Source organism: Raphanus sativus, chromosome 6 (genome assembly GCF_000801105.2).
Source record: "Raphanus sativus cultivar WK10039 chromosome 6, ASM80110v3, whole genome shotgun sequence".
NCBI classification, from domain to species: Eukaryota; Viridiplantae; Streptophyta; class Magnoliopsida; order Brassicales; family Brassicaceae; genus Raphanus; species Raphanus sativus.
The window spans coordinates 45,301,190-45,579,455 of NC_079516.1; the positions used below are offsets into that span (position 1 = coordinate 45,301,190).

Below are 278,266 nucleotides of genomic sequence, written 5' to 3' on the forward strand. Positions count from 1 at the left end.
TTCCATTTCTTCCAAAAAGGCATGATGACACGGTCGTAGAAAGCCAAAGTTATGAGAATAGCCGCGACGAAAAACACGGTGAGAGAACCTGCTGGGATCTGGAAGTTTCCAACGTTGCGTCTCATGGTCGATGCTTGCTCAACTGAGAATGTAATCATTTGGGCATATGTTGTCCAGAAAATTATAGTGGTTGCCCAAATAGGCAAAAGCCTAACCATCATTTTCACTTCCTCAACTCTGGTCACCGAGCTTAGCTTCCAAGGGTTCGGAATTGCGATGCCATCTAGGGTTTGTTCTAAATCTCCTTCAGTAACTACGGCCGCCTTGTCCAACATGCTGCAATCAAAGAAATTTTTATAAAGAAGAGTTTAGTTTAATATACAATTGCTAAGGTTCGTAGTCTCCTCGGACCAAGGACTAGAGAGCATGTTAATTAGCCATCCTCCTAAGAGCTAAACTCAGAACCTGAGCACTCTCTATGGAAGGTCTCTACTAGACCATTACTGAAGCTACGAAATTTAAATTACTTATTTTTGTTAATTTGTTATAACTGAAATAGACTAACGTACCGAAACTGATCAGTATGTTCAATTCTCAAGCCCTCCGGAGTATCTTCATAAAGATAGACAATGCTTTGAGGCAGTTCCGTTTTTCTCTTCCTAATAGAAGCTGCAATAATTTGAAAAATTTGCACAACGGGACTTCCTTGGCTCTTCTTATAACGGTAACTCTTAGTTCCAAACAAGAAAACCGCAATAGCTATGCCCATAGATACAGTGCAGATTCCATAAGCCCAAGATCTTCCCACTTCATCTTGTATGTAAACCAAAACAGTCACAGCCATTAATGTCCCCACGCTAATGATGAAGAAGAATCTGCACGGGCCAAGTCCGATTTTTGTTTTTTAGTGAATAAATAAAAATGTTACTTTGCCAATGAAATTTATATTTAAAAAAAAGACTTAACCCTAACCTGTTGAAGAAGTAAGCCATCTGAGCTTTTTCTTTAGGATCCTTGTCATCAAATTGGTCAGACCCAAAGCCGGAGATGCTAGACTTAAGGCCACCAGTTCCAAGGGCTATAAGGTAAAGTGCAATGTAGAGAAACGTCATTTGGAAAGCGGTGGCAGGCGTACAGGCTTCGCCGTGGTGGCATGTTGGCGGACGCAGTTCTGGCAGCTTTGTTGCCACCGCTAGTGCACCGGTTCCCTGTATAGTGTATACAAGATATTAAAACCGTTTCAAACTATTACTTATGAGGTTGTTTCCAGGTTTAATATCAAACACTAAGCCACGTTTTTGCGGATAATATAAATTATTTAATGATATTTTTAAATTAGTTTATTTAATTAGTTTATTTATTTTCGACCAAAAAATTGACAAAAATAATTTATTAATTTTTGGTAAAAGTTATGGATTTGCATATGTTCTGTAAAAGTTATGGATTTGTATATATTCTGAAAAAGAAAATTTGATTTTGAATTAAAGTTTTGTTTTGCTAATTGTTCAACTTAGTAAGAAATGGTATCTCCAATAGTGCATCAAAAGAGAGAAAACATAAAAATGAATAAGATAAATCTCTCTCTAACGGTACATCATTTAGAAGGATAAACGAAAATGTGAATAGTTTACACCATATTTGAAGGAAACTATTCACAAACTGATTTTGATATTGTAATTTCTTTATTTGCAAACTAATCCCTACAATTTTGACAAAACTTTATTTTATGCATACACAAAAAATTACACAAAATATATCTCTGAAACTTTTTATTTAAAATGTATAAAATAATTAGACTTTAAAACATAATTAGAAATACATATTTAGCTAAACAATTAAATATAAAGTTTATAATTATATAATGATATATATATATATACAACAAACAATAACATTAAATACATAACTAATACCAAAATTTTGAAAACACACAAAATTGTTTAGATAAAGTAATATAGTACTGTCTAAATAAAACTCTAATATTATTTGTGATTATGTATTTTTATTGATGTACAAATGTTATATTTTAATATATTTTATTTTAATATATTTTGTTTAAAATTTAAAATAATTTAGTTTAATTTTAAATCTTATCAAATACATGGTGGTATTAGAAATAAACAAGAAGTTTTTGGCAAAAAATAATAGAAATAAACAAGAAGTGTTGAAATGAATATTTTAAAAATTGAGAAAATAAGGAAAACCAGTCAAAACACTCTATTAAACTTAAACTTAATTTAAATTTACTTTATTTTAAGATTAAAAAAACATTCGAGATGATATAAAACTCCTATTTATTTTAAGATAATAGGAAATTTAAACTATTATTCGTTTAAATTATCTAGTTATTGACCATAATAATTTTGAAAAAGAAAAATATTTACTATATATATATTAACCAAAGCTGTTTGTTTCAGAGTCTTATACCAAAGCTTGAATTGTTGAGAAAATAGCGATGGTTTTGAAACGGCCGAGGAAAGAGTCAGCTAGAAAGCCGCCGAGTAAGCAGAGGAGGAAGGAAGTGCCCATAAAATCAGTGACAATGTTGGCAGAGCTTGAACTTGAGAGATGCATTGTATCCATCAGGTATGTTACCAAATTCACGGCTATTCCCATTGTTGATAGCCTCTCCACAACTTCTATCCCTGCAATATTTTGAGAGGATATTCTATCAGCTCTTTTATGTTCCAAGATTACTAGTCGGTCCATTTTTATAAGAACAAACTTTTAATAATGTTAAGTGTTTCCGGTTTTCACGACCCTGATCCATGTAGTTAATGACTCAGTGATTAATATATCGAAAAATGCGGGTAAGGCGCCAGTAATTTTAAGGACCCTAATTTTAATTCATATTTTTTTGATTTTTTAAAAAATCATATTTTGAATGTCGATAATATTTGAAACTCGTATCTCTAAAAACATCTCTAATTCCATTCTATGTTTGCTCTAAAATGGAATATATAGTAAAAATAATTCAACTCAACTTTATATTTTACTCCATAAATAAAATATTTTATTTGTTTATTACTTCATTGTAGAGTGTAAAATGAAATTGGGTTGAAACAAGTTTAATTTATATTCTTTTTTATTTTATTTTGAAAGGAAAAAAAAAAAAAAATTTACATTGTAAGCGCTCAAAGGCATTGTAAACAAGTTTGACTGTCGAAAGGTAATTATTACAAAGAGTGTAATGACACTACAATCCATAGAATTTTCGGACTCCAGCTATGAATTTACTTATTCTTGTAACGTATATCAAAAAGAGATTGTTGCATTATTAAATTCATGAATGAGTCGTGGCTGTAAAAAATCAATTATATTTGTCTTTACAAAACATTAAGAACCAATGGAAATGTGTTCTCAGAAAGCAACGAAACCAAATTTGGATTATCCGGACAATTATAACTAAGACAACTGGTAATATTTTAACAAATAAAGACAACTAGTAATATCTGTAAGAGAATATTAATGAACAGAACAAGAGGGTGTAGAGGTCGGCGTTTTTATAAATCCTAAGTAAACACGTGAATCCTGATATCTAATTTTCGTTTTCTCTCTATAATTTTAATATATATTTTGAGTATTATTCAAATTTCAGAAAAATTATTATTGAAGTATATGATTGGATGAGTAAAGATGGGGAGCCATGTGGCGTGTCTCTTTTCTCTTTATCTTTTCTACACTCAGCGTGATTCAGAACAACGACGTATCATATTTTATTTCTATCATATCATGTTGAGCGAGTGTGACTGATTTGAGATTGAAACTCTTTTGTTCTTGACCATATATTTACGTACTGTCGATATAATAACTTATACGCATGAACTACCACCCTCGTGACGAAATTTAATCAACTACGTATATACATCTACCACCCTCTACCAATATGTGTGCGACATATATTTTTACTTCATTTTACCATATATTAAAATAATAACGCTTTTGCATGATTATTTTACCCCAAACAACAGTTGTGCATGTAGGATGTAGAAGAAGAGTCGAGTTAAAAATGTGTAGTAGCTAATCAATGAAGAGTTAGTTTCTAGCTAATACATAGATGAGTAAAACTTCACGCAGATTTTCGTGATCATAATGGCATATGAATATATCTACATGTAATCTGGACAAATAGTATATCTGCAAATGCATCTATCTATTTATTTGGACAAATAGTACATCTACAAATGCATATATGTTTCTTCAGATGTATAGAGATGATACCAGAAATTACTAAAATCGGTCCAGAACTTAATAATAATTAATGAAGAAAATATAGTAGAAGAAAACGAACCAAGAATGAGAGCTGCCGTGATCCAGCCACCAGTTTTGGATTTATCGGCAGGTAGGCCGTTGTAGTCTACGGCATCAGCCACCGTCCAACTGCCTTTGCTCTCCTGAAAACCACCACATCATTCCCCAGTTCAAAATCTTAAACAAACCATTAATTTACAAGCGAGAAGAAAAAGATTATCCAAACCATTTTTCTTCTAGTAATGCCTAGATGAGAATAGTCTTAATTTTCTGCTAAGTTTCTGCTCTTTGTAAGCCACAGAAGCAAAGAATGATGCAGAGGAGACTGCCCTTTTATAGGCACAAAATAATTGAAAGAGAGAGGCAGAGAGCTCGCACCGACCTTCCACTATATGTGATTTGAGACATCACGAAAATGCGAAGCCTTAGAGATAGGTTCATCACGCCTTTCCAACTTTATTATCATTTTATTTACTTATATTTTGGAATTTAAGTTTGGCCGATCTCTTACCATTTTTATATTTTTCATTTTCGTCATTTTCTCTTTCTATGATGATAACATATTTCTTTGACCCAAGACGACACTACACATACACGGAACTACGGATCAGAAAAACAACACTTGCATTTAATCCCATAAAATATTTAGCAATCTCAAAGATTCTCCACGAGGTTAATTACTATTTTTCAACACTTTTACTGATCCACTAAATATTTGATTTTTTTCTTTGGAATATCAAATTTACTTTTTTTTTATAACAGGGATGTTTTTTTTGACAAAAATTTAATAACAAGGATGTTCCGCAGCCCGTAGACCCATAAACACTTCCGTAGCTTTCCGCAATTCATAGGTCCGTAGTCACTTCCATAGCTTTCCGCAATCCTTAGGCCCGTAGTCATCCCTGGTCCAGAACCAGCCATCACTAATACCCATTACCCAAGGACCCAACACCAACGCCGTGCTTAAATTTAAACTTGGGGAGGGTGTAAAGCATTCCGTGACCACATGAGGTATTCGAACCCGGATCCTTATCGGCGTTAGAACTGCATCAAGACCACTAGCCCACCACTCCGTAGTTATATCAAATTTACTTCTCCCTTAATAAATCAGAAGTTTAAGCTGAGAATTGATTGAAAAATTTAGAAACAAAACTCATAGACAGCAAAAAAAATGAATGAAAATTTCAGAAAAAAACCCACAGAAAATAGTTTTAGATCTTGTAATTAATATCTTTTCATTTTTTGCCGCAATATCATACAATCAGTCTCGATAAATTATTTAAATATCACATAAATTTAAAATTTAAAACCATTGTACTTTACAGCGTTAGATCCTCTTATTTATGGGAAATTTCACCATATAACTTTCAAACAAATTATAATTTTCTATATATCTAAATACCTTAATACATCAATACACCATACATCTTTTATATAATAATACTAATCTGCTCTTTTACACAACCGGTAAAATCTGTAAGCAAAAAAAACTAAATTAATATTACTTACTTAACACATGTATATCGTGGCTTTTGGAAAATCACATAGCTTGTAAAAAGTAAGTGATTTTTCTCTATTATTGATCCACTGTGTAACCACCAAAACCATTTATGGAGTAGCTTTGTCTAGAAGATGTCCATCTGCAATGGCTCCTTTGGCTACTGACCGGAAGCTTCGAGCATATGAAGTCTATGGAGTCTCCAACAACGTAAACGGCACTGCCGCGAAGTTCGTCAATTCTTCCTTCAATCGCTCTAATCTCTTTGGTTTACTAAGCGGTTACATGCACTATTTCTACGGATGTCGTCAGTTACACTTATCTTCGTCACTGTGAATGACCAAGAATTAATCAGAGAATATAATTTTTTTTGTTAAATTGTGTTTTATTCTATTATATACGTATGAAATAGAAATGTAAAACAATATGTATTATGTTTGCTATATTCATGTTATGTAATACAAAATAATCTGTTACTATACTTTCTTACCATGTATCATTCTATTTGACGATTAATAAAGAGTTTTCTTGTTCACCTATATGTACTATCCTATGTATTTTATTTTATTCTATTTGGGTTTATGGTCTATACTTGGGTTTAGAGTTTAGTGATTAGGATTTAGGGTTTAGAGTTTAGTGATTAGGATTTAAGGTTTAGTAAATGAAATGTGAGGTTGAGGTTTGGGTTTAGTGACTCTATCATGTATTGTTCCATTTGATGATTAATAAAAAATGTTATATTTTGTTCACCATGTATTATATTATGTATTTTATTTTATTCTATTTGTGTTTAGGGTCTATATTTGGGTTTAACGTTTAATAATTAGAATTTTAAGATTTAGTATTTGGAAGATAGGGTTGAGGTTTGAGTTTATTAATTTTAAATATGTATATATCTATATGTAAATATTTTGCTTTCGTTTCCATATGTTAAAAAGCAAAAATTCAATTCATTTATTAAGCCAACGAACCTATCACCAAACTTGGCTAAGCTCAATTTCCTCTTTTATGCTGATTAATGTATCTAACTAAAATTTAATTATTTAATCATTTATAGATTTTAACTTTGATCAATATTGTTTTGAGCTTGATATAAAACCAAATTATTGGTTTCTGCAACTTATTCTAGTTTTATGGTTCAACCCAAATCTATTTTTGGGTTCATTTCAGATTCTTTAGATAAATGATTTTCAGTTAAACTGCCTAATCAAGTCTAGTTCCATTCCAGAGAACCAGAACAAATTACTATAAGCAACATGTTGTAGTGGTGTGGTTCGATTTTAGTCGTCTATATATAATATCGATCATTAAATGAGTAAAAGTCCATTCCTAATATTTCATATGTTTTAAATTAATTTTATTCTTAATATAAATGTGCTAAAATTAAAAGTTTATTATATTTTATACTAAATATTTATGTATATTGAAAAATAGAAAATACACATTATATTTATAGTTTCCAATTAGGGGTTTCAAATAAATTTCTAAATTTTTCGAAAACTAGTTCTCTTAAAAACATAAAGTGACATATCTTATCTAAATAAATTAATATATTATCGAATGGCTCATACCAATTTAGTTTAATAATTTTGGGATTTTGTGAGCCACTGCAGTAAGTGAGTGCGTTTAATGTCCCACTAAATATGGTGAAGCGAAAGGCAGCTGGCCCTCTTCTCCGTTCCTCGCTTCGTTTTATTTATTGTTATTTATTTTTTCTTGTTTTTGTTTTCTAAACAGTTGGCTGAGACTTGTGGCCACTTTTAAGCCAATGGCTAAAATTTTATAGAATATACTCTTTCATTCGCGTTGACACTTTTATTATCCCTAATGGTTCGGATATACATCATTACCCAAATCATAATATTATTAACAATAATTTCATTATATATGTATGTAGTCGATGTCCTCTAACACTTGGCATTTGTTTATTGTCCGTTCAATATATATAACTTTTTCCCTATTTTTGTGAGAATCCTCCGTGACACTTTTGCTATCCTAATACTAGTTTAAATAATACATTGCTTAGTTCCGAAATCAAACTATTCGAACAACATTTTTCTGTATTAATAGAGTCAAGCTTCATCAAACACTTGGCACTCTTTGATTATTTGGATATATATGTAGACTTTTCAGTAACACTTGATTTTCACATGACGAAACAATATATTTAGGATACTGAATTATCTTAAAACATTTACATTATATATCACTTTTTATGTTTTATATTACACCATAAAACACTTATTGTTCCTAACACACTTATGCACAACAATGGTAATGCCGAGGAAAAAATATTCATGCAGATAGTAACTTCGGCTGGTTTGTCGAAAATCAACAAGAGTTATCAGCGACTAAACAACAATGAAACATAATTGATTTTTTTTGGTGTTGTTGATGGGGTTCGGCCAGAGTTCAAAGTTATTATAGATGCACCACCAATTGCGTTTACAGTCACAAGCTCAGGCACACCATTTTTTTTTCTGGAATCCCAAATCATTGTCCTAATCAGCTAATTAAACCTAACCATTTTGGTTAGATTTACAAACTTCCTAACCAGCTAATTAAACCTAACCATTTTGGTTAAGTTATACAAACTTCCTATTGTCAAGGCCTAGAGAAATCTTTACCCACCTCCTCCTTCGCAAAGGAGATGATGTTTCCACCAAATTCCATCTTTGTAAGATGTGACACTTTCTCGGTTTTCATAACCGGAAAATATTACCAATTTTCTAACCGTTTGCTATCTTATGTGAAGGTTTACTTGGAACCGGTAGATACAACAATTTTCAGTCAAATGAGAGATGAGGTTTTGGATAGTGTTGCGATGTCACATTGTTTTGTGATTAATGTTCGTTTGAAGATTTTTAAATGTGTTTTGACTCTTGCTTAGTTTGGATCGTAAGTGGCAATTTTAACATCTTAGATAACTTCTTATCAAACTTTTTCAAGTTTGTATCTCTATCTTTGTATGTCCTTGAATTTTATGTTGGAGTTTTAGGTTATTGACTTGCACGTCCTGGTTTGTATGATGATACTTTTAGTATTGTAATCGCTTAGAATTATTAATAAAACTATTGGTACACAAAAATATACTAACTAAATTTATCATACTGTACTATGAGGTAGGTGAGTCGAAGACATTCTTTATTTCTTTTATCATTGTGACGTAACTTTGACTACTTTGAGGAATGTAACTCTAAAACAATCCATGTCAGATTATAAGGATTTAAGATAGTAATCATATATATATATATATGATATTTTTTTTTGAAACAATAGTAACCATATTCTATGTTTATATTAACAAACCCGTTAGATAATTGGTGAAAAGTTGACAAAAAAAAGATAAATCGGTGAAAAAAATCAAAGGTTATAAACCAAAATGATAAAAGTCTATATTAGATGGACGATTTTGATTTGGTTTAAATGATCGGACACCAAACCAAACATGTTAAAAAGCATTTCTATATACATAACCACTTTTGTTTGATTGCATGTGGTTATATTGTGTAAATAACACATGTCACTAATGTTAATTCTAAATGTATACTTTTCTTTTAATGAAAAGATAGATATTTTTACATTATGATAGTGCCCATTGACACAGGGTTGAGATTACTTTTCTGTGCAACTACTTATATCATACAAAGCTCGGTGAATATCAAAATTTACAAACGAAACAAAAAGTTCTCAGAAATATGCTCGACGGTAGAACTGAATTAGAGTTGAAAGTGACTTAATTATAATAAAACTAATCTAAGTTATCTTATCTTAAAGCATTCTTGATAAAAATTATTATGTTCAGTTCACTAGATCTAATGTACTTTTGGCTTAAAAAGATTGAAAATGTTCTATACATTTTACCGGCATGTTTAGTCTAAATTTTCGTAATAGTATTATAGTATATTCATTAAATACTAGTGACATTTTTAATAATAAATCTAAATAAGTCGTATGTTTGGTATAGTCATTTTAATTAGATGAACTAATAGAGTAGATTAATATGATTGAGTAATTGACATCTTAACACACACTGACGCATCGTACTCAATAAAAACTATATCCTTTAGCTCTATGATTGTTATAAAATTCACATGCATGTAATCATCGACCGGATTTGTGATGCAAATATTCGCAAACATGTACACCTACAAATTACAACGAAGAAGAAACGTGGGCCTCCTTAGCACAAATTATTGGATTGACTTTTATATAGTGAAACTGAAAATTAGTTCGACCCAAGTAAAAGTTTACGTACTAACGGTATGTATTCTATAAAACTAAAATACAAATTAATATTTTAAGTGTTTTTTTTTTACAAATTTCATAATAATGGATGCTTTTGATGAAAAATGGATACTTTTTTTCGAAAAATGGATACTTTAATTAGCGTTAACTGTTTATGAGAAGTTTTTGATAAGATGATTTAGTGGAAGAACATACTACTTTCATGATCTTGGTTAAAGGGTTGTGTAGCCTGCTAAAAATATTTTTGATCTTTTTTTTTATCATCAAACACACAGACTCATATAGACTCTGCACACCAAACTGGTAGCTCTGCATCCATGTGAACGACGAAAGACGATTGTTGTCTGGCACTGCGTGCTAAACGATCCGCCCTTGAATTCTCCGTCCGTGGTACATGAATGAGCTGTGAGCTTTGGAAACTACTTTGTAGACTCTTAATATCCTCCAGATAACTTGCAAACGCTGGCCACTCCTCTGGTTCCGAAACCATCTTCACCAACTGAGAACAATCTGTTGCAAATGTAACCTGAAACTGTCGCAAATTTTTCATACACTCCATTGCCCAAATCAAGGCTTCTACCTCCGAGTGAAGGGGTGATAAACTGGCTCGAACATTTCGTGCCCCCATTAGTCCCTCAAAACCTTCCAAAGTGCTATACCAACCTTGTCCCGAGAAAGAATCCTTATCCTTCCACGAACCATCTATAAAACACCATCTCCCTGGAATTGTGATAGGTTGATTTACTTGTGGCGGTAGGGTTCTTCTTACATCTAATTCTTGTGCCGCAGCCCACATGGTAGATTCCGTTTCAGCCAATTTTAATGTATCTAGTGCATCCACATCCAGGTTACTAAACACCTTGTTGTTCCGTGCCTTCCAAATATACCATAGTATCCATGCAAAGTGATGATCATTCATCTTTGGTAAAACTCTCCAGAATAAATGATCCATATTAGTAAACAGTGCTTCTGAAGGAAAGACATCTGGATTTGTTGGTATCTTTGATAGTGCCCATACCTGCCGAGCTGGGGGACACTCAAAAAAGACATGGTTTAGAGTTTCCTCAGCATGTCCACATCTATCACACCCAATATCCCCTGGCAAACCTCGTGTTTTAAGATTCTTTTTGACCGCAATACACCCTGATACAATCTGCCATAAAAAAATGCTTCATTTTTGGTGGGCACTTCACCTGCCAACAGTGAGCTTTCAAAACATCTACCGTCGGGCCATAGATAATTGGTGGTTTTCCTTTATCTGGGTAGACTCTTTCCACGTCGTAACCTGATTTAACCGTATATCTTCCATTATTAGTGAAATGCCAACCATCCTTATCTTCCATATTAATTCTACTAAGTGGTATACTTTCAATAATCTTCGCATCTTCCATTATATTTTTGATCTTTTTAATTAGGTTCATTGTTGGTTTAAATGTTTTGTTATTAGGTTTGAGTTATAACCCAATAAATCGATTTAATTTGGGTTTTATTGACATTTTGCGGTACAATAAACCAAATTTTGTTGTGGTTTAGGGTAAATTGATTTCAAACTATTATTTTGTGGATATATACGATTCAAACTTTAAAATATTTATTGGTGGAAATATAGAATACAAGTTTAAGTGTTTAAAAATTTTGTGTGGATACACTGCTATATAATAGTTCAAACTTCAAAGGGAGAAATAGATTATCAGTTTATCACCCCATAAAATTCTGATGGTTTTTTAAAGTTTTGAGTATTCCGGATTTGAATGCCCTCCTCTAACCACGTCCACCTGGCTGTTTTTTAATTCGCTGAGATACGAGTGATTACCCTTTGGACTTTTATTTTGTGTCATCACCCTTTGGACTTTTAATAAAATAAAAAGTCCAGAAAAAGAAATAATGATTATAAATTAGTAGTGTAAATTAGAACAGCCGTTTGAGGAAAAAAATACGATTAATATGATTGTAGTTGACATCTTAACATACAACGAGGCGTACTCAGTAAAAAAATATATCCTGTAGCTCTATGATTGTTATAAAATTCACATCCACGTAATCATCAACCGGATAATGTGATGCAAATATTCGAAAACGTGCCCCCTACAAATCACAACGAATGAGTAGAAAATTGTCTTGGATTGGCTTTTATATAGTGAAAGTCAAAATCAGTGTGATCCAAGTAAAACTAATGATACAGACTTTTATATACGAATACAGACTTTTATAAAACCAGTAGTGGATGATGATACCAGCTTTCAAATCCGCATATTTTTGTTATTGCAATAATATTTATGATTTTAACAACATAAATTCATATGATTTATAAGGTTTATGTAATTTTAATACATTATTATTGTCAATATGTGTAACCATGTGTTTTAATAAAAAAAAATATGTGTAACCATGTGGTGATGTCTTGTTCATATGGGACAATCATTTTCCATTACAATTATGAAGAATTCAAGTAAATTGGAGTAATCTCTAGAATTTACAAATATATAGAATATCATCAAGTTAAATCCATAACTTAGAGCAATGCTCATTGAGTGTTTTAAACCAAAGTTCACACAATTCTCAAAAAAAAATATATTAAAATAATTTCATTTTGCTGAATCTGTGTGTGGCGAGTTCTTCCCAGTAAATTCGGTTCATTAATATTTCGTGGGTTCCACGATACGTGACGGTCCGCGATTGGTTCGGTTAATATATATATATTTAAAAAGGTCAAACAGAGAAAAAATAATAATAAAAAATACTTTTTTGAACCCCACATGCAAGTTCACTGATGGGCAAGTTCTTAATTACGCGGGAATAGTACTCTAAGTTCTAAATAAGAAAGAATTTGCAGATTCCTAAAATTTACGTACTGCGATCTAAATTGTCACATTTTACTCTCTTGAACTTCTCTAAATTGTCACCTTAGATACCACTAAACTAGGTCTGGGCATTAAGATCAGATCTTGTCAGATTTGAGTCTTTCGAGTCTTAGATATTAAGATCTAATATGATAATTAGAATTTATCGGTTCGGATTTTCTCGGGTCCGAATCAGTTTAGATCTTAGAGAGCAGTGGGGGACGCAAGTAAGGAGACCTATGGGGTCATGTACCCCGTCTATTTTTTCTTATATTTTTCCTCCACTAGTTTTACAGTTATTTATGTAATTAATGTTCTCTATTTTTACAACTAGATATAATGGAATATTTTGATGTTCCCCCGTCTAACTATTGTGCTAGATCCTGTTAGAGAGTTGGACCCAATAAGACAATTATCTTTTTTTGTTCGATCCGGTTCCGGATCAGATTCGGTTCGGATCTTGTCTAGTCAATCCCAATAATACCAAAACATACAAAATATGCGAAAATATTTAAATATCCAAAATATCTAAATTTTTACCTAAAATCTACATAAAAGATACCCAAACTTTTATCTGATTATCCGAATTATATTTTTGAAAAAAAAAATCTGAAACCCAAAAATATACCCGAAAATCCAAATCTGAAACTTAAAAAATACCCATAATACCAAAAATACACTGAAACATCTATATATACCTAATATACAACAAGTTTCGGGTATTTCGGGTACTCCATCGGGTCTTGGGTTCTGGTCGGGTCGGGTCCAAAATCCGCGGATCCTCCACAATAAGACCCAATAGGATAAAAAGATTGGTTCTGTCCCTATCCGAACCAGAATTTTTTGGGTTGATTTCGGATTGGGTCCTCAGGTTCGGAAAAAATGTCCACGCCTACACTAAACTAAAAGTCTCTTGGATAAATCCATAGTATTTTCTAGTATTTTTAAAACCGGACCGACCATGTGGTTAGACCGGGTTCAACCATGAACCGGGTATATAACTGAGTTGGATCTAATAATTGGTTCGACCATGAACGATCACGTAGCCAAATTGGATTTCAAAGTTATTAAACTATTAAAACTATCAAAAATCTATAAATCATCCATATGAACATAAAACTAATTTATATTTATAATGTTTTATGCTGAAAAGTTATTTTTGTTTTAATTATGTATCATATTTACTAACATTACTTTTAAATTTATATATTAAAAATATATTAACCAGATTGTTGAACCAAGTTTGATTCGGTCGAACCATATTGAATCGATTGATCCAAAAAAAATTTGGTTCAGCTTCCGGTTCGACTTTAAAAACACTTGTATTTTCATGTTTTCTTGTTTCCTTTAGATTAGGTTTTTTTGGTTTTACCAAAAAACTATCTTTTAACAGAAAGTTCATTTTTTTCTATCAAACAATACATCTAATTCAACGAACTGTTTTAAGTATATTTATCAAATGACATAATTTGAAAAAACTAAGAAATTAACAAAGGAGAATTTGAAACAACATCTCATCTATTTAGTGGAGGTTATAAGTTAGGGATTAGCATTTTATGTTTTCTTTTATTATAATCTTATATAAAAATTATCTACATCAAAACCTAAATATTACATGAAAATAATGTACAGAAAAAATTACGATAAATATGAAAGTATTTTTGGATTACTTAGGAGTAGATCCTATGTCCAAATAGATCCAGACTAATCTTTTGGAACACATAGCCAATGGATAGGTTCGTACACCGGACTTGCAAATGGACAGAAAGCAAGTGTTCATATCCGTGTGGAGTGTCTAAAAACAGTTATATGTTAATTCTTTCAATAAAAGTTTGTATTCGCAATTTGAGTAAAGGAAAAAAAATCCATTTTTATCATTGCACCATGATGTCGAGACAATTTGGAAATATTTTTATTTAACAATATAAAGTTGGAATATTTTATTACGTCTCAGTGACCTTTTTTGTCTTCCTGCTATTTAGCTAAGCCTTGTCATTTATCTTATATATTGACCTCTTTAATATATATCAAGCTGCTCTATCAGACGAAATAATGTCACAGCACGCAGGTAAATATATGATCCAGAACAGTGTTAACAGGTCATGGAGAGAAAGCAAGTGGCGTACCGATCACATGAAAAATAAAAGAAAGCTGGAAGGCACTTCCACTGGATTATGAAAGAAAAATGAATTTGTAAGATGGAGAAGAAGCGAATATAATAGTGAACTTAGTTGGATGTGCATATTATGCATATCCGTTACAAAAAAAAAAAGTGCATATTATGCATACAGATATGGGTTCACGTGTGATTTTGTCTCCAATTTTGCTTTTAATAGCACTAGTAATTTATATTAAAATATATGCAAAGTTTATCCATGACACAGAAACAATCCCTTGAGACAGAGTGACAATAAAAGCTTATCTATGCGACATTAATATCTTTACAAACTACAGATAAGCAAGAAATCTTGCGAGTTAAAATAACTTCAACAAACAGAAGCGGAGGAGCACATGCTATACATACTATTCTTTGATATCCTTCCTTGTGAGTTTCAGCTAGATTTTTCAGTGTTGAAATTTAGGATCTACAAGATCATAACATAAAAATTTAATAAAGTAAAATCCAAGGTATAATACTACTATCCTTATTTTAGAAATTTAAGCCTAAATTTATTAAAAATCTTATTCCAACTTATAGATTAGAAATTTATTATTTTTTTAGGATCCTAAGATCTATTAAAAATCTCGTAGAATATAAAATAAAAATTCAATAAATATCTCCTCTATATCATTTTAAGTGATTTTTAAAGATTTTTCACAAGGATTAAAATACAATTTTATGTAATTTTATCTTGTTTACATAAAATAACATAAAATAAAACTAAATCAACCAATAAAAATATGCAGAATTGTGTAATTGTTCACAAATTTTGAATGACATTAAATATTATCTAAAATTGTGAGAACATCAACAAAATAAAATATTTAAAAACCATTTATATCCTATTCACATCTATTCACACGTTAATCTATCATTTATTACAAAATTTACATAGAAAATCATAAATCTACTATTATACCAATCTTAAAAAGAATGCTATCTTTATTCTCAATTTTATGATATCAAAATATATCGGTGCTGTTTCCAAGGCTTATCTAATATTTTGACTATTTTACTTATAATTAAAATTGTTTTTTTTTCATGATTATACGAAAACTTATTCTCACAAAGATGTCTTTTTTTATCACATCTCACAAAGATGTCTAAGATATTAATTTCAAGAAAAAACATTTACTACTCTTGTTTTTAACAATAAATAACTGAAATAATAAAAATGCTGAAAACGCTTTAACAATTTTACCATTTTAATCTATCCTTCAGTATGTAAAATTCTTGTTTTCCTGTTTTTTCTTTTATCAGTTAAAAATCTAAAATACCAAACAAAAAGATTCTTCTCGAAAACTAGCATAAGTGCATAATATATTTAAAATTTAAAACATTAGAAATTATTATGAGAAAACTTTAAATCTTTCATATTAACTCAAATCAAGCATGACATATTTGCGCTCATGCTTCAAACTCAATCTTCATAAATGATGCATGGATTGGAACTCCATGTTTATGGAAGACCATAAACTCGAACCACATGCTGTATAAATTTATAATGGAACTGTGACGCAGAGAAATGACTCCTCGTTTAACAGAATTAGTGTTTGGACTTGGTACTTGTCATATGTGGTCAAGTATGGAAACACCAAATTTCTGATGATTAGGAAATTATCGATATATTTGCTCGAAAGGGGTTAAGGGCTGGATGCTTTTGTTTACTAAGAAACTTTTTCGAACTCTTATCAGTTATTTCAAAAGATTTATACCAATGCTTTCTTTTTTTGGTCAAAGATTTAAACCAATGCTAAATATTTGAGATACATCCGGCCCTTTTTCATATATAAAAACTAATGAAAACATATATTAAACCCGCGTGTGAAATAGAAGACGCAGATGTCCTTTTTTTTTTTTTGGAACATAGACGCAGATGTCCTATTTGTAGGATTTACATGGAAAATCCTAAATATACCAACTCTAATTTTCTAAACAGAGAATATACTTGTACTATTTTGACTAAAATGAATATCCTAATTTGGAAAAGACCTGTTAATGGTTTGTGTGATAATTTGAGTACAAGCCCAGCATAATACATGAAATAGAGAATGCATAAATGATAATTTTGTAATTTCGCCCATGGTTTGTTCGGGTGACTAAACTGTTTCGAAATATGTTGATAGGAAGCAAAACCAACAAATACCTCCGATTGGGCAATATAATCAATAGAACTTGTCAAACATTAATCAAAACAAAAGCTTTATTTAATCAAATATTAGTTACATAGATAAAACGGAGAACTGAATCTTAGCTTGAAAAGGAGATGGGATGTTGGAAGAATAATCGAGAGTGTCTGTGCATGATTGTTACATATCTTTCTTTTTCCACTATTTTTCATGCTAATAATTAAATAAATGTTTGCATCTAATTGTACAGGTTTGACTTCTCTTTTTCAGATGTTCTCCACTTCATATCAACCCTAAAATCTCTTAGATGATATGGGTAATGGGTGTTGTAATTGTGGACGTCTTTGTCGTAATATGGATGTACCCTACCATCTTAAAAAACAGCGATTTATTTTATTTATCTTGGTTGTATTATATTCCACAAGGATTTGTATTTCTTTTTGTGAAACTATTTACATTATAAAAAGGTCAGTGAACATCAATGTTTACAATCGAAACAAAAGAAAGTACTGTTTTCAAAAAAAATAAAATAAAAGAAAGTACTAAATCCTAGCTGGCTTGATTTGACACTGAAATAAGAACGATCATACTCTGATTCTATAGATGTATTAAGCTGAAGAACACAATATGCAACAAACAATCAGAAGCAGGATAAATACGACAGTCACGTGAAAACATGGACTAGGTGAGTCTGGTAGAGAGAACATGGCCACACAACCACAACACTGAAGAATATTGAAACTTGACTAGGGCATTAAGATAAGATAAAAGGTTATAGTTCCAGAATTATATATCCTGATGGAGTCACGAAGGTTTGACAGAGCTAAAGGAGAGAGCGAGCGTCGAGTTTTCCAGTTGTGAGAACTGGTTGCGGCGTTTGAGATATCTATGTAGGATTTTTTTTTTTTTTTTTTTTTTTGAAACTCGAGATATCTATGTAGGATAAAGGAGAGATTCTGGATCTAAAGGCAACAAAAAGTTAAATTTAGTGGGCTGTGGTTCTTTAAGTAGATTTGTGGTGGGCTTACCAGAACCCAAACTAAGGCCAGACCCAACCCAAACTGATCACGTGCAATCCGGAGGTGAGTTGGATTGATGGAGTTCGACAAAGGAACGTGGATGACAAAATACAAGAAATGATTTGACAAACAAATGTATTTTTTTTGATGAAATTTCAAATGGATTAATCTACTAAAAATGACCATTTACACGAGGGATATAGAGCCTAAGTATGAAAGAACAAAAAATTTCTACTATCTACCATAAGTCTCGAGCAGCAACCAACTCATGACAAACAAATGTATTTTCCTGGTTAGACTGGATACAATGGACTGCTGAAAAAAAATATTAAACAGTTGAATGCATTGCTATGGTAAGTTGAATAATATGGAAGAGGAAGTGGATTAAACTTGGTTGTGAAGATTCAACTAGTTGAATCAAAAAAGTGAAGACACAATAAGACACATGACATTAATAGATTGGATGAAAAATATTTTTAAAAGATATAAATATGGTGTCTTCTTATTGGTTGAAGTGATTTTTAGTATTCTTTTTAACCTAAGTTATTTGAGATCGATTATTTGACACTAAAATATTTTACTTATTTATCATTTTAATACCAAAAGTACTTATTTTTAAAACTCTACAAACAGAAATTTATTTCATTTGAATTGGACAATTAATAATTCATCCTTTTTTGAAATAAATATAATAAAAAATTAACATTCAGAATGATAGTTTCTATAATTTGTATTTATTACTTGAAAATATAAAACGAAAAAACAGAATCTAATTTTAAATTTATCATTATTAGTTATTTTGATTTAGTTTTTATATATTGTTGTTAATATGCAAATATAAGGAAATAAAAGTGAAAAAGTTGTGGGATAGTGTGTTGAATTTTATTAAACTAAAATATTGTAAACATAAAAATTGTATGGATGTTCAATAAATAGGTAAAAATGATATATAATGTTAAAAACTGAAAATTAGGGTGTTGAATGTTTTTTACCTAATGTACATAGTCTTACATGAACCACTCAAAAACTTGATTCGACAGAGACAATGTGGAACTTTGTTAAATAAAAAAAAAAACTATAATTTAGTAAAATTTAAAACTTACCATACAACATGTAAATATACTTTTAGAAAATTTTAAATCTTAGAATTTCTATAACAAAATTTATCAACACTTCATTTTTTTTTTAATTTATCAAAAACAACATATATCAAACTATACATGATCTTACAAAATATATCTATCATCCTAGGATAAAAGAAAAAAAATCTAACTTAACAAGATGTTCTTACTTTAGTCCTATTGTAACCAAAAAATTGTAATCAGAAAATTGATACAATCCACTATACTAAAATATGAATAACCAACATCTTAATATGAACAATCAAATCAACCAATTATTATGATTTAGTGTGTAGTAGTGTTCAAAATCTAAAGTGTGTATGAATTTTTAAAATATTACAAGTTATGTTTATTAATGTAACTGATTTTTCCTATTTTCTAAAACAAAAAATACCAAGTTATAAAAAACTTTACAAAAGAGGATGAACTGAACTACACAAATTTAAGAAATAATAATTCATTTTTAACATAATAAAAAATCGTTGTTTGATTTAAAATTATAGATGCAATTTAACATATCAAAATAAATAATTGAAATAAATACAAAATAATATATGTGAAATAGCAAATCTAATTAAAATGGGAACATAATAATACATAATAAATTTTATTATACATATATATTACAAAATAACTCAAAACTTATAAACAAACGAAAAAATATTTATCAATTGTTATAACTTAAAACTTATATTGTTCTATCTCATTTGACCATTCCTGACTTCAAGCATTCACTTGCCTTAACTCAGTTCTTAAACTTTTGGCGTTATCCTACCTTTGATTTCATTCGACCATTGCCATTATCCAGCCTTGATACTGAATCCAGTTCCATAGATTGCAACCACCCTTGAATTCGATCCTAGTTAGTTGATTTCTTCAAACTCCAAGGATTCCTTGGTGCCCTTAAGCCTCATCAAGGAATTCATCTGTGTAAGCCTAGACTGAACTGGATATCTGCAGTACCTGAACAGGCACCCATTTTGGCACGGTCTGAAACTTCCTCCTTTCCAGAACAGTCTCCTCCATGATGGGTACTTTCCTTGGCCAACCACGCTTCCTCTATGGCGGCTCCTCCACAGGAGTCAGCTTCACCCTCCAGATAACGGGTGGTGTGTGCACCTTTCTCGAGAGATCACATCCCCTCTTGAGCGGCACTGCTTCTGCCTCAAACGATGGTCAAAACAATTGGGCTCGGGCATGATCCAGTTGCTTCTGGAAATGGGTAATCGTTATGCGTTTCAAAGGTCCTCCTAGATATGTGAAAGGTATCACATTTCTGCCATGATTGTAGATGGGCTTTCTGGCCAACACAAGAGTTACTTTCAAGAGGACAGTCAGTCTCCAAGATTGTTCCCAGTCAACAACGACATCCTGCACGTAAGGTAAGTGGATCCGATCAAAACCATAAAACATGTCTACACATCGTATAGTTGGTTGTATTCAAAGATTTTACAAAGTTTCCAAAGGCTATAGACTTTCCCAAACATTTCACTAACTGAAATTAGGTTTTTGACATTAAAGGCCAGTTAAACATAAAATTACTAAATCATACTATTAATTAGGATGAACATCACAATTTAATTTGGTGGACAAAGAAAACGATTTCGAAAGTTTTGATTAGGATAAGCACACGATTTAGTACGAACCAAGATTGAAATATTGGTTATTGAGAATGATTTAGCTAAGTTGATCATACATTAGCAATTTCGTCAAGTTCAAAGAGTCTTGTTCTATTTGGAATTGAGTTATATTTAAGTCATTTGTTCTATTTGGAATTGAGTCATATTTAAGTCATTAGTATACACATCATATTTTAGAATCAATTAAATTAATAATATTTTCGTTTAGTCGCGATTTCAATCAATATCACTCCATAAATAAAAAAATTTGAACTTTGAGATGAGAAAAGAAAAGATTCTATCTCTAAACTTGTACGGCATGCGAAGGTTGTGACTTATTGAAAATAGAAAAGACGCCTTACAAAAAAAAAATTGAGGGGAAAACAGAATCAACAAATTGAGATCTGAAAAGAGAATCTTAAGAGAAGAGAAAATTTTGAAAAAAAATGGGAGCTGCGAAGAACAATAATAACTGGGCAATATTGGAAGATGAAGGTAGTGGCAACGACGCCTCCTCCTCCTCCCGGATCCCGTATTCTCCCTTAATCGTAGACACATCTTTGCCTCTCCCCCTCATGATTCCTCGCATCATGTTCGTCTCTTTGATTCGACTTTTGTTTCGCTTCCAAGTTGTTTAAAAATTGATATATTATTGTTATTGTTGGAATCTGTGGTGATGTTTGGCAGAGAGTTATGTAAAGATCTGTTCAACAATTGGAGAGACCTTGACGATTCACTCTTCTCCGTCGAGAGAGTGTCTGGAGGCATCACCAACCTATGTGAGACTTCTTCTTCTCGTTATACCGTTTTTTATCCAACATCCCGAAATGCTCTCTAACTAACTTTATCTTGTTTTGGCAGTGCTGAAGGTATCTGTGAAAGAAGAAGAAGACAAAGAAGTCTCAATAACGGTGAGGCTGTATGGGCCTAACACTGACTATGTTATTAATCGTCAGAGAGAGCTACAGGTAATTTATCTTGAAATGCGTTTATTATTATGCTCCCAAGCGTATGACTGTTTTTTTTTTTGTTTTTGATTCAGTAGGCTATCAAATATCTCTCTGCTGCCGGGTTTGGTGCCAAGTTGCTTGGTGGATTTGGAAATGGGATGGTGCAATCATTTATCAATGCAAGAACCTTAGCGCCTTCAGGTTCGTTCATTTTGTTAATTCTTAGAGAGAGTGTGTCTCTCCAAAAGTGTATATAGGTTGTTTCATATGCTTACAGTAATGTTAGTGTCCAAGTGGTGCTCACTGCTCAGTAGTATTCAACTTTTATATGTGGCCAGATATGAGGCAGCCAAAGATTGCTGCTGAAATTGCCAAAGAGCTTGGGAAGTTTCATAAAGTGAACATACCTGGTCCCAAAGAACCTCAGCTCTGGGTTGATATCTTGAAGTTCTTTGAAAAAGGTTTTTTTTTTTTTTTTTTGGCTAGTGCTTTTAGAGTGTTGGCTATATCTTATACAAATCCCATGTCTGTCTTGTACCTTTCTTTACTTGCAGCCTCTACTCTTGCGTTCGAGGAACCTGATAAGCAGAAGCTCTTCGAGACTATTTCGTTTGAAGAACTGTATAAAGAAATTGTTGAGCTAAGGGTATTACTTTTCTCTCAGTGAAGCTTTTCTTACTGTTCTTGATGTGTTCTTGTAAAAGTCTCTCACCTGCTTTGGTCTGACGACTGGAACAGGAATTCACAGGCTTACTTAACGCACCTGTGGTGTTTGCTCATAATGATTTGCTCTCTGGAAACCTGATGCTAAATGAGGAAGAAGGTGAGAAAATTCCTTCTTCTCTGCATTTAAATGATTGATCTTAATGGTGAATAATAGGTGGTGGTGGTATACAATATAACGAAACTTCAAAAGATAGATAGCAATGATTTTTTTTTTTTGGTTTGACTAAGTTATCATCTTCTGTATCTTAAGTTGTGTTTATCTTTAGTCTCTAACTTTAATCTCTACATCTATGGTCAGAGAAACTGTACTTGATTGATTTCGAGTATGGATCGTACAACTACAGAGGCTTCGACATTGGAAATCACTTCAATGAATACGCAGGATACGACTGTGATTACAGCTTGTATGTCCAACTTCATTTCGACTTGTTCTATTGTTTATAATAATTTCCTCTAAAAAGATTGGAACATGACTTCCTCGTCGTGGTTGCTGTGTAGGTACCCAACTAAAGAAGAACAATATCATTTTATCAAGCATTACTTACAGCCAGATAAACCAGACGAGGTAAGAACATATCAGGTAGTTTGAACAATTTCTTAAAGCCTAAACTGGGACCTAGTAGTGTCCGTACGTATGCCACGGTTGTTTTTGTAGATGCAAACACAGATGTAAAGTTTTTCTATTTAAATAACCATGGCTTAGATATGTTTGTACCTTCTCTTTGTTGCATATTTTGCCAAAGCTAAACTAACCGTATACTGCTTTGTGTAACAGGTCAGCAATGGTGAAGTGGAGTCAGTCTTCATAGAGACAGACGCGTATAAATTAGCGTCTCATTTGTACTGGGCGGTATGGGCAATCATACAGGTGCATTTATAAAACCATATACTAGTATATTATTGCTTAACGTTTGGTACCAAAACCATATTATTTTAACATGTACAAATTTGGGTTGAACAGGCAAGGATGTCTCCAATTGAGTTTGATTATTTGGGTTACTTCTTTTTGCGGTACAATGAATACAAGAAGCAGAAGCCTCTTACCTTTTCACTTGTTACATCTTACCTGTCTGCGTCTGTGTAGCTTGCTTGACCAAAATGGAAATTTGATTTTTTTTTTTGTCGTTATCAATTCTTGTAAAAGTTGTTACGTGTTGCTTTGTATGAATGAACTTGTTTTAAGGAAATAGTCGCTTTTTAAATCTCGAAAAGCTGAATAAAGTAATCTAGTGACTGGGAAATTCCTTCCCTACAAGATGTACAATCTCAATTAAGCAAGTTTACTTGGTTTTATAAAAAGATCAAGGCCGTGCTCATGGCTGTGGAGAACAATTTTCTCCTATTCACCCTGCTTTTAAAAATAACGAAAGATATTGACATAGTTTGAACAATGAAATTTGATTTTGTAATAATTTCCTTTTTAACAACAAAAAGTTGCAACAAAGTTATGTTCTAATTTTAATATGCAGCTCTCATCTTTCTTGCATATACTTTTTTTTTTCCGAATCTGATCTTGTCCCTAAACTATTCTTTTACAAAGAATCATGTTTCCTTCATGATTTATTAATTAGCAGCCTTAAACATGGATAAGTAGTCAATGAGCTGACAAATCTGACCTCAAGTCCTCGGGTAGTAGTGGAACAATCAACATGAGATACTCTACAATTTTATTTAATAGAAACATGTGAAACATATCATAGGATGAAGAAAACTCCTTAGACAAGTCCAGATGATAAGTCATTGTGCCAGTCCGTCCAATGATCATGTACTGCTCAATGTACTTTGATTGCATCTTATCCATCTTTACAGCCATGTTTATATCTTGTACATTAACTTTTTTGTTTGTTACACCATCTCTCCCAACTTGGAATTTAACTTCTCTCTCCTTTTACCCATATACACTTGTATCGGTTTTTAAGTTTCTTCCATTCTATTTTCTCTTTATCACTTCGAGCTAAAGATTTCATTATTCCCCAGTTTGATCCAGAATAATGGGCTTGACATGGACAATTTGATGCTTGATTTGAAATTGTCCATGTAAGCAACTATACCAATCAAAAATAGTTCTTCCAGTTTGTATCCAAAATCCAAAACACAAGGCTGCAACATATCGTCTAACTTCTCCGCTCATACGATCAATACTTCCTTAAATGATAAGTCTTACTCAAATGCACCATAGTGCCCAATCTTTTCCAAAATTTCATCAAGAAATTAAAAGAGGATCATTCATCTCGATTTGACATGGTCTAACATTAATCCAATAAAGTCTCACCATCTTTCTCAGATCCAGCTAAACTCACTTATCTGCCACATCTCTCTTTTGAATTGCATGGAATTGTACATAATTAGTCAAGCAGTTTACTTATAATCCATAGTGAAACATGAAGATTCTTAACCCTTGATAGCCCGTTCACAAAATTCATCGTGATCATATCTCAATTTCACTCGGGCATTGGTAACTTAACATCAACCCACTTGGTACTTGATTTAACTTCACCGGTTGACATATCAGACTCCTAATCACTCATTCCACAACATTTATTTTCATCCACGATCAACAGCATTATCGCTTAAGGTCATAGTACATCCATGTTGCCCCTAACTGTAAGTGAACTTAGAATGATGTGCTTCCTTCAATACCATATTTTTCAACTCCTTTTTATTTGGAACACACACTTGTCCACTGAAATAATCATATCATTATTGGCTTTCCAGTACTCTACAACATCATCTTTAATCATCTTAACTAACAAATTATTGTTTCTTTGGGCCATTGTGATCCAAAACAGCAAGTTCGCTTGATCAGCCGCTTCCTCACCTCTATCAACTGTCTCACATGCCAACAAATTCACTTGCAACATTCTAAGCATTGTAATCAATGCTTCTGCTTCCTTCTCTACCAAAGACATTTTTCTTCCTATGACTAAACACATTCACCACTAAATTAAATTAGCCTTTCATGGATGGTAGGCTATCTCTAAATCTTAGTTTGTGAAAGCTGAGTGAAAGTATACCTAAAACTCTTATGTTCATGAAAACCTGACTTTTTTCCATATAGATACACCAACCAAACTTTTAAGAGAATACTATCACTGCCAACTCTAAGTCATATGGTTGAAATAATTTTTGTTATACTTCTTCAACCTTCAAGTGCATAGGTGATTACACATTCCTTTGAGATCAAGAGAAACATAAGTTTGGTCTTAGATGTGTTAGTGCATAAGCACTCCTAGGTGGATAGTACTAACACCGGCGTCAATCTAACCATGGACGAATCGATAAATCTGGTAGCTTCGTCTCTTTTCTTGATCCATGTCCTTTTCAACATACTGACAAAACATAGAATTAGCAATTCGATTGTATTGATCACAGAAACCTCCATACAAGCTTTGTTTATACAAATCATCACGTTCGAGTTAGTTTTGTTGTTGGCTCAACAAAATTAGATAATCATTTAACATGATCCAATAATTAATTTTTTGTTTTTGTATAAATCGAATAAGTTTTGTTGTTGATCCAACAAACTTTTTTTGAATTGTTGACTTTGTTACTTAAATAAGATATCTGTCATTCATAATAAAAACTATTGCAAAATTTCATATTGTGTAAATCGTAGGTTTTAACCTAGTTATCATTATTTCAAAAGTGAATATTCAACATAAATAACATAGCATAGAGTCATAAGGAATATTCATATCAATCGTATATTTATATGAACAGTTCTACTATACCTTACACTACATTGTGTATAATAAAAAGACCCCAAAAAATCTAAGGAGAAAAGTCACGACCAATGTACACTTGTTGAGGAGATTGATGTAATACTTAGTCCATCCGGAATATATGCAATTTGTGACACATCTTATGTGTATTAATTTTGATTCTCTCTTATCGAATCCCCTCGGTGTCAACACGCTAGAATCTTCCCTTTTCTCTATAAACTTTATTTACTCTCTTTTTTTGTTTATTAAACATGAATGAAACTCAAACTGTTACAAGACCATAACTACATTTGTTCTAGCTTAGATTTCATCAAAAGAAATTTCCGAACTTACAATTTTTTTTTGCCAACCGAACTAAGTTTACTTAGAAGGATGATTTACGCTTTCATTGTAGTATTATCAAAGGATGGTCCCATACAATGATGTATCGGCTGAAGGCATATAACGTCTTTCTGTCTTATTTCATCAACCTCGTTTTATTAATCAAACATTGATATCCACCCCGTTTGTATAATATGTATAACAAAATAGACTATTAACTTCCTTACAAAAATAGATATATAAACTCACAAGAATCAAATCCTTTGAACGCAGGTCATACTCACTGGTTAAGGATTCCACTTGGTTTGTCATCTCAAAATGTCAATTTATTATACAAAATGTAAGGTTGCGTCTCTTCCAAGAAACATATATAAAAAGAACAAAGAACAACTGAGTGAACAAGCACACACAGCTTCATCTCGCCGCAACCCAATTTGCTTTAGTTAACATTCCCTCCTTAAAGTAACGTTGCTCGGATACGTTACTGTGACAGTGATCTAATACTGTGTCTTTTGAAAAACAGATGCAAAGCGTTCTTTTTAATTGATTTGACTATCGAGGACACAAACTATAGCTATCGGATTACAACCAAATACTTAGTACGTTTAACCAATGTAATATTTCGATGGATGACCATGTGATCATTGGCTAATGAATGAGTTCTCACGACAATTGTGTATTTTGTAATGCTTGGGAGGAAGACAAATGTTTTCAGACAAGCAGAGGTATGTTTCTCAGCCTAAAACTACGTAACAGAATCTTAATAAAGAAGTTGGATATATATATTTATATATGTTATTTTGATGATTTTCTATACACTTCTGAATATACGGAACGCGAAAAGAAAAAGTTTATTGTAAACTTTTGGTATCAATAAGATTTGGGATAATTTGCAAAATACCCTATTTAGGATTTGAAATTTGAAAAATACACTGTTTTTTTTTTTTTTAAACTACACTTTCTTTAAGGTGAATTTATCCTTTTGCCCCCAATTTGATATATCAATAATTAATATATAAATTCGAAATTAATAAGAATTATAATTATTTATGTTTAAAATAAATATGTGTTTTAAGATAAATCTTGAAGCTAAACCAAGAGTTCCGTAAGGATGAACAAAGAGATGTTGATGACTAAAACTATTGGTTTTACCAAAGAGGAAAAATAGAAATAACGTACGTACATAGGAGAGGATTATATATATTTATATAGATGGATAAGCTGCTTGTTTAGTTCATCAAGTTTTTGATCAAATGCATCTTGAAGTGCAAGAAAGCTGTAACCAGAGCTGAATCTAATGAAAACGAAGAAAGCAGACATGTTTTTTTTCTTATTCTTGGTTTCACATTCTTAGTTTTACAAAGATAGAGGCGTTAGCATTTGAAAAAAAAATAACTGTGTTGTTCTTTCTTCCAAAAATGAAACGAGACTTTTAAAAAAAAATTGTCTGCTCAAAACATTGTGCAGTTCAATTGGCTTCTCAATGCAAACAAACGACATCAGTGGAAACCCATTGAAGAGTATAGCCGCCTTAAAATTCAAGAAAAACAAAGTTTGTGTTCCTTCTGAGATAAGGAAGGTTATGACCAGAGTGAAAATAGTTCACAGGTGATAGTGTGGCTCGCGTCTAGCGAAGCAGAAGAGTTTCCAGCACCAAGGACCAGAACCAGATTGAATATAAATTCTTTCAGTCCGTTGAATGTTACTCCGCGACTCATATCATACTCACAGAGCCGTAAAATATTAGATTCTAACTCATTGCCCAACCTATTTATACTGAAATCTTCATGACCCATCTTAACTATATCGTCAAACTTCAGACTTCAAACCTTCCTTAAAGGTAAATAACATGATTTTCCTGAAAAAAAAAACAGAACTATTGTCAGAACTAAAGAGAAGCAGAATCAATAGAGAAAGGAAAATCATGTTTCTGTGTTGCGTACCTTTAGCAAAAATAAAAAAACAGAGAAAGAAAAAAAAAATTCAGAAAGGGAGAAGATGGGAGAAGGAGACGAGAAGACGACCCGTTGCTTTCTTTTATTTTTTCAAAACACTAAAAAAATTTAAAATATATTAAAAAAATATGGGAAAGATATTATTTAGTATATTAAAAGATATTATGCAGATTCTAACATTAAAGAAACATAATAAGAATTAAGAAATATTAAGATTGGACAATTTGGTAAATTTATATATAAATAAGTGTATTTTTCCAAAAGCTTAAACAATGATATATTTTTCAAATTATAATCTTATTGAAGTGCATTTTTCCAAATTTCCCCCATAAGATTTCCTAGTTTTCAATAATAACTAACTTTTTATTAAGATTTTATTCAACTAATCTTGTGTCTTCGTAAACATCACCCACCGATTATTGCTTTTATAAACAAAAATACACCATTATTACATATTAGGAAAATTAGTTATAAAAAGTAGAAAATTTTCTTAACATAGTACTATTTTTTATCATAAATATAGCACATAAATGTTAAAATGACCAAAATTAGTTTTACTAAACAGATAAAAAAATTATATCCTTGTAATTAACTAATATTTATTTATGAATTTTGGAGGGGGTGAGATTTTAGAAAACTTTTAAAAATATTTTAATAATTAAAATTTAAAATAATAATTTAAAAATAGTTTCAAATTATAATTTTGGATTCCAAAATAATATTTTAAAATATTATTTAAAAAGATCGAAGAAAAAGTTTGAATTCAAAGTTTTTTCAAAAAATATGTTTTTTATATTTTATATAATATAATATTTTATTTATATATTTATAAAGTAAAGATATAACGATCTTTTATTTGTTTTAGTGAAAATTTGAAGTCATTTTATGTGTTCTTTTAGTAAAAGAATTCGTTTTAAAGTGTTCTAAGATACTGTAAAATAATAGAAAATAAATTTATTAATTATTTAGTTTACAGACAACATCGTAGGGCAGTTGTTGTGTCATTGTTCAACATGTTGTCGTTCAGATCTTTAGTCTTTTTTTTCTATCTTAGAAGGCCATGTGAATGATGAAGTAGCCGACACCAAGAATTTAAAATCGGACAATTTAGGATAACGAAGAGAATTCATGCTCGAAATGGTAAGAGCTATTTGAACTTAATTTGAACCGGTTCATGTAGGGAAGAATGAACTTAGACATGCGTAAGTGAACATTGACTGGTATTAATCGCTTTTGAATTATTGAAGAAATAGAATAAAAGTGAGAGAAGAATAAATCGGCATTATAATAAAGAATAAATTCCAACTGAATCTAGTATATATAGTTCTGTAACACTTTAATACTGGTCGCGTTATGGCTGTCCCATATGGCCCTTTGCAAGAGAAGAGAGTACACCCGGGGGAGTCTCATCTATCTTTTTTGGATAACAAACTAAATATATATTTTTTGTATTTCTTTTCTTGAATGTTCCTTTATCCTTTTTTTTTTGAACGGTTACTTCATTAATTTAAAATAAAAACTTAAACAAGGGGAATGTCTGAAGCAAGCAGAGCACTCTTAGCAAGTGTATCGGCAGCTTGGTTGTTCTGACGAGAAATGAAAATAAAAGATATTACAGAGAACTCAAGAGACAAATCAAGAATATCGTGGATGATTCCGACCAGCTCTTTAGGAGATTTTCTGTTGTTGATAGCTCCGACTAAAGTCTGAGCGTCTGAGTACACTGTTAAACTGGAGATCTTTCTTTGTCGGGCTTGAAACAGAGCTTCTCGAACTGCTAAGCCTTCCGCCATGAGCGCTGAAATTACAGACGATTCCGCTTTGCTGTCCGATGAGATGATCCTGCCCGAAGTATCTGAGAAAATCCAGCCAAGTCCCGCCTTATTAGTCGATTCCTTCCAAGCTGCATCAGTGTGGACAGTAAAGGAACTCCTCTGTCTGGCCGATGGTAAGCTGGATATACGACTGCTAAGTTCTTCTTCATGGGTCTTGTGTTGCTCTTTGATTTGGGCCTCCTGCCATTCTTTCGCTAGTTGAACTGCCTTTAGTAGGGCTTCCCCCACTTTAAGTGTCCTTTTTTCAAAGATTAACTGGTTTCTTGTTGTCCAAATTGTCCAGCAAATCCAGGGAAACAGAGGCCCTGCAGTTATTCCTGCTGGTGGCAGATTCTTGAGGTTTTTTGAGATAGCTAGCGCTGTTTCAAAATCTGCAGCTGCTGTGATGAGTTCTGGTTGATCGATCGGTGCACTGTCCCATAGTTTCTTCGCGAACTGGCAATGTAGAAAGAGATGACTTGATGTCTCTCGCTCCCCGCAGAAGACGCAAGCCGTGTTCGACGTGATTCCTCTCTTTTCCAAATTTTCTCCGAGTGGTATTGCTCCCTTGACAATTTTCCAGATGAAAATTCGTATCTTCGGTGAGAAGCGACCCTTCCAGATATCCTTGTTCCAGTTGCAGGTGCGTTGGCGAGGTTGATATTGTTGTGGTGCTTCCTTCATTGCAAGTCCCGTGTAGTATCCAGTTTTTGTGCTGTAATCTCCATTCTTCGTTGGCATCCAGATCAAGGCGTCTTGCTTTCCCCTTTTACTCAATTTAATCTTGAGAATTTCTTCGGCGTAATCAGGGAGCGTTTGGGCTATTAGTTGTTTGTTCCATTCTCCTGTTTCCTGATTAATGAGTTCTGCAACCTTCCAGTCTTTTGTTTCAAAGGTGGCTGGCCCCATAGGTCTGGTCGGTGTCTCAGTTGACAGCCAAGGATCATACCAGAGCGATGTGTCCTTTCCATTCCCTATGGATTTGCCCAACTTTTCCAGCAATAGGTCGCGACCACAGAGAATACTCCTCCAGCCATGAGATATTGATGAGGTTGGCTCTACCTGGAAGTATTTCTTATCCTTGCAATATTTTCCCAGCATGACTTTAGCAAGAAGGCAGTCCGGTTTGGTGGCTATTCTCCAGCTCTGCTTTGCTAGTAGTGCCACATTGAAGGCTTCAAAATCTCTTAGGCCCAATCCTCCATCCTCTTTTGACTTCACTAATTCTGAGAAGGCAACCCAACACATTTTACGTTTTTCAGGATTTGCATCCCAAAAAAACCGTGTAATGGCTGATTGAATCCGTTTGATAAGACTGAGAGGAAGCTTGAAGCTGGTCATAGCGTAGGAAGGTTTGGCAGATAGAACTGATTTGAGTAAGACCAGCTTGCCCGCACTTGAGAGTTGCTTCGTGCTCCATTTTGCAGCTTGTTGTCTGATTCGATCTACTATAGAAGTAAATAAATCTCTCTTTCGTCTCCCGAAATGCTCTGGTAGTCCCAAATACTTTCCCAATCCTCCTTCTTTTAGAATCCCCAAGCTAGAATGAACTCTTTTCTTCACTTCCGGAGGCGTCTTTTTGGAGAAGGTAATAGACGATTTCGAGGGGTTTATCATCTGGCCTGAAACTGACTCGTATTTAGCTAAGATGGTCCGCAATGCATCTACACTTTGCTCTGATGTCTTAGCGAAGAACATCGTATCATCAGCAAAGAGTAGATGATTAACTCGAGGACTGCCGCGAGCCACCCGGACACCCGCTAGAGAGCCTCTCAGTTGAGCCGATGCACAAAGACCCGATAACACCTGGCTGCACATGATGAAAATGTAAGGTGATAAGGGATCGCCTTGGCGGATCCCTCGTCTAGGTTGGATAAGTCCCTGAGCCTCCCCGTTGAACAAAACAGAGTATGTTACTGTCGAAATGCAGCTCATGATTCGATGGCAGAAGGTATCGCAGAATCCAAACCTCCGCAGCACTGCTGCAATGAACCCCCATTCCAAGCGATCATAGGCTTTACTCATGTCCGTTTTCACGGCCATTGAGCAATGCTTGACTGCTCCCGAGCGCTTTAGAAAGTGTAGGGTTTCGTGCGTGATCATCACGTTATCTGAAATGGCTCTCCCCGGAACAAAGGCTGACTGATTCTCCGCAATGATGGAATCCAGGACTGGTTGTAGTCGTTTGGTGATGATCTTCGAGATGATTTTGTAGTACACATTGGTTAGTGCAATCGGCCTGTAGTCTGCTACCACTCGCGGTGACAAGATCTTCGGTATTAACCGAATGTGTGTGTGGTTGATGTTGTCTGGCAGGTCTCCATTTCGAAAGAACTCCTTGATCTCTTGAGATATAGCAGGTCCTACTGTGCTCCAATTTGTCCTGAAAAAGCCTGCAGAGAAGCCGTCGGGTCCTGGAGCTTTATCCGGATGGATGGAAAAGATGGCAGCTTTTATCTCCTCATCTGTCGGTAGTGCAGAGAAACCACTGTTTAAGTCTTCTGAGATGGAGGGCGTTAAAGCCTCTTCCACGATTGCTGTGGTCGCTACACTCTTGGACTCGAATAGACTGTCAAAGTACTCTGTAATTACTGCCATTATTTCCTGCTCTTCAAATACTGCTACGCCTTGGTTATTTTCTATAACCGAGAATTTGTTGATGGCTCTGCGTTGTCGAGTTGTAGCGTGGAAGAAGCCCGAGTTCCTATCTCCTAACGCAAGCCATAGAGTCCGACTCCGTTGTCTCCAGTACTCCTCCTCCTCTTTGTAGGCTTTCCTCAGTCTAGCGTTTATTGCCGTGATCAGCTCTTCATTTGGGTTGGAGCTTGTCATGGCTTTCTCCAGTTTTTCTTTCTCTTGCTTAATTTGGAGTTGGCTGTTGATATGATGATCCCGGTTCCACTTTGAGATAGCAGAGCGGCACGCAGCTATTTTATTTTCCACTGAGTCTCCATTTTCCAGCCAAGCTTTGGCTATTAGTTCTCTGACTTCTTCATTTTTGCAGAGCTTTCGGTCATAACGGAAGAGCCCTTTCTTTTTCCTTGTATCTGGCTCCAAGAACGTTATCACTGGTCTGTGATCCGATCCTCCAAAATCAAGGTAAGAGCACCTTCCTGACGGGAACATTTCAGCCCATAGACTGTTAGATAAAGCTCTATCAAGTCTGCAATGAACAGTGTGTGTATGTCGTGTGCCCCGCCATGAGAGGAAGTTGCCTGAGTGACGAAGGTCGTAGAGATCACCTTGGGACATAAAAGTTCTGAAGTCAATGAACGTGCCTTCTGCTCTAACTGGACCCCCATCTTTTTCAGAATTGTCGATTATATCGTTGAAATCGCCAGTCAAGTACCACGGTCCTGTTCTGTTCAGAGCAATGTCGGAGATGGCTTGGAGGACCTCACGTCGCTTTGCTTGCTCTGGCGCTCCATAGGTGAAAGTTGAGTAAAACTTCTTTTTCTTGTATTCAATCTCAGTATCAATAAAATTATCGCACATGTAGAGAACTTGAAGTTTTATAGATGTGTTCCAATACAGAGTGAGACCTCCTCCACCCGGACTGTGGGGAGGAACATGAAGTTGTGATACAAAGTTTAAATCGGCTAACTTATCAGTCACCACTTCAGGGGGATTTTTGGTCTCCATAAGAAATAGGATGTCGGGATCGAATTCTTTCTTCAATTCCCGTAGTCGTTGGACTGTCATGGGATTCCCCAACCCACAGCAGTTCCAACTCAGGATTTTTAAGGAAGAGAGCGGTGCGGATTTTGAAAATCCGCCTGCTTCGGCTTTGGAGTCGTAGCTTTGCCTGTTCCTTTCTGATTTGCCTTAGGCGGCTGTGGCGCTTTTGATGTCTCGCCTTTTTCCCGCATTGTCACCTCTGTAATTGCTGGTCCCTTCGGGAGTTGTGTTTTGTTTCGTTGAGTAGTGCGAGTGCCCACTTGATTGTCTCCCGTATGATTGGTTGAGTATGATCTCCTGACCTGAGGGGAGTTTTGAATAATCACTTTCATCTTTTTACTGCTAGTTGCTTTCATCATCTTCATTCTCGATGCAGCTGTAGTCTTTCCTGGTGGTCGTCCCCTCTTCTTTGCCTGAGGTGTCTGAGTCGTCTCAATCTGACTAGGAGCAGCTTCTTCTCCTTCTCTTGCTTCCTGAAGTGTAGCCTCTTCCACGTTCTCTAGGGCAGCATAGAAAGCGTGGTTGCTAGCGTTTTGGTTACCTTTGATGGCCTCCGCTAACATCGAAGCAGCTGTTTTTGCCATTAGGTCCTCAGCTTCAGTGTCCAAAACTCTCTTTCTTCTAGCCTCTCGTTCAATGGGGTCAGGAACGTTGACATATTGGAGTGTAACATCCTGCAGTTCCGCCATTATATTTTCATGGAGATGCTGAACTTCAATTTCATTAGTCGTCCTCTGTTGGAGAGGCGTGGTGAAGGGGGTACTAATGTGTTCCTCTTCACTTCGCTGGTTCTTTTCTTTTCCTGCTGTGTGAGAACCAGTAGAATGGTTGCCAAAGGAGAGAGAGCGGCGTCTTGAATCATCTCGTAGCCTCAGTGGTTTTTGAACGTATTCCTTCGTTATGTGGTGTTTTGGGGGAGATCTTCTTTCTCGGCGATAAGAGTGGGAATCACTGGGAGCTTGCTCCTTATCGGCCTTCTTTTCTTTAGTTGCCCCCTCAGTTGGCCGTAGTTGAAGTTGTCCGTTTTTGAGATTGTCGTTTCTCATTGAGGGCCTCAAGCCAAACGGTCTTCCATGTCTATCCAGTCGTTCGCTGTAGTTCCTTTGCTTTCTCTGTTCGTAGTAAGGTTCCTTAGCGGTGTGGTGTTTGCGCTGAGCTGGGGGAGCAGTAGGACGGTGCTCTGTTTGCGCTTGCAGTTGGAGATGGCTATGTTGTCTAGTCATGTTGGTTGTGGTGGGTGCATGATGGTAGGACTCTTGGTCGCTTTGGTTTTGACACTGCTGCTCTTCATGTAGGAGGCTGTTGCATAATTGGCAATGGTTTGCCAGCTTTTCATACTCGAGAGTTACAATAGTCTCCTCACCAGATGAGAAGTCCACTATGGCTTCTTTGATTAGCGGTTTCAGACCATCAATTGTAACTCGGATTTTTGCAGCCATTGGAGTGAGTTCAATATCATCCAGACGTCCCAATCCCCTTCCTATTTCATCTAGCATCTCTGTTTCCAGTAGTGTAGAGGCAGTCCCTTGAGACTTATCCAGAAAGGGATCTGGGATGGGTATCTCGCATCGATGATAGGTTCCCATTTTTGTATGATGACCATCCATCTAGCATAGTGGTATGGTCTGTGCGCCAGCACGTAGGTGAGGTCTTCCTTGCTTTCGAATCTCACTTGGAAACATCCTTGTCCTAAGTCAGAGCAGGATACAGCTCCTTTAGCGCTCCATCTTCGGGAGAGGAAAGGGATGAGGTTCCAGATCTTCTGTTCCCTTGGGTTTGTCAGTCTTCCTATCAGAGTGAGTTCATTGTCGCGAATAGCCTGCGATGTGTCGATTTCTGGAGCTCTTATACGCAGTGGAGGCGCCTTCGTCTTCTGGTTGTAGATCCCTTTACCTTTCTCAGCATATGTGAAGCGCCTTTCCATTGTAGTCGTCAATCGGCGGTTGTTGCAGGGGAAGTGGGTATCCTTAGTAGCAGATATTGCAGCGGTTCCTTTAGTTCTTGACGGAGAGAGGTGCTTTTGTCGAGATCGATTCCTGAGGGCCGTAGTTTAGTGCTTTTCCTTCTGTTAGCAGCTCAGAGTTGGTGTCGGCGATTGTGTGGGAGTTGTATCTCAGGTTCCTGGCATGAGTCGGCGGCGGTTGGTGGATGCTCCGGCGGGAGGACAGGACCCTCCGACTAAACGTCGGGGGTGGAACCCGGGAAAAGTGTCTCTAGTGGTTTGAGATTTGAAAAAATTAACCCAAAGAGGAAAACGAACCGGGTTGGTGCGATTAGTCAGAACCGGTCAGTGATCAGAGGGAAAGCTCAAAAAGGAAAAAACCGGTTAAGAGGAAAACTGTGTGTGCAAAATTGGTTGAGATAGTAAAACTGCCTTGAAGATCGTGCCTGAGAGCGTTTTCTCGATACTTTTTTGACTATGTATCCTTCGTCTTCAACTCTAAGTTTCCTTTATCCTTGTTAACAATATATTGTACATCATTTATGGTAAAAAAACAATAAGGCTTGTGAATAATAAAATATTGGCCATGTAATTAAAACAAGGTGCAAACATAATATTTTAGTATTAAAAAGAGTTATAATTTTTTTGACAATAGAAATAAAAAAAAAGTAATTGGACTAGCCGATTCGGCAAGCCAAAAGAGTTATAATTGATTACCAAAATAAAAACAAAAGAGTTATAATATTGCCTTCTACTTTTTTTAGTTAAAATAATAGTTTGCCCAGAAAAAGAGCGCGACATTGTATACTAACGAAGTTCTACAGGAGTTCAATGCTCTTCGTATTATTTGTTCACAGAGTTTCCTTTCATTTTCTGTTTGTTCGATGAAATCTCCTTTCCGTAAATAAAAAATACAAATTACAACGTGATCTGATTGTCTTTTTTTTTACCAACGTGATAGATGATTGTCAGGTGATAACAAATAACCTGAAATTACAGGATATCTTTTTTTGGCGGCAAATTACAGGATATCTAATAAATTTAATCGTAGTATTTCATCGTAGTAAGGATTCATGAACCATGTGATGTGGAATAAGAATCAATTCAAAGAAAATACATGTAATCGTTTAATCTAAGCTAAGCAAGATCAATTTCGGTTTTTCCAACTAACTAATGGAAATTCAATTTAAAAGAACTCAATAAACTAATAAAAACATTAAGATAGAAAAAAGTTAAAGATTAATAAGATTCGAAACGTTACTGATACATGATTTTTTTGTAAACCTAAAATTTTGATATTCTATTGTATTGGTTCATTGATTCTTAAGATCTTAGTCAAATGGATTGCTATTAGTTAGAGAATTTTTAAAATCAATTTAAAACTCTTGTTACATAATTAATTATATGATAAATTATTTAATTTTAATTCAACCCAGTGTTAGGAGAAGATTTAATTCTATATATTTTAATTCATAAAATTTAACTTTCAAAATATCAAGTATATTTATGAGATTTATTTTGCTCAATAAATGTATGGGATCTATAAAAATTTATGTGATTAAATAATCTAAGAAACAAATAAATGTGGTTAAGAAAGATTTATTACATATTCAAACCAATTTATTTATCCAATAATAATTCATCATATTTTATGTATTTACCTCTTACAATGTATACTTATACTTCTATCGAAAATAAATATATTAATTTAAATAACCGTTATATTTGGCGGGTTAAGTTTCTTTCTGCTTGTGGTTTGCTTATTTCATTGGAATAGAGTTATGTCTCAAATCTATCACTTAGAACGTATGAATACCTAAGTTTTGGCCGCTGACCCCAAGAAAAACGGAAGATCCAAACAGCTAACTGCTGAACAAAATAAATAAATGTATTATTCTATTCCTGTTTTTAATTATATAATGTTTTGGTTAAATGCATAAAAGTTAAGAAATTTAAATTTTTTTAAAACATACTTTTAAAAATATAATTTTAAAATCATTAACCAATTATAAAATAACTATAAAATTTTATTGGTTGAAATTTTTTCAATAAAGTTGAAATTAACTTTAAAACCTCAAAACATCTTATATTTTAACACATAATACTAAATAGAAGAAGATTTGGGATCTCAAGCAGAAGATAACACTTGCAATTGTATTCTTGACATAAGTGTAATATGAGTGAAAATACAAAAGACTAGGGAATAATACAATTGTTTTATTTAAAAAAATCCTTGTAAGTTCATTAAAAAATTATAGTAAAATATTTTTGTTGTAGAGATATTTTTTTGTTGTATTGTGTGTTAGACGTACTATTTGTAGTTATAGTCTAATCCCTAATAATATTCAGTAGGTCGATCTCATTCTTATAAAAACTGATCTTTTGTTATTAAAATTTTGCTAGTGTGATGCGTAATTGATCTTTGAGAAATGAATGAGTTTGCCAATTTTCTCTTCGTTTGGTGTTTTTGTAAACGTCAACTTAAATGTTTTTCTGTAATTCACAACATAATAAAACGTAACGGATAATATTATATAAGATGTCGAAATCCATATGGAGCTAGGTAGGAAGGGACACGAATGAAGGGCAGAATTGGAACAAATGGTTATTGGGGGGCAACAGAAAAGAATAATACCCCTTCATCATCTTCTCTTTTACCCACAATAATGCAATTGAGAATCACTTTAAGCCCTCAATGGTGCTTCCGTTATTTCCCTCCTAATTTATCTATCAACGTTCTTTTCCTTCACGTGAAACAGAGTTTCTCACTTTTTTTTTTTAATTTAAATTGGCATCGGATGTCTTCTCGACCGTAATGTTTGAATGTAGAAACGTAACTTTTTTCCTGAAGCCATGGACATGATAATGGTGTCACAAACCCAATATGACTAGATCGTCCAGAAACTTTAGTTGATACATTTGAAAATTAAAATACATACAAAACAAAATTATGATATTTCCTTAAACTTTTAATTAATATATATGAGTATACGGGATCTTTCGCCGAAGCCCAAAATAATAGCCGGAGCCCGTGAAACTTGATAATTCTTGCTATTAAAGGAATACTGGCCAACTATAATCGAAACCGCAGTTGGACAACTCGAATCGGAGTCATCCAAACACTACCATGTATTTTGTTGACCACCTCGGCACACCACAAAGGCGGCTAATTCATCCGTGTTAATTCCTTAGTTTAACTTCTTTTACAATGTCCTCATGTTGCAGAGAAAGTTGATGGGAATCAGCATCTACCTAAATGTACATTCTCATGATAATGCTTATATAAAGCCATGTTCCTCAAACAACCAATTCCACCACTTCCTTTAGCTTACTAGTCTCTTGTCTTCTCAGGTTCGGCCTCTTCTCTTTAAATCCAGTCTCCTTCATATTTTTTCTTTTGTCAACAGTCCCCTTCATATAATATTTTACTTTTTGAGTATATTGGCTAAATACTATAAGTAAACTTTTCAGGTGTTTAGAGACTTATATATAGAAAGATGAGCTGGACTGGAGGAGACTGGCTATGTGGGGCGTGTCAGCACGCAAACTTCAAAAAAAGAGAAGCATGCCAGAAATGTGGATACCCCAAGTTTGGAGGGGTAGATGTGTCAACGTACTTGTACAACAGGACTGAGGTTTTGGCTGGTGATTGGTATTGTGGTGCATTGAATTGTGGGAGCCACAACTACGCAAGCCGCACAAGCTGCTATCGATGTGGAATGATCAAAGTCGAGTATACAGATCAGTACTACGGAGCTCAAATGGTTGCTTACGGGAATGATGCCGGAGCTTGTCCTCCCGGCTGGAAAACTGGCGATTGGGTTTGTCCAAGGGTCGGTTGTGGGGTCCATAACTACGCTAGCAGGGCTGAATGCTTCAAATGCAAGACAACAAGAGATTACGGTACGTCAAATTTCTACTTCTCAATCAGGATAAACGGTCTACTATTCTAAACAAAACTGAAATACTTAAATTCCAAAATAATTAACTTTAACTTTATATATATATATATATATATATATATATATATATATATATATATATATATATATATGCATTTGATACAAGCTACTTGAATCCCATTCTGCTTGATAAAGCAACTGGGTGGCTAAGTGTCCCAAAAGAATTAAAAAAGACACTTAAACCACAATTAGATTTAATCCAGCTCCAAAAGAACTATTACTAAAGCTAAGCAGTACAGATTGTAAGAAACAACAATTTCATCCTAGATGGCGAAGTACCAACCAAACGCTGAGACCCTGCAAGAAAGGCAATAGTGACCAAAAGAGAGTTAGCCAGAGAACAACACTATAACTTTATATTTTTTATCTTTTTGGTAAAACACTATAACTTTATATCTGCTTAAATGAATTGACTTAATCGCCTTTACTAGAAAAAAGCTAAACCGAAATCTAACGCCGTATTTTTAATTTTGGTCTGAAAAAATGCTTATTCATCACTCTTTATTCTTTGGAATGTTATTATATACAATTCTACCATTGGATTGACATTTTTTTTTTGAAACTGCGGATTGACATATTTTTGTCTCTTATTTTCTTCTCTAGGTGGCGTCTAAATGGAAAAGAGGATCACCATTTTAATTGTAACTGTAATTGTCACGTATTTTCAACAAGTGTTACCAGTTTCTAACATGCAAGAAGCCTTCTTACGTTGAATGATAATTCTTCAATTTTGTGCAAAATCACAAGATAGTAACAATTTTATTCGGATTAAGTTATTCTTAGCACAATATAAGACTATATACGTGAGTTAAGGCTACCTTAATAATTGCAAATATATAATTTATATATATATAAATCAAGACAATTGATTATTGAAGAGCTTTCCCCCTCCAACCTAGTTTTTATATACCATATCAAAAATGGATATAATAGAATACAAAACAAATAAAATGTATTAGCAGATACAAAAAAAATAAAACACTTTTCTTTTGCTCTACCGTTTGTTTAATTAGATGAATGTAACTTTCGTTAAGTACCCACGCCATAATTTAACTAATAGAATCATTTCTCCTGCCTAAGAGCAGGACAATGGCCTTCTTCTCCTGCCCATGATGATTTTCGCGGTTGGATTGATCTCTTCCCTGAAAAGTAATATAATGGAAATAAACTTCTCTTTTTGACAACAAAATGTCATTCTATTACTCATGCTAGATATAATATAAAAGGTAAACCGGAATAAAACTACTAACATAACAATGTTCTCTTTATGAAAATATCTTGCATTGCTAATTTAAAATTAACAACTGCATTTTGGCCTCAGAAAATGTAAGATATTTCGAAGGAATGAAATCTTTTTTAACGCCTCTATCTCTTTCAATTCTGTTGAAAAATTTAGTCATGCCTTAGGCTTCCTGATCATGACGATTAATCTTAAATATTTGCAGTCCAATCCAAATTTCTTGCAGAAAAAGTATCGTAACATATTTTTTATTGTCCAATCAAGCGTTTTTATTTTTGAACGCAAAGAGGACTCTCTTCTCTTTTAGTTTCTTGTACCCATAAACTGGGTTTGTACCTATCTACATCCACTAAATTAAAAAATAGAGATCCAAACATATATTTTACAAGCATACAGTCGTGAATCGATTATCTGGTGTTTGTACCAATATAGACTATGTTAGATTATTCATGAACCAAGTTTCTTCTTCCGCATATATGACAAACTTAGCTAGATCTCTGTCAATTCAGTTAAATTTGTCATTTCTAGCTTTGTATAGATAAAAAAATTATCCAAAGAAAATTATTTTTATCAAGATCAGGATTTTCAATAGTATTGTTTTTCTGTCGGAAAGACTAATATAAATAAGAGGGAAACGGCAACAGTTTTGAAAATGAATCGCAAGTTTTTTTTTTTGTCAATCATACTACTTGCATTACTTCAACCGAAAAAGATCAGACATTGTTTAGGAATCTAGAAAGGCTTGACTTAGCAAGAGAATCAGCTAGCCTGAGAGTTTTTAGTACGAGAAATAGAGGGAAAACGGCAACAGTTGTGAAAATGAATCGCAAGTTTTAAAGGTGAAAATGTCTAGTTAAAATTTGAGGCGTTATTGCAATTTTAAAAATAAATAAAAACTCACCTTTATATGTTAGAATGGCTATTTTGTAAACACTGTTGGTGGATAAATCTTTACTTCGGGAATCATCATCAAATTCAATTTTCTTTTTCTATTGTCTTCAGCAAGTTGCGCATATTTTTGTCTATGTAATAATTTGTTCTCTGGAAATTCTGTCTACTGGTTTTGTTTTTCTTTGGTTATTCCATACTTGTATCTAGAATTTTTGTTTTTAAAATAAATAAATTCTAATTTCGTCGAAAAAAGAATAGCTACTCTGTTTAAAGTATTATTAACATTCATTTTATATGATAGTTTTGAAAAGTGTTTATACACATATTCATATCCGATGAAAAATATAATATTTATTTTAAATATCTAAGATTTTCAGTATCCACCATATAACATTTAGATAGTGTTATTTTCCATTTAAATGTTAGAGAAACATATGTTAAAGTAATTTAATTATATATATAAAATTTGCAGTTCAAACTTGTGTTTCCTAAAATAGAGTGAATTGGTTTAAAACCCAAAAACAATGATGAAATTAAAAAAATATCTACGATGAAACAAATTTGGTGTCTATAGAAAAAAAGTATAATGGTGTGAGATTTAGGGTATTGGCTTAATTAGGGCAAAAAATTAATATACATGATGCAATTTCACCCTAAAATAACATGTCAATCATACATATCTTATAAACTTTTGGGTATATTATACTTATCCTCGTCTATACGTACACACACATAGCTATATATATAACTGAAAGAGACCAAATTTTCCCCTTGGAATCACAAAATGAAGGGTACGAGACATTGAAATGAGGAGTTTGGAAATAGATTAGTTTGAGTAAATGATGTGAACGGAGTAGGGAACCGAAAGGAGACATATCTCCGGGTATGCCGTGGGAGCATTAGGACAGGAATAAGGAAAGACGAGATCGATATGTAAGGGTGAAAATGGGCAGAGTCCCCACCAAAACCCATCTGCAATCCCTAAATTCAGACATTTTTTGTTCCCTTATGCTTTTTATTTAAAGTTCACTGGCCCATATCACTTCTCTTTCTCCTCTCCCAATCCAATATCTTGGGAAAATATTAAAACAAAAACATTGACGCTACGTCTCGGGCTCTTCATTTGTCTGATTGTGCATAGCTAACTTATTTCCTTTTTGTTTTCTTCGCTAACCAAATCATCCACTCTCGTCTAACATGTCGGAAAGTGTCTACTTGGATTAGTGTTTTCAAAATTCTACACGTCAGATGAATGGTGTAGTAAAAGTAATGATTCACTGTTCTACCGAGTTCCTTAGAAAAATCACTAGCTAGGCGAGATTATTAGATCGGAGAAATCCAATGAATTTACAGTGGCAGATAGGAAAGTAAACAGTAAAAACGATTAAAAAGGAGAGAATTCGGGAAAAAGTACTTTTAGAAATGAAGAACTGCGAATGAAATTCTCTATTTATAAATAGATGGTGAGATTACAAAGAGGCACCATGATTGGGTCTACAAATCCTAAAACGGTGGCATAGTTCGGGCATTTTCAGGGAATGATTCCACTTCTCAGGGTAATGATTTTATTTTCTTCTGTAAACTATTTTGTAGAGAAGAATCACAAAAAGAACCATATGGATTAACAACTCAAAGTAACTATGTTCTCTAGCGTTGATATCATGCAATATCATATAGTTGAAACAAAGGAAGATAAGTGATTGCTTGTTGCTTCAATACACATCTTAAAGAAAGAAAAGACAAAACCTTTCTACGAATGGTGTCTAAAAGATCAGCCCCAGCTTTAGAATCACATGCATCAGCTGCTCCTGATTGACTGTTAAAATCCCAAAACAAAAAAAAAGTAGTAAAAGTCAGCATTTTTAAAGAACAAACAATACGATCTGTGTGGGCAAAAGGAATAGACTTTATAATACCTACCTAGAAGAATGTAATAATCTAAACGGACGTATAACGTTACTGGAGAGAACGCCAACGCGACGAGGCTTAGGACAAACAAGAGAGGATCAGACAGGAGGAACATCAAATCCTATTGGCATAGTTCGGGCATTTTCAGGTAAATATTAGTGAAAATATTTACATATAATTTTTGAAAATTAAGATCTTTTAAATCTGATTTTTATAACTGATTTTTCGAAATTTTAATATATATATATATATATTTTTTTTTTACACTAAAAAATATCAAAAGATATTATGATTAAATTAGTTCAAAGATTCTATATATTATTAGTCTTATTAAAATACATTTAATAAAAAAAATTAAGGATGGTCCAACTTAAAAATCACACATGAAATGAAGTTGTGATTTCTATTTTCATATAATTAAAATAGATAGTAGATGAGTTGGCAATCATAAATTTTCTATCTATTTTTTTTCTATATATTTATCAACACTGTCTATTTTCTATATAATTCTCAAGGGACAGATTGTCCCCAACATTAAATTTCTTCTGTTACCGTAGTTCTTTAATGTCTTTAAGAAACATTACAACGAGGGGGTATAGGGTATGTCCCTATTTTCATGACAAAAAAATAAGCAAATGTGCATATTATTGTGAATCATATTTACGTGGAAAATTATTGCATTTTAGTGTTTTTTTTGTCAGCAATAACAATAAAATCATGTAGACTCTGGTATATACAGAGTGATCGGTTAAGTTGTAGAAAATAATTTTAATTTTAATTTTTGTCTACAATCCTAAATATCATCAATCATATTTTATATTAGTTTTTAAACTATAAAAAAAAACTACAGCAGAAAAAAAAATTTAAAAAATTTTGTTTTCTAAAGTTCCATTTTTTAAGCTATGATAAATTTTAAAATTACATCATTTAAAAATAAATCAAAATATTCTATAGACTAAAATCTAAAATAAATTTCTTACCGTTACAGTTTAACCAATCACATATACAGTGCTGTATTCGGTCTTACAGAGAACTGACGATTTTTTTATTCTCTATTTATTGTACAGTTCTATAAGGTAAACCGACGTACAATTTCATCAACGCTCAAACTACGTTTTAACCGGGAAAAATAACAGACCAATAAACTCAGGACACAGTTTTTCAGAAAAGAAAAATATATAACACACGTGTCTCTTATCAAATAGGTTTAAAATCCACGTTGCACTAAAAGGAAGAAATATTGCATGAACCGTCTCTATGGTTTGCAAAAATTATCTCGATGGCTTTTCACCTGTGTCCCCGGTGACATTTCCGTCTTCAACAGTTTGTGCCTCCCAGATTTTAACCACCATCAACACAATTACGCTACATTGCCATTAGTATGCGTTTCACGTTTCACCACATGTCATCTATTACTTCTAAAAACATTTCCTTTTATTTTGCCGAAAATCTCTACGATCTTGACCGTCTCCATGAACTTTAAAGCCCCTAGAACTTCAACAAAATCAGGATGAACCATTTGCTAGAACTCTTTCAAACTAAAAAACCCTAGCTTACTTTTTTCATTCCAAAAGAATTAAAATTTAAAAATCTTTCAACCATAACTAAGAGGCAGAATTATGATCTAGATTGAAGAGATCGAACATAAAGATCGATTTGTGAAGAAAGAAAACGTTAAAGCTGGGATCTGAGATTGAAAAGCAGAAAAGAAGATACTCTTTTCTAAGTAAAACAAAACTAAATGCTCGTAACGAAAAAACAAAATCGACTAAATTGAAACTAGATTTGCTAAAACGGAAGAATCAGTGTGGTTATATTCAAAGACTGAAGATAAAAAAAAAATATATATATATATATATGTACTCTCTCCGTTCCTAAAAGATGAGTGTTCTACAAAAATTTGTTTTTAAAAAATGGTTGTTTTATGTTTTCTACGAAAAATTACAAACTTAAAAAATAATAATTGATTTTATTGGATTTTTATTGAACAAAAATTGTTAAAAATTAATAATTAAAAAAAAATAAGTTTATTATAATGATTTAATGTGTTTTTTAATATATGTAAAACACTAAAAAAACTATCTTTTAAAAACAGAAGAAGTACTAGACACGACTCTTTCTGAAAAATAAGAGATGCCAAAAAAATAAAGAATTAATGCTGCATGCCGATTAGTTGGTCTTTTAGGGCATGTCCATCAATTAGAAACTCATATAGTATTTTAAACAAAACAAATAATACTATTAAAATGTAATATGTTAATTTAGTTAATTTGTAATTTAAAAATTACATAAAACCAATCAAAATTACCATATGTAAAGTGAATATCTAAGAGTTTCTTAAAAGACATATGTTGACTCTCTCTCTCTCTCTCAATTATTTTATTTAATTTTAAATAAAATTTAATTAGCAGAACTCCATTAAGATACTAATAATGGGTAGCTCCTAGACCTATGATAATTATAAAATCGATTCATTTAAAAAATATATATGTTTTATGTATAATTTTATTTATTTTAGTACTTGGTGTTTCCTTTCACAATGTTGATATTTTAGATTTATTAAAAATTAAATTTTGAATTTTCAAAATTTTAAATGTAAATTATATTTAAAAATAAAATGTTGTTCATATTTTAGATTTTATTAGTTTATACCAATACTTAAATATAACTATTTATTAAGTTAAACATAAAATTAAGTTAAAATAAAAAAATGATTTTGTTTTAAATTATACTTAAGAATATATATGTATATATTTAAATTATAATCTTAAATAAATTTTCATTTATTTGTTTTGGTTAAGATATATTAAATTAAATGGTAAAAATATATATAAATTGTATATTTATCAAAAAAATAAAACCAAACAGAAATCATATAATTTGTAGATATCAAAAAGAAAATTTAACATTTTTAAAAAAATATTGTATAAAATTTTGAAAATGTTGTTTAATAATAGAAAATACAAGACTATAAAATAGACATAAATAATATTTTAAAATTTGTAGAATATTTTACATTTCTATTATTATATTTTATATCAAATTTGAATATATTTATTTTAATGACGATGCATAAGATATTACCATATTCTATTTTTTACCAAATATACAAATCAATAAATTTAATAACATCATATTTATTTATAAGTCATATCATCATTTTTAATATATCATGTCAGTGTTTTTAGTAAAGGTGATTATAGAACATGTATCAAATTAATTTGTAAATAATATTTAGGAGATTATTGTAGATTTTTGAAATGTTCTAAGACATCAGACAACTTTTATTGCAATTGTGTTTTCCAAAAAGAAATGCATGTAACTACTAAGTAACTCCATTCTTTTACCAAAATGCTTTTCTTACATACTCCCTTTTTTATAACAAGTGTCATTATAATATTTTTATTACACAAAAAAATTCACTTAACAGTTTTAATGTAAACTATATTTATTTTTCAGGTGAAAATTAATTGCAAATTATATTAATTTTATAAATAATTTTATTTATCTTAAATATTATTGGTAAAAGAATATGTAATTAATAATAATTTATATATATTTTTATCATTTTTAATTTATGTGAAAATGTCAAAGTGATATTTATTTAGAAAATAAAGGAATATTAAAAAAAAAAGCTAATGTCATTGCAGTTTTCAAAACAAGCAAGGCACGGCTTTGTAACTTGTAAGTACATAGGTTGACGAAGAATATATATATATATATATATATATATATATATATATATACACATATACGTACATGTATTGACCACCTTATGAATTTTTTTTTTTTTTTTTTGCCATCTTTGATATTAAAAAACATAAAGATATGTTACAAGACGGGCCCATAAACGACCCACATTAAACTTAACCGAAAGCCCAACAACTTAACAAACGAGCTCAAGCCCAAAAAGAAAAACCCGAGACCCAAACGAGCTCACCGCTCACCGCACACCACATCTCCCACGTGTTGAAACCTACACACCGAAGAGACGCGTGTCGGCCGCTGAAGCATCGTCATCTCGAACGGCTAGAGCTCGCCGCCGGGCCGGAATCCGCTACACCACAGGAATTGCGAGTCACCAAACTCCATCCCATACAGAGGTCGACGCTGAACCAATCGAAGACATAAACACCGGAAACACCGGTCCGAAATCATTACCGCCGAAACCACCTCTAACGACTGTATTAGAGGTATAGGGTTCGGCGTTTCACCAAAGGCCCGATCTTCAGAGAGCTTCCACCGGAGACTCCGAGATCTCATCTGAATTCGGCCACCACTCACCATAACACAACACCATACCCTCAGCTCGAATAAACTCCGTGAGAATCAGAAGCCGGCGACCAATACCGAAGACGAAACGGTACAGCCCCAGAGTCAAGAGCCGGCGAACGACGGTGCGAACGCCACCGCTTCCCGGAAGAGCTACGACGGACCACCACCGGAGGAAAAGGTGCATGGCCGTAGACTAACTAAGAGAAAGAAAAAAAAATGAGATAAACAACAAAGCTTTGGCCGGACCGGCGGCGGCTAGAATAGCCGGATCCGCCGGCCGGAGACGAAAATCAGGTGATGAGCTCGCTAGAGAGAAAGCAGAGGAGAATCTAGAGAGAACTTTCCTTTTTCTAAAGGGTGTCTAGGTCACAAGCTTTAAGAGAATACCAACCTTATGAAATTACTTAATGATCAGAGATATAAATAAAATTAAGTTAGAAACATTCCACTATATAGAAGCCAAAACTCACATGGGTAGTTGAAATTTTTAAGAATGTATTCTATTTTATTTTTCATTCTTTCAATTCCTCTTTTTATGGAATAATAATTTTACTTTTTATCATTTTTAATGTGTCCTGCAATTATGCCTTTAAATCTTTGTTTACAAAAGTCCACATATAATTGCAATCTCTCGTCACGTCATAGCTCACTTCCAATCAATAATCCATATTAAGATTTCTTTTTCTTTTTTTGCCACTGTAAGATTTAACCGAGATATATATTAGATGTAGAAAATTCTTACTAACATATATATTATTTCGGTTGAGTTTACATAGATTAACAGATTTACGTTCTTCTAAAAAGTATTTTTAAAATATAAATTTTAAATAATTCAACCAATTATAAAAATGACAGTAAAATCTTATTGGTTGAACAGTTTCTAATAAAATTAAAATTAAAATTAACCTTAAAACCTCAAAACATCTTATATTTTGAAACAACATAAACTTTCTAAAACATCTTAAATTTAAAATGGAGGGAGTATAATTTAAGAAACCAGGCTAAACAAATTAGAGAAGTTATAGTGATCTTTTCGATGTCTATGAAGTCCTGCTGTTTTTGTCTAAACCGATCAAGCCAAACCGAACCAAAATTTTGGTTTTTGGTTCGGTTATGGTCTTGAGTTCAGCTTAATTCGGTAGGTTTTGATAATGGTTCGTTTTCTGTTAGGTTGGTTTCAGTTCAATTCAATTTTTATTCGTTTCGGTTTTGAACATTTTTTCTTTTAAATAAAAATATAAAGACCAAAAATAACTGAAATAACAAAACCAGTTTAATCAATTAAAAATATAAAGACAAAAAATAACTGAAATAACCAAACCAGGTTAATCAATTAACCGAAATGAACCGGAATAACTAAATTTACCCAAAAAATTCTATTTGAAAGAAAATTATACCAAATTCTAATTGAAAAACCAAAAAGTCGGTTATTTTAGAAATAAAAATGAAAATTGAAATAAATGATAACAAATCGAAATGTAATTCAGATAATTACGAAATAATTTTTCAAAATTTTGGTTAACCGAAACCAAAAAATTTTGTTCGCTTCGGTTTTAGAAAACCAAAGTCGCAGGACTATGTCTAAGGATATTTTGAGGATAAATGGATACGTAAATTATAAAGTTTTTAATAGCTGCTTGGCAAACAAGATCCCTTAATTTGAAAAGCCTTCTGCATAGGGATTCTTCACTGAAACACTTTTTCTTTGTTGAAGACAAAAATGCGATTTGCAATTTGCTTCTCTGATTGTCTGCCTTTTCTCCAGCGCTATTAGAAAGCCCCAATTTTTCTTTCTTTTCAGCTTGTCTGTCACCCCTGAGCTTCTTGCATGGCCTCTCCCCTCTGTTTGGGTTTACTATGGTATATATCTGAGTCATCTCTGTTGTTGTGATGGTCGGCAGTGTGTAGATCTGATGCTTTCCGTGCTACGCGGTCTAGATCTTTGAGAACCGGGTCTGGATCTGTGTCTTCAAGCCTTCCTCTATGTCTGTCTGTAGATCTACTGTGGGTGAAAATTTCTCTAGCTGAGCGGTGTAGCGGTGGAGTATTTCTGACTTGAGGGCACGACTTGGAGGCATGGATTTCCTTTGTTCTGGAACCTTTGGTTTCATCCCCATCCTCATTTCCCTCTTTTGAGGGTGGCAGGTGGAGCGTTAAGGTGGTGCTGTTATGGAGGCGGTGGAGGCGATTTGGTCGTGGGGTACGCTATCGAGTAATCCACACACCACAAACGGCGAAACCGACCCATATGTTTCTAAAGTCTACGCTTTCTAGTTTAATTTCTCGTTTTCATTGGATTTTCTCCATGTTGTAATTTGTTAGAGGTTAGTGCAGTATAGAGCGTCTTTTCTGTTTTTTTTTCTCTTGACTTTTGCTCCGTTTTTCTCTTTCCTAGTAGAAGCATTAAGTTTAGTTTGGTGTGCGATCTATGGATCTTCTTTATGGTAATGGTCTTAGCTGACGTAGCAGATATCTCGGTGATGCAGCTCTGGCGGTGTTCCCGGTGGTCAATAGTATCTTTTTGTATCTAGAATTTACCGAATTGAGTCAGTTTTTTTTGGACTTATTAGGTTTTTATATCTTTTTATTACTTCTATTATGTGTATGTTAAAAGAAAAATCCATAACCTTTTTAAAAATTTGGAAGTTTAATTAGAAAATCCTAATTCTTTTTTTGAAATATAATTTTACTATTAAAATTTATAATTTAGGAAAACTCTATTTTATAAAATGACTATTTATATAGAAATTTATGTTACATAAAAAGTCGATTTAAGGAAAGCAAATCTTTGGAATTTTTTTCTGAAAAATGGTTCTTGTATCATAGTTTAGATCGTTTCAGTTTTGTATTCTTCTTCCAAATCGTAATATCAACCAAAGGAAAAAAATGGAATGGCCTAAGAAGTTCATAATTCATACGGACCTTGCAAACATGGAATGGCCTAAGAAATTAATTATTCATACGGACCTTACAAACATGGAATATCCATGGCTTAAGAAGTTCATTATTCATACGGACTACAATTCTCTCAAACATCTCAAGGGCCAAAAGAAAGCTGAACAAAAAGCATGCTATGTGGTTTTAATTCATATGGGCATTTCCATATATCATCCGCTTCAAACAAGGTAAGGTCAGGAAAATCTTATGGCAAATGCACTCTCCATGAGGTATGTCCTGCTCACTACATTGGGTGTTAAGGGTTTGATTGACATGGCATTAGCATGATGCTATGCTCATTATTATCAAATCAACATTTATCATTTAGAAAAGCATTTATAAGATGTTAATGTTTTCCAAATGCTCTTTACGCAATGCTCTTATATGGAATTTTTAGTAGAGTATTTGCATATAGAATAAATAAAAACTTAAAAATAATTATATATAATTAATCTATTTTTATTATTTAAAAATATATTTATTAAAAAGAATGATATTTTACATTTAAAATATAATATAATTTATATAATTACATAAATCATTCATTATTTTTAATAAAAAATAAAATAATACATATTTATATATTATATAATAAACATATCTATATTAATTTTTATGATACTATTATATGTGAATTATTTGCTGCTCTACCAATACATAAATAATGATAGTTTATATAGATTATATATAATTATTATTTTTATTTAATAACAGAAAAAAATATTTTTATATCCAATTTTTTATATTTATTTATATTTATTTTAATAATAATATAGTATTTCACATTTAAAATTTAATTTATTTATATAATTAAATAAGATTCATTATTTTTAATAACAAATATATTATTAATATATATTATAATTTATTAATTTAATAATTTAATAATAAATTTAATTTAATTTATATACTAACTTTTATAATAATTTTAAAATTATATACTGTTAATCCTATACCAATCACTTTATTAAAATTTTTAATGAAAATATACCGTTTCTACAGCATATTAATTCTACCGCTTACTAATTTTACAGCATAATGTTACTGTTTCTTTATCAGAGGCCTAAGTTATAACGGTTTGAATAGATCAAAACATAATATGAGCATGGTCCTTACTTTAAAGAAAGTTACCAAGCTTGTGGGAAACTTGCTAGTGGAAAATTCTATAGGATTGACGGTAATCTCTCCTTTGAGAATCACTCGTGTGTTCTTTATTGCTCTTTGGAGAGAACTGTTTGCTACGGAAGCTCGCTTAAGAGAAGTTATGGGCCCATTTTGGTGTAACCAAGACCTTGGATGCTTTGATGGAACATTTACGTTAGCTGCTATGTAAAGGGATGTGGAAATATTTTGTGGCCGATGCACCATATTTTCAAAACAACCAAGGTCATAGCACAACCCCTAGGTAAGTACATTCTTTTGCTTGTACCTAGTGAACCATGGACTGATATCTCACTGGATTTAGCGCTATGTTTGCCTAAAACTAGGAAATGGAATGATTCGATACTTGTGGTTGTAGATAGGTTTTCAAAGATGGAATTCAAAGAAGCTTGGAGTGGAACTTGAAGATCTGGAGCTCACTTCGAAAAATGAAGGCCACTTTACTCGACCAAGTGGTAAATATAAAGACTTCAGTTGAGCCATAATTGAAAAGGAATGCTTGTAAACTAAATTGGTTCATTAACTCCCATTTCATGACCAATCCGGATGCGACCAAATATCTAGGTGGCCAAAGATGTCCACCTGTTTAAGATGAGGCCTTGGTAATTCCTCATGGGTCAATGATCAGATCTAAATCTAAGAAGTAACCATATATCTTGGTGGCCTTTGTGCAAGATACGTCCCACTGTCCAAGTCAAAGCTGCACAGGAAAATTTGAGGAGGCACTTCCCTAATCCTTTATTTTGTTCGCAAGTTTCTGAAGTGTTGACTGTTTTATATACATACATTACCTTCTAGAAAAGGCCTATTCCAATTCTACATGAACAAATTTTGATTATTTTCTAGTAAAGCAAGTGTAAAATCTTATATGCTTTTGAGAGCAACCTTTGATTGTTAGTTTGTCATATCTAACAATCGACTTGGCTTGGTTTGTTGTGTAATATATGGACGTAGCCATTATAGAGTACATCAAATGATTATACAGCAACTTTTCTGTGACCTTGCGTTCCACCATCTCGTTCTTGTTGGTGCTAGTAGTCCATCGACCAAAGATATATCAACCACCATCGGCAAAGTACATTCATTAGACCAGATTCTATCAAAGTGTCATCTTGTTGGTGCTGATTGCCCTATCTTATTCTGGCTGGCGAATCACTGGATTTATAAACGTGAGTTTCTTGCGAGTTTCAACTTGTTCATAAGGTTTTTGTGAACTTGTGAATATATATGTTAATGGTCGCTGCATGTTTAATCATTATATATACTACTAGATTCCGATCCGCCCTTTAACCATTATAAAAAAGGCGGATATATTTTTTATTTTTATTTTTTTCAAATTTTTTAGTTTTTATATTTATTTGTTTGTAATCATATTTATATTTAATATTAATTTAATTTGATAGAATAGTTTTTAAGTAAATAAAATATATAGTTAGACATAATATTTATCAATAGATCATGTTCCTATTTTAATAGAATAGATATAAACATTTATATCATTATCTTTTATGATTATCTGTTGGGGGTGAATTATGTTAGTTTATTTCATTTTGTTATCTAACCTTATACTTGGTTGGCAACTTTTTGTGAACGTCCATTTTACTAGAATAATAAAATGTAATATTTGTTTACTACATTTTCATATTCGCAAATTTATCAATATTTAGTTTAACAAGAGTATACGATATAATTTCTATAAATTAATATTCAAAACATGATAAACTAATATATTTCAAATTAGATATGTCAAAATAATATATAATTTAATAAAATAGTTTAAACCTCTTAAATATATGATCCTAGTACAATTATAAAATTATAATTACTATATATTAGATATATAATAAGTTTATATCATAAATAAAATGATTATTGTTTATTTTTCTTCACAACATAAACTATCTCTAATTTTTAGTACTTTGATATTATTTTGTCGAATTATGAATTAAATGTGGCTATATTTTCTATATTTATTTTTGATAAACTAGAAATATAGAATAGTCTAATAAAAAGAGATGAAAACCAAAGGTACAGAGTTTATTCAATATAAGACTATGAGATAGTTTTATTTATTTAAAGATAAATAAATACTTTACAAATATATATTTTAAAATAATAAATTAATAAATTCCATGTCCTCAGATTATAGATTTTTTACTCTATATACATTAAAATTTCTTAAAAATTTTGAATCTGGAAACAATTAGCAAAACTAGAAATTTCTGAGTAGTTTTTTAAAATTTACTAATTAAAGGTCAGAGTACGTAAATAATTTTTTAGTGTTTTGGGAAACCAGTCAAACATTTAACTAACATTTGACAGAAGAAAACTAGTGGTGGTAACACGAAGTCTATAATCTATCTTATTAAAATAGAAACATTCTGTTGGACCTAACATTTATTTTGTAAGTTTTTAAATTAAATACATCTTTATACTTTATAGTTAAACATACATTAAATCACTAATGTTCCTTTCTTTATACTACTATCCTTGTTTCCAAACAATATACTTATTTCTTTATACTACTATCAATGTTTCCAAACAATATACTTATTTTTTTATACTACTATCAATGTTTCCAAACAATATATTTTTATACTACTATCAATGTTTCCAAATAATACAATAATTAATCTTAGTTATTTTATATCTATCATTTTCTCTTTAATTTTTGTAGAAACGTCATAATTTCATAAATTTCAAAATAGTGAACTTTAAAATTTCGATTATAAGATTACAAATTATGAAACTATTACAATTTAAATCCAATTAGATTACATATCGGTCATCCATAAGTTCAATCGGTTAGTCTCCGATTTTAGTGATTTTTTAATATGAATATTTTAAAAACATAAATTGAATTGTCAGATCTCCGGATTAACCGGTATAATCACAATCGGGATGAATTTAAAAATACTGATTTAAATGCAAAAATATTTTAAATACACACTCTTTAAAAATTATCAAAATATTTATTAAATTATTAGTGAAATTTTTCATCGTAAAATATCCCGCGCTTCAAAAGCGCGGGTCAAAATCTAGTTAATTTTAAACGTGCGTTACATTTTAGACTTTCAGTTTTGTATGTCCTATGCTAATTATTTTTGTGAGAGAAACCTAGACTATTTACTAATAAAAGCGTTACTTCCAATTTTTGTTTTCATATGTTATATGATTATTTTAAGAGAATCGTTTTGCAAATATCTATATTTGATATACGTTACGTTGTAAAAAAATAAACTCAAGATATACATCATGGTCGTAGACATTAAATATCAGCAGTTGCACCAACATCGGAGTAAAAGACAAAAACTATAAATCATTACAATATTACCAGAAAATGATGTGGAATTCGACCGGAAATAAATTAAATAAAGAAATCGCTAGAGACAATTTTTATCAAATGAAAATTAAAAAGACTTGTATCACAATCATATGAAAGAAGAAACAGATTTGCATTATTTTTTTTAAATTATATACAAAAAACCTCCATTCGTTGACCCTTCCCTGTCCTCCAATGGCGGCCCCTACGCCGTTGGCCTTGCTTCTTTCTCTTTCTCTATCTCTCTCACAAAAGCTCAAATAGCCCAGCAAGCAAAGTAGTCCAAAAAGAAACAAGATAAGAAGAAGCCAAACTCGCAAAGAAACAAAAAGCAGAAAAAAAAAGAAAAGAAAAAAAATATAGTGAAACCAAAGATTTAGAGGAGAGCAAAAAAATCGCCTTTTTAACACCTCATTCCCTCTTTCTCCGGCACTCTGTATAACGAAAAACGAGACCAAAGACGCAAACTTTAAGCTCTTCTTTTTGTGTGTGTGTCTGTGTTTTCTCTTCTATATTCTTCTTCTTCTTTATTTCTTTCTCTTTTTATTTTTATCTTTATTTCCGACAAAATGGAGGACGAAAGTAGCAGCAACTGGTTGATTTCAAAGGTTCTCCTTTTGTCTGTAATGCTTAGTCTTGTAATTGTGAAAGGCATGTCTCTGCTTTGGTGGAGACCCAGAAAGATCGAAGAACATTTCTCAAAACAGGGAATTCGAGGCCCTCCCTATCATTTCTTCATCGGTAATGTTAAAGAACTTGTTGGCATGATGCTTAAAGCTTCTTCTCATCCTATGCCTTTCTCTCACAATATCCTCCCAAGAGTTCTCTCTTTCTACCATCACTGGAGGAAAATCTATGGTTTGTTCCTCTTCTTTTTCAGATTCAGATAGTTCCTTTTTTACTCTGCTTCTAAATTGTAAAATTCACTTTTTTCACTACAAGACTCACTTCGTCTCTTTTTTTTATTTGGTGAATTTGTTTCTTGGGTTTTCATCCGCATTTTTGGGATTTTTGGTTCTTTCATCTGTTAGTTGAAATGATATGCAGTGAGTTTTCAAGTCGAGCAATACAAAAGGTTTTGTTTTATTAACCAAGTAAATAAATAAATAAAATTTTATTTCGATGTATTATGTTTTGTCATGATCAAATAATGATGTCAGTACTTTGATGTGAAAAAAAAAGAGGCTCTGTTCTTCCCCACTATTTCCTCACAGGCTTAGTCATCATTTTCCCCTCTGTTAACTCTTGTCTTCTTTCTTTAGTTTTCAGATAAAAAAAAATGTTTCGGTTTCTGTGCAATGAATTAAATTTGCAGGAGTTTAGTAAATTTTTGAGAGAGCACTTGGCATTTAACACAATACACTGTTTTTGTAAAGTTTCCCACTTCAAGATCTGTTCATGTTTACAGCTTCTTTTGTCTATGTTTGGTCTAATTTATTTAAGTGGGGTGTTAAATATTTTTTTTTTATAGGTGCTACGTTTTTGGTATGGTTCGGGCCAACTTCCCGGTTAACGGTGGCGGATCCGGATCTGATCCGAGAAATATTTTCAAAATCTGAGTTCTACGAGAAGAACGAAGCTCACCCTTTGGTTAAACAGCTTGAAGGTGATGGACTTCTTAGCCTCAAAGGAGAAAAATGGGCTCATCATCGCAAAATCATCAGCCCCACATTTCATATGGAGAATCTCAAAGTAACTGAATTTTAACAAGCACCATTTTAATTTCTTTTTTTTTCTGTTTCTTTTCTTTTTTTTCTCATATTTTTTTCCGGCAGTTGCTTATACCGGTGGTGTTGAAAAGTGTGACGGAGATGGTGGAGAAATGGTCGGAGAAGCTATCAGAAACTGGCGAAGTTGAGGTCGACGTGTATGAGTGGTATCAAAACTTGACCGAAGATGTTATAAGCAGAACAGCTTTTGGAAGTAGCTATGAAGATGGCCGAGCGATTTTTAGACTACAAGCTCAACAAATGATTCTATGCGCTGAAGCTTTCCAGAAAGTCTTTATTCCTGGTTACAGGTAAAAGTAATTTTGGATATTCAAAAAGTGACTAATTTAAACCAAGAAGACTAATAAATATACCAATTTTATTATATTTTTTCAGTTTCTTTCCGACGAAAGGAAATTTGAAATCTTGGAAGTTAGACAAGGAGATAAGGAAGTCTTTGTTGAGGCTAATAGAGTTGCGGATAAAGAGCGAAGAAAGTAAGGAGCTGGAGGAGACGGCAGCAGCATCGGCTAAGGATTTGTTGGCTTTAATGATTCAGGCGAAAAATGTGACGGTGCAGGACATTGTGGAGGAGTGTAAAAGCTTCTTTTTCGCCGGGAAACAGACAACATCCAATCTGCTGACGTGGACGACCATCTTGCTAGCCATGCACCCGGAGTGGCAGGCCAAAGCACGTGATGAGGTCCTCAGGGTCTGCGGCTCACGTGATGTCCCCACTAAAGACCATGTCGTTAAGCTCAAAACGGTGCGTTTTCTCTCCTTTTATTTCTCTTTTGGTTTGTATTATTTCAGTTTCTAATATATTATTCTCAATTTTTTTTTAAAATCCCCTTTAAATTTCACAAAGTAGTAAACCAATCACCACCTATTGAAAGAGAACTGGTAATGATAAATTTCCGCTACTGTTAATCATAGACTTTCTGTCGCCTTTGTTGCATTAAGTTCCCCACATGTCAAGAAAAAGGAATAGTTTTTATTCTTATATCTCCAAACCTTTATTTTATTTTTCCAAATTATTGTTATAACTATAAATCTCGTTTATGATAAATTGATATACAATCTTAATTCTTTACTAAAAAATACTTCAAATTTCGTTCTGCCAAAAGTGTAAATATTAACTCAAATAACAAAAAGAAGAATGTATATGCAAATAATAATGTTCATGACAAAACAACTGAAGTTTTGTTTATTAAAGATTGAATATCAAAACATTAAACTATAACTTTCATAAAAACATTCTTTTTGTTTTATGTATGTGTGTTTGAAATGATAAAGTAGTTTTCTCTTTGACCGAAGATAACCACACTCGTTTAATCTCGATCAAAACCAAAATGTTAAATATATAAAGAATATACAATGTGGATGTGTGTTTTTTTCTTAATCTCTTTTACATATTTGCAGTTGGGCATGATTCTGAACGAGTCCCTAAGGCTGTATCCACCAATTGTAGCGACAATCAGACGCGCAAAATCGGATGTTGAGCTAGGAGGGTACAAAATCCCATGTGGCACGGAGCTGCTGATCCCAATCATAGCTGTCCATCACGATCAGGCAATTTGGGGTAACGACGTAAACGAATTCAATCCAGATCGATTCGCAAACGGAGTGCCTCGTGCTGCGAAACACCCTGTTGGGTTCATACCATTTGGTCTTGGAGCACGTACTTGCATTGGTCAGAATCTTGCCATTCTCCAAGCCAAGTTGACCCTTGCTATAATGATCCAACGCTTCACTTTTCACTTGGCTCCTACTTACCAACACGCACCTACCGTCCTCATGTTGCTCTATCCTCAGCACGGTGCACCGATCACTTTTCGGAAGTTGAACAATTGCGAGGATCGCTAAGGAGAATCAACAAACAGTCCGAAGAAGCTCGTTCTGGAGTTTCAAGCTTGGGATAAAAGATGTTCTCAAGCTTTCAAAACTGACATTCTCCTTTGTCGTTATTTTAACCTTCATAAATATATAGTTTTAACTTCAGAAACCATTTCTTTTCAATTTTTTTAATTGTTTTATCAACCTTCTTCTGGTTTTAAATTGTGCTTTTGATTTTTGCTTTCTAGGACTAAGAGCCCTAACAAATATGTTAAATAAAAAATTGCCTCCGTTACTACTCTCTCCGTTTCAAATTATATGTCGTTGTACTCTCTCCGTTTCAAATTATATGTCGTTGTAGAGGAAATTTTTTGTTTCAAAATAAGTGTCGTTTTCGGTTTTCAATGCAAAATTTATTGACAATATTCTATTTTCTATTTTTCTATTGGTTGATACATGGTTAGGTGTATTGGTAATAGTGTTTTTATTTTGGAAATATGTAAAATTAAATGTTTTCTTAATCTGTGTGCATAAGGTTAAAACTACATATAATATGAAACAGATGGAGTATTATATATGTATGGTACGGTACCCCACATCATCTTTGTGTCTCTATTAATAAATTAACTCGAATTCAGTTTTCTCCGGAATTATGGGGCTTATTGATTAATTAAGACGTTTTAGAGTATTCCATTATTTCAAATTAGGTGTTTTTTCTTGACTTAAAGGCTTAATAATTATACAAAAATTTAAATAGATATATAACCAATTTAAAAATCATTAAAATATATTATTTTATGCTTTTGAATATTTCATAATAAATTAAATATTAATTTTTATGTATGATAATTTTGGAAAAAAATCATATATACATAAAAAATATATACATGGATTTATATTTATTTTAAGATATTATGATGTAAAATATTTTTGGATAACATAATATTGAACATTTTCAGATAATGATGTCTATCAAGTTAGTGAATTTGTTTTAATTTATGGGTAATTATATATCAAAAAAATTAGTCTAATTATTTACTAAGGGCAATAAAAAATTCAAATGTTTTAGTGCAAAAATTATTTCAAAAATAATATTATTTTTTAAATTCCTTTGCAATTTTTTTTTTGCTGACAAATAAAATCACAATGAATTTGACTGTCCTAAGAAATTTATTTTAAAAATAGATGATTGATTCTGTATAATGTGAGATATATATATATATATATATATATATATATATTATTTTAATATTTTAATATTCATAAAGTAAGTATAGGATAATTTTAACTATGATATTATCATTAGATTTTTTATTTATTTTTAAAATAAATGATAAGTTATCAGTTAAATCATTAAAATTATTTATTGATTAATAATTGAGTATAAAATATAAATAAACCTAAAATTATGAAAAGGAGTGCAAAATCATCAAATTCATTTTTCAAATCATAATGATTGATTTTGATTGTGCTAAAAGTTTATTTTAAAAGATAGAAAATTCATTATATATATATATATATATATATATTAAAATAGAGTTAGGCTAATATTGTTAAACCAAATATAATATGAAAGATATATATACTACCTCCGTTCCTGAAAATAGAATTTTTTACATTTTATTTTTGTTCCATAAAGATAGATTTTCTATATTTTAAGGTATTTTTTGATACTTTTAAGATACATTAATTGAAAACATTTGAATAGACTAAATATTATTGGTTCATAATTATTGGAAAGTGTATAATAAATATAAATAAAAAGTTTAATTGAAAACATTGATTGTTTTCTTAATATGCGCAAATTGTCTAGAAAATCTTATTTTCAGGAACGGAGGTAGTAATATTTTAATATTACTAAAGTAAATATAGGATAAATATAAATATGATATTGTCATTATAATTTTTTAACTATTCTTAAGACAATGATAAATTATCAGTTAAATCACTAAAATTATCTAACTTGAAATTATGGAGAGTATGACAAATAAAACAATTTACTTCTCATAGTATAAATATGTATATAATATTTAAATGTTACTAATATAAATATAATGTAAAATTAATTATGATATCATCGTTATTTTTTTTAATTATTCTCAAGATAGTGATAATAATGAATTATCAGTTAAATCACTAAAATTATTTATTAAAATTAATATTTGAACATAAAATATGATTTTTCCTAAAATTATGGAGAATATGAAAAATGAGCAAAATATTGAAACTACTAAATGAAATTATTGAAAATATTGACAAGTAAACGAAAAAAACTCAAAACTATGGAGAAGTTGACACATAAGCCAATTGAACATAAAATATGACATATCCTAAAATTATGGATAGCATGATAAATCAGCAAAATATTAAAACTATTAATTAAAATTATTTAAAATATTGACAAATAAGGAAAAAAACTTAAAAACTATGGAGAAATTGACAAATAAACCAAATCACTTCATAAATTGAAATTATTAAAAGTATTGACAAATAAACAAACAAAAACCTAAAACTATGGAGAAATTGAAACTTAAACCAAATCATTTCATAAATAATACTCCCTCCGTTTCATAATACTTGATGTTTTACCTTAGTGCACAAAGATTAAGAAAATTATATTTCTTTAATAAATAATATTTTAAAGATATAATTTAAAATCAATTAACCAATAATAAAAAAGACTGTGAAATCTAATTGGTTGAACAGTTTCCAATAAAGTTAAAGTAACCTTAAAATCTCAAAATTTCATCTAATTTGAAACAAAATTATCCTTCTAAAACATCATCTATTATGAAACGGAGGGAGTAGTATAGATCCTCTTACTGTACTTATTATTTACAAACGGCATTTCAGATTTATGATTATTAGATTAATCATTTAAATGAATTCTTTAAAATTCTTGCTTATTGGAAATTATATATTTTTTTCAATATAATCTTCTTCTTTTTTGTCAAACAAACTACTTGCATTAATAGGGCCGGTCAATGTTTAGTCAACAGCAACAAAACGAGCAAAGCATGATCTTGTCAAAGCATCAGCCTGCGAGTTTTCTAAACGAGGAATATAAAAGTACGATAATGGACAGAAGAGAGTGGCAAGGTTCCTAATGTCTTGGAGAGTACCCGTGATTTCATTCATATCCTGCTCTTCACGGAGAGCTTTTTTTAATATAATCTATCGAATAGAATTTGGTAGTAACTGAAAGATAATTTATTGTCATTTCATCTCCAACACCTTCCATTCTTGTAACACTTATAAAGTAGCCTAATTGTGGATTGATTCAATTCCATTATCTTATCTACACTACACCTCAGTTTTTTTTTTGAATTATACCTCTGACTCCACAGAAATAGTCCAGACTAGTGACGTGTTGCCACATGTCGGTCCTCTGTCCATGGCGATGCCGTAATGTTAATTTTTCGGAGTTCGAACCCAGGTAGCGAGATTCACAGTTGTGAATCTTTTACCGAACTAGAAGCCCCGGTTAAAATAAATTTTATAAAGATGAATTTTTCAAATCCAAAAGCTAAGATGACACTGGAGAAATCCTGCTGATGATTGGTAAGATATCGTCATCACTCATGTACTTTCTCATTAATTTATGTAATCTGCGGGTAAAACATGTTCTGATCTCTAATCTGAGAATCATCGAGTCACAGGAACATGTACAACAGTACAAGATCTTAAACGCTGACCAGACCAGAAGCTGACCCGAACTCGCAAGTTTTTTTGTTAAGGAGTGCATATCGAGGTAAGCCAGATACACACAATATGACAATGATAAGATATTTGAAAGAGTTAAATTCAGCTACGTTTCGACAGGAGTTTACTGAATTTCTTATTTGTGAATTGTTTTATAGTCCAAAGGATCCCTTCCCATGTCAACTCTTTTATTAGTGATGCCACAACAATCTCCTCTTTCTTGCAAGAGCGTGACTGGTACCTCTTCTCCGTTTTATTTAGCAGTAACGATGGGGAATTCAACTCTTAGTTGATCATATTACAAGTTTAATTAGGCCATAAGACTCATTTTCCTCTTTTTATATCGCTTCCTATTTATTTTTCTTATTCTGGTACGGTACAGAAACCAACGGGTCTCCACATTATTTTCTGAATAGTGGATGAAAATCCATTCGTATGGAGACGCAATTTCTGTTCTATTCTACAAAATCAGATTCGCTTGGTATTTAGTTCCCTGTTTCTTGGTATGATTTTTGGACAGACTTGGGTCCTATCATTGATATGTTTGGACCATTTGGTGCACGCCAACTCATGCTAAGAGCACCCCATCAAAGGTTCATGGGGGGGGGGTTCACACGTTTCCCAAAAAAAAAAAAATTATTAAAATATTGAACAGTGACGAACTCGGTTGGTTGGAGTTCGTCGGGATGAACCCGGGTCGTCACGAGTTCGCCACGTGGCGGCCCTTTAATGGTCGGATTTTTTTTTTTTTTTTTTTTTAGAAAAAAACGAAAAAAGTAAAAAAAAAAAAAAAAAAAAATAAAAAAAAATAAAGTTGTGAACCCCAAGGGGGGTTCACTGATGAGGATGCTCTAAGGTCTCTGATGCAGTTTGAGACGGTTCATTGAGATTTCCCGCAGCTTGCTCCGATGATATGGATAATGAGGTTGGACCTCAAATGGGTCTTGTGTGTGGCTGTTGTTTCTGAGCGCTCTGATCCAGACCCATTTGAGGTCCAACTTCATTAATGGAAACATTGCAGCTAATTCCCTAAGTTCCCCTCTAAGACAACATGGAACAGGCTGCGACATCACTCCCCTGCGGTTCCATGGGCTAGAGTCAGATTTCAAACATGAAATTCCTAGATGATCCTTTATTACATGTCTGAGTATGCTCCATCGGTTACCAACACGTGATAGACTGCTTCAGTGGGGTTTAAATGTTCCTAGCAATTGTGTTCTGTGCAATACTGGGATTGAAACAACAAATCAACACTTGTTCTTCCACTGTACCTATGCTGCAGAGATTTGGTCACGTTTCTGTGGAAGAATGATTCCTGCTCCACCTTCGGATCTTCTTGTTACAGTGCCTTTATGCCAGTCACTGCAGGATTCAGCTTATAGTGATGCTGTGGTGTTCTTAGAACTCATTTTGCAGGTGATAGTTTATAATCTTTGGAGAGAAAGGAACTCACGCATCTTCCGGGGCAGCCTTCTTCGTGACAGTGGATAGGATGATCCCTGAGTGCTTTCTTTCTTGTTCTCAGAGCTTATCTGGTTTTTTTTTGTTCTCCTTGACTCCTTCTGTTTCCTTGCATTCTCTGTTTCCTTGTCTCTCTTCTCCCCTGTTATCCATCTCATCTTTGTTGTAATGAGTTGCTAAGCAACATCTAGGCCTGGGCGTTCGGGTACCCGTTGGCGTTCGGGTCGGGTTTTTCGGATTTCGGTTCTAAAAAATAATACCCTATAGGTCCCATTCTAGATATTTTCTTACTACGGTCCGGGATCGGATATAACTTCTCGGGTTCGGATCGGTTTTGTAATACAATCTAAAACCCATAAAATAACCATATATCATTTTGGTTCGGGTTTTTTTGGATCGGTTCGGGTTTAACTGAAGTAAAATTCAAAAAACAAAAAAAAAAATTATAAGAAACAAGAATGCATAATTGAAAATTACTCTTGAAAGTGAAACAGAGTTGAGTACAAAGTTTTTAAGACTGAAAATAACAACATCCGACATAATGAAACAACAACACATCTGAAACTGAAAATAGCATCATCCGAGAATGTTTTGAAACTGAAAATAGCATCACCCGACAAGGTTTTGAAACTGAAATAACAAAAAGAAAGCAACAAATAGAACTGACAAACAACAAAGTGAGGGACATTGGAAGTTTGGAACAATCTTGAGCTTAGGAGTACTTGACAATCATGATGACTCCTGCCAAAGAAAATTGTGAAAATTAAGCCAAATGAAACTAAAACAGAAGCAAATCATTGTAAACTAAAGGTTTTTTTTTGTGCGATACCTTAGAAGTGATGAGGCTCTTGATGTCATATAGCATATTCTGATGCAAAGACAGAACAAAACAAATCAATACAAAAAAAATAAAAAGCTAAAATGTTAGAACTTGTAAGATATAAGATGACATACCTCTCTCAATCTTTTCCTGTTCTTCAATGTCTTCAAGGATCTGTGCATTAGTAAGCACTCTTGACTCGCAGTGAATATCTTGCTTAAGCCATTGTTCAGTACACATCAATACCTCAACCATGAAGTGAGTAAGACAGCTTCGAGATGGGCTTATGATCCTTCCACCAGTACTGAAAGCACTCTCAGATGCAACAGAAGAAACCTGCAGTGCAAGAACATCCTTTGCAATCTGTGAGAGAATCGGGAACTTGGTACAGTTTCGCTTCCAAAACGAGAGGACATCATACTCGACACCAGGCAGCAAATCTGGATTCTCAACTCCTTCTTTCAAGTATATATCTAGCTCGTCCCTATTGTCTTTGACTCCAATCTCATTAAGCATCTCCTTGTACCTTCGGTCGATTCTCCTGTAACCTAAACCATCATCATCCACATCCATACTAACCATGCTCAGCTCTCGACTACAAGAATTGGATCGACTGTTGCTATTTTTTGCTTCATCAGGCTTCCCACCAGCTGTCGCATATCTTTTACCATACTCATTAAATAAACTGCGCACAATACTCATCACCGAATCATACATTGCTTTCCCTTCCAAACTGTCCTTCCCATAGAGCTCATCAAAACACAAGCTCGCAAGCACCATCTTCTTTGTTGGATCAAAAACGGTAGCCACAATTAACATCTTGTTGATGTTCTTCATTCCATCCCAGTACTTGTCAAACTTTTGGAACATCTCTGCAGCCTTACTCTTCAGCTGGTGATCTCTGCTCTGACTTAACGCCATTAGGTTGGTGGCTATGTTGACAATCTCCTCATAACACTTGTAAGCATTGACTGTTGTTGATGCAGACACGACCAGTGTGGAGTTGTAGAAGATCACCAAGAACCGACCTAGCCTCTCTATTGCTTTCCAGTCAGTGTATTGAGGAGGTCCAGCTCTCTTAATTCCGTTATCCATCTCCAGAAAATAATCATTGTAGAGTTTATCCTCTTCCTCCATCTTATCAAACGCTACTCTAAACTTCAGGGCTGTACTCAACATCAAGTAAGTGGAGTTCCACCTAGTAGTAACATCTAAAGGCAAGCTTCCCCTAGTTATTCTACCAGATTCTACTTTCTGCTCAAAGGATATCAACCTATTTCCTGAACCTCTAACATACACTACAGCATTACGAACTGCATCCACACTCTCAATCGCATCAGACAATCCGTCCTTCACAATCAGGTTAATGATGTGTGCACAACATCTCATATGCAAGAATTCCCCATCTAAAACTAATGCATCATCAGAAACTGAAGAGAACTGAGTGTGAAATCTCCTCAATGCGGATGAATTAGCAGTTGCATTGTCAACAGTTATGCAGAATATTTTCTCAATTCCCCAATCAGCCAAGACATCTAAAAGGACCTTAGAAATTGTCTGACCTTTGTGATCACTGACATGTTTGAATCCTATGATAAGCTTCCTCAGTCGCCAAAAATCATCAACGTAATGCGCAGTAACCACCATGTAACTTACCTCTGTATAGAATAAAAAAAAATAGTATCAGTACTGATACTAATTTAACTTAATAATTTACGATTTAAGAAACTACTTACTAGTTATTTTTGCCTCCCAAATATCAGTGGTCAGAGATACTCTTTGCTTGTTTGCTACAAACCACTTCTTCATAGCAAGCTTCCTCTGGAAGTACATCTTAACAATTTCCCTTGTTGATGTCCTCCTTGACACAGGTTTGTCTAATTGCATCTGCAGAGATAAGAAAATATTATATAAGCAAAGTGAGGACTATTCCAAAATTGAAATTACTAAATTGTTACATACCTTGTTGCAAAAGTGTTTCCAAGCCACACCTTCTACCCAGCACAATGGTAACTCTCCTATCACCATCATCTCCCTGGTTGCTTCTCTGTAAGTTTCTTCACTGACCTTTGCAGTCATCACCTCTCCTTCTTCAGTTATGATTTGCTGACTTGAGCTCTGGCCGTCTGAAAACGCAAAGTACTGTTTGCATATGCTGATATGCTTCAGCAAGTTTGATGTTCCCGATTTTGATTTGCAACAGAACCTCTTCTTGCAGTAATGACAAATGCATTTGTCACGGTTGTTCTTTGTCCTTGTGAAATGGTTCCAGATTTTGGACCTTGGCGGAAGAATCCTAGGAGCTTTCGTAGCATTGAACATTTCTCCACTGCCACCAGAAGAATCTTTACGTTTGTCTCTACTATCCGGAGTAGGCAATTCTTGGTCTTCTTCGTCTTCAACATCTTTGCTGTTCTCAAATGAAACACGGTTTGGAGTTGATGAAGAATCCATCTGAAACAAGTTAAATGGAACTATTATCAGACAAGTAAAATGAAACAATACTCTGTCAACTAGACAAACGAGAGGTCTACAACTACACAAACTACACAACGGTCTATAATCAAATACACAAACGAGAAGTATACAACTACACAAGCTACACAATGGTCTATAATCAATTATCAACATCACGAAACATTGAAACCTTTCAATCACAAGACAAAATAAGATGAAGAATTAAACAAACCTCAGATTTATTTTGAGAAATGGCAGATGGTGGAGATGGAGAGAATTCCCAATTTCGGGTTGCAAACATAACTCTCTTCGATCTTAGATTTATACTCGATTAGGTTTTTTCTAGATTAAGAAGACGAGGAATCGCCTCGCGTGAATCGCCTCGCGTGAACAGAGATGAACTGGGAAACCTAAATTATTTATGATACGCCGTACGCGTGTTCGACCTTTTGATATTATCGAATATATATTTATATTATTTATTATACAAGTATATTTATACCAGCATATGTATATATATTTCGGTTATTTCGGGTTACATTTCGGATATTGGATTAAACCGAACCGACCCCGATAACCGATATATCGACAAATCAAAACCGATCGGGTATTTCAAAAAATATTTAACCGAACCGATCTCATTTTTTCGGGTCGGGTTCGGGTTCGGGTTCGGGTTTTGGATAATATGCCCAGGCCTAGCAACATCATTGTAAACTCTTGAAAATGGTTGCATTTTATCATTTGTACCAAAAAAAGAAAAAATAGTAAAACAAAATTGTAGTGTGGCTGACGTGTCTAGGCAGAAGAAGAAAGTCGCAGCGCATCACCAGCAACATCATACTAACTTAGGTTCTTCCTCAGATGCGCATGATAACTCATCAGCAACTCCAAAATCACAATTTTCAAAGTGAGTTATATCAGTAATTCAGGATCCCTCTACTTCCCCCTCACGGAAGCGCTTTTATTCCATGTTTATGTTTTGTGCTGACTTTTCCGAGTACTTTTTTTTGTCACACTACTCATCAATAGTACTAAACCTTATTTCTCAGAAATACACTTACATTTTAAAAGTTTATATTTTAAAACCTTTTTATAAATTGACATCCTTGAATTTTATTATGTATTAATATAACTTACGTAAAACACTAGAAGGAAAGAAATGAAAATATCGACCAATATAATCTAAGACAAATAATAATAATAAAATAATAATAATATTGGTTAAATAATAATAATAATAATAATAATATTTTGTTTTGTTTTGTTATTTTTGTCCTCGTGATAGTTTTGATTCGATTCTGCTTTCATAAAAGACTTCACGATCCCACACCTCCACACACATACACTGATAGGCTCTCTCTCTCTCTCTCTCCCTCCCTCTTTTCTCTCTCTTCAAGTTTTCGCTCTCTCCCTCACTCCATCTCTCTCTTGGTCTCTCCAATCCGAAAACAGATGGGTTCATGCCCGAAAACCGTTTCTGGTTTTCAGCAAACCCTAATCACCCACTTCTTGTAAAACAGACAAAAGAAGAAACTCGAAAGCTCCATTTATTATCTCTTTCTTTTTATCTATTCCTCAAAAAAAAAAAAATCCACCAATGGGAGCCATTTCATTGGTTCTAACTTGTCTCGTCTCGATACTGCTGTTGACCGAACGAGTCAACTCAGAGCCCCCGCTCGAGGAGAAACAAGCACTCCTCGCCTTCCTCCAACAGATTCCCCACGAGAACCGTCTCCAGTGGAACTCCTCAGACTCAGCCTGCAACTGGGTCGGAGTAGAATGCAACTCGGACCGGTCCTCCGTCTACTCTCTCCGCTTACCAGGCACCGGTTTAGTCGGTCAGATCCCTCCCGGATCGCTAGGCAAACTGAGCCAACTCCGAGTCCTCAGCCTCCGGTCCAACCGCCTCTCCGGTCAGATCCCTCGAGACTTCGCGAACCTCACTCATCTCCGGAGCCTATACCTCCAGCGCAACGAACTCTCCGGTGAGTTCCCGCCGAGCGTCACGCAGCTAACCGGGTTGGTCCGTCTCGACCTCTCTTCCAACAACTTAACCGGACCGGTTCCTTTCGCGGTCAACAACCTCACTCTCCTGACCGGTCTCTTCCTCGGAAGCAACCGGTTCTCCGGGAACCTCCCCAGCGTCACACTCGGTTTAACCGACTTCAACGTCTCCGACAACAACCTAAACGGCTCCGTTCCTTCTTCTTTATCTAAATTTCCCGCCGCGTCGTTCGCGGGAAACGCGAATCTCTGCGGCGGTCCGTTACGGCCTTGCAAATCCTTCTTCGTATCTCCGTCTCCCTCTCCGGATAATGACGCTCCTCCCTCTCCCTCCGGCAAGAAATCGAAGCTGTCCACGGCGGCGATCATCGCGATCTCCGTCGCGAGCGCGTTAGTGTGTCTCCTCATCGTAGCTCTCCTCTTGTTCTTATGCTTAAGAAAGCGACGACGAGGAGGAGGAGCGAAACAGACGAAACACGCCACTGCGGAGACAGTCCCCGACTCAATCCCCGCGGCGGCGGGAGGAGGAGGAGGAGCTTCGTCGTCTAAGGATGTTACCACGGGGACATCGTCAGGGATGGGAGAGAGGAACAGGCTCGTTTTCACGGAAGGAGGGGTCTACAGTTTCGATCTGGAGGATCTGCTGAGAGCTTCGGCGGAGGTTTTGGGGAAAGGAAGCGTGGGGACGTCTTATAAGGCGGTGTTGGAGGAAGGCACCACGGTGGTCGTGAAGCGTTTGAAGGACGTGGCGGCGACCAAGAAAGAGTTCGAGTCGCAGATGGAGATTGTCGGCAGAGTTAAACACCCGAATGTTGTTCCGTTGAGAGCTTATTATTACTCTAAAGATGAGAAGCTTCTTGTCTTTGATTTCATGCCCAACGGAAGCCTCTCTGCTCTCCTTCACGGTAACAAAAAAAAACTTTCCTTGCTCTGTTCTTTTTTTTTGTTAAATTCATCCGTAATATGCATATATTATTAGTATACATACATTGTGTGTTTATCTACTGATTGGTGCGAATTTCTAACGAATTGTACTCAAATTGTGTTTTATTTCTGTGAAATTCTACTGAACTGTCGCTACATTCTGTGGATTTTTACTGCATGCCTCGTAGCTGGATTGTGTTTTTTTTACTGCATTGTAGTTAGATTGTGTGAATTTCTACTGAATTATAACTACATTGTGGATTTCTTGTTTTGTTTTGGTTTTCATTTTTTTCTCCTTAAATTCATATGATCATATCGTTATGGTCAAGAAATGGATTACATAGTTGCAGCTGCTTGATGCTTAGATTGAAATGAAAGCTGAGTGATGATGATTGGATCCTGTTAAATATTTTTCTAATGGATACTTTCGACATGTTCTGTGTTTTATGCTTTGCTGTCAAGAAAAAAAAAACATTCTTATTTCTCTGAAGTAAAACAGGTTTTATATTTTTTATTTGTGAGTGTGGCATATAGCTGTAGTTGTTCAGCAATTATTATTAAAAGAAAAAAAAGGATGCTGCCGACATTACATGCGTCTGTCTGGTAATTGTCATAATAATTCATAATTTTTTGCTTCTCTCTCACTCTTTAAAGAAGATAGATGACAGAGAATTCAAAAAAGAGAAAGACTCTTTTCTTTCCACATGGGCTCTTTATCATCATAACTTTACTCTTTTCTCTTGAAGTAAACTCTTGTCTAAGTAAAGTAGAGTAGTTTGAGATCACAGCACTTTCAATTCGAAGCTCCAAACCAAGTTAAGATGAGAATTTTAACTTAAAATGGCTAATACTAGGAACTGCATTGATGTTTTGTAGTTAACTTGCAATATATCTGTCTAACAGCCCTGTGTTTGTGGTCAGGGAGCCGTGGATCGGGACGAACTCCGTTAGACTGGGATAACCGTATGAGAATAGCAATAACTGCAGCGAGAGGTTTGGCCCATCTTCATGTTTCAGCCAAATTGGTACATGGAAACATCAAAGCCTCAAACATACTCCTACAACCAAACCAAGACACTTGCGTCTCTGACTATGGACTTAATCAACTGTTCAGTAACTCGAGTCCACCAAACCGTTTGGCGGGTTATCATGCTCCTGAAGTTCTCGAGACACGGAAAGTAACTTTCAAATCGGATGTGTACAGTTTCGGGGTGTTGCTGCTTGAACTGTTGACTGGCAAATCACCAAACCAGGCATCACTTGGCGAAGAAGGCATTGATCTGCCTCGGTGGGTGCTGTCTGTGGTTAGAGAAGAATGGACCGCTGAAGTGTTCGATGTCGAGCTGATGCGGTACCACAACATAGAGGAAGAGATGGTTCAGCTTCTTCAAATCGCAATGGCTTGTGTCGCTACGGTTCCTGATCAACGACCGGTGATGCAGGAAGTGCTGAGAATGATTGAGGATGTGAACAGAAGTGAAACAACCGATGACGGGTTAAGACAATCGTCTGATGACCCGTCCAAAGGTTCAGAGGGTCAGACTCCTCCAGGGGAATCAAGGACGCCACCACGTTCGGTCACGCCTTAGTAGTAACTCAAAGCAGCTTTAGTTTGTGTGTGTTCACTTTCTCCTCAAAAGGAGATAAAAAGAAAAGTGTGTTAGGTCTTTGTTGGGTTACGTTAAAGCAAAAAAAGGCTGGACCAGACCAGTGTGGCATTTGAACCAAGTTCTTAAAAGATGGCATCTCCCATCTATTTTTTTCTTGATTTTTTTTATAAATACATTTCGAGATATTCTAGTAGTTACTTTTTCTCTTTTTTTTTTTTAATTTGAATATTGTTTTCACAGGTTTCAATCAAAATTCAATCTTAACAACTTTGCATTTTACCCGAATATAAGTTACATGACACTACGAATTAAAGCCTTTTCAAAGCTCACTCTATATTTGATTATTTTTAGACCAAATATAGAAACTTTTAGTCTTCGGTGTAGTTAGTTTTATTTGAGTTCAGCATCATTACTTTAATGTAGTCTCCATTATCATTTATATGTAATCATATCATTTAAGAAAATGATAATTTTGAAATTGTACTTTAAATATACAGTATAACTTCTTTAAATTAATAATCTATAAATTAATATAATTTTATAGTTCCAAATTGAATTTTGGATTCAATTAGTATCTCGATAAATTAATAATCTCTATAAATTAATAAAAAATCATAATTTTGGTTTAGTCCCAACATTATTAATTTACACAGAGGTTTCACTGTATATGTATACTATATATGAAAAGTGTGAATTAAAGTTTACATGTGTTGAGTGTTGCTGAAACTTCAATCATAGTTGTGAACAAGAAGTAAAGCACAATGAACAATGAGACCAGCAAGCTATAACTAATCAATTATCGTGTCGTAGAACAAGAAGGAAAGAGATCCCAATTATGATAGAAAAATTATATCCTAGTTGAACACATCTCTTCTCTATAATATTATATATATTAAATTTGAAAAATCAGTTAATTAATTATTTAATTTACATGTCGTGTCTACGTTAGTTTTTAAAATAGTTAATTACAGAATACTTTTAATGAATTAATAATATTATATCTTTATATCTAATTACTATTATTAAAAAATATTTTATTTAGTAACTTGTTAATTAAAAATTTAATTTGTTTTCTTTTCATTTTTACCAAATAACATTTTATATACTAAAACACAAGTCATCTAAACAACAAAATTTTGGCATGTAGATTATTCTTTTCAAAAAAAAAAATCTAGTTATCACTTACATGTTTAAAAATCTGAATCATTTACAAAAATAATTTAATCGAAAAAAACTGTCCGTAGCCAAAAGAACTACACGGGATTTTTTTTATTAAAAAAAAAAAACTACACTGGGACCATGATCACCTAATTTCAAGGCGCAATATTAATTGTTTCATTTTCTATACAATTTTCAAATAAGTAATTTATTTATTTTTGCTAAATAATTTTTATCTATCTTCCCTCTTGTTCTTAATAACTTTATATCTTTTTTACCATTTCTAAAAAACTGAATGTACCAACAAAAACTAATAGAGCTTTATTAAGACTACTTTTTATTCCTTTTTTTTGTCGACAGACTACTTTTTATTCAAATTCTTTTTCTTCCGCTTTTCAAAATAGTAGTTTCTTATTCTTTTTCTATATAATTCATCTTGAAGTTTATATATATTATTCATCTAAGGAGGAATGTACAACTAGCACATATAGATTATTTACATGGAAACTTTAAAATGGAATTTTTTATGTTATTGAGTTGTTTTAGTAAAAATATTAATTTTGTTTCTTAATATTCTGTTTGCTTCTTAATTTAATTTTTGTTTATACATATAATCCAATATTTGGAATCTTTTTTTATGATAAAGAAATTTTAAATGGTTAATAATGAAAGAATAACACAAATTTTATTTCATTATATTAATCATTTTAGCACATGTATCTTATAATTATATAAAAGTAAAAATTATCAAGAATAATCTTTTCAGCTGAGTCTCAACGATGCATTTTTGGATTCTTGAATTATTGGAATATTGTGTTCAAATAGATTGTTTTCAGAGAAAATTCATATATCATTAATTACATATGTTGGTAAAGATTTAAAATTGTAAAAAGGCAAACTTGATTATTCCAGTGATAAGAAATTATTCTCATAAATTAAAGATTAGCTTCTTCATTAGACGAATACGAGATGATTTTCCGCAAGATCATGTGACAATATCATTTAAAATACATTTGCAGTAAATAGATTTTATATACATCTGAATTTATAATAATTTTAATATATTAAATTTGTTGGTAAAAAATCGATAAAGAAATTTCGATTGATTAATAATAAAAGAACTAGATCTTGATCCACCCTTAAAAGGGCGGATATATTTTTTGTTTGAAATTTATTTTTCGATATTTGTTTTTTCTTTCTGATTATATTTGTATTTTATTCGTATATAAATTCATAGCAATTTAAAAATTGATCTGATATATGTACGGTTAAGACTGAATTGCGGATCGAACTCGCCCGCTGACCCGCTAACCCGCGGTTTTCAATTTTGTTTTAGTTAAAAGATATGATCCGCACAACCCGTAAACAAATAATTTGGTACATGAGAATATATTTAAAGCTATATACTCAGTTTTTGTTATTATATACCCGCCCTTTAAAGCTATATATTCAGTTTTCAGAATCTAGGGCGAGTAGATTTTTTAAGCCACCCTTTCAAATCAACTTTATTTATACTGTGTATTAGAAAGTCAAAATCACATAGATTACATGCTAATATAATGATGCACGTAAATGAAAATTAAATCGATGACAAAAAGGTCAAATAAATAAATAAACAAACAATACATAAAATGTAAGTATGTAACTGATACTTTTTTTGCGGCCATAACTGATTCTTTGATGCACCTAAAAGTCAAATACATAACTTCTTGTGGTTAGAAATAAAACATTGTATTTAATCTAAAAAAAATATTGGACACAACATATATCAACTGGTCATACTGCAGAATTAATAGAATACATATATTTTATTAAATAATAGCAATTTAAAAATTGATCTCGGTATATTGCCGGTCGAACCCGCCAATCCGCGGGATTCAATTTTGTTTTGGTTAATAATATGATCAGCACAACCCGTGAACAAATAATTTGTACCAGCACATGCCCCATTTAATTTTGCGGATATCCGCGGATTATAATTTGTTTTCGAAAATAATTATTTAATTTAATTATTATAAAAATATAAAAATATATTTATAATAAAAAATTATAACTTATAAATTTAAATTTCTTTTTAAATTACAATATTTTTAAAAAAGTGTTTACTTTTCTTTTTATTTTTATTTTTTAAATACTTTTTGGATCGGTGGGTACTCGCAATCCAAAATCTACCAATCCGCACCAACCCTGAATAAAATACTCATAACCCGCATCCGAAAATCGATTTTTCAAATAGTTGAACCAAATTTATGATTCAACTAATATCAATGAGATATGATCCAAAATTAATAGTATTGATATATAAAGTAACATTTTATATTAATCAAAGAAAATGTTGAAATTTTCGAAATAAAAATTAAGATTATTGAATAACATTAAGATTATTTGGTCTGTATACTGACAAAATGAGCAAACAATGCGGAATAATATACTAATGTCACAGTAATGATTATTTTTATATGTAACCGTAGGATTTATGTATTAGAAAGAAGTTGATAGCGATAATTATGGATTCCATTTAAAAGGTGGTTATAAAACGTATATTAGAAGTTGATAGCGATAATTATGGATTCCATTTAAAGGGTGGTTAATAAAACGTATATTAGGATGCAGTTAGAAAATATATGTTTAAGTATGTAACATACAAAAATAATTATTGGATACAACTTCGTATCAATTGGAAATGTTGAAGAATTAATAGAATAGATAACACAAAATTTTATTTCATTATATTAATCATCTTAACACATGTATCTTATAACTATAACAAAAAGTAAAAAATTATAAAAAATAACTATTAGTGACAGTTGCAGGAACCTCCACTTTCTCCTCCCCTTATGAGTCATCTTCTGAGTCAGAAGAAGACTCTTCATTGATGTTGGGTGTTTTGTAGCCAATGTAGTGGACACTTCCTATCTCCAATGAGTGGGAGAGTTCAAACTCCCTGTCAAATACCAGATCAAGGCTGATCTGAGGAATATTTTCCCGAGAAAGAGTTCCAATCACGAGCTTCTTCTCATCAACCGTCACGTATAGAATGCCAGTTTCACCCTTCTTCCCGTTATCAATACACACCTACACATGTTTAAGAAACAGAAAAGTAAGAAACTGTAAAAAGAAAACTATTCATGAATCTTTCAAAACTGTTAATAAGGTTATTTGAAAGCAACCTGTGAAATATGGATGAGACAGTCTTCATCAGGTTTCACTTTAAGTGGCTTCCCTGCCTTAACCTCAGCTCCTGTGTACATATCCAATAATACAATCAACATGAACCCGTTTGCACAGATCAAACACTACTTGTTACTACAACAACATCTAAGTAAACAGGTTATAACTATGTCAGTTTGCACAGAACAAACACTACTTGTTATCACCATAACATCTAAACAAAGGTTATAACGAGGACATAAAGTTCAAAAAGACAAAGCTAAGAGACTATGAATTAACGTGAACGACTAACATTACATAAAACATCTTAAACAAAACAAACATGGACACATTGTTCAACTGCAGGTTATAACTAAACATAAACTTCAAAAGGACAGGCTAAGAGCTGACATAGATAAACATGTAAAAGAATTAAGTAATGACACAGGGTTCAACAGGTTACAACCGAACATATTCTTCAAAAGAAAAAAGCTAAAAGACGAATAGAAAGCACAAGTATGAGTTAGTAGACGCCAAGATAAGACTATCTTACCCCAGAATTCCATTGTTGATTAAAGGAGTAGAGAGATTCTCGAGAGACAAACGAGTTTAGGGCTGCTAAATATAATGCTGCAGTGAGAGAGGCAGAAGAAAAGGAGACGTTTGGGGGTTATTTATAAGAGAGGGAGGTTTTACAAGTGCCTTCTTTTTACCTAGGTCTCTACAGCGCCGTTTTACACTTTAGATCATTAATAACATATTTTGTTAAAGATTCAGATTTGAAAAAAAAAAGAAAACTTAACTATTCCAGAGATAAGAGATTATTCACGTAAATTAAAAATTATCTTCTTCATTAGATAATAACACATGAAAAATATGTAAATAAATTAGTCAATACAATATGTTTGAATCAAACAGTTTGATGATGTAGCTGGTAGATAAACAAAAAGTAGAATCGAATCGACAGTAAAACTACCAATATTAGATGTGGTTCGTTGCTAGGGGATGCCAAAAGGAAGTAAACGGTGAATCTCACCTGCAATATCAAATTTAAAATCCATGAATTAATGACGTTACTTTGTTACCAAGAAACAAGGCCCTTGCTATGGAGAAATCAATCTTGAGACAAATCGAATGTTACATCACTCTTCCAACGCCATATGTGTTCCTTGCGCGTTACGTTAAAGCTTCCTTTCAGTGTGATAATTATGGTATGGAGAAACTGGTGTTCTATCTATAGGTGTCAAATGGGCGGTTCGTCCATTGGTCGTCCACGTCCATATTTAAATGGATTTAATATGGACATACCCATTTTTTTTATGGGTTATTAATGGACAAAATATGGATGACCATTTAAAAATGGTCTTTACGGGTTTTGGATTTCATGGACATGGGTTGTCCAATGGACAAAAAAAATTTAGAGTTTCAAAAAAAAATTGAGTTTTTCTACCAAAACCGAGAAATCGGGTTTTCTCGCCAAAACCGGGAAATTGAATTTTTCTGTCAAAATCGTAAAATCGCACGAACTGTAAAATCGGGGTTTTCCGCGAAAATTGAGAAATTGGATTTTCCCGCCAAAACCGACAAATCGAATATTTCCGCCAAAACCGGAAAAAATCGAGTTTTCCTGCCAAAATCGAGAAATTGAGTTTTCCGCTAAAACCGTAAAATCGGGTTTTCCCGCCGAAACCGAGAAATCGAGTTTTCCCGCCAAAACCGAGAAATCGGATTTTTCCGCCAAAACCGGGAAATCTAGTTTTCCCGCCAAAATCGGAAAATCGAGTTTTCCGCTAAAACCGTAAAATCGCCAAAACCGTAAAATCAAGTTTTCTTGCCAAAACTGAGAAATCGGGTTTTTCCGCCAAAACCGGAAAATCGGGTTTTCCCGCCAAAACCGGAAAATCGGATTTTCTCGCCAAAACCGGAAAATCGGATTTTCCCGCCAAAACCGTAAAATCGGGTTATCCCGCCAAAACCATAAAATCAGGGTTTCCCGCCAAAACCGAAAATCGGGTTTTCCCGCCAAAACCGTAAAATCGGGTTTTCCCGCCAAAACCGTAAAATCAGGTTTTCCCGCCAAAACCATAAAATCGGTTTTTCCGGCCAAAACCGCAAAATCGATTTTCCCGTCAAAATTGCAAAATCGAGTTTTCCTACCAAAATCGCAAAATCGGGATTTCCCGCCATAACCGGAAAATCAGGTTTTCCCGCCAAAATCGTAAAATCGAATTTTTCCGTTAAAACCGCAAAATCAAGTTTTCTTGCCAAAACCAAAATTGTTGTATTTATGGATTAATTTTAATTTTATGAACTTGTATATATAATTATAAGTTTATAAATTATAGGCTTATAAATTAAAATCTAAATAGTTTTCTTATATGGTCTATTATGGACTCTATGGCAGCCCATAAAAATATGGGTTTTAGTGAATATGGTTCTTAATGGACATGGTTCTAATGGACATGGTCACTTTTTGTCCACAAACAATAAATAGACAAATGGATACGGGCTAATGGACGTGGACTCGCCCAGTTTACAGCTATAGTTCTATCTTGGCCGAGCTTGGTCTGATGCAATATCCGGTGGCTGTCTTGAACCGTCCATCGATGCTCGCTGCGTCAGCAGTTTATGCTGCGCGTCAAACACTTTGAAAGAAGAGTCCATCTTGGACTCTGACGTTGAAGCATCAGACTGGCTATTCGGAAGATGAGATCATGCAAGCTAATAATAATAATAAATCCACATTTTATTAAAGATACTTGGAATGCTGCTAATAATGGATTCTAGTTGGGATTGCAGGGAGGGCGTGAAAATGCTGATGAAGTTAAGGGACTCTGCTCCAGAAAGGGATGGACTACTCTCTCTCTCTCTTGTTTGATCATGTAGCTGTCATGATCTCTTTGTGATTTTCTTCCTCTTTTTTTTTATTTGTTTGGTTTTAACATGGAACCCTGTGTAACTTCTTCAGTTTCTCCTCTGATTGTATTTGAATTTAACATCGTTAGTAAATAAATAAAACACAATCCGTTATGCTCCTTAATCGTAAGTTACGATTCGTAAGATACGTCAACGGAAACAAACCACCCGTCATATAAAGATAGAGATTCAACATCTTCACTGATTCTTTCTTCATTTTTTTACACACAAAAGTACAAAACAGACAAGAAACTGCAATTCAAACAAATCCCTAAAGCCCCCCTATATTATATAAAACTACAAAACATAAAACCTCTTAGTTAGGACTCGTCTCTGTTCTGTCCTCTGGGCCAGCAAGCGTCACCTGCAAACAACACATACGTTTCAAACTCAGAATCAAAAACAACAACTCAAATTTTTCTTTCTTTTCTTGTTGTTTAAACTCACATTGCAATCACAAGCGAATCTGCGTGCAAGCATGATGGCAGCGTTTCTCTCTCTCTCAGATTCAAAAGCTACCACAAAGGACACTCCTTTCTTTGCCTGCCAATACACTGCCTGAGCTGCCGCGTTCCCACCTCCTCTCACTCCACATAGCTACTCAAACATGACACACACCAACAACCATTAAAGGAGGCAAAAAAAGAAAGAAACGAAACGAGCATCACATTACTACTAGTTACCTGCATTGCACTAGAGTAATACTCTTTTGCAATCACCGTCTTTCCCTTGCAAAGTTTAATCCTCATTTTACCAACGTGAAACAAGTGGATAGATTCTGATGTATGGTCTTCCCCACTCATCTGAGTCACTACTACCTGTTCATCATTACAACAACAAGCTGCTTTTTTAGTACATACATATATGTCACTAGCGTGAAAGTAAAAAACTTCTTACATTGAAATCAACATCGTGTTTTCGTACTAATGCCTCCACATAGCTACCCAGTCCAGCAGCTGCACCCAGTTAAAAAAAAAAAACTTATTTATTCATTTATTTTTGCCATAACCAAACTAATGAATATATAATAATGAAAGAACCTGGATCGATCTTTCCCACGGTGGACAATGAAAGCGTGTGGCCATTGTAAATGATATCAGCATGCAAGGCTCGTCCAACGTCAAAAGGCTCGGGAGCGTAAACTGATTTCGTGGCACCTGATATAAGCTCCTTCTTGCTGTCATCAGAAGACGACGAACGGTACCACTGGATAGTACATTTTGAAAGATCAGGAGCTTCGTTAGAGCAAGGTCTGACCCGCAAACAAGAACCTAGAGCTTCGTTGCCATCTATTTCGTATAGAAGTGATATATTTTCCTCGCTCTTTCTGCTGCACATTGCAAGCTGAATCAAAATAGGCAAAAAGTGGTGTCAGAATACATCATCCTCTCTTTTTCTCAACCGTTACAAAAATGTGTTCAAAGGAATTAACGAACCTTCTTTTTTAGTTGAAGAAAATGTTTTGATTTCTCTGCAAGCTGATTCCTCAGTGCTCGAAGCTCATATTCCATATCCATTACCTAATTAGAAACAAACGCCACATGATTTTGACATTGTCATAAACAGTAACAGACAAATCAAAAGCCACTTTCATCTAACAAAACCTTGCTTGGCTGATGCAGCATTTTAATCCGCCTAGCTTCTTGAACCTCTTTCATTAGATCTTCCATGTCCTGATATATAAAATAAAAAACAGTAAAAAACTTATATACTTGACAAGAAAAAGGGAAGCATATGTCTTGTTGTACTAAATTAGGAAGAGAGTACCTGCTTCCCAGAGGCTCGAGACATCTGTTCATGTTCTCGAAGAGCTTCTTCAACTCTTTGAACAGCTGCTCTTGCACTTTCAATCTCAGCACGCGCAAAAGCTCTTTCCTCGTCCACTATTTTCTTTGCATCCTCTGAGGCCTAAGATAGAGAGAATTTTTCCCAACTAAATCAGCAAGAAAATTAAAAATAACATTTTTTAATTTATTTCTGGTGACCATATAAAAGAGAGGAAGCAGCACCCTTTTACCTGCTTCAAAAAAGACGCCAGCTTCTTGACTTCGGCTTTTTCTATGAACAGCTCTCCTTCACGCTGAGTCAATTGAACAGCTAGAGCTTCCACCTAGCAAGGAGACCACAATTTTCAAACATGCTTCATTTATGAAAAGTACAGAGACTTGACTAATAATAAAAAAAAGACTAACCATGGCAATGGCTTCCTCAACATCATCCTTATTTCTACCGGCAACACGTCCTCTCAGAGACTCCAATGCATCTCGAAGTTTCTTTAAAAGTACATGTTTCTCCAAGGATGTTGCTTCTTTGAGTTTCGCCTGCACCCCACCAAAATTTTAGTTTTTTTTAAAATATTCAATCATATCTCCGGATATATAGGGAATTGAGGAGATATTTAATTAATTAAGAGAGACCTCCTCGGAGAGCTTAGCAGCAGCAGCCAAGCCTTTCTCGAATTTATTGGCGAGGTCACGAACAGACATACGCTTCTGCTGGTCCATGAGCTGCGCTGTCTCACGGGCAACCACCTCTTTCATTGTCAACACTTTAGGGTCATCTTTCACATCAAAGATCTGGTCATTTGCCCCAATCCTATAATTTGGGAATCTACTTGAAGCGAATCTCACATCTGCTGATACTGCTGGAACCACCACAACATCTTTGTGTAATGAATCTCTGAAATCTCGTGTAACCCTTGTCATTGTTCCTGTAATAAAGTTGGATAAAGATATTTTAAAAAAGACAGAAGTCTAAACTACTGTTAACAGATCTGCCCGAGAATATCCCACAAAATTTGAAATCGCAACAAAGAAACTCTCATGCGAGTGTTGGAGACAACAATACATTCCATCACAACAAACACATATTTGAAGCAAATTTAGATTAAAATCAAAAACCCTAAATAACAAATTTAGAAACAAAATCCAACGAATTTCTGAGTAAAACTTTAGGAAAATGAAATCGAAACTCGGAAACATAATATAATCGGAGAACAATGTCGGGCAACGAATCTCAGTCGAGAGAACAAGAACAGCGATTGGCTAAAAAGGCTCCTTACCGGAGTTGGAATTGTTGGATTTTAAACTAATGGTTGTGATGGAATCCGAGTACGAGAAGGTTGGCTTGCCGGAAGATAGAAGAAGATTGGTTTTGAGCTGAAGAAAAAAGTGAGAGGTTTGATAGAGTCGTAAGCATTAGCTTTACTGAAAAGCAAAGACCGTGAAAAATAAATTTGTGGATTTGGTGGAAATAATATGTGTTTTTATTTTTATTTTTATTTTTATTTTTAAATCACTTTGAGAAGAAGAAAAAAGATCTGTTCAGACAGATAATACAGTTGTTTCGAATTTTTGAGTTTTTCAACACGGGTGGTTGATGTGTGTCTCTGTGTAGCTGTCACGGGTTCTGTTTCCGTGTTTAACTGCCACGAAAGCTTCATTATTTATTCTTAACCATTTTAATTTAGAGGAAATTAGTCCAATTATGACACTAGAGATGGGGTTTTGGTGAAATAATTAAATTATTTTTTATTATATAAAAGTAATTTCCCTGGGTTGGAAGAATGCTGATCTCCGTTGACAAAAAAAAAATAGAGTTGACAAAAAAAAAAGAAGAATGCTGATCTCCTGTTTTCGGTTTTTTTACTTCTCATTTTCAGGTCAAGTATGTTATCTGTTTTCAGGTTAAAAATGAAAATGTTTAGATAAAAGTTCATTTTACCATATCTTTTTTTCTGAGAGCTAAATTTTTTTATCGTATCGTCTTATATCTTGATATAGTAAAGAATAACATAAATCTCGCTAAAAGTTGAAACCAAAAAATAGAGTTGAGTTCTGACCTCTCTCTAGAAGTAAAACCGTCGTGTATTCTCGATTCCGGCTGACGGCGTGGGTCCCCACGGCCACCGTCGGTCCGACTCTGTTTTCTGTTTTTCTTTTTCTTTCGCTTTGCTTTTCTTCTTCTCCCGGTATAGTTGGTTCCGTTGAGCCGCTTTGTCCGGTCTTTAGCCTCCAGTATCGCATCTTTTGTGTGATGGATATCTGGCTTAGACTCTGGGGCCGCGCCGGTTCCTATTTGGTGGCGGTTGCCGGCTTTCGTTTCTATGGAAGTGCTCAAGCTAGGTGGAGTGGTCGCGATGTGTTTTGTGGCCGAGTTCGGGTGAGCTTCGATTCCTTAGACGGATGCTCTCCGAAGCTGCGGCAGATTTGTATTGATCCTGAATCCCGAGATTTCCAATACAGTCGTTGGGAATGGCTTTCGGTGGTCCTGGTGGTGTCCCGGTTGAATCCGGAATTTACTTTGTATTGTTGTTCAGCGACAAGCTTCATTTGGGAATGAAATCGGTGGCTCGTGTCTCCGGCGGAGTTTTAGGCAGCGGTTCCGGCGGCGTTTTTCAGTCGGTGGAGACGGTGGCTCTGCATGTGAAAACACGCGTCTCTTTGGTGGGCGGTTTCGACACGTGGAGGCGGTGTCGGTCATGTGTGGATCACGGCTTTCACTTGGGCTTGGAGTTTGTGGGCCAGTGGGCCTGTTTATTTTGCCTTTTGGTTTTGGGCTTTGTTCTTTCGGGCATTTGTTGTATTTATTGCTTTTCTGGCCTTTTGGGCTTTTATCCCCTTAGTATTAAAAGAGAAGCAAAAAATAAGAGTAACCTTCAAAGAGTAATATATTTTCAATTGCCATTATTGACGACGTGTCGGCATGAGGTTCCTTCTCAGCCTCTTTTTGAAAGAAGGCTTAAGTATCTAAGGATATTATGGTTTATGCCATTGGACAAACATGCATATTCGTATAAGTATGATTCATAGTTTCATGTCGGCATGTGTATATAAGGAAATAATTAAGTTTCGTGATTCTACCATTTATGTTTACGTGATTTTTGCATTCATTCTCACCTTCTATATTTGTCCTGATTTTTAATGAGATTTATATTATTCTTTTGTATATGGAAACCCAATTATTAGTCATATTAATGAGATTTATATTGTTCCATTTGTATATATTAATGCATATATCAACGTATATATAATTTCCATATGTAAAATACCTATAAAAATGCAAAGTATTAGAAACATGCCAATGAAAACCAAATTCGTAATTACTGTTAAAATCTTTTATGTATTTTAAATTTATGCTTGGTTTGTTCGTAATGATGATTTTGATTTGACATTTCGAGATTGTCTCAAAGTAATTTTAATTAGTTTGTGTATTATGTATGAGAATAATCATTATTACTCATTCTTTTTAATAAGGGGATTATGGCTAATATGTTTTTTAAATTTAGGCTTTCTATGTATGGAATGATGATTTTGATGTGACAAATTCGAAATTGTATCTCAATTAACAAATTACTTACTTAGAAAATTCTATAAGTTTCCATAATCAGGATTTTAGTTTGTCATATATTTAATTGGTAAAAGTGAATAAATAGCTATCTTGCAAATACAATTTATTTTCTTTGCTAGCTAGGATTGGTAACCTGATATTAAATATATATATATATATATATATATATATATTAGAGGCCATTATCCAATTAAGTACATCATATTTTTTAAACACTGGAAAAAATATTTATTACTATTACACAATTGTGAATTAATTTGATTTAGGACATAATTATTATATAGATCAAATTATTCTAAATATAAAGCAATAATTACAAGAATGATAGTAATGGCCACAAGGCCAAATATATCATGTATGTAGATTATATTCCATGTTCTAAAAATATGTATTTCTAGATTCTACATATTTCCCTATAATATATTCTGAACAGGAAAATAACATTTAGTATTATTATAAAAAATCCAATATATTATATACTGCACGTTTATATTACATTTATTTGACTTTAATACTTCTACAATGTACTCTTTTGATTTTATAAAATAAGTAAAATTAGAAAATAAAAATTTAAAGTGCTTATCTCACTCCGCGCAGGACGCGGATCTCACCCTAGTCCCCTTAGTATTATTTGAGGAGACCACTTATAAAAATAACCTTTTGCCCATGTGTTTATTACATGTGTGTCATTTCCTATGTGGCATCTCCACATTTCATCTCACACCAATTTTTCAAAAGCTCATCCTTGCCTAGAACATTTACATCTCATGCCATTGTAGTGCACATATGTTATAATCAATGTTTTTGATGTGCTATACATGATAGTTAATGTCCAATGCTATATAGTTAATGTCGAACAGATTTTCTCTTATATTAAACTTTTTTATGTGTATAAATTCTTGCTCGCAGGAAATGTTCTACGTATTATAACTTTTATATTATACTCAATGTTTTTTTATGTATATATATATTATACCCAATAACATATATATATATATATATATATATATTATACCCAATGCTTTTGTATGTATAAATTTTATGTTAGTATCAGCATTATAACTTCTATCCAAGAACATATATATATATTAAACTTTTGTATGTTTATAAAAATATTTGATCCAAGAACATATATATATATATATATATATATTTGATCCTAGAACATATATACAAATTTACATTTTTGATCCAAGAACATATATATATATATATATATAATATAATATAATGCTCATATTTTCATAAACATCCATCATTTCGTGAAAAAAACTAATTTTTATACTTTTGTATTGTTATAATACAATTAAGGCATAATGTAGAGAGATTAAATGATACAATAAATGTCGTTATTGAATATGAACGTTTTGGTTATGATTGATTTATGTTAAGTCCGTAATCAGATCGTACATTATTATTGATTTATGTTTCTTGATTGATATGATAAAGCATGATTGATATGATTAGCAATTTTAATTTTAATGTTTCATATTTGAGGTTACCATATTTATAAAAATAATGTAACATCCATCATTTTTATGTATATATATATATATATATATATTTTTTATGTTAGTATCAGCATTATAACTTCCATCCAAGAACATATATATATTAAACTTTTGTATGTTTATAAAATATTCGCTCCAAGAACATATATATATACATTTGATCCTAGAACATATATATTTTACATACATATAGATATATATATTTTTGATCCTAGAATATAGATATTGTTAATATAATGCTCATATTTTCATACTCATCCATCATTTCGTGAAAATTAATTTTTTTACTTTTGTATTTTGTTATAAGACAATGAATGCATAATTTAGAGAGATTAAATGATACAATAAATGTCATTTTTGATTTTCCTGAATATGAAATCTCGCAAAGCATGATTGATATGATTAGCGATATTTCTTTATGTTTCATTTTTGAGGTTACCATATTTATAAAAAACAATTAACATCCATCATTTTGTCATTAACAATTATTTGATGTTACCATAATTAAAAAAATTCTTTGTTAAATCCCCTTACTATTATTTGAGGAGACCACTAATCAAATTAACCTTTTGCTCATGTGTTTATTACATGTGTGCCATTTCCTATGTGGCATCTCCACATTTCACCTCACACCATTTTTTCAAAAGCCCATCCTTACCTAGAATATTTACCTCTCATGCCATTCTAATGGACATATGTTATATTGAAAAGGGAATACATGTTATTAATATCCAGCACAACTTATTGCCTAGAATGCTTTGTGTCGAATTGATGTGCTTATTTTTAATGTCCAATGCTTTACGTTCATGCTAAGCCATAAACTACATCTTATATGCCTCTTTTATATTTTATGTTTATACAGAAGTTATAATGCTCGCAGGAAATGACACTTTTATACGCTTCTTTTATAGTTTATGTTTATACAGACAATAACATTATGTATACTTCTTTTATATTTTGGTGATGTATTCTTTCTCAACTGAAGTTATAATGCTCATACTAACATAAAATATATTTTTTTTGTTGCAACAAAAGAACATATATATATATTTTTGTTTCAAGAACATATATATTTATATATTTATTGTTAATATAATGCTCATACTTATAATAGTGGTAGTTGTCATATTTTCTACATTATTTATATTTTATCCGTTTATCGTAATTTTTATTTTATTATTTTTATATTTTATGTTTATCGTAATTTTTATATTTTTTTATTTTTATGATACAGCCATAATCATATCTAAAAAAAATACCATTATTAAATATGAAATCTCGCAAATCATGAATATAAAATCTCCCAATTTGGTATGCGAGTCAAGGAATAATTATGGTTGTATCCTGATTATGAAATCTCGCAAAGCATGATTGATTTAGGATTTAGTCCCTAATCAGATCGCAATCTTTCCGTATTAACTCAATCACCACCTGATTGTTAGGCTTAATTGATATGATTAGCGATATTTCTTACACTTTTTCATATTTGAGGCATATTCTTAGTTTTAGTTACCATAATTATAAAAACTCTTTGTGACATTTGTTATAAAAGGAAAGCCAAATGTCATAATTCCTGAATCAAATATAAATTGTCAATCACGGGATGAAATAAATTATTGTCAATCAATCACGAAGGTGACGTGATAGGGAAAAGAGGAGATTTCTATATATAGCCTTTCAACGGATATGTTTTCGTTGCTGATTGATACAATATCATCATGAAAAATTTAAAACAAATATGTGATCGTCTATGATTGATTCTTACTCTTAATTAGCGTGACCAGATCTTCAGTAGCATTCCTATTTTACTTTAGCAAACATATCTCCCTGCTATGTGACAAGGCAAGTAATATATTCGCGCCTTAATTTGAATACCGAAATATCGTTTTCGTAATTTATGATATCGTCCAGACCCTAGACCTAGGCGCCTTTCATATATAAACACTAGACATTTTAGTTTACATCTCCTCACCATTGTCTTCTTCTCAAAACATTTTTAGCATTACATTTTAGCATTACATAATGTATACATTTTTCATGTTCTTTTCTATTTTTCTGAAATGTTACATTTATTTTTTGTTGGACAATATTCCAAAACAAGACCATATGCAATAGATATAAACAAAATTTGTATATAGAACTTCTATTATATATGTACGTATTAAATTACATAACTTCTATTTTTTTACAACCAATACATAACTTCTGATATATATATATATATATATATATATATATATATATATATATATATAAATATAATATTTGTGTGTGTGTGTGTGTGTCTGTGTATGTATTTATATAAAAGATTACAGATTAACTTATATAATGAAATAAAATTCGATAATACTTTTTGTAGGTATATATATGTGTGTGTGTATGTGTTTCATTAACTTATATAATGAAAGAAAATAAGATAATATTTATATCAGAGATCACAGATCACCGAAATTTTATTAATTCTTATCAACTAAAAATTATTATCGTGTTTTCTTTGATCATCAATTCTTGGTCCAATAATTATTCGTTTAGGTATAAACATTAACCATTTGCGCCGAAATGATTTGAAAGAAAAATAAAAACTTGAATAAGAATATATAATTGGTACGATTTCTTGACTGATTGTACAACACTAAAATTAAATTCCATGTAATCTCTTAACTTAAGCACCAAGAATTTTTAGTTAAAGAATCAACATAAATGGTGATAGACAAATAGTTATTCCATTTAATTTTTTATTTTGGAATCTGGTTAAGTCTATGGTCAAAATACTTTCTATAATTAAGAAAATCCTATATGTCGATTCCTTAATCATAATACTTTCTATAATTTAAAAATCAGAAACTAAAAGTTAAAAATTATTTGGATCTAATTTTGGACATGGAATAATTGTTTGGCTATAATCTTTTGTCGGTTTAAACCCTATCAATTATGACTATATACCTAGGGAAACTAATATCAACGATATCACAGCCTACAGATTTCGAAACCACTACACTACAATGAAATCGAGTGCAATGAAAATATTAGGATATATTTATATTGTGAGATCTCAGGTGATGAGAAGAGAGATCAAATCCAACATGTATTTCATCCAGTAACGAGTTTGTTTTTGTAAGATTTTGTTGTCTACAATAATGGACAATATTTTTGAATTTGATTCGTAATCAGTCCACTTAATTTTGAAGTCATATATTATTTACTTGAAGTTACTTTTATTCGTCTACAATTATTATGTTTTCCAAGCCAGTTAAAATTTAATAAAACTATAAAAATAAATATATAGATTAAATATCTATAGATTAAAACTTATAAATTTTTTTAGTCCATTCACCCTGCGCAGGACGCAGGTCATCACCTAGTAATATATTATGATGGCAGAAAGATTAACATAAATCTCGCTAATAACTTTACACAAACAAGCTTAAAGCTATAAAATTGGAGGCTGTTCAATATTTAATACTTTTACTACAACCGCCGCGGTAGTTATAACTTATAACTAGAGTTCAGTTCATACTCCAAATATTGTTTTCATAGTATCACAAAAAAAAAATTCTGACATTATTTGTTGCTAGATAAAAAGAATCACAAGACTGTGATATTGACTAGAAGCGAGCACGGTCAATTGTGGCCACCATGACCGACCTCGACCTACGAGCCCAATTTAAAACTCTCCAAACAGAAGTCATTGAGATGAATTCAGCTATAAGCTAAACAGATCCATGAATCATCTTAAAGCTCAAAATTTGAAAAAAACAATATAAGGTACACCAAGCAGTTGGAGCTCAAAATTGAGCATTTGAGGGGAAAGCTCGCTGGCATAAACATAACATGAAGAGCACGGCGCAGGTTCTAACCCATGCAAATCCTAGAAAACGCGGTTCCGCAAAACTCAACAGAGAACATATTTGTACATCCAGAATATTTGCTTCCAGTCCTCCCAACTCAGCTCCTGGTTCTTCAACTTTGTTTAGCTTCCTTCTCCATACTCCGAAGCTCATCTCTGCCTTAAGAAGACCCTACGGAACAATATCATCTTCTAACACAGTGAATCAAGTGGAGGAGCCATTTGTATCCGTCACAACACTAAGAGACTTCCCCCCCCCCCCCCCCCCCAGCATATCCATGGGTTTCGTGAGATACATACATGTTGATCCTGGTTTTACTGAATAATGCAAGAAATGAACTCTCACCATTACAGCCATATATGTGGATAACATGCAGCTATTTCTGTGGCTTCTCCACAGACTCTGGTTTCCATACAGCAAGAGTAGTCATGCCCTATGACATTTATAGACGATTAGCAATAACATAAACAAGAAATTTAATCAGTAAATACCCCACTTCCCCCTTACCGGTATATAGTCTCTGCTCTCAATGTTTTGAATTCTATTTTTTTATGAGATCAGCAAGTTCATGATTGACCTCTCTCAAGTATACTCTTCATTTCCTATCGACATCTCTTTGTCTTCAAAGCACGCTTAACTATAGCAAACAAATGTTCAGGCAGAGTAATATCCTTTCCTGACAATTCGGTAACAAGTTCCGCTGCTTTATCCGTGTGCCCTTTGCGATCATAAGCAGATATTAGAGCATTGTAGGTCACATTATCAGGCTTCAGCCCACATTCTATCATCCGATAAAGGATGTCTGTGGCGATCTCTAGGTTGCCGATCTTGCAATGGTGATTCATCAGAACAGTATACATCTTAACGTCTGGTTCTATACAAGCAGCTGCTAATTCTTTCCAAATCTGTTTAGCTTTTCCTTCGACACAGCCTGCTTCTTTATCATCCAACTTCAGATGACCATGAAACAAAACCGTGTATACTATCAAATCAGGTATTACTCCTCTCTGCTTCATCGCCTCGAAAAGATCATTGGCTTTCTGCAACTCCATTAGCCTACAGTACGTCTGAATCATGATCGTATACGTAACAAGATCAGGGAGGTTTCCTCTCCCAACCATTTTGTCAAATACCAGCTCGGCTTCCCTCACGTTATCTACCTTACTTATCATTTTACCGTACATGCTCCTCGCAGGTTCAACTCCATAAGCCCACATCCTTTTCAGCACCCTTAGAGCTTTCCCCTCACAGTGTTTATCCTCGCAGAGAGCAGTAAACAGTTTAAAGCACACACTCTTTGGCAGAGGAGAGTTTAGCTCGACGAATTTTCTATAGGCATCTTTAGGAAGGCCAGAATCACAATAACCTTTCACCAAACTGGCGTAGTTTTCTGGGCACTTGTCTCTCAGACTTGTAAAGAACTCTCTTGCTTCTTCTATTTTACCCGCGGAACAGAGACCGTTAATGATCACATTGTGTGTGACAGCAGTGGGCTCTACACCCTCCGTTTTCATATCTCTATAAACCTCAAGCGCCTTCTCGCTATGACCATTCCTGGCGAGCCCACCAGCAAGCACGTTGTACGTGACCACATCAGGAGCCGTACCCTTCGCTCTCATCTCATCAAACAAATCAAGAGCATCAACGAACCTGCCTTGAAGACAGTATCCATCGATCAAAGTCGTGTAGTTGATGACGTCAGGAACCATTCCTCTACCAATCATCTCTCCCAGCAGCTCCACAGCTTCTTCCACTCTCTCCAGCTTGCTCAGAGCTTCGAACGCCGCGTTGTAACACACCTCGTCCATGAAAACATCCATCTCCTTGAACTCTTTGAACCTCTCCAACGCTCCCAACCACAACGCGTCGGACTTACGCAACGCTCCCATCTTACAGTAGCACTGTAGAACCGAACTCACGATCACGCAGTTGATCTTGATTCCCTTTTTCAACATGGCATCAACAAAACTCAAAGCTTTATCCAACTCCAAGCTCTTGCAGTATCCGTTAACAATCTCAGAGCAAGCGTAGACATCAGGACCAACCCCAAACTCCTCCATCTTAAAAACAACTTCCTCCGCCGCTTCCACGTCCATCTCCTTACAGAATCCACGAACCAGCATCCCAAACGCGAATCCAAGCGCGTCGCCACTCAGAGACAGTTCATTGACCAAACCCAAAGCCATCCTCGTCTTCCCGTTCAAACAAAGCCCTTCGACGAAAGTCGTGTAAGCAAACACGCTCGAAGTAGTCTCCTCGAGCAGCCTAGCTGCTCCGTCAAGATCGCGTTTTCGACACAAGGCCTTAACCGCGATGGCGTAAGTGTAGTCGTTGGGGGACAGACCGAGCTGGTCGAGCTGGCGGAAAAGAGCTAATACCATATCGGTTCGACCGGACTCGATTAAACGGTTCATTAAGAAGTTGCACGGCTTGATTCCAGGGACGTAACCGAGGCGTCTGCTTTGGTACAATACGTCGACGGCTTCGTCGAACATACCGAGAGTAGAGTAAGTTTTAACCAATGAACCGGAAACTCGGTTTAGGAGGAGGAAGGAGGAGGAGGCATCTTCTTCTTCCCCTTCCGCAATCGCTTCCATCAGTTCCATCACGGAGAAGCCACGCTCCTCCACCTCGTTGTTGTTTTTGATCAGTTCGATTAGCACGGAGTCTAGCTTCCTGTCGAGACGCCAGCGAGAGAGGATTCTGACGAGAGATGCGTACGCGTTGAGGTTAAGCAGGACATGGTTCTGTTGGAGGTGGCGGAGGAAGGAGAGAGCGAGGTTCGGGTCGTCTTTGGTGCTGTTGAGGACTCGGAGGAGGGTGGTTTGGTTTAGGTTGGAGAGATTGAGATCGGAGTTACCGATGAGTTTGATGAGGTTGTGGTGGTGATTGTTCGTATGCTCTTGCTGTTGTTCAGAGAGGTTAGGGGTGTTCGGAGAAGAGACTGTGAAGAAACGCGAAGAGGCTGATGATGATGCTCTTCTCGGAGGAGCCCGTCTCAACTGTGAGAGTAGTAATGGAGAGAAACGCATCAAAATTGGCGATTTGGGTCAGAGTGAGAGACGGACGTTTTTTTTTTTTTTTTTTGTAAAACCCTAAAACCCCAATGAATCTGCCGGCCTTTGAGGGAAGGATATTTTTTTTTTGTCAAACGAGTGAAGGATATATATATATAATTTTTTTAATATTTTTTATCTATTAATAATATTATTGTTTTGTATGTAGAGGGGAAGAACAATGACAGAGAGAGAATTTTTTTTTTTTAACTTCTTTTTGATTAACTGTATCATTTATAATGAAAAGGAGTTTTACAAAGCAGAAGCTTATCTCACAGAGAGTGTCTGTCTACTGATTACTTATTTTTGGTGTGAATGAACACAATGACAAATATTCAGAAAACCAAACATAAACATAAACGCACATCTTTCGATACTAATGAGCGCCATTCATAGCTTGGAGGCATCAGCTGTGATCTGATGGCTGAGAGCAACAGCGGCTTTGGAACCGTTAGGACGGCCAAGATGCTTGCTGATGAAATCTCCAGCAGCTATTAGCTTTCCCAAGTCGACGTTGGTTTGGACCCCCAAACCGTTTAACATGTAAACCACATCTTCTGTTGCTACATTTCCTGACGCTCCTTTTGCATATGGGCAACCCCCTAATCCAGCAACCGATGAGTCTACTATGTTTATTCCCATCTGTTTTTTTTTTTGTTTTTTTCCACCAACAACAACACATGTCAGTCAAACCCATAAATGAAAAGATTTTTATCTTGTTCTGTTTTTCTTAGAGACTTACTTGGAGAGAGACCAATATGTTTGCAAGAGCTTGTCCGTAGGTATCGTGGAAGTGAACAGCCAGTTTTTCCGCTGGCACAGCTGCCATCACGGCTTCAAGCATGGGAACCACAGAACCTGATTTTCATTTATTAAGAAAAGATTTAAAAAAAAAAACAATTCTCTTACATACACAATTCAAAACATAGAAAAAAATTGATTAATGAGGAAGATTTGTAAACAAAATGTGACCAGGAGTGCCGATTCCAATTGTATCACCAAGAGAAATCTCAAAGCAGCCCATGTCATAGAGCTCTTTGACAACATGCGCTACTTTTGAAGGTGGAACCGCTCCTTCCACTGGACACCCCACCGCGCAAGATACATACCTTCAAACATTGGTTGAATAATTTATCATATGAATCCTAAGCTTTGATAGTAAATGTAGTTGGGACAAGAAAAGACGTACGCACGGACAGGAATGGAATGCTCCTTTGCAGCGGTGGAAACAGCACGATATCTCAAGAGAGACTCTTCAATGGAACAGTTAATATTTGACAAAGAGAATGACTCGGAAGCCGATGCAAAGATTGCAACTTCCTTAGCACCTGCAGAGACAGCTGCTTCAAAACCCTGAAAAACAAGCAAAAACACACACACTCTCTCTATGTTGGTGACTGAAAAGTAAGAAACCAAGAATCTTATTTTTTTGTTTGGAGAAACGAACGATACACACTTTAAGATTGGGAGTAAGAACAGGCAATCGAGCCGCCCCATGTAGAGTATTAACTGCATCCATTACATTCTTTGCATCTGCAAGCTACAAAGCCAAATAGTACAAACTTAGTTTTCAATCTTTTTGTTTCTAACATAAAACTCTTACTCTCTACTTGTTTTGCTCGGCTGACTCTCTAGGCACAACAGAGCAAGAACATAAAAAAAAAAAAAAGAAGAAAAGAATTAATTAACCTGGGGAACCCATTTAGGAGAGACAAAGCTAGTAGCTTCGACAACGGGCAAACCAGCAGAAACCAATCTCCGAATGAGTTCGACCTTAACAGAAGTGGGAACAATGTTTTTCTCGTTCTGAAGGCCATCCCTTGGACCAACTTCTACAATCTTCACAAACTTGGGTACTTCTCTAAGGAGCTGGTGCTGCTGGATGTTGGTAAAGAATAAGAGAAAATCATTTTTGGAGATAAGTAGGGTCCTGAAAATTTACCTTGTTAAGTGAATGTGGTAAGGTGTGAAAATGTTTGGATTCCCATAGAGTGCCAGAAACTGATGAGTTCCCAAGTAAAAGTTGTCGTTGAGATACTTTCCGAGAATGCATACAGAAGCTTTTACCATCACTGAAACTCAGAAGAAGAAGAGTATAAAATAAAGTGAAAGATGCCATCAACAAAATACTAATCAAAAACCTGCACTTCACTCACGCACTTGCAATCTGTTACCCTCCTCTGGATCCTGTCTATGGAGCTCAGCTCCTCCAAACTAGACATGGTGGTGGTGGTGACTGGAATAGACGGATGATGATGATGATGCAAGTTGTTTGTTAAACTCTTGCACCATAAAGAATGGGCTCTTCTCATCCCATTCCTCTGCATTTTTCTTTTGTTTTCTGGAGAAAATCGTCAGATTGGTTGCTCAAAATATGTTCCAGAATAATATGAACTACAGTTCTTTTTTTCTTCTTCTATATATATGAAGTATTGGTTCTCAGACAGAGATTACAATGTTCAAATGAGAAAAACATCATACTGAATTCTCTCTAAATGGTCGGGATGGAACAATGAATTTAATAGCAAAAAAGGGAAAGGATAGAGAGAGGCTCTTACCGGAGAAAAAGAGTGATTGATTCCTCCGGAGAATGAAATCAAAGGAAGCGGCAACTTTAATCTCCTCTAATTCTGGTTGGGACTGTCCCTCGACCCCAATAATTTGACTATAATCTCATCTGCCGTACTACAACCTCCTGTTATAAAAATGACTGTAATAGACGGATGATGATGATGACTGGGAATATTACATATAAAATATTATTAAAGTAGATACCGAAAGACGATGGAACTCTTGCATCATTCTTTGGATCAACACGACAACGCAAGAAGTGCCATGGAAGGTGGCATTAGATATTATCGAGAGGTTTGCTTTAAATGTATTTTCATATAAACCAAGCAAATTTGATAATGGTGTGGATTCTTGATGGTTAAATATCAAACTTCCAGGTTTTGGGATCCAGATTATGATTTTAAGTTTTAACCCATAAAAAAAGATAGGAAGAAAAAGAGAAGAGATGGTAGGGTATCCGAATAAAAACCACATTATTTTTTTTTACTTTCTCATCAAAACATTTACAAACGACAAATATCTTCTCAGTAGAAAGAAGCAAGAAAGGAAACTGATGTGACTTTACAAAAAAGGATAATACACAAGTGGTCAAGGGGACGAAGAAGAAGAAGGAGGAGCAGTAAGGGCGTAAGTGAGACTGCTGTTGGATGAGCTCTCGATAAAGCCAGCCACTCCTGCCGCTGACTGCGTGTTCGATGGGAGGAACAGATCGTGCTTTTGGTCTTTATATGCACTCCACACCTGTTGTCATCAATCTCATTAAATATAATTCACAAACAAATCTTGAACAAGACGTTGATAGTCACACTACTTACTTCCGAAGCGTCAAGTATCTCACGCACTTTTGAGCAATGGGCCCCTTCTGTTGCAAAACCATGCAATACCTATACGAAGATAAACCTATATTTCATCAAACACAAATTTTAAAAGACAACTCTACCTTTATCAACAAATTTGATACTAACCTCAACTGCAAGCACCCGCCCGATTGATGCTTCTGATTCATTCCATTTCATTTGAGAGCTGAGCCCATACCTTCCCCCCGCCCTCCAGTCAAGCAGCCCAAGCAGTACCTCAACAAGACCAACCCTACCAATTTCTCACGTTAGTTTTGTGTATTAACCTTGTTTCATAAGCACCAAAGACCAACTTATAAATTAAAAGTATTGACTCACTTTAGACCCTGCGCAACAAGCGCATCTCTTGCCCGATTTCCAGCAACAACAACACGCTTAAGTGTCTCAAGTGCTAAAATACTCCCACCAAGCCATCCTATTGCTTTCATCAGAAGTGGAACCACCTGGTGTTCAATCAACTCGAGAGTCATTACAATGTTACAACGTTTTTGACCACTAATAAGAGAGAGAATATAGTAGGGAACCTGGGCATTCCCAGCACTAGTTGCAGCCATTGCTTCCGCACATGTTGTACTAGCGGCTAGTTGATGTAGAACACGTAAGCAGCTAAGGCGCACACGTTCTTGAGGAGTTTGCCCAGGTAGTGCTGAGGGCTCTTCTGTCTCATGCTCAGATCCGATTCCTTCACTCTTACTTTCTCCTCTAGACATCGTTTCCCTCCTGCCCTCGTACGCCACAGCAGCGACAAGTTTGGGGACATACCCGAGTGTTCCTACGTGATCTGCAAGTCCAGGATGCACACGCAACAAAGAAACCAATGCAGCAGAGAGAAGTAGAGGAAGCTCAGGGTCGACAGGATGTTGTTCATAATGTGTTGCCGCCATCGCTGACAAATACTGTTCCAGCAGTCCTTCCAAGAATCCTTTTGGATTTCTCAAAGGAAATTTGGGATCTTTTAAGAAAAGCCTGACATAGATTCCACTAACCTACAACGATAACTTGCGTTACAAATTATGCTTCCACTCAAAAGAACTATTTCACTTCTGCAATAATTCCTGTAACAGTTTAAACAAATAAAAGAAAACCTGTGGTTCATCTCTCATTCCTTGTTGACCAGGTGACTGCTCGGGTACATCCCATTCAATTACACAACCCTTCTGTTGTTCAACATAAAGATCAGATGCCATGGTCGCAATCTGTGCAGATAAGGATGCAGCCATTGCTGGTGTCCACACAAGTTCTGGAGTCTCTGTGGTCCGCTCAAGAGCATGTACAACAGTCTCTCCCGGTCCATCACGGATGATGGATACAAGACCGTCTGGAAGGAATCTCACTAGCGCGATAGCAACTCTAGGCCCATGCATTGGTTGTGCGACAAGCTTCCCTAACAAAGACGCCGCTGCAGCTCTTTGCTGCATGGGAATTTCTTCTGCACAAGAACATTTTGTGTCATGGATGCCATTGCATGCAATTAGAAAGAGATTGGGGAAGATAAAAGAGTTAAGAATCATTACTTTGCAAAGGCAACAATAGTTCGAGAATGTATACTACACCACCATGTTTAGCAGCAGCCCAAGCAAGTTCCGGTGTGCTTGCCAAAGCATAAAGAACATGGAGAGCACCCTCGCGGAAAGAAGGTGCAGAATGAAGCATTTGCAAGAGGAGAAGAAGACTAGATCCATCAGATACCATTGTCTCTAAGCAAGGAGCATAAGCCGTAAGACGAGATAGAACATTCAGACAGAGTTTTGGAATATCAGTTTCTGATGCAATGGGTACTGAAAAACATTCAAAGAGTGGTAATAATCTCTCCTTAGACGAAAACACTGAAGCCAGATCTGGATACTTTGTAAGCAAGTTCTACACACACAAAAAAAACAAATAAAAGGTCAGAAATGCTGCCTTCTTTCTAGCTACGTATCACATGTTTCGTATGCGTACCTGAAGAGCAGTCAAAGCTAATTGGAGGTGATCAATCAGAGATTTCTCTTCCATTTTCATTCCCTCAGCTGACGTTTGATGATCGGAATGTCCTTCAACCAGTGAGGGTTCTGCGACAGTACTTTCAACTTCCGGAGTTTCATTAGATGAGCTGATGTCCTCAATCAAGTTTTGGTCCTCAGAAACCGAGGGCAACTCAGTATGCACCAACGATGATATAAAGTCGATTAGAGCATTGCAGAATGCTTCTGGCTCACTGATTTCTGAGTCGGGTTGATCATTATAGACCTTCAAGTAAACATTGCCAATATAGACCTCTTTTGCCAGTGCCTCATAAGCAAAAGATTGTGCAGTTCCCAGATCATATGAACCATCAGGGCCCTGGCAGGCACGTTGCTGGTCCACAAAATCTAAAAGCTCTGATCGAGTTGCAGAGTTCCATATTATCTGTGAAGCAAAAATTTGATACAACAAATTACAGTCTACCCAGTCAAAAGCTCAACATCCTTTTAAAACTCAGAAAGTTTTCATATGTGCATATAGAGCGAATCTCAAAAAAAAAAAAAGTTTAGCAATATGGTGACTTCAGACATATATTTATCATGAGAGTCACAAATCTTAAACTCAAGTATAGACCAAATGTGCATGGAAATTTGAAAATGCTTATGAACCATCCATTTCAATATTTTTAAGCTGGCCAGGCTACAAATTCAGAAAACGATAAAGCTTTACCTCTGGTGTCTCCAAATTTGTGTTAAGTTTGGTTAACAAATCTTTGGCAATTTCTTCTTTCAATAAACTAGCAAGCTTTGGAGTCAGTAATGCTCTGAGAACATCAGCCGCAGTGGCATTGTAAGGTGTCGAACCCTCATCTGCACACAGCCCACTAAGCCTTGATAAGGCCTGTGATGCTTGTACGGCATGCTTATTCTTGGCAATTTGAATGCTAACTCCAGCCCCATGAGACTCGACAGAATTTGATTCATCTGCAGTTGAGTCATACTGTAGTAATAACGGGAGAATGTACCTGATCCAACAGACGCACAGCCATTTGTTATACACAAGCAAAAGTACAATTAAGTGTAATAAAGATTAAAAAGTTCGTGTCAAATCTAACTGATCCAGAACATATTGACGACAACAAAGAGAAAAATAAAACAGCTCACCATAAGGCACCGGCCCTTAGCAGACCCTGCTGAAGCTTGGGGAAGACAGAAACATTAGCAATAGACTGAAGAGCAGCATCTACGGCTGCAGGCACAAGTTCTAGTTCCGTACAGTGCACAATGTCTTCAATCAGACAGGATAACTCTAGAATTCTAGCCCTTGCACCCTCAAACTGACTTATTACAGCGAGTGTACGCATTACATTTGTGACAATGATTGCAGCTGGTTCGTGTTGTGAAGTTGTTGGCTGAACCACACACATGCAGCGGGAAAGAAGAGTCGAAAGAAGCTGCACACCACCATCTCTCACTAGTTCTTCACCATTCAATGAAGATGCAGCACAGCTGACATGGTAAATACAGGAAATGAAGTCGGTAAACGATAACTTTGAAGTCATGAAAATGAACAAAGCAAGAACTGCAAAATTTTAGCAAGAGAAATACGTTAATGAAACAAGCTCAGATGCTGCAACAAGGAGAGGGGCTCTATCGTCCGATAGAAAGTTGTTATCCTCCTTGTCCACTGTAACTGCATCAAGTAACATTGGGTAGCCAGCATATTTAAAAGGCTGCAACACATGTCCGTAACGCCGATATAAGATGCACTGCGCTTTCAGTAAAAGCAGCAACCTCCAAGGTTGAGGACCTTGCAATCCTTGCATAGTTGCCTATCAGTAGAAGAATGGAAGAATTTAGTACAATAAAATATAAAAACTAGTGCCAAAAAAATCAAATATAACACTAGAAACTAGATCACAGTATGAAGTTGAGTAAAACACAATGCCAGAGTTTCATAGATTGAAGAAACACTGGTTTTATCTACTAAAGAAAGACGCAAAGTAATTACTATATCTAGCATTCATCAATTGACTTGAACATGAATTATTTACTGGTATCCAATATGTTAGCACTTTTCAACATATAAGCAGATGCTCCAATGCTCTAAAAGATAAGTATAATAGCAGACTATGATGCTAAGCTAGACACATAATTGAAAGAAATCTCAAATACAGACACTGATCAATATTTCGTTGACGTACCTGTAGGCATTCATAAGCTTTTTGAACGGCCAGAAACTTTTCTCTTCCTTCTGGATTCTTATCAGGGTGATACTTCATCGCAAGTTTCCTATACTGGCGCTTCAGTTTATCTTCATCAAGGTTTTGGATCTGTTTAGATAAATTAGATGTCTCATTTAACTCAACTTGACCGCTCCCGTTAAGGTCATCACTTGAAACATCATTCAGGGATATTTCTAGAATTTTGCAAGCTTCTTCTTCAGAAAGATCCATGGGTTTCCTTGTCAACTCTTCGCGCCACATCACGAGTAATGATTGTAGAAACTCAACATGTTCAACAATTGGCCAATTTGGAAATCGAATATCATTGCATAAATTTCTAAGATAATAACGATGACACCACATCTCATCTCTAAGTTCTGGGTATGTGACAGGTGGCATGGGAGCATAATCATACAAAAAGTGGCAGTGCTGTGACAATTTCTGGGGATAGTCACCAAGATGCTGCAAAACCTGAAGAGAGAAACGATAAATCAAAACTCAAAGATAAAAAAGATCAGCTTACAAATAGTGGTCATAAGAAAATGACCTACAGGCCGCAGCAAGAAATATGTAAAATACCTGACATATAAGATGTTCTGCTCTCATTTTATGTGTCCATATAATCTCAGGAGTATCGGAATCAGCGACCATGGCAGCTGCAAACGCAGCCGGTCCACTACGCTCTAACACATATAATAAGGACTCAGGGAGAAGACCACCCAATACGCTTCGCTTAGCAAGGGGCAGCGAGGAGGAAACAGTAGCTTCTTCCCCACCATGAAATGCTTGATGCACATGGGTGACCGAGAAGAGTTGTGCGATTGAATACAGGTTGGATCCAGGGTAAGCAAGGGCAAAGTAAAAGGCACCTGTGTTGTATAGGCGTATCATCGCTTTAGGGTTTCTGGTAACAACATCTTTCAGAAGAGCAGCACTGGCCTCCACAATAGCTGGTTCTCCAGAAAGGATAGCCTTTTCCAAAATTTTGAAACCCATCAGATTAACACCGGATTATAATGATTTCAGTTGATGATTAAGAATAATGCACTCTCAAACTCTCAGTTTTTAAGTGGAGTAAGATTCAAATACGGACTTATACTGCAACTCCTCTCTCAGAAGCTACGAAATAGGGGAAAACAAGAGCAGAGAAAGAAGGCATTACCTGAGCAATGTGAGGAAGACAACGTGTGCTAGACAAGATACGTTTTACTCTTGGTGTTGGAGTAACAATCTCCCCTGCGTCATCCAGATCTGAATGAGCCGAAACCATGCTATGCAATATGGACAACGCAGCATCCCCTACCTGAGTAGTGTTTCACCGATTAGACTGAGTCTTGCATAAACTTGTCAGAACGAGAACAGACAACAACGGAATGGACATGAAAAGCATATTTGTTTGAAAAGTTTAAGATGAAAAATCAATTGTAAAAAGCAAGTCCCACATAAAGGAATCATAGTTTCACCTGTGTAGGTGTGAGGACTGGAACTCGGACAGCTACTGCCCACCTAAGTTCACGGATATCACGCAATTTCTTCCAGTCTGACATTCCAAAAGCCCGACATTTTGTTGTCCAGTCAATCTCCTTTTTAGACCATAAGCTTCTGATGACGTCTTTCTCTACAGGGCCAACTTCTGCACCACCTTTGTCAATGTACATCCATTCCTTAGGTGGTTCCATAAATGCAGTAGCAGCAATTAAATTTGACTGTAATGGAATAGGAGTCCTTTCCGAGTTTTCATGAACCACCGTCAGCAGATCTACAGCTAGGACACAACCACCAACAACAACACAACCTTCGACGTTTAACAAGACCTTCACTAAAGCCTGCATTTACGAGGAAAAGTAAGCAAAAAATCATGAAAAGAGATCGATACTCATAGTGGTCTAATTATCTGAAGCCAATATTGTATATGAAGACCTAAAAATTAATTTTAGAAACTGGGAAAGGCTACTTTTTATAATTTATGATACCTTCAAGAGAAGAATCAGGCGATGCCTCAATGCTCTATCATCTGTCCTATCTATAAGTCCTGTAATATGTGCAGTGCCTTCAAAAGGACCTATTAGGCTGTAATGTTGCTCATAGACAATGGCCATAGCTCTCGCACAAAGTTCCCTAACAGACGCTCCTCCCCCTCCACCAAAACCATCAAGCCGACTCAGGTCACACCAATCACCTGATGGACCCAATTCATCTGGAACAGCGCCACCAACAGTAAGCCCCATATCAGCATCACACTGAAAGCGATGATAGAGTGCCCTGAAAAAAGCGACTGGGTCACGGAGAGGGAAATCGTGTGCTTTGCCTGCGCTGCCGCTTTCAAGTAATAATCGGAGATAATATTGACCAACACAAACTTCTTTAGACAAGCTAGGATAACTAACAGAGAACTCGGAATAGTTCCAAGATATACGTGGGATAGTCTCCTGAGTCGTGGTCTCAACAGCCACATATCCTGGGGAAATATCTTCGGTGCGCTCTTTCTCGACATCTAGGTTGCGAACCTCAGCCTTCAAAGCTTCCCTTAATTCTTGCCTTGTACGCTCATTCCAGATGAGATCTGCACGATTATGGTCAAGGCCAAAGGCTCTCCAAAGCTCACGCCAATTCAGAAGTAGCTTTCCCGAACCTACAGGTGTGCTTTCTACAATAACTTGAGCAGGTGCTGGAAGAACTGAATTCTGGGTGCCATACAAGTTTGGTTCAGAATCAACCAGATTGGATGAACTTGTGTCATGCTGCTCATTCCCATTTGCATTTGTCCCATTTTGTGAAACCCCAACGGTAGTACTGTCAGAACCTGGAAAAGCAGAGGCCTGCGGATTTGAAGTTTCCACGGAAGTTTCTGCAGCAGGCCTTTGAAAGTTATCGGCTACAGTAAAGATACTTTTACCCAACTGTTTTGCTGCATCGCCAGCCTCGACACTGTTACCAGGGGGAAGAGGAAAATCCTGAGCACCCGTTCCTCTTGCTATGCGACCTCTTCTCTGCTGAAGTAATCTTTTATGCCGCCTATTTGTTGATGATCCTTCTTGATTTGTATCGTCGAGAACATCATCAGGACGTGTATGCAAATATGCAACAAGCCCGGGTGGCAGTACTCGAGATAGTAGATCCAAAGCCGGTTGGTAAGAATCTGCCCAGAGTGCCACAAGCTGCCTACTTACATCACGCCGTTCATTAGCAGGAAGGGAAAATGCATTCAATAAATGTCTCAACAAAGCACCATCGCGCAAAGCAGCATCACGCATTGACTCTGCAGCAATTGCATCTTCTTCGGCTATTGTACGCATAATAACAGCAATGATTTCCCTAACACTTTCAGCAGGATGTGCAAAGAGTGAAAATAAACGACGTCGTAGGGCAGCTATTTGGCGTAGCATTTCTACGAAAACAGTGTATTGGGTGGTCTCTCCATGTGGATCACAAACCATAGCCTCAAAGACTTCAACAATCGCCATCGAAAACAAAGGTGAGACTGATGTAGGCCTCAATCGATTAACCAGGATCGTCACATAACCCTGTTGAGCAAACAAAACAGACTTGGTATGCATGATAGTCGCATGTTTCTCTCCTCGGGAATCTGGTGCAGTACTTAGATCTGCTGACCCACCACCTATGAGGGATGCAACAAGCCCGGCAGCTTCAGCAGCCACGCCTTCAGAACCGTTCCTAAGTAAACCCATTATCCTATTAACAGCAGCAGGAAAAGACATAATATGGGATGCTGCAGTCCTGGAGGACAACAACCTACGCAAACATGCAACAAAGCCAATGACAGTTGCTGCTGCTTTCGGTGAAGGAGCTGGCAAAGGAGGGGCGTCAACAGGGAGATTTGGAGTTGATGGGAGCATCGTAATCAATGCCATCAAAGTCACCTCAGGAACTTCCATATTGGCCGGCACACCTGTATATGGGATACAAGCATTGAATTCCCTTATTCTACGCCATAGTCTAGCCCTGCAGCCAGGAACAGACCCACCTTCGGCAACTGCATCTTTAGCAGCAGCAGCTAAATGTTTCAGATGTAGAGAGCTAGTTTCCATATCAGCAACAAGATGTTGTGTTCCAGAGATCAAACTAACTCTTCCACACGGAGGGTCAATCCGATGACCTGGCATAGTAAGCCTTGGTAATACTGGTATCGGGGCTTGTCCCTGCATCACAGCTCCCTCATTTATCAGTACCGGTGCAACTAAACCAAAGTATTATTGTACGAAAAAAATAATTGTTTATGTCAACATATCAATTTCTAAACATGATAACTCTACGTACTTCTGTTTGCAAAACATCAAGAATTGCTGCAAGTAGGTTGTCTCGGGATATGCTCGAGTAGACCTAGAATATGTGGCACAGAGGTTAGCTAACAGTCAGGAAATATATATGTTGCATAGAATTAGAACAAACTCACATGTACTGGACATCCATCACCGAACTCGATAGCAAACATTTGGGGCTCCTCTGCGAACCGGACAAGCGAACATACTGAAGATAGAGGACGAAAGACAACAACCTGCACAAATCTAAGCAGTATTCTCGGAATTTGACAGAACAAAACCAAACTGAACGAGTAAACTACTTCTTAGACATTTTCAGTCTACTTACCATATTATCTAAAAAGTTGTAACTTATTTGACTAATGTTCAGTTAAAAGCACGGCCATATCATGGAACAAAATAGTCATATATAAAAAATATGTCAAAAATGTGTAGCCAACTTACTTCATAGTTATCTATTCGCCTCTCCACAAGGGAGGCCTTGGTAAGAATTAGCTGAAGGGGTACAGCATCACCATGGTCACCAAGTCCTCCTTTGGGACCAATTGCCAAGCTTAGTCCAGGCATGTTTAAAGTTCCATGAGCAGCAGATCGCAATCTAGTAACAGACCACCACCCATTAGGAGTTTCTTCAGCTCCAACTGCTTCCTTAGCTGCATCGTAAAGTTTAGAATAAGTTGTGGCAATCAAAAGAAATTAAAAACAAGACTAATAAAAGACAGATGAACTACACAAGACACATAAGCAAGAGAGGTTTGTAAGTACCCCTGCGTGTCATATAATCCGATGCCGTCAGGGATAAGGAACCATCGACTGACAAGAACACCCCAACCATTGACTTTGCGGTCTTAGCCTGCAAATGAAATTTACAATCATCAAACTAAAAAATTTCCACGTTGCATTGCCTAACTAAACATTAAAGCAAAATCCGAAAGCATTCACAATAAAATTGGGAATGACTTGTCAACAAATGTCCAAAAGCATCTCATTAGTACCAAGCTTGCGACGATGGAGGAATTCGTAGTCCCGGGGGCAGCTCTGAAAGCTTTCGACTTTCTCCCATACATGGGACACAGGACAAACCCAGCAGAGTCGGTCGATTTAGCCCGGTATGCATCAGAGAGAAGAATAATCGCAGGGGAACCCATGTCTCTGAAATCCAAAATCCAACGCGAATCACCAGACTTTGAGTCGATGAGCTCCAAACCAACATAGGTGACCTTCAATTTCTGTAGAAATCAAAAAAATCATTTCCGTTCATAACCAAACAGTTGCAACCATTCACAGATGGGGAAACGAGTGTTGCTTACATAGGGAACCCATTCAGCGTTACGTCTCCTAAGGTGAAGCACCTGAAACTCAGCGACGGGTCTAATCTGGGCCCACCGAAGCCGATAGAGCTCGGTCAAAATGCTGGCTCTGTAACGAGAAGAGAACTTCATAGCCTTGAACTTGCCTTTCCCATCGGTCCTAACACTGATAGTAAACTCACCACCAGCAACACTACTATCGGCGCTCTCATCCCTTCCGATCAAGGGCAAAGCCCCGTCGAAATTGCTTCCAGTCTCGTAAGAATTAGTGATCGCCAAGGTGTTGGGGTCGAGCGTGACGATCCCGGCGGTGGAGATGCAGAGGATCCTCTTGTAACGGCCACGCCAAGAGTGCTTGACCACGAAGTACCTAGCGAGATACTCTGGCTCCTCCACGGTGGCTGTTGAGGCGACGTTTCCTCTCGCGACGGCGGAGGAGGAGGACGAGGAGGAATCCATGGAGCGATCGGATCCGACGGAATCGATGAAGTGCAAGGTGTGGTTGCGAGGGGGGTGGTTGCCTAGAAGAGGACGGAGGAAATCCCAAAATCCTAATACCCTGGTTTGATCGGAGACGACGACGCCAGGATAATGGCGGGATCGGGACTGATTCGCCCCCAGCTCTTTTTACTTGGTTTTCAGATAAGCCAACCCGGGCTCGTGATTGGTGACGGAAGCTTAAACCCTAATTTCTCATATACGGAAAATGAAAAAAAAAAGAAAGATGAAATTCGCGAAGAGGGTAGGATTGAGAGTCACGGATCGGGGGGGAATTTGCGATCTGAGGAAGGGAGAAAGAGTCGCGAATTATTTGTCTGATGTTTTTTTTTTTCTTTTTAACACTTTGACGACTTTTGTCGTGAGGAGAGAGCGTTAAAGTTTAAAGGGCCATTTTTGAGGTGGTCATGTCTGTCACATTCGTTCCGTATCTCCGGTATAATCTAAGATCTCTGCCATTATTTTTTCTTTTTACTTCGTACAAAAATGAATTTCCCACCTTTTTCACAACCTCCTTGATTTTATTACATCTTTCAGATTTATACAAAACCATGAGCAAGAGTTAGTGAAAACTCGGGGGAAATTTCAAAACATTATTTATTGTAATAAGCACAAGTGTTTAATGAGGTATGAGAAGGTTAGAGAGTTGTTAAAGAAAGCTTATGTAGATTAAGCATGATGGTATAGTTCACGAGAATCATATATGGGTCAATCCAAGTCGCGCAGTTTGTCTATTGAATCAACAAAACATCCGACTAGGGTCTCAGTACTTCTAAATCCATTGGCATGGATTTTTATGGTTTAGGAAACTTTTAAAGAAATCTGTTTATAAAGGCATGATGATGAGAAAGAATGAACGAATTGTCAAAGCAAATTTGTATCGCAAAACTATGGCTCATTGGAATAGTCGATCTGTAATATTCGATGCATTTCGAAACGGACGCCCTGGTGACAAACAAAGACAACAGAATCAAAGTTTTCATTACCTTTTTGTTTTCTTTTTTTCCTTTTTATTGTTGCATTTCTGCAATTTTAATGATCTTCTTAAAATACAAATGATATCACAACATTCTTGTTTGCTCTTTGAGAAATGATGATACACTTTGACAAGCTCAGACTCTAAGAAAACGAGACCGGTATAAATATTTGAGAGAATTAAATCCAAAAAAAAAAATTCTTTTGGCCTTAAACTTGTTTTACATCTCATTCGCAATTTCTAGGCGAGACTCGGAGGATGAAGTAGTAGCAGATGCAGATGGAGGTTCTTTGTACCATTCATTAGCCTCTCGAGTCATAAAGTTTGCTTCTGCAATGAGTTTTACTTGGAATTTAGTTCCTTTACATGTTACAAAAAAAAAAATCCAGAAGAAGAGAAAGCCACTACTTGTAAAAGATCATACCAGACAAGAAGACATTCTTGTATTCTTCATCGTCATATATAAATTGCGGAGGATCTGGCGAACCAATACCAACTATGGTGCTTCCACTATTATATGCATATACCAAGACAAGTCAAACTTTATAGCATAGCAAAGATTAGCACCAAAACAAACCCAAGGTTTTGATTTACCAATCTCCTATTCTTCTAGCAAACAGTACTCAGCACACTGAATAAGTTTTTTAGTAGCTTATTAAAACGCAATTTTGTAACACCAAATACAATAGTAGCATCATAGTGTATACTCAACTACTAGATGCAATGCTCTTGACCTTTTATGAAAATTTTCAACTGAGTGGCATACCTCCCAGACATAAAGACAGCATCATATTCCCCGCGCCCAGATGCTATTACACGTTGCTTCAAGCGTTTAAGAGATGGGAGAACTTGAAATGCTGGCAGTTCTGGAAGTGCAGAAAATGTAAAAGTCCTTTTAACTATCTTTGTTGGGAAAAAGGAAGGGAGATAATGCATACAGAGAGAGCTCTTACCCAAATCGTTTACGCAAATGCTTTGAGATACACCCTTGCTAGTGACATTCTCCAGTAATGTTAATGGATCAACGCTGCTTGTCTGATCCAGACGGAGACGCTGGAAAAGAAACAAAAAAAAGAGAAAAGCCAAAGCCATGAAGAAAAGCAAAAACTTTAAAATCATAAGGTGGTTCAGTTGAGTTGTTGATTACTTTGTAAACTTCAGCAGTGGAGCATGCTTCTCGGGGCTTTATGAGCACCATCGGAAGATCAAAAGGAAAAGGAGAAGCAAGGTCTTGGACAATCTTAGAAGAAAATAAAGAAAATAAAAAAACAAGAAATAATGCCACCGCCAAAGAAGGGAAGGGAGAGAGCGCGAAAAAACACACACCTCACCTCTCCCGGTACAAAAGGCAGCACCACGCGAGAAGAAGAAAGGAATGTCAGAGCCTATTTCACTAGACCAATCTTGGAGTTCCTTCTCGGAGACAAGACCTCCATTGAGTTGATTCGCTGCCCAGAGTGCAGTTGCAGCATTACTGCTTCCACCACCGAGTCCAGCTCCAGTAGGCACCTTCTTATCTAGATGAATCTTTTTTTCCACATAAAAAAAAAAGAAGAGAGACATATAAGTTTTTTTTAACAAGTGTATGAAATATGATGTTATATTGTTCTTACCCAGAAGAACTTGCTACTACCAGTTTTCTTCCTGTAAAGGTTAAGTGCTTTTATAATCTGCCAAAAACAAAAAAAAAAAAAGCAACACAAGCCGTTACATTCAGGGGTGAAAGAGAGATTAATCAAAAAAAAAAAAAAAAAATCTAACCAGATTTCTCGCATCGACAGGGACTCCAGAGGCGTTGGTGGAAAGACGATCTTTGGACTTTGAAGGAGACAACGAGAATTTAATTGTGTCTCCTAAGCTAATCACCTAATCAAAAATGCGGAAAATGAGAAAAAAAAAACAAAATAGGGAAAAGGTTTTAAAAACTTTGGAGATTTTACATGAAACAGAGAGGCTAAATCATGAAACCCATCTTCACGTTTGCCCGTTATCCTCAAGAAAACATTGATCTGAGAAAAGAGTAATGATTAAGGATACGATTCCAAGAGAATGTATGTTATATAAAAAAAACATGAAACTGTGTGTTTATTAAAAAAAAAAACCTTGCAAGGTGAGAAGAGCTTAAGCCTTGACAAGGGAGCTTCTTTGTCAACATCATCGCCAATCTTATTAAGCCTCTCGTCAGGATCAAATACTATCTAACAACATCAGGCTCAAACCAAGAGGAATTGTGAGAACCGACCAGAACAGTAATCAAATTTTTCAGATCGTAACAACAAAATCGTTTACCTACCTCGACTTGCTTTCTGGAAGCTTTCACTGAAAAACTCGCAAGGGGACGACGAGGAAGAAGCTTCGGAGAAAATGAACAAGTAGGGAGACTGGTTCTGAAAGAAGTGCAAGTGGAGTTGAGAGATGATGAGATAAATGGAGGAGAAGCCGTTGTTGCCATTGTCTGTATCTCCCCTTGTCTGTTTTTCTCTTCCTTTGATCCAAATCCAATAGGTGAGTTTTTCTTTTCTTTTTCTTCGTTTTTCATCATTCTGATGGATATAGTTTTCACTTTCTCGTTGATAAAGCCCACAACGAGTAAAATGGTTGATACCTGGCCCAGACTAATTAAGGCCCAAGACTAAATCGATTATATGCTTAAGATCAAAAGACAAAACACACACACACACGTGTAAAAGTTAAAAGAAAATAAATATAATGTTAATATCATTGATGAATTTTATATATTTTTAAAAAATAATATAATTTTATCATGTCTTAAGAGATTTTTTTAAATATTTTTAAATCTTGAATCATTTTATTATTATGCTGTATATGTTTTACTTTAGATCGGGAACTATTTCATTTAATTTAACTCAGATAATCTGAGTTTTAATTTACAAATAATAAATGAATCGAGTTAAGGTATCTATATATTAAAATCTTAATTCATCGTCAATTTGAGCCGATCTGAGCGAGGTTAGCTATGTTGATACTCATATTTGTAGTGTATCATTGATACTATGGTTAAGATATGGTTAAATTATCCCACACATGATTGGATGAGACGTTTGGGTACATGTATGGACTCGGTAGAGTTTTTCCTGAGATTTTGGGTTCAGTTTCCTAGGACCGATTCATGTCCGATTCGGTAATAATATTTCGGGTTTGGCTGGTTGAAACTCAAATGTTGCGGTTGTGGTTGTGAGAATTTATAGAAGTGAATGGTTATGGTTTCTACTTAAGTTAATAAGGAATTTATACAGTTGATCTAGAGGTTAAAAATTTGTTCATTTGCAGAATATTCATGATTAGTTGATTATGATATATTGCAACGGTTTAATAAAAATTATCAATATTAATACATTATAATATTATAAAATATCAAAAACATACTATTATGATAAAATACAATTATTATTAATAAAACATAATTAATAATAATATTACATTATTTATTTATTTTTGTAGTTTAAATCAAAGTTATAATGTCAATAAGATTTTTTGAAGAGTTATATTATAGCTTTTTGTTCGTTTATATATGTATATATATATATTAAAATTAAAATTATATTGAAGATTTTGGTATAAAGTTTCTACACATTAAATTATGATACTGTTAGTGAATTTTAATTTCAAATGTACATATATTTTATTTATAAATAGTTAATTTTAAAATTTAATTAAAAACAAATATTTATCCATCCGCAACCGTCCACAAATGCTAATCTACAAATGCTAGCGGGAACTTACTTTTATAACTCTATGTAGATATAGGTGTAGGCGTTCTGATACCCATTCGGATTCGGTTCGGGTCTATTCAATTTTTTGGGGTAAAAATTTCCAATCTCATTCGGGTATTTGTAAATTTCAGTTCGGATTTGGATAACCCATTTAAATTATTTTTAAAATATTTAAATTTATATACTTATATTTCTCAAAATATAAAAATATATAATATGTAAATTCAAATAATGTATGCCAAAATACTTAAACATAACATAAAACTGGTTTAGATTCAATATATTCATGAAGAATCAATATATATTTTAAATATTTTGGTGTTTAAGTATTGTTTAGATATTTTAGATATTTAATTTTAACTATTTCTATGTATTTCTCAAATATTTTTTACAACTTCAAAATATCCTATACATTTTAGATATTTTTGGATATTAAATTTAAAAATAGTTAATTTATTCATGTCTATAAATCTGATTCAGATATATTCGGATATCCGAAATAATTCGGTTTGAGTTGGAGTTCTCTAGATACTAAATTTTTGAATCCATTAGCATATTTAACAAGTTTTGGTTCGGATTCAGTACTATTTTTTCGAGTCATATTTGATTCGGTTTTTCGGGTTTGAATGTTTTCCCCATTCCAAATAAGACCTATCGATATGAACTCATTTCTGGTTTGGTAAATAAAACTTTGACCTGTCCAGTTATTTTTACTGTTTGGATTAGTTAGGATTCGAATCTTTTGGTTAGCATTTAGTTCGGATCTCGGGTGCAGTTTCGCCCAAGCTGGTAAGCTAGCTTTTGTGACGTAAAGATCTTTGTGGCCAGCTTGGTTTGAGCCCAATTCTATTATATTTATACATTCATATGTGTAAAGTTGAGAATCTTGAGATACATATGGTGAGTGATATGAATAATATATCAATCAACTACGTATTATTCATATAAACAACTCGATCCACGAAAATATTCACAACTTGAAAGCTCAATCCTTCTTATGAGAATATGAAGTAGATCAAGCAATAAAATATTATTCTACCGAGACAAAAAAACATTAAAGAAGTATTCAAGAGAAATTGACAATAAGAAAAGGTGCAAACCAAAACTGTGAATGTTGACCACATAAAAATAAAAATAAAAATAATCTGTGAATCATAAAAGGACTTCATTATTTACAAAGCCTCTAGGTAGGAGATAACACAATGCATATAGATAGATGTAAATTCATAGAGCAATGATCTACTCCTTAAGAGAGATGGAAATTACAAAGAAAACTCAAACTAGCTAAGCGGTTAGTACGAATCATGACAAGGCTGATTCAGATCAATCTCTAAGGATCTTTTCTTAGCTTCATCTTGAGGATTGTTCACATTCACCTCGATTTCCATCTTTATCTTCGTATCTACATCCATTTCGTCATTACAATAACTAAAACTTCTTACCTCGGAGTTTGCTGTTTCCATGGTTGCTTTTCTCTTGCCCGCCTTGAGCATCATTAGACAGCGAGCAGCGTCATGGACATCCTTTGTTACACCACTCATCACTTCATCACCTTCATCATCACTCTCATCATCGTCATCATCATCATCCAAAAAGCTAAGATTGAGCTTTTCCGGTAGGGGAGGACGTACCCCTTTCCAGCTCCGATCAGGGTGTCTCCTCATATGTCCAAACAAAGAGTGCATTGTTTGAAACTCTTTTCCACATAAACAACATCTTATGATCTCACGTTCGACGTCAGCCCTAATCAGATCTATCTCTTTTTCTTTCTCTTTCTCTTTCTCCTTGTTCACCAAACAAATCTTTCTCTTCTTCGTTTTCACCTTCTTTCTCTTTCCTTTGCTACTGTACTCGCTCGAGTGGATTCTCACATGGCCTCCGTATGCCTTACCGGAGCTAAACTGTTTGCTGCAGATCACACAAAAGTGTTTCACTTGCTGCGGCGGTGGTGACGGCGGCTGAAACCCTCCAGAGGAAGAATCTTCTTCTTCATCTTCTTCATCATCATCATAGGATTGATGGAGAAAGTGAGAAGGATCGTCGTCTCTTGTTCTCTTCATGATTTTTTTTCTTTTGCTTTGGTCTCTTTGAAATGGAAAAGTGAGATTTGTCTTCTTTAAATTTTTCTTATGGAAACAATAAAATCTGAGCGAGATTTACGCAAGGGGTTTTTAATGACTAATGGTATTCTCTTTCTCTAATGTATGACTATGAGGAGAGTAGGGATTTGTAGAGATATCGTTTCCCTAATTAATACTGGTCTTAGCCTAATATGAGGTCCTATAACAAAAGCTTCACCCGTTTTCATTTGCAGTTATCTTTAAACCCCCATATAAAATAAAATAATTATTAGCTAAAATACATTTGCCTAGTATGGATTATAGCATGAAAGGAATAGTATATTTTCTCCTTCATTGTTGTCCATATTAGCCCTGGCAAAAAAATTGGAATCGAAAAATCGAACTGGAACCGAATTGAAATATCTGAAAACTGAAATCGAACCGAAACTCTCATATATCTGAATGGTTTTTATATTTTAATATTCGAATAACCGAAACCGAACCAAGAACCAAACTGATATCCGAATATCCGAAAAAAAAAAACAAATTTTAACTTTCTGATATACGGTAAAATGTCAATAAACCCACTTGAACCCGGATTGGACATAAAGAATGCACAAGACAAAATTATCTTTTATCTACTCTATGATATTATATATATAATATCATAGGTAAACTTGTAGATGTACCACATTGAGCATGGTTTTTATCCATTAGAACTCGATCTCCGGCAAGACAGCTCGATCACAGTTGTTTTATCCATTAGAACTCGATCAGAGTTGTCATATTAGAGATCAAAAGCTAGTTACGTTAGATTGAATGTGGTCATGGGAGAAGTATCCAATAGATCGGTGTAGTTTTGTGTTCATGTCACACATATTGTTTTTTTTTTGTGGAATCAAAACATACAGTATCTATGTAATCTAGTATAAGCACATTAACATCGCATGTCCACACATCATTACTCATCATTCATCCACACATCATTTGTTCACGTATACTCCGTCCACAAATCACACATCCACGCACTATATATCCACACATCATTTTAGTGTCCATTGTTTCCATTAAGAGTAAAATTGTTTACAATTTATTGCTGGTCCACAATAAAGTGTGTCACATGTAAGAAGTGTCTTTAAGTGTAAGAGAAAATCTAAAAGTGTCTTAATGTAAACAACTCTTTATATGTTCTGCCATTAGAACTTTTTAATGGTTTGAACTCCTTAAGCTAAGCAACAGTACTTATTAATGTGAAAGGCTTACAACTACTTACAATATCAGAGCTGAGATGAACGTGCTCTACAAGTATAGGTATACTAGTGGTCCTTGCATGATATTTGTTATTTCGGATACTAAAACATAGTAGCGGGCTGATCAAAATTTTTATTATAATCTCGTACGACAGCGGCAACGATGGTTGCTTATAAAAGCCACTAAAGAGATAACTAACCGGTCGTTATTTTTTTTGTCGGCACAAGTACTGATATAAGTAAAGACATACAGACTACTAATATACGCTGACGAGTGCATCCTTTTCTCATCTCAAGCTACAAGAACTCGGGATGAGTCAGATTCCAGAGACAAGAGTGCATCAGGCCATCGAGAGAATCAATCCTCTTCTACTTGGTGTGGTAGTCCCTATCCTCACCAAGAAGTTGTCTTATCCAATCACCGCTCTCAAGAGATGTGCGTCTCTCACTAGAAGTAGTTGGACCGAAACGAACCAAATCTGTTTCTGCAGATAAAGAATGAGAGAATTGAATACGTAAACAATGAAAGCGACTGGTAATGCCTAAAGAGGGTATATAACCTGTATTGTTTGCAGTGGCTGCTGGTGTGAGCTCGATGTGGCCAAATAGAGAAGACTGAAGCAGCGGTGAATCCGGATCAGTATTTGTTGCTTGTTTTTCACCTGATGATCCATATACAACTGACTCCAACAACCCAGGAGATGGACAATCCGCGAGAGGAGGAGATTGAACTAAAGTACTGTCTGACATCTCAACAAACGGCATTGGGTTAGAGTGTAACAGCCTTTCCCAATCGCCTGGAGGGTCGAAACATTGGAATGAAGGGAGCTCCAACTTCTCAGCCTCGGGCCCAGAAGGAGGAAAAGAATAAGTAGCATCACTGCCAAGCAAATGAGTTTCTGGTACAACATGGAACTGAGGATAGTCCCATAGCTGAGCATTTTGCTCGTCGTTGGTTGCATAACCATCGGTGTCAAGAAAATCTGTCTCTGGTTCCCTAAGGCGTTTGCGGTTAGGGGACATGTAAGGAGATCCCATAATGTTACCCATGGGAACATTGCGAAGCAAAGACTGGTAGTAGGAGGAACAGTTGTCGAGCTGTAGGTACTTGAAGTCGAATTCAGGGATCTCGAGACAGTCTAGCTCCAATGACTCTTGACTATGATGATGAGTAGTACCATCCAATGAGTTTGAGTTTTGACCATTTTGAGATGATGCATTCATTGCTTGCTCCAGAACTTCATCAGGGTAAATTGGTAAGCCAAGTCGCTGCAGTTTCTTCAGTCTCGTGTTCCAGAAATTCTTTATCTCATTATCTGTTCTGCCCGGTAGCTGAAAAGGAAAAGGGTCACGTATGGGGTCACGTGCCCCCGACTAATTTTTTATTTTCCTTAACGAATACTATAAAGTCTACAAAAATGCCCCCACCCTAAAAATTATATATAGTGAAAAAAAGATTTGTGCCCCCAACTTAATTTGTTTCTAGATCCGCTCCTAACAAGATCTTTAGAGCAAATGGAAAGAAGACAAAAGAAGAGAGTTGTGACATACTTGTGCAGCCATTCGTGCCCATTTGTTACCCATAGAAGCATGAAGTTCAATGACAAGCTGCTCTTCCTTGTCGGTAAAAGCGCCTTTTTTCAAACTGGGTCTCAGATGATTCACCCAACGAAGGCGGCAGCTTTTGCCGCAGCGAGAGAGGCCAGAGTGTTTTTGAACAGCGTTCCAATTACCCTCACCATGTTTATCAACGTAAGCTATCAGAAGTTGGTCTTCAGCTGGTGTCCATGGCCCTTTTTGAAATGTTTTTTCTATTGCAACATCTTGGTCTGATCCGAAATCATCCTCGCGAAGAACTTTACCCATCTTGTGTGAGTTTTATCTACCATTCTAACACACAATCAAAATAAGTTGCTATGAGTTGCTATGACAAAAGCTTATAAGATTTTCAAAGTAAATGGTGAAGGATTGTGACAACTGATATATTAAAAATATTGAAATAAAACGAATAAGATTCTAATAAGACAGGTTACATTACTAAGTTGGAACAACCAGTAGAGAAAATGTTCAGTTCTGATTCTGATAATAAACCCTTCAGAGCTAGTGATCGCAAAAGTAGAGATTTCGAAAAACCTCACCAGAATCGATTAATAAGAAAACCTGAAAAGAGAGAGTTTAAAAAACTAGAAAATGCATTTCACAGGAAGAAATTGGGAACAGCCTTTTAAATAATTATTAATTTAACAGGAAAAAAAATCTGCGAGAAGATCAAATTAGAGAATGGTATATACTGCGAGCAGAGAGCGAATCCAGGGGAGATTTAAACACATCTTTCGGAGTATTTATCTCCTTCTTTTTTTGCTGCGAAAATTTATGATAAAAAGGTGTATGTTAGCGTTTTCTAGTCACTTTCCGGCACCTGAGACTAAAAGAAAAATGCAAGAACAATTATGGGGAAACTAAAATAAAGCAATATTAATAAAATAGGCCGAACCTTTTATAGTTAAAGATTTACACTTATTTGGATGTAATTATCCTTCAATTAAATAATACAAAACATACAATTTTAGATAGCTTAAGTACAAAAAAATACATATTCTGAATCATCTAAATAATATTTACTATTCTCTCCGTTTTTGAAAAGTAGGATTTTTTAGATTTTATTTTTGTTTCATAAAAATACATTTTCTAGATTTTTAAGGTACTTTTTGATACTTTTAAGATGTATTAATTGAAAACATTTGAATTGATTAAATATTATTGATTCATGGTTATTGGAAAATGTATAATAAATATAAATAAAAAGTTCAATTAAAAACATTGATTGTTTTTTTAATATGCGCGAATTGTCTAAAAATCTTATTTTCAGGAACGGAGAGAGTATCATGTATGAAAATAAATAAAAATTATTATCATTTTCGAACTGACATAAAAAACCTTTATAGATACTTAAATACGAACATGAGAATATGTAAATAACATGTCTAAGTTGCATATCACAAGGATGTTTATATAGATGTAATTGCTCGTTTATTCTAATATCTTCATTCATCTCTGAGACACCATAAAACCTACATGAATTCCATCAATTGCACCAATACATCCTTCAAAATTAGGCCAATATTTACTTATTTGATTGTAATTTAAGATGAACTTGCTAAGAAACTTCAGATCTGGAGCAACATATCAATGGCCATTATTGATATAAGTGCAACAAGTACCTCGTGATATTTTCTCTAAATTATTTATGTTGAATGTTCAAATGCAGACATTGCAGTCGGTTGTGTTATTATATTATGTCCATACATGTAGCAATTTAACCACATTTTCTTTTCTATACATATTATATATGTCCACACGTGTAGCTACCATTGCCCGGGTTGTTCCTCGTCTATTGATGGCATATGGACGAACAATCATGGTATGCAATCATATACTCCCTCTGTTTTCTAAAGATCCATGTTCTAGAAAAAAAAATTGTTTTAAAAAGATACATTTTTTTATTTTTCAATGTATTATTTAATGAAAATATGTTAACTTCAAAAAAATTAATTGTGTTTATTAGATTTTTATTGGTTAAAGATTATAGAAAATTGTTATTCACAAAAATCAATGCATTTTTAATGTGATTTCTTAATATATGTGAAAAATCTAGAATATATATCTTTAAAAAACAGAGGAAGTATATCGTTATAGAATCACAAACTTTCTAAGCAACTGTGGCACTAATATTGACCTTAGGCAAATCTGTAAGCACTTGGGTAACAAGCTACTATATTATAAGTAATATTGCAGTTCATATTTACACGTCTTTAACACAAACCAATCCCACAACCCTTCTCTCATCATCCTTTTAAAAGTAGTCGGAAATGCAAAAAGCACATAAACAAAGTAAAGCCAGTTGGTACCAAAAGATCAAACGTTCATACATCACTTTCCCGTTTCGTTGTTTGTCCAGATTACATCCTCCAGAGAATGAGAGAGCTTTTTATAGAACTGCAAACACGGCATCATCTATCCTTAGCTTATTAAAACCAATACTAAACTTATGATCTTAATGTAGACCAAGCTATGGAGTTACCTTATGGAATTCAAGAGTGTCCCCATTTGATTTTGATACCTGAACCATATGAAGATTTGGCGATACTTGGAATATCTGCTTGTTACAACACAAACACACTGGATTAATAACTCATAAACCATCATCACCTACTTTTTCTTATGCGTCCAGTATCTCATATAATAATATACCTCCGTTTCCACGTTGAGATTCCCTTTTCTCCCAGCCTTCGCATTCTCAAGCTTCATCTGATTTCAAGTAACGCCACAGATTAGTCATTTTGCTTTTTCATTTTCCTTTTCTTACCAGAGTTTCACTAACCTTGTAGTTCTTCTTTTGCACATTGAAACCGAGAGGCTTTGCAGCTTCTTCTATCTTGTGGATGATCTCATTCGCACCTCCTCTGAGTGTTATCCTTGTTTCTCTATTAAATTCCTATTTCTCAAAAATAAAAACAAAACAAAAATAAAATCTGTCGTTAGAATAGAGAAACAAGAATATGCCAGTTCTTATATAGGAACACAACCGTGCACAAAACACAAACCTGTTCTGGACCAAACAGATTCTCGAGGTGAAGCCCCTTTGACATTGAGATGATCTCAAAGGCATTGATTGCAGCTGGCGGCTCTTCTTTATTCTCAGTAACATGATGTTCCTGTAGATGATCAATCTCATGATGCTATTCTTAAATATATAAATGAAAAAAAAAACTGTTCTTACCTCGGAGTCCTTGAAAACAGCTTCAACATCGTCCATGTTTGAATCAGCTTTCTCCTCGAACACTGGAGGCTTGTAATCTTTCTTGAACCATTCATCTTCCAAAACATCTTGCAGTGTTACACGCTGACACACAAAACCATGTCAACTCAGTTCACCCTTGCCAAATTGCATAACCAAAACAAAACAAAAAAAATCTACTAATAGGTGTTGTGTTGAGAATCCCGATTTGATTCGAATGTTTAACCATGTCTACTATCTTTTCCAGTTTCCACTCGACTAACCGAGAATTATTGGTGGATTGTGAGGAAAGCGCATATTTCAACCTGAACTTTACCTGTGGTGTCTATGTTTTTCTTAGCTCTTTAGTAGTAAGTATTTTATACTGAACTATATAAAAATTCAAAAATATTACATGAACTTTTAAGTGTTGTGTTTCTTCATTTCCGGATTTTATAATAGTGTATATTTTATACTGAACTAAAAAATCAAAAATATTACATGCTCTCAAAATCGTGCTTAAATATTGACAATTAGTTTATTAAACGACGTTGTTTTTGATAAGTTTTGTACATTTAAAATTTTAAATACTATATAAGTTCTCAAAATCGTGTTTATGTATTAATTTGTAATTACAGAATTCAAACAAAATGATGTCATTTGATAAATTAAATAAATGATTAATATCTTTGACGGTCAATATATATATATATATGACCGCGATTTTGAGAGTTTGTGTTCTCTTTTAAAATTTTACAGAATTTATCAAAAAACAACGTCGTTTGCCTCTAATCTAAACGTAAAAGAACACAAGATTCTAATTTTCATAATATGTTTTAATTTTAAGTAAAATTATAAAGTAAATATTTAAATTAATAATAATTAGTTTAAAATTATAAATTAATGATTTCTAAAGTAAAATTTTAAAACATAAATAATTATATATCTATTTGATAAAACTGGAACAATAAAAATATGATAACATTTATTTAATTAAATTACAACTTAAATATCAGTTAATGTTTACAAATTTATACAAAAAAAAATTACTTTAGTCTACCAATTATATATCCACCCGTATGACGTCATTTTGATAAATTAACGGATGACTAATAATTTTGACGGTTAATATATATAAACACAATTTTGAGAGTTTATGTAACATTTTTAAATTCTAAATTTTACATAGTTTATCAAAATCAACGTCGTTTGATAAATTAATGGTCAAATAACATATTTGACAGTCAATATATATATATAAACATAATTTTGAGAGTTATAATATTTTTGAATTTTTGTTTAATTAACTATGAAATATGCACTATTATAAAGTTGGGGAATGAAAATACACAGTATCTAAAGTTCATATAATATTTTTAAATTTTTATGTAATTTGGTATAAAATACACATTATTACAAAATTCGGAAATGAATATACAGGACGGGTAATTTAGGTTGATATAGGTACTTTTCCGTGGATTATGACCATAAAAGTGTGTATCTAAAATGAAATATGAAGCAGATAAGATTGTACATTTTAATATAAAGTCGGAAACATGATTGTCCTACAATAAAGTGAAAGGTACAAAGGAAAAGAGGCAATTCCTCTCATGCCTCTATTTCTCACTCATCAATCTCTATTGGACAGTTTTCTTCTTTTAATTTTATATGTCTAACAAAAAATTATAAAGTTAAATCGGAAACGTGAATATTTTTTATTTGATTTATAGAATTTGATAAAAATATTTCAAAAATCAAAAAACTGTTTTTTCATAGTTTCACGAAAATCATCAAAATATGGTTAAAAACGATTTTAAAATTTTTTTTTTTCAAATTTGAAAGGTATAGAAGTTAAATACTTACCCATGTGTTCACTAATCCATATGGGGGGAGGGGGGGTTAGGGTATAGTTTTAAAGAGGGGGGGAGGATTTGATTTAGGATTTTGGGTTTTGATCAAAAATAAAATTATGGAAAAGAGGTATAGAAGATCATGAGAGCCCATAGGGGATTGTGCGTAGAGAAATAGGGGTATGATAAAAGTTGGGAAAAAGTATAGAGCTCCCTTACTCAACTCATGGATTTATAACGACTATAAAGTTCATGTTGAAAACTTCCAGTAACAGACAACTTAATAAAGGCCCTTTATTTAGCAATTAGCATGTCAAATTACTTACAGTCGTCGGATTCGGATCTAAGATCCGAGTGATCAGTTTTGTGGCGCCAAGTGAGAGCCACGGAGGACAGCTGAATTCACCAGATGAAATCTGCAAGCAATAATAAGGGAATGTTATAAAAACTGAAATAAGGATTGGCGTAACGAGAATTTCTTACTTTCTTATAAATATTCATTAGATTAGAATCATCGAATGGAAAGTAACCAGCTAGCAAGACATAGAGTATAACACCACATGACCACATGTCAGCTGTTGCTCCATCGTAGCCTCTATCATTAAGAACCTAAAATCCCCACCAAGTTAAGAAATTTGCAATGAATAATAATATTATAAGATATGCTTAGGCAGACCTCGGGAGCAATGTAGTGAGGAGTTCCACACGTTGTATGAAGCAGTCCATCATCCTGCTTATCCAAAAGTATTATAAACCATGTTTAAGAACAAGTATTGGATAAATTTTCAGACAACAAGATCCCTAGACAAAACTGAAATGGATGTTCTTTACCCTGACTTGTTGAGACAGAACACTTAACCCAAAATCTGAGATCTTGAGGTTTCCATAGGCATCCAATAGTAAATTTTCAGGCTGCAAAAAGAGATGAATAAATTGAGATATGGTAACACCTCATGCATAAAGCAACTTGTTTTAAATTATGTAACCTTGAGATCTCTATGGTAAACACCTCTGCTATGACAGTAGTCAACAGCATGTACAAGCTGTTGGAAATAACTTCGAGCCTTGTCTTCTTTCATCCGCCCGTATTTTATCTTCACAATCAGATTATTTCAGTTTATAATGTGACGCCATCCTTTATCAATCACCAAAATTATTGAAAGAAAACTTACAATCTTATCAAAGAGCTCTCCTCCTGTAACATACTCCAAGATGATAAATATCTTTGTCTTGCTTGCCATCACCTGCAAAACCAGTGTTAGACTAGTAGCGTATTAACTCACATAAATCAAAAGAAACAATGTTACCTCATATAATTGAACAACATTTGGATGCTTTATCAACTTCATATTTGCTATCTCTCTTCTGATCTGTAAACAAAAATCAATAAAGGAAGGAAGCTAAGAAAAGATCTATTTATTGTATCAGATCATTAAAAGACAGAAACAGAGACTTAGAAGACCTGTTCAGACATCTTATGCTTGAGGACTTTTTCTTTATCAAGAATCTTGAGAGCGACAGGTTCACCATTTTCAGAGTTTCTTGCAAACTTTACTTTAGCAAAAGTTCCTTCCCCAATTGTTCTTCCCACTTCATATTTACCAACTCTTCTCATCCTATTGATTAGAAGGCTAAGAATCAACAGAGGATTTTATGAGTGAAGCAAGACATAACACAGATAATGTCTCCATTTATATACTCCTCCCTCTGTTTCATAGTACATGGTGTTTGTTTTGATTCAGAAAGATTAAAAATATAACTTTCTATAAAAAATAACATTAAAAATATAATTTATAAAATCATTTAATCAATTATAAAAGTATTCTTAATTTATACAAATTTCGGTAAAATTAAAAATAATATAAAAATATCAAAACATCAGAATATCAGAACAACAACAATTTTCTAATGAGAAATACTTGGGTTCACCCCTAGAGTGAACCTTTAGGTTCACCCAACCAATAGAATTTTGTTATTTCATATTCAATATCTTTTAAAAAAGAAATAAAATATTGTCAAACTTTATTATGTTTTTAAAATAAAGAATAAATATAAAATAATAATAGTCGCAAAAAAAGATTTTATATTTAACTTTCCTTCTTTTGATAAAAAATCTTATAAAAGAACCTTTATATTTTTTTGACTTTTTGGGATAAGCTGAAATGATCTGCATGATGTTCCGAAGATTGAAATGGTCTTTGAGAGAGACACAGAGATGCAGATGTTATACACAGGACAGGTCGTGAACAGCCGTGAAACATTTGCAATAGTTTTTCGAAATTTTTGAAAAAATTACATAGATATAACTTTTTCCCAAAAATGTTTTAGGCTCCTAATTTTTTTTTAAAAAAGTTTACATAGACATTGCCGCAATCCCCAAAATCTCAAGGTCGATCCTGATTATACACGATGATAAAGACATAAAGAGCTTATTATTTTTGGAAAAAAAAACTTTAGTGTTTGTAAAAAGCATATCCAGCGGTAGAATTCATTTTTGTCTTTAAACTTTTACTTTTTCAAAATGAAACAACATTTAATAACATGAACTTATGGAATTATAACGCACATCAATATTATAGATTAATATTGTTTTTCCACTCCAAATATAGAGTTAAAAAACTAACATTATTATATAATTCACTCTATTATAGAGTAATTCGAGTTACTTTATTTTAGAGTGAGATATAGAGTAAGTTTTTGTGTATCACTGAAGATGGTCTAACTAATTCATAATATTCTCTTATGAGGTCTATAATACAAAATATTTTCGAAAACGAGTAAAAATTGCTTCTTTAAAATTTCAAGGGAACTCAATTAGAAAAACTATGGCTAACAAAAAAATTTCAACTTGTCCTGATGAGTATATCACTTGAAATTTTCAATATATAGCACAATCTAGTATGATTAAGGATCCAAGAGCTATTTCGATAATTATCATGGGAAAATAGCTCGTGACTCTATGATTAATTACTTTCATGAAAGTGACGTGTTGGTGACAACGTAACATTTATATTGCCATTCTTGTGCATTTGGTCTTGTTGATTATTCATCTTAATCATCTTCTTTTTAGTAACCCAAACTGATTCAAGATTTTTGGATGAATTCAGTTCGTATTTGTTTTATTCTTTTTGGGTATTTAATATTAGATTTTGTTTTGAATCCATCTTATATGCATGATTCATGATGATATAGCATATTCCAATGGATTTAGTCGGGGTGAACTTAATTAAGATATGTTTTTGAGGTTTATTTAATATTAACTTTAGTTTTCATTCGTCTTATATGCAAGATTTCGGGATGAATTCAGTTCAGATATGACTTCTCCCTTTTGTATTTATTTAATATTAAATTTTGTTTTCATTTCCATTTTATATATATGTATGATTCATGATGATGAATAGCATATTCCAATAGATTTAAATTGGGGTTTTGGAATATTCCAGATTATAAGTAATATTTTTAGAATATTTGGTGATATAGAAGTATATATAATTAATATTTAAGTATATGATTTGTATTTTAAAATTTTGGATATCTATTCAATTTTCAGTTTGGTAGTAAGTCTGATTTCAGTTACTTTTTATTTTAAAGGTAGATAATTTTTATGATATTAATGAAATTTAGTTTGGTTTCAATTTCAATTTTTCGGTTTGGTAAAGTTCTCCATTCCGGATAAATGTGCAATGGTTTTACTATTTTAATTAGTGGACAGTGGGCCCTGGCCGATAGGTGGGTCAGTTTGTAACAGTGCAATATCCTCGAAAGATTGAACCTAATTTTCTTGTTCAGATTCGTTTATTTTATAATCTTAGTTGTAAACTGATATCCATTTTTCGACGAGTTCAGTTTATCATCATCCCTTACAAATATTTATTCATATTGGCTCTCACTGGTAACCACAATAAGAATAAAAGGAATAGAAAAAAAGGAATAAGAAGTAATAAAATAAAAGGAAAAGGCATTCCTCTCCTAATTTGATAAGGAATAATTGTAATCTTTTATTCCTTAAAAAGAATGTTAAGGAATCATAGGTACCAAATATTCCTTGTAAATGGTGTAAATTGGAAGGAATGTTAAAGAATTAGCTATTCCCATACATTCCTTTGGCATAGTTGAAAAGGAACTTCAGACAAGTATGTTTAGAGAACTCTCAAATCGTTTACCAAAAAAAAACTCTAAAATCTTTGGTCTAGCCGAGAAACAAAATCTTGACGGGCAAATCATTGGAAAAATTGTCTTGATGGATTATCTAATTAATAGTAGAACTTTTTTTCAGATAACGCACTGTATACACTAACTTTTTTTGCTTTCATACATTTTTTAAAGAAGCACCTTGGTCCTTGGAATTTAAATAACAACGTTTGCAGAAAAAAAGAACTCAAATAACAGAAGAAGTAAAGATATCATAAAACTAAAATATAACAGTAAATTTGGAAAGGATATGAGAGATAGTTTCAGCCTTCACACTGCCTCTCGAGTGTGCCGATACCACTAATGCTCTTTGTTAGAGCCTTCCATATAAATATAAAAATGTCTGAATCTTTGGCATCGCTTTCATTTTCCAGAGTTTTGTCAACAACCTCTTTCAAACGGTGTCAAAGCAGTGTGCTGAGTAATCTTCATTTTCAGGTAGAATTTGTTGGTTTAAACATCATTTGCACTCCAAAATGGACATATTCCACTCTTTATATCCCTTTTACAAAGATTGCCACCACTTTATTGATAAGAAAAAGCCAACCCCATTCCTTCTCCACCTAAACGTGAAATTTATCTCTAATTGGTCAAAATAAATTACTTTTATAACCAAAAAAAAAGATTTCTAAAGTGGTGCCTAATGGTTTTGATATTCGTTTTACTAGTAGTATTTTTTAAATCGGCCAGATTTTTTGGAAGAAAATGTAACTCACATATCACCATCAAAAGAGAATTCAGCGAAGTGAAGGAAAAAAAATGTAATCCACAAAATGGTAGAAACACGAAAATGTCAAAGCTATGGAAAAGAGAGAGAGAGAGGTGGATTGGTAAATTAACAGACTCGGTTGGTGATACTCATGGAAAGAGACTTGAGCTGTGTGTTCCATTTATCAACCGCCTTGTGAAGTTTCCTTCCATTAGCACTGTCACCTCTCAGCAAGTAACGGTTGATCTCATCAATGTGTCCATCGATTCGGCTGTCCAGTATAAGCGACACCAGCAGCTCCGTCACATCCTTCTCTGGCACGTTAAGCTCCTTCGATATGAAAGGGATCCCGATCTTTGTGTAGGGCTTTATCAGCTTCAGCAACACCTGTGTCCTCACCTTCTTCAGCAGATCTTCCATGTAGTTTCTGATGAATGGATCGTCCATTATTGTCTTCCGGTTATTCTACATTCCAAGACTATCCCATTTTAGTAAACCATCGTTTTGATAAGATATAACAACAACTCGATAAAACTTGCAACTTTATTTACCTTGAGTATTTTCTCAAACTCTATGATTTCGTTTCGTTGATAGGCTGCTACCAGATTCGTCATAGCCAAGATCTCAGGGTCGTTTTTGTACCTTTAGAAATAGACAAAGCATATAAAGCAAAGAACAGAAATGGGTTTTTAAGATAATAATAAAACTGACTTACGGCTTTGCCTCTTGACCGTCAAATGGATTCACTTCTGACTCCATCAGCATATTCGCAAGAACAAGATACCTTTTACATAAAAATACATTAAACTTTAATAAGATGGATGCTAGGCCAAGACCACCCTATAAGAAACTCAACATGTGCCTAAAGTAAAATCTTAAAAGGTAGTGCCTTTGCCTTGTTCATCATACCCCATAATATCTTGTTTGGTTAAATAATCAAATGAGGAGATGAGAAGAAACATACTTTAAGCACTGAATACGCCTTTGGTTGCCAGCTTCATCATAATTTTTGAAAGCCTCAAAGAAGTCAGTGGCCGCTTCAGCCCACTGACGTTCGGCCATGTGCATCTTGCCACCACACTCGCGGATAATACCCATGATCCTAGGATGAGGAATAGCAGATTTGATAGCAAGTGCTTTCTGGTACAGTTGCTGCCATTCACTCACAAAGAAGTGTGTTAGTAGTCACAAAAGTTAAAAAAAGAGATTATCATTACGCAACAACAAAGCGGATGGATCTTATTAATAAACCTTGAGCTTTTTGTTGTCCTTAGTTTCAGTGTAAATCTGAATTTCAATGGCATAAACCTCAAGCAGCTGACTTCCTTTCTTCTGATCATCCGTCCCATCTTCCTTTTGACAAGACTTATGCAGTTCCTTCAGGATCTGGCAAAACAAACAATCAAAAACACCTCTTTACTACTACACATAGTACTAAAGTTTCAACGAAAAGGTCTTTTATACCTTAGTCATCCGTCTGTATTCACCAATGTCAAACCAGATGTTGCACAGTTTAAGATTCGTCTTGAACCAGAGTCTCTGCCAAAAACAAAACAAAAAAACAAAGTCACATATCCCCACCCAGACCACCACCATTGAGAAGAACAAAAAAAAAAAAAAGACCTCATTCTTAGCCTCCTCAAGGGCAGTCAAGGTGGTCTGATAAAACTCCTGAAGGAGACCAGTGTTCTGGCTAGCAGACCCAGAGACGAAATCCATAATACTGTTTATACACTTCTCGCTGTAGTTCCTCGTCACCGCCGACTTGATATACGTAAGCATCTCTCTATACGCATCCATCATCTCTCTGTACTTCCCCAAACGATAGTATATCTTCACCGTCTGCTTCAGCGCTTTGAAACCCCTTTAAAAGCAAAAAAAAAAAAAACAAATCTTTCTTCTTTAAGTCATTCTGAAGAATTAATTAATTACCTACAAAAAAAACAACAATAGGGATATTCTTCTTACCACTCAGCCTTGTCAGGCTCCATCTTAACAACCTCGGCGAAGCCGGAGAGAGCCTCCTCGGGGTCGGTCTCGACATTGCCTTTGGAGTTGTAATACTGGTTCTCGATGTCGACGTCTTGCTCCTCCTGCTCCTCGTCTGAGTACTCGAATCCGTAGTCCTCCATATCCGCATCTACACAAAAAATCAAAGTCCCGATTTGGGGGAACTTAGAACCCTAAACGTTTTTCTGCAGTTAGGAGATTTAGAAGGAAACGAAAAGAGAAACAAGACCTGAAGCCATAATTGATCAGATGAAGAGATAAACTAGAGACGGAGGCGGAGCAGAGAGTAGAAGAATTCGATCGGAGATGAGATTGGGTAGGGCACAGAGGGGAAGCAAGGAACGAGAGAAGAAGAAGAGGTTTATTTGCGACTTCTTTTTCTTTTATATTGGGCCGAGTTTGCATAAACTGCTTTTTCTACATGCATGTTTTGATTTATTTATTAATGACAAATCTAATCATCTTTATTTCTTTCACAATAAAATTGTAAGATTTCGATATTTATTTCCTTTTTTCAAGTTTAGTTAAATATTAGCTAAGCAAACAAATTGCATAAGACTTTTGGATAAATATTAAGATTTTTCTTCTAAAAGAGGTAGAATAGTCTCTTTTTTTTTTATCAAATTCCTAAACACTCAAGTTCTATCGTTTTTCCAAAACATTCTATTTTTATGAATCCATATCCTCAAGTGAAACACCACATTAACACAATTTTTTGAAGATTCACAAATCTTCCATATTTTATTTTCTTATTATTTGGATCAAATATTTTAGCATAACATAAATAATCCTATGAAGGACTGGTGTATAAATAACTCAAGAGTTCAAAGAAACTGTCGATAGAAACAAGACGAAGGAGTCCAAACGGTTCATGAGAAAATGCAGTGATTTGCCCCTCAGAGGCAAATTTTAAAGTTTTACAACAGAAACACCAGACGATGCATCATTACACCATATCTAATCTTGACCCATTTTTATCAGTTTAGTCAGCATCCATCTCCTCAAGCGCAGTTTTGGCTGCCGTCTTTGCTTCTTCTAGAAGATCATCAGGGACCTAAGAATAAGTCCAGTTTTATGTGTTATAATGGGAAAGCTTTTGAACGACATTATTTTTTGAAATCATCAGTAAGCAGAGAGCATTGTAATTTTACCTTCTGGTGCTCTCTTTTTGACTCCTCGCAAATCCAGCTCATCTCCAATTCAAAAGCCTTGTCTTTGGCTTCATCGTGTAGCTTGTAAATGCTGCACATTGAGACTCAACATTAGATCTTGCAAAGAATGATCCTTTGAGGAGGTTGCATCACAAATAGTATACTACTGAAAAATGAACTACTCACATTTTTGCAACTTCAATAACGCCTTCTTTGCATGTCATCTCAGATAACTTCAATTTCTCAATTTCCCTGCAAGAAATAATGATCCATAAAAAACACTTGAATGAATACGTAAAATAACAACGCCTTTTAGTTGAAACAAATCCAGAAACATATGTTGCAAAGCTATAATTCCATTCATTCACTGACAAGTTGAATTGATCAGCCCTAGTGGAACTAGGTAACTACTACACAAATCCACTACGAGATGATAGATAAGATTGCAGGAAACAGCTTACGTTTTAGCAGCTTGTTTTCCTTTGCCAATTGCAGCACCAAAGTATCTCTGCAGGGTAACGACGTCAGAATTAAAGAAAAAAAAGACGCTACAATTGAAAACAGGTATATCTCTGACCAGAAGGAGATGTAATGACTTACATATGAAATACCGGATGGCTCAATCATGTACAATTGGGGTCCATCTTTATCATAACCTCCAAGAATGACTCCACAACCAAAAGGCCTTGAAAAATAAAATAAAATCGTTTAAACTTTTGCATTCAAGCAGGAGAAATACAAGAGGGCAAAGAGACAAACCTAAGCCACCAATAGAGAGTGCATAAATGAACATAACTTGCAACACGCTCCGAAAGTTCCTTCACAGGTACAGCGTCGCCATAAACACTACATTTGAAAAAAAGTCCAGTCAAGAAAGCACTCACACACAGGATAGGCATAAAAAAAAGCAACTTTAACAACAGCAAAAAAAAAAAAAAAATCAATCTGAACTGATGCTTTCGAGTGAGTGAGTGAGTTACCTCTCGTAGCTTCTGGCTTCAGATTTAGCACGTGCAACAATTTGCCTCCCATCAGCAGCAAGTCCAGCAACAGCCTGACATGAGAAACGCCTTTTTAAGACCGACCAAAGAACACACAGCAATTAGAAAGGTAAAAACAAGGATTATAATTACCATGCCAGCATGACGATGAACAGAATGGATCCTCCGGTTGGAACCCGGTAGCATCATCTTAGATGCAATGAGCTTCTCCACACCCTTCAAAATATTTTATTTTAAAAAAAAACACTCAGTAAAAGACCAATCCTTTTTCTTATATATTGTGTTTCAAAAGGAGAAGGAAGAAACGAACCATTACAATCCCGTCCTTGCACTTGATTCCAACTACAGTTCTGCCACAAAAGAAAAAAAAAACCTAATTCCGTGTTGTCTGAATCGGATCTAAGGAAAAGAGAGAGAGAGGATGAAGAGTAACTAACCCACTGTTGTCGACAGCTTTGGCGGCGTACTCGATCTGGAAAACACGGCCATCGGGAGAGAAGGTCGTGACTGAGAGATCGTATCCAGTTCCAATGCTACTCATCTTCTTCTTCTTCAACTGTTGTTTGCTCCTCTTCTCTCTCTCGCGATTTAAGAAGGATCGGAGAATGGGGGGTTTTCTTTCTTCTCAAGCCAGAATAGCTTCTAAAGTTCTCGGGTATCAAAACGATCCGGGTTATAAATCGGGTGGGTCTATTTCTAGACTATCGGGCTTTACTCTTGGCCCATTATGTTTCTTTTTCTGATTACATCCTTTTATTTTAAAAGAAGAAAAAAAAACAAAAGGCTTTGGGGCTTGGCTATTCAGCAGTTACTTTTTCATTGAGTTTTGATTCATCGGTCAGATATTTATTTATGCAAGGTCTCCTCTAGTTGATGAAGTAATTTCACAAGACCACCCAACCAATCAAAACAAGATTGGGAAAATATTGAGAATTTATTTTATCCAAACCTTTTGGTTCTTCGTTTAGAAGTACTGCCTACAACGCTAATTTGAGTAGGATATGTAGTTTGTTTGGGGGTTATAGTTTCGTTAAAGTAGCAAAAGCTATTGAAACAAAAGCATCACTTGCTAAAGCTTAGAGATCTACAATAAGTCGTCTAGAAACATCCCTGATAGAGAGAGAGAGTTAAGGCCTTAGGGGTAAAAACATATTATTTCAATCCCCAAAGGCAGGCAGCATGGCTTAGCGAAAAGTCACAGAAAACAAAACATAACAAGCCTTTAGTTTCGTTGCCTTTAAACCGAGAAAGATGATCCTAAGGTGAAAGTTTTGAAAGCCGATTACTACTACTTAATTACTAAGAGAGAGCCAAGTTGGGGGGAATAACAGACAGCTGCACATTAGAGAAGATGCTTCTTCGACCTAACAGAAGAACATGGAGTTGGCAACGTTGTCTTTGAGTTTCGGGAGCTGCGCAACAGAGACTGGTCCTGGAGCTGTCACGCCACCATGGCTTGAGGACGTCTCAGACTGATCTTCGAACTTCATGAACGTTCCTAGCTGAGCAGCTGCCAAGTGCGCATAGCAGATCGGTGCAACTGCAAATAAACAAAATAAAAGTCAGTTCTTAACAGAAAGAAAAATATGGAGACTCTAAAAATCAAAAGTAGTAGTCAGTCAGTTGACTTACCAACAGAAATGGCGGTCGTGCTTCTTTGGTACCTGAAGAATATTGACAAAAGAAAGAAATGAGATAATAATCTGTCATCAATCAATCACAATAGAAGGGCAATAAAAGGTACATACACGTAAGAGAGGGAGTGGACTAGTTCTTGGAGTTCATCAGGTGAGAAATTAATCTCATCATACAGGACATGGTAATGTGTAGGACGAGTTGTTCCCTAAGTTCAGTAGTACACAAAACGCTTGAGAAACAAAACACCAGTAGCCATCAAACAAATGTAGTTTCCAAGAAGAGTTTAGATGATACTTACAATCATTCCAGCGTGCGCACAGAGATAGAAGTCATTGTTCTTCGGGTGACAGATTTTGCTGTCGATTATTGTCCCTGCAGAAACAAAACAAAACAGACATAAAAATGAGATCGTGCATGTATGTATGTGCTATAATGATAAAGATTTTAACCAATCACCTGGGGGAACGTTGTCGGGAGAGCTCGTCTGGAAAAACTTGGTGTGGTGATTCTTCTGAGCCACCAGCAAGAGGAATTTCGGGTTCCAATTCTCATCTAGAAGCTTGCATGCCTGAGGAAAGATAGATGTAATAAAGTTTCCGATACAATAAGACACTGTTTTTGAACTTTTGTATTTTTTCAGTTACCTCTATGATCTGGTCGAGTTCAATGTTCAGAACCTGGTTGAACTGAGATTCACTAACACCATCCCTAGAAAGCATTAAGACATATAAACAATCGATTAGAGAAAAAAATTAAAGAACGGGAAATATGATGAAGATCCAGGAGAACTGCGGATGTAATAAAGTAAATTACCTGAAGATTATGATATGCTCAGGCTTTCTCTTACCAGAGCTGGCATAGAAATCTACCAGTAACTCCCTGCAAATCAACAAACGAAAATACATAAATATTTATAAGAAAAATGGAGCTCATGCAAGACTCAACAGTAAGAAAGAAAAAACACATAAGAGTTGGTTAATCACTTGATAATGCCATCGTCTTCAGTTCCATTTTTCTTCACGAGGGACTCAATCATCTCAGCCTTGGAAGGCTGAGTGCGAACAGATGCTCTGTACTTGGAGATTAGAGGCCACTGCCTAGAACTCACCACCTAAAATTAAAACCATATAAACAAGACAAGTAAATATCAGTATCAAAAGGCTGATACAATAACCCAAACACTATATATAGAAAGAGTATTTGAGTAATATATATTACAGCAGCAATGGAGGGGACATCAGACTGTCCAGGAGATCCATGCGAAACATCCATTCCAAGGATGATGGTTGGAACCTTGGAGATGACCGTGAAGGCCGGAGTTCGCTCAACGCTTAACAAGGAGTTCAAGCCTCCCAACTGTAATAATGTACATGCATCAGAGATTGAACACAAGAAGCAAATGAAAAGGGGAGAGAAAGACAAGAGTTATCACCTTTGCGTTGATCTTCAGAAGACAGTTTGTAAGATATTGATCATTCGGTTGCCTCACTGGAGCCATGCATTGAGTGACAATGCCGTATTCGGTTAGATTTTTCTTCTTCCATGGGCCTGAGGGAAGAATTCAATGTTTTTAACAAAGGAACAACTTGCTGACTGTATGCAACAAACATCATCATAAGAGAGATCTAACCATAAATGTCACAGTTCTTCCTCTCGGGGAGTAGGCAAAGAATGAACTGTGGAGCGCCAGGGAGCTTAGACTGGATCTCTTCAAACATCTTCTCCACACGAATAAGAGTAGGAGCACGGCGAAACTGATGACCTTCCTCAAATACATCGAAAGGAGGAGCGATTTCCTGTCACAAAATACAAACAGAAGCAGTTATAATATATGTTAATTGATCACACACAAGTTTTCAAGAACAAAAAGAATAGATGGGTCCAACTTACAACTCCTTTCATTCCACCAATTCGCATTAGATCATCAACCAGTTGGCGTACATTACAGCGAGCAGAGAAATTTGCAACAGCCCATTTGTCAATCTTGGTTGGCTCAACAAATTGCTGCTCAACAAAAGGGAATCAGATTATCTTAACATGAAAGCAAATACAAAGAACGGCGGAGAGAAGAAACAGCACCTTGTTGTTGAAATTCCAGCGTCCATTTCGTGGAAACAGTTCATCTCCGCGACCCATTTTCAGCTGCCAGTCAAAGAAAACAAAGATGAAATAAACTGTGTATGCAATAAGGCAGTTTAACAAGTCAACCGAGCAAATTGTACCCATACCTTAGGAGCTTGCAGGACACGTCCCTCCACTTGAGTAAAGTTGGAGCTAATAGAAATGCCACAGGAACGCAGGAGAGGTTCAGTGTCATAGTTGCTCACTTTAAGTGCCTGAAAAAAATAAACCAAAGATATAAAACTTCCAGTCCTCTGACAAACTAAACAGAACAGTTATGAGACAGTTGGGACACTTTACTTTGGACAGAACATTCATCCTCTCCTGGGGTTTCTGTCTAGATTTCTCCACAAGGGCAGATCTTTGGAAAGTGTTCAGCGCTTTTGTGTACCTCTGAAGGGGAATTAAAGTGCAGTGCTGCAAAAAGTTCAACAGGATGACATACATTAGCATCAATTTCAATAATACCCTATACCAACATTGCTGAGTAAAAGAGGCAAACCTCGAGAGGAATATAGGTCGGACGCTTTGGTTTCCCAACATTGATGCACGGCAAATCCGCAGAATACTGCAGCTCCAGGTTCCGCTCTCTGAGGAAGTAGTCATACACCGATATTTCAACAGTTTCAGACTCTCCGTTTTCATTCTTCGGTGCGTTCCTTGGCCTATATTCAAACCTAGACAAGGTAACAAACAAACATCAGAACAATCTAACTTTGAGAGGGATCACAATGTCAGCAAACTAAAACAAAAATAAACGGATGTTGAGTGAATAGCATCTTACATCTGTTCCCTGCAAGGCTTGTCGCTCATTCCGGTGATCCTGTACTCCTGGTTTGAGGGGCTGACTTTAATCCTAAGGTTTTTGAGCGTCCTTTTCGCCTGTTGAAAACACCAAATTAAATTAGACCTAAAACAAAAGGGTACGGAACCTGCTTAGACCATGACAGACATAGCCACACATCATTTATCAGATTACCTTAGACCAGTCAACAGTAAACGGATCGTTTACGCCTTGGTTAGCAATAACAAAATCAACAAGCGGACCAGGCTTGATTATCATTGTGGTTGTAACATCTGGCATAAGAACCAAACAAAAAAAACATTAGTCACTACATCATTGCTGCAAAAGAAAGGAAACACACATCAAACATCAAGAACGTGTGAAATACTTACCCATGTTAAGGGACATTCCACCCTGTGTTGTCCGGAAACTCGAGTGGAATCCTCTACATCCCAAGATGTTACCACCAACTGGTTCGCAGTTACTCGGGTCATTGTGGAAAAACGATTGTCTCACAAGAAGGCAGCCTCTGCAGTTTTTTTTCCGAAGTTATTAGAAAGACAAAACAAAGATACAAGATCATCAAAAAGAACATTTACACTTACTGTCTAGCAGCATGTTGACGTAAGATGATATCCAAAACCCTAATGGCCTCCTGTGACTGCTCAGATTCCTGGCCTCGCATAGCATTAGCAAGAGCTTGTAGAGGGATCTTGGCGGCATAACTGATCTCGACTCTAAAGCTTTTGGAGCGGTTAGGTCGACGCAGTCTTTTCCTATCACCATCACTTTGCTCTTCGTTCCCATTATTGGGGCTTGCATTTCCATTAGTCCTGCTCATAAAATTCTCAAATCAGAACCAGAAACTCAAGTACTCAAATGAAAAGCCAATGTGATAACTTTTACCTGGTTGAAGATACTTCCTCAAGAACAACAGAGAAGTCCATCTTGTTACTAGGCAAAGCTCCAAACGTAAACAATGTCTTTTCTCCATCGTAGGCAAACTCTTTACCGTCAAGATCAGAATGGTAAGTCTCATGGACCTTGTCTAGGATCTTTCTTCCAACACCTTTTTGTTCAACAGGACGCCCATCATCATAAAAGAGCGCCACCTGTTCAAGACCACATCATTCATTCAAAGCCAAACTGACAAATAAAATAAACATAAGAGTAGTAAGGGGGAAACATACACTGTAGTGGTAGAAATGTCCTTGAAGATTAGCGACGTTGACTTTGAAATGATTAGTCAAAAGCGGTATCTTCTGACCCTTTGATCCAAACCCGTTACGAGCCATAGGGACTCTCAGGTTTTTCTTCTCAGCAATTTCGGTTTTAATCCGGACTGGCTCAACATTGGGAGGTATGACTGGTGGAGGAGGCGGCAATGCATCAGTAACACCACTCCCATTTGCTGATTCAAGTTCAGCTCCATTACCGGTAGTAGAATCCATGTCCTGAAAAAAAAGAAAACCACAAGATAAAAGCTCAGGTTCCAACATCCAGGCTAAAACTATTCACACATATGAGCAAAAATATGGCTAAATCAACCAAAGATTCCAACTTTAATCCATGAGAACAAAGATAGAAGTAAGATCTCTGTATGGCCCTAAAATAAGAATGAACCCAGAAACATTTTTTGTCAGAAAAAAGACGCATGCAAGCGGAGATAAACATGTATGAGCCCCTGAAAATGTAGCTTTCGTCACATATTAGCCTAAACACACAAAAAAAATCAGAGGGATGAAGCAACAATAACAGTAAAGTAGAAAGCAAAAAAAAATTAAAGGGAGATGACGCAACAAAGGAAACATGTATGACCCAAAAAAGTATAAGCTTTCATCACATTACTAGCAAAAAATAAAAGCAGGCTGAGAACATCTACAGATTTGTCCGACAGAACCAAAAAAAAACCCATTCAAGTAAAAAACAAACTTTTGAGGATTTAACTCTGAAATCTGCCAAAACATTTTTTTTTTTTAAAACAGAAGAAACTGCATGCGAGGCTAGCTGAGAAATCGATGTTATGTGGTTCTTCAGAAAAAGAATTGAAAAAAAAAATTGAAGAAAAAGTAGTCAGATACCATACTTATGAGCTAGAGATCATAAACCCTGCAGATATAAGCAAAAATCACCAAAAGCCTAACATTTTCAAAACCCTTAAAATCGTACCTATGAAGGTACCGATGCAACCCTAGAAATCTCTCTTGTGATTTTTTTTTTCTCAGTGTCTCTCTCTCTTTCTTTTTTTACTTAGTAGCTTTGCTTTTCTGCTGAAAGGGAAAACAATTGGTTAGAATTATATAAATCGAGGTTTATTCGCCCTAACAGTTGCGTTTATCTACGATGCGGTGCACCATAAGTTAACCTACTCTTATGATCTTGACTGTTCACTGGGTTTACTGTATTTATTGAGTTTTCTCTCGTCTCTTATCTTTACCGTTCGTTAGAATGACTCTGTTCTGTTTATAGGCTTTTCTCGGGAAAAGTTTTGTCCTAAAGAGAGTTTGTTAAACTTTATTGGGTTTTAACTACACCCCAAGAGATTTGGATCTGAAAAAGCTCTCGACGAACGCGTGAAGACATCGTCTTTTTCATCTCCCTCTGGCCGTGACGGCGCGTGCGTCGATTACGGCTCCGTTGCTCTTTGTTTCTTTGCCTCTGACAGATCTTCTCTCCTCAGTGATATGCTTGTTGCCCTGGTGACGAAAGAATACGGAGTCATTCAGATCTGGTCGTCAGATCTCGATTTGAAGCTTTTCTCTTTTAATCTGGAGTGAAGGTGAGCTGTAGGAACTTTGGAGTATCTGTAGGGGGTCGGATTTAGTTGGCTTAGGGTTTGGTTGTCCCAATTTTCTCTGTTTGGTGAGGCCCAAAACCTAACATAGTCTGTGTCAGTGGCCGTTGTGGAGGGTACGTGAGGTTTAGCTGCGTTTGTGGTTTGGCGTTTTGTTTGGTCTTGGGAGTGTTGTCTCTGCTCACTGGAATCATCTCCGGTGGTTGTTGAGCTTTGATGGTCAGAGCCTGTGCCTGCTCTTCGTTTGTTGTGAGAAGAATGGAAGGTGTTAGCTGGTTTGCGGAACGTATGCTTCATAGTTACTCGATTGCCGGCGAGGTAATCGTGTTAGTTCTGGATTTGGAGTGGTTTTTATCTAGCTACCGGCTGTGTGAATAAGTAGTGTTCGGGAAGCTTTTAGAGGCTTCGCCGAGAGGTGTTGGTGCCGTGCGTATAAGGCGCGGGGAGAACCTACTCAAGGTCCAATGGCGAGTCTTAGTTGGGATTGAAAGGTGTTTACAGTGACGGTTAAGGATTCTAACCTCTCTCGATTCAGTTATGTTTTGGTGGTGTTCAAGTGCTTCCAGTCTCCTTCATTGTTCTTCTCAATCTGTATTAATTGTTGGTGAGTTTTCGGTAGTTCTATGTGTGGCGTTGGAACGGATTTCTCGGATGGAAGCGCTCGTAGATATTATCTTGCAACTGAACTTATTAAGTGTGCATTGCTCTCTCTCTCTCTCTCGTATCCAGTCAGCTTCACCAGTGTTGCAGTCTCATCTATCTCCACCATCCTCCTCATCTTTATTTTTAATTTTAGTCTAGTGTCTGGTTTCAGTGTTAGTATCAATCTGTGTTTCTGGATGGTGTCCATCACCACCAGCTTATGGCTCCAGAAAGGTTTGATCACCTTTGCTGGCTTTGTGTACTCCTATTTTCAAGATTAATATAAATCCATCAGATGACAAAAAAAAAAAAAGAGAGTTTGTTCTGAATATTTTATCAAATGTAACTGCTTTTACAATCTTGACCGTTCGTTTGTCTGGTTTGTGTACATAATTTACTCAGACCTATGGTCTTCACCGTCCGTTAACTGACTTCGTTTGTTGATTTTTATTTAGTGGATAGGGATAGAGATAAGGTTTTTTTTACTCCGTTTTTGTTTGTGAAGCTACTCTTTTAATCTTTGACTATTTATTTATTAGTATGACTTTTGTTTTACACACTTTTGCAGAGTGAGTAATGTTTCCCCGCTAGGATTATTTTGAATTTTTAATTCGATTTTTATGGTGGTGGTAGACAAACTATCCGACGTGTCGTAATAAACTGAATGGTGCGCATTCGTTGCCACGTACAGTTTACATAAGTATGGTACATAAGTATGGTTTAAACTGCGCACAGTACTGAATTAGAAGTCGACCAGTATCATTCATGTCTCCTAAGGCATGTAACTATCGCGTATAGAGAAATTTTGTCTTTTCTACACTCAAATCATCTCGTCTATGCATGGTTAATCCTTATTGTATTCTGTTAACTTTTGCAAGTTCGTGTCTAACTCTTTTACGAGCGATTAGTACAAAATTGTTTATTTTGAATCTGAAGACAAAGTTTGCATGAATTTGGTTGTAGATTATTTTCCGAAATGTCTTCATTAAATCATAGTTAGTTAGACATCTTTTTATAAACTAGATATTAATTGTCTAAATTTCTAATGTACGATTTTATTTGCATTCACGACATATTTAATTTTGGTCATGACCAAATATATATTATTTAGTTTTGTTTTTTTTTTCTTCTTTTTTCGAGCTTTAGTTTTGAGTTTCTCAGCTCCAATTTTAAATTTCCTAAAAGACTTCTTATTATGAATATGCTTTTTTTTTTTTTTTCAAGTTTCAAAAAAAAATGAATATGCTTTTTTTTGTCAACATTGCTTTGTATAAAGCTTAAACATTACAAAAAGAATTTGAAAGCCCATTACAACAAATAAAACCCCAACTAGGATATGATCCGCGCTTTGCGCGGTGTGAAAGAAATAATGAATAGTTTTACGTAGATAATATTAATTTGTTAATTATTAATCTACATATATAGCATGCATGTGTAAAATATGATAAAAGTGAGAAAATGATAACACTAATAAAACACCATGTCTTATGTTGAAAAGTTGAGGATCGACATATTGGAAAAAAATAAGATTATAGTATGGATTTGTATTTGTTTCAAAATAAAAGAATCTATCTAAATTTTGGAATGGGTCTTTCACTTAAAACTTATAAGACATAATTATTTTCATAATATAAGTGCAGAATAATATTAAAAAACATAAATAAGACAATAAAAACTCGATAATAATAAAACAGGAAAAGAGCGAAAAACAATTAAAAAAACATTAAAACATCAGATTCGCCGCTTAGTAAAATTAAAATCCATTGTCCGCAATCATATAAAGAGGAAAAACAAAGTTTAGTAGCATAAATATTTACATATTTAATTAAGAAACTAAGTGAATTAAATATAATACCTCTTCCTGAAAGCATAGATTTCTCCGTGACTTCCATATTGCCATTTTCATTGTGAAGATTTTAAGGTCGTAATTATGGAAACATTTTGAACATATGTTACGTTTTAAAATCGATGCATTAAGAATGTTTCAGTTACGTTTTCATTTATATAGTTTTTGTTAAAAAAATTTGAAAAATTGTTTTTGTTTCCAAAAAAATGTTACGTTTTTACTTTGCTTCGTGATGGGCATTTAAGATGTTTGTTAAAATATATGCATTATAAAATATGCGTTATTAACATATATTTCTTAATATTATTTCAATTATATGTTGGTCTCCTTCCTAAAACATCCATAATGTGTGTGTTTTTGTTTTGACTTTTTTCGTTTGATCTTTTTAAAAAAACATATATAGTATGTATGTGTAAAATATGATAAAAGTGAAAAAATGATAACACGAATATATGCATTAGAGGATACAAATAACAAACATCATGTCTTATGTTGAAAAGTTGAGGATCGACATATTGGAATAAAATAAGATTATAGTATGGGTTTGTATTTGTTTCAAAATAAAAAAATCTATGTAAATTTTAGAATGTGTCTTTCACTTAAAACTTATAAGACATAATTATTTTCATAATATAAGTGTTTAATAATATTAAAAAAAAAATAAGACAATAAAACTCGATAATAATAAAACAGCAAAAGAGCGCAAAACAATTAAAAAACATTAAAACATCAGAATCGCCGCTTAGTAAAATTAAAATCAATTGTCTGCAATCCTATAAAGAGGAAAAACAAAGTTTAGTAGCATAAATAATTTTTTTTTGAATTGAGTAGCATAAATATTTACTTATTTAATTAAGAAACTAAGTGAATTAAATATAATACCTCTTCCTCAAAGCATAGATTTCTCCGTGACTTCTATATTGCCATTTTCATTGTGAAGACTTTAAAGTCGTAGTTATGGAAACATTTTGAACATAGGTTACGTTTTAAAATCGACTCATCAAAAATGTTTCAGTTACGTATTCATTTATATAGTTTTTGTTAAAAAAATTTGAAAATTTATTTTTGTTTCCAAAAAAATGTTACGTTTTTACTTTGCTTCGTGATGGGCGTTTAAGATGTTTGTTAAAATATATGCATTATAAAATATGCATTACTAACATAGCTTTCTCAATATTATTTCAATTATATGTTGGTCTCCTTCCTAAAACATTCATAATGTGTGTGTTTTTGTTTTGACTTTTTCCGTTTGATCTTTTAAAAAAAACATATATAGTATGCATGTGTAAAATATGATAAAAGTGAGAAAATGATAACACGAATATATGCATTAGAGGATACAAATAACAAACATCATGTCTTATGTTGAAAAGTTGAGGATCGACATATTAGAATAAAATAAGATTATAGTATGGGTTTGTATTTGTTTCAAATAAAGAATCTATCTAAATTTTGGAATGGGTCTTTCACTTAAATCTTATAAGACATAATTATTTTCATAATATAAGTGCTGGATAATATTAAAAAAAATAAGACAATGAAACTCGATAATAATAAAACAGCAAAAGAGCGAAAAACAATTAAAAAACATTAAAAACATCAGAATCGCCGCTTAGTAAAATTAAAATCCATTGTCTGCAATCATATAAAGAGGAAAAACAAAGTTTAGTAGCATAAATATTTACATATTTAATTAAGAAACTAAGTGAATTAAATATAATACCTCTTCCTGAAAGCATAGATTTCTCCGTGACTTCCATATTGCCATTTTCATTGTGAAGATTTTAAGGTCATAATTATGGAAACATTTTGAACATATGTTACGTTTTAAAATCGATGCATCAAAAATGTTTCAGTTACGTTTTCATTTATATAGTTTTTGTTAAAAAAAATTGAAAAATTGTTTTTGTTTCCAAAAAAATGTTACGTTTTTGCTTTGCTTCGTGATGGGCATTTAAGATGTTTGTTAAAATATATGCATTATAAAATATGCATTATTAACATATCTTTCTTAATATTATTTAATTATATGTTGGTCTCCTTCCTAAAACATCCATAATGTGTGTGTTTTTGTTTTGACTTTTTTCGTTTGATCTTTTTAAAAAAAACATATATAGTATGCATGTGTAAAATATGATAAAAGTGAGAAAATGATAACACGAATATATGCATTAGAGGATACAAATAACAAACATCGTGTCCTATGTTGAAAAGTTGAGGATCGACATATTGGAATAAAATAAGATTATAGTATGAGTTTGTATTTGTTTCAAAATAAAAGAATCTATGTAAATTTTGGAATGTGTCTTTCACTTAAAACTTATAAGACATAATTATTTTCATAATATAAGTGTTTAATAATATTAAAAAACATAAATAAGACAATAAAACTCGATAATAATAAAACAGCAAAAGAGCGCAAAACAATTAAAAAAACATTAAAAACATCAGAATCGCCGCTTAGTAAAATTAAAATTCATTGTCTGCAATCCTATAAAGAGGAAAAACAAAGTTTAGTAGCATAAATAATTTTTTTTGAATTGAGTAGCATAAATATTTACTTATTTAATTAAGAAACTAAGTGAATTAAATATAATACCTCTTCCTCAAAGCATAGATTTTCCCGTGACTTCTATATTGCCATTTTCATTGTGAAGACTTTAAAGTCGTAGTTATGGAAACATTTTGAACATATGTTACGTTTTAAAATCGACTCATCAAAAATGTTTCAGTTACGTTTTCATTTATATAGTTTTTGTTAAAAAATTTTGAAAAATTGTTTTTGTTTCCAAAAAAATGTTACGTTTTTACTTTGCTTCGTGATGGACGTTTAAGATGTTTGTTAAAATATATGCATTATAAAATATGCATTACTAACATAGATTTCTCAATATTATTTCAATTATATGTTGGTCTCCTTCCTAAAACATTCATAATGTGTGTGTTTTTGTTTTGACTTTTTTCGTTTGATCTTTTATAAAAAACATATATAGTATGCATGTGTAAAATATGATAAAAGTGAGAAAAGGATAACACGAATATATGCATTAGAGGATACAAATAACAAACATCATGTCTTATGTTGAAAAGTTGAGGATCGACATATTAGAATAAAATAAGATTATAGTATGAGTTTGTATTTGTTTCAAAATAAAGAATCTATCTAAATTTTGGAATTGGTCTTTCACTTAAATCTTATAAGACATAATTATTTTCATAATATAAGTGCTGAATAATATTAAAAAAAATAAGACAATAAAACTCGATAATAATAAAACAGGAAAAGAGCAAAAAACAATTAAAAACATTAAAAACATCAGAATCGCCGCTTAGTAAAATTAAAATCCATTGTCTGCAATCCTATAAAGAGGAAAAACAAAGTTGAGTAGCATAAATATTTACATATTTAATTAAGAAACTAAGTGAATTAAATATAATACCTCTTCTTGAAAGCATAGATTTCTCCGTGACTTCCATATTGCCAATTTCATTGTGAAGATTTTAAGGTCGTAATTATGGAAACATTTTGAACATATGTTACGTTTTAAAATCAATGCATCAAGAATGTTTCAGCTACGTTTTCATTTATATAGTTTTTGTTAAAAAAAACTTGAAAAAATGTTTTTGTTTCCAAAAAAATGTTATGTTTTTACTTTGCTTCGTGATGGACGTTTAAGATGTTTGTAAAATATATGCATTATAAAATATGCATTATTAATATAGCTTTCTTAATATTATTTCAATTATATGTTGGTCTCCTTCCTAAAACATCCATAATGTGTGTGTTTTTGTTTTGATTTTTTTCGTTTGATATTTTTTTTAAAAACATAAATAATACAATAGAAATATAATTGTTTATCCGGCTGAATTGTTTGGTTTTTTCAGAAATCCGTATTGTTTTTAAAAAGAAATCTACAGTTACGTACATTCCAAAGTTGTAGTTAAATCTTCTGGCCGACATGAAATCCGTGAGGCAATTGGCCGTTATTTATATCAATGATATGATATTAACTATAATTAAAATGTAATGAAAGATCATGCTGTAAATATGTGACATACCAATGGCAAATGATGTAATTAGTCTAGTAAATTAAGGATTATCAATATTAAGGCTGAGAAAAAATGTGAGGATGACACCTATGCAAAATGGCAACATGGTAATAATTTTACTCTTTTAAGGTTGTTCTTATTATTTGCTCATCTATTAATAATAAAGGGATATGAATCTAAAGATAAAGATTAACTCCGGAAGATCGATTAGTGTTTTTCACTTTTATCTTTATCTCATTTTATCTTATTATCAACTTTCTATTTCAATTTCAACTAATAATTCAAACTATTCTTTTGGATGTTCTGTTTTCAACAGTTTGGTGTTTGGTTGTTTAAAAACCTTGTGTTTTTTGGATGTTTTATTTTCGTAGTTTGGGTTTTGGTTTATGAACGAGGAAATTCTGTGAATGTTATATCGGTATTGGTTTTGATTTATTTGTTTGCAACTATATCATATTACTCTGTGTAATATTTTGTTACTGAGTAATCATTTAAAACCGAACCTGATTGGAACTGTTTTTCCGGTTCTAATATGGTTATCAAACTTTAGAAATCAAAAGAACCGAGAACCGAAAAAACTGATCTAATATGATCCAAAATTTTGTACGATTCTTTAATGGTTACCAAATTTCAAAAACCGAAAAAACTGAGAACCGAACTGAAGAACCAAACGCCCACTCCTAACTAATATTATGAATATGCCTAATCCTTTTTGGGTCTGATTGGTAATGGTTGTATCTTTAAAATTTTTGCGGTAGAAAAAAAGCTGTAGACTTTAGATTTTATTGCTGTAGATTTTATGGAGAGCTCAAAAAATTTGATTTGAATATTTGGCTTTAGAAAGCACTTACACAGCTGTAGATTATTTCCGAAGCTGTGATTTTTAAAAAGTCAATAAAGCTTGATTGTTATGAATTTAGTGCTTTAAAAATAAATGGTGCTCTGGACAGCACTTACAGTCATTACCAATCACACCCTTTATCTGTAATTTATTTCTAGTTATATAATTGAATACGTCTGAGATATGATATAATATTATTATTTGTAGGGGTGGGCACTTCGGTTATTTTATCGGTTCGGTTCGGGTTCGGTTCGGTTTGGTTAATTCGGTTCAATGATTTATCCAACCAAAGTAAACCATAGTTAGTTCGGTTTGGATCGGTTTCGGTTCGGTTTGAACTCAGTTCGGTTTGAATTCGGTTCGGTTTTAAAACACAAACGCATGGTCATAAAATCATCGTGTTGACGATTATAAAAAACTAAATTATGTTGACTAATTAAATTCATTATAAAACCGAAAAAAACTTTTAAAAACACAAAACATTTATAAGAGCACAATCAAATCAAAATTAACTATAATAAATAGAAAATTAAAAAACATCGTTAGTAATACCTCTACAAAATAAACTATGTAAACTAAATATAATGTAAAACTGAAACAAATACTTTAACAAATTATAAACATCAAACAAAAATTAACTAAAGTAAATAAAAAACTAAAAAAAAAATCCTTAATAAAATTAACAATAACTTAGTCTTAGCATTTTAGTATATTGTATATTGCTAATATGCACATTGGTTATGGGTTCGGTTTAGTTTGGTTCGGTTCAACGTGGTTCGGTTCGGATCGGGTTCGGTTCGGTTGGTTCGGGTTGGGAAAATCTTAAACCTAACTGTTTGATAATAGACTTTGGTTCGGTTCGAATCGGTTTCGGTTCGGTTGGTTCGGTTCGATCGGTTCGGTTCGGTTTTTTTGCCCACCCCTAATTATTTGATTTACATGTGGAATTTACATGGGAGCTGGAGAAAGGAGAATATATACTGTAGTAGTGCATTTGAAAGTTTAACCATATATAAGAAACTTACATGTAATAATAAATCTTCCAATATTGGAAAGCTAGCTAGATGGGCATTAACCACATCGGCCCATAGATAGTAATGTAATAAATGTAAATCTCACGTGGACATTCTACAACTAAAATTAAGAAGTCTTGCTAAGTCCACAGACTCCACACCTACCATCTCTATTACCACCATATACTAAATTTACTTTGATACTTTTCACTTTTGTCTTTTGTTTCAGTGCGAAAGCATCTGCAACTTTGGACCTTAAAAAGAAAGAAAAATCAACATACAAACTGATAAGGACGAGTCCACAAGAATTAAAGAGCTATCACCTACTTTACTGTCTTCTATCTTCCGCCATTGATTGCGCTTTTTTGATTGAAGCGCCCCCATAAACAACAAAAAGAAGCAAAGATTCCTCAATTCCTTCTTCCCCGCAGGTCCTCTTCTTCTTCTTCCTCCATTTCCGAGAAACTGACAATGTGGCTTACATGAGAGACTCTTTGATTCCTTGGAGAAAAAAGGGTTTTGTGTTTTTTTTTCTTTTCCAATTCCGAAGTCATGCGGATAATATGTTGGATGATACTAGTCTTAGTGATAAGCACTTCAGGTTCTTCTTCCGACTTCGAAGCTCTTCTCGAGCTCAAGAAAGGCATAAAGACAGACCCATCGGGTAAAGTCTTTACTTCATGGGATGCAAATGCTCTATCCTCCTCCGACAAGTGTCCTCAAACCTGGTACGGAGTTTCTTGCAGTAGCGGAGACGTCACATCCATAGATTTGAACGGTTTAGGTCTGGTCGGAGAGTTCAGTCTCCCCGTCATCGCCGGTCTCCGGAAGCTTCAGAACTTGTCCATCTCCGACAATCACTTCTCCGGAACTCTCTCCAAGATCGGTTCTCTCAGGTCTCTCAAGCATCTGGATATATCCAACAACATGTTCCGCGGCTCACTACCTTCCGGGATCGACGATCTCGACAGGTTGAAGTACCTTGATCTGCAAGGGAACGGTTTCTCCGGGGAAGCGATGAGCTTGTTCTCTCAGCTACATAGCGTGGAATACGTGGACGTGAGCAGGAACAGCTTGTCGGGCTCGCTTGATTTGGGTCTGGCGAAGTCGAGCTTTGTTTCTTCGGTTCGGTACTTGAACGTGAGTGGGAACTCTTTGGTCGGAGAGCTTTTCGCTCACGACGACGGCATCCCGTTTTTCGATAGTTTAGAGGTGTTTGATGCTAGCAGTAACCGCTTCTCTGGCTCTCTCCCTTCCTTCAGCTTTGTTGTCTCTCTCAAGATTCTTAGGTTACAGGACAATCAGTTCTCGGCTTCTTTACCGCAGGGCCTTCTTCAGGAGAGCTCAACTATCTTAGCTGAGCTAGATCTTAGCCTCAATCAACTTGAAGGTAATAAAACTCTATGAATAGAATATGCGGAACAACTGCATTGCGGTTCTAACAGTTATATGTAGGGATTTTTGTTACTATTAAATACGATGCGTTTTGTAATATTCGGAGTCTTGATATCTTGTTGCAGGTCCTGTTGGAAGTATAACCTCTTCAACGCTAAAGAAACTCAACCTGTCGTCAAATAGACTATCGGGCGCCTTACCGTTGAGAATAGGCCACTGTGCCGTTATTGATCTGAGTCACAATAACATCTCAGGGGACTTGTCAAGGATACAGAGCTGGGGTGATTACGTAGAAACTATCCGGTTAAGTTCAAACTCACTCACTGGAACACTACTACCTAGCCAGACTAGTCAGTTTTTGAGGCTGACTTCTCTCGAGGCGGCTGACAATTCGCTGCAGGGTGAGCTGCCTTTTGTCTTAGGGAATTATCCTGAACTGAAAGTGATTGACCTCAGCCGTAACCAGCTTAGCGGATTCATACCGGGAAATCTTTTGGTGTCGGAGAAGTTGACGGATCTAAAACTGTCGAACAATAACTTGTCTGGTTCGCTTCCTCTACAGGATGCAAGTAGTGCAGGGAACCTTAGCTTGACCAGTATTGACCTGTCGCATAACTCGCTAAGTGGAGTTCTCTCCGGGGAACTAACCAGATTCCACAGTTTGGTTACTTTAGACCTTTCTTATAACAACTTTGAAGGGAATATACCTGATGGCCTCCCAGACAGCTTAAAGGTATTCATTGTCTCTGCTAATAATCTCTCTGGAAACCTGCCGGAGAGTCTTCTCCGGCGGTTTCCAGATTCAGCGTTTCGCCCCGGGAATAATGAGTTGCTGATTGAAACTCCTAAAGATGGCATAACCTTAGGAAAGCATAAGTATCATCATATGAGATCTTCCGTAAAGGCAGCTCTGATCATAGGCTTGGTCGTTGGTGCTTCTCTGCTTGCTCTTGTCTGTGTTTGGTTTCATTGTATGCTAAAGAGGCAGCACGAAGAGGACAAAGAGAAAATGGATGATGTAACTGATGAAAAGAGTAGCCTGCAGAAAAACGAACCTTCTCCTTCACCTTCTCCTGGAAAGAACAGTGTACCTTCGTCATCTGTAACTTCCACTTCCACAACCAAGGCGAAGCTGCTTGTCTCTGAGCATCCTTCATCCTCCCAAGTATCTGCTTCCTCCACTCCTTCCCTGTCTAGAATCCACAACTCACCGGATAACCCTAGGTCTCGCCAGACATCCGTGAAACTGGACGGGAACCTGTACATTTTCGACGCTTGTCTTACCACGCTCACAGCAGAGGAACTGTCTCGCGCTCCAGCTGAAGCCATGGGAAGGAGCTGCCACGGAACGCTGTACAGAGCGGTGCTCGGTTCTGATAACACCGTGTTAGCTGTCAAATGGTTAAGGGAAGGGACTGCAAAAGGCAAGACGGAGTTCGCCAGGGAGATAAAGAAACTTGGCAACATCAAACACCCGAATCTTGTTTCTCTTCAGGCTTACTATTGGGGCCCCAAAGAACACGAGAAGCTTATCATATCAAGATACATTGATGCACCCTGCTTAGCTTTCTATCTCCAAGGTAATAATAAAAAAAAAGACTGGTTTGCTTAGTATATTATTTGATTTTTGTTTTGTTTTGTTTTGCAGAGGCTGGATTGCTAAACCTCCCACCATTGCTGCTAGAAAACCGTCTTAAAATCACTCTAGACATAGCCACTTGTCTTAGTCACCTGCACAACGAAGAATCAATCCCACACGGGAACCTAAAATCAACCAACGTTCTCCTAAAACCACCCGAGCTCACTGCACTCCTAACAGACTACAGTCTCCACCGGTTGATCACACCGGAAGCCACGTCAGAGCAAGTTCTGAACGCAGCCACTCTCGGCTACTGCCCTCCGGAGTTTGCTAGCTCCACCAAACCCTACCCTTCTCTCAAAAGCGATGTGTACGCCTTTGGGGTCATCTTGTTAGAGCTTCTCACGGGGAAAGTGTCGGGAGATGTTATAGATGATGAACAAGGGGTTGTTGATTGGGTTGTTATGCTCGTGGGACAAAACCGTGCCGTCGAGTGTTTTGACCCTTCCATTGTTAAGACACACGCCTCTGGGGTTGGAGTTCTTATTGATGTCTTGCAGATTGCTCTGAGCTGTATCTCACAGGCACCGGAGAGACCAGACATGAAATCTGTCTGTCAAGAGCTCTTTAGAATTGTTCTCAAAGGGACAAACTAGAAGAGAGATCATCACTCTTCGATTCCTGTTTGTGTTGTACCATAATATGAAACTGTATATCTTAAATCAATTGGTAACCCACTTAAAACCATCATACTGTATAACAACTATCTTCCACATTCATGGTTGAAGCAAATCTTCTTATATATTATCTCTTTTAGTCTTTTAACATTTACAAATGCCAAACCCAACTTCCTTCCAAAATTTTGACCTCAGCAAAAACTCCATTATTCCAAGAAAAGAAACAAAATATGTATTATATCAGTTACCCTGGGAATAAGCCTTCTTCAACTGCTCGTAATTGATCTTGGCTTCTTGGATTCTCTGTTTGAGTTCCTCATACATTTCCACTGATGATTCTGAAAACTGTTTGAGCTGGCCAGCAAATCCTTCCAAACTAGTCCTAAACCGATCAAACCCCGGACCACAATCTTCCAACGTCTCCTCTTGCTGGTCGTTTTGGTTCTCACCAGGTCCATGTTTCTTGCTGCGATGATTCTTCTTCTCCTGACGTGGCAAGAACCTGGCGACGTCAGAAGCCAGTGCTTTGATGGAGCTTGAAACCTCTTTCGCAGGTAAGGCTTCGAGCTTCTCGAGCCAGATTGAACACGTCGCGTAGATGGGAGGGCCGAGGTTTCTGAGAACTGGTTGCTGGTGCGCACGCCTCTTACGCTTAGACGGTCGTGGTAAGACGACGCATTTTTCCAGCCACTCGTGTATGGCTTTGATGTATGATCTCTGGCCTGTGATCCACTTGGTTAAGCTCGAGGCCAACGCGCTGAGTTCGTCTTCGAGGTGAGATGTCACTTGTCTGTGCAACTCCGAGTGCATGTTGAGTTTAATGTTTCCCCTTCTGTGACACGCTGAGATCAACTGGAACTGAGCTTTGTGGCATTCAAACATCACTTCCCACATTCGACTCAACCTAATATTCAAAATCCAACAAGGTTCGAATCAGCAATAAGAAAGAATTGAGTTTTCACTACTGTCTACAACACATACCCTTGGATGAGTTCCTCAAGTTGAGGCTGGAGCTCGTTGTCACGAAGCTCTTCAATCCGTCTTGATATTGAGTCGATCCTATGAATCGCCACTCTGATTCTGGAGTGAAGGTCCTTGACAACTGAACGTGTCTTGTCTATTCTCTGTGAGCCTTTACCTTCTGATTCAAGTTCCCTCAAGATTTTGCACTTGTCGTCATACTCTCTCCGCACTGCCTGACTCCCCTGTAGTCAGAGAAACCACATTAGGTACATCATTTCACTTGATTCGTTATAAGCAAACATGAGTAAGAGTACCTTCACTTCATCATAGAGCTTCCGCTCCCATGCATACAGTCTGTCTAGAGTTGAGGCATGGCTTCCAGCGATCACGCCAATGTTTTCAAAGAGACTGCTATTAAGCTCTTCCACGTCATCAGAATTCATTCCCCCCAGAGGATTCATTGAAGATGTGGATCGAGAAGATTCAGTCCTATGCCAGGTCAAGTATTTCATCGTGTTTGGAGCAGCCTCTGCACATAATAACTCAAACTCTAACCAATCTCCATCAACAGATATTTACCCAAAATGTAAAAAAAAAAAATTACCTTCTGGTACATCTTTGGGGTCTTCCCCACAAGAGAGACAAGTTTGAGCAGTGATGATGCACCGGAGCCACCTGCAAAAAGGCAGAGTTATGAATAATCCCAACTATAGTAAACAATAGATTAACAAAGAGATGAAAATGATATACTTTGTTTTGATGGAGGTATTGGACGGAAATGCAATTTATTGGCTTCAAGCATCCTAGGAACCTCTTTCCCAGTCTCAGAAGCTTTAACAAAGAGCATCTCTACCTCTTTCATGCTTGACAAGAAGTCCCTGGAGGGAGGAAGAGGAAGCCTGTTCTCGGTGTGGTGGTTCGGTGTTTTGTTCAGTACTGGAGTAGTAGCAGCAGCTGCTAAAGGCGTCACTGGTGGCGATAGCTCAGGAGTTTTGCTTCTCTCAGCGTCGTCTGAGAACTCGCTTTCCACTCCCTCCTCCTCTCTTTGAGGAGGCTCACGACGCACTCTATTGAAGTTTTCAAAACTTCTAACGAGTGTATCACTCGTTGGCTCATCAAACTCATCGTCAGAACCGTTGGACTCTTCTTCCCTCTCTTGAAAAGAAAAGTTGTCACCATCTTCCTCCTCCTCCTCCACCTCTGTAGTTTCTCCCTTAACAGAACTCGTCACATGATGACCATTCCCAGCGTGAGGAGGAGAAGAAGAAAACTGGTTGTCGATTGGATGGGAAAGACCAAAATAATCCCAAGGAGGCGTCTCAGATGGCATGGAAGAAGAAGAAGATTCTTCAAATGGGGTTGATTCCATCTTCTCCATAGACCTAGTCTGTGGGACACTAGACGATGGTGAGATGACAGTGGCGACAACCGTAACCGGTGGTTTCTCTACCACCTTTTTTGGAGAAAACCCTCTGAACTTCATGTGATTGACCTGGAATGGACTGGCACTAGGAGGAGGAGGAGAATAGGAGGTCTCGGTTAAGGCAAGAGCTTGTTCTGGTGTTGCACTAGTGTTGTAAAGAGAGGAAGACTCAACGGGAACTTGGATCTCAGCAAATCTCCTCAAGGCAGTTCCGGTACTCCTGAGAGACTGGACGTATGAAACGTGAGCAGCGGCTAACAAACATCTTCCATCAAGTGCTTGCTGCACAAACTTCTTCCTTTCACGGCATAACTGTAAGGCTTTATCTTCATCTATTCTGGAATTTGATGCACCCATTGTCCCAAGCTTAAAAAGGTTGCAGATTTTAGATTTTAGAACCTGCAGAATGCTGTCTTAAAATAGATTAGACCAAAAAGTAACCATTAAATACTAGAGAATAGTTTCAAATGCGGACAACAACTAAACATCCAACAAGGGTGATAATTTCCCTTGCAGGATAGCTACTCAGTCAGATATACTAAAAAAAACAAAGTGAAGAGGCTGGTAGGCAAATCAAGAAACCAGGATGAGACAATCGAAGTTTCTTCCCACAAGTATCAAACTAGTAAAAGCCAAGATCTCTAAGATAAGGTAAACCATATTGCAATCTGACCTATTCCTTTTAGTAAACCTGCTCGTAATGAAAATAATCGCAGAAACAAAGTTCCCGGTTCATAAACCACTACATGAGAAAGGCAACTCAATTAGACATTCCTGGTCAAATCCAAAGGTAATATATACAAAACCAATAGAAGAACAAAGTTTTAGTCTTTTTTCATCAAAAAAAAAAGGAGAACCTTTTTGGTAGAAAGGTTAAAGATAAAAACAGACAAATAAGGAAACAATTGAACAGAACCAACGCAGCGAAATCGAAAAATCCGAAACAAGCGTGAATAAATAGCAAAACATAGACTTTTATGGAAAGGAGAAAGAACACCCCACCCCCAGTTGAAAATTAGATTACCAAATCTATTGGCTTTTCTCACGCAAGCAGAAAAAGGAAGAAGATGAAGAAACGGCGATACCTAATTAAAGAGTGAGAGAGAGAGAAGGAGCGGTGCTTGTGTTGTGTGTTACGGGAGAGAGGAGGAAGAAACAAAAACGTATTGTACTGTACAACAGCAGAAGAGGCGACGACAAGATGTGTTGAGTCAGCAAAGCGAATCAAACGGGGGCAGAGAGAATCTTATGCGGAGAGAGATGAGGAGAAAAATAAAAAGGGGCTTAAGTGGTGGTGTGTACATGCAATAAAGCAAACTTTCTTGTAAAAAGGAGAGTTCGATCTCCTAAACGCTTACTTACTCTTCCCTTTCTTATACTAGGGATATAGCCCCGTGCAAGCGCGGAATCGTGAATCTCTAAAAGAATTTTCGATTTGTGTTCATGAATTCGACATCTAACAACATTTTTTTTTAAGAATATGTCAAACATAGACCATATACCCACTCAGATTCAACATCTGATACGCTGACTAATTGACATCCTTATTAGCTATCCAGTAAATTCGCAACATGTGTAAATGTAAGAAAATAATAATCTATTCCAATTTAGAAACCCCACACAATAGTAAAACCCTTTATTAAACATAGCGCAATAATATATACATATCCAGAAAAATAGTCAAGGCGAGATTTTTTAACAGAAATAAAAAATAAATCTCCATGAGCTCCTCTCAGATCTATGTGAACTCTCTCGCTCCGTCCAAAAAGTTGTGTTTCTTTTTCATTGGTTTTTCCTGTAGTTATCAGCTGTGTAAACAATTTTGTTCGCCTCCTCTTTGAAACTACCTGTGTGTTCTAATTCAAATTTGAAGTATGAGAAATTAGTGAATCCCTCCATGGCGTACAGGTCTCAGCGGACAACTTCAGAAAGTAGAACAAAGAACATAGAAAAGTTATACTAATCAAGTTTTCAGTAAGACTATGAAATTATATCAATTTAAGGAGTTTCAATGATATATGACACTGAATAGAGCGGTTTAGAGTGTAATGGTTTATCATTGGATGTGAGAGTTGAGCGACAAAGTGGGAGAACCCTATGCCATATTCAAAGACAATGCAAAAGAATAGACGATTAGGAAGCTTTTTGGGTATGTGATTAGGAAGCTTTTTGGGTATGTCTGACGCATCAGCCTCACCTTTTAAAGGTTATGTAGAAACTGAGTGTCATAGGCCGCAAGTTAATTTAAAATGACCCACAATCATTAATTCATTACATAATCACGTTCGAAAACTCACTGCCGAGTGCCGTAAAATCACCGGAAAAATGTAATTCGGACACCAACGATGACGATGTAAAATGACTCAGTCCAAAAACCGAAATTCTTAAAAACTTAATTTTCACTCATTTCATCCTATAATCGAGTAATATATTTAAAAATTCATGAAGTTTTCATGAAAATGGCAAAAACGAAGAAACTGATGTATAACTCTTGAAAAATTATGAGATGTCGGAGTCAATATTGCAAAAAGTCTAAAAGTCTAAAGAAAAAGATGACTTGTAAAAATCATAATTGCCTTTCATTAAATCTAATCATAAAAAAATGCAAAACGCACATGTTCTCTATTCGAATCCGGGTTGTGAGCTTCTTTAATGATACATAAACCACTGCACTAAGTGATATTTAGTGATTTTCATATGAATACATACTATTTTAAAACAAAAACTAGATTTTGATCCGCGCTTTTGAAGCGCGGGATATTTTAACATGAAAAGTTTCACTAATAATTTAACAAATATTTTGGTAATTTTTAAAGAGTGTGTATTTAAAATATTTTTCATTTAAATCGATATTTTTAAATTCAACCCGATTGTGATTATACCGGTTAATCCGGAGATCTGACAATTCAATTTATGTTTTTAAAATATTCATATTAAAAAATTACTAAAATCTGAGACTAACCGATTGAACTGATGGATGATCGATATGTAATCTAATTAGATTTAAATTGTAATAGTTTCATAATTTGTAATCTTATAATGGAAATTTTAAAGTTCACTATTTTGCAATTTATGAAATTGTGACGTTTCTACAAAATTTTAAAGAGAAAACAATAGATATAAAATAATTAAGATTAGTTGACAAAAAAAAATTAAGATTAATTATTGTATTATTTGGAAACATTGATAGTAGTATAAAGAAATAAGTATATTGTTTGGAAACGTAGATAGTAGTATAAAGAAATAAGTATATTGTTTGAAAATATGGATAGTAGTATAAATAAAGAAACATTAGTGATTTAATGTATGTTTAACTATAAAGTATAAAAGTGTATTTAATTTAAAAACTTACAAAATAAATGTTAGGTCCAACAAAATGTTTCTGTTTTAATAAGATAGATATAAAGATGGATCCCACAAACATTTATCAAAATCTGATGTGGACACAGAAGAAAGTGTCTCATTATATATATGATTCCTCCTCTACTTCTTTTTCTTCTTCTTACAATTCACTTTGTCTTTTTTCGACAATATCACTTCTTTAAAAAGGAAAAACCTATTTTATTAAAATAGTGTTTTTTTGTATCTGGCCTATAATTTTGTCATTATACTAAAATTGATCTTATATCATATATTATATTATAACAATAATAATAAACTGATTAATGTAATCAGCTCAACATCAAAACATAATACTGTAAACCAATTTAATCCAATATAAACAAACTGATATGGTTATCATACACAAACAGATATGGTTACTTTAATTCAAAACTAAAATGAATTAAATTATTAAGCTGTTGTAGTTGTAAAGTTAGTCAACCATAAATTTAATACACTGAGATAGAAACTACGTGATGATCGTAATATAATACATATTTTATTAAAACGGTCTGAATAATACAAACATCTTAGTCAACAATTTTTTTCCGGGTAATAAACAATTTCAGAATATTTGGTTCAAAATGTAAGAGCACTGGATTTCCGATAAAATTCAGATAGATATTGTTAAATATATATATATATATATATATATATGTGTGTTTGAGAATATTCTAAGAGTATTTTTATTTTTCTCTCTAAAATATACTTCAATTATATTGTTTATTTTATGATAATAGAATAAAAATAAATTTACTTTATAAAGAGAGTAAGTTGCTTATATTATGTTCACTATATTAACTTTTACTGTAGAATAGAGTATAAATGAAATAAAAATCATTTATATTATACAATTACTTTATTTTGAAGTAAGAATATAGTAAATCATTAAAAATAGTCTAAATATATTTTTGGCAATTTCTCTATGTGTTTTGTAATGGTCAAATACTTAAAAAAAATTAAGATATAAACAAATAAAAGTATAAACCCCTATCTTGAGGGAGATGGGCTTATTCTGAGTAAGGCCGACTTAAATTTAGGTTCAGTACTGTTTCTCTACCCGTTAAGCTATACAAGAGAAGGAAACACACTTTTGAGTGTATCGAAGAAACACGATAACAGTTTCGCGAATTTAGGGTTCCGATCTTCTCCTCCTAATGGCCGACGAGACTCTCCCTCCGGCTGATTCCGTCGACACCGACCTCCCCGAGAAGACCACCTCTCCTCCTCCACCGCCGCAGCAGCAGGAACATCAAGAGGAGCAGCCTCCCAACCGCCACGAGAGAGATTCCCGCGAAACAGATCTAGAGCGTCCGCCGAATCGCCGCGACCGCGACCGTTCGCCCCCTCCTCCTCCTCCTCCCCGCAGGGATTACAAGAGGCGGCCTAGCGGGAGCCCTCCCCCGCCGTACAGAGATAGGCGGCACTCTCCTCCTATGCGCCGCTCGCCTCCTCCTCCCAAGCGATACCGGAGGGACGATAACAACGGCTATGATGGTCGCCGTGGTGGTGGTGGTGGTGGTGGCTATGGCCCACCCGACAGAAGGTAATCTTCATCTCGATCGAAATAAAAAGTTCATTGTTACTTTGGCTCAAATCACTCACTCTGGGCTGGAATGATAGATTTGGAGGATATGAGTATGAGGGTGGGAGGCCTGGTTATGGTGATGATAGAGCTCATGGCCGCTTTATGGGACGCCATCAAGGTTAGACAACTATCTGCATGAGTTCCCATTTGCATCTGATTTTCTTTTTCTTATTTTTAACAATGACTATCGTGTTAGACTGTCTTATAAATTGGAAACAGTTAATCCAATTTTTAACTAGAGATATGTAATAGGAAGCTTCAATCTAGATAATACCAAATTTTGAGCAAAAAAAAAATTAATAATCAAACTTGTTTTTGTGTTTATCTCTTGGCAGACTGGGAGGGAGGTCGGGGACGCTATGGTGATGCGTCTAATAGTGGAGGTACTCAAAGGTTAGAGTTCGTCATCTTTGTTCATTTTCTCTTTGCTTTGTTGTATTTATCCTATAGTGTTTTTTTTTTCTTTTGCTATGGATTATTTTATTTAGTTAATGTGCAAATTAGGAGTTATGAACTGTCTAACTTTCTCCCATGAGGCGTTTATCTTTTCTTCCTTATAGATCCAAAAAGTTAAGAGTGACTTTGAGGCATACGCTTGATCATTTCTTAGCTACTAGAATATCATTTCTCTAACATGTGATGTTAAAAATCTATCATCTTGCTGTTTGAGTACGAGATAAAGCTATTACTGTTGTTTAGTGCTGTTTGTACACTCCCTTGTTTTTACATTTAACAATAAGCACGGTTGTATTTCCTTGATCCAGGGACGGGCTGATGTCTTACAAACAGTTTATCCAGGAGTTGGAAGATGATATATTGCCATCAGAAGCTGAACGAAGGTATGTTTATAACCTGCAACTTAGTCTTGGTGCTTAAGCAGTTGTCTTGTAAAGCTACAGGGGCAACGTCTTCTTTCCTTTTGCAGATATCAAGAATACAAGTCAGAGTATATCACAACCCAGAAACGTGTCTACTTTAACACTCACAAAGAGGAAGAATGGTGATTTCCACTATCTGTTCCAGTCGTTTACCTCGTTTACCTTATTCTGGGAATTTTTGCTCATCTATTAACATGCTTATCTATGTTGCGCTTCCAGGTTGAAAGACAAGTATCATCCAACAAACTTACTTTCTGTAATAGAAAGGTAACTTCAAGAACCATTTGCAGCTGTTTAATTTGGTGTTAGCCTGTTTGGTATAATATACTGTATAGTGATATCTTGGTATTACAGTATTTATATGTTACCTTTGAAAATTTCAGGAGGAATGAACTTGCACAAAAGGTAGCGAAGGAGTTCTTACTTAATTTACAGAGCGGGAATCTAGATTTGTAAGATCATATTCTTGGCCTCTACTCCGTGTTTAATATTATAATTGTTCTTTCATCTTCAAAAGCTCACAGTATTCCATCGATCTGTTCCAGAGGTCCTGCAGCGACAGCATTGAATAAAACTGGACGCACCAGTGAGCCAAATTCTGAGGATGAAGCAGCTGGTGGTGGTAAAAGAAGACCTGCTAAGCGGGAAAGTGGAGGGACTGATGCATCGGCGGCACCTAAAGCACCAAGCTTCACTTCTGATCCAAAGAGAATCCTAACTGACATTGAACAAGCGCAAGCCCTTGTGCGTAAGCTTGACGCTGAGAAAGGAATTAAGGAGAACGTTTTATCAGGTTCCGAAACTGAAAAGTCGGGTAGAGATAATTTGCACAGTGGTTCAACTGGTCCAGTTATAATCATAAGAGGTTTGACATCGGTGAAAGGCCTTGAGGGTGTTGAATTGCTTGACACTCTTCTCACATATCTCTGGCGTGTTCATGGTGTGGACTATTACGGAAAGCTTGAAACAAATGAAGCTAAGGGTCTGCGGCATGTGAGAGCAGAAGGAAAAGGTTCTGATGCAAAAGGAGATGAGAGCGAGGACAAATTTGACTCTCATTGGCAAGAGAGGTTGAAAGGTCAAGATCCCTTGGAAGTGATGGCTGCCAAAGAGAAGCTAGATGCTGCTGCTATTGAAGCTTTAGATCCACATGTCCGAAAGATTAGGGATGAGAAGTATGGTTGGAAATATGGTTGTGGAGCTAAAGGCTGCACGAAGCTGTTTCATGCTGCTGAGTTTGTGCACAAGCATCTCAAGCTCAAACATGCTGAGCTTGTAGTGGACCAGACTGCCAAAGTGCGGGAAGAACTTTATTTTCAAAACTATATGAAGTATGTAGGCTTTCTTCTCTTGGATTCCTGTTCTGTCATTTCTGACCAGGTTGTAATGAAAAAAATTATTCGTCATTTGTAGTGATCCTAATGCGCCAGGAGGACAACCAGCCACGCAGCAACCTGGCCCGGTAAATGATCCTTTTTATCAGTTGATAGAGTGTTGTCTAGTTTGTTATTTCGGATTTGCTTCTAATGTGTTTTGTATACATTTGGCAGAGAGATAGAGTTATGATGAGACGCAAGCCAGGCATGGAGAACAGATTGAGGGATGATCGAGGTGGACGCAGAGACGGACGAGCTTATGGAAATGACAGAATTGATCGGTCAGAGGATCAACAGAGAGGTGATGGAAACGGTCCAAATCCGGAGGAAGGTGGTTTCGATGCATTTGGTGGGCAAGGCGGTTTTCAGGTACCTTCCTACTCGGCTGATATAAATGCACCACCGATGCTGATGCCTGTTCCTGGTGCCGGGTAGGTTTAACAATGACTATTAACTCTCTCATGATCTTATCCTAAGAGAGCAAACCATAACCAGTGATTTGTAATGATTGTGTGAATGTTAAATGTGGGCAGGCCACTAGGACCATTTGTACCAGCACCACCTGAGGTTGCGATGCAGATGTTCAGGGACCCGAGCGGGCCCAACCCTTCTTTTGAAGGTGGGGGCAGAGGTGGACCAGCCCCTTTTCTGTTGTCTCCGGCCTTTAGACAGGATCCTAGACGGCTACGCAGGTATAACATTGCTTTCATCTCTCCATTAAACATGGCTCAACCTAGAGTCGTTTACTGTATATGATGTCTATAAGAAACTAATGTTATGGGAAAATGGTGGCAGCTACCAAGACCTAGATGCGCCAGAGGAAGAGGTGACCGTTATTGATTACAGGAGCTTGTAGACAGAGAGGAGAGAGAGTGGGATGCCCGGTCTAGCCAGCCGATTGGAACAACAATCTACATGCTCTTTGATGTCTGTATCTTTTCTTTCTTGTTTCATCCTAATTTTTACTCAGTAAAGGCGTAAGACACGCACTCTATATATTTTTGTTGATTGCTTTTCATGTGTTTTAGTTATCGTTTCTTTGTACCTTTATGCATTTTCTACTTCTGTTTTCATGTTCTATTGAAATCGTCTCATCGTTTAGTTGTATTCATATGCATTCCTCAGAACTGATATTTTCAATAATATTTACTCTTTGTTCGCCTGTGCTTCAGCATTGGATTAGATAACAAGCTTAAATAAGATCTTCGGACCCAAACACTCCGGAGAAGATGAGCATCATGCACATAAAAACCTCCAAAATTCTGTAAATTTATCCCCGCTACCAAAAAAAAATTGTATGAGAGACTATAGATCCAATCATGTCACGTGACCAGACACTAACACATGGCTTCATTTGAACATAGATGGTCTAGACTGATAACAATTTGACCCTTTATCCAACTAGATTTGACGTGAATTATCCTGAAGTTTTAGTATTTGATGCTTGGTAGTATCCCAGAAACGTTCAACTGCCTAAAGGGAACTGCTGATAACATTGATGAATTTACATGGTCTCTGTTTTCTAGCAGCTTCAACTTCCAACTTAAAACGTTCCCGCAAAAGATCTGAACAACAACCAACTTGGAAAACAAATATATGATCTTGGATAAAAGTCCAGCCATTCGCTAAAAATCTGTCTTAACTTCTTGCAACAAATAAGTATCTCTTCTTCTAACTGCACCAACCGAATAGAGAGGTCCATGAAATTTTAGCCGAACATCGAATAATCTATCTATCCACCAAGTTTTGAAAAAGCCATCATTCCTAGTGGGGTAGAGTGATAATCATTGCAGTTTGAATGCTCTTCTCATTTTAGAATTACAAACCACTCAAGGTTATTTTATAAACAACGAGGAATCATGGCGACTGTGTATCATCGTATAAGAAATTCCTTGCCGAAGTAGCAAAGAAAAAACCTCAACTCTTCCTTTCAATAAAACAATAATCCAGAGCAATGATCATTTGAACACTTGAATATTAGCGTTAGCCTCACATTTTCTCTCACTATCACCCAAATTTAACCCAACATAGTTTACAGAACACTTTGTTCATATTCATTTCACAATCTACACCACTTGCTCTCACCGACATCCGGTAAAATGGTACACTTAAACCTTACACAGTTTTTTTTTTATGTGCGCACAAAACTTTATACAGTTATATTTACTGTTTTAGTTAAAAAAAAAAACACTGGGCTCCATTCACAAAGAAACAAAAACATTGCTTTTTTTATTTTATTTTTCACTTTAGAAGTTACTTGTCCATAAAATATACAAAATTAATATCTAATTCTAACTTCATTGAGTGCAACTCAGATCTAATCAGATTCCCACCAACAATGCTCAAAGCCAACATTCTCAAAGGCCTTTTCCTCCTCTTCACTCTCTCCTCCGCGCAGACCCCTCCGGCACCAGAACCAGTGCCCGCAGATGGACCTTCTTCTCCGACGAACTGTCTAGTGAGTATGCTAAACGTATCAGACTGTCTCTCGTACGTTCAGGTAGGGAGTACCGAGACTAAGCCAGAAGCTGCCTGTTGCCCTGAGCTTGCTGGGATGGCTCAGAGCTCGCCGGAGTGCGTCTGTAATCTTCTCGGCGGCGGTGCATCGCCGCGTTTCGGAGTCAAGCTTGATAAGCAGAGAGCGGAGGAACTTTCTTCAATCTGCGGTGTGAAAGCTCCTTCGCCTAGTCTGTGTTCAGGTACTTCTTACTCATTACGTGCACCTACTTTTTTATACGTTATTGGACGTCCGATCCAATTAAGCTCAATCGAACGGCTCAGATAATTAGATAGTCTTGATAAAAAAGACCATAACTTTAGTTGAACACAAATAGAGTATAACCAGTAGGGGTAGGGGTGGGCGTTCGGATACCCGTTCGGGTTCGGATCGGGTATTTTGGATTTTCGGGTATTTCGGTATAGGAGTATAAAACCCGTTCGGGTATTTCTGTACTTCGGGTCGGGTTCGGGTATTTTTAGTTCGGGTTCGGTTATTTCGGGTCGGATTTTCGGATATTTAGATTTTGCAAAAAAAAATTAACTTCTTCATTTCTCAAGTTTTTTTCTTTTAAAAAATATAAATTTTACTTAACTGATATTTTATTTTTAATACATTGAATGATTTGAAGATAAAATCTTAAAAATAAAATACACTAATTTGATTATTGTTTTTAAATTTTAGTTGTAGCTTTTGTTAATGCATGAAACTAAAATTTGGACATGCATTTTAATTGAGCAAAAAATCACTTTTCTTGCAATTATATGTATATTATCTAATTTTAAACCATGTGTATAATTAATATAAGTATTTTGAATAAAATTAGAGAAGTAAACTATGAATATATGGTTAATAGTACATAAGTTCGGTTATTTTCGGATATCCATTCGGGTTCGGGTACTATCCGTTCGGGTTCGGATATCCAATCTCTCATAATTCAATACCCGTTCGGGTATTTTGCTACTTCGGTTCGGATTTCGGTTCGGGTTTTTCGGGTCGGGTTCGGGTGCCACTTCGAGTATGGGGTAAAGTGCCCACCTCTAAATTGGGGTACGAAAAATAAAACAAAACCAACCCAAACCAAATCATAATGTCTAAACCAGTTAGTTCAAAATTTTATCAACCCAAATTATTTAGTTTTATTTGGTTTTGAATTAAACCGAACCAAAAAATTAAAGTATTTTTAATTAGTTAATTAAATATACTTTTAAGAAATGTATTTTTACTATTTATTTACATATATTCTTTTATTTCTTTTTACATACATATATTCATTGTTGTTTCTTGGTTAATAGTTCTTGGTTTTCCAACCATCTCTCCAGCAGGAAGTGAAGATTCATCATCTGGAGGTTAGATTTATTATTTTCCTATGTTAAAATATATTAAGAAGACCCCAAGATCTAGATTTCAGCTTTATTTCATTTAGGATTATACATCTACAGCATTGACGGTACTGATTATATTTCAAGGAATCAACATGTTGTTTTTGGTCTTACAATTCTAAATAGATTATCTCTGAATAGCATTAAGTGGTTAAATTTCAGGTTCTGAAGGATCGGACAAAGATAAGAAAAACGGAGGTGGCATGGCCACTAAAGGTTATGGATTAGCTTTGAACTCTCTTGTGTTGGCCTTGTTCACGATTTTTTCTTTATACTGAGCATTACATAGCTTTACTAGGTGATGCATCATATATTTATATCATCATTCTTACTATATTTCCCCTTTTGTGATTCCGCGTAAGAATATTTGTTCTCGTGTGTTTCTTACAGAACTTGAGTTCTGTTATAATGTTATAGTGTAGTGAGCTTGTATTGTTATGGATGTTGATTTACAAATAAAGATATCATTTTTCCAATTACTGGAAACTGTGAAAGACAAGTTTTGATTCTGTTTTTTTTTTCTTAACATTCAGAGAATCATTTATTGCCTCTTTCCCTGTTTGTTAACTAAGCATCCACGAAGCTCTAATTTGTGTTCAACATTGCAGTTTCGGGTTAATCAGTTATAGGCGCATATATGTGAAATAAGGAAAAAAGATGTAAGCATATGAAATCAAACTGGTCATTAGCCCACAAACAACCAAGAAGGCAAGTCATTCGTATGGCCCACTTTTATAAAGCCTGAAATCAAATTTTTTTTAATATCGTTGGAGCGAAAATAGCCAATAATTTTCGCGGGCCAACTTTTCATCAAACGAAATGCTATAAAAGTTTCGTAGAAGATTTAGGGCAAAAGAAAAAAAATATTAATCGGGAATCCTGAGCGACGATAAACAGAGTTCACTTGTGCTATTAAACTACTGATTCGGTAGTTTTCTTGTCCATTTCCATTCAGGTTCGTCAGATTCTCATATTCTGTAAAGTTCGGATCTTATATATTATGTTCGCATCTGCCAGATTAATTTAGCAATTAGAATTACATTTTTGTTGATATCTCTGTGAGATGCAGAACAAAATAGCTCGAACAAATCAAACCCTAGTTTATATTATGTTTCTCAAAAAGTATTGATCACGTTAGGGTTCAGAACTAGAATAAGAAAGAATGCGATGATTGATTTGTTTATTGATTTGGAATAAAGTAATGTTCGAACAAAGTTAATCTGGTTTAAAATATTGAATGTTATATATTGTCTTAATTAATATTTTTTTGTTTGTTAGTGTGAGTGACAAATAGAAAAATGGCACCACAGTCGGGGATAAGAAAACAAGCAAGCGGAGCTGAGAAAAGAAGAAGGAGAAAGAAGATTGAAGAGTTTGTCAAGTCTCAATCCAACGCCATGCTCAAGTTTATCAAGAAACCCGATAAATCTAGCAACGACAACTGATTATCAGTTTCCCAAGGATGCTCTCGGCAGGCACTTCTCGCATGAGTTATACATAAGAGTACTGGCGAATAAAGAGACACTAGATGGTTTACTCGGAAGCTTTTGATAAAGCATTTTGTTTTTGCTGCAAGCTGTTCAGAGACGATGATGATGATGATCAGAAACGTGATGATGATTTGGTGACTAGAGGGTATAATGATTGGGGAAATGTTTCGACAAGGTTCAGAGAACATGAAACGAGTTATGATCATATTCGTTGCATGGTTCGTTGGAGAGAAGTCAACAAGAGAGAAAAAGGGTGTTGACGATATTGGTCAGAGTAAAGTCAACAATCCTGTGAGCTTGGATGAGTGTGATGATGAAAGTGAGAAGAAGAAGGAGGAACAACTCTCTGAAGATTTTTCAGATCCTGGGAACTGGGGAAAGGTTGATACGAGGTGGAGAGATTTATTGGTTAAGATTGGTCCAACGACAAGGCCCCATCAAGTGATTATCAGTTTCCTAAGGATGCTGCTACTGGGAGGCGTTTCTCGCATGCTCTCTACGTGAGAGAGTTAATGGTGAAGGGTGAGAAAGCAGATCGACGTTGGCTGGTTTACTCAAAGGTTTTGGATAAGGCCTTTTGCTTCTCCTGCAAATTGTTCAGAGATGATGATGATCATCACGGCCGTGGTGGGAACTTGGCAGCTACAGGGTACAATGATTGGAAGCATATCTCGACAAGGCTCAGAGAACATGAAAGATGTCCTCATCATATTCTCGCCACGACTCGTTGGAAAATGTTGGAGATGAGAATGCATAAGAATCAGACAATTAGATAAGCTGATTAAGTTGTAGCTCAAAAGAAAGATTTGCCCTACTATACTATCGATTGAGATTGGCTTGAGTTTGATAATCTTTAGTTAGCTCTTCTTTTTTTCTTTCTGTGGACAATGTGTTTACTGGTGTCACATTATTTTATTTTCTAGTCTGAACGTTTGTTAGTTTCTTTGATATTTTATTTCATCCGGTTCGTGTCTGGTGGCTGCCAATTCCAAATCTCCACACCATCGGACCGAACACTCTGTCTTCATCTGATCATACATACTGTCCAACGAAGATCATATATAAAATAAATAAAACAATTATTTATGTTTCTCTACCTGTCTTTTCAACCTCTGTTTTGATTTTTTTGTGTCCCTCATCAAATAATGTAAGGTCCTATCTAGCTAGCAATTCGACAAAAAGGAAAAAAAAACCAATCAGACAGATAGTAAGCTGAGAAAAGAAGAGAATCAGAAGCAACACAAGTGGTAGGTTTGTGGGGGAAGAGAAGTCCAAAATCACTTTCTTCCAAAAATCACTCACGTCACGTGTGGCCCCAAACCATACAAAAATAAAAAGAAACAATTTATTTTTATTTATAAATTGTTCATCTCTAATTTTAGGGAAAAGGATAACAAAATCTTTGGTTATATGTATATCCTCTCCGATAATATTTCATGTACTTCCATTTTTTTTTATCTGGAATCCGTTACTTTTCTATTTTTCTTTCTTTCTTTCACCAGAGTTTTTCTTTCACTTGGTCTGAAAATTCCAACCAATCCCGAAAATCATCGCACAGAACAGCTGTTTCCGTTAGGTTGTTCCCATCCTATTTTTTTTACTTTTCATCCACCCTTTTTTTATAAAAAAAATCATCTTCCTGGGATCGTGATGATCTGATTGCAAAACATAACCATAGTCAATGAAGCCTCACTAGATTCTATTCTCTCGGGGGAAATCAATCTTCCTGCTCTGCCGATGAGCAAACAACACACGGAGAGGAGAAAAGTAGGTGAGGTAGCGGGAGGAGCGGCGGCCGAGTGCGCGGCCATCTGTTGTTGCTGCCCTTGTGCGGTGGTGAAATTCGTTGTCCTTGCCGTGTACAGGGTTCCCGCGGCTGTCTGCAAGAAAGCGTGGAAGCAAAGCAAACGACGGCGTTTTGTGGCGAAACGGCACGGTTTGCTCGAAGGGAGTCAGAGCAGCGTGCACGCTAAATTGAAGGAGGAAGATCCAACGGCTGAGGTTATCGTTTTTGAAGAAAGCGCAGTGAACGACGTTATGGTGCTCGAGAATGAAATGTTGGAACGGTTTTATGGGACGGGGTTTTGGAGAAGCTTGTCGAGGAGGAACACGTGATGACCGAACTCTTTTTAAAAAAAATGTAATATCATGTGGGTATGTGTGAATAGAAGTAACATATCAGCATGATCTTTTTTCGCCGGCCGTTTTCATTTTCTTCTGTTTAATTACAATTTCTTTCGCCAATAGGATACTGACCAAAAACTTCATATGAACACGCAATCAATAAACAACTTTAAAATGCCACATTTGGTAAAATATATCTTTGAATTTATTAGCTTTTTTGTTATGCTTGTCAAAAAATATAATCTACGGAAACTCATGAACGAATCTCTAATATCTTTGACTGAACATTTAATAATAACCCGAGCCCTGTACTTAATTTTTTGTATGTAAGACTTCATCCTTGTTTTTGTAAACCTATTTGCAAGTAATATGTTTTTTTCTTTGATGGTGGTGTGGCCAAATTTCATAAATGATTCTCCTCATTGGACTTCGTTTATCTCTCATTACAACCATGACATTTGTCATTTTCAACATTTGAAACAAGTTCACCGAAAATGTCAGTCTAACAACTTCATGATAATTACCTGGAGAAGATATTTCGCCTCAGCCTTTCTTACGTCATGGATCATCTCCCACTCCACCTTCCGTATAAGGAATCATTTGGTCGGGTTTAGTTTCGATGGATGTCCCTCTACTCATGAAAATGTGGAAGGATCAAAACTCAAAAAACATTTATGGGAGTTTGACAAAAAACATCATGTTTTACATTGTATTATTTTGGGTCAAAACTCAAAAGTACATGCGCTAAAAAGCTCCATGAATAATATATGACGATATTGGTATTGCGTCGACATATATATCTGATGGTGTTCCAAACATTTTCTGTTAAATAGACCCCTTGGGTGGACAATTAAAAAAAAATAGTGATCGGGTCTCAAAAACTGTCATGGCTCCATAATTATATTTTACTAAACTGTGAGGAAATGCATTCATTTGAAAGATAAACATATATGTTTATTGAAGTATTTGATACTTCCATACAAATAGTAAATTAATATTCTTATAAGTCTGCAAGTCATTTGTTACCCGAGTTTTTTTTTTTTGAAACACAACTTCCATTAAACTTAACTTCAAAGCTTACAAGGGCAAGAGGGAATTAAACATCCTCTTGAAGACAAATCATAAACTACAATAGAAAATGAGATCAAACAAGATAAGTCTTCATACGAAGTTGACAGTGAATCCAAAACAAAGTTTGAATGCGTCGAAGAAGCTACAACAAAGTCGGATAGCTGAGAAATAGTCACAAGTGACGTTGAGGAACAACCCTCACCAACGAGAAAACACAAAGTAGTCTCGATTGCACCTTCTGGCCCCGTACAGACCGCTACGCAAGATAACAAATAGGTGGGTAAGTTGAACCGAGGACTCAGTAGATAATCCGAGAGAGCATCTCCATTCATAGAAGAGAGGCATGATTGTGAGATACTCTCCTCATCTGAGGAGGATGGCAAAACCCATATCAGAGTTGGTGAACCCACATAGAAATTCTGCAAAACAAAATGATATTGCAATAATCTCATCTTGTACATCCCGAAGAACCCTTCGTGCATTTTAAATGAGGAGAGGACCCTAGCTTTGAGGAGGAGACACAATGCGAGCACAAACAAAGCAAACGACAAGTTTCCAGTTCTAAATTCCGAGTTAGAAATTGTGGAGCCCCACGAACCCGAGATTTGAAAACTTTAGAAGTTGAGGTTTGAAGTTTGACTGGTGGCGGTATGGATGGCGGATGTCGGAGGTTTCCTAGCTGATTGAGGAGGGTGGATGTCAGAGTTGGAGGCCGGAGTGGATTCCCACTTAAATTGGACGTCAGGTTAACCCACGGCTGGCCCAGAGCTGGACCGTTGGATGAGACGCACGATGGACAGCCAGATCCACAAATGAAACCTTCAAGATAACGTCTTGACGGTGTGAGAGTGATGGATTTGATACGAGAAGAGCTTATACTTCCGATACACTGAAATTCCGAGCCTGAACGACGGGACAAGAGTGGAATCCCACAGCCAATTGTCGTCGAGACCACGGGATCTAAGGGGATGGAATGAACTTGCGGTGAAGGATGGAGTGAATTCTGGTGAAAGGTGCTGATTGAGGAGGTGCGGCTTGATTGAAGCTTTCAGGAATCCCTGGTGAAGAGAATAGAAACGACGAAATAATAGGACATGATTAAAGGCAAGAGAGCGACGAAATAGCGGCGACGCCGGCGGGTTAAGCCACCGCCGACGTCGAGATCTGGAGAAACCAACGGCGCCTCGATGTCTGGACGCGGGAGAGAAGGAGGCTAGGGCGAACTCTGTTACCCGAGTTTAAGAAGAGATAAACAAAGAGAAAGATTTACACTTGTAAGTGGTTGAGTATCCATCTAATTTCTTTAAGAAATTACACCTTAGGTTGTTTAGAAAATTTTGTTAAATGAATTTATATGAATAAGTTTGTTTTTTCAGGTTGATGGTGATCTATTTTATCTCTTATGGTTTCACGAATTGGTTGGAGGTCCGATTGAAAAGATTACCAGGAACCTGACAACATCCTCCAGATGGTATGTCAAGTCGAGTTATCCAATAATTGTCTTAGTACGTCACTTGTATAAATCCCAAAATATTTCTGAACACTTCTTATTTTATTTCCATTTCTTAAATTATGCCACTTATTTTTTACCTATATGTTGCTGCATCCGAGTTGCTGCATAGCAAACTGCAAACATGGAAGAAATTTAAAAGAAACAACATTTTTGAAAACGGAAAACAACTATACAATGTAATGATTTAGGGACCATTTAGATTTCATCAATAACTTTTCAGAATAAGTTTTTATGAAAACTTTGTTGAACAAATTAAACATATATCTAACTTATGAATAGTCACGTTTTTTTCGTTCGTTGATCTTTTTGAATAGATAAATATAATAGAAATTGGAAGCTATATACCATACTGAATAAGGATAAATTAACTATGTGAAAATAGTTTGCTATTTGAATTTACATATATGTTGTTTTAATCATATGATATACTCGGAAGTCATATTATTCTTTTGAAAAAAAAATCATGCATTGATAATAGAAATAACGGTATTCTTAAACATAATTTATCTAGAATTTTATCTTTTTGTTTTTAACTTAGGGATAATTATTTGCATAGCTTTAAATTTAGGGGAAATTTGGAAAAATGCACTTCAATAAATAAGATTATAATTTGAAAAATACATCATTGTTTAAGCTTTTGGAAAAATACACTTATTTATATATAAATTTACCAAATTGCCCAATTTTAATATTTCTTAATTCTTATTATATTTTTAAAAAATTGTTTGAAAATTGTTAGAATCTGTATAATATCTTTTTAATATACTAAACAATATCGTTCCTATATTTTTTTAATATATCTTAAATTTTTTTAGTGTTTTGAAAAAATAAAAGAAAGCAACGGGTCGTCTTCTCGTCTCCTTCTCCCATCCTCTCCCTTTCTGAATTTTTTGTTCCTTTCTTTATTTTTTTTTTTTCTAAAGGTACGCAACACAGAATCATGATTTTTCTTTTTCTATTGATTCTGCTTCTCTTCAGTTCTGACAATAGTTCTGTTTTTTTTTTCAGGAAAATCATGTTATTTACCCTTAAGGAAGGTTTGAAGTCTGAAGTTTGACGATATAGTTAAGATGGATCATGAAGATTTCAGTATAAATAGGTTGGGCAATGAGTTAGAATCTAATATTTTACGGTTCTGTGAGTATGAGATGAGTAGCGGAGTAACATTCAACGGACTGAAAGAATTTATATTCAATCTGGTTCTGGTTCTGGTCCTTGGTGCTGGAAACTCTTCTGCTTCGCTAGACGCGAGCGACATTATCACCTGTGAACTATTTTCACTCAGGTCATAACCTTCCTTATCTCAGAAGGAACACATACTTTGCTTTTCTTGAATTTTAAGGCGGCTATGCTCTTCAATGGGTTTCCACTGATGCCGTTTATTTGCATTGAGAAGCCAATTGAACTGCACAATGTTTTGAGCAGACAATTTTTTTTTTAAAAGTCTCGTTTCACTTTTAGAAGAAAGAACAACACAGTTACTTTTTTTCAAATGCTAACGCCACTATCTTTGTAAAACTAAGAATGTAAAACCAAGAATAAGAAAAAAACATGTCTGCTTTCTTCGTTTTCATTAGATTCAGCTCTGGTTACAGCTTTCTTGCATTTCAAGATGCATTTGATCAAAAACTTGATGAACTAAATAAGAAGCTTATCCATCTATATAAATATATATAATCCTCTTCTATGTACGTACGCTGTTTCTATTTTTTCTCTTTGGTAAAACCAATAGTTTTAGTCATCATCATCTCTTTTTTCATCTTTACGGAACTCTTGGTTTAGCTTCAGGATTTATCTTAAAACACATATTTAGTTTAAACATAAATAATTATAATTCTTATTAATTTCGAATTTATATATTAATTATTGATATATCAAATTGGGGGCAAAAAGATAAATTCACCTTAAAGAAAATGTAGTTTTAAAAAAAAAATTAAAAACAGTGTATTTTTCAAATTTCAAATCCTAAATAGGGTATTTTGCAAATTATCCCTTAAATTTATGAGATATGGCTTATTTGTGATTTCTTTGGGATTTTATTCTATAAACTAACGAAAAAACGAAACCTTAAAACCAATTACTCGAAGCCGCAAAGTCAAACTTTAGTAGAGGAACCTATATGTATACAGTATACGTCAAAAACTATAACAGAATAGGTTATATGATATCATTATTGGCAACGTAACATTATTGATCAACGAAGAAGATGAATAGTACTGAAGAACAAGAAAGAAACGAGAAGGAAATAGAAGACCTATCGACTATTTTGTTTTGGATAGAGCGTCCGTTTCTCGTCATACTTCTCCTCTTCTCCGGCTTCTTCTCAGTTCTGATCGGCCTTCTGCTTCTCCCTACTACTCTTCTCGCCATAATATTCTTTTTCTTATGCCCTCGACTCTCTTCTACTGGACCCTCTGTAAGTTTCTTCTTTCTAATGTATCTATCTTACATCTAATTAATTAACTTTACTTGGTTTTTACTTATTTATAATTAGGGTATCGGTGGGTTCTGGCTGTTTCTATCAGACCGGTTCATGTTTCTATTGGCTCTAAGCTCTCATGAAACCTTACTCGTTTGGCGTCTCACCGTTTTTATCTCCCTCGTGAACCACTCTGTTTACATCATCGAGTACATTGTTAGATCTTATAAATCTCATCATACCATATCACTTCCTCCTCATAAGTCCCACATCGATGAAGTTCCGATAACCCCCGGTAATTAAATAAACCCTAATTAGTATTTTTTAGTGAACAATAGTTACTCAAACTTGGCGCTATCTTGATTTTTTTCATATTATTTTTTATTCCAACAAACTCCAATATATTTGAACACTGTGTGATGAACAATGCGAAACCACTAGGCTAGGTTGTTATGAGTACTTAGTGTTTTTGTTGTTGTTTCTATACAGGGATTGTTGATGAGATCAATGAACTAGAGAAGATGGGGAAGTTATTAGAAGAGTTAAGAGAAGATGGAAAGAAGATGGATATAGAAACGGAGCTTATCCTGCAAGTTATCCACTCAGATCTTGAAAAACATAGAAAAACTTTGTCTATGAGCCTCTTAGAGTTAAGTGAAGAGTTGGGAGATGATGGAGAAAAGATAGGGGTGTATATGGAGCTGATTAAGAACTTCGTTAACTCGGAGCTTGTAACTCTGAGAGGCGACCTGAACCTCAATATTAATGATCATATCTGGGGAGATGTATCAGATGACCTAAGATGTAGTAGAGATGAGGAGGATATCAAAGCTTGGAGAGTAAAACTGAAATCTCTGGCTGAAAAAGTTCATGAGACCTACTTTGTTATCCAAGAAACTGCCAAGGCGGCCAAAACAACGGCTGACAGGGCCACTCGAACCTACATGGTTGTGGACGAAATGTCAAAAGAAATTGAAACTAAGAGTGGGATGATAAAAGAAGAAGCCCTTGAGATGTTTTTAGAGTTAAGAGGAGAAGTCTGGGAAACGTTGTTGGACTTCGAATCTAGAAAAGAAGAAGCGGAGGTTGCTGCGGACAGAGCTGCGGAGGAGCTTTCATATGCAATGGTGGAGTTGATGGAGGCAGTCAAGATCCGTCCGTGGGAGGGTTAGAGAACCGGTTAACAGTTTGCATGCCTCTCTAATTATATTTCAGTCTCTTTATTTTTTGTTTTGTTAGATGAGTTTCATTTTTAATTATGTTTTAGTGTTTGTATTTTATTTTATTTTGTTTGACGACTACTCTTTAGTATATCGTAGAATGATTTTATTTGGCTAGGTCCTGCAGAGTCTATCATATGTCACACTAGAAGAAAACATCATGAATTCGACAATAGTTTTCGAAAACTTGAATGTTGGAGAGGGAGACATACCCGAATAACGAGTTCGGCCTAAGAGTCCGGCCAGAGGGCCCAGGAACCCAGCCAGAGTTCGGTTCGGCCTAAGCGTTTGGCTCATTAAAAAGGGATATGAGAGATCAGGTTCACCAATTCATTTCTACTTCTTGTTGCAGTTAAATACAAAGGTTTTATTTCTTCACTCAGTAACCTAAATACAACACATGCCTTTCTTGTACTTATTGGCATGCTTGTCAATGAAATGCTAGTACAGTTAATTGGTTAAACTTTAAAGTTTGCCTAGCTCTTAAACGATTAACTGTCTTGTGAAGATTGGTTTGAACTAAGACTGATTTATTCTTAGTTCTTAGTTAGACCGTTGTCCCTTTACTTTGTTATGTCGAATCAGTTCGTGTAAAATTTAATTTCAAGACTTTCGTAGTCTTAAAACCTTTTGTACTAACTAGAGTCGCTAAACCTTTCTGTTTGGTGTTCAGTTTGTTATTTCATCTTTGCTTTCTTCCTGTACATTCCTCTCGAGAGGGGAATATCATGACAACCATCTTGTTTACGGTTGGTCTGCGCCTCTGCGGGATACTAAACAGTAAACACAGTACTAGTGACTAAAAGTTATGCTATGTGGCCTCCGGAATAAGTTAACGGGTTTTACGGTAAAAGCCTTTACCCAGTAAGTATTTTACTCAAAAAACTATATTTAAGCAAAACTATCTGCGAACATCATGATCTATGTCCACTAAATTACAGTGGGTGGTCTTATAGCCCAGACCATAGACTTCAAATTCGACTTTTTACTAGTATCATTCGAAATGGAAATAACAATTCACTGTAACGAAGCGACGTTACATTTGACTATTTAGAGTCTAGACTGACTATTTACTCAGAATCATCATTTTGCAACGAGTCAATATTGTCAAGCGAATGGTTATTATTAACTCTTTTAGTGGATACTCCGAATCTCCTTCGTGTTTATCTGTGGATTTTGGTGTATATACATATTACATATCAACAAGTCTTTAACTTTTTGTATTGTCAACATCGACTTTTTAGACGTTGAGATTTTGTTAGATCTAGTGGCGCGCTTTGGTTTATTTTCTACCAATAAACACATAGTAAAGTATCTTTCGAGAGTTGGTGCTTAACTGAAATTCATCCGGGTTTAGCATCATATATGGGTTCTGTCTTTGGGGAACTTTGTGTCTTTTTCATCATGTATTAAACACCAAAATTGCGAAATTGGCATTTGTGTTTAAAGATAAACTATCAGGTTACCAAGCAAGAATGATGTCTCAAGGTGGCAAGGAGGTCATAATCAAGTCGGTGGCTATGTCTATATCTGTTTACGCCATATTTGTATACCGTCTTCCAAAGATATCCAATAAAAAAAGACTAAATATATCTGAAAAAAACAAAACAAAATCAAAGCTCTAATCTTTTTGTTTTTAGATATATAGTCTTTAAGTTTCCTTCTTTGCATTCTATTTTTCAAAATTATAACATATCGATTAGATATAACCTAGCCCAAACAGGAGACTGCAAGCAGTTTACAAATCTGAAACTGGATAAAACAGAAAGATAACCCAGGAACAAAACAACTTCGCCCTTCGCCTGGGCATCCACCACCGAGACGCTATAATGTCTTATCCCTGCTGGCATACAATCTAGTTGATGAGGCGTAGCGACCGACATGGGAGAGAGGCGAGGCAACATAAGTACCTAATCCTTGCAACGGCTGAAACGCCCCATGCCCACTTAGGCTACCTGGAATCGAGAATATTAACTGAATAGTGGATAATGTCATTTGGTTACGTTATTGTTTGTAATTTCTATGTAAAATTTTTGGAGGTTAGGGGAAAATGGAATCGATGGGAGAATCTTGACATGCTGACTCCTCATTTAGTCATTTCTCACTCCTGTAAGAAATTGGGACAATTACTGACATGGCAGCAACCAGGGAAAGAAAATAAAAGTAGAGTTAATAATACCAGAATTCTTTACAAAAACCATTCATAAAAGAATTGAGAAATAGGAAAACGTGAACTGTTGCTGCAGTGAGTCATTTTGAAGTAATGGTTGTCTTTCCTTCTTTTAAAGCAAAAGTATTTCGATATGTGGTAAGTGATGCATAAGATTTATTTAATTTTTATTAATATTGAAATTTTGAAAGAATCTTTAATCGGGCTCTACTTTAATAAAAAAAAAACTATTCCATCATATTTCAATCTAGTTAACTGTACATGGTTAGTTCATGTCCAAATCGTAGGACATTCCTACCAAGTCAAGGTCCATCTTTCGGACTGTTTCTTGTATGGTAGAACATATAAAGTGTTCGGGAGATCATCCGATTAAATTGAGATTATTTCTAAATGTAAACTTTATGCTTTTAGAACTTCAAATTACATTATCTCAAGATCATACAACTAATTTGAGACTATTTCTGATATATTTTGCTATTTTTATTGTTAAATAGAAGAACTTTAAAATATAAATGAAATTTATCTCAATGTCTTTTTAAATAGTATTCTTTAAATATATATATCTTATAGAGATTATTATTGTTCTTTTAAATATAGAGAGTAACAATTTATATTTTAAAAAAAGAAATAGAGAAGATATGTTAGAGCATCTCCAAGAGTAACCTTATATATAGAGATTATTATTGTTCTTTTAAATATAGAGAATAACAATTTATATTTTAAAGAAAGAAATAGAGAAGATATGTCAGAGCATCTCCAAGAGCAACCTTATATTTGAAGTTGGATGAACCTTATATTTGAGGTTTGAGGATGCTTTTCTCCAATGATAAACCTTAAAATAAACCTTAAAAGTTTTAGATATTTACATTATAGTTCTTAACATTAGACAAAAATCAAAGAAAAATACAAAACTTTTATAACAACTAAAGTGTACACTAAAATGTTATAAACAATATTTATTAATAAACTATTACACTGTAATAGAAAATAACAGATATATAAGAGATTATTACAAACGAAATCATTTTTCTAAGAAAATATAATTATTCATCATTGTTATTTATGTAAAAACTATTACACTTTAATAGCAATTTTTGCTTTGTTTTTTTTCATTTAAAACTTATTTATTTATTTAAAGTTATATGCAAAAGTTGAATTTATAAAAACATATATACAATTTATAAAAAAAGTAAAATTATATGAACTAAAATGATAAACAAAAAAGTTATCAAAACTACTTAAAAGACATAAGAATACAAGGACCACAAAAATATGAAACCTCAAATATAAAGTTTTGTACAGTGAAACCTCAAATATAAGGTTTCACTGTACAAAACCTTATAATTTGAGGTTTTGAGATTGTTCTTAGAATACATAAAACTTTATATTTGAAGTTTTAAGGTTGTTTTTGGAGAACCTTATATTTGAGGTTTTAAAGTTGCTTTTGGAGATGCTCTATGTAGTTTAACTTTAAATACTATTATAAACGTAAAAACGGCAACAAGTAGGAGATTTTCAAAATGTGTCATATACTCCAACGAGGTTTTTTTTTGTATGGTAAATGGACTATAGGGTTGGTTTGCTGTGCCCCTTTAATCCTTTATTATAAAAAGTCGTACCATTTTGACCAAAAAAAAAGTCGTACCATTAATAACGAAAACATAAGTTAGAAAACGGAATCAGTAAGATAGTGTTAGAAATTGCAATGAATCATTCAATTTACAACCATTCTTTTTTTGTCAAGCATACAACATATAGCATTGTAGACAAATATGATGAGAAGAAGATAGAATCGAGGATTAAATTTGAAATGCAACAAAGCAAAGCCTCTCAATCTCTCATCATTCTTCATTATTCGCACTCTATTACACTCTCTACCCTACCACTCTACCCACGTGTCATTCTACCTCTCTCCAACCCTCCAACATCCTCATTCTATAATTGCTATGCATGTCGGTATGTTTTATCATTTCTTTTTTGCTTACTTGTTTATCATTTTAGCAAAAACAGAAAGAAGAAGTGTAATTTTTTTTTGACAATTTTTCCATATTCGGAGTGGCGCTTTTTGATAAACGGACGGTTTTACCGTACTTACCGAATTACCAACAAATCAGAAAGTATTCAGGAAATACGCAGACTTAGTTTTAAGCACAATTTAATATATTTATAATATGTTTAGTTAGTTTTAAACATGATAACACAAATTTATAGACATAGTTATATAATTTTTAATGGATAACTATAAACAGTTTTCTGTTGATTTATCGAACAATTAGATTAAGGTTTGTCTCATACGTAAAAGTTCTCAAATGCAGTATGTATGTATTTATTTTGAGTTTGAACAATAATTTTGGACTTAATAGTTAACTGTAGTTATTTGGTAATGAATAATTACACAAAATATATCAGTAATGAATAAAAAGTAATCAGCCGCATTTCAATTTTACACGGATAAAAAAAAATTTACTTTGTTAAGGATATTAAGCGGCCAACGTGAAAACTATGCGGTCTTATGCGGATCAAATCGGATCAACACCTAACTTTAACGATTTGCTCATATTCATCGTGGTTAATCCTCGGACGACGTTTAAGCGGCTGAGTGACCGCATTTTCGAACATGAACTTTTTTTAATCAAGTTGTAATTTTTTTATTCCTTTATTCCATGTTTTCATAAGTTATTACATCTATGCTCAGAGTCGGATTTTACTAAGACCCTATTCAAAAAAATATTTACTATATATTTAACTATATAATGAAATGGTTTTAAAAATTAATAGGTTTATCTATATATATAAGCTTTTTCTTTAAAGTATAAACTATAAGTTTAAGAGTTTATCTAAAATTTTGAAATTTTAAATCTAATTTGTGTATTTATTTTAAAAAAAATTCTTAATATATATTATTATTTTTAGATTAGGACTCTCATTTACCGCTACACTAACAAATGCTATTAAACGATCCTTTCTACTATCTTCGAAAACAAGCATGAATTTTTCAATCTTTTATTTGAGTGTTTGTGTTAACTTGGTAAAGAAGAAGATGAAAAGATGTTTTACACTATGCTATAGTAACACCAAAAATTACAAATATACAGAAAATAAAGAAATACTTTCGAATAACACTAAACTATGTTATCCTAAAATACTTTCTCAAAAAAAAAACTATGTTATCCTAAAATAGCATATAAAGAAAAAAAATTTGAAATATCATTTACTAGAAATATAAAAAGATTGATATAAGCACATTTATAATCATATAATAATAAATATATTTAAATGAAATAAATATTCTAAAATAATCATATAATAATAAATATATTTAAATGAAATAAATATTCTAAATGTTTAAATAATAAATTATGTAATAAATATATGTTTTATTGTATTTAGGGTTTAATATTTAGAGGTTGATATTAGGGTTTATAATTTAGGATAGTTTAATGTTTTCTTGTTTAAGAAATGTTATTTTGGAAAATGTTATTTTGCGTGCTAGTGTGATTAAAAGAGTTCCCTCTATGGAATTTCCCAACATTAATATTTAAAAAAACAACATTAAATTTTAGCAACCAAAATTTAACAAGTGATATTTAAAAGAAAACATTAACCAAAGTCGCAGTGGATAAATACTTTTACTTTGTGGGTGTAGGCTAAGCAAATCCTCTCATATATAATACCTAACCAGTTTATATGAGCATGAAACATTATTTTAGACTCAAGCTTATGATAAACCCCAGCCATTAAAACATTGTCAAACAACACAACATTTTTTACTGTGTTATATAAAAATGATTGCATAACAAAATTAACAAATCAGACAAAGTATTAACATGTTTATATATTAGTTTCTAAATTAGGTAACTAATATTTGAAGAGTTAAACTTGGCAATATCGCACATTGACCCTTTTGTATAAATAGTGTGAACAAAATGACATGAAATTTGGTAAAACCTACAAAAACCTCACTCATACGATTTACTTTTCAAATAAAAATATAATTTTTAGCTATTTAATTTATATTATACTGACTAAATTGTCCAGTCAATCCACTATGAATTTATCAAACGATTTAGTATGTTCTTAGAGAAATATCATTTTTTGAAAGTCGGCACATATTGTTATTTTGTAAATTGTCTGTTACAAAAAACAATCTTCACAAATAAATATAATTGAGGAGAGAATGTAGTTTGGACCTCTACATTGGCTTAGGGGGTCTCACTGTGAGTATAAAAAGCACTGCCACTTCTGTAAATATTCAGAGAAGGAATTAGCAAATTGTCACCGGTGACCTCATCAAGACAGCAACAACCACTAATTCTCTCTCAATGACTTACGAGACACCTAAGGCAAGCGATAAACATCTTGTTTTTTCTGCCATTTCGTCTTTTCTTTCTTTTGTCGTGTTTTCGCCCAATTTATCATTCGCCTTTTCTTTCTAATATCAAATCATTCCAATTTTTATTTGTTTTACTCGAAAATAGTGACATACCGCAAAAACATTTTGAGAAAATTACGTATAGATTAACTTTATGATTTTCCAATTATATACAGAATCACTTTTCACTTGATACACACATTTGAACCATTTTTTGTTTCATCTGTTATGCCTTTTCAAGTAATTTTTATCTCTCGTTAACTAAATGACTACAAAGTTTAATAGTCTCCACCACCAAGTTCATTTTCTTATTCATGGTGTTTAGTTTTTTCATTACTTAACTCAATTAATCAAAGACAGATCTTATCTCTGAAAGATTCACATTTTTTTACCATCAACATTCATTTATCACAATTTATTGTAGCTCCTAATTTTATGGAGTAGAGAAAAATAAATAAGAGATGAATTATGCCGTAGTGAGCTTTGCTCTCCATCGTGAGCCGTCATAACGAAGCGCCTCGTCCTCGTCATTCAATATGCTCGAGAATCTACAGATTAGGATTGTCTTCCTCGTTTGAGCTTTTACTCATCTGTCATCTTCCAAACCGCGGCTGAATTCATCTTCTAATGCTTTTAACCACCACCACCGCTCGCTCGTCTCCTCTCTCCTCTGCTCTAGTTGACTTTGTTCCACACAATGGTCATCGGCGATCCAAAAGCTTGAGAGTAACAATGGTGAAGTTCTGTCTTTTGCAATTGTGGTCCTTCTATCCCACAATCCTAAAATTCATAATATGTATTTGAGAGTGTATGTTTATATAGATTTAGAGAAGAAAAACTAATGTAAGAACTCCAAAAAATAACAACAATGTATGTATGAATTGTATTAATGTATTTGGGTTACAAGATCGATAATAAAACAGTAACGAGTTACAAAAGAAATGAACAAAGAAAGGTAGATGTGTTTTTAGTGGAGAGATCGATGATGCCAGTGTTCAGGTGTATTTGTGTATTGATGAACCTTTTTTTTCTTTGCTCTCCTTATATATTCCATTTTTTTTGTTTAGAGCATCCTACATCTCTAATTCTTTCACCAAACCTTCGATTATATGATGATGTTCTTTGAGTGAGTCCAGCCTTATTATCGAATATTCCTATATCCATGGGACTTTCTGAAATGACGACCTCTCACGCTCTCAGTAAAGCTATCCTAAACAATCTTTCTCATTGCCTTACTTTTTCGAATTGGCTTATCACCATCTTCTCCCAATTTGAGTTTGGCCTGTTTGTCGAATTTGGGTCTAACACCAACCATCACTATAGCAAAAAACACATGAGTTTGGGTCGTTTGTATCAGAAGAAAATTTGGTTTTTAAAAACCCTGAATTTATATATGAATATAAGACACCTTCATATGTGTACGAAAAAAGCGTTATGTATATATATGTTAGGTATTGTGAAGCAAAATATAAGACAATTCTCTTCCAAATCCTCTCTTAGTCTTTAGTCATTAATTGACCAACCAACTAAGCATTATACAAACAACAAAGTACAAACTCCTCCTAAAGTCTAATAATTGTCCGTTATTAAATGTTTTAAACATTTTGGGAACGTCTTTTAATTCTCCGAGAGGTACACTTTAAAAAAAAAAAACTTTTGTATTTTTTATGAAAACAAACATTATAGGATATTACCTTACACAAACACGAGAACAAATTATTTGTGGGAAATGGACAAAAGACTTGGACTACCCCACTCAGTGGCACAATCCTGTAATTTCTACAAAAATATTTTACCCTTTCTAGAATTCATCGTCATCTTTGGTTTTAATAACACAGTTCCCTTTTGCTCCCATTTTCATTTCATCTCTCCTTTTTTTTATCACAGAAGAAGAAAAAAGCAGAAGCTCCTTTGATTTATATCACTCAAGACTTTAATCTTCATCTGACTATTGAAGCTGAATCAATGGCTGGAATCCTAAAGCTCCAAGCTTGGAGTATATTGTGAAGAAGAAGAAGAAGAAAAAATCGAATTTACTTTTTTATTTATTAATTTCTGGAAAATGGCATGTGTGGGTATGATCGCTAGTAGCTTAGATCCTGAGAGGAAGCAAAGTGGAGGACTTAGAACAAAACAAGCTGGACGAGGATCTTGCCGTGGAAGTTAGTCTTTCGTTTCAATCTCTCCTTTAAAGAATGTAATAGTTTTGTGGGTTTCCTTAGATAAAGTTTTGTTTTTTCAGTTAAAAGTTTTGATTTTTTTCTTTTTTTTGTTTCCTGGACAGTTTGAAATTGCAGTGTTTTTAAGTGAAGAAGATCGTTCTTTAGTTGGAGCTGAGAGAGCTGAGAGAGAGAGAGAGAGAGAGAGGCAAAATGGGTGTTTTGCTAAGAGAAGCGTTGAGGTCTATTTGCGTTAATAATCAATGGTCTTATGCTGTTTTCTGGAAAATCGGCTGCCAAAATTCAAGGTAACTTCTTCTACTTACTACTTTCATTTTCCTATTACCAAAAAAAACAAACAAAAAAACTAAGATATAAATCTTGAATGAATTTTGATTTAAGGGTTCTTCAAACTCAGATCTCGAGGATGTTTTTTTCTCTTTTATTTTTTGGGATTTTGTGTTTGGTTTAATCTTGGTTGTTGTGTAAGAGAATCTTTTGATTTGTGACAAAACCATATCCTCTTCTTTGGTTTTAATTGTTTATGATTTGTCCAACAGTTTGTTTCTTCTTTTAACTTTCTTGTCCTTTTTTTGTTTCGTCTCTCTATCTAGTAACTAAAATCATTCTTGTTGTCCTTTTCCGTTTGGATTTGTGTTGAAATTTCTTTAATGGGTGCAGTTTGTTGATTTGGGAGGAATGCTACAACGAAACCTCCCTTTCCGGACATGACATTGATACCCAAGGGACTGTTCAGTTGCTTACAAACAGAATGATGTTGAACAATCGAATCATTTTGGTAGGAGAAGGGTATGTCTATCTCTCTCTCTCCCTCCATTATTTTTTTCATTTTTCTCTCTCTAATTAAGTGAAGTTTGGATTATTACAGGTTAGTTGGGAGAGCTGCATTTACAGGACATCATCAATGGATTCTAGCTGATAGTTTCAACCGCGGTGGTGTTCATCCACCTGAGGTTATTAATGAGATGCTTCTCCAATTCTCTGCTGGTATTCAGGTTTGTCCCTTACTTTAAATCCAACATACATAGATAGATAGATAGATGTTCAAGCTCTTAAAAATGATTGTGATTGCTTTGTTTGTTTTCAGACCGTCGCAGTTTTTCCAGTTGTTCCTCATGGTGTTGTTCAACTCGGTTCTTCCTTGCCTGTGAGTTTCTCTCCAGTTAACTCTTTCACAATGTTTTGCTTTTTAATTACTGAGGAGGTTCTTGTGTTCATATGTATGGCGCAGATTATGGAGAACTTGGGTTTTGTGAATGACGTGAAGGGTCTTATCCTGCAACTTGGATGTGTTCCGGGGGCTCTCTTATCCGAGAGCTACACAACATCTTATGAGCCTCCTCCCGCTGCTGATTTTATCGGAGTCCCCGTCTCCGGTTTAATGCCCTCTCAAGGACACAAGATCCTCCAGTCTTCTGCTTTTGTAGCCGAAGCTAGCAAACCACATTTCAACTCCACTGCTTCATCATCAGATCATCATACATTTGAAGAAGCTTCCTGTAATCATCTTGTGGATGAGCAGCAAGGAGGAGGATGGCAAAACGCAACAAGTTTTCTAGCAGGACCAGAGGCTTGGCTGAATCAAAACTTGTCTTGTATGTCTAATGCGGAGCAGCAGCAGCAGCAACAAACCCCATGCGAAGACTCCGGCTCGAAACGAAGCGGCGACGACTTGTTTGATATGTTGGGTCTGGATGGTGATAGGAACAGAGGCTGTGAAAACAGTTGGGGGATGATGAGAACAGAACTGCTCACTAGGGAGTTATCAGACTTTAGGATCATTCAGGAAATGGGTTCTTCTTCACTCTCAGGAGGAGCAGAGGATCATCTCTTGGATGCTGTGGTCTCAGGTGCTTGTTCCTCCGCTAAGCAGATCTCAGACGAGACTTCCGAGTCATGCAAAACCACAATGACCAAAGTCAGTAACTCTTCTGTTACCACCACACCATCTCACAACAGCCCTCAAGGTTTATATAAGAAACAAGGGACACCTGTGGTGGTGGGGCCATCGTCTCAGATCAGTTCTTGGGTTGAACAAGCATACAGCTTAAAGCGTGAGGGCAGCAGCAGTCAAAGGGTGATGAACAAGAACAAGAACGAAACTGCAAAACCGGCTAGTAACCGTAAAAGGCTTAAACCAGGAGAGAATCCAAGACCAAGGCCTAAAGATCGGCAGATGATTCAAGATCGTGTCAAGGAGTTGCGTGAAATCATACCAAACGGTGCCAAAGTAAGCTGTTTTTCTTTTTAAATCTTATAAACAAAATCCCTTTTTAAATAAACAAAGTAAAATGTTTTTGTTTTGTTTTCACAGTGTAGCATAGATGCGCTCCTGGAACGTACAATCAAACACATGCTCTTCTTACAAAACGTATCGAAGCATGCTGATAAGGTGAAACAAACCGGAGAGTCTAAGGTTATGAAAGAGGAAGGAGGAGGAGCGACATGGGCTTTCGAAGTAGGGTCAAAGTCTCTAATGTGTCCCATTGTAGTTGAAGATATTAACCCTCCTCGCATCTTCCAAGTTGAGGTAATAATCTTTCCACTTGCTTGCTAGTCAAGTCTTAGTGTGTTTTTGATCTTAGTCTGTATATATATTTGTGACAGATGCTATGCGAACAACGAGGATTCTTTCTAGAGATCGCTGATTGGATCAGAAGCTTAGGTCTGTCCATCTTGAAGGGTGTCATTGAAACTCGTGTAGACAAGATTTGGGCTCGGTTCACTGTTGAGGTATATATTTACTTAAGTTAAATAAGTTTGTTTGAATGATAAAAGGTGAGAGATTTTAAGATACTAATGTTTTTTTTTTTGGGTTTTTAGGCGAGTCGAGATGTGACAAGGATGGATATATTCATGCAACTAGTGAAGATTTTGGAGCAGACGATGAAATGTGGAGGAGGAAACTCTAAGGCTATTTTGGATGGGATCAAAGCTACAATGCCCATTACCAACAGCACCTTACCGGTTACTACTGGTGGTTGTTCAATGTAACTGACCGGCTTGGTTAAAAGCTGGATGATTCATATAGAGGTTACGAGCGGACCGGTCCAGGAGGCTCGCTATGACTAACTAAAAAACGTCAGTCTGAAAATCGGTTTGGCTGTTCAATGTACATTTGCTTCTCCTTTTTTATTTATCTTTTGGGATTTTTTTTTGCAAATTTTATTTTCTATATTGAATCTCATTTGTGTGGATTTTTTTTTGTTACTTTTAATCCTATGGAGACTGATATAATGAATTAATCATGTTTTTGGAGTGTAATTTTTAGTTAATAACTAAATAGTCTTAACTAAAAACTTTTTGCATTTACCGGTTTAAGTGTTCAAACAGTTTCACGTATATCAAGAACCGGTCCACCAACAACAGCTTTAAGCCTTTAACAGTACAGAAGCTCACATGTATTTTGTACCTTTGTGATACTTTGATTAGTAACTCTTATGTACATTATTAGCTTATTATTAATAATAAAACAGAGGCTCTGCTTTCAATAAAATTTACTCTTTATTACCACAACGCGAGGTTGTGAGAAAAAGCTATATATATTGGTAGTTGCAATACTTAAGTTAACAGCTTTATAACCAACGACTTGGTGTTTTACTAACCTGTGATGGAGTCTTAATCCATTCCTAATTCTAACATTTGTCCAAAATATTTTTTCATTCACATTTGTGGTCCACAAATGCAATAGAACTATAGAAGAAACAAAGTGGTTTCACCTAGCTGTGATGGATGTCTTAATCCACTCCTAATTTTACATATTTGAAATATATTTGAGTTCATACACTTTTGAGGATCAAACTTAGCCTAGTTAAGTTTCTATTGTATTTTGAGATCCACAAATGCGAATGAAAAAAACTTTGTCTAATTAAGTTCAAATACAATTGAAACTGTGTTTCTTATTACAATATGTGTTCTGCTTTCTGCTTTCTGCTTTTACCCTTTTGAGGTACCTAAAGTTTGATGCAAAAGGTACATGAACTATTTTGCTTTGCATTTAGCCTTCTCTCCACTCTAAAGATTATGATGGAATAATCGACAGGACATTATGATTTCACAAATTTTCATTATATGTTCTTGGGCCTTTCAATTTCTTCCTCACTTTTAATATATGCTTCCAATACTTTATTAACAGTAGGCTAGAGGTGTTTTTTTGTCACAGTACGCTAGAGGTGTTTATTTATTATTTATTATACTGTATACCTTTTTCAGTTGTAATATTAACTACCAATTCTATATTTATTTCTAGTTTCTTTCTTGAAGAACACTTAAGAGTTTGTTGTCGATTTGAATGACAAAAAATTGATGGAAGGAAAAGCATCTCAAAGTTGATATACATCTGGCGTCTAGGTTTGATCTTTATCATATACAAAAATGTCTCCGTCTGAAACAAAGAGATGGTGATCTTTAGGAAACTATCCCAAGTTCTGGATGTTGTTCTCCTGTAGCTGTCTTCCCAAAAGTATGTACAATAGTTTATTGAAAACTATTCAGTGACGTAGCAATTTAGATACAAAATAGGCATATGCTCTTATCTCTTGGTCATTTTTCTTTTATGATTTTTGTTGAATTATATTTGTAACTAAGTTTAATATTCAGATGCAGGTCTCCAATCTAGATGTGTGTGATTGGGTGACAGAGAAAACATAACGGAACAAAAAAATTACGACAACAGAGCTGAACACTTAATCTAGATATGGTATTATATAGTTTAGGTTTGAGATGTTTATTTGTTGAATTGTTGGTGGTTCACTTCGATTATGATTACAATTTAATAGCTGATAAGCTGTTGACATGGCACTTGCAGAAGCATAAGAGCATCTTTATGAGACAGGACTTTTAAAAGTCCTTAATTTTTTTTTTCTTTTTGTTTTCTGTTAAATGAGAGAAATCAATGAGTAAGAAGTGTGGGACGAATGTGGGACGTTTCTTATAAAAGGACAAATGAAGAAAGTCTAGGACATTTGCCGTGGGACCTACGCCGAATTCACCTAAGGACGAAGCTAAGTATGAAAGAGACAAAGTGACAAAGCTTTCTTTACTGAATAATGTGAAACTTCCTTAACCCCTTTAGGGTTTTACAATGCTCGTTATATAGAGCTTTACAAGAAGGATCTAGATACATTAGGTGAGCCTTATCCTTACAGCCTGTAACGTTCAAAGGTTGTCACATAAAGACAAGAGAGGAGCGAATAGGTTGAGTAGGAGCCGTTGTTCCTTTTCCGTACAACACACTCTTTTGTCTCTGTTATTACAGAGTTGTGTGTTGGTGTTGGGCTTGATTACTTGACATGCTTGGGCTTCGCTTGTTGCTTGGCCCATATGACTCACATCCCCCCTCAAACTTGAGGTGGGTGAAGCTCCAACTCCAAGTTTGTCCCTCAGTCTCATGAAGTCTTGTTTCGCCAGAGGTTTGGTGAAGATGTCTGCAGTTTGTTGAGTAGCAGGTATGTGCTTCGTTTCAATGAGACCGAGAGCTACCTGTTCCCTGATGTAGTGATAGTCAGTGTCAAAATGCTTGGATCTTTTGTGCAGAGCTGGGTTCGCACTCAGGTACACAGCAGATAGATTATCACACATCAGGAGAGTTGCTTGCGGTTGTCGGATGCCTATGTCCCTGAGCAGTAGAGACATCCATGTTACTTCCTGAGCTGTAGCTGCAAGGGCTCTGTATTCAGCTTCAGTTGATGATCGTGAGACAGTCTCTTGCCTCTTTGCAGACCATGAGATGATGTTAGGTCCGAGAAGAGTACAGAAGCCTGTCGTTGATCTTCTTGTTTCCTTGCATCCAGCCCAGTCACTATCGCAGAAGGCTGAGAGCTGAAGGCAGGGGTCCTTCTTGATGTGTAGACCGAGATGAAGAGTGCCTTTTACATACCGAAGAATCCTCTTGAGATGTCCAAAGTCTTGCATTGATGGTGAGTGCATCTTTTGACATACAAAGTTGACTGAGTACTGCAGGTCAGGTCTTGTGATTGTCAGGTATTGCAGTTTACCGGCGAGACTTCTAAAGTATGTAGGATCATCAAAGGGTTCAGAGACATCCTCTTCTATTCGTTGTGGCAGGGGAGTGGGCATGGGGTTACAATCTGACATCGAGGCTTGATGGAGAATGTCGGTTGCATAGGCCTTTTGATGCAGAAACAGACCTTCCTCATGTGTCTCTATTTCAATGCCAAGGAAATATTTGGGCTTACCAAGATCTTTCATTGCAAATCGTTGGTTTAAGTCTGAAAGGAGCTGTTGCAGCAGAGCATGGTCACTTCCTGTTAACAGAATATCGTCCACGTAGAGTAGAAGTATCATTGACTTGCCTTTGTCATGATATGTGAACAAGGAAGGATCTGATTTGCTGCAACTGAACCCGAATTCAATCAGGAAGTGACTGAAGGTATTGAACCATGCCCGTGGAGCCTGTTTGAGCCCATACAGAGCTTTGGTAAGGCGACATACATGATTTGGTCTTGCTGGATCAACAAATCCTTCAGGTTGTGTCATGTAAACCGGCTCATCTAACTCCCCGTGTAGAAACGCACTGCTCACATCCAGTTGTTTGATGCTCCATCCCTTTGAGACCGCTACATTCAATGTTAATCGGATGGTGGCTGTTCTGACGACTGGGCTGAAGGTTTCCAGAAAGTCCACTCCCTCTTCCTGTCTGTATCCTTTGCCTACCAGACGAACTTTCCTCTTATCAACTGTTCCATCTGGTCTGAACTTTGTAGCAAACAACCAGCCGCAGGTGATTACATTCATGTCGTCAGTGTAGGGAACAAGAGTCCAAGTGTGAAGAGTGTGAATGTTATTTATCTCATCCATTACTGCACTGTTCCATCCCGGGTGTTCCATCGCTTCGCTGATGTTCTTTGGTTCAGCTGTGGAGTATCTCGATGTCAGTAGAGCATATCTGGAGTTAGGCTTGTGTATTCCTGACTTTGCTCTAGTCTGCATCTGATGCTGATTTGTCGCCATCGGTACTTCCACAGCTGGTGCTTCCTCTTCAATGTGCAACTGCTCATTTTGAGCTTGCTCAACGACCGGTTGGAGTGGTGGTTCTGTTGGCAATGGAGACGGTAGAAGTCGTGGAACCAGATCATTTTGAGCTGGTGGAGTCGGCTGAGTTGCTCCTTGCCAAGCTTTGAGTAGAGCAGTTTCATAGCGTGGGACATACGTTTTGTATTTTTGTTTGAAGGGAAAGCAGCTTTCATCAAAGATCACGTTTCGGGAGATGTAGACTTTCTTCGTCGGTGGGTGTAAGCATCGGTACCCCTTGTGATGCGAGCTGTATCCAATGAACACACAGGGGAGAGATCGAGGTTCAAACTTGTGACTTGTGATCGGTCGAAGACATGGATAACACGCAACTCCGAATGTGCGCAGGTGAGAGTAATCAGGCTTCGCTTTATGAAGTATCTCGTAAGGACTTTTGTTGTCAAGAGCTTGGGTGGGGATCATGTTGATCACGTAGCTTGCAGTGTAGAACGCTTCAAGCCAGTAGGAGAGGGGTAGATGACTGTGAAACATCATTGACAGCCCCAGTTCAATGATGTGTCGATGCTTTCTTTCTGCAGAGCCGTTTTGTTCCGGAGTGTAGGGACAAGATACATTGTGTTTGATCCCATTATCTTGTAGATATTGTTTGAGATGATTGTTTATAAACTCTCCTCCTCCATCACTCTGAAAAATCTTTATCTTTGACTCAAACTGATTCTCAACTTGTTTCTTGAAAGCAACAAAGACATTGAGGAATTCTGATTTTAATTGAAGTGGAAACAACCAAGTAAACCGAGAGTGATCATCTACAAAGACCGCATAGTAGCGAAAGCCTTGATTAGAAACTACTGGAGAGGGACCCCACAAGTCACAATGAATCTTATTCAGGGGTTTCAACTCTCTGATACTAGACGACATGAAAGGAAAACTACTGCTTTTAGCCAGTTGACAGGGTTCACAGAAGGGAAGGTTGATGCTCTTATTGAAGATGATGTCCTTGTTGGCTCTTAGTTGTTGAAGAACGCGGGGATTGGAGTGTCCTAGACGGTGATGCCATGTTGATTCTGAGACTGCTACTTGACGGTTTGAGTAGAAAGCTTCAACCTCGCTGTTCTTCAACACATATAACCCTTTACTTCTGGGACCCTTTGATACCACTCTCTGATTGACCAGATCAATGACATAGACATGGTTAACATCAAAAAATACCCCACAAGGGTAGTCCTCACACAGTTTTGACACAGACAGAAGCGATTTCTTTATATCAGGGCAGACTAAAACTTCATTTAACTGAATAGTACCTGACTGAGAAGTGATAGTCGTGGATCCCACATGTGAGATTGGTAGATAGGCGCCATCTCCCACCATGACTGCATCGTTTCCAGCGTATGGATGAGCTGTCTGAAGGTTGTTGGAGGATGCAGTGATGTGTGCTGTTGCTCCTGAGTCAGGGTACCATTCTCTGCCGTTCTCGTCTGCTACACGCATCGTCGAGTAAGCCTCTGGACTTTGATAGTTGTTGTCAAAGCGGTTGTAACACTTGAGCGCTGTGTGACCCATACGACCGCAAATCTGACATTTGGGTCGTTCTCCGGTGTTTGGGTTACTCGTCTGGTGTTGCGTGAAGCCTCTGCCACGTGTGGAGTAGCCACCTCTGCCTCTGCTGTAGTTACCACGTCCACGACCTCTGTGATGTGGATTGTAGGATGGAGCGGAGCCTTTGTAGTCAGAGGTTTGAGCAGCGTACGCCAGATGAGGGTTTGTGACAGGGTTGGCTTCATAAGACTGCAGCTTTGCATCATAGCTTTGGATTTCCGAGACAACATCAGTGAAGGTTGGAGCAGGGAACTTGCTGAGGGAGCTCTGGATGACCGTTGTTATTGGGTCATACTCACGTCCAAGACCATTGAGAAAGCCGAAGACTTTCATTGATTCATCCACCGGCTTTCCTATGGAGCTCAGAGCATCGCAGATGGACTTGAACTCTCTGCTGTAAGTTGCAAAGTTCTTGCCTTTGTTGGAGATTAGTTGCAGGCTTCGGCGAAGGTTGAACTCACGAGCTAGGGAGCTTTTGTTGAAGTTCTCTGCGAGGCTCTCCCAGATCTCCCGAGCTGTGGTGAGAGTATGGACCGTGCCAAGGACTTCTTCAGATAGGGTTCCAAAGAGCCACGAGCGGATGAGTTGATCTGTGCAGAACCAGGAATCGTACTGAGGGTTGGGGTTCTGAACGTTGACATCGTTCTGGACAACTGTGACGGTTTCTTCAGGCGCAGTGATGCTGCCGTTGACAAAGCCGATAAGCTTCTGGCTTGAAAGAAGTGACTCAAACTGGGTTTTCCATAGTAAGTAATTTCCATCGTTGAGTTTGATGGTGACTGAGCTGAGTATGTGTATCTTACTGGGAAAGGGGTAAGTGATTGGATCTGCCATAGCTTACCTGTTAAGGTTTGTATGGCTCTGATACCATATGAAAGAGACAAAGTGACAAAGCTTTCTTTACTGAATAATGTGAAACTTCCTTAACCCCTTTAGGGTTTTACAATGCTCGTTATATAGAGCTTTACAAGAAGGATCTAGATACATTAGGTGAGCCTTATCCTTACAGCCTGTAACGTTCAAAGGTTGTCACATAAAGACAAGAGAGGAGCGAATAGGTTGAGTAGGAGCCGTTGTTCCTTTTCCGTACAACACACTCTTTTGTCTCTGTTATTACAGAGTTGTGTGTTGGTGTTGGGCTTGATTACTTGACATGCTTGGGCTTCGCTTGTTGCTTGGCCCATATGACTCACACTAAGGACGTGTTGATAAAGATGCTCTAAGAGTGATTAACTGCTGACTTGGCGCTTGCAAAAGAATGAAAAGAGAAGAGTCTGCTAGAATGGTAAAGGGGGAGTCATAGACTACAAATGACGAGAGCTTGTATCCGAAGGTTTCCGCATCTTGTGTGGTGTATGACGGATATAGCGAGTGGGAATTTTTGTCAAACCTTAGGATCTTGATTGTAATCATCGTTAACTAATAAATTGTTTTAATTTGTTCTTATGTCAAATTGTTGTGTCGACATTTGGAAACGTTTCACATGATTGGACGTTTCCTATGTTGGTGTTTATGTTTGCTGAACAAGACACTTCTGGTCGTGGTTTCAGAATCCTTAGGTGAACAGAACACTTCTGGTCGTGGTTTGACAATACTTAGGTTTCATCGACCTGACCGTTTGCAGTAATTCCTTTGCTTCTCGTATAAAGCAACATTTTCATATTTATCTGCTACTTCCTAATATTTACTTTGACACTGCTATATTAAACTTTTTCCTTCTCAACTTTTTGCATGTAAACCAAATGTTATTTCGATGGAGGAAAGAGGAACATTGCTACATTTCCTTTGAAATTGTTGATGTTTTACGGTTCTTTAGTACAAAATATGTCAAAGGTGTTGGTTAACTAAGGTTTTTGAATCTTTGCTATACAACTTTTGGATTACTTTGCCTTCTTCGTCCCAAGCTTTACTTATATTGGAACGTGAAATCATTCAGAAATTCATGACTAATGAGGTCTCAATTGTTTGTGTTAAAACTCCAAAATGACAAAAAAAGTTTTACTGTATATGTTAAAGAAATATTATTCAGTCGGAAAGGTTTTTGTTGGGTTTAATAGTACAACAATCACTGACTTTTTTACTTATCTTTTCTTTCTATTTCTTTGCCTAACACTTAATAATAGCATTACATATCCATGGTGGCTCTAGAATAAGAAATCTGTAATCAGTGCCAGCCCTGACACCAAGCATTAGAAGCTTGAGTTTCTGCCCCGAATGGCCAAATATTATATCTGTTTTACCGGCCCAAAATTTGACAATAATCGTGTGTGTAGTAGCATTATGGCAACTATGTTATAATAGGGGATCAGGTCACGAACTGTTTTGCATCAAATCATATACAGTAGTTTTGCTAACATGTTTACTTACGGCCCATATTTTTTTCTGGGCTTCTGGCTGTTAGATTCACCGGATCGGTACCGCCTGTAGTGACCTCTTTTTTACCATATAGATATAGCAAAAAGTATATACACGAAAGAATCTCGTTTTTGTTTGTATTAAGAACATTTGTAGGTATTATAGAGGTGGTCTTCAGGTATCTACAAAGTAGTGTTTGCAACATAAAATTCTATGTCTTAAGAATTTTTTCCCAAATTTTACTATCCAGCATATTTCAAAAACAAAACACACAATGGCTAATAAACTTATATAAGGTGCACAGTATCTGTTTTCTAATATGATGTATGTTAGTTCATTGTCACTGAGTTAATTTGCGGATTTGAAATCTTATTTAGAAATAGTATAGCTTTCCTGTTGGGAAAAAAAAAAAGTTAAATTTCCCAAACAAATAATGACACAAAATTATTTTAGAAACCGCGTCAAAATATCAATTTCCTTTTCGGGTTCCTTGCCTTTCTGGCTTCTTCCATTACACAAACACTTTCTCTTCTTCTCCTTCGGAAAAATCCAAAAGATTCTCGAGTCTCTCTCCGAATCCCTAAATCAAAGAGCTATGCAGCAGCAAGACCCGAACTCCAGACCCGCCACTGGGTACCCATACCCGTATCCTTACCCGAACCAACAACAACAACAACCCCCCGCATCCGCCAACGGTTACCCTCCCAACGCCTACCCATACCAAAACCACAACCCTTACCACGCGCCTCACCCCGATCCACGCGCCGTCCTGATCCGCCGCCTCTTCATCGCCTTGATGGTCTTCATCCTCATCTTCGGCCTCATCCTCTTCATCTTCCTCATCATCGTCCGCCCCCAGCTCCCAACCGTCTACATCAACTCCCTCTCCCTCTCCAACTTCAACGTCTCCAACAACCAGCTCGCCGGAAACTGGGACCTCCGCCTCCGGTTCCAGAACCCTAACTCCAAGATGTCGCTCTACTACGACACCGTCCTCTGCGCCGTGAGGTACGGCGACGACACCCTCTCCGAGACGCGGTTGCAGCCGTTCGATCAGGGGACGAAGGATCAGACTCCGATCAACGCCACGCTCTCCGTCTCCGGGACCTACGTGGAGGGCAGATTGGCCGATTCGATCGGGAAGGAGAGGGCGGAGAAAGGGAGCGTGGAGTTTGATGTGAGGTTGGCTTCTTTGGTTACTTTTCGGTACGGAGTGTACCGGAGGAGGAGGTACGTCATGGTTTACTGTGATGACGTGGCGGTTGGTGTTCCCGGGAATAGTAGTTCTGGAAAGATGGTTGGGTCGGAGAAGAGATGCAAGTCTTATTGACTAAGTGAGTATTTGGAATTAGGGATTTTTACAATTTAGGGTTCTTTTTTAACCGGCGATTATTGAATGTAAATCGTTCGACGAAATGGTCTTTTCGATGTGGATGAAAGAAATATTCATGTTGGAAGAACTAAACAAAAGAAATTTTCAGATTATGTCTTAGTTCTGTTAATGATGATTCTATGTTTCGTACCTTATCCTGTAATAAGGAATAAGATTGTGTGGTGGTGCTATTGAGTTCTTATTTTGGTGATTCATTCTTGGGTTTTAACTTTTTCTCCTTGTGATGTGGAAAAGAGAGAATTTTAGAGTCACTTTTTTTGACAATGTATCAAGTAGGATCTTTAGATTAAGTAATAGCCAATAGGTATATGATTAGTCTTGTTGGAGAAGGCTGATAATTTGTGAGTAATTACTGATTTCTTAGTCAAGTATGTCTTTTGGTGGAGTTATATGGTCATGTTCTGTTTTTTTCCACTTCCAAGTTTTGTCTTGGTGTGACTCTAGTTGTGGTTATGCATGATACATTGTTGTGTGTTTTAATTATATTTACTATCTGGATATGCTGCTTGCTGCTGAAATTTCGTATGCATCTCTTTCGAAGATTGCTACTGTTGTTTTGGATTGGTGAGTAATAAGAGACGATGAAGTAAGGGATAATGTTTTCTGAATGGTTCTAGTTGCTTTGGTAAGGTTCAGGGATCTTTCCTTTATTTTGCAGTATATGCTGGATTCGTTTGATTTGTAACCACCCACTCTAGCTGACCATCGGTATTTGAATAAGTAGTTGCTGGTGGGGTTTTATGTCTACCTTTCTGCATTATTTCATCATCTGTTACTCGCATGAATGCTACAAACCTGATCAGCCATTTGAACCAGACAAACACTATCACGACTTAGCTACGAGACGGAAATCAGATACCAATCAAGACCATCAACTAAGTAAACATCTTTAAGAAACACAAGGAAAAAGCACATACGAGAACAACCATGCTTAGTATAAGTGGTGAAACGTCCATCATGGAGTTTATTCATAACAGGAACCATACCAGTAACATCTACCAGAAATCCAAGTGTTCTCCAGAATCAATAATCCAAGACTCAGAAAAATACTTACCAGAGAGATGGTCATTCAGTTCAGGTTTGCCTTCATATAACATGTGTACTGTACTAGTTTCTTCCACTGTTCGTCACTCAGGCCACTAACACCGATCCTATCAGCTTGAGTCAGTGGAGGAACACAGAGCAGACACTGCCAAACCTGGCGCAGAAACAGAGTTACTCACAACATGATGTGCTCGAGCAGGTCATGCAGAGGTAGTGAGATTCCGTCGTCCTGCACTTGTGATTTTGTTGCACCAGGACAAGTGTTATAATGCATCTATGTGTCTAATTATACTTTTAATTTATTAAGTTTGCATATGTATTATTCGTATTTTAACTAAAAAATTTCATATTTACATAAGTATGTAAATCTTGATTAAGAAAATTTCCAAAACCCTATGTTTTCCGTTTTTACAATACAATTCTCTTTTGAAGTCTTTGATTTTAGAAAATTTCCATAATCATCATTCTCCTCTACTCCTCCAAAGCTTCTCAGTCTCTATATAAATCAGCGTGTCATAGTTATATTACTTCAAAAACTACACAAAGTTCAATAAGATTTAAGAAGTTAGCTGACTTAAGGATCCAAACAATGAGGAAGCTGGAAGAAGGCGCAACGCAAAGCGTAAGTTATGAAGACATCCAAGAAAAACGAATTAGAAAAATATTATGGGGCTTTGTTGCCGCAGTGCTTTTACTATCAATTGGGCTTATCGTCTTCTTCACCCTTATCAAACCGCCAGTTCCACTGTTCATGCTTGACGACCTCTCCGTTGATCCCGTCTCAAACTCAAGTTTGGTGGTAAGTGTTTTGATTTTTTTTTTTTTTTCTTAGCCTGATTCAACTCCCAAACACAGCTAAACCGTCCAACCTTGATTTTTTTTATTCGTCTTTCTATTACAAAGAATAGAAATCTAACCAAAACTTAATCTGGTTTGGTACGGTTTGGTTATGCAAGATACTGTTTGATTAAAATTAAAATTCTTGTTATCTATCAAAACAGGTGACTCTGTCATCGACCAACCCAAGCTCTACGACCAACATATACTACAGCAAGATGAGTGTAGGCGTACAGATCAAAGGAATTTTCCAGTCAGAGCCTGTTTTCTTGCAGAGCACGCTACAAACCACACATGAACGTACCCCGTGGACAGTAATCGTGGCAATGAATAAGACTAATGGGAGCTTGGGGATCAGCGACGGTTTGATGAAAGACGGCGAAATTGTTGCGCATGTAAATACTCTAGGCAAATATGGGATCTTGAAGAAGAGTTTACTCTATACCTGTCCTATTTTGAACGACTTGAAAACTTCCAAACCTTGTCAAGTCACTTAGAATCTATGTCAACGTTTTCTTTTGCGGATTTACTAAAATATAAAACGTGTATTTGCATGGATAGTTATTATCTTTGGCTATCATCTTTAGTGAGTGAATAAAGAATGCAGTCCATCTATAGTTGGGTCACATTAAATGGATAGATTAGGAATTGATCAGTCTTAAGTTGTGTGGGACTTTAAACATTATACAGTAATTAATTTGTGAATCATTAATCCATCAAACAACGTAGCAACACAACCTAACATTCAAATATTCAAGAAGAAGGTGAATTATACATCAAACAATTGAAGACTTTGAAGGATCATATTTAAACATCTATAAAGAGATTGATTGAAATTTACAACTCAAAAATTGATCCCCCACGCGGACAAGTTGTGTGAAAATTTAATGCTGCCTGAGTTACTCGTTCGTCCAATGCAGTTACTGGAGCGATAGAAGTTGGCAAGTCAGCTTACTATATACTATAAATATCAGCCACTCATGGTCTGAAACATTAGAAGGCAACTGTGTGGCTGGTCTATGTGTAGGAAAGGTGGAGACCAAACTATTTAAAAAGACGAGTAGTATCGTAAGCCAAGACCGTTCGTAATGAGTCCACAAAAAATATCTACAAACACTAAATTAATAACTCGGTCCCCCCAAAAAAACAGAGGAAAGAAAAACATTACAAAACAAGTTTAGTTACTAGTTACTACTATCAAAGTATTAACTTTCCGTATTACAAGTACACATAGGTGTGAGTTTAGAATAAGATTTACTCCCTGTCCCTAGCTGTTAGGACAGTAAAAAGGACAGACATTATTAATATAGTCAAGAAAAGAGTAGTAGCCAAAACATTCTTCGTCACTCTTTGACTATCATCTTTCTTGATGTGGGTTAAAGGATTCGGAATTTTCCAGCCAGAGGAGGAGGCAGTAGTGCTGCCGTTCATGATCTTGAACAAAGCGTAACTATTCATTGTTTGCTTTGATTCTTTCTTCATACCACATTCTAGCATCTGCTTACTAGAAGATGCCTCGGTGAATATTGTTTCTTGTTGCGTCGGATAATTAGGACGAAACGCTTGGTTTGCTTTCACTGCCTCCTCGTCTAGCTTTATTATATCATCGTTCAGAATCTCGGCATAGCAATCATCGTTGGTGTCGTCCTGATACTGTTCTCCAAAGAAAGAGATTCAGTTACAAATTTAAGTATAACATTTAACAAAATTAAATAAATAAGAATCTGACCTCAACAACGTTTGATGATTCTGCTATGTCACCACCATTTGATATCTGAAGCTCAGGTTCTTCATCAACCAAATAAGATTTCTTCTCCCTCTCTGAACCATCACCAGTTTGACCAACGTACTCATAGTCTTGCACCAGACCATCCTCCATTTGTCTCTGGCTCGAACTAGCTCGAAAATCAGCATTTTTCCTTAGCCGGCAGACCACTAACGCGTCTTGCGACGCACCGTGGATACAATACTCATGCATAATCCACTCGGTTCTTTCACCCCGAGGAGCACGACCGATGTGAAAGACGAGTGTTCTCTTGGTTCCAACTATCTGGTTCCCAGATTTCACGCTTCGCTCTTTACCAGTAGCTTTCCAATATCCTAGCTCTGTAGCTCGCCGGCTCTGTGACCCGTGTGGATATTTTCTTCCCCTTGCACAGAAATAAAACCACTCGTTCTCCGATTTTAACTTTGATTCTCCTGTTTTAGTGTGTAGTTACCGGTTTAAACCGAGAATAGTTATGATTGGTTAGATGTTACACCAAAATATATTTATTAATAACAATGAAACAGAGCTTTTTTCTCATTCAAACATAGACTAACAAAAGGATACTATATTTAGTAAAAAAAAAACAAAACAAAAGGACTTTAAAGAAATTTTAAATGGTAAAAAAACCTGGTAAGTCCCACGGCTCGAACTTGTAAATCTCGACCTCGGCGATCACTGCGACAGAGTTTTCGTCACCTTCGATTTTACGACGGAGGTAATACGAGATGAGTTCCACATCGGTCGGAGAGAATCTGAACCCAGGGAACAAGGCTGATACAGCGATGGACATCTCAGCTTCTTTTGACATTTTCTTTGATTTTTTTCTTCTTCTTCTTAAGAACACGAATAGACGCTTTGCGTTTTTTTGCTTCAACATGGAGAGCATAGGAGTGTATTAATGCAAGAGGAGCAGCTGCTACTTTGCTTCGGGTAAAGGTTTGTGTTTTTTGATATTTTGGCGGTTTCATTTGGAAAATGATGACGTGGCGGATGACTGTGTGGGAAGGACGAATAACGGAAGCGTGTTGTGAGATGGTAAAGGACAAAAGTGATGATGTGGGTGTATATTATTGGACGGAAACTAAACCATGTCTTGAAGTTGGTGATGCGGTGTTATATTATTGGACGGAAACTAAACCCTGTCCTGAAGTTCTCTCATTATTCTTTGTTTTTTCCTCATTAGTCTCTGCATTTTTAGTGTTCATAAAAAAAAATTCTCCATTTTTAATAAAGCATTTCAATTACCGTGTAAAACAAAATGTGCTTATTCTTCCTTTCTATGTTATCAGTTTTCTTTTTGTTGAATAATATCGGAATAGATTTTGCTGTAAGTATTGACTTTTTCACTGTTTCTTATGTTACAAATGATGAATACTTTTTTAAGACCTCGAAGAAAAGCCTTGTAAACTGTTGCTAAGGAGATATAATTTGATGAAATAATTTTCATTTAATTTTTTCTTGCCTAAACAATTTTGTTAGTATTAAATTATTAATATGTAAATAAACTTTATAATCTTTTCTGGTCAAATAAACTTTATAATCTTTTATGATAATAATATTTATAAAGAATTTAGCATTGTTTATAGAACTTTAATTAATAAATATATTGATTAACCATATTGTTAGATAATAACAATCTTTAAATGTCAAATTTTTATACTAATAAACGACTATAGTATAATTATTATCGAATTTACTCAAATAGGATAACAATGAATAACATTTCTATAAAATTAATTTCATAAATTATTTCATCATACTAGTAGAGTTGAATTAGTTTATTAAAAGTTAGTGTATTATAAATATATAAAAAAAATTAGAATATTTTATCAAAAATTAGCTTAGGGCAAATTAAAATGTTAATTGACCTGCACTGCCAATTAAATTAAGAAAGAGCTTTGTTTCCGAGGGAAAAGGACAAAAACACAAAAGAATTGCCTAAAAGACAAAGTAATCCAAACCATGGCGTCGCTGGAAGGCGAAAGAGAAAACAGCCAAAAAGAAAGTAAAGAGAATCACAGGTACTACGAGGGGGGGGTACAAATCTAAAGGAGGACAAAGAGACAAGAGTTGAGATAGAGAGAGTAGAAAATTGTAAGACCTTTTTGCATACAGCAACCATCACCAGCCAACTCTGTTCAAATACCCATGCGGTCTTCCAGAAATGAGATTTTTTTAGTAGAAAGAACCGGTAGATCTAGCAAACTCCACATCAAACCTTCTTGCCTAATTTTCTGGAATAACCTTGTTCTGGCAACTGGGAACTCCTTCCACTGAGAGAAACAACATTTGAGGGAAAAATTTAGCAATTCTATAACCTGGTCTATGATAATGACTCAACTCGAATAAAGACCCTCAAAAAAAAAAACAGGCTAATTAGGATGATGCTACAAACTCGTTTTCGTGTCATAACACAGCCAGAGAGTCCAATAAAGACCTCAACTGGTTTGTCTTGAGATCAAATCTAATAAGGTGGGGGGAAGACATTATAGTGTCACCCACCTGCATGCTTAGGCTTGCAGTCTGGTTGGTCTTTCTGTTTTACGGCTTTTGTTGTGTCGAGGACCACGACCCGCCCGTCTACCAACTGTGATCCAAATAACAAGATTTTCAAAAAACATAACCAGTATCAAAGAGTTGATGAGATTCATATTATTCCACAACAAATAGTTCCATTCTCTAGCATATATATATCTTATTCTAATTCTCCACCACAACACATTCATCAAAATATATATATTTCCCAAGCTAATAGAGATGGGGAAAGTACCTGTCCGTTAAGTTGTAACAAAGCTTCGTCGGCTTCTTCTTTGGAAGAGAATTTGACATAAGCAAACCCTTTTGGTCTGCATCTGACTTTGTCCATCACAACATTCACTGAAGCAACAAAAACGGTGGTGTAGAAGACAAAAAAAATAAATAAAAAGATATGTAAATAAAAAGATTTAGTGTTGAGATTAATAGACTGACCACCAAGAACACGACCATATTGAGAAAAAGCTTGAGTTAATGTTTCTTCTGTGCTTGAGAAAGAGATGCCTGCAAACAAAAACAAAACAAAGCCTCCCAGATTTTTAGTGCCAGTAACACACAAGCAATCCCTGAAACTAACATAAAGAATAAAGAAGCTCATACGATCTGCCACCAAAAACAAGACATGTAAAAGCTTCGAACTTTAAAGTTTGTTAAGACAATGTGGACGTTTATTAAGACCATCTCTTCTAAAATCAAATTATATCAACTGGTAATCAGAGCATTACAGAAACAATCAAATCAATGATAATAATCTCAACTAATAGACAAATCCCTGAAAAAAAAACCATTTACGAAATTCAACGGAAGTAGCAATCAATAAAAGGGAAATCAGATTAAGCAAATGAGAGAGAGAGAGAGAGAGAGAGAGAGAGAGAGAGAGAGAGACCTTTGACGAAAAGTGTAGTAGAGGAGAAGGTTCTGGAGAAGACAAGAGATGGATTGGGAGAGCGATTGAGGAGATGGCTGAGCATTATGAAGCTGTCTGGATGTGTGCCGCAGGCGATTCCAACTTTTATAACTTCTTTAGTTGATACCATTTTTAAGTTTATATTATATTTTTAAATAAAAAAATTATTATTATTTTAGATTTTATTTTCGATTAAATTAAACATAGAAATAAAATAAAATAGATGTTTTTATTTTAAATTATATTTAAAATAAATATTTATATATTTAAAATTATAATTTCAAATTGAGATTTTTATCTATTTATTTTGGATAAAATATTTTAAATTGTATAAAATTGACTAAAAATTTGGTATAAAAGTTGTGTAATTATTAAAAGGTAAAACTAAATAGTATTTCTAAAATTTGTAGATATATAAAAAAAAATTAATGATGATACAATTGAAAAATTATAATTTAAAAAAATATATAAAAAATGATAATTACACAGAGACAAAAATAAATGATTTTATAAGTAAAAGTTTTTCTCTACAACTTTGATGAAGAACAAAATGATATAAACTCCTATTTTTCACTTTGTTTATTTTTATCCATATATTAATAATATCTAATAAAGAAATCTAACAATAAAATTATAGAATTATACAATGTATAATACTAAAATATAAATCATACATTTAAAACATTTATAATAGTATCAAACTGGTAAAACTCTGGTTTATAATAATAATCATGGGTCTTGAAGGAGTTGTAAGCATCCATTATCTTTTCAGAATGTTTGTTTTCTCTCTTATTCAACTAATAGGACTAAGAGAACATAAGCCAAACATACATGCCAATATGCAGGAAGTTTATTTATTTTGATTTAAGGGTCTATAAATCTCCCAAACGTTGGTACTTCCTTGGTAGTTCTATATATCAATACAGCAACAACTCATGTTACATTCTCTATTCCGTGGCTTTGCCTTTGCGTCGGTTTTTGCTGCCACAGCTCGTCTCCAGCACATAGCAGACCATAGAGTCAACATCGTCCCCAAAAATGCTATAGGCTTCAATGGCCTGCGTGTAGCTAAACCCCATCGACAAAACCATCTCGATGCTGCTGCTCAGCACCGTCTTCTCGATTGGTTTCCTATCACTGCCTGAAGTTCCTGTTTCAAAGAATATTTCATTTTTTTTGTCTCTAAGAAATATCTAGGCGATAGAGGGTTTCAATAGATAGAGATTAACTCACTAGCTCCAGAAGAGGACGTCCCAGCATTAGAGGTGGATGATTCCTTGGGACCAATTCGTGGTTTAGACCGTTCCATAAGATACTCAGCACGAGAAGCTTCCATTACAGATCGTTCTATTTCCTTCTCAGTAAGCTCAAGGTCAGAGTAATATCTCCCTTCTGCTATGAGCGCCTGGAACAAATACAGATACGTTAGCAGAGTCGCACAACTCAAGACAGATTGGTGGATTATATTAGATGATACGGGTTACTTGCATTATCAATCTGATGTTCTTGCTGAGCCTTTATAGCAGCTTTCACCTGCTCCCCGTCCACTTGTCTCTGGAATTAAAGGAAGAAAATTGATACCCTTTCTAATTTTAGTTACCTTCTTTTAGCACAGTTGAACAAAGAAGAGAAGAAACAATATTTACCCCAGTCAGGCTACTAAATCCAAGTCCTGCACCAACTGTCAATCGATGTGGATCAACCAACGAATTGTAATGATTCCCATGGTGGTAACTCAGCCTTATAGGAGGTGTATCGGTGTTGTAGCTCCCTTGAAATATGTTGATAGGCTCTATATGAAAGAAAAAACATTAGACTTGACATACATTTCAGTAAAGAACTATTTTTCCAATGTCAATCCAAGTTGATGCACCTGTGCTATATGAGTAAATATGGATAGGCCTATTATACATTTCCGCCAAAGCTTGGATCTCCACGTTGTTTCCATAGACCTATTTTACCATTGTGCAAAAGAAAGGCGTCAAAACAGAATAAGTACACAAAATGAAGACATGGATAAGAGCAGCGTAGTTGTTCAAAAAAAAGGATAAGAGCAGCGCACCTTGTCTCTTCTTTTCCTCTTCAAGTAAGAGGTAAAGCCTTCAGTTATGAACTGAGAAAAGTGATCCCTCTCGTGTTCCTAAACCATCCATAATGAAACCAGTAAGTTCTACCAATTGTTACCGTCAAAATTAAAAACCACTACTTCTGTGCTACGTCTAAATCACAGTACACCCGGAAACATACATGGTGAATAGCTATTATATATAAGGTACTCTCACGTGCTACTCTCAAATGCAAGTCACTTTTTAAACCTAATGGAAACTAAAAGAAAAAACAAAACCACCTAGAGCTCGACAGATGATTAAAAAGTTACCATGTAATCCATGCACATTTGTCTAGTTAAGTCGTATGACTCTGAGTCCCCATATACTTGATCTGCAACAGCCCGAAAGAGACAATTTCCATCTTCCAACATACGCCTAATTTCAAAGCCTTTTGATTGTCTAATCTCGGTTTCAAACTGATGTTCTCGTTCCTATAAGAGTGGGAACCATATACATACATTAATTGATAATAAATCAACCGGTTTCAAACTTATATATTTCTGGAAAAAAAAAACACTTACCGAGCCAGAGCCAGAGCCAGAGCCTGAATGAGAGGGAATAAAAGATGGCATGTGCTCATCAGAACTGTTATAGCCTTCGTTCTCACTCTGTGATCTTGGGGAAGAAGGACGTGATCCAGTTGGCGAACCCCTAGTGGATACAAGAGAGCGAGGCCCAGCTCCTCTTCTTGTTGTTGCTCCAATTTGTAAATCACCAAAACTTCCCAAGATCGATCTCCTGTTAACATTAGAAGAAGGCTTCGGTGGAGGAACAGGCACGGGTGGTGATGGTGAATCAGGGTCATCGCCACCACTAGCTGGAGAATCACAATCTACACCTTCACCTTCAACAACAACAACGTTTTCCGAAACAACCAAACCTTCATCATCTTCTTTAGCCAAAGGTTCATCACTGGGGAGTGATACATCCTTAGCATCAGAACACTCTGCTTCTTCTTCAACTACAGTAACCTCATCCGTAGTTTCTTCACAAACAGTCGCTGGTGGTTCTGTTCCAGAGCCAGATGACGAAGCAGAAGAGGAGCCAGAAGAGGAGGAAGTAGAGCGGGTGGTTGCATTGGAAGAACTTCCGCGTTGAACCAAGATCCGAGCCATGAAGAAAGATTAGAGAAGATGATCCCAAGGTTTGTCCCTGGTTCTTGCTTTAGGGCCGACGATGACAATCCCTTGAGAGAGGGACTCCTTCCAGCCGTTGTCCACCTCGCAGCAAAACCTTCTCTGCATTCCCCTACCAATCATCAATATTCCCCCAACTTTTAGACAAATCCAAACACCTTTCTAATACACTAACTCAAAGCTGCAACGTCCACTAACCACCACACAACAACGCAAAATAAACCTTCTAATTTTCTTGGAAACTAAATCTCAAACATCCCCCGTTCTCAAAGATACCACTTGGAAACTAAATCTGAAACATCCCCCTTCTCAAAGATACCACTTTTACTAGCTCAAAGCCTCCTAAAAATTCGATTAACCACATCCAAACAACTTTCAATACCAAAACGCACACGAAACGATGAGGAAGCTATGAACATGACCGCACATAAAGAAAAGCAATCAAATTGAAAACATTTTTATACGATCGAGACGAAAGGCGTCGAAATCGAAGCCCTATAGAGTTGACCTATCGGAAACTCACCGGAGATTTCAGCACTGAGAAAAACGAATTTGAGATCCGACGGAGATTCGGAAGAACGCAGCGGAAATCGAAGATTAGGGTTTCGCGAGAAAGAAGATATCTCTATTTATATTTATATTCTCTTCTTGAGAATGATAAGTGATTTGTTTGTTATTTCTTTTTTTTTTCTTTTTGTTAACCGTGGTGTTCGGGTTAGGAGAGACGGTCGGAGTGCTGACGTGGACTCAGCTGACGCGACTTCTCTACTGCGTCCACACGTGTCCACATCGTCTATGGATGTTTTCTATCCTGCGTAGGCAAAAGGTAGCTTTGCCACTTGTTCATGGCTAACGTTTTTAATGCAATTAAGGCTTCAACTAATTATTTTTCAAATACAAATATAATTTTCTAGCTAATTTATGTAATTGACATTATTAATAATTTATAATCAATAGTAGAATTGCATATAATATTTCTTTTTTTTGTGGAAAAGTATATAATACTTCTTTGTAGTTTGTAATAATATAATTAACCAAAACTGAAAAAATGTATATAGATTAAGCTTTTACGTTAATTTATGATTTTTATAATATTTGTTTCATAGTTTCTAGAATCACAAACAGTCATTTCTTTTGTAGTGAACTGCAATTAATAAAAATACTTTTGAGTGGGTTGTATTTTGTATAATTCAAAGTACACATTTCCGTATACTAATGTATTAGTTTAAACAATGTCATGTACTTATTAGTTTTCTAAAAATAAAAATAAAAAAAGTATGGTTCAATTAATTTAGTTAATATCTGACAAACCAAATCTATTCTACTAAAAAGAAATATTTTATAGATTAACATTCATTCACGTGTTATTTATGAAAATGTAGAATTTTTCAATTTCACTAAAAATAATATTATCAAATGAAATAATGGTTTATTCAGGGATGTACATGAGTCAGCTAAGAGATCGTGGGTGTGGAGGAAACTCTTTAGGCTGCAACCCCTAATTTCTCAGTTCATTCGAGTGCAAATAAATAACGGACAAAATACACTCAGACTACTGACTTCCCTTAGACTGACTTATTGATATTGTTGGGACTAATGGATCACAGAGGCTTGATATTAGACGGTGTGCAAAGGTAGCTGAAGCTGCAAATACATTAGGTTAGCATTTTAGGAGATGCCAGAACCAAAGCCTGCAACAACTAATCTCGAGCATCAGTAGTATACAAGCTCCAATGAATGGTAGTGTAGAGAATGCTCTATCTTATGGCACGCTAGTGCGGATATGTACAATTATCTGTTTTCATCTACTAAAATACGGGAACAGATACGTATGCACGAAAAGAAACGGAGATAAAGTGATTTTGTTCATGTAGGAAGTGCCTAAATTTCCATCACCTGGTTAACAATTCGTGATAGGTTTAAAATAGGCACAAAAATGAAAAAGTGGGAAGTAGTATAAAGGTGTCTGTTTTGCGAATAATCTAATTAGTCCAAAGACCACCTCTTTCGCATGCCCATATATATGATGAAACCGTATTTTATAAACTACGGATTACTGAATATTGTAAAGAATAAAAATGATAAAATTATATCAAAGAGTAAGAAAAGGATGATACAACTGCAGAGGCGAAATATTATCTCTTTCCTTAACTCAAAATATGTCTCGTAGTGCGACGATTCGATAACGTAATGAGTCCCAGGATACAACTGCAAACAATCTTCTGAATTTGCGTCACTCTATCAGAAGCCTGGCGAAACTAGTTTGTGTTGTACTCTCAGACACAAGAAATAAAAAAAAATACTAACATGACTATTCAATATAGGAGATTGTGGTTTTTCTTTTGGTATTTGATGTGTATGTCCTTCTATCATGCTAACAAGCCATTTATATAGAAAAATAATGAGAAGCACAAGTTTCATTTTCAACATAGAAATGAAACCTCCATGGTGCACTAATGGAGACTTTAATTTTTGTCAATTAATATGTGAATTCATTTCACATTTTGACCAAAAAATTAAAGATTATAATTATTATTATTTGACTCATTCAAACAAAATAATATACTTAAATGGATTTCTTTTTTTATATTTTATGAGTATAAAAGATCACATATATTTGATTTATAAGATTAAGTTAATGAACATGAAGTCCAACTAACAAATCAAAATCCAAATCCAAATATCTAATGTGTATATTTGTAACTTTATACAAGTTTCTCAAATCACACACATTAGACCTCCATTTCTCATTCACACCAACTCTATTTTTAGCATATGAATACATTGCTAAAAAATAGTTCCAACAATCCCCCACATGAATAGAAATGCTTCTAGACACTAGAGGACTCGACAGACTTGACTTCCTAGACAAGATTCGACAAAACTCAACAAGACTCAACAAGACTCAACTAAAGACTTTTGAGAGTACAAACGAGAAATTCACTGCATGATGAGTTGGTAGCAATTTTTCAGCCTTGAACCAGTCATTGTTAATAGCTATCGGATTTACTCGGCCAGGAGGTGGCCATGATGTCTGGAACCTCCCGGGCTATGGTGTAAACCTAGACAATAGCCAAAACACAGTTTCATTCTCTCACAAAACTAATTTCTCTATTGTGTTCATTTTGGCCGTGAACATTCCTAGTAATCATGAGTGAACTTTAGAGAATATAGCCATTTTATTCTCCTAGAAACGGCCCCATTTCACACCCACAAGGTGATTTGCCATTAGTTTTGTTTAGAGGAATATCATGTACTACTCCATTCATATCTCAAAACAATTGGCACAAATCATTAAAAACAAATGCTTATCCTCTATTCTTTACATGTAGCACTGTTTAATCATCCTAGGAACTGAGTATAGACCGAAGTCTTACAGTGCTTTGGGCAGATTTAGTTTGACTTAGTTGTCTCCTTGAACCTATTTCTTGGGATCTCCAATCTGATAAGTAGAGTTACCGCCAAACCTCATCTTAGTTCATAGGCTAAACCCATTCCTCTTGATGATATTACAATTTGATCTCATGACACATCTTTAATAACAGGATCCTAGGTTGTCATCACATTGAACATAATCTATAAAGATTAGTCGAGATCAATTGTCTAATGATTTTGTCATCTTTTTTTTTCTCAAGATACAATTAACCATTATACACAAAACTCAGTGTATAACACTAGTTTTTTTATTTTTTTTAAATCATAGTTTGATAACTATCACTAAGTTCATTTGACATCTTTCCAATGACTTTATATGGTAAGCAAAGTTTCCCCCACATTTCTTGAGATAGCTCAAAACCATGCATATTTACATTTAACATCTCTTAAGAGTTTAGAAAGTTAATCTACAACTCCTTTAGATTTAAATGAATAATAAAAACAATTTCAAAAATTGCTACAACTTCCTTTAAAATGTATTTCATTCTCGGAAAATCACATTTTGGATACAACTATTTTAATAGTTCTCTCAAGTTGATTTCGAAATCCAACTTGTATATATTTTGATTTTTTTTTTTCAAAATATATTTTTGCTTTCTAGCAAATATACATATCATTAGATGATATTATTTGTACCATCAAAACCACAATTTTCTATGGTTATTCTCAAACATATTGACTTTAGAAACTACAATACACATGTCAATTTCAGTCATATTGGTCTGAAAATTCTCATTGGTTTTGCATGGTCAACCTTTTTAAAAGGTGCATTTAAGCATTGGTGAAATACAAATGTTTTGATCAATATCAACAAACATTTTATTTCTTATGGCAAATGATTTATATGTGGCAGACCTCTTCCAAACTTAATTTGAGGCGTCGACTCACAAAATTCATTTCCATCCATACAACTTGATCTCAAAAGATCAAAATTCTGTTTATAAATATGGTTTCACCATATATTTGAAACTTTTTAATCATTTTTTTTCTCATGATCAAGCACTTAATAATTAAATTAAGCTGTTCCGGAAAAATCTGAAATCACAAAATCAAAACGTTAATCACATTCTTGATAATTAAAGCAAATAATTATCTTAACCAAGTCAAAGCATTAACATGCATTGTGACTAAAAACGTTTTATTCTAGTCACATTTTTGACTAATATTAAAAAAAAATGATTGTAACCACTCGATCCATCAATTAATGATTTTAATCTCCATAAAAATCATCAACAAAAATAATCTGATGGAATGAATAGATTCTTTATCACCATGAAATCTCCAATTCATGTTTTCATGACAAAAAACTTCACAAAATAATCAGTTTTGTTAATATAATAATACAAACAAAAAATCTACAGAATTAAGATTGCAGGAAGATTATTGTGAAATAATCCTATAGATCTGACACCGGCATCTTTTCCTAAAGATCAGTCAACCTGTTCTTACAAAACAAATACTTTTTACAATAATCAGTCCGGTTAGTGCAAAGCAATAAACGGATATTTTGAGTTAAGACTGATGGAACCGTATTTTATAAACTACGGATTACTGAATATTGTAAATAATAAAAATGATAAAATTATATCAAAGAGTAAGAAAAGGATGATACAACTGCAGAGGCGAGATATTATCTCTTTCCTTAACTCAAAATACGTCCCGTAGTGCGACGGTTCGATAACGTAATGAGTCCCAGGATACAACTGCAAACAATCTTCTGAATTTGCGTCACTCTATCAGAAGCCTGGCGAAACTAGTTTTGTGTTGTACTCTCAGACATAAGAAATAAAAAAAAATACTAACATGACTATTCAATATAGGAGATTGTGGTTTTTCTTTTAGTATTTGATGTGTATGTCCTTCTATCATGCTAACAAGCTATTTATATAGAAAAATAATGAGAAGCACAAGTTTCATTTTCAACATAGAAATGAAACCTCCATGGTGCACTAATGGAGACTTTAATTTTTGTCAATTAATATGTGAATTCATTTCACATTTTGACCAAAAAAATAAAGAGTATAATTATTATTATTTGACTCATTCAAACAAAATAATATACTTTAAATGGATTTCTTTTTTATATTTTATGAATATAAAAGATCACATATATTTGATTTATAAGATTAAGTTAATGAACATGAAGTCCAACTAACAAATCAAAATCCAAATCCAAATATCTAATGTGAATATTTGTAACTTTATACAAGTTTCTCAAATCACACACATTAGACCTCTATTTCTTATTCACACTAACTCTATTTTTAGCATATGAATACATTGCTAAAAAAATAGTTCCAACAATATATTCACTGTATGGTTGGCGGTGGTGGGTTATCATTGGAAGTTGATGCTGATCCAGATCAGAAGGTAACTCTCACCGGTTTGGTGGAGCACAAGTATGAAAGATTGATCTTTATACTGCCAAGGCTGGTGTTCCAAACATGAATCTAGTACATATAAAGAGAGATAAGTGAAAGGAGGCACACATGGAAGTTAACGTCGGTGATCCAGATGTAGAGCTGGGAATTTGATTCATTATCCGCGGGTCCCGCCCCGTTTGACCCGCCGCGGGGCAGGTGCAGGTCGAGTGATTTGAAAAAAATTGTTTGCGGGTGCGGGTGCGGGTCGAGTGATTTTAACGCGGGGCGGGTGCGGGTCGACCGAATTTAAACTGCGGGTACCCGCCAACCCGCAAAAATAATAAATAAAAAAAAAATCTTTTTAAAATATGTTTTTTTTTTAGTAAAAATTATGTTTTTTATAAAAAATAATAAAAAGTACGAATATTTTTTAAAATTTAATTAAAATATATTATTTTATATTATTTTATAAAAAAATATTAATTAAAATAATTATTTTTATTATTTTTATATTACCCGTGGGTCCCGCGGGTTACCCGCTAATTTATACAGGGCGGGGCGGGTCTTACATTTTTTAGATGCGGGTCAAGCGGGTCGAATTTTTGAATCGAAAAAATGAGTCGATCCGCAGCGGGGCGGGGCGGGTCGGGGCGGGTCGACCCGCAAACCCAGCACTATCCAGATGACTACACTCATTGATAAAACAGTAAGAAACATGATTATGTCCAAACGCTACTTTGAATATTTCATACTCTAGGAACTCCTCCAAAGGTGGTTCAAAGGACATTACCTCTTCGAAATAGATCTGGTTATTCAATTTTATTCTTTTGATTCTTTGTCTACATAAACTATTTCTCTTCTTAATATAAATTTAACATTTCACCAAAAAATATATTATTAAATGAAATTCTAATTTGTTAATTATAAAACTAATTAATTCTTTATATTCACTACAAGAAAACAGGCTCATACTGAGGGCAAAAATCGTCGGTATGTCGTCGGAATAAGCGAATTCCGACGCCATACCGAGGAAACATGTCCTCGGAAAAAACTTCTCGGAATTTCATTTTTCCTCGGAATTTCTTCGGAATTTTCTGACGGAATTTCGAGAAAACAAAATTCCGAGGAAATTGTGAGGACGAGAGTTCGTCGCACATTTCCTCAGAATTTTCCGAGGGACGTGGTCGTCGGAATATTCCGAGGGACCACCTTCCTCAGAATTTTCAAAAAAATAATTAAAAAAAATTAAATTTTTTTTTTTAATGAAATTCGAAAAATATAAAATATAAAATAAAAATTGAAATTGAAAATATATTAGATAATATTATTCAAAGTTGTACAAACTAAAATATAATAAAATTTAGTTTTAATAAATAAAAATTTTAAAATTCAAAAATAGTTTTTAATCACAAAAATATAAATATATAAAAAAATAGTTTAATAAATACTAAAAATAGTTTTTAATCACAAAAATATAAATATAAAAATAGTTTAATAATTACAAAAAAAAATTTAATCGAAAATATAAATATAAAAAATAAATAAATATAAATGTTAAATTCCAAAAATAGTTTTTAATCACAAAAATATAAATATAAAAAAATAGTTTAATAATTACTAAAAATAGTTTTTAATCACAAAAATATAAAATATACAAAAAATAAATAGTTTAATAATTACAAAAAATATTTTTAATTACAAAAATATATATATAAAAAGTATATATAAATAGTTTTAAAATTACAAAATAGCTTTTAATCACAAAATATAAATATATTTTAAAAATATATATAAATAGTTTTAAAATTCCAAAAATTAGTTTTTTAATCACAAAAATATAAATATATATTTTTAAAAAATATATAAATAGTTTTAAAATTCCAAAAATAGTTTAATATTTACAAAAAACGTTTCATAAATATTAAAAATGTTTGATAAATATAGAAATGATTTTATATAAAAAAACGTTTCATTTATAATTCATAAAATAGATTTTATATACAAAAAACGTTTTCAAAATTATTTATAAACACCAAACTATTATAAAACTTAAACAAAAATTCTACACAATCAAATAATCACAATCCTCAATACAAAACCACAATCAAACTTCCATTATACAATCCTACCAATCACCCTAACAAAAAATCTATCAAAAAACTTCTAAAATCATCAATTTTAACCTAACAAATAGATTGGGAAGGTTCTTACATGATTTGGGAATCAAATAGAGGAGGAATAGGTCGGATTGGCCGGAAATCGTCGAGAGAGAAGGGGAGGTCGGCGGAGATGGCAAGGAAGAAGAAGAGAGAAATGAGGAAGAAGAAGAGATCTGTGTTTATAATTTCGAAGTTTCTGACGGAAACTATCCGTCGGAATTTCCTCAGTTTCGAAAATTTAATTTTCGCAAAATATTTCGCGAAAATTATGGCGGTTAAATGAAAAAATTCCGAGGAAAATTCAAATCCCTCAGAATTTCCTCGGTATATTCCGAGGAAATTCCGAGGGATATATGTTTGGGGTTTCAAAACCTCAATTTGTTTTGCCCAATATCATTTCTTATACTAATGTAATGATAAAATTGAATATTCTTTGTATAGTAATGTAATGATCTTTGCCCAAGATCATAAACCATGAAATAACAAAATTCCAAAATGAATTGTAAGTATTCCTTTTACCATTCATTAAAGTGTATAAGTGTTTGATCTTATGTTGTTGGAAATTCGTTCATACAATCGGAAAGTGTTTATTATCGGGTAACACACCTATTTTTGGTTTAAGACACTTAATAATCAGTTTAAGACACTTAATAAGGCTTATATATTTGTTATTCAAACCGAAAACATTTTTTTCGGTTACAAAACCTTGTTCCTCGGAAAAGCCTCAGAATATTCGGAGGAAATTCCGAAGAAAATGTGTTTTTCCTCGGAATTTCCTCAGAATATTCCGAGGAAATTCCGAGGAAGCTAAACCCTATAGTAAAATCCCTAAATCACTCGGAATTTCCTTGGTAAATTCCGAGGAAATTCCGAGAAACCTAAACCCTAAAAGTTAAATCCCTAAATTCCTCGGAATTTCGTCGGTTTTTTTCGAAGAAAACTCTTTCCTCGGGATTTCCTCGGAAAATACCGACGGAAAGTGAATTTCTCGGAATTTCCTAGGTATTTTCCGAGGAAATCCCGAGGAAACGTAAAATTTATGTTTCCTCGGCATTTCCTCGGAAATTTTCCGAGGAATTCATTTTCCGTCAGTATGTCCGTTAGTATTTCCCTGTTTTCTTGTAGTGATTTTATATCTTTTAAATTTATCGTAAACAAATATTTTTTATTTTGTAACATAACCTTTGTAAACAATGTTAAAATAGTCTGATAAATTAATAATTTATTAAATATAAATATAAAATATAAATATTATATTTATTCTATAAATATAATTTTAATTTTAAAATAAATAAATAAACATGAGTTATAATTTTAAAATAAACTTAATATTTTAATTACTGAATATAATAAAATCACATATTTAAATTAGTCTTAATTAATTTTGAACTTATAAAATGAAGACTTTAAAATTACAATATAAAACTAGATCAATATTAATTTAAATTTATACAAATAAAATAAAATTATATGATTTGATAGGTCGGGTTAAAGTGTTTATTTAAAAATAATAACAAAACCTCAGTACATTTCAAGCATTTTAAATGAATAGAATGTTTTGGATTCATATGCATGTATGTTTTCTTATGACGAGGTATAAATCATTTAGTTTAATCGTATTTGGGTAATAGACAGTTCCTAGTGAAATTTAAAAACATTTGAAATTTTGATCAATAGACCAACTCGTCGTTGGTAGATTTTTAAAGTGATTTACTATTAAATTATGCTTCATATATAAAAAGAAAACATCAACCACCTTCGTACACTAATATCACACACAAACTTAAGTTCAGGCATGGACTTAAAAGACAACTAAGATAAATACATGTCTTTGCACTTACATTATTAAATATTACATGATCCGCAAAAGATATGTTTAAACGGTGCATCTTATGGGATACCGATGATGGGGAAGAAGGGAAGATAATAGCTCGTGGGAGCCAGCCCCCACTCCGGAGGAACAGGCAAATCAACGGTCTTGGACGAACTGAAAGATCTGAGGCTTCTTGGACATGATTTCAAGAAAATCAACTTCGAAGAGAGACCATATTTGCCACCTTCGAGCTTAACAATCTTCGACATAATGTTCTTTTTGGAAGCATAAAGTTGCTTGAAACTACCTTGGAGCTCCGCTTCGCAATCCGATTTGACTCTCGAGGGAAGCTCCGACATAAACTCGCCCTTCTTGTCGGTTGAGACGGTGAAACGCGTCTTGGAGTGGCTACAACTAACGCTGATCATGATTCCTGAAAAGAAGATATAAAGTCTAGTCACAATTTTTTTTTGACGAAAAAGTCTAAGTCACAAAGTGAATGACCAGAAGAGTGTTTATTATAACAATGTTTCATGTCACTTGAGTTATATTTCCTTTGTGCTATAGTACAAGTTAAACATTTAGAATACAAACTAAAAATGTCTAATAGTTTAGGGTTTAGTACTAAACTGACCTGAATAATCGTAATCACTGGGACAGTCGTAACAAGAGACTTTTCCTTCGACGAGCGAAACCGAGACCACGAGGGAAGATGAGATCAAAGCTACCGTGAACAGGAACAAAGCTAGGAAACTTAACTGCATAGCCATTGGAAGAAGGGATAGGTGAACTTGCATTATCAAGAAAGATGTGTATATATAAAGTAAATAGAGATATCTCTACGATACAAGGACTATCACAAGTTTTACGGTTGCTTCATTACTGAATGGGACCCAAAAAACCAGCATGGTAGTTGGTTTGGCGTTAAATGAATGTGTATCTAGAATCGTATCCCCTTGACATTAGATTCAAATTTAATATAGCTGATTGATATGCAAAGTGGGATCTGAGATTTTTGATATTAGATTTAAATTTTATATAGCTGATTGATATGTAAAGTAGGATCTGAGATTTTGGGAGTTATAAACATTTCTCAAGAACCTGAACAAAACAAAATTATAAAAAAAAATTATATAATCTGGGAACTTATATTTATGTATACAACTTCCAATTTTTTTGGAAATCAAGGCGGCCATTGTTTTTTTTTTTTTGACAAACAAGGCCATTGTTTTAATCTCTGGATATGCGCGAAGCCATCTGAATCGTGACGTTTTGTATTATCCGGCAAAGATAATGATGAGAATATTTGTATCATATCCCTACATTTAGTTTTAAAACTTTAAAACGACTCCGATTAATCCTTGTATAATCTCTTTTTATTTGATACTCCTACTCGATCACACGCATAGCATAGCGATAACAAATTTTCGAACCTTGGTTTCACCCTTACCGATACTTTTATCAAAAATCAATTTTTTCACAAAAGTTTAGTTTATTATACGTAAGATGATTCATTCCATACAGATGTTTGGACTAAAGGTCTACAATATTGGAAAATTAATTAAATGACTCATTAATCTATTTTAACTGTGGTGATTTTATTAATTTTTTTGCATAAGCAGAATAATAACATTTGATATGATTGGTAAAAAAAATTGAGTGTAGGCTGTAGCCCTTAGTAAATATTATGGATGAATTGGGAGGAAACGAAAATAATAGATACAATAAAAATGAAAAAAAAATTAAGAAAAAAATAATAGAGAAAAAAAATGTGAGAGAACATTAACTTTTACTCTGCAAATTAATTTTACTCTGGTTTCAACTAAAATTTTCCAATCAAGTAAACTATTATTTCATTTTATTTAATCTAGGGATGGTAGATAAGAAAAAAAACACACACAGACACAAGTTTGCACTAATTTTTACAAGTGAAATATTATTTATTCCACCTCTTTTTTTCTCTTTCCTCATTTTACTTTTTAAGTTTTCTTCTTTTTCGCTTTATTATTTACTCTCCTTTACTCCAATTTTCCCAATCACAAAAAGTTTTTCAACTTTTTCAGTTGTATTCAGCTAAAAGCAGCTGCAGATTATTTATGATATACTCCCTCCGTTTCTTAAAGAGTGTCGTTGTGACATTTTTCACACAGATTAAGAAAATTGTTGAAATATATGTAAGTTGTAATTAATTATACCTCTTTGACCAATAGTATTTTAGATAAATAAAATTATTTATAAAATCAATGCAGTTTGCAATTAATTTTCAGCTGAAAGTTAGTATAATTTACATTGGAATTGTAAAGTGACACTCTTAGTGTAATAAGAAAATGAGCTCACAGTGACACTTATTATGAAACAGAAGGAGTATTTAACTTGGTTGGTAGTAATTAAGTAGAATACAGAGTAAAAAATATTTACTCTGAAATTGTCATTCATCCATACCCTTATTATGGAAAACAAAACTCAAAAAGAAGCTAAATTTACCGGGTGATTGTGGTCGAGTGGTAAAAAGACGGATCTATGATGCTAAAATGTTTTAGTTTTGATCCCTCTGTTGCGCGAAACTAAGTCACAATTATTCTGATCACTTTACACGGATATTAACTCTATGCTTTATAACTCATTTGAATATCTGAAAAGAAAGTCTATCCGTAGGCTGCAACTTTTCTTGAGTATTGTTTTGACCTCTCCATAAATTTGGGATATCTTAGACTAATAAAAAAAAAAAGCTACATTTGTCAGAATTTTTTTAGAGGGTATTGACAACAGTATGTGTGATTTTAATAGGGGACTTAAATTTTTGGGTACGTTTCCACCGTACTGTTTACATTTAACGCTCGGTGGCTGTCGCTGACTATGGTTTTCTCTCACATGGGTTTGGACAAAAAGGAACAAGATTCAAAATATCTGGATACATGGAAATTTAAACCAAGCATTTCTGAGGTTAAACAATTAATTTGGGATATAGTAGTAGTTTTGATATTTAATGCTAAGAGCAAATAAATGCGGATGAAGTAGAATCCAAAGGCACATCAATATGTCCTAACTTTACTTAAGACCAGCGTACCTGTAAAATATCGTATGAAAACAGAAAATATAAATCATGATGGAGTTGTAAACTAAAAGTTGGATTTGGCCAGATATTTTTCTAAGATTCGACTTCCAGCTATTAACGATTTATTAGGGCTAAGTTGTTCCAAATATTATCCCAGTGAATGATATAAGTAATGTTAATTTTCTTAGCATGTGTCTAGGTATTTTGAAGAAAAAAAACTGAACCAGCCGAACTGGACATTTTGGTTTTTGAGTTCCATTCAGTTCTGAGTTTCAAACCTATGGATGATTTTGCAAATTTCAGGTTCTCATTTTGGTTTTGTTCGGTTCAATACCTCAAAACTGAATATTCTTTTTATTTTATTTTTATCACATGTTCACCATGAACCTTTTTCTATATTAACGTAAGTTAACTCAACCGAAAATTTCCTCTTCAGTGAGTCTGTGTTTGTTTTCTATAGGTATTATAATGGAAAAATGGTATCTTCCTCTTGGAATAGATTTTAACACACAACTTTTGAATTTCAATTCCGATGGTGTTGAATACCTCTACTATATGGCAACTTCGTCGATGTCTGGTTAGGTCCATCCCCACTGAGGAACGAAAACGAATGCCCAAGTAGAGATGACAAATTGGTTCAATCTCTCGAGGGCCGACCCATATTTTTTTTTTTGTAGTGCAGATTTAGTCACTAAAATCTATGCCCATTTAATTGTGCGCCTAGCGGGATGATCCGCTGCTGTCTTAGGCTGCGTTTGATGCAGGACTGGCCCTGAGATTTTGGAAGCTTATTGTAATGTCTATATAAAAAAAATTGGGGAGCCTAAAAATTTTTTTGGGACCTTATATCTATTTGGAGACATGTTGCAAATGTTTCACTACGCATGGTTCAGGGCCGGTCCTGATTGGATGAATCAAGTCTATACTGCGTGTAATCTTATTAAAACCATTTCCAATATATATTTTATTTTTCTATAATATAATAAAGTAACTTTAGAATAGAATGTGTTTTTCTTTAATGTATTCTACTATATTTGCTTTTAGAATTCAATATTTTCAAAAGATCCTAAGTTTGTGTGGTTTAAATTTTCATAATCTAGCTAGAGTAGCAAGAAGGAAAAATATTGGATGTGTAATATAATAGATATAGTATCATTACTAAAAGGGCTGGCAAAAGAACACTTGTATAAGTATTCAAGATATTACTCTCAAATGCCCTTTTGCAAAAAAAAAAGATATTACTCTCTACATTGCAAAGTAAAAGCACGAAAATATTGTATGATCACTGAAATTTAAATCTTGATTAGCTTTAGTTGGGTGTTACCTAAACCTCAATTTTATTGCTTATATTAAGATATGGTCTGCATTCTTTTTACTTGAATCTTCATAGATTTGGATAGGCACATGCCATATCATCTTTACATTATATCATTATATCATCTTTATATCATTATATCAAAGAAAAAAATCTATAAAAATTATAATTTTGTGGATAGTTAAATAAGTAAATCTATATTTAAGTTTATTACTCAACGTAAGGATAAAACCAATCAAGTTTCTAAACTAAAATTACTGAATATATTTTAAATTTAGTTATAATAAATAATTTAATTGAGTGGTTAGCATGCAATTTTGTTAGGTTTAATAAATATTTTTTATAAGTTAGATCTTTTTAACCAAAACCAATACAACTAAAATTTATTAATCTTCTTTTTTAAATAAAATAGTATACAAGTTATTATTTCGAAAATGAAAATAAAATAAAAATTATTAAATTAAACTAATTTAAATACAATCATATTAGAAAATAAAAGAAACTACAAATGATTACTTTATACTTTCAGAAATTAATAAACTTAAAACTAAATATAATGAAAATATATATTAAAAAAATGTCTCTTAAAAGTTATTATTTTTGTGCATGAAAACCATATAGTCCATATAGTTCTTACTATAACTATATGTGTTTGCAATTAAGTGATATAAATATTTAAACTTAATCCATATCAAGATTTGGTGTCGCTGCTGATCCTAACGTTGCTTTTGACACGAAGATTTATTATTTGATTGAAACTACGCTTTTTATATGTTTAGATAATGTAGTTTCCATTTTATATATGTTCCTAGAGTTTGTGTAGATTATATTTGATGATTTAGCTAGGGTAGCAAAAAAGGAGAAACGTTGGGTGTGTATCAGGCATGTAATATATTCATAATGAAAGGACTGACAACAACAAAAGTGGAACACTTGAGCAATTCGCCATTTCTTTTCACTTGTACAAGTATTCATTTATTCAAGATCAAGAAACTCTCTAATCACTTTATATTGCGAAGAAGTAAGAGCACGACAATATAGTATGATCAATAAGTCAAGCTTTTAGAGCTTGTGCTGATGATAAATGACTTAAGCCTACAAGCTTCATTCTCCATATTCACATTCCCTCGTTTAGTTATCATCTCCATGTTCTTGTACAAACTCTGTTTCACTAGATTCTTCATCATCTTCTTACCTTCTTCCCCCGACCTCGGGCTCATCGGAGATCCCATCCCCGAACTCACACGACTCGTTTGTGGACCTGAATGAGGACCCATTCGTACATTTCTCTCGTCCTTGAACCACTGCAAAAGTTTCACTGCCCTCTTCTGAACCAGAGGGCTTCCAAGTAAGGTCACTTCAAGAAGAACCGGTACAATCCCTGCCTTAGCCATTTTCTCGCGCTGGCTCCAACTCTGATGAGCTAATACCATTAAGATATAAGCCGAGTATTCTTGGCATTTCGGTTTATCTTCCCATGTTAGAATCTCTATCAAACTTTTGGGCACAGTCAAGCATTCCTCCATTGCCTTTTTACCCATTTGAGTCACAACCAATTGCCCTAGACTTGCTAACGCCTTCTCGGCCAAGTCTTTTACCAACATTAGGCTTATTAGTGTCTGCACTGCCCCGTTTTTGACCAACGGTGCTATGTTTTCCAACACGATGCAGAGGTTGTTTATGGTGGCTAGACATATCTCTTTGCACTTCACGTCTGTTGAATCTGAGTTCATCGTGTCCATCAAGAACGATAGAATTAGTGATGAAGCTACCGGTAATTGTGTGTTTGTAAGAGACGACAATGATAGGAGAAGCTCCGCGAAGCCGTGTCTTGCTGACTGGTCGAGAACTTCGACATTTTTGGGTAGCTTTGAGCATATTCCGGTGTTTGCCATCAGCGCCTTGTTCCTGAAGTAAGAGAAAAAAAAGACATTTTTGTGAATTTTAAACGATATATTTCACACACATATTCTGATTCTTCCCTTTAAATTGTTAAGTAATCTAAACACAATTTATACTTTTAAATTGATTCATATAATTGAGTATCAGTTTCAAAAGAAGTATTACAATCACTTATGAAGCAAAAGAAGAGCCAGAGAATATGCTGATTTTTGTGCTTTTGACTCTTTTATAGGAACCATGCATTTGATATTTGCAGATAATTATATAAACTTATACGTATGGCATCCTGTTGTATTTCATTACACTAGTTAGTTTAGTTAGACACGTATGTATATTAGCCAGAAGTCAGTGGAATATCTAACGTGAGTTCGACTTTTCTAAGATCTGATTGGTCAGAAATATTAATGGCTATTTGGAGATGTTCTAATGGCTGTCAACTAACGTGATTTGTTTAGACCAAAAAAAACTAACGTGATTTGTGTCTCGACGACTCTTCCGAGTTCCGACGCACTCGGAATTAATAATATTCTTAATTTTCTTTTAATATTGTGTTAAATTAACCTTCATTATTGGACTAGTAATGTCACATTTATTAAATGTTTGTTTGTTAATAAGATACAAATTGGAATACTGACCAGTATCCATAGTGGACTTTAGTGGATAGCCAACGATGCTTTCCAAACTCATCTATGTCTACGTTCTTTGTATTTCCATAAGTTTCATGTGTATGTATATTATATATACTAATATAAACACGAAAATCAGTTGCAAATAATTATCAACAAAAAGTCGTTTTTAGAATTAGACATGGTTTATATTATGCACAAGCGTAATTCAAATTAAGTTTTACATATCTATAAGTATGTGGTGATAATGTGACCTTTATGGAACACTTAATGCTAAATCATAGAGAAAGAAAAGCACGTGAGGGAAACGTCGTGCATACTTTAAGAGCCAAATAAAACGCCATGTGAGGGATCATTACTATTTTTGTTATGATCATAATTATTTATAGCATAAATTTTAAAATTCGAAAGTTTAACAAAGATTAATATTGGTTGACAAAATGAAGACGACATTATAGCGAACAAAGAAAATTAGGCGGAACAGCACCTTCAGTCAAAAGAATTAATTTCGGTAAAAACTCACTCTTTTAGTCTTAGATGATTTTGTCAACCCATTACATATGTACTCGAAATTAGAATTTTCCATATCAAAGATGAACAAAAGAGACAAAATGCTATATGTTTTGACTGAAGTTGTAAGTTGTAACTAGGCATGGCAAATTATCCGGAATCGAAAATCGAACGTACCAATCAATCTTAAACCGAAATAGATACCACCAAAATTTAAATGAGTTCTACCTTGGAATATTTTAGGAAACCGCACAAAACCACACTACGGAACCGAAAACCCAAATGGTTACTTAAATATCCAATAGTTATATTTAATTAAGCCAAATATCCTTTAAAATAAAATATTGTAATTTTGTTAATTGTATTTTCAAAATTAAGCAATTATTTTAGAACTTAACTATTTTCTTTTATAATAAGGTTTTTGGTTTGATTTCCCGGATAATATAAATATTTTTGGATACTTTGGATTGATTGGGTACAACAGTAACTAAAACCGATCTGGATACCGGACGAAAACTAAACTAATTTTCAAAACAAACTTTTTTAGAAAAAAAAGAATCACTTGAAACTGAATAAATAGAAAACCAAAAACCAAAATGGTCATGAATAGTTGTAACCATTAGAGTCTAGGCACTAACTATAAACAACTTCGAAAATTCATATATAGTCAAATACGTAAATCCAGTATTTCAAGTCACTAAAAAGCAACTTGGTTGAAAAAACTTGGTTGAAAAATCAAAGCATAATTTTAGTCAAAAAAAAAAAAATCAAAGCATAACGCATAATCTATCTTTATATATGAAGATACAAGAGAATAATTTGATAATTACCAAACACAGAAAAATCCAAAATATTGATAATATTCTCTCTCTTGAGTTCACCTAAATTAACAATTACTAAAAGCCAAGTATCAACACTGTACAACACACGACAATGGCGATATCAAAGATGACATGCATCGACTTATATGAATCTCGACTCATTAATGAAATAGTTTTATTAAAAAACAAAAAAAAAACACTTACGTGTTGGATCCATGAGAAAGCTGAATAAGAGCCCTAACGGCAGCTATCTGCTGACCAGCGATATCAGACCCGACCATAGAAACAAGAACCTGAAGAACCCCTAGCTCAGCCATGAGTTTCCTAGTATTCTTGTCTTCTCTAGCAAGTTTCTCAATCTCGATGGCAGCTTTCTCCTTCTCTTCCAAGCTTCCAAAATGAAGCTTCTTCACAGTTTTCTGCAAGACAACCTCCTCGTTCTGATCTTCTGGTGGTTTAGATGTTATTTCCGGAGGCGCAACGACGTTCTCTGAATCATGTTGGGCTCTTGATATCTCAGGTGAGCTTTGATGGTTGCGTTTCCGGGAGGATGTTTTGGATTTCAAAAGCGAACGAATCCTGGTGAAGAAGCGGAGCTTCATGTATTGTAGTTGCCAAACTGAAGAAGATGATTGTGTTCGAGAGGAAGACATGATAGATAGAAGATGTGATAGAAGATGTGATGTTCTGTTCCTTCTAGTGGACTTTGCTCTGTCTTTTATATATGTTGATATTTGTCCAACTTTAGGTATTTATGGGGCCAATATGATATATGCCTAATGCCGGTAGATTTTAGAAAAGTATTATTAAAAAAAGTGATGTAAGTTTTGCATTACATCATATTAACAGAAAAAATGTCCTGTATTACATAACTAACAATGTCTACTATATAATTCATCTGCCCTACAAATCCGTAAGCTACAACTAAAAAAAGTTTCTATCACATGCAGAAATAAATTTGATTAGCTGAATAAAGTAAATGCATGATCTAACCACAAATTCTCTTGACGGATGACTCCAAAAGTTTCTGAAACTATACTTCCCATTTGTTCACTTCATGCATAATTTTCTATATATGATATGATTATTAACAATTTTATTTATAGTCGATCGTGTGTCGACAGATGTTTTGGTTGCAAAATGCTAGATCATCGTCTGACTAAACACATCCACCACTTTAAATATTGTAAAGAGCTTTAGTTTTCAACGAAAGATTCGAAGAAAATAGACTATAATAATGACCTTTCATCGGCTCTCGTGGTCATTTGAAAAGAGACTAGCTACCAGAGATTCGATCCAGAACAAATGGGTTTAAGAACTAGTAATTTTTATCAAAAATATAACATCAATTTGGAACTAATTATGTAAAGAAAGAATATTATGGAGGAGAGGAAGGGGGCAAGCGAGGAGACAGCATAGTGCACATGCACATGAACAGTTTTGTCTCTTCTAAATCTCACCCTCAGGTTACAGCAGAGATCAACCTTTTAGCTTCATTGAAAAACTAAAACTAATAATCTCTTTTGATTTCTCTTAATCTCATTAATTAACACGTTCATGCGTGTCAGATCCAGCTTAACCTCGTTACGACCAAAGATAGCCACTCTTCTTGTTTAGAAAACCGCATTCAATAAACCTTACAACTTAGAAAATAGTCTAAAGTTAGGCGAAAACAAATATCTAGCAACCATAAAGTTCAATTAGATGACCGTAAACTAGTCTACTTTCAGAACATTTCTCAGTTACCTTATCTGCTTTATCTGAAAAAGTAAGGATTATGGTAATCTCCCCTACTTCAAAAGAATTTCAGTTTTTCATAAGCAGATAACTTTTGGTCGAAAGTCAACTTGGGTTGAAGACTAGACTAGCCAATGTTCCTTTTTCAGAAAATTGACTTTTCTTATATGTATTTTAAAACAATCATAGTGAATAGGACCTAATCTATAATTTCAACAATTTGGTCTACTGAACCACCACGATTAGTTTCTAGTATTCTTTTAATTGCAATTTGTTTTAGAAAAATATTGAAAGGACGGATTTTTTTTTTGAAACATTTAAAGGACGGTTTAATTCCTCTAATCCAAACACAAGAAAGGCTTTTCACCATTTAACAACTTATTTATGGGTTATATGTAGCTAACTGTTAACCATGCATGGCGCTTGTAGGATTGAAGCTTTCAACAAGATGACTTACCGTAACCCTTCGCGCCAAACATGGATAAGGTCAGTATTACTGCACCACTTCATATTTGCATTACAACCCTTCAAAGATTTTCCTTTGCAACATACTGAAATCCATATTTTTCTTATTCATCAAACCAGCGCTGTTTTGGTTTTACTGTAGATAGTAAATCCTCTAGCATCGTTGATGGATGCGGTCCAAGTGCTGAAGTTGCTAAAGAGCCTCACAGAGAAAACGCTCAGAGAGAAGAAAGTGGCGTCTTCTCACGTCGATCTTTGTGATAACAGTGAAGCTGAAGATGGTGGAGTATTCTATAAGATCTTTCAAAACATAACTATTATAGCCTCAAGCATTACAATATATGGCCTTAAAGTCCAGCTATTTTTCTACATTTACCAGATGAAAATCGTTTAATATATACTTAGAATTTTAAAAATATTTACTAATCTTTTTTAATTAATGCGCATCTTTGTTTGTATATGTTATGTCTTTATTTCTTGTATTTTTCTTTTTTCTTTTATTGTTATCATTTAATTTAATTCAAATTTTTGTATTATTTTCGTATCCCTGTAAAATTCAAAAATCGTATAACTTAATATTTTTTACATCATTGACAATTTTTTTTTACAAATAAAAAAATATATCAAATTTATTATTAACACATTTATGTACCTGCTCGGATTCGAATCTATACATACTTTAAATTTCGGATTAGAGATTTAAGTTTCATTCAGACATTTATTAAATTTGGATTTGGATTTACTTCCGTCATTACAGATCCATCCATTTAGTTTATGTAAAAAAAATTACAAATATTTTATACCCTTAAATTATGAAAACCATACTATACAATATATATATATATATAAGACTAAATACATAAAATAACGTGAAAATTTGTTCGATTTGGATATTTGGTGAAATTCGAAGGTATTTCAGATATCTAAGGTGTTGCTTACTTTTTGATATTTTAGATAGTTACTTGTAGATATTATTTGATAATTTTGGGTATTTAGATATTTGGAATATTTTATAAACATCAGATCTAAAATAATTAACATATTTAAATATATAATTTTGTTTCGTATATTAGAAATATTTGGTTTGAGTCGGTTCACTTTAGAAATTAAAATTTTGGATCAGTTCTGGTTATAATCGCGGTAAGAACAAAATCACACATAAACCGCTTTTCTTTTGGATTGTGTGTGACGACGACCGGTTAAACTCCACCCCCACCACACTCACTTTGTACAAATAAGCTGACGTCATAACTCAAAAGGCTAACGTGCGCCGTCCGTTAGACGAATTGGCTCACAGTCTCCTCACCGTGCTCATCCATTTTCCCTCTGTCCACCGAACTCCGATCCGAAGATAAAACATGGCCGTCCGAGCCACGGTGTCACGTTTCCCGATCGATTCAGACGCTCTAGAGGCGTCGGGACTTCCCTGGGGAGTAACGGTGACGCCGTTCGCGGCTAAAGACGAGAACGGAATCGCGCCGGCGCGCGGATCCAACGGCCACCTTCTTCCTCGCTGCGAGAACTGCTACGCTTACTTCAACACTTACTGCGAGCTGGATCAGTGGGCCTGGAACTGCTCGCTCTGCGGCACTCTCAACGGACTCCCTTCCGATGCGATCGCTCGTTACTCTAACCCTCACTCTATCCCCGAAATGAGCTCCTCCTTCATTGATCTCGAGTTGCCTTGTTCGTTTTTTTTCTGCATCGCTCGAGATCCTTTTTGTGTTTGATTTTTCTCTTGTTTTTTTGATAGATTGATTTTTGTTGTGTGTTTTCTAGTGGATGTATCGGAGGAGGAAATGACGCTAGCTAGGCCTGTCTATGTTGCGGCGATTGATCTCTCGTGTAAGGCTTCTCACTTCTCGTCGTGGAATGTGTAGATTGTGATTGAATTGCGTCGTGGAATGCTGATATGTGTATTAGTGCCATCTTGTGATTCAGATTATACACTTTTGTTTTACTCATTATTTGCTTATTTAACCTGCAGCTTCTGAGGAATTTTTGGAGCTTACGAAAAGTGCACTGCTAGCTGCTCTGGAAGGTCTCATTTTATTCAATATTTTTAAAACAGGGGTTGAACTGTTTCTTCTGTGTGATCGTCTTCGTAGGGTGAACTTTTTTTCCCCTCTCCTTGCAGCTCTAAGTCCAGGGTCTCTTTTTGGTCTTGCTACATTCAGCCACAAAATAGGACTTTACGATGTTCAAGGACCTGTACCAGTTGTGAAGAATGTATTTATCCCACCTGATGCGGAGAGCAAATTACCACTAGAACTTGAGGATGCCATGCCTTTGTTACAGTTTTTGGCTCCGGTACTGTGATTTTAAAAACATCTCCTTTCCTTGTTTCCTACTCACTTTGTCATTCAGGGTGATTTGTTGGACTACGTTGCTAGCGATTATCTGTACAGAGACTGATTTACCTTGTACACTTACCTGCAGGTGGAAACTTGCAAGGATCGTATTGCTGCTGCTCTTGAGACACTCAGACCGATTACTTCTTGGGAGAGGTCGTCTGGAGCAGCTCAAGGGATGGATGGTGTGTTGATGGGTGGTAGAGGCTTCGGTACAGCAATGGAAGCTCTCTTCAACTATCTAGGATCTGAATTTGGGAATACATTTGCATTAGGTATGTACAAAATATATGCATGGCCATACTCTATATGTTTGAACGCAGTTTAGTTTTTTTTTTCCTTTCTCCTCATCAGGTTTGTTTCGCGGTAGGTAGTGTTTTATTGAGTTTATATAAGTGCAGCTAGGGTGTTTGCTTTCCTATCCGGTCCTCCTGATTATGGACGTGGACAACTGGATACAAGTAGGTATGGTGAACAATACGCAAGTAAAAGAGTTGATGCTGATCGTGCTCTGCTTCCGGAGCAAACACCGTTCTATAAAGACTTAGTAAGTCGTACTTCAATACTCTAAAAAATATAGATATTTTGAGCTTAGAACTGACGGCTCTTTTATAGGCCACCATTGCTGTCCAATCAGGTGTATGCGTAGACGTGTTTGCAGTTACAAATGAGTACACAGATTTAGCATCCCTGAAGTTCCTTAGCATCGAAAGTGGAGGATCGCTGTTTTTGTATTCAAGCACCGATGACTCAACTCTTCCCCAAGACATGTTAGCCTTATATTTTTCTCACTTTAATAGAAATTAGTATTGTCGTATTATTGAAACAACACTGCCTGATGTTCTTTTGCAGGTTTCGGATGCTTAACCGGCCGTATGCTTTCAACTGCGTATTGAGAATGAGGACATCAAATGAATTTAAACCTCTCCACTCTGTACGTGGTTTTAGTAAAAATGAAAGTTCAAATGATACTATTATTTCGTTTTTCGCTTCAGCTAACAGTATAGCCTTACTTGCAGTTTGGTCACTTCTTTCCCGATCCACAGTACGAGAACCTTCAACATATCATATGCTGTGACTCATATGCAACATATGCTTATGACTTTGATTTTGCTGATAATTCTGGATTTTCCAGGTAAACTTGACAATAATGCTTTCATGCATTCTAAGGTTTTGTAAAGCTGCTGGTCATTACTTTTATTTTGACTATCGATATATATAGACAGTCTTTATCATCCTTTTCCAGACCTGCAGTAAAAGATTATAGTTCTTATTACTAAATTGCTGAATCAAAGAAGAAAAATAAAAGTTAGATGCACTTATAAATTGTTCAATACCTTTTCCAGGCATTCTGGATACCCACCCGTGGTCCAAATTGCATTCCAGTACACAGTTGTCGTACCTCCCGAGGGACTGTCAAGCTCTGAATTGCCATCTTCAAGTAGGTACGATTAAATCCATATGTTCAAACTATTGATCAATCAGTGTACGCGAGTGGCAACTTTTAAGCTTATATATTAAATTTGTGAACATTAGGAACATTCATAGCGTCTTGTATTCTTGAAATGAATCTCATACCTTGTACATGGTCCATCCTAAATCCTAGAGTTGATAGCAAATTCTCCTATTGTGTTATATCCTGTTGATGACCTAATTTGTAGTGTTCCGTTCAAATTCTGATCTTAATCATGTTCCGCAGAGGCAAACACACACTTCAGAGACGACTAAGAATCAGAACCATGCAGTTTTCAGCTGCCCAGAACATCAACGAAATTTACGACAGTGTGGATCATGAAGTTGTTCTCGCATTGCTCGTTCACAAGGTAACAACGTCATTTCATGTTGTCATTTCCTGCTGATTATTTATCGTAGCTATTTGTTTGTGCAGGTAATTTTAGTCTCTCTAGAGGATGGAGTCCGAGAAGGGAGGGCGTTGATTCATGATTGGCTCGTAATCCTAACGGCGCAATACAACGATGCCTTTAATCTCGTCCAGTACAAAAACGGAAACAAGTCAATGAGTTCTCAGATTGATATCACGTTTTCACAATGTCCCCAACTTGAGCCTTTGCCTCGCTTGGTCTTTGCCTTACTCCGTAACCCTCTCCTCCGGTTCCATGAAGAAGGTGTCCATCCTGATTACAGGATCTACTTGCAATGCCTTTTCAGGTAACCTCCACTATCAACTATAAATATCAAAACCCAATGTTACAAATGTCAGTTTATGCTCTTTTTTTTTTATTTGCAGTGTGTTGGAGCCGAGTTCTCTTCATTGTGGGATATACCCATCGTTAATGTCATACTCAACACCGGATAAACTGGCGTATCCGCGCCATTCATTGAGCCGTGCAGCATTGATGACAAGTGGTAGTCCGATATTTTTCTTAGATGCGTACACCACTTTGATAGTCTTCTACTCATCAACAGCTGACCCGTCACTTCCTTTCCCTCCACCACAAGACTGTAAGTTCGCTAATCTAATTCATATCACTTTTTAAAAAAGTTTAGTAGCTTACTAGCTTTGAAACTTGTTACTACAGGTTTATTGAGGAAGACCATTAATGAGGTGAAGCAAGGAAGGAACATCACACCGAAACTGATGTTTATCCGAGGAGGACAAGACGATGCTACTGCCTTTGAGAACTATCTTATAGAAGAACAAGACGTGGACGGTAGCGGTTTTGCTAGTGCCATGGGGTTTGTGGCTTTCCTTGACGATATTTCGCAGAGTGTGGCTGAATACATGAAGTAAAATCAACAAATGTACATACATCAAAAGGCAATTTCAAACGTGTCAAATGTTTCCCAGCTACAAGAGTTTTTACTCTCTTTTATTTTTTTTGTAACATTTGCGTAGACTACAAAACTTCATTTTTGCTACCTTTCACTTAAATATCTGGTAAAACTAGAGTGAAAGAGCAAATATTATACGAGTCTACGACATGGACATGCCAACAACAACAGTGCTACTCAAGCTTAACAAGCGAATCGATTGTTAGCATTATAACGAGAGAACATTAGCCTGAAAACATCTTCTATGCAGAAAAGAATATAAAAAGGCCTCTCGAATTTAGTTCACTCATCCTCCTCTTCGCCAGTACCTTCGTTCTCATCATCTTCACCACTCCCACTCCCACTCCCACTCCCAGCTTCTTCCATGCTATTGTCCTCATTCCCATTCTCTTCCATGCTGTTTTCCTCATTCCCGTCAGCATCCTCCTCCTCCTCATCATCATTCCCATTCTCTTCGGTATTATCATCCTCATTCTCCTTTGTGTTGTCATCCTCAACATTCTTCTCCAAATCTCCCTCATCTCTTTTGCTTTTTGTCACGCCCTTCTGCGTTGATGCTTCTTCTTCATGTTTCCTCTTTTTCGTCTCTTTGGGCTTCGAGGCTGCTGCTGCTGCTCCACCACCACCACCACCACCACCACCAGCCTTTTTCCCAGCGTTCTTCTTCTTAAAATCTGAGAATCAATAATGTCAGCTCGCTTACAAAACAATGGGTACGCTCATACAAACCTGATAGGGATACTGTAATCTTCATCAGAAAAAGACTAACCATCAAGAGAAGCTTTAAGCGGCTCCAAAAATTCTGAAAATTCCATGTCTTCTAATGCCTTAAACACGTCCTCAGCTTTCATCGTCTGTCTTCTTGAATCTTTACATATATCATTTGCACTATCAATTCCACAAAAAAAAAACAATTTTGAGACATTCTAATCAATTCCAAAGATCTCCCCTCTTATGTCAAATCAAAAATACATTAAATTATAATAATATGCATAACCAAGCAGTTCAAATGAATTCGAAGGTGAATGTGATTTCGTACTGTAATAAAAAAACACAATTCGGGAAGTTAGGGTTTTGAGGCGTACGTGGCGGAGAGGTAGTGGATGAAGATCCGGGCACTCTCGGAGAAAGCAAGCAGCGCTTCCTTGTGAATGCTCACGTCATAATCCGGCGAACACTCCGAAAGCTTCTCTTTCACCACCCGCCGCACGATAGCTAGCGGCAGCTCGTCCACCACCGATTTCTCCGAATCCATCTTTTCTCCCTCTCTCTCTCTCGTTCGCCGTCTTTCCCGCCCTTAGAGTTGATTATAGCAAATCAGATCCACCCAAATGACATAAGCTGTCGGCCCATTTATATTGAAAGCCCATTTGTAATAGGCAACTCCTCTTTGGCAAGGTCACTAAATTTAATGGCGTGTGTGGTGATTTGTCTCGGCCCATTTATATTGAAAGCCTATTTGCAGCTGGTTCCAATGTGTGGTGATTTGTCTCGAATCTGCTTAGTTGCTTGACAATAGAGTTCTCAGATGTTTAATGGTTTTAACTGTCTCATCCTTTTTCGTGTCTCAAGATGAAAGAAATTGAGATATGTTTTTAAGCCTTTTGTCTTTGTTCAATAATTAGGGCAGTTGTTATTTTGGTTCGTGATAAAAGTGTTTCTTTTGATTCTTATTAGTATATTACGATATGATTGGAAATGATGTTAAGTATCGGCCTAAGATTGGGCAAACTTTGAGGTTTTGTGAAATGAATACTTTGATCTTTTAGATAAGAAGTTACATCAAGTCCTCTAACAAATTTCTGACTTGTTTCTATTTGTAATACAGAAATTGGTCGCTATCATCATCTCCCTCCAAGTTGGCATTCAGCCTAACTTCTAGTATTCGATTTCTATCTTTGTAATTCTTAGTTTATTATATGATGATCTGGCTTTGGAAGGATTTTTCTCGGCTTATTTCTCCAGAAATATAGTTAAAGACTCTTGAATAGCAAATATAATAGTTAGAATTATTTTGGGAACACAAATTGAAATTGTTGACATATTGTATTCTCTCAAAACTCAAAGAATTTATTGAGATTTAAGGATATTCTCCAAAATGAATATATATATTATACTAAATCTTTGAGTAAAGAAAGTGTCGAATCTACATGCAGTCTCCACTGTATTGTAGTATACTGGAATTATTATGATTGTGGAAGATGCTATAATAGGCCAAAAATTATTGAAAATATCAATATGATTGGTATGAACATCGTGGTTCTAATGATGCAAAAGATAATTATAATTCATGTGGACATTTATTAAATAACAAGAAAATTATTCTTAATCATTTCTTATGTGCTGCTTGTATACAAAATAAGTCACTCATATGGCCATCAACGGCGAAGATAAACCATGAATCGATTAACTTTCAGGAACATATACCGGGAGATAATCGTGGGACAAATTACCCACTTGACAAAAAATTTGATATTAACTGATCCTAAAAACATTTCCAACGGTGCTCTATAATTTTTTTTATATTTCATTTTTTGAACAAATTAATTTTATTATAGAGTTGTATTCATTTCATTGGTTGGCCTTTTAATGGAATTTTCTATAATATAGAGAAATGTTGTTTTTTCACTCTAATTTTTTTATTATTGATTCGCAACATAATATTTTTTCTTTGCCAGGCAACTTGTTTAATTGGTTAAGTTACAAGAATATTTTTAAGATTTTTCTCTAAAAGCTAATCGTTTTGTTGATGCTTGTGAGTCTACGTCTCATGCTTTTAGACTTTTAGTATTGACTGAAAACTGGGATAAGAGTTAAACACCATGTAACACATGTTCAGATATAAAATGGTTTGAGATGAATCATTAATCAAAAGTTTCTTTAGTTGATTGATAGATTATTACTGATGAAATCATAAGTCCCAATATCTACAAGGGGTATCCTATATTATATGCAGCATCATTGGATCACATGATCAGGCCAACCAATAATCATCAGTTATCTCCATAACAATTGATTATGGCTCAAGAACCAAGTAGTTTTATCTAAAAATATCTGGATGTGATGTATACGTCTCAACTGATTCACCATATCGATGATTCCCGTTCAATAATGAAATATTTAGAACCACCCACAAATTTTTTAAAAATATTTATTTAATTATTTTTCATTATTAGCATACTTAAATGGAATGGATAGTATTCGCATATTCAGCTTTCAGCAAAACTAACAAGGTTTTTTATAACGATTTTCCATACAGAACAATTTTTTATTTATTTGTGAATCCAATACATGACAAAGAATTGTATACCTCATCTATAACTAGAACCATAACAATGACTTTCTTGTAAAACAAACAAAAATAAACCTATTAAGGGCATCCTCATTTTGACCCCATACGAAGTACTATCAACACCGCAACAGCCAAACCCATCACGGCTCTCCACAAATTCAAAGTCTGCACAATCATTCAACATCGATATTATACGATCAGTTATCTTCTCACTTCAATATATTCTAAATCTCAGAAGAAAAGAGATTTATTCCTACACTAATGACATACTACAAAGAAACAAAAACTTTCACTAGGTTAAAAGTTTTCTTGTTTTGTTACCAAAACCACTGACAAGAGAATCTAAACACCAAAAGTTTTTAAAAAGGTAAAAGTCGGTCATAAATAATCTTTAAAAAGGTAAGTAGTCGTTCTCGTACTTTTTTGAAAAAAAATTACATCATTTAAGAACTACAATGATTCTTCAACGCTTCATTTTTCTTGAATTGGAAGAAAAAGGAGTCAGGATTTGAAAACCGACGCAAAAAATATTGAGTTGTTTTGAATCTTTTTTTTAAAGAAAGAAGAAAAGATGTACCTTGATTGAACTTGCGGTTGAACTGTATACAATATCAGGAAGATAACCCTGTAAACCGACATTATAAACCGGTTTACCATCCGGATAAAACAACCCATAATTCCTCTCAGAAGTCGGACCGGGTTTAAGATTCTCATTAAAAAGAGCAAAAACATAAACATCAATCGGAACAGACCGCTTCCCGGGAGTTCCTTTCCTCTCCTGGACCAACCTCAACAAGTTCCCGTTATAAAGCGCCGCGTTCTCCGGCGAAGCTCCGATCTCATTCTCATCTCCTTTAGAAGGCCATCCCGTCTCCGAGATCCTAACCTCAACGTCAGTATGTCCCAACGTCTTAATGGCCGCATAAAGCGCATCGATTTGAGCGAACAACATGTTGTCGTAATGAAGATTCGTGTTAGGATCAACCATCCCTTGGTTCGGCTGAAACAGAACATACTCTAGGGGAATCTCTTTGGGACTGTCTTTATAAGCGAAGAAAGGGTAAGCGTTGATCAAGAAAGGAGATTTGATCTGAGAGTGAAAATCAAGAATAGGTTGAAGAAACTGTACAAACTCTTCTTTGAACGATCCGGAGGAAGGCGGGTAAGATGTCTGAAGCATGTCTAGGGAATGAGCGGAAGTTACCGTTACTTGTTTCTCTAAACCGAGACCGGTTAGAGCAGAGTAAACCGCTTTCATGGCCGGTAAGAGGCTCGAGATCAAGACGCGGTCGTTGGTTTTGAATATTTCGTTTCCGACGACGATCGAGGTGATTCGCGTTTTGGCGATGTGCGGTTGGAGTCGTTGCTGGAGCCAGCTCTGAGCTCTGGTCGGATCCGCCGACATGTTCTGGAGGAACTCGTTGCCTAGACCGATCATGAAATCGACTTGGGAGTTTGAGAAGGAGAGGAGGACGTTTGGGTCTGCGTCGTAGAGTTTTACTCTTGTGATGTTAAGTGAGCGGAGGAGGACGGCGACTCTCGACGGAGACGGGAGGTTGTTAGCGATTTGGCCGTAGTTGATTCCCACGCCTCCTTGGCCGTTGCTTCTCGCTGAAAAAGAATCTGAGAGAACGAGAAAAAAAAGTAGAAGAGCTTTGAAGAAGAAGAGACTGCGTGTGGCCATGACTGATGTCAAGAGAAGGATGCGTGTCGCTCACTCCACGACGCCGTTTAAGCGCTCTTCCTCGTGTTTTTTTTAGAATCTTTGAGTTGGCTTTTTTAGGTGTATTAATAGAGTAAATACAAGACGGTGGTGTTGGGAAAGAGCAGCCAACTGTAAATTGTGTTGCTCGTTTTCCGCGTTCGTCAAAAAAGGTCGCACCAGGTGTCTCGCTCACTTGTAATGATATTTTCATTGGGTCAATTTACGTCAAAAATATTTTTCTTTATTTTTTTCAAAACAAATAATTTACGTCTGTATGTATATGACTTCTAGTTTGGAAGAAATTATACGGGATATTAAATCAGTTGTGTTCCTCGCCGTTGGTTTTTGTTTTATTTTTATTTTTGTCTTCATATATTACCAAAAGAATCCCGTTCGTCATCGATGTTTTAATATTCAGTAATTGCAGTCATTAATATCCATGTGGTTTAATTTTATAATCCCATCCCAATTTTAAAAATATGAGGAGCTTTGAGCCGACATGAAACTAATTAGGTTTCACGTGTGGGACGACAGTTAATATGTGAACAACGATGTAACTTGGGATTGTTGCGAATTGTCGTCAATTTAAAATTCCTCTCACCGGTGATCAAAGTCAAATTACTCCATAACCATTGGCGGCTTCGGTAAAATGCTTTCTTTCACGATTCTTTTTTTTTTTTTTTTTTTTTGAACACACTTTCTTTCACGATTCACACTTACCAATCTCTCATAAAAATAAAAAATAATGTATAAAAAGTTTTTTTTTTTTTTTTTGCCATCTAAAAGTATTATTAATATTAAAAGGCTAAAGCCCAAACTTACTACAAATCCATAAAAGAGAGCCACATATACCAACCCAAACATAATCTAAAACTACAGGCCCACGCAATGGCCTAACAAAGGACCCGAGCCCACCATAGACCCAAACGATTGATCCATTCAGCTTAGACGCTTCACGCAGAAACGCGTAACAAGGCACGTGTCAACTCTGATAACGCGCAAAGACACGTGTTGAGATCTCACCAAACGAGATAACACGCGTCACTATCCACCGCGTCGTCACCGCCAAGGAATCACCACCGGAGTAAGCAGCGACACGCTTCACCGGGAAACCGAAACTCGCCGGAACACTCTTCCCGGCCCTTTCAACCTATCACCATGTCACACACCGTGACTCACTCATCGAGACATCGCCGGAGATGGCGAAACGAACGCCCGTTCCGCCGGAACACGCTGGAGCCGAAAAAATCCCACACCCATCTTCGTCGTCGATATTCTGTTCCCCAGAGAGCATCATCGGACCAGTTCCAATATCTCATCCGGATCTATCAAATCGACGCTGACGACCGAAGATCACATCACCCTCGTAACATCCGCTTCACCATCGAAGCCGCTTTACTTCGCCAAAAGACCACCGTCGACTGCGAAGACCAGACAACACAGAAAACAGAAAGCCGATCGTTCACCTGAGAAGAACAGGCGCCACGCCGGAGTCAAAGACCAGCCGCCCACCTTAATAGAGTGCGACGCCGGATGCCGGAAGAAAGAGAAGTGAATACAAACTATACTAAAGAAAAACGAAAAGGAAAAAAGAGCAAACGCCGGACCGACGGTGGCTAAGAGTGTCATGTCCCTGATCCTGGATATGATCCTTAGGATCGACCATGGTGCAAGGAGACGCACCAGTCAGCTCATGTGACCTAAACACAAGGGTATCATGGCCTGGAAGTAAGGTTAAGGGCATCAGGAAGCTAAGATATAGCTAAACCAAGAAGGAGACAAGTATAAAGGAGCTGTACAAAGTGTATGGCAGCTGGGCGATGCAGTGAGCAAGCTCGGCCAGCTAAACGAAGTGTAGTGCAGCTCAGTGTAGCTCACTGAAGAGTGTGTCAGCTCCCTGAGCTGGATGAACTAGCTCACTCAGCTGGGTCAGCTGGGGATCAGCTCAACTCAGCTGGACTGAGTGATCAAGTCTTGGGCAGTTGGGCCAGGTCCGGACAGTGGTCGGACCATGTGGACCACCCGGGTGTGCCGGTGAGCCGGTGGGCATTTGTGGTTGAACCAGAGGCTTGGGCAACCAGTTAAGGCTTGTGTGTGACATGTCTAGGAGCAGTTAGGCATGTCAAGGACGTCTGGTAACTGCCATAGGCGAACAAGTGTGATCTGGACCATTGATTAAATCAATGGCCAGAAATGATACCGAAAGGGTGCAACCTTTGGAAAGGTGGCCATTCCTTTTCTATAAATACAAGGGCAAGTCCGTGCCTTTGCAGGCACGTCAGGACTTCATTCTTCTTCCTGAAACACAAAGAAAAACCAGAGAAAACAGAGAGAAAGTCGGATGGCAACATCCAACCCCAAGAGTGGGATGAAGGCAGCAAAGAGGCAGTTTTGTGGGCAATCAAGTGGGAAGTTATGAACGACCCTGTGATGGGTTTTCACCATTGATGAACACGTCCCAGGCTTCCTCTACATCCTTACTACACATCCAAATAGGCAGGGAAGAAGGGAGATGACCGGATTCACTCTCAAGTCCAAGAGCAGCCTTAAGGGCAGTGGTGTGTAGAAAGGCAGTTTTCATGGTCACTGAAGTGAGAAGTGATGGACGACCCTTGGGTGGTGTTTGATCATGGATGAACACACCCTAGGCTTCCTCTGTGTCTTAGGGACACACGCAAATGGTCAGATTAGAATGGAGAAGGCCGGACTCCACTCCCAAGGCATGTACAGCCTTGAAGGTGGATGCAGTGCAGAAACTGTTTTCATGGAAGTTCCATGGAAGGGATGATGGATGCGACCCATGGATGGATCTTATCAATACTGGAGGTATGTGATAAGACCTGATTAAGACAAGTGCAAGAGGCACAAGGCCGGACCTGATCAGGGAAGCACAAGGTCTAGCAAGATCAAGTATGAGGTAACATGTGTTGATTACTTATGTTTATGTTTATGTTTATGTCTGTGTTGTGTCTCTTGGGGTAGGATCAAGGCCAGGCATGGCACGCCCCTTGAGGAATGTATATTGTGATGTGTCTTAGGAATCCAAGATCCTGGACAAAGGGGCGGATCATAACTGATCTAACTCATCCATGTGGGATGATGGTTAGATGCTGTTCATTGGATATTGATCAATGATGGATCATGGTTTGGTGTTGGGTTTGATCATGGTGTGAACCATGAGTCCGACCCACTGATGAGACACATGGGAGTCCTAGAGACAGAGGAACCATGTGGAGTGTAAGGTCCAATTCGTTTGGATCCAACAGCAAGCAAAGGAGAGGAGTAAGGCTAGTACTTGTTGGTATGGACCACAAGTATTATGCTGGTGTGTTTATACAAGGAAGGCTGTGTGTGATCTGATCATGGGCAAGGATGGACGACCTGATCCATGGATGATGGATCAAGGTGTCTGATCTGATTGATCAAATGATGCACCAGTGGTAAGAGCAACACTAATCAGGTTCAGTGGGACATAGTTCCATGGCCGGTTAGGTATGTGTGAAGACTCATCAGTTCTGAGTCATGTGGGGTGGTTGGTTGATTGACTCAGGAACTGGTGGGCATTGTTAATCTTGTTCTATGATGTTCAGACATGGAGGTACTGAACCCTGGAGTGGCCGATTCAGAGAAATCTCTCCATGGCCTTGGTTGGGCAGGTAAGTGGGGATCTGATAGTTCCATAAGGAATTGTTAGGATCCGACTTCAAATATCTCTTAATGGATATTTATCATGAATTATCATGGTGAAAGATTAGTTTTATCTCATTGATTTAGAGGTGGTCAGTTATGGCCATATGGGCTGTTCATGGGCGAGATCAGTATGAGCGAGGCCGGTTATGAGAAATCTGACTTGACCATTCTCTTAGTTATGAATTATCATGAATTATCATGAATTTTAATTAGTTTTTGGAGCATGTTTGCTTGTAGTTGGTTTGCAGCTGAAGACTTCCCAAAGGTACTTGGTCTGTGGGGATGGTTGGTTGAATGACTAAGTACCTAAGGGGAGAGTTTATACAGGTATAATGGGGAGTTGGACGAGTGGATGGGGAGCTAGGCAAAGGTACCTCGCAGCTCGATCAGCTGGAAGAGAGTTGGGAACCTCAAGTGAAGTGGTTCAGTTCAGCTAGCTGAATGAGCTAGCTAGACAGCTAAGGCAGCTGAGACAAAGAGCTATCAAGCTCCGTGGATGTGGCAAAGGTATGATCTAGCAATTCTTGCATAGATCTAGATAGAATGGTTTAGGGGAACAGAACCTCAGTTAATGTATGACTTGGATTAGGTTTAGGATCAACCTTGGAGCTGATAGTAGTTGTGTCTACTGATCATGGCTAAGGTGATTCGAACTGACAAGTATTAGATTGGTTTTAGACCAATGGCTGATAGATAATATTCCGCTGTGCATAAGTTGAAAGGATCTAAGCTAGGGAATGACTAAGGTAGTCTTAAGCTAAGGTCCAAGATAGACTTCGCCTTTAGGCGAAAATATATATAAAGATTGAAAAATTGAGTGGTTCGGTCAGGGTATGGACTGAGCGACGTGAGGCATCGACCGCGGCCTAGCCGGCCGGGTTCGGGTCTTACAAGTTGGTATCAGAGCATTCTTGATTCTAGGATCGTTGGGTTGTGGTTGTTCACCCATGCATCCGGACAAGTAGATGCTGATGTGGTTAATCCACCAGTTTTATTGTTGACTCAGCTGGAGGAAGTTAACAATGAAGCTGGATTGACTGTAAGTCAGCTCAACCCTACTGAGGTTCTAGTGGGGGAGAGCTGAGCTGCAGCTGGAAGGGGAAGTTGAATCCTCTTGTGATGTGAACCGGGCTGATCCAAACAATTGTTGCAAACAATGAGAGGACTAACCGGTTGATTGGGCAGCTGTTTTGGCAGCTAATGATCAAGCTGGGCCAGTAGCTGAGGTGATCTAGATTGATTCACCAGCTAGGGCAGTTGGTTAGTGGACTACCTGAGGGTGCTGGAACACATAGCTCAGATGAGAACTAAGTATTTCTCAGGTAGTATGGATCCTTTTGAGGCAGCTGAGTGGAGGTTCTGATTGGGTTGTAACTTCAGCTCAACTCACTGCTCAAAGGTATTGTGTTCCAAACCAAAATATTTCTGGAAACTGAGACGACCATGGAACCTTACTAGGTGAGCCGAGAGGGAGCTGAGGCAAGATAGGGTATCATGCTTGTGAACGGGAAAGTTCCAAGGTGAACCGGCTTGGCCAAGATGCATTCTCCAAGGGCAAGATCCTGAAACAGAAGGTTGGTTGATCTAGTTATCTGGAATTAATAGACGGATTGGAAGGATCGATGCAATGCAAGATCTTTTATGGATGACCTGGACCAGGGAAGTAACATGAACCTGAGAGTGGCTTAGGTTGAAAGAAACGTGCAGCACTCTTTGGGGGTAAGTTATCCTTGGTGGCCGTTCAAAACAAGTGAGCATTTGCGAGGTTCAAGTTGGTTTAAGGGAGATGCTACATGGCTAGTATACGAGTGGCTTGGGATCAGATGGATCAGCTGGGACTCAGTATAAGCCAAGGTAGGATTCCTTAGATCAATTTGAATGGATTGGGTATATGATGTTAAGTGGCTTAGTATGATGGGGATTGAGGTATATTATAAACACTCTTGTGAATGGTATGGGACATTCACAGAAGTGTGACACTTTGGAGAATGGTATGGGACGTTTTCCAAATGTGTGATCAAACCGATGTCTTACTCATCTAGGTACTTAATGATCAGTGGTGTGGAAACACATGTACTTTCCGATACTGGAGCTACACAAAGGTTTGTGAGTCCAGGATTGATCGGAAAGGGTTTGTTCCAGATGGGAACATGGGATTGTCTGGTTAGAGACATCCTGGTATTGATCACAGACAGGGTAATGCCTGCGGATCTGATTGTTGATCACAGACAGGGTAATGCCTGCGGATCTGATTGTAGTCCGCCTTAAGAATCACGAGGTGATCATAGGCATGGACTGGCTTGGCAAGAATCGGGCCACCTTGGACTGTCATCATGAGAGGATGCAGTTTGAGAGTGGGTGTGGACCCCCGATCAAGTACCAAGGTATTAATCCGGCCTCTGGATGCTTAGTGTTATCAGCAGTCCGTCCAGAAAGGATGCTTGAGCGGGGTTGTTGAGCCTAGTTGGCCACAACCAGCACTAAGGAGGTCGTAGGGGTTGGTGGCCCGGACGGGATACCGCTGGTCAGTGAGTTCGAGGATGTGTTTCGGGCGCTACAGGGCATTCCCCCTGATAGGGCTGACCCGTTCATAATAGAACTGGAACCAGGGACGGCCCCAATGTCAAAGAACCCATACTGCATGGCTCCTGCCGAGATGGCCGAGCTGAAGTCGACTAAGTCCAGTAAAGGACGAGGGTCGCAGCACAACCAAGTCGGAGATTGACCTAGAGTTGGAATGAAGTCGACCAAGTCCAGTGAGGGACGAGAGTCGCAGGACAACCAAGTCGGAGATTGACCTATGGTTGGAATGAAACGGTGGAGTCCCGGAGTGGACAGGACCGGAATGTGATCGAGTTCTTTAAAGACTTGACTGATACATTGAGTGTCTTGGAGGTTGGGTAAATCTACTAAGACTCGAGTATGCAGTAAGTTCTTAAGGACTAAAAATGATCTAGTCATGGACTAGGCTCAGAGATAATTGACTTGGTGTATACTAGACTGCAACTTGGAAAGTTGAGTTCAGTGACATAAGTCTGTTATGGTGTGATATGTAAAAGGAGAAGACCACTTGGTTCGGAATCAAGTGAGTTCCGTCCAAGTGGGGGAGACTTGTTCATACATTGATCAAAAAGGTGATCAGTGAAAAGGAACAAGGATGATGATGCAAAAGAGTTTGGTGGAACCTTTGGCATCAAGCAAGACGACAGCACCACTGGATTCGAGACGAATCCATTCTAAGTGGGGGAGACTTGTCATGTCCCTGATCCTGGATATGATCCTTAGGATCGACCATGGTGCAAGGAGACGCACCAGTCAGCTCATGTGACCTAAACACAAGGGTATCATGGCCTGGAAGTAAGGTTAAGGGCATCAGGAAGCTAAGATATAGCTAAACCAAGAAGGAGACAAGTATAAAGGAGCTGTACAAAGTGTATGGCAGCTGGGCGATGCAGTGAGCAAGCTCGGCCAGCTAAACGAAGTGTAGTGCAGCTCAGTGTAGCTCACTGAAGAGTGTGTCAGCTCCCTGAGCTGGATGAACTAGCTCACTCAGCTGGGTCAGCTGGGGATCAGCTCAACTCAGCTGGACTGAGTGATCAAGTCTTGGGCAGTTGGGCCAGGTCCGGACAGTGGTCGGACCATGTGGACCACCCGGGTGTGCCGGTGAGCCGGTGGGCACTTGTGGTTGAACCAGAGGCTTGGGCAACCAGCTAAGGCTTGTGTGTGACATGTCTAGGAGCAGTTAGGCATGTCAAGGACGTCTGGTAACTGCCATAGGCGAACATGTGTGATCTGGACCATTGATTAAATCAATGGCCAGAAATGATACCGAAAGGGTGCAACCTTTGGAAAGGTGGCCATTCCTTTTCTATAAATACAAGGGCAAGTCCGTGCCTTTGCAGGCACGTCAGGACTTCATTCTTCTTCCTGAAACACAAAGAAAAACCAGAGAAAACAGAGAGAAAGTCGGATGGCAACATCCAACCCCAAGAGTGGGATGAAGGCAGCAAAGAGGCAGTTTTGTGGGCAATCAAGTGGGAAGTTATGAACGACCCTGTGATGGGTTTTCACCATTGATGAACACGTCCCAGGCTTCATCTACATCCTTACTACACATCCAAATAGGCAGGGAAGAAGGGAGATGACCGGATTCACTCTCAAAGTCCAAGAGCAGCCTTAAGGGCAGTGGTGTGTAGAAAGGCAGTTTCATGGTCATTGAAGTGAGAAGTGATGGACGACCCTTGGGTGGTGTTTGATCATGGATGAACACACCCTAGGCTTCCTCTGTGTCTTAGGGACACACGCAAATGGTCAGATTAGAATGGAGAAGGCCGGACTCCACTCCCAAAGGCATGTACAGCCTTGAAGGTGGATGCAGTGCAGAAACTGTTTTCATGGAAGTTCCATGGAAGGGATGATGGGTGCGACCCATGGATGGATCTTATCAATACTGGAGGTATGTGATAAGACCTGATTAAGACAAGTGCAAGAGGCACAAGGCCGGACCTGATCAGGGAAGCACAAGGTCTAGCAAGATCAAGTATGAGGTAACATGTGTTGATTACTTATGTTTATGTTTATGTTTATGTCTGTGTTGTGTCTCTTGGGGTGGGATCAAGGCCAGGCATGGCACGCCCCTTGAGGAATGTATATTGTGATGTGTCTTAGGAATCCAAGACCCTGGACAAAGGGGCGGATCATAACTGATCTAACTCATCCATGTGGGATGATGGTTAGATGCTGTTCATTGGATATTGATCAATGATGGATCATGGTTTGGTGTTGGGTTTGATCATGGTGTGAACCATGAGTCCGACCCACTGATGAGACACATGGGAGTCCTAGAGACAGAGGAACCATGTGGAGTGTAAGGTCCAATTCGTTTGGATCCAACAGCAAGCAAAGGAGAGGAGTAAGGCTAGTACTTGTTGGTATGGACCACAAGTATTATGCTGGTGTGTTTATACAAGGAAGGCTGTGTGTGATCTGATCATGGGCAAGGATGAACGACCTGATCCATGGATGATGGATCAAGGTGTCTGATCTGATTGATCAAATGATGCACCAGTGGTAAGAGCAACACTAATCAGGTTCAGTGGGACATAGTTCCATGGCCGGTTAGGTATGTGTGAAGACTCATCAGTTCTGAGTCATGTGGGGTGGTTGGTTGATTGACTCAGGAACTGGTGGGCATTGTTAATCTTGTTCTATGATGTTCAGACATGGAGGTACTGAACCCTGGAGTGGCCGATTCAGAGAAATCTCTCCATGGCCTTGGTTGGGCAGGTAAGTGGGGATCTGATAGTTCCATAAGGAATTGTTAGGATCCGACTTCAAATATCTCTTAATGGATATTTATCATGAATTATCATGGTGAAAGATTAGTTTTATCTCATTGATTTAGAGGTGGTCAGTTATGGTCATATGGGCTGTTCATGGGCGAGATCAGTATGATCGAGGCCGGTTATGAGAAATCTGACTTGACCATTCTCTTAGTTATGAATTATCATGAATTATCATGAATTTTAATTAGTTTTTGGAGCATGTTTGCTTGTGGTTGGTTTTGCAGCTGAAGACTTCCCAAAGGTACTTGGTCTGTGGGGATGGTTGGTTGAATGACTAAGTACCTAAGGGAAGAGTTTATACAGGTATAATGGGGAGTTGGACGAGTGGATAGGGAGCTAGGCAAAGCTACCTCGCAGCTCGATCAGCTGGAAGAGAGTTGGGAACCTCAAGTGAAGTGGTTCAGTTCAGCTAGCTGAATGAGCTAGGTAGACAGCTAAGGCAGCTGAGACAAAGAGCTATCAAGCTCCGTGGATGTGGCAAATGTATGATCTAGCAATTCTTGCATAGATCTAGATAGAATGGTTTAGGGGAACAGAACCTCAGTTATTGTATGACTTGGATTAGGTTTAGGATCAACCTTGGAGCTGGTAGTAGTTGTGTCTACTGATCATGGCTAAGGTGATTCGACCTGACAAGTATTAGATTGGTTTTAGACCAATGGTTGATAGATAATATTCCGCTGTGCATAAGTTGAAAAGATCTAAGCTAGGGAATGACTAAGGTAGTCTTAAGCTAAGGTCCAAGATAGACTTCGTCTTTAGGCGAAAATATATATAAAGATTGAAAAATTGAGTGGTTCGGTCAGGGTATGGACTGAGCGACGTGAGGCATCGACCGCGGCCTAGCCGGCCGGGTTCGGGTCTTACAAAGAGAGCCTCACCGTCGGCCGGAAATGGAAATCAGATCTTGACGGTCTCTAAAGAGAAGCTGGAGCGTCTGAATGTATAAAAAGTTACTACACTAAAAATGTGGAATTATATTTTTAAAACACTTTCTGTGAAATAGAAGAAATATCTTTTAGGTTATTTTTCCATCAACTTCTATTTGTATTTTAGATCAGATTAAAGACAAAATACAAAGAGACGTAAAGAGACATATCGTTATCATTTCTAACAATGATGTATCAAATATCTATATTATTAAAAGAGAAGTACCCATATAAATTTCCCCTAAGTTTTCAAAGTTATTTACACTACTATGCCACTGAGAATTAAATTAAACTACCTAATTTAATGCTTGTCTTTTTCAGTTGAGTTAATGTATTGTCCTAATATAAATTAAGTTACCTGTTTTAATGTTTGTTTGTTTCAGTTGAGTTAATGCGTTTTCCTAATATAAAATTTAACTTTCATTCTCTATTAAATCAATTTCGAAATTATTTATAGTTTTATTAATGCTGTCTTTTCAATTTAATAAATACATTTCCTAATTCTAAATGTACCATATTTAATAATAATAAAATCACATATGGTATGGTAGAAAAATTATTGTGCCGTCACTATCTTTTAGTATTCGAACCAAACCAATTTTTATGTTAAGTTTAAGTTTTTGGCATACATTATTCAAATTTATTTGATATATATATTTTTACTTTTATATTTTAAGAATTTTAATTTTTTTTTAAACAATTTAAATGAGTTATCCGAACCAGAACATGAATCGAAATTATAAATACCTAAATGAGGCTAAAACTTTTCACCCCGAAAACCTAAAATCTAAAGAGACCTGAATCAAACCCGAATGGATATCCGAACATTCATCCCTACTACAAGATATAGAAACTGAATCACCTTATTTATTTTCGAAAAATTATTTTTCATTGACTTTCTCGTCAGTCTACAGTAATTATGAAAACTAATTGTCAAATCCAATCTGAAAATTATTGGACACGTAAGCCCATTTATAAGAAATTAACAGCTAGATCAAATATATATTATATTACATTTCATTTTCTTACAAATTTTAATCTTAATTTTTATATGTCACAAATTTGTTAAAAGTCTAAAATTTTTTTTTCTTACAAATTTTATAACTAATGTATCATGTTTAATAGCATACTAACCATATTTTCTATTTTTATATTTATCATTCAAAAACTTTGTGCGCTATATATTTACACATACATCTAATCATATAAATGTTAGATTTGTTTAGGTAATCTCCAGTGTCGGTGATACATTTTATGTTAAAAGCAAAAATATAAAATTATTTAATTTAATATGATTACATTTACAAATATAATATTTAGTACACAAATAAATTAAAATTTAAAATTAAATACCGAGTGAGATTATTCTTTAACAAATTTATATTAACAGAAATTCCAAATATTTGGAATTCGAAAGCATTATGACCCACACCAATACTACTTTAATTAGGACAATTTAATTTATATAATAATATTTTATTAAAATTTTAATTTTTTTGTTATTACTGCAAAAAAAATAGTTTTCGATCTAAATTTATGATCAGTTATTACAAATATATTATTTAATACAAACAAAAAATTAAAAACAAAAAATAAATACCCGTGCGGTCAAGATCTAGTATCCAATTATTAGTATTTCTTTGCTTCTGAAATTTGATATAACAGACGTACGGTCCATTAACTAGGCGTCACTTAAACGTGTGGGGACCCTTTCCAGTCTCCGCACCCATTTCGTTTTAAGCGGATGGTGTCTTGCATGTTGGATCTATCATGTGAAAATATTGTCCATTAATCTTCAGAATGCCAAGTTCGTGGTAGTTGCTTCCACTTCTTAAACAATTTTATGGTATTTTATTTTCTTTTCGTAAAATTGTGATCAATATAGAAGTTTTCTTTTTGATCAATATGGGGTATTCACTCTCTCTAGATATATATGTTTATATTCGTGTTGGTGTTTAGTAATAATTGATTTAGTTTCACATAACATATGAATTGAACATGAAACGTGTTAGTGTTCCAAACTTTTCTTTTTATCACTTGATCACAAGATCCGAGACATCATTATTAAAGTACAACAAAGTTGAAGTTTTAAACACTTATCTAAACTATTAAAACTGAAGCACAAAAAAAAAATTAGCCTCTAGAATTACACAAAAATTACATTCAAATGCCACTGGCATTAAACAGCCGTTTTATATTCATTGCCTATCTATATTATAATTTCGCTAGATCATTAATTCGCTGAACATTACTTTCCTTTCGTTATGCATTGTTGTTATCCCTCGTTTATAAACAAGAAAGGGAATATTCTAAGCTGTATCAACTAATTTACAAATATATGCCTACAATCTAGATTTCTTGCGTTATACACTCCACAAAATCTAACTATTAAATACAAAGATAATAATGTTCTATATTGATACGCATGAATCACAGCCTTATACATTTATATTTCTTCTACTTACAGAACAGACAAAGAACAATATGGTAGTATGGCACCAACCAAAATTTTGTTTTTCTTAAAGAGATGAAACCTACAAAACCAGTTCGCGAGTACAACGTGAAGTTTTTTTTTTGGGAAAAAACAATCTATTTTATTAAAAGTGAATTACAAATAAAAAATCACCATTAATTCTTCTTAATATTTACCAACTTGTGCCATTAATATTAATATTCTTTTAATAAAATCGGAAATTAAGTATAATTAATGGAATATCTTTTTAAATGTTAGTTACCTTAAATTTCAAAACAAAATCTCAGTAGATATGCACAATCTCTCACAATAACTAAAATATGGAGCATAAATAAATCATTGATTAAATTGTTGGCTACTAATGACCTGATTGGCTGATTTCACTGCATCTATAGTTTTTATTATAAACGGCGATTTCATGACAATATATAGACATTTACTATTTTTAATTTATATTATTAAAATCTAAACTATTAAAACTGAAGTACAAAAATGAATTAGCCCCTAGAGTTGCACAAAAATTACATTCAAATGCCACTGGCATTAAACAGCCGTTTTATATTCATTGCCTATCTATATTATAATTTCGCTAGATCATTAATTCGCTGAACATTACTTTCCTTTTGTTATGCATTGTTGTTATCCCTCGGTTATAAACAAGAAAGGGAATATTCTAAGCTGTATCAACTAATTACGTATATATGCCTACAATCTAGATCTCTTGCGTTATACACTCCACAAAATCTAACTATTAAATACAAAGATAATAATGTTCTATATTGATACGCATGAGTCACAGCCTTATACATTTATATTTCTTCTACTTACAGAACAGACAAAGAACAATATGGTAGTATGGCACCAACCAAAATTTTGTTTTTCTTAAGGAGATGAAACCTACAAAACCAGTTCGCGAGTACAACGTGAAGTTTTTTTTTTGGGAAAAACAATCTATTTTATTAAAAGTGAATTACAAATAAAAATTCACCATTAATTCTTCTTAATATTTACCAACTTGTGCCATTAATATTAATATTATTCTAATAAAATCGGAAATTAAGTATAATTAATGAAATATCTTTTTAAATGTTAGTTACCTTGAATTTCAAAACAAAATCTCAGTAGATATGCACAATCTCTCACAATAACTAAAATATGAAGCATAAATAAATAATTGATTAAATTGTTGGCTACTAATGACCTGATTGGCTGATTTCACTGCATCTATAGTTTTTATTATAAACGGCGATTTCATGACAATATATAGGTATTTACTATTTTTAATCTATATTATTAAAATTGAAGTACAAATTAAATTTGTTTGGAAACATAGATAACAATTTTTAAAAGATGTTTGTTTGTAAATTTGGATAACAGTTAAAAAATAGGTTTGTTTAAAAACATGAATATCAATTTTTTAAAAATATGTTTATTTGGAAACATGAATAGCAATATAAAAAGGATATAATATTATTTGAAAACATAGATAACAGTATATTAAGAAAAAAATTATGTTATTAAGAAAAATTGGAAATCTATTATATCATGAGAAACTATATATTTGTGTCAATTTTAAAATATACGAAAAATGAGCTAATCTAATTATCTAAAAAATATCATTTGTCTAAAATAATCATAAAACAAAATTTAAAATTTATATAAGTATTTCAAATCAAAATAATAATTTAAAGTTGATTTATATTCAAAAATTTATTTTTACTAAAATATTTTCCAATAATCATTATAAAAAATGCTTTCAATATATGTCATTATTGAAAATATAATATATGTGATTATTTATATGATAGTACATATAAAATACTATTAATTATATGTTTGATGTGTTTTTAAAGGAAAAAAATAGATTGTGAATTAGGTGTGGGAATTCGGGTACCCATTCGAGTTCGGTTTAGGTCTGTTTGGGTTTTGGTTTTTCGGGATCAAAGATTTCAGTTCCATTTGGATATTTATAAATTTTTGTTCGGATTTGAATTCGGGTCTTTGTGGGTTTGTTCAGGTTCGGATAACTCATTTAAATTCATTATATACTTTAAATTTCTCAAAATATATAAACAAAATAATATATTACAAATAAATTTGAATAACATATATCAAAATACCTGAACTTAACATATAAATTGGTTTGATTTAAATATTTGGAAAGAGAATCAATAATTATGTTAAGTATTTTTGGTGATTTGAGTATACTTTAACTATTTTAGATATTTACATTTGACTATTTATATATATTTTCAATTATTTAAACCAACTTATAAGTACCATATATATTCTAGATGTTTTTATATACATTAAGTCTAAAAATAATATATACAAGTATATAAATCTATTTCAAATACATTCAGGTATCTGAAATACTTTGGTCAGATCGGAATCGGTTTCAGTTCTCTAAATACCAAAATTTTGATATTTAATCAATTCCGGTTCGGGTTTTGTACTCTTTTGGATCGGAATCGGTTCGATTTTTTAGATTCGGATTTTTTGCCAAACTCTAGTATTGACATGAAAAATAAAATATTTTATAAAAATATACACCCGCACGGACGTGCGGGTCAAAATCTAGTTGATTATTAAAACACTTACGGTCTCACTCCATATATTATTTCAAAATTTTGTTTGAAATAAAACATATTATATTTTATTTGATTTCCACTCCATACTTGGATTAAAATAAATTTATTCCATTGATAAGAGTAATATTTATATTTTTTTATTATTGTTCATTTTATTTTAAAATGAAGTAGAAATAGAGTAAAACTAATTACATTATTAGAACTAATCTATTTTAGAACAGTAGAGTTTTACTTTAGAAATGCTAAGTGAATCTTTTGAATAATTAGTGAGAAAATTATAAAATTAGTTTAAAGGTGAATTAAAAATAGGTGGCGTCATATATGGCGAAGGAGGCGTGGATCTCAGAGACCGCCACATCTCGATCACCGTCTTTCTCTCCCCACCGCCTTCAACGCCTGATCCACTCACGTGCTTTCTTTAACTTCTTTCTCAATAATCGAATACATTCAAACATGTTTTCTATGTTTGTGTACGTAAAGGTGTGTTTCTTGTTTGAGTACTTACAAAATATCAGTTGGAAATTAAAGAGATTAATAATAATATTAATATATGTCTCACGAAAAATTAACTTTTTTTAATTGGGTGAGTGGTTTTGTAGCAATAAAGTTTTTTAAAACATCTAACTTTGTAAAGACTAAATTTTTTTAAGATCTACTTTTGTAGGATGTCATGAAATAAATTAAAATTTTACAACCACGTATTAGTGATCTAGTGGCAAGTGGATTGGTCACACTTTAAAATTTTACCCAACAGATATATGGTTTAAAATGCAGCTGTCGGTAGATTTATAATATGATTATTTTGAGAAATCTTTGGATTCGATACAGAAAAACCCATATTGAAATTGTATATGATCACTGGTGGATTAACATGGGATAATTACTACTCCTATGTATGTCTTTGGCGAATTCTCTAACGAATTAAGCTTAGATTTCCTGAGAATGGTCATTAGATATTAGTCGGATCTCTCTCGGAAACATTTGAATACCAGCATCATCAAAATAAAATTGAAAGTTTACATATCAAAATTGAACACACAAAATCACGCTTTTGTAAGAGTAAAACAAATAATAACAAACAAAATACTTTAACTGAATCCCCTCTTTTAATTTCAATCCATAATCCTTCATTCTTCTGGTCATAACTCACACTCAAGGTAACTGATTTTGCACAGATGGTGCAAAGATCAATACTATTTATGTTGGTTTGCATGTGGCAGCCACTTGCGATTGCAACTAAATAATATTATTCGTTTTTTTTGTTTCGAGTTCTTAAGAATTGTGATATACCTGCGATCAAATGATTATTTCTTAAGTCACAGGTTTCGAGATTTCCGAACTGCGACATTCGTAACGTCACTTTTTCTTTTCTATTATGTGAATAAAACAATGCTGAGTTTTATATGTACTTTTTTTTCGTAATCTTTACAGATCAAGAACCAACCAACTAATCTTCTGAAAATTTGTCAATCGACGCTAAACATCCGGTTATTCGCAGTGAAAATTAGATATTCATATCGCTTAACCACATAAACTGATAAATATAAATTTGGTAAGTTTCAAATTCAGAATGCTTAACACCTTTCTAAACATATTATACCATTGGATCATGCTTGTGTGGTTGAATTCCATATATACTTTTCATGGAAATATGCATGTTAGAATGCGTTGTGCATACCGATATACTCTTTCCATTTCATTTTACTTGTCGTTTTAGGTTTATGCACACATATTAATAAAACATATGATTTTGTATATTTCCAAAATAAAAACACAATTATCTATACAACTAACCATATTTCAACCAATAGAAAAATGAATTGGAAAATTTTGTTAATAAATTTTGCATTGAAATCATAAAACGACACTTATTTCGAAAAAAAAATTTGCTCTAGAACGACAATTAAATCGAAACAGAAGGAATATATATCATGAATATATTAAAGTAAAATTTCTATAAATTAATAATTTTTATAAAATATTAAATTTCGCTGTTTCAACTTGGATCGATTTAAAATTTATTATAAATGGATATAAATTAATAAAAAAGGTTTTAAATTATGTAAATATATGATTTCATTAAAATTATAAATTAATAAATTATATGTAAAAATATTTTATATGAAGAGATAAAAAAAAACATTTGCCTTGTCTCCACTTTTATCACTGGTGCAGAAGTGTCTCTTATAAATATCAAGCCCGGCTCATCAAATTATGGGCTTTGTGCTGAGATTAATTTTTCCAGTTATAGTTACATAGTTGTAAATTTAAAAATCAAGATTCTAATCTATAAGATTTCTTCCTAATCTATATACCCCCACTTCATACCGACTTAGAAGCTATGGTATGGGTCTAATGGAATGCCCTTTTTCTTTTTTTTTGCAAAAGGTGTTCTTGATGGTTTTTTTTAGATTCAGATAGTTCAAAGCTGCTGAAAATGTTAGATAATCAATTGATTTGGCATGAGGTGTTCATAATTCACCTGATCAATTGTGGGTTCGGTTATAAAAGAAAAACTACCCACAGTTTAATTTTGCCAGCCTGAAACCAAAATATTCTAGAGAGAAAAGAGATGATGAACACATAAACCAGTAGAAAATAGAAACCATAAAGAATGAGACGAGAAGCCATAAACTCTTTTATTAACCAGTTGCAACACAGTGACGATTGATGAACACTAAAAAAGGCATATCAGGAGACGTTTTCATACAAAAGCATATACCCCTTTTGAAACTTGATAATAAAAACACGAAAACAACAATTTGCATCATTACCACCAAATAGAGAGAGACCAGGCTTAGAAGAGTTCCTCTTCTTTGTGGGTATGGATCACAAGGTCAGACTGCGGGTAAGCCACACAAGTCAAGACATAACCTTTCTCAAAGTGATGATCCTCAAGAAACGAACCATCAGACTGGTCAACTTGACCTTTCTCGATCTTACCGGCGCAGGTGGAACAGGCACCGGCTCTGCAAGAGTAAGGCAAGTCAACTCCAGCTTCTTCAGCAGCATCCAATATGTATTGGTCGTCAGGGACATCAAACTCGTTTTCTTGGCCATCGGGTCCGATGAGCTTGACCTTGTATACTGCTGACATGGTGGCACCACCAGAGCTGGCTGAGCATTTCAAGCCAAAGGATCTCGAGACTTTATTGACTGATCCAACGGAGACTCTGTTAGTGGTGAGCTTGTTGGTGGGCTGGCTTCTAAGAACCGCCTTGGTGGTGGTCATGCTAGTGGTAGAAACTTGAACGGTTGCCATTTTATTTTATGGAGCTGCATCCGCAAGAAAAAAAAAAAAAAAAAGTCTATGTTTCAGAAACTTATATCATATTTACACAAATACCACACTTATGGCTAATCTATCTAACGATAATGAGAACAAGATAAAGAAAAAAAGCTACGTAAGATTGAATGATATGTATCAAAAGTAGCAAGTGGAAACAAGAACCAAAAGAGAATCTGTTCCGATATGCAAAAACTGATGAGAAAGTTTTAATGTACGGAGCGTAATGAGAAGATGCAAGCTTGAAAGCTTATATTAGCTCTTCACTCGATGCTCCAACACACATAAGAGGCTAATGACTATTTGGCAACTTGATAATTAATCATTATACATGATTAGTTACTATCAAATTACTTCAACAAAACAAATATCAACAAATCACAAAAGTTTGATCACTAGGTTGAGTGTTTATTAAACTGATTTGATTTATACTTCGATTAAGCATATCAATTGCAATATGACATCAAATAAGTCATTATCATAGCGATACAGCTAATTTATTTGGTCCCCACAAAAAAGAGGTCAAAAATAAAAGCTAAGAAACAAACGTAGGTTTCATCTACAAACGTCGCGCATCAGAAAAACCGAAACAAATATCAGGGGAACAACATAAGAAAATAGAATCATATAATCTCAGATTCTAAAACTTACAGGGAGAGACAGAGAAGGTAGGTGGAGGCGGAGACTACGAGAGGGTTGGTGGAGAAGTGAATGATTTATATAGAACGGAAGAATCGGGAAGTGTGGCTTTTCGAAGGCCGTGACGGCCCAACTTCGTCGACTTTTATTTTATCTTTTTCTTCATTTACCGACGGTATTTAGGTCATGATAACTACTCCCTCCGTTTCAAATTATATGTCGTTTTAGAGGAAATTTTTTGTTTCAAAATAAATGTCGTTTTCGGTTTTCAATGCAAAATTTATTGACAATATTCTTTTTTCTATTTTTCTATTGGTTGATACATGGTTAGGTGTATTGATAATAATATTTTTATTTTGGAAATATGTAAAATTAAATGTTTTTTTAATCTGTGTGCATAAGGTTAGAACGACATATAATATGAAACGGAGGGAGTATTATACATACTACCTTTTATTTATGTATATGCTAATCAGGTCATTACGTGTCTGAATAGTTATATTAATTTTAGATCGAATTGTTTGGCAAAAAAATAAATCGAATATACAAAAGGTGACTTTGATTACTTACTGATTTTTTTTTCTGGTTGTATGTAAAATTCGATGTGTTTAGATCATGTAATTTAAGTTTTAGCACAAGTTGAACACTCTGATGGGATAGATGTTTGTCTGAAAATTAAATAACACGTGCTCGTCATCACCGCTTAAACTTTACCGTGGTAATAAAAAGTTACCAATATCGATACTCTATACAATTTTGAAAACAATAAATATTACTATAATTGACCACTTAAGTTGCGTAATGGTCTTTAGTTGTGTGAGATTAAAGGTCAAAGAGGGAAACTGGCATTACAATCGTACAAACTAGCGTCCCTTCACTCATGCCATTGGTCGTATGTAACCCCGCTAAGGCCCTAGGGAGACGCTTTTGAATACTTTTAAACAATTCATTTGTTTCTCTTTAAACCATTATGAATGTTATATGTCGACACAAATCGACGAAACTCCCACTATTTAGTGCGCGAGTTGTAAGAACCAGATTAAAATTACGAAAAGGAACATATTACATAACGATTTTAAGACAAAATGATTAACCTAAAGAGTTTTTCTCTTAAGAAATCAACATCGGTTTCATCAGATGAAAATTTTGTAGGCCGAGTTGAAAGTAGGTGACTTGGGAAAACAAAAAAAAAAGGTGCATGACGGAAGCCGTATTATATCGTTCAACGAAAAGTAAACTAGCACCTGAGTTCCGCTAATATCAATCCGAACCATATCTCAAGAAGCACAAGATATTTGAAACAAAAACAAATAGCAAAAATTCAAAGAAGAAAAGAGCAGAGAGCTCAAAAGATCCTTTGTGGTGGACCCATGGTGCTCTTCAAGTACAAACACCTCACCTGCAAAAATGAAAAAAAAAATCAAATCAAAAGGAGATTAGAGAGAGGTTTGAACATAAATAAATGTAGATGGTTTCCCAATAAAAAGTAGACAAGATCATACGTTTTGCCAATTCTTCTTCAAGAGCGAGACAAGGAAGTTAACGCTCATCTGAACATTCTGAAAGAGCTGCTTCTCTTCCATGGAAAGGTTACCAACAGCAACACCCATACACAGAACCTTCTTCAACTGGAACTTTACTGTCGCTTTGGTCTCATTCACCTTTCCTTCCAACGACTCCTGGTGACTCACTAGTGTAGGGAACTTTCCTGTCATGTCAATCAACATCATATTAAGAAAATTTCCGACCAATGAAATCATAAATAAGATCAAGACTGATTCGAACAAGTCACTGAAGAAACTTGCCTGCCTTGTTAAGACCAGGACCAAGAAGACGAGGGATCTGCTTAATGACGGACTCAGAAGCCAGGAAAGCATGGTACTTCTTGGCAAGCTTCTTAACAAGCTTCTTGTTCTTGTTGAGCTTTTTCAAAGCCTCAACATCCATATAGTCTAGTCCAATCTTCTCAGCCTATCAAAACACCAACAACCCAAATAACTTTGCATTAAACCTAGGAATCAACATTTTAGCCCAATTACAAAAATTTGAGAGATAAATATTAATTATAATAATCACCTCCTCGACATGCTGAGCATCTCCGAGCATACAGATCTTCATTTTAGGGCGAGGAATGTGAGGGAGCTTGACGGAACCACTGAAACGCTTGTCCTTTTGTGGGTCATAGTTCTTGAGACCAATCTGAAGCTCAACTGTCTCGACAAAGTTGCGTTTTTTCTCATCAGCTTTGCCCTTAACAGCTGCGATTCCTTCTCTAAGTACCTCACTTTGAAGCTTACTGTAAACAAAACATATCAAATTCAATCAACATTTATGATCCATCGAACAATAAGACTAACAATCGAGACGGACATTACTCCGACACTAAAATAACAGCAATGTAGATCGGTCTGAAGACAATTAGGAAGTGTTGTTAAAAGGTACCTCATCTTGAGTTTCTCTCAGTTAACGAATCTCTGTGTCTGAAAACGAGAAAAACAAAACAGTAAAATCAAATGGAGAAATGCATGAGACAAGATAAGCTCAATTCTCTATTGGGACCTAACGAGAGCGTAGTTATAAACGAAGAATGACGAGACGAACCTGAGAGGGTGAAACAGAGGAAGAAACACTAGCCTGCTTCAAGGCGGCTTATATGAGACAGAATGAAAGGAAGAGAATAAACCCTAAGGTATATGGGCCGTTTTTATATTAGTGGGCCATCTCAAATCCTTACCAAATAAGCCCATTTGGTCTTTTCTTATTTACTGGGTCAGGGCTGCGAATACAAAAGAACCGAACTGTTTAAAGTAATAAGCTGTGTATGTATCAAATCCAAACCGAAACTAGTAGAACATCTAATCCCATAACCGGATCAAATTCTACCAGAATCAAAATATTTCGGATCTAGTCGATTGACGGACAAATCCGATTGTAACTTGAAACATGCTTAGGATCTGCTCTTCGGATTGTTTGAGATTAGCCTCATCTTCCTACGGTAGATACAACATTTAATTGGTATTTGGTGTGTTTCCAGGTAAACAATTTGAGAAGTGTGGGAATGAGAATCGTAGGGCTAACGGGAGGCATAGCGTCTGGGAAGAGTACAGTCTCCAACCTGTTTAAAGCTAGTGGCATTCCCGTTGTTGACGCTGATGTCATCGCCCGAGTAACAACAAAACATCCTTCTCTATCTCTCTCTCTCTTTTCTTTCTTTCTTTCTTTCTCTGCAAGTCAACCTAGCGTGTGTGTTTTGTGTAGAATGTATTGAAGAAAGGAAGCGGTGGATGGAAAAGAGTAGTTGCAGCTTTCGGGGAGGAGATTCTTCTTCCTAGTCGAGAAGTTGACCGGCCAAAACTAGCTCACATGGTCTTCTCTTCCGATTCCAACCGCCAACTTCTTAACAAGTAAGTAAACAATTTTTTTTTTTTTGAATGAATGTTAAATTTATTCTACTCAAAAAAACGTTTTTACAATGAGTGAGACTTGTTTAAGTCAGATTAAAACCAAGTAAACAATTTTTACAAGTGTTATCAGAAGAGATCCTGAAGTTGTTGTCTCTCTTTTCACGCTATAGGCTGATGGCTCCATACATATCAACCGGTATATTTTTGGAGATACTGAAACAATGGGGGAAAGGAGCTAAAGTGATCGTTGTCGACATCCCATTGCTGTTCGAAGCGAAGATGGATAAATGGACGAAACCCATCGTCGTTGTTTGGGTCAGTCGAGAAACTCAGCTCAAGAGATTGATGGAGAGAGATGGACTGAGTCGGGAAGATGCCGGAAGCAGAGTGATGGCTCAGATGTCGTTGGATTTGAAGAGATGCAAGGCTGATGTCGTGATCGAGAATAATGGAGATCTCGACCACCTTGACCAACAGTTCAGTATGGTGTTGTCTGAAATCAGAAGACCGCTGACGTGGACTGAGTTTTGGCGTTCGAGGCAAGGAGCCTTCTCGGTTCTTGGTTTGGTCACTTCAGGACTATTTTTTTGCAAACGGTTCAGTTATTGACTCTTAGCAATTGCTTTTAATATTTCTACTGTTTGGGGCTACACCTTACACTTGGAGTGGAAGTAGATCTTTTTCAAATAAACGTACGATCCATACTCTTAGTTTTGTGTACATATGTTCATAAGTTATGAATCATAACTGCGTCCAGGTTCCAGACTTTAATAGTTATTTTTTCAAAATAAAGTTAAAACTCTACAAAATATAGTTCCTCTCATATGGCGTAGTTTTAGAAACCAACAACGGTTCACGGTGATTGTGGTGATCATGGCTTAGTTTAGAAACCAAAGACTACCATGGAACAAAGGTCATTTTGGGTTGGCTGATTACGTAAAGAATGAGAAAGTTTTTAAAACTAAATATATATTGAAGAGGCACAAGTATCTTCAGCCACACACTTATTGATTATGTAGTATATAGATTCAACTAAACAATATGCGCAAAGACTCCAACAACATTTACAATCTTTAGAGAAAGCACACCACCATCTTCTCCTCGATTTTACCTTGAAGTCAAAAGTTATATTTCATAGCACAGATTTCCGCAGTTATCTTCAATATCTTTAGTTTTAGAAACTTGGCTGAAGATACTTGTGCCTCTTCAAAAAGAAGCTCATTCTGGAAAAAAAAAACTTTTGGTAAAAACAATGGAAAGCTAAATCATGCAAATTTGTCATATATGTTTATGTATCTGATAGTTTTATATATTTATTGTTGGGAATGCTGTTAGTATTTATTCCTACTTTTAAGCAGGACACCGACCTTCGATTTTGCCTAGACGAATTATGGCTTCAGAGCCGAGTTCGTTCATGTCTGAATAAAATGAAAAACTTTTATAAAAGGAAAACTTTCCGTATTTTAGGATATAGTACGATCTAACCTAATTTTTGAATAACAACCATTTATATAAATAGTACCTAACCCCTAGGAAAGAAATATACTACTAGATTAGGACCCGCCCTAAAGGGCGGAACATGATTTGCAATATTTTAGTTATAGTATATGTTATATATAATATCTGTATATAATATTGAATATATTTTTTTGCAATATTTATATATATTTGACATATACATAATATTTTATTAAATATATATAATCGGATGGTGTTAAAATTTGTGTTGTACATGTTGTTAGTTTGTATTTAATCTTGTTTCATTTTTAGTATAATAGTGTGCTTTACAATACTTTTTAACTTATATTCTTAAAATTTAAAATATTTGATTTTGTTAATACAATATTTATGATGAAGAGATTAATTTTTAGGGATTTCAATATTGTTGGGAATACAATAAGATATATAGTCGGGATAGAAAGAAATTTGTTGGAGAATATTAATCATTTTTTTGAGAATATAAATCATTTTTTTCTTTCAAAATAGATAGAACTTTTATTAACATGTATTAAAATATATTGTTCTTGGTTGATTTCTGGTTTGCTCTATACACAGTTTGTTAGAATGAAATATTTTCATCAGAAAAGACGTATTTAAGCATATGTTGTTCACATTTTGTTCTATGCCAATCTATACTATTAAAGCAAAATCCCTCATAGGATTTTGCCATTGATTTTACACAAATATTACAACTTATGCCATTATAGAATATTTTGGAAAAAAGTAAAAAAGGAAAATTCATTATACAAAAATCAACGAGACTTAAAACATTAAATGTACAAATATTATTTAATCAACCTCTACCAGTTCATACATTAAATTCCCTTCTTTTTATTGACCACTTGCCAATATTACATGATAACCTAAATATATTTGAAAACCATATACAATCATCTAGTGACTTTACAAATATCTATTCCATGGTTCTCCATCTGTGTACCAAATGTTCTCGATCTCTTACCATGTCTTCGGTCTTCACAACTCACCTATAAATTTTCAATAGCATAAGTGAAATAAATATAGAAAATCGATTATTATTCATTATGTATACCAAAAAAATTTCCAAGTATGCACAGCCATATTTCTCTAGCTCATGCCAACTAATCACGATAACATACGAAATATACTGGATCATGTACAACCATAGTTTTCAAGAATCCAGACATGTACAATAAGTCAATAACTCCACCAAATCTTAAATTACAACAATTTTAAAGTGCAATACACCAAGAGTTCTCGAGTATGCTAAAATATGCCAACAGAAATCTTATTGTTAAAGTTATCATGGTCAGCCATATACAATTGTGTAACATAGTTTCTGGAAACATATAGTTTTCGAAAATCTTAAAGTAAAAACAGATCTTTTATCATATTTCTGGTTTGGAAATCCAAACAAACATAATCTCAAATTTGAATTAGCCCTTTAGTTTATTATTGTTTTTTGGTTGTAAAAATATATGAATATCTATGAATTTTATTATTGTTTTTTGGTGTTACTATTTTTCAACAACAAAGTCGTTGAACTATTATCCTCTCTAATATCCTGTGTTACAATTATTGTAGCTTACGTAATTCACTTAATTATATACTAGATCTAACCGGACGGGTATTTATTTTATGTTTTTAGTTTTTTACTTTTAAATGATATATTTGTAATATTTAAACATAAATTTATATTGAAAATTAACATTTGTAGTTATAATAAAAATTAAAAGTTTAAAAAAATATTTTGATATAAATTTTAAATTCCTAATTAAAATAATATAGAGATGGATCATAATTTTTTTCAATTCCAAAATCTTAGCATTCTTAATAACAAATAAAATAATTTATAAATACATAAAATATATAAACATATTTGAAATTAAAATAAATTTGTTAAAAAAAAATCTATTAAGAATGTTGTAAGATTTTGTAAGATTTTTGTAAGATTTTTGTAAAATCTATTAAGAATAATTAAATAATCCCAAAATTAATTCCTGATTAGTCGTCGATTAATCTCTGATTTTTTTATCAACTCGCTATGCCGCCCAAAAATGGATATTAACTATGTCTGTGTTGCCACTTTTTTAGTTATTTTGTTATTGGAGCAATTAGAATAACCTTCAGACCAGATTAATCGTGAGTTGACATAAAAATATACAATCAATCAAAGTTTGAGACACAATTGATATTAAAACTAAAATATGATTTGAATAAATTTATTAACTATCTTCAATCCCAAATTATTAAAACAGATTTTAATTAACGAAACAGGTTAAATACATGTTATCGTACTCCAATATTAAATCTTAAGAAAAAAAAACATATACAAAACATATCAAATAACTGAATAACTTTTTGTTAATTGAAAGTTTAATCCCGCGCTTTTAAAGCGCGGGTCAAAATCTAGTATGATGTTATTTTGGAAGATCAATTATTGTTCTTAACAAAATGTGTACGATGTGATATGATGCAGGTGAAGATCAATTTAGATGAACGTATGTGATAAAAGTCTTTTGGAAGATAAATTCTTGTGCTTGAAAAAATTTGTATGATATTATATGATACAGGTGAAGATCAGTTTAGATGGACGTATGTGATACGATAATTTGTTTTTTAACACAGTCTTCAATTGATTTAAGATTGGTTCAGTTATGTATGATCTAATTATATTAAGAAATAATCAAACATATTTAAAGCTGATATTGGTTAAGGTCAACTGGATCTGCGCATGTTAATATATGGTTTAATTTAAGTTGGTATGTTGCATTAGAAAAGAAGCGTGATATCCTAGTAACAATAATGAAAAAGACCAAAATTTAAATGACAACTTTTAGTAGTAGATAAAAAACAATCCCTAAATTAATAGATTAGATTCCAGTCTTCAGCTATGAAAAACGGTTATAATTAGGATTACTAGACTAAACATTATAATAAACTACTTTTGATCTTTGTTCCTGTTTGTTACTTCATGTTTCTGTAGTGCTATAAAGAATTTTACACAAATTTACCTTAACATATATGAAAATATTAAGATTTATACATCTTTAAATCTTACAAAATACATTAAATATACTTTAGTATTTATAAAAGAAACAACTTAACTATTAAAACTAAAATTTTCACCTAAACTAAAAAATAAAAATAAATATTATAATTAATTATATTAAATTAATACTTTTAATTTTTTATTGAAATAATATTTATAATTATATAATATATTTTTTGTTAAATTTTTTATGTATCTGATAGTCAAATTTTTCATAAATGTCTATAATGCATTTGCATTTTTGACTGATGTGTTATGAATTATTTAGGCTTTGATTGAAACTTATACATGGCGATAATAAAGAAGAGTAAAACTGTTTTCCGCTCGGTTATTCTAACTTTTAGTCAATCAAGTGAAAAATGTTTTTCACCCATTAACTCCAAAGAAAAGACAAAGTAGTCTAATATGTTACTCTATAAATAGTGAGAAGAAAAGTTTTACTCCCAGTTCAACTTTTTTTATCCCACCAGTTTACTCTATTATTTAGCCTTAATAACACAAAACCAAAATTATATGTATTCACAAACTCCCGTACCTACCACCTCTGATACGTGTAAACCAGCCATACACAAACGTTGAATACATCCATCAACAAGTATAACAACATTTTAAAACAAAGCAGTTGACAATGGATGTATTATAATTATGTCGTGGTAGTGTATATAATGGATATCGGACACAAACACCATATAATTAAGTAATGTACATAAAAGTCGAAATAGTATCCGCAAGTACATATATGATTTTTTTTTCTGTACGTATAAAACATGATAAAATTCTTTAGACAAATGAATGACCTTGGTGCGAAAACGTTGTCATTGATACCCAAAAGCTTTAGTTATCTCTGTGCGGTCTATTGATAGATCCTACAGTACACTGGCAAGTAAGATAACCAATATTCCAAATAATAATTTTGAAAATGCTATATTGTATAAAGTTCTCGATAAACAATAGCGGATTGAATTAAAAAACGGCTCTACGCAATGTTAACCGAGGTTTCTATGGGCTGGAGATCCTTTACAATTTTAAGGCAAAAGTGAAGTGTTGGTTTTCTCCACCTGAAAAGAATAGTTATCTCACACAATATATGACATGTTGTGTCACAGACCGTTGTTGGTGCATATGCTTAACTCATGACCACATGCAAAGTACACGTGTAATCTGAAGACAGTCCAATGGCGTCAGGGTTCTCTATATGAGGATCTCAAATCTTTTTTTTTTTTGCAAATTTTTTTCTATTTAAAACTGAGAGTTTACAAAACATACAGCGATTTGCTAAATTATTCTTAGCATTTAGGGAATAACCAATACAAAGGAGTCGAGAACAAAAGCAAAAGAGCCCAAAAACCGCTTAGAATGAGCTTAGCCCAACCGTCTCAAGGTGCGCACATGAACTAAGACATGATGGAGAGCTGAAGATACCCGCTTGCACCACCTGAACTAAGCCAATACTTGAGAGGACAGAAGAAGCTACCAACGCACAGAGACCAAGCAACCCAACACTGAAGACCGAGCAACCTCTAAATGGCTCAAACCCCATTGGTTTGAATAATAGTAGCAAACCCACATCACGCAACAAAGTTTTCATTGAGAAGATTACCTAGACAGTTAACATAACTGCTTCGTGGAGGAGATTGCACATGGATATAATGATGCATCAGAAGTGAAAACCTGAGGAAGGTCAAGATGTTGGTGGCGAGAAAAGATGCACAGGCCGCAATCACTAATCTGAACCTATCAGTGCGGCAAGAGAAGAGGCACAGACGCTGACTAGGTCACTAACTAGGACCCAAGGCAAACCCAACCGAGAATCATCCAGAGCAAAAACCCATCCCGCAACGATGACAGATAAGCCGGAGAGAGACAATGGGAAACCTTTGGCAGAAACATAACACATCAACAAGGTTATGGCGGCGAGAAAAGATGCACAGACCATCCCGACGGCAAGAAAAGAGCACAGATCAGGCTTGTTTTGTGGAGAAACTGACAGCAGAGACGCTCATCTCATCCAAACTTTGCAGAATCCAGATCTACTCAATGAACACGAACACAACACGGAGGCGAGAAACAGAGAAATACGAAGGTACTGGAGAAGACAGAGACTAGCGCATGAGACACCAAACTAAGAAGAAGAGGCTGGAAATACCGCTAAAATAGGAGAGAAACACCACCACCTCCTTGTCGAAACTTGGAAATGGAGGAAACTCCTACGCCTGAACCGCTAGGGAGAAGCGCGAACGCTCGCTGGAGACAGAAGCTCGGAGAAGGAGACTTTAACCGAAGTCTCCAAACTCAATCTACGAACAAATCATGGCCGGTAAGTCCTCAAATCCGGATGAATTCGAGTAGATATGAACCACCAGTCACCAGAACTAAGATCCCGACGCATATCTCAGGCTCTACCGGGAAAACAGCACCACCCTCCTCAGTTCAATGCCAAGAACACAGTCAACATAACGATACAGAGGAGAAAAGAAAAACAGAGAGGAGGGGAAGAGAAGAGCACAAGGAGAAAACGCCTAAGCCCAACTCCTCCCCGACAGAATCAATTGACGGCGGCGGTTAGGGTTTGAAGATGGTGGGGAGAGACACTAGAGAGAGTTTTCTCTCTCTCTCTCTCTCGTGTTTTTTTTTAATATCTTAGGATCTCAAATCTTGTTTGTCAATTTCATAGTTTTCTATCGGGAGGAAATAAATTCTACAGAGAGAGAGGGCATTGCCGGTCCTTAGCTACATAAGTGGGTGTAAAAAAAATTCTATTGTGCATTTTGTTGTATACTCATGTCCGTATAATTTTAATGGTTTTTAAAGATTTTTATTTTGTTTCAAATAAATGAAATTTTTGATTTTTTAGATAAAATTTAGTGTTACTCAAAACTTGTAATCAATTACAAAATACTACATTTTTATTGGTTGAAATAATTTTATTTAATGTTATTTTTTTTTATTTTTTTTAATCTTTGTGAGAAAACCTTAAAAATCACTATAATAATACAGAGGCAGTATTATTTTTCTTACATTAGCATACAATCTCTCTATTTTGAGTTAGAGTCATAAGAAAAGTTGGCAATGTTTGGACCGGTATCGAGAAAGAGGGTGTGATGATAGAGGTAGTGAGTATCTATCTTATTAAAACAGAAGTACACATATAGAATACCCCTTAGTTTTTAGTGTTATTTACAATTGCATGCCACTGAGAATTAAATTGAATTTCCTATTTTAGTGATTGTCTTTTTCAGTTATATTAATGTGTTTCTTTTTCTTTCCTATTTTAATGCTCGTCTTTTTCAGTTAGATTAATGTGTTTTTTTCTTTCCTATTTTAATGTTTGTTTTTTAGTTAAATTAATGTATTTTATTTTTTTATTCTTCAACAATTAATGATATTTTAAAGTTGTTTTTTTGTCAACTTAAAGTTGTCTAAACTATTTGAAAATATAAAAAATAGTCAAAAGTAAACATATAAAATATATAAACAATAATCAAATACCAAAAATATTTAAAATATATATTTATTCTCATCCAAATATTGAAATTCAACCTGTTTTTTTTTAATTTTTAATTTAGGTATTTTGGTCAAATTTATATGTTTTGAGAAATTTAAAGTATATATAAATTTTGAAAATTTTAAAATAATTCAAACGGGTTATCCGTATCCGAACCGAACCCGCAAATACCCGAATCAAACCGAAACCAAAATTTATAAATATTTGAATGTTGCTGAAATCTTTAAACTTAGGAATCTCAAACCCAAATAGATTTTAACCGAATCAGTGGGTATCCAAATACACATCCCTAACATAGTCAATGTAAAACGATCAAGTATTACAAATACATCATTTAGTATAAATAAATAAAAACTAAAACAAAAAATTAATACCCGTGCGGTCGCAAGGGTCAAAATCTAGTTTTATTCCTAAAACTAAAGTGATGACCTTTCACAATTTGTCAGCCTTTCCATGTGTGGGAAACGCATTGTGGTTTGTGGGTCGTCGCCAACATTAAAATTTCCAATTACGGTAAATCTAAAGAATAATATTAGTTATTTAGGATTTATTCTTTGCAGTACATCCACACATCTAACAGAGAATATATTGCTTTTCCTCACACTTCAAATTTGTAACCTTTATATTACCTTTATTGCAAAAGAACGTTTAGATTTAGATACAGAATAATGACATTGAAATTTCTGTCTTTCTTTAATCTTACAGATGGAAAAACACTGAACAGCGACAGATGTGATTTATGGGTGGACACTGACACTTGATATAAACAAGGTTCTTTTCTTTATACATTTCCTGAAATTTCAAGGAATTAGTTCTAAACAAAACTTAGCCAACCAGATCTATACGTGTCATCATCCTCAAAGACAGAAATGTGTAAATAAGATCTTTGAAATGAAACTTTCAAAAAAAAAAAAAATCTTTTAAGTGATTTTTTTTTCAAAAAACACTAGTTAAAAATTAAAAAGGAGAAATATCAAACTCCAACGAAAATTTCATGATGCAAGATTTTTGTAATATTTACAGAAATTAGAGAATTTCCAAAATAACCTAAATCTGATTTTGAATTAAAACAAAATTTCTTATTCAATCAAATGAAAATAATAGAAATGGTAATATATTATAGTCACCCTTTTATTACAAAATTTAAATGAATTCTACACCATAATTATATCTTATCATTAAATTAGAAAATTAGGAAAAATTATTTAATCAAAAGTAAGTTAGAAATTCTAGATATGTATATTTCTGAAGTATAAAAACTAAAATTTAATAAATTAATTAAGAAGGTAGTTAAAAGTTGTAATCAGTAAGTGAAATGAGTTTCTGGATTATGCAACTGCACTAGAAGTTTACTGATATATGTGATTGTTTTGTAAACTGTAAAATGGACGCATAAGTTGTTAAGAATCTCCACTTTTTCTAATCTCTTGGAATTTAAAAACAAATTTTAGTTTATTTTTTTCATATAAAGTATATTTTGTGTTTATATTCGAAAAAAAATTAGATTCAAACATTGTGTTTGATTTGCTACTAATTTAGCTTAAAATTTCATTTTAAAAAAAATAAGTTTAAACTTACTTATCTTTTTTCCTAGATATATAGATTTTTTAAATCTGAAAATTATCCGACATAATAGATTTCTGATGAATTCTATTTAATTTAAGATCTAGTAATACGTTATGCTAAAATAGACTTTATTTTATACTTTTTCCCTCGTGTTTTATAATACTAGCCATTTATTAATATCTTTTATTTACTATGGATTTTATCAACAAACGTCATTAGTAAACTTCATATGTGCCAACCAAATTATGTGAAACTGGAAATGAGAATTTACATCTAACTATTCAGAATCATTTAATATATATATATATATATATATAACAACAATCTGATAAAGGTAAATTATCATCAGAAAGTTTTATTGGTAAACTAATATTTTATTGGTAACATTCTTAGACACATGATGTTCATTTTAGTTGTGTTTCACTTATATGATATTATTAATTTTTGTTAGTTACCAAATTACTACAGTACAGTTTCATAATTACAAATAAGTTGAATCCTAATCAAACAATAAATAAGTTTTTCTAATTATAAAATATTATATATCAGATTTATAATATGTACTTAGATGTCTTTCATCCTCACAAATTTTGAAATATTTTTAGCATATATTCCGAGGGATATTTCCCTGATGTATGATTATGTTTTCATGAATAAATATAAAGAATAATTTAATTTTCGTAACTTACTAAAAATCCAACCAAAATATGAACTAAATTTAAAATTCAGATAAAAAAAGAAAAAGAAAAAGCTAAATTCCAAATGCCACCACTTGATACATTCGACTTCTGTTTAAATAATGGCTAGAGAAGAACATCACAATATTGCGTTTTTCTCTTTCTTTTTTTTTTCTTTCCCGAGTGTATATATTCTCTTACAGTCGTATAATTAAAATCAACTGAAAGTAGCTAGAAATGAAATAACTTGGCTACTGGTTTTATTTTGTTTTTTTTAAACAATGAATTATAACTAACTACAAGAATAATATCTTAGATTTATAATACAAGTGTAGGTACAACATCACCAAAAAAAATTCTCGAAAAAAACATCACTAAATTTTAAGCAAAAAAACATTACCGAGGTACCATAGATTATCACTTTTCATGTGAATACTTGCCTCCTTCCAAAAATCTAAGCTTACATTTTATTTGAGCCAAACTAGTTTAATAACTTGATACGTATACAAATTTACTCACAGTTTTAGTGGATGCCATCTATGTGGACTTTATTCTACATTGCCACACTCACTCCCATCTTCATTCTAATTTAACCCACCAATCAAAAATATTATAATTTTTATTATATTTTAATAAAAAACGTGGTGAAAATCGATATTGTCCTTAATGAAACCAAGTATTTACAAGATCCAACCTAACTATTTGATCCGACCCACTATAACCCATACCCAATACGGATCCCATCAATTAAATAATAAGTAAATGAAAAAAAAAACAAAATCCCTAATCTTTCCATCTCCTTCTTCACGAGTCTTCTTCTTCGTTCTTTTTCTCTAATGTTTTTTTAAATTTCTCAGACAACATGTTCTTTATATCTAAACTATTTTCTTTCTAAAAACAGGATCATACACCAAAAAGCTAAATCAGATCATCTTCGTCGACTCTCCCATGGCGGTTGTGGTCACAAATCAGTTTTTTTCTTTGGACAACAGTCACAGATCACAGTTCACATTATAAAATCAAAGATTTGATGTATAAACACCAATTAAAACCCATAAAAACAGAAGAATCTTTGAAGAAAATCTATGGCGGCCGCATGAAATTGCAGGCAGAACCCTAAAAATATAAAGAGATAATTACGAAATTGCCACTCATTAAAAAGAACAAAATAAAAAAAAACTGACCATGGAACCCAAGGCTGGTTTACTAAGAAACATGAACTATACCACTAGACCACATGTTACTTTTGTTAATAGCTACATAAACTAAGTTTTGTATATTTTTATTTTAATATAAATACACAAAACCAAATATCGAACCAGTAACTCTCTTGATAACAAACAAAGAATATACCACCAAACCAAGTGCAATGTACGTTTAAACTTACATAACTATATTAAATAATGTTTATTTTATAAATAACATAAAGCCAAATCCGAACATACGTGGAGCCCCTAAAAATTTCCAAAAAAAACAGAAAATCTAATTTATTTTTGTTGAAATTAGATATTAGTAACACTGGTCATGTAGGCCGGGAATTTTTGTTTCAAGAATTTGCATTTAACATCTGTTCTTATTTTTAATTATTAAATTATACATTTAAAACATATATACCATTTAAGGAAATAATTTCTATAAATATTTTATTAAATTTATTTTTAAAATTAACTATTGATCAAACTATTATTGAAATGCATGTTTTACTATATTTTTATTTTAAAAATATTTTTATATAACCAAAATTATATAAATATTTTATTAAATTTATTTTGAAAATTATTGTTGATTGAAATAATATTGAAATACATATTTTGTTAACTTTTATTTTTAAAATATTATTGAAATATTTTTTATAAATATTTTTGAAATTAATTGTTATTTTGAAAATTGGTAGTTCCTGAGGAACCAGTAACAAAAATTGGTTTTTGTATGTTTAAAATATGAAAGTTTGTTATTTTTAATTTGTATAGCATGGTCTTTGAAACTGGAAGTTTGTTCATTTGATTTTTTATGTGTTGTATGTTTGTGTTGAGGAAAATAATTTATATAAATAATTTATTTTAAAATTAATTGATAATTAAATATTATTAAAATAATTTGTTTAATTTATTTTGTTATTTTAATTGGCTTTTGTATGTTTAAAATTTGAAAATTTGTTATTTTTAACTTTTATAGCACACACAGTCTTTAAAACCAGTAACAAAATTGGTTTTGTATGTTTAAAATTTGAAAGTTTGTTATTTTTAACTTATATAGCACGGTATTTAAAACTAGAAGTTTGTTCATTTGAATTTTTATGTGTTATATTTTTAACTTATATAGCATATTAATCATCAAGAATTTTAAGCATATTTTTAATTGTAAGCATATTAGTCATCAATAAAATTTTGATCATATATCACTTTCGTCGAAACAAAATCTTGAAAATGTGTAGTTTGGGTGATATTATGATATTATTGTCTTTAAAATATTTTAACTATTTTCAAAATAATAAATTAGCAGTTAAAATTATTTAATAATATTAATAGTTAAGCATAAATATGACTAAATCTATAATTATGCAGAGCATAAAAAATAAACAAATTCACTTCTCAAATAATAGTATATATAGATTGTTATATATCTTATTTTAACTTTTATAATAAACAATTATTTTAAGATAACAACACAATATAAAAGAATTATCTTATTTAAAAAATTAATAGTATTAAATTAAATTCCTTTTTCACTATATAATAAATTCACAAATAATAATATAGATATAGATAAATTTTTATATCTTTAAAAAAATATAACAGAAAAAATTATTTTAAGATAACAACACAATATATAATAATTATCATTTTTATTTAAACAAACATGTTTGAATGTTAAAGTGATATTTATTTTACTCTTAGTAGTACTCAAGGTAATAGTAATACTTCACTCTTCATAGTAATATTTTTGCAAATTATAACATTTTTTAGTAATACAACATCATTAAACTAAATTAATTAGTAATACCAATATATTTAGACAGTTTTAGACTGTATATAACACATTGGAAGAAAAAAATTTCAGAAAATATGTGTTTTCTGAAATTCATCTCATGATGACATTTCCATCAAGACATTAACTAGGAAGTATAAGAGTGTTTTCTATTGAAATGAGAAATTTTCTACCAACTTGAGATTTTAATAGTATTTTATGTCTATTTTGACAAATAAACACATGCATGGACATATAATCACGTAATATACGAGATTCATCTTTTAAAAATAAATAATAAGAATAAAATTAAGGTTTTTAGAAACATGCATAAGAAATAGTAATACAGAGTAGTTTTTCGGTAGTTCAGGGTAGTACAAAGTAGTTCCTAGTAGTTCATATTACACATAGTAGTTCTAGCAGTACTAGTAGTTCACATTACACATAATATATCTTTATCAGTATCCTCTCCATCAGAAATACCAACATAGCTATCATCAGATTAGATATGTAACATTGGTCTGCTGCTTTCAGGATAACCCAAAACGTCTTCATCAGTCCTAATATATGATGGTATGCTCGAATACAACACCATTGGAAAATAACTAATCTTCAGCATCCCATCTCCATTTGCCTTAATCTTTCTGCATATATTATCAACCAATTCAGAATATGTAAGCTCTTCCACATATGTTTTCATCATTAGAGTGTGAATTTGATCTTCTCCTGAGATCCACTTTATCTCAGGCCCATGCTTGATGTAACTTCCTCCATAGTCAAAACATATGACTGTAATGGGAGAAGCCATATAATTCCCTGAAGAAAAAAAATTATGATTAGTTAACCATTTAAAGAATCTAAGTTGTCTAAGATATTTGGTACATAGTCGTTCCAGTAATACAAGTAATATACTTTCACTTTAGTAATACCAGTCGTTCCAGTAGTTCTTATAAATTTTTGCTTTTCTCGATTTAACACTTATAATTGATCAAGAGGGTGTTATACAATCCATAATATCGTCTACCACTATTGTAATGCATTATTATGGTTTAAAACAGTGCAAAATAAGAAAAAATATACAAAATTGCCCTTAAACATCCATTTTCATAACAATATACCTAAAATTTTCATTTTTACCTAAAACTTTAGTTTTTCATCAGTTTAAGTCTTTTTAATCAACTAATAATGTGTTACACAACCCAGATTATCGTCTAACAGAATTTTCATATTTTTCTTTCTTTCAAAACCGTGTTAAAAATAGAGAACAATACAAAATCTTATTCAAACATTATTTTAATTTTCTTTCAAAACTCTAACGATTTTTACAGCAAAATGTTGATATTTTTCGTTTCACATCATACATAAAACATAAGTAGTATATTATTATGAGAATTTCGTGAAAAAACGTATCAATTTCCTTCAAAAAAAACCTTCAAAATCGCCAATGGATGTAAGAATATGAGAAAAATCGTTTCTGGTTGGGGAAGAGGAAACAAGATGGGAAAAAGGAGATAGAAGGCGACAGCTGTGGGAAAGAGAGAGGTGGATTGGTGTGGGGACCGCATGTTAGGTTTGAGATTTTATGAGAGAATTTATGGGGGAAATGATCGACATAAGGGGGGAAGAGAGAGAGGAGAGAGGAAAGTGGGATCTGAATTTGATTTTAATTTAAAAAATATAGTGGGTATGAAATATTAATATAATATTAAGGGTAAAAAAGAGAAGAGAAATATGAAAAAAAAATGTGGGGCAAGTAGAATTTTGGTGTGGCAAATAGAATACTTTTTTTCATATGTGGCTATGGAGAATACTCTTGTAACATCCCGAGTTGTGATATGTGAAAAGTCTTAAGAGAATTGATTTGGCTACCTATGTCACCAAAGTTGACTTACCTTTTCCGGAACACATCCTGAAAGAACTCCAGAGTTAAGCGTGCTTGACCTGGAACAGTGGAAGGATGGGTGACCTATCGGGAAGTGATCCGCGATAGCGTGCGAGTGAGGCCAAAGCACGGGGAAAGGTCGGATGGTGATTGCAGGGTCAGTAAACAATGATTTCGAGCCTTGGAAAATTAACGACCGACCGTCGGATGGGATGGGGCCCACGGGCCGAGTGAGCGGGCGTGGGTGGCCCATTAGCCGTGGGCGGTCGGGGCGTTACAAGTGGTATCAGAGCTGGTTAGCCGTTTCAGTTCTGACCTGAGAGGCGTCTTGAGACCTGTCGTGGGGCGCAACGAGGACGTTGCGTTCTTTGAGAGGGGGTGAATTGTAACATCCCGAGTTGTGATATGTGAAAAGTCTTAAGAGAATTGATTTGGCTACCTATGTCACCAAAGTTGACTTACCTTTTCCGGAACACATCCTGAAAGAACTCCAGAGTTAAGCGTGCTTGAGCTGGAGTAGTGGAAGGATGGGTAACCTATCGGAAAGTGATTTGCGATAGCGTGTGAGTGAGGCCAAAACACGGGGAAAGGTCGGGTGGTGATTGCAGGGTCAGTAAACAATGATTTCGAGTCTTGGAAAATTAACGACCGACCGTCGGATAGGATGGAGTCCACGGGCCGAGAGAGCGGGCGTGGGTGGCCCATTAGCCGTAGGCGGGTCGGGGCGTTACAACTCTCCCATCTATGTAGACATTTTAAAAGGTTTTAGTTTTCGTAAAAGGGCCAACTCATAAATTTTTAGTGGATGACGTCTGTGTGTATGTGTTGGTGTGGGGATCTAGAAGACGTCAAATCAAATTCACAATGGCACTAATTCTCTTAAATCCTATAAGTACATGTTGTTCTGATTTTATGTCTTCATTAAATCAGCATTAACAAATCCGATCCCCCGGCCCAAAGCAAGCTCAAACTTGTCTATCCCCACACCAGCACGTACACACAATCTTATCAAACACTATTTCCTTATTCTGAACGTTTAACCTTTCAAACCTATTCTTTGTTTCTTCTGAACTCTTAAAGAAGCAATCGAGATGGCCCCGATTAATTCATCAGACCCACTTATGGTTGGAAGAGTGATCGGAGACGTTGTAGACAGTTGTTTGCATGCAGTGAAAATGACAGTGACTTATAACTGCGACAAGCAAGTCTACAACGGCCATGAACTTTTCCCTTCTGCAGTTACAAACAAACCAAAGGTTGAAGTTCATGGTGGTGACATGAGGTCATTCTTCACTTTGGTACGCATAATGCATCATATATATATATGGCTTAATTAGTGATTTAGTTTGTTACTATAACTTTCTCCCTTTATTGCTCTTTATGTAATGCACAAACCTTTTGCCCTCTCTTGTTTTTGTAACGAGACTTACCACAAATCTAGGTGCCTTTTACGAAATACCACTTACCTGCTTATTTTTAAAAAATAACCCTAGTTTAAGATATAAACTGCCAAGTTTTTTTTAAAACTTATTTGCAAAAGCAAACAAAAAACAATAATCAGTTATTCATCGATCCTGAAAGTAATATCTGAATTTTGTTTTATGAAGAATTTTATGGTAGAGTACTTATTTTGCATACATTTTACCGTGGTGGTTCATTAAAAACTATTTCAAATTCCTTTTTCCCATATTTATTTTAGTTATCAATTTTTTCTTAAAGTTACGCTACCAGACGGCAGATTATTTGTGAGTTATGTGTTTATTTTTTGTATATATATATATATATATAGGATTTGTCATGTGTAAAATATATATATGAATATCGATTATTCGAAACAGGTCATGACTGATCCTGATGTTCCTGGACCTAGTGATCCTTATCTGAGGGAGCATTTGCACTGGTAAAAATATATATCCTTTCAGTTCTTTTAAGAGACATGTGATTTATCGTTTATGCATATACTATACGACATTTTTTGTAATGATCATTCTCAGGATTGTTACCGATATCCCAGGGACAACCGACGTGACATTTGGTAAGTCATATTAACTCTCGAATCAGACAAATGACATAGCATATAACTATGCATTCTATATTAGTTTCATATATGATCCAAATTTGTAACCTAATTGTTTTGTATTAGTGCGGACTAGTTACAATACCGTCTAAATTAATTTTAGTATAAAATAACTAATAGTTAGCAAAAAAAGAAAAGAAAAATAAATACATACGTAATTATGCACTCTTAATTAGTTTGATATGATCTGGACTTGTGATGTATTTGTTTGAGTTTGTGTTACCGCCTTGTTATATAACCTGGTTTAAATTTAGAAACTGAAAGTGTGTGAGCTTTTTCTTTCTTTTTTGACATTACTGAACGTGTATGAGTTATAGACAACACGAATAATTAGTTTCATATATGTCAACTACAAAACAGGAAATGAAATAGTAGGGTACGAGATGCCTCGCCCAAACATAGGGATCCACCGATTTGTGTACTTGCTTTTCAAGCAGAACCGTAGGGGAAGTGTTGTTTCTGTGCCGTCTTACAGAGACCAATTCAACACTCGTATGTTTGCACACGAGAATGATCTTGGTCTACCCGTTGCAGCAGTTTTCTTCAACTGCCAGCGTGAAACCGCCGCTAGGCGCCGTTGACTGACTTCGGCCGTCGCCCTAACTAGCTTTCTCCATTCCCGAACAATATAGGTTGTTCCATCCATTCTACATCTTATTTACGGGAAGCTCTATATTATCATGTTTATATATTTGTGTATTGTACTGTTTGTGATTTGAATAAATTTGGCTTGTCGACTTGTTATTGTCTATTTAATATTTTGGTGGATATTTTTGGTATTTTAATGTCAATATATATATATATATATACACACATAATTGAACCCTACTATTTCACATGTAATGCCTGTAATATCAGCTCCTATATGCCTGTAAATGTGCTTTATTTTTGTGTTACAACATTGACCAATAGTCTAATAGTCATGTTGGATTTACGAAACACAAAGTCTGACGTTAGCGAGCAAAATAAAACCTAGTTTGACTTGCGTGTTCTTTTAATCAGAGACTTGCGGTTGAGGGTTATAACACTCTATTATCGTTTATGAGAAAATAATGCGGACACTAACTTGTAGACTTTTGAAGGTTTGTTAGTCTTGGAAAGCTTGGGATTTTATCCTTTTTCGACTAAGAATTTTAGAGCAGCTCCAACAAGGAATTGTTAATAAGTCTTTTATAATTAAAATTAAATCAAAATATTACAAAAAAGAGAAGAGAGAGTGATGAAAAATTCTTAAAGTAATAAATTTAAAGAAACCTATAAAAAGCTTATGGTCCAAATGCTTGTTTTTAATTGACTAAGCTTAGAAAAATTAATTAATTAACTAAACTTTATTAAAAATAATATGTTGCATTTTAAGCACTCCAAGTGGAACTCTACCCTATGATGGGGTTGCTCTTATGATTGATGTAAGGAAGTAACTGATACAATGTCAAATTAAGCACATAAGATTAGAAATACATGGGGGTGGAATAGATGTACTGGAGAAAAATATATTCTTGCGTGGACCCTGTTTAGCCAAAAGATCAGCAATGCAATTTGCTTGTCTGGACACCTTTGATGACACCCCATTTGTAATTCTTATGCCTCTAATCTAACCCTTTGCTGAATGAACTTGGAGAAGGTGACTCAATACATTAGCACAAAGAATAAACATAAATGGGGATAGAGGAATATACCAAGCGAAAGGTTTATGTTACATGAGATAAGCCATTAACGAGCACATAGTAATTAACAGAAATTACCCTTGCCATCATCCATCTCGTCCAGCGCTCATTCATCAAAGTCAAAAGCCCTCGAAGTTTTGTCCAAAAAACCTACTTCGCACGATCATACACGTTAGTGATATCTGTCTTAATTCATTGGCGAATAGGTAATCCGTTAGACTTGACCAATAGGCAATCTGTATGAGATCATTTTGGAAAGGGAGTGTCTCAATTTTAAGGATGTTTTTGTCTTAAGGAAATCCACTGTATTTGAACATCATTCTAGAAGGTCATGTTCTGCTTTTGAAACAAAGCTTTAAGGAATTATCGTTGGTACTTATTCTCTTTTGTTTTGGGGGAAAAGAGAAGGAAAAATATTCAATAATTAAAACGGCAAGTATTCTCTACGTCATTCATCGAAACGTCTACCCAATTCCTCACAACCAACAAAAACGCCTCAACGCTTCATCGTTACACAAGCCAACGCTCTGTTGTTTTCTCTAGACCTTTTCGTCTTCAACGTCAAAAATCAGCAACATTTCTTCCATTTTAACATTCAATCGTTCTTCTTCCTCCTCATCATCACGGTTCAAAGGTTCCCCTTTTCGATCCTTGACCATTACCGAATTAAAATCGAATCGAGGAGATTAGTAAACCCTAACCCAAAAGTGATGTACAGCAATTTCAAGGAGCAAGCGATAGAGTACTGTTTAAGGTGAGTTTGGTCAACAGAAAATAGAAGAACTCAAGAGTGGGATGAACAGAGACGTTTTATTAGAGTCGGAATAACGAGGGTACAAGAGTAAGAAAGCCGGCTAGTCGATGCTCGGCGAGCTCCTAGCCGGAAGTACAAGAGAGCGGCGAGATACAAAGAGAATAAAGGAAACCCTAATCTGGCCGCAAGTCAGTGTCTCTAAGTGGTGATACCCTTCCTTCCTGTCCTCAACTCCTTATATAGTCTTTTGGGTCTGTCGGTTTTGACCTAATTCATCCTTTTTACTATGGGCCTTTTGACTTGCAGGCCCAATCGGGACGACTGTTCGGCCCGAGCCACTTGGTCGGCGCCTTCGGCTGCTCGTCTTCTGATCAGAGGAGGCATGAGCCGAGTTGCGACTCATTTGGAGCCGGCTTCGAGCCGACTATCCTTTAGATGTCAGAAATGGGCCTCCTGTTCGCTGGGCCTTGTGGATGATGACAATTCATCCCCAACAGTAAGTCCCCCCCTAGTTCGTTGTCGAGTCGAGCAATCGATCGCAGCGAATTAGTGAGTTAGGGCTCGAAGAATAGGAGGTTTGATCTTCTGATTCCGTGATTCCGTCGAGAAGCCGCTGGCGGAGAGATTTCTTTTTGTTTTCTCTGGACGAGCAATCGGAATGCCGTATACTCGGTGTCCCGGATGAATCCTTCCAAACCGATAAATCGATTGTGTTTGGCCCATGATGTGAAATCGAACCGCTGTTGGTTTTTTGATCGAGAAGCCGAAACGTCACTAGGGTTTTCGGCGAGAATCCGAAAGGTCGCGTTTGAGGATGACGCGCGAGCCTGCCGACAGGCCCAATTAGGCCCGCTTAGGGTTAATGATGGCACCTCGTATGAGGCGCCTCCCCTCTCTCTATAAATAAGAGACCTCCCTCGAGATTTCTCTCATTCTTCTCTCAGTTGTCAGGTACTTTCTCTCTCTATCTTTTATCTCTCTAGCTTTTGCTCTCCGTTTTAGTTCTTTTACTCGGTATGTCGACGAGCAAACGATTTTCTCGAGAACAAAAGGGGAAGATGACCGCGAGTACCGTCGATCCCGTCAGCGATCTAGAGAGGGTCCGAGGATCTGAAGATAGTGCAGAGGCAACTCATCGCGAGGCGATGATGGATACCGAGAACACGACCCGAGAGCAGCGTATGCTCGTCTCGGAGGCGATGGTTCGGGCTCGTGAGGATGATGATGGGGGCAATGGCTCTCCTGATGACG

General features: G+C 35.0%; 40 protein-coding genes across 52 annotated transcripts in view; 16 read left to right on the forward strand and 24 right to left on the reverse strand.

Moving 5' to 3' along the window:
* The window catches only part of LOC108812927 (protein NRT1/ PTR FAMILY 6.2), a 5,653-nt gene extending 996 nt beyond the window's left edge, over window positions 1–4,657 (reverse strand). Inside the window, exons 1-6 of one of the 2 annotated variants that reach the window (XM_056989001.1) lie at window positions 4,634–4,657; window positions 4,292–4,394; window positions 2,428–2,645; window positions 973–1,208; window positions 570–875; window positions 1–336 (exon numbers count right to left, since the gene is read on the reverse strand). The exon at window positions 1–336 is cut by the window's left edge and continues 11 nt beyond it. In XM_056989001.1, coding sequence (XP_056844981.1) covers window positions 1–336; window positions 570–875; window positions 973–1,208; window positions 2,428–2,616 — 1,067 coding nt within the window. In that variant the 5' untranslated portion in view covers window positions 2,617–2,645; window positions 4,292–4,394; window positions 4,634–4,657. The other variant, XM_018585325.2, reaches the window with a different exon arrangement.
* Window positions 4,658–21,186: 16,529 nt separating this feature from the next.
* LOC108807157 (probable ethanolamine kinase) lies at window positions 21,187–23,817 on the forward strand. The gene is made up of 11 exons (XM_018579415.2): window positions 21,187–21,478; window positions 21,574–21,665; window positions 21,748–21,854; window positions 21,932–22,037; window positions 22,175–22,297; window positions 22,391–22,482; window positions 22,575–22,659; window positions 22,861–22,966; window positions 23,061–23,127; window positions 23,338–23,430; window positions 23,524–23,817. The coding sequence occupies exons 1-11, from the start codon at window positions 21,333–21,335 to the stop codon at window positions 23,644–23,646; spliced, it is 1,140 nt and encodes a 379-aa protein (XP_018434917.2). The 5' UTR covers window positions 21,187–21,332; the 3' UTR covers window positions 23,647–23,817.
* Window positions 23,818–34,114: 10,297 nt separating this feature from the next.
* LOC108850354 (uncharacterized) lies at window positions 34,115–35,491 on the reverse strand. The gene has a single exon (XM_018623904.2). The coding sequence runs from the start codon at window positions 35,489–35,491 to the stop codon at window positions 34,115–34,117; it is 1,377 nt and encodes a 458-aa protein (XP_018479406.2).
* Window positions 35,492–39,212: 3,721 nt separating this feature from the next.
* On the forward strand, window positions 39,213–40,696 carry LOC108836958 (uncharacterized). Its single transcript, XM_056988754.1, has 3 exons — window positions 39,213–39,345; window positions 39,466–39,897; window positions 40,560–40,696. Exons 2-3 carry the CDS (start codon window positions 39,492–39,494, stop codon window positions 40,568–40,570), a joined length of 417 nt encoding a protein of 138 aa, XP_056844734.1. The 5' UTR covers window positions 39,213–39,345; window positions 39,466–39,491; the 3' UTR covers window positions 40,571–40,696.
* A 15,171-nt stretch (window positions 40,697–55,867) lies between these two features.
* LOC108809222 (cytochrome P450 734A1) lies at window positions 55,868–59,482 on the forward strand. Of its 2 annotated transcripts, none has more exons than XM_018581367.2 (5): window positions 55,868–56,548; window positions 57,162–57,382; window positions 57,466–57,710; window positions 57,796–58,165; window positions 58,822–59,482. In XM_018581367.2, exons 1-5 carry the CDS (start codon window positions 56,260–56,262, stop codon window positions 59,263–59,265), a joined length of 1,569 nt encoding a protein of 522 aa, XP_018436869.1. In that variant the 5' UTR covers window positions 55,868–56,259; the 3' UTR covers window positions 59,266–59,482. The 2 variants fall into 2 exon arrangements, with proteins under 2 accessions (XP_018436869.1, XP_056843755.1); XM_056987775.1 differs by lacking the exon at window positions 55,868–56,548 and adding an exon at window positions 56,916–57,060.
* A 9,517-nt stretch (window positions 59,483–68,999) lies between these two features.
* On the forward strand, window positions 69,000–72,421 carry LOC108812488 (probable inactive receptor kinase At2g26730). Its single transcript, XM_018584764.2, has 2 exons — window positions 69,000–70,584; window positions 71,525–72,421. Exons 1-2 carry the CDS (start codon window positions 69,273–69,275, stop codon window positions 72,190–72,192), a joined length of 1,980 nt encoding a protein of 659 aa, XP_018440266.1. The 5' UTR covers window positions 69,000–69,272; the 3' UTR covers window positions 72,193–72,421.
* A 3,640-nt stretch (window positions 72,422–76,061) lies between these two features.
* Window positions 76,062–77,734, reverse strand: LOC108809000 (histone deacetylase HDT1). Its single transcript, XM_018581119.2, has 5 exons — window positions 77,663–77,734; window positions 77,498–77,557; window positions 77,075–77,151; window positions 76,542–76,612; window positions 76,062–76,446 (listed from the first exon to the last, which is right to left on the reverse strand). The coding sequence occupies exons 3-5, from the start codon at window positions 77,085–77,087 to the stop codon at window positions 76,207–76,209; spliced, it is 324 nt and encodes a 107-aa protein (XP_018436621.1). The 5' UTR covers window positions 77,088–77,151; window positions 77,498–77,557; window positions 77,663–77,734; the 3' UTR covers window positions 76,062–76,206.
* Window positions 77,735–79,593: 1,859 nt separating this feature from the next.
* On the reverse strand, window positions 79,594–82,657 carry LOC108809001 (stomatal closure-related actin-binding protein 1). Its single transcript, XM_018581120.2, has 12 exons — window positions 82,499–82,657; window positions 81,855–82,147; window positions 81,630–81,758; window positions 81,455–81,547; window positions 81,205–81,345; window positions 81,042–81,110; window positions 80,874–80,957; window positions 80,478–80,781; window positions 80,335–80,393; window positions 80,121–80,255; window positions 79,885–80,034; window positions 79,594–79,801 (listed from the first exon to the last, which is right to left on the reverse strand). The coding sequence occupies exons 2-12, from the start codon at window positions 82,140–82,142 to the stop codon at window positions 79,754–79,756; spliced, it is 1,500 nt and encodes a 499-aa protein (XP_018436622.1). The 5' UTR covers window positions 82,143–82,147; window positions 82,499–82,657; the 3' UTR covers window positions 79,594–79,753.
* Window positions 82,658–89,966: 7,309 nt separating this feature from the next.
* LOC108809002 (pentatricopeptide repeat-containing protein At2g26790, mitochondrial) lies at window positions 89,967–93,284 on the reverse strand. Of its 2 annotated transcripts, XM_018581122.2 has the most exons (3): window positions 90,653–93,284; window positions 90,491–90,578; window positions 89,967–90,316 (listed from the first exon to the last, which is right to left on the reverse strand). In XM_018581122.2, the coding sequence occupies exon 1, from the start codon at window positions 93,175–93,177 to the stop codon at window positions 90,748–90,750; it is 2,430 nt and encodes an 809-aa protein (XP_018436624.2). In that variant the 5' UTR covers window positions 93,178–93,284; the 3' UTR covers window positions 89,967–90,316; window positions 90,491–90,578; window positions 90,653–90,747. The 2 variants fall into 2 exon arrangements, with proteins under 2 accessions (XP_018436624.2, XP_018436623.2); XM_018581121.2 differs by having other exon boundaries at window positions 90,491–93,284.
* A 138-nt stretch (window positions 93,285–93,422) lies between these two features.
* Window positions 93,423–95,536, reverse strand: LOC108809005 (hydroxymethylglutaryl-CoA lyase, mitochondrial). 2 transcript variants are annotated; one of them, XM_018581127.2, is made up of 8 exons: window positions 95,362–95,536; window positions 95,144–95,273; window positions 94,891–95,076; window positions 94,658–94,741; window positions 94,391–94,554; window positions 94,174–94,310; window positions 93,944–94,059; window positions 93,423–93,843 (listed from the first exon to the last, which is right to left on the reverse strand). In XM_018581127.2, the coding sequence occupies exons 1-8, from the start codon at window positions 95,526–95,528 to the stop codon at window positions 93,592–93,594; spliced, it is 1,236 nt and encodes a 411-aa protein (XP_018436629.1). In that variant the 5' UTR covers window positions 95,529–95,536; the 3' UTR covers window positions 93,423–93,591. The 2 variants fall into 2 exon arrangements, with proteins under 2 accessions (XP_018436629.1, XP_018436627.1); XM_018581125.2 differs by having other exon boundaries at window positions 94,891–95,079.
* A 223-nt stretch (window positions 95,537–95,759) lies between these two features.
* Window positions 95,760–107,242, reverse strand: LOC108809004 (dnaJ homolog subfamily C GRV2). Of its 2 annotated transcripts, none has more exons than XM_018581123.2 (23): window positions 106,388–107,242; window positions 106,073–106,306; window positions 105,843–105,930; window positions 105,522–105,730; window positions 105,212–105,313; window positions 105,076–105,138; window positions 102,771–104,957; window positions 102,261–102,623; window positions 101,960–102,100; window positions 101,377–101,769; window positions 100,777–101,268; window positions 100,181–100,404; window positions 99,737–100,081; window positions 99,303–99,597; window positions 98,571–99,017; window positions 98,144–98,489; window positions 97,715–98,058; window positions 97,154–97,615; window positions 96,948–97,072; window positions 96,738–96,861; window positions 96,588–96,656; window positions 95,977–96,513; window positions 95,760–95,896 (listed from the first exon to the last, which is right to left on the reverse strand). In XM_018581123.2, exons 1-22 carry the CDS (start codon window positions 106,844–106,846, stop codon window positions 96,361–96,363), a joined length of 7,665 nt encoding a protein of 2,554 aa, XP_018436625.1. In that variant the 5' UTR covers window positions 106,847–107,242; the 3' UTR covers window positions 95,760–95,896; window positions 95,977–96,360. The 2 variants fall into 2 exon arrangements, with proteins under 2 accessions (XP_018436625.1, XP_056845911.1); XM_056989931.1 differs by having other exon boundaries at window positions 95,760–95,911.
* Window positions 107,243–107,845: 603 nt separating this feature from the next.
* On the reverse strand, window positions 107,846–110,378 carry LOC108806778 (4-diphosphocytidyl-2-C-methyl-D-erythritol kinase, chloroplastic). Its single transcript, XM_018578971.2, has 11 exons — window positions 110,155–110,378; window positions 109,964–110,059; window positions 109,802–109,870; window positions 109,623–109,727; window positions 109,475–109,531; window positions 109,188–109,388; window positions 109,009–109,101; window positions 108,815–108,914; window positions 108,628–108,727; window positions 108,286–108,371; window positions 107,846–108,191 (listed from the first exon to the last, which is right to left on the reverse strand). Exons 1-11 carry the CDS (start codon window positions 110,311–110,313, stop codon window positions 108,082–108,084), a joined length of 1,176 nt encoding a protein of 391 aa, XP_018434473.1. The 5' UTR covers window positions 110,314–110,378; the 3' UTR covers window positions 107,846–108,081.
* Window positions 110,379–112,717: 2,339 nt separating this feature from the next.
* Window positions 112,718–113,797, reverse strand: LOC108808638 (uncharacterized). The gene has a single exon (XM_018580752.2). The coding sequence runs from the start codon at window positions 113,653–113,655 to the stop codon at window positions 112,888–112,890; it is 768 nt and encodes a 255-aa protein (XP_018436254.1). The 5' UTR covers window positions 113,656–113,797; the 3' UTR covers window positions 112,718–112,887.
* Window positions 113,798–115,000: 1,203 nt separating this feature from the next.
* On the reverse strand, window positions 115,001–117,157 carry LOC108810575 (transcription factor MYB104-like). 5 transcript variants are annotated; one of them, XM_056987621.1, is made up of 4 exons: window positions 117,044–117,157; window positions 116,457–116,795; window positions 115,466–116,237; window positions 115,001–115,384 (listed from the first exon to the last, which is right to left on the reverse strand). In XM_056987621.1, the coding sequence occupies exons 2-4, from the start codon at window positions 116,769–116,771 to the stop codon at window positions 115,275–115,277; spliced, it is 1,197 nt and encodes a 398-aa protein (XP_056843601.1). In that variant the 5' UTR covers window positions 116,772–116,795; window positions 117,044–117,157; the 3' UTR covers window positions 115,001–115,274. The 5 variants fall into 5 exon arrangements, with proteins under 5 accessions (XP_056843601.1, XP_056843597.1, XP_056843598.1 ...); XM_056987620.1 differs by having other exon boundaries at window positions 115,002–115,390; XM_056987617.1 differs by having other exon boundaries at window positions 115,001–116,237.
* A 1,500-nt stretch (window positions 117,158–118,657) lies between these two features.
* On the reverse strand, window positions 118,658–123,226 carry LOC108809044 (CBL-interacting serine/threonine-protein kinase 3). The gene is made up of 14 exons (XM_018581168.2): window positions 122,995–123,226; window positions 122,840–122,902; window positions 122,705–122,776; window positions 122,519–122,626; window positions 122,364–122,444; window positions 122,209–122,262; window positions 122,016–122,141; window positions 121,859–121,948; window positions 119,686–119,808; window positions 119,510–119,620; window positions 119,287–119,400; window positions 119,157–119,213; window positions 118,987–119,061; window positions 118,658–118,901 (listed from the first exon to the last, which is right to left on the reverse strand). Exons 1-14 carry the CDS (start codon window positions 123,145–123,147, stop codon window positions 118,836–118,838), a joined length of 1,293 nt encoding a protein of 430 aa, XP_018436670.1. The 5' UTR covers window positions 123,148–123,226; the 3' UTR covers window positions 118,658–118,835.
* A 3,216-nt stretch (window positions 123,227–126,442) lies between these two features.
* Window positions 126,443–128,833, reverse strand: LOC108812048 (COP9 signalosome complex subunit 2). Its single transcript, XM_018584192.2, has 9 exons — window positions 128,672–128,833; window positions 128,401–128,572; window positions 128,056–128,296; window positions 127,897–127,971; window positions 127,684–127,818; window positions 127,397–127,584; window positions 127,148–127,216; window positions 126,984–127,074; window positions 126,443–126,897 (listed from the first exon to the last, which is right to left on the reverse strand). Exons 1-9 carry the CDS (start codon window positions 128,679–128,681, stop codon window positions 126,559–126,561), a joined length of 1,320 nt encoding a protein of 439 aa, XP_018439694.1. The 5' UTR covers window positions 128,682–128,833; the 3' UTR covers window positions 126,443–126,558.
* Window positions 128,834–129,263: 430 nt separating this feature from the next.
* Window positions 129,264–131,240, reverse strand: LOC108812049 (proteasome subunit alpha type-3). The gene is made up of 10 exons (XM_018584193.2): window positions 131,032–131,240; window positions 130,905–130,944; window positions 130,727–130,810; window positions 130,574–130,647; window positions 130,353–130,439; window positions 130,194–130,278; window positions 130,055–130,101; window positions 129,780–129,845; window positions 129,594–129,684; window positions 129,264–129,496 (listed from the first exon to the last, which is right to left on the reverse strand). Exons 1-10 carry the CDS (start codon window positions 131,133–131,135, stop codon window positions 129,425–129,427), a joined length of 750 nt encoding a protein of 249 aa, XP_018439695.1. The 5' UTR covers window positions 131,136–131,240; the 3' UTR covers window positions 129,264–129,424.
* A 400-nt stretch (window positions 131,241–131,640) lies between these two features.
* On the reverse strand, window positions 131,641–137,410 carry LOC108808945 (protein argonaute 4). The gene is made up of 23 exons (XM_056989276.1): window positions 137,307–137,410; window positions 136,328–136,591; window positions 136,044–136,249; window positions 135,743–135,970; window positions 135,530–135,666; window positions 135,333–135,430; window positions 135,138–135,235; window positions 134,856–135,030; window positions 134,654–134,770; window positions 134,461–134,568; window positions 134,312–134,374; window positions 134,123–134,236; window positions 133,863–134,028; window positions 133,665–133,780; window positions 133,451–133,588; window positions 133,216–133,343; window positions 133,046–133,111; window positions 132,877–132,940; window positions 132,689–132,800; window positions 132,531–132,604; window positions 132,343–132,437; window positions 132,227–132,258; window positions 131,641–132,134 (listed from the first exon to the last, which is right to left on the reverse strand). Exons 2-23 carry the CDS (start codon window positions 136,586–136,588, stop codon window positions 131,959–131,961), a joined length of 2,772 nt encoding a protein of 923 aa, XP_056845256.1. The 5' UTR covers window positions 136,589–136,591; window positions 137,307–137,410; the 3' UTR covers window positions 131,641–131,958.
* A 9,119-nt stretch (window positions 137,411–146,529) lies between these two features.
* LOC108813528 (LRR receptor-like serine/threonine-protein kinase GHR1) lies at window positions 146,530–150,104 on the forward strand. The gene is made up of 3 exons (XM_018586111.2): window positions 146,530–147,713; window positions 147,844–149,298; window positions 149,367–150,104. Exons 1-3 carry the CDS (start codon window positions 146,876–146,878, stop codon window positions 149,951–149,953), a joined length of 2,880 nt encoding a protein of 959 aa, XP_018441613.1. The 5' UTR covers window positions 146,530–146,875; the 3' UTR covers window positions 149,954–150,104.
* On the reverse strand, window positions 150,080–153,691 carry LOC108813529 (protein ROLLING AND ERECT LEAF 2). The gene is given in 7 exon segments (XM_056989856.1): window positions 150,080–150,878; window positions 150,956–151,179; window positions 151,252–151,466; window positions 151,542–151,589; window positions 151,592–151,612; window positions 151,688–152,769; window positions 153,446–153,691. Coding segments are annotated over 6 exon segments (2,202 nt in total). The 5' UTR covers window positions 152,718–152,769; window positions 153,446–153,691; the 3' UTR covers window positions 150,080–150,214.
* Window positions 153,692–156,813: 3,122 nt separating this feature from the next.
* Window positions 156,814–160,690, forward strand: LOC108813051 (serrate RNA effector molecule). The gene is made up of 12 exons (XM_018585484.2): window positions 156,814–157,287; window positions 157,365–157,447; window positions 157,665–157,722; window positions 158,094–158,168; window positions 158,255–158,329; window positions 158,427–158,474; window positions 158,591–158,659; window positions 158,753–159,538; window positions 159,621–159,669; window positions 159,758–160,014; window positions 160,117–160,275; window positions 160,379–160,690. Exons 1-12 carry the CDS (start codon window positions 156,899–156,901, stop codon window positions 160,437–160,439), a joined length of 2,109 nt encoding a protein of 702 aa, XP_018440986.2. The 5' UTR covers window positions 156,814–156,898; the 3' UTR covers window positions 160,440–160,690.
* A 1,173-nt stretch (window positions 160,691–161,863) lies between these two features.
* Window positions 161,864–163,941, forward strand: LOC108809061 (non-specific lipid transfer protein GPI-anchored 12). The gene is made up of 3 exons (XM_018581186.2): window positions 161,864–162,282; window positions 163,376–163,429; window positions 163,625–163,941. The coding sequence occupies exons 1-3, from the start codon at window positions 161,922–161,924 to the stop codon at window positions 163,738–163,740; spliced, it is 531 nt and encodes a 176-aa protein (XP_018436688.1). The 5' UTR covers window positions 161,864–161,921; the 3' UTR covers window positions 163,741–163,941.
* A 2,406-nt stretch (window positions 163,942–166,347) lies between these two features.
* LOC108810043 (uncharacterized) lies at window positions 166,348–167,382 on the forward strand. The gene has a single exon (XM_018582170.2). It carries the CDS (start codon window positions 166,690–166,692, stop codon window positions 167,065–167,067), a length of 378 nt encoding a protein of 125 aa, XP_018437672.1. The 5' UTR covers window positions 166,348–166,689; the 3' UTR covers window positions 167,068–167,382.
* Window positions 167,383–171,742: 4,360 nt separating this feature from the next.
* On the forward strand, window positions 171,743–173,359 carry LOC108836723 (uncharacterized). Its single transcript, XM_018609836.2, has 3 exons — window positions 171,743–172,076; window positions 172,155–172,374; window positions 172,569–173,359. The coding sequence occupies exons 1-3, from the start codon at window positions 171,867–171,869 to the stop codon at window positions 173,249–173,251; spliced, it is 1,113 nt and encodes a 370-aa protein (XP_018465338.1). The 5' UTR covers window positions 171,743–171,866; the 3' UTR covers window positions 173,252–173,359.
* An 8,338-nt stretch (window positions 173,360–181,697) lies between these two features.
* On the forward strand, window positions 181,698–185,285 carry LOC108812353 (transcription factor LHW). 2 transcript variants are annotated; one of them, XM_018584596.2, is made up of 9 exons: window positions 181,698–182,038; window positions 182,126–182,308; window positions 182,682–182,810; window positions 182,890–183,016; window positions 183,109–183,168; window positions 183,253–184,251; window positions 184,336–184,551; window positions 184,629–184,754; window positions 184,845–185,285. In XM_018584596.2, exons 2-9 carry the CDS (start codon window positions 182,214–182,216, stop codon window positions 185,013–185,015), a joined length of 1,923 nt encoding a protein of 640 aa, XP_018440098.1. In that variant the 5' UTR covers window positions 181,698–182,038; window positions 182,126–182,213; the 3' UTR covers window positions 185,016–185,285. The 2 variants fall into 2 exon arrangements, with proteins under 2 accessions (XP_018440098.1, XP_018440099.1); XM_018584597.2 differs by having other exon boundaries at window positions 181,698–182,003.
* Window positions 185,286–193,443: 8,158 nt separating this feature from the next.
* LOC108806519 (NDR1/HIN1-like protein 10) lies at window positions 193,444–194,566 on the forward strand. Its single transcript, XM_018578659.2, has one exon. It carries the CDS (start codon window positions 193,561–193,563, stop codon window positions 194,293–194,295), a length of 735 nt encoding a protein of 244 aa, XP_018434161.2. The 5' UTR covers window positions 193,444–193,560; the 3' UTR covers window positions 194,296–194,566.
* Window positions 194,567–194,701: 135 nt separating this feature from the next.
* LOC108811029 (NDR1/HIN1-like protein 1) lies at window positions 194,702–196,796 on the forward strand. Its single transcript, XM_018583094.2, has 2 exons — window positions 194,702–196,201; window positions 196,404–196,796. Exons 1-2 carry the CDS (start codon window positions 195,992–195,994, stop codon window positions 196,734–196,736), a joined length of 543 nt encoding a protein of 180 aa, XP_018438596.2. The 5' UTR covers window positions 194,702–195,991; the 3' UTR covers window positions 196,737–196,796.
* A 547-nt stretch (window positions 196,797–197,343) lies between these two features.
* On the reverse strand, window positions 197,344–199,357 carry LOC108811509 (NAC domain-containing protein 40). The gene is made up of 3 exons (XM_018583565.2): window positions 198,635–199,357; window positions 197,969–198,438; window positions 197,344–197,892 (listed from the first exon to the last, which is right to left on the reverse strand). Exons 1-3 carry the CDS (start codon window positions 198,891–198,893, stop codon window positions 197,494–197,496), a joined length of 1,128 nt encoding a protein of 375 aa, XP_018439067.1. The 5' UTR covers window positions 198,894–199,357; the 3' UTR covers window positions 197,344–197,493.
* Window positions 199,358–200,501: 1,144 nt separating this feature from the next.
* LOC108807384 (organelle RRM domain-containing protein 6, chloroplastic) lies at window positions 200,502–201,549 on the reverse strand. Its single transcript, XM_018579665.2, has 4 exons — window positions 201,429–201,549; window positions 200,978–201,046; window positions 200,778–200,884; window positions 200,502–200,594 (listed from the first exon to the last, which is right to left on the reverse strand). Exons 1-4 carry the CDS (start codon window positions 201,511–201,513, stop codon window positions 200,502–200,504), a joined length of 354 nt encoding a protein of 117 aa, XP_018435167.1. The 5' UTR covers window positions 201,514–201,549.
* A 602-nt stretch (window positions 201,550–202,151) lies between these two features.
* Window positions 202,152–205,376, reverse strand: LOC108813290 (OVARIAN TUMOR DOMAIN-containing deubiquitinating enzyme 6). 2 transcript variants are annotated; one of them, XM_018585809.2, is made up of 9 exons: window positions 205,217–205,376; window positions 204,079–204,805; window positions 203,827–203,988; window positions 203,512–203,589; window positions 203,323–203,401; window positions 203,096–203,241; window positions 202,938–203,003; window positions 202,683–202,854; window positions 202,152–202,599 (listed from the first exon to the last, which is right to left on the reverse strand). In XM_018585809.2, exons 2-9 carry the CDS (start codon window positions 204,670–204,672, stop codon window positions 202,397–202,399), a joined length of 1,500 nt encoding a protein of 499 aa, XP_018441311.1. In that variant the 5' UTR covers window positions 204,673–204,805; window positions 205,217–205,376; the 3' UTR covers window positions 202,152–202,396. The 2 variants fall into 2 exon arrangements, with proteins under 2 accessions (XP_018441311.1, XP_018441312.1); XM_018585810.2 differs by having other exon boundaries at window positions 204,079–204,795; window positions 205,217–205,372.
* Window positions 205,377–214,359: 8,983 nt separating this feature from the next.
* LOC108835426 (uncharacterized) lies at window positions 214,360–215,276 on the reverse strand. The gene is made up of 2 exons (XM_018608684.2): window positions 215,098–215,276; window positions 214,360–214,896 (listed from the first exon to the last, which is right to left on the reverse strand). The coding sequence occupies exons 1-2, from the start codon at window positions 215,258–215,260 to the stop codon at window positions 214,541–214,543; spliced, it is 519 nt and encodes a 172-aa protein (XP_018464186.1). The 5' UTR covers window positions 215,261–215,276; the 3' UTR covers window positions 214,360–214,540.
* Window positions 215,277–219,811: 4,535 nt separating this feature from the next.
* On the reverse strand, window positions 219,812–223,397 carry LOC108807459 (U-box domain-containing protein 6). The gene is made up of 2 exons (XM_056988844.1): window positions 222,897–223,397; window positions 219,812–220,741 (listed from the first exon to the last, which is right to left on the reverse strand). Exons 1-2 carry the CDS (start codon window positions 223,343–223,345, stop codon window positions 219,880–219,882), a joined length of 1,311 nt encoding a protein of 436 aa, XP_056844824.1. The 5' UTR covers window positions 223,346–223,397; the 3' UTR covers window positions 219,812–219,879.
* Window positions 223,398–226,141: 2,744 nt separating this feature from the next.
* Window positions 226,142–230,181, forward strand: LOC108812954 (protein transport protein SEC23 D). The gene is made up of 14 exons (XM_018585360.2): window positions 226,142–226,580; window positions 226,674–226,739; window positions 226,882–226,935; window positions 227,032–227,204; window positions 227,334–227,520; window positions 227,647–227,792; window positions 227,861–228,015; window positions 228,098–228,179; window positions 228,265–228,380; window positions 228,592–228,690; window positions 228,945–229,068; window positions 229,134–229,414; window positions 229,494–229,708; window positions 229,786–230,181. Exons 1-14 carry the CDS (start codon window positions 226,253–226,255, stop codon window positions 229,995–229,997), a joined length of 2,238 nt encoding a protein of 745 aa, XP_018440862.1. The 5' UTR covers window positions 226,142–226,252; the 3' UTR covers window positions 229,998–230,181.
* On the reverse strand, window positions 230,152–231,361 carry LOC108812955 (DNA polymerase II subunit B4). Its single transcript, XM_018585361.2, has 3 exons — window positions 231,124–231,361; window positions 230,808–230,926; window positions 230,152–230,712 (listed from the first exon to the last, which is right to left on the reverse strand). Exons 1-3 carry the CDS (start codon window positions 231,291–231,293, stop codon window positions 230,321–230,323), a joined length of 681 nt encoding a protein of 226 aa, XP_018440863.1. The 5' UTR covers window positions 231,294–231,361; the 3' UTR covers window positions 230,152–230,320.
* Window positions 231,362–233,219: 1,858 nt separating this feature from the next.
* On the reverse strand, window positions 233,220–235,149 carry LOC108813684 (glucan endo-1,3-beta-glucosidase 14). The gene is made up of 2 exons (XM_018586314.2): window positions 233,908–235,149; window positions 233,220–233,495 (listed from the first exon to the last, which is right to left on the reverse strand). Exons 1-2 carry the CDS (start codon window positions 235,012–235,014, stop codon window positions 233,421–233,423), a joined length of 1,182 nt encoding a protein of 393 aa, XP_018441816.1. The 5' UTR covers window positions 235,015–235,149; the 3' UTR covers window positions 233,220–233,420.
* Window positions 235,150–252,678: 17,529 nt separating this feature from the next.
* Window positions 252,679–254,160, reverse strand: LOC108810572 (ferredoxin, root R-B1). Its single transcript, XM_018582674.2, has 2 exons — window positions 254,001–254,160; window positions 252,679–253,339 (listed from the first exon to the last, which is right to left on the reverse strand). Exon 2 carries the CDS (start codon window positions 253,323–253,325, stop codon window positions 252,861–252,863), a length of 465 nt encoding a protein of 154 aa, XP_018438176.1. The 5' UTR covers window positions 253,326–253,339; window positions 254,001–254,160; the 3' UTR covers window positions 252,679–252,860.
* A 1,027-nt stretch (window positions 254,161–255,187) lies between these two features.
* LOC108810232 (60S ribosomal protein L10a-2-like) lies at window positions 255,188–256,681 on the reverse strand. Its single transcript, XM_018582365.2, has 6 exons — window positions 256,590–256,681; window positions 256,431–256,468; window positions 256,065–256,284; window positions 255,794–255,959; window positions 255,491–255,696; window positions 255,188–255,387 (listed from the first exon to the last, which is right to left on the reverse strand). The coding sequence occupies exons 2-6, from the start codon at window positions 256,433–256,435 to the stop codon at window positions 255,334–255,336; spliced, it is 651 nt and encodes a 216-aa protein (XP_018437867.1). The 5' UTR covers window positions 256,436–256,468; window positions 256,590–256,681; the 3' UTR covers window positions 255,188–255,333.
* Window positions 256,682–256,819: 138 nt separating this feature from the next.
* LOC108810231 (dephospho-CoA kinase-like) lies at window positions 256,820–258,159 on the forward strand. Of its 2 annotated transcripts, XM_056987474.1 has the most exons (4): window positions 256,820–256,983; window positions 257,060–257,154; window positions 257,247–257,392; window positions 257,563–258,159. In XM_056987474.1, exons 1-4 carry the CDS (start codon window positions 256,932–256,934, stop codon window positions 257,999–258,001), a joined length of 732 nt encoding a protein of 243 aa, XP_056843454.1. In that variant the 5' UTR covers window positions 256,820–256,931; the 3' UTR covers window positions 258,002–258,159. The 2 variants fall into 2 exon arrangements, with proteins under 2 accessions (XP_056843454.1, XP_018437866.1); XM_018582364.2 differs by having other exon boundaries at window positions 256,823–257,154.
* A 15,304-nt stretch (window positions 258,160–273,463) lies between these two features.
* On the forward strand, window positions 273,464–275,684 carry LOC108810190 (protein CENTRORADIALIS-like). Its single transcript, XM_018582318.2, has 4 exons — window positions 273,464–273,818; window positions 274,359–274,420; window positions 274,515–274,555; window positions 274,958–275,684. The coding sequence occupies exons 1-4, from the start codon at window positions 273,612–273,614 to the stop codon at window positions 275,176–275,178; spliced, it is 531 nt and encodes a 176-aa protein (XP_018437820.2). The 5' UTR covers window positions 273,464–273,611; the 3' UTR covers window positions 275,179–275,684.
* A 2,389-nt stretch (window positions 275,685–278,073) lies between these two features.
* Window positions 278,074–278,266, forward strand: part of LOC130495851 (meiosis-specific protein ASY2-like) — a 3,876-nt gene continuing 3,683 nt past the window's right edge. Inside the window, exon 1 of the mRNA XM_056987403.1 lies at window positions 278,074–278,266. This exon is cut by the window's right edge and continues 612 nt beyond it. Within this exon, the coding sequence (XP_056843383.1) occupies window positions 278,074–278,266 (193 nt within the window).

What these genes read in the sequence shown, in the direction of transcription:
- LOC108807157 (XM_018579415.2), top strand. Translation starts at nt 21,333, where the DNA reads ATGGGAGCTGCGAAGAACAATAATAACTGGGCAATATTGGAAGATGAA. An exon ending in AAGAACCTTAGCGCCTTCAG is followed by an intron (nt 22,038 to 22,174) that starts GTTCGTTCATTT and finishes ATATGTGGCCAG; the next exon opens with ATATGAGGCAGCCAAAGATT. An exon ending in CGGTATGGGCAATCATACAG is followed by an intron (nt 23,431 to 23,523) that starts GTGCATTTATAA and finishes TGGGTTGAACAG; the next exon opens with GCAAGGATGTCTCCAATTGA.
- LOC108850354 (XM_018623904.2), bottom strand. Translation starts at nt 35,491, where the DNA reads ATGGCTGCAAAAATCCGAGTTACAATTGATGGTCTGAAACCGCTAATC.
- LOC108836958 (XM_056988754.1), top strand. Translation starts at nt 39,492, where the DNA reads ATGAGCTGGACTGGAGGAGACTGGCTATGTGGGGCGTGTCAGCACGCA.
- LOC108809222 (XM_018581367.2), top strand. Translation starts at nt 56,260, where the DNA reads ATGGAGGACGAAAGTAGCAGCAACTGGTTGATTTCAAAGGTTCTCCTT. An exon ending in TCACTGGAGGAAAATCTATG is followed by an intron (nt 56,549 to 57,161) that starts GTTTGTTCCTCT and finishes TTTTTTTTATAG; the next exon opens with GTGCTACGTTTTTGGTATGG. An exon ending in TTCATATGGAGAATCTCAAA is followed by an intron (nt 57,383 to 57,465) that starts GTAACTGAATTT and finishes TTTTTCCGGCAG; the next exon opens with TTGCTTATACCGGTGGTGTT.
- LOC108812488 (XM_018584764.2), top strand. Translation starts at nt 69,273, where the DNA reads ATGGGAGCCATTTCATTGGTTCTAACTTGTCTCGTCTCGATACTGCTG. An exon ending in CCTCTCTGCTCTCCTTCACG is followed by an intron (nt 70,585 to 71,524) that starts GTAACAAAAAAA and finishes GTTTGTGGTCAG; the next exon opens with GGAGCCGTGGATCGGGACGA.
- LOC108809000 (XM_018581119.2), bottom strand. An exon ending in GTCTCATCCATATTTCACAG is followed by an intron (nt 76,447 to 76,541) that starts GTTGCTTTCAAA and finishes AAACATGTGTAG; the next exon opens with GTGTGTATTGATAACGGGAA.
- LOC108809001 (XM_018581120.2), bottom strand. Translation starts at nt 82,142, where the DNA reads ATGACAAGGGTTACACGAGATTTCAGAGATTCATTACACAAAGATGTT. An exon ending in CTGCTAAGCTCTCCGAGGAG is followed by an intron (nt 81,759 to 81,854) that starts GTCTCTCTTAAT and finishes GGTGGGGTGCAG; the next exon opens with GCGAAACTCAAAGAAGCAAC. An exon ending in GATTCGCTTGTGATTGCAAT is followed by an intron (nt 79,802 to 79,884) that starts GTGAGTTTAAAC and finishes TGTTGTTTGCAG; the next exon opens with GTGACGCTTGCTGGCCCAGA.
- LOC108809002 (XM_018581122.2), bottom strand. Translation starts at nt 93,177, where the DNA reads ATGCGTTTCTCTCCATTACTACTCTCACAGTTGAGACGGGCTCCTCCG.
- LOC108809005 (XM_018581125.2), bottom strand. Translation starts at nt 95,528, where the DNA reads ATGCAGAGGAATGGGATGAGAAGAGCCCATTCTTTATGGTGCAAGAGT. An exon ending in TACCACATTCACTTAACAAG is followed by an intron (nt 95,080 to 95,143) that starts GTAAATTTTCAG and finishes ACCAACATCCAG; the next exon opens with CAGCACCAGCTCCTTAGAGA. An exon ending in ACATATTGGTCTCTCTCCAA is followed by an intron (nt 93,844 to 93,943) that starts GTAAGTCTCTAA and finishes AAAAAAAAACAG; the next exon opens with ATGGGAATAAACATAGTAGA.
- LOC108809004 (XM_018581123.2), bottom strand. Translation starts at nt 106,846, where the DNA reads ATGGATTCCTCCTCGTCCTCCTCCTCCGCCGTCGCGAGAGGAAACGTC. An exon ending in CTAAGGGCCGGTGCCTTATG is followed by an intron (nt 99,598 to 99,736) that starts GTGAGCTGTTTT and finishes CTGTTGGATCAG; the next exon opens with GTACATTCTCCCGTTATTAC. An exon ending in GAATGAGAGATGAACCACAG is followed by an intron (nt 97,616 to 97,714) that starts GTTTTCTTTTAT and finishes TTATCGTTGTAG; the next exon opens with GTTAGTGGAATCTATGTCAG.
- LOC108806778 (XM_018578971.2), bottom strand. Translation starts at nt 110,313, where the DNA reads ATGGCAACAACGGCTTCTCCTCCATTTATCTCATCATCTCTCAACTCC. An exon ending in CTGTCGATGCGAGAAATCTG is followed by an intron (nt 109,532 to 109,622) that starts GTTAGATTTTTT and finishes TGTTTTTGGCAG; the next exon opens with ATTATAAAAGCACTTAACCT. An exon ending in GCTGTCTTTATGTCTGGGAG is followed by an intron (nt 108,372 to 108,627) that starts GTATGCCACTCA and finishes TGCATATAATAG; the next exon opens with TGGAAGCACCATAGTTGGTA.
- LOC108808638 (XM_018580752.2), bottom strand. Translation starts at nt 113,655, where the DNA reads ATGAAGAGAACAAGAGACGACGATCCTTCTCACTTTCTCCATCAATCC.
- LOC108810575 (XM_056987617.1), bottom strand. Translation starts at nt 116,771, where the DNA reads ATGGGTAAAGTTCTTCGCGAGGATGATTTCGGATCAGACCAAGATGTT. An exon ending in GGGCACGAATGGCTGCACAA is followed by an intron (nt 116,238 to 116,456) that starts GTATGTCACAAC and finishes TTTCCTTTTCAG; the next exon opens with CTACCGGGCAGAACAGATAA.
- LOC108809044 (XM_018581168.2), bottom strand. Translation starts at nt 123,147, where the DNA reads ATGAGAAGAGTTGGTAAATATGAAGTGGGAAGAACAATTGGGGAAGGA. An exon ending in TAGATCCGAATCCGACGACT is followed by an intron (nt 119,809 to 121,858) that starts GTAAGTAATTTG and finishes TTTGTGTGTCAG; the next exon opens with CGTGTAACACTGCAAGATGT. An exon ending in TGCAAAAGAAGAACTACAAG is followed by an intron (nt 119,214 to 119,286) that starts GTTAGTGAAACT and finishes ACTTGAAATCAG; the next exon opens with ATGAAGCTTGAGAATGCGAA.
- LOC108812048 (XM_018584192.2), bottom strand. An exon ending in TTGAGGAGGCTAAGAATGAG is followed by an intron (nt 127,972 to 128,055) that starts GTCTTTTTTTTT and finishes TGTTTTTGGCAG; the next exon opens with AGACTCTGGTTCAAGACGAA. An exon ending in GACGGTCAAGAGGCAAAGCC is followed by an intron (nt 127,075 to 127,147) that starts GTAAGTCAGTTT and finishes CTATTTCTAAAG; the next exon opens with GTACAAAAACGACCCTGAGA.
- LOC108812049 (XM_018584193.2), bottom strand. Translation starts at nt 131,135, where the DNA reads ATGAGTAGCATTGGAACTGGATACGATCTCTCAGTCACGACCTTCTCT. An exon ending in AAAGCTGTCGACAACAGTGG is followed by an intron (nt 130,945 to 131,031) that starts GTTAGTTACTCT and finishes CTTTTGTGGCAG; the next exon opens with AACTGTAGTTGGAATCAAGT. An exon ending in GAAGCCAGAAGCTACGAGAG is followed by an intron (nt 130,440 to 130,573) that starts GTAACTCACTCA and finishes TTTCAAATGTAG; the next exon opens with TGTTTATGGCGACGCTGTAC.
- LOC108808945 (XM_056989276.1), bottom strand. Translation starts at nt 136,588, where the DNA reads ATGGATTCTACTACCGGTAATGGAGCTGAACTTGAATCAGCAAATGGG. An exon ending in GAAGAACTGTGACATTTATG is followed by an intron (nt 133,781 to 133,862) that starts GTTAGATCTCTC and finishes TTCTTCCCTCAG; the next exon opens with GCCCATGGAAGAAGAAAAAT. An exon ending in ATGTCCCCTCCATTGCTGCT is followed by an intron (nt 133,344 to 133,450) that starts GTAATATATATT and finishes TTTTAATTTTAG; the next exon opens with GTGGTGAGTTCTAGGCAGTG.
- LOC108813528 (XM_018586111.2), top strand. Translation starts at nt 146,876, where the DNA reads ATGCGGATAATATGTTGGATGATACTAGTCTTAGTGATAAGCACTTCA. An exon ending in TAGCCTCAATCAACTTGAAG is followed by an intron (nt 147,714 to 147,843) that starts GTAATAAAACTC and finishes ATCTTGTTGCAG; the next exon opens with GTCCTGTTGGAAGTATAACC. An exon ending in CTTAGCTTTCTATCTCCAAG is followed by an intron (nt 149,299 to 149,366) that starts GTAATAATAAAA and finishes TTTGTTTTGCAG; the next exon opens with AGGCTGGATTGCTAAACCTC.
- LOC108813051 (XM_018585484.2), top strand. Translation starts at nt 156,899, where the DNA reads ATGGCCGACGAGACTCTCCCTCCGGCTGATTCCGTCGACACCGACCTC. An exon ending in TTACTTTCTGTAATAGAAAG is followed by an intron (nt 158,475 to 158,590) that starts GTAACTTCAAGA and finishes TGAAAATTTCAG; the next exon opens with GAGGAATGAACTTGCACAAA. An exon ending in ATGCCTGTTCCTGGTGCCGG is followed by an intron (nt 160,015 to 160,116) that starts GTAGGTTTAACA and finishes AAATGTGGGCAG; the next exon opens with GCCACTAGGACCATTTGTAC.
- LOC108809061 (XM_018581186.2), top strand. Translation starts at nt 161,922, where the DNA reads ATGCTCAAAGCCAACATTCTCAAAGGCCTTTTCCTCCTCTTCACTCTC. An exon ending in TTCGCCTAGTCTGTGTTCAG is followed by an intron (nt 162,283 to 163,375) that starts GTACTTCTTACT and finishes CTTGGTTAATAG; the next exon opens with TTCTTGGTTTTCCAACCATC. An exon ending in TGAAGATTCATCATCTGGAG is followed by an intron (nt 163,430 to 163,624) that starts GTTAGATTTATT and finishes GTTAAATTTCAG; the next exon opens with GTTCTGAAGGATCGGACAAA.
- LOC108810043 (XM_018582170.2), top strand. Translation starts at nt 166,690, where the DNA reads ATGAGCAAACAACACACGGAGAGGAGAAAAGTAGGTGAGGTAGCGGGA.
- LOC108836723 (XM_018609836.2), top strand. Translation starts at nt 171,867, where the DNA reads ATGAATAGTACTGAAGAACAAGAAAGAAACGAGAAGGAAATAGAAGAC. An exon ending in TCTCTTCTACTGGACCCTCT is followed by an intron (nt 172,077 to 172,154) that starts GTAAGTTTCTTC and finishes ATTTATAATTAG; the next exon opens with GGTATCGGTGGGTTCTGGCT. An exon ending in TGAAGTTCCGATAACCCCCG is followed by an intron (nt 172,375 to 172,568) that starts GTAATTAAATAA and finishes GTTTCTATACAG; the next exon opens with GGATTGTTGATGAGATCAAT.
- LOC108812353 (XM_018584596.2), top strand. Translation starts at nt 182,214, where the DNA reads ATGGGTGTTTTGCTAAGAGAAGCGTTGAGGTCTATTTGCGTTAATAAT. An exon ending in ATCGGCTGCCAAAATTCAAG is followed by an intron (nt 182,309 to 182,681) that starts GTAACTTCTTCT and finishes TAATGGGTGCAG; the next exon opens with TTTGTTGATTTGGGAGGAAT. An exon ending in CTCGCATCTTCCAAGTTGAG is followed by an intron (nt 184,552 to 184,628) that starts GTAATAATCTTT and finishes TATTTGTGACAG; the next exon opens with ATGCTATGCGAACAACGAGG.
- LOC108806519 (XM_018578659.2), top strand. Translation starts at nt 193,561, where the DNA reads ATGCAGCAGCAAGACCCGAACTCCAGACCCGCCACTGGGTACCCATAC.
- LOC108811029 (XM_018583094.2), top strand. Translation starts at nt 195,992, where the DNA reads ATGAGGAAGCTGGAAGAAGGCGCAACGCAAAGCGTAAGTTATGAAGAC. An exon ending in TCTCAAACTCAAGTTTGGTG is followed by an intron (nt 196,202 to 196,403) that starts GTAAGTGTTTTG and finishes CTATCAAAACAG; the next exon opens with GTGACTCTGTCATCGACCAA.
- LOC108811509 (XM_018583565.2), bottom strand. Translation starts at nt 198,893, where the DNA reads ATGCTCTCCATGTTGAAGCAAAAAAACGCAAAGCGTCTATTCGTGTTC. An exon ending in CGAGCCGTGGGACTTACCAG is followed by an intron (nt 198,439 to 198,634) that starts GTTTTTTTACCA and finishes ACACTAAAACAG; the next exon opens with GAGAATCAAAGTTAAAATCG. An exon ending in AATCATCAAACGTTGTTGAG is followed by an intron (nt 197,893 to 197,968) that starts GTCAGATTCTTA and finishes TTTGGAGAACAG; the next exon opens with TATCAGGACGACACCAACGA.
- LOC108807384 (XM_018579665.2), bottom strand. Translation starts at nt 201,513, where the DNA reads ATGCTCAGCCATCTCCTCAATCGCTCTCCCAATCCATCTCTTGTCTTC. An exon ending in TACTACACTTTTCGTCAAAG is followed by an intron (nt 201,047 to 201,428) that starts GTCTCTCTCTCT and finishes TTTTGTTTGCAG; the next exon opens with GCATCTCTTTCTCAAGCACA. An exon ending in TGTTACAACTTAACGGACAG is followed by an intron (nt 200,595 to 200,777) that starts GTACTTTCCCCA and finishes TTTGGATCACAG; the next exon opens with TTGGTAGACGGGCGGGTCGT.
- LOC108813290 (XM_018585809.2), bottom strand. Translation starts at nt 204,672, where the DNA reads ATGGCTCGGATCTTGGTTCAACGCGGAAGTTCTTCCAATGCAACCACC. An exon ending in AGAGGAAAAGAAGAGACAAG is followed by an intron (nt 203,402 to 203,511) that starts GTGCGCTGCTCT and finishes ATGGTAAAATAG; the next exon opens with GTCTATGGAAACAACGTGGA. An exon ending in GATTTAGTAGCCTGACTGGG is followed by an intron (nt 203,004 to 203,095) that starts GTAAATATTGTT and finishes CTTTAATTCCAG; the next exon opens with AGACAAGTGGACGGGGAGCA.
- LOC108835426 (XM_018608684.2), bottom strand. Translation starts at nt 215,260, where the DNA reads ATGCAAGTTCACCTATCCCTTCTTCCAATGGCTATGCAGTTAAGTTTC. An exon ending in CAGTGATTACGATTATTCAG is followed by an intron (nt 214,897 to 215,097) that starts GTCAGTTTAGTA and finishes TCTTCTTTTCAG; the next exon opens with GAATCATGATCAGCGTTAGT.
- LOC108807459 (XM_056988844.1), bottom strand. Translation starts at nt 223,345, where the DNA reads ATGTCTTCCTCTCGAACACAATCATCTTCTTCAGTTTGGCAACTACAA. An exon ending in CTTTCTCATGGATCCAACAC is followed by an intron (nt 220,742 to 222,896) that starts GTAAGTGTTTTT and finishes CTCTTACTTCAG; the next exon opens with GAACAAGGCGCTGATGGCAA.
- LOC108812954 (XM_018585360.2), top strand. Translation starts at nt 226,253, where the DNA reads ATGGCCGTCCGAGCCACGGTGTCACGTTTCCCGATCGATTCAGACGCT. An exon ending in CATTGATCTCGAGTTGCCTT is followed by an intron (nt 226,581 to 226,673) that starts GTTCGTTTTTTT and finishes TGTGTTTTCTAG; the next exon opens with TGGATGTATCGGAGGAGGAA. An exon ending in TTTCCCTCCACCACAAGACT is followed by an intron (nt 229,709 to 229,785) that starts GTAAGTTCGCTA and finishes TTGTTACTACAG; the next exon opens with GTTTATTGAGGAAGACCATT.
- LOC108812955 (XM_018585361.2), bottom strand. Translation starts at nt 231,293, where the DNA reads ATGGATTCGGAGAAATCGGTGGTGGACGAGCTGCCGCTAGCTATCGTG. An exon ending in ATCCACTACCTCTCCGCCAC is followed by an intron (nt 230,927 to 231,123) that starts GTACGCCTCAAA and finishes TGGAATTGATAG; the next exon opens with TGCAAATGATATATGTAAAG. An exon ending in GCTTAAAGCTTCTCTTGATG is followed by an intron (nt 230,713 to 230,807) that starts GTTAGTCTTTTT and finishes ATTGATTCTCAG; the next exon opens with ATTTTAAGAAGAAGAACGCT.
- LOC108813684 (XM_018586314.2), bottom strand. Translation starts at nt 235,014, where the DNA reads ATGGCCACACGCAGTCTCTTCTTCTTCAAAGCTCTTCTACTTTTTTTT. An exon ending in CAACCGCAAGTTCAATCAAG is followed by an intron (nt 233,496 to 233,907) that starts GTACATCTTTTC and finishes ATGATTGTGCAG; the next exon opens with ACTTTGAATTTGTGGAGAGC.
- LOC108810572 (XM_018582674.2), bottom strand. Translation starts at nt 253,325, where the DNA reads ATGGCAACCGTTCAAGTTTCTACCACTAGCATGACCACCACCAAGGCG.
- LOC108810232 (XM_018582365.2), bottom strand. An exon ending in TCCTGGTCTTAACAAGGCAG is followed by an intron (nt 255,697 to 255,793) that starts GCAAGTTTCTTC and finishes TTGACATGACAG; the next exon opens with GAAAGTTCCCTACACTAGTG. An exon ending in TGAAGAAGAATTGGCAAAAC is followed by an intron (nt 255,388 to 255,490) that starts GTATGATCTTGT and finishes TCATTTTTGCAG; the next exon opens with GTGAGGTGTTTGTACTTGAA.
- LOC108810231 (XM_056987474.1), top strand. Translation starts at nt 256,932, where the DNA reads ATGCTTAGGATCTGCTCTTCGGATTGTTTGAGATTAGCCTCATCTTCC. An exon ending in ACGCTGATGTCATCGCCCGA is followed by an intron (nt 257,155 to 257,246) that starts GTAACAACAAAA and finishes TGTTTTGTGTAG; the next exon opens with AATGTATTGAAGAAAGGAAG. An exon ending in AACCGCCAACTTCTTAACAA is followed by an intron (nt 257,393 to 257,562) that starts GTAAGTAAACAA and finishes TTCACGCTATAG; the next exon opens with GCTGATGGCTCCATACATAT.
- LOC108810190 (XM_018582318.2), top strand. Translation starts at nt 273,612, where the DNA reads ATGGCCCCGATTAATTCATCAGACCCACTTATGGTTGGAAGAGTGATC. An exon ending in TGAGGTCATTCTTCACTTTG is followed by an intron (nt 273,819 to 274,358) that starts GTACGCATAATG and finishes TATTCGAAACAG; the next exon opens with GTCATGACTGATCCTGATGT. An exon ending in GACAACCGACGTGACATTTG is followed by an intron (nt 274,556 to 274,957) that starts GTAAGTCATATT and finishes ACTACAAAACAG; the next exon opens with GAAATGAAATAGTAGGGTAC.